The sequence below is a fragment of the Myripristis murdjan genome, chromosome 19, assembly GCF_902150065.1.
Source record: "Myripristis murdjan chromosome 19, fMyrMur1.1, whole genome shotgun sequence".
NCBI lineage: Eukaryota > Metazoa > Chordata > Actinopteri > Holocentriformes > Holocentridae > Myripristis > Myripristis murdjan.
The window spans coordinates 1650703-1939060 of NC_043998.1; the positions used below are offsets into that span (position 1 = coordinate 1650703).

A 288358-nucleotide genomic window follows, 5' to 3' on the forward strand; every position below is an offset into this window, starting at 1 on the left:
TTTCCTGAAATTGATTGATACATATATATTTTGCTTTTTAATATAAATGGGAAAAAAGTATGTGGCGATATTGCAGCATACAGCTGGAAATAAGCTCATTTATTCTCATTTAAAACGTTGCAGTTTGCCCCCAGTTGCCCATCTCTTCTTCTTTTTCTTCTTCTTTTTCTTGTAGTGTTGACGTGAATGTGAGAAGCTAAGTGCCCATGAGACTATTAACAGCTCAGAGGAGCCCAAAGGTCGAGTGCAGATACAGAGTTCACATGGGTCATCTATTTACTGCAGTCATTTACATGAACCCACAAACACTCTGTGAATGCTGAGTCAGACATGGAGTTTGAATGGAGGTGAAAATTAGCTGCAAGGTTTTCATGGTCAAGAGCTGAGAGAAAAATATTCAATAAATTATTGAGTGTTTGGAAAAAAATAAAGCCCACAGACTTCCCCTGTTATCCTCTGGAAAAACAAAATCTTTTTAAATGCCCTTTTCCTTTATTATCAACTTGATGTGAAAATGTGTCTTCACTTGCTATGATGGCAAACTAATAGAGCCTTGTGTGGGAGCTTTTTCTATGCCAACAAGCTGACTTGTGTGGCTTAGATTGTATGACTCTCCATGATCAAGAATGCATTCTCCGTCTGTCCCCGTCATCTTTCACAGAGAGTCACCTCTGCTGTCACCGCTGCTGCCTGTCCAGGCGTCTGGAGCCGTGTTACACGCAGGACACCAGCTGATGCGCCGCACAACAATGTGCAAACATGAAAAGGCACATCAGGGTAATTGGTGTTCTCCCAGCAAGCGTTGCTCAGCATAATCAGTGTCCTAGTGCTGCATAGGAACAGCTATTTGGGTCGAAACAGGTATAAGGAGGGAGAGAGAGAGAGCGAGAGAAAGGAGAGAGAGAGAGAGAGAGAGAGCGCGCTGGCTTCACTGTCAACAGCACAGCGAACAAGCCAAGCACGCTCAGGGAATTTGTTCCAGCTGGTTGGATATTAGGCGCCGTCTGAAAAAAAAAAGCACGATCACACCATCACACACAGGGGTCACGCAGCTCAGACCACCATGCCACTCTGAGCCTGTCGCACCTCCAGTAACTAAAAGCCTCTCTGCCTCCCCTACCTGTGTTTACTAATTGTGTATGCCAAAGGCCATTTTCTGAATTTCCACCTCCTTACGCTGCACACAAGCAGGAAAAAAAAGGGATTCTCTGACTGAATTTAGATGTTGACTAGCTGTGGCTGAAGTGGCATTTTGCTGCTATTTCCCCACGGCTAAAGGGGAAGCAGCCCACTTAAGCAGGTGTTTTGCAGCCCTCGATCCCCCCTGTGGTTGTGGATGCCATGCTTAGACTAGGAGAGACCTTCTATTTAGGCGTGGATTAGTGGACTGGAGTGGGCTGTCGGGAAAATGGCTGTCACAGTGATGGGCAGATTACATTTTTCCAGTCCACTAGTGGAAAAACTGGCTGTGATAGGTATCCATAATATCAACAAAGAGATGGCATAATCCAAACAGGTCTATGGAATTCAGGTTAAATATAGTGTTTGCGTACGCCTCAGTTTACAATAGAGAGAATTTCTGTTATTGCCTCTCACCGCCAGTTTATCTGTTGATGCCACATCATTATCTCAGCTTCCAGCTATCTCCTGATTCCACTCACACTCAAACAGCAATTGTCTCAGCGGATTTGATCCGGGTTTATTGCTCGTGGACCGACAAGTTCCAGCATCTTCTGCGCGGCGCTCTGTTTGCATAACAGAGTGCACAATCGCTTATTAGATGGATCGTTTCACATCAGGCCTCAACATGTAATTAAAATCACCCAAGAAAGTGAAGGAGACAATAGAGTGCTATGTGTTCAGCATTTCCTGGGGGCTACTTCCCGGAGCTTGCACTCAGCAAGCATATGAGTGTTAAAAAAAAATTAGAAACTTTATCGATGAAGGTGAAGCCCGTTCGTCACCGATATTTCTATAATTCCCTTTGAGCCTTTGATTCTGCAGGCCATTCAAAGTCTCATATAAAATGTAGAAAGTTCGCTGTCAGTCACCCATCCATCTGCGGTGTGTGTATGCGGTGTTGGTGTGCCTGTGTGTGTCTGTACTTCAGGCTGGAGACTGGAGCCCACGCATTTTGATGTTCCTCCGCTTGTGTTTTTGAAGCCGCTGCATCAAGCCCTCCAAGGGTTAAACCTTTGGTGTCGAGGACTGTCAGTCACAACTTCTCTCCTGCAGGTATGGAGCTGGCCTGGTATTACAGGTTTGTTTTCTTTTCTCTCTTTTTTTTTTAATATATAGCTGGTGGTTTCCCTCTGGAGATGGATGGAGAGCAGAACCTGTTTGAAAAGAGGACAGGGAAAAGTCTGCGTAAAAAGTCCAGCCTTTCGGCTAGAGTTGAGCCAATAGCTCAAGGTTTAAAAGCTGCACTATTATCCACAAGCAAAGTAGGGCAAATCCTCTCAAACAACCTCGAAGGACTAACTGATTCAATGAGGTCTAGAGGGTTTACAAATGTCTTTTTGGACTTTTCACCTATCTAAATGCCACACACAGGTAAGCAGACGTCTGTGTTCAGCTTCCAAGATATAGCTGCAGCACAATAAGGGCTGTGTCAATATAAGTTATGGCATTCCCAAGTCCCATCGACCCCTGTGGAGCAGCATTTTAGAAGTGTCTCCCTTCATACTATTTTAGGTGCTTTCCAACAGGCCTAAAACATAGCTAAATATAGGCTTGTCTGTTACTATGGACTTGGCAGGAGCTCTGAACAGTCACAGCACTGTGCAACAACGCCGCAGGAATTTGTGATGTTGTAATACGAAAACCAGGGCCCCTCATAGATGTTAACTCTGGCTGGGCCTGTCACCAAGGTGCAGGCAAGCTGAGTGGAAAAGCAAACTTTTCACAGATTTCATAGAGCTGGAGGGAGACTGCAGATAGAATCATGGCACCTTTACAGGGCTGGAGAGTCAGCAGAGGACCCGTGTGCAACGGTTACATACTTCAGCTCATATTTCCCCGTCTCATTACAGCTGTTATCATCGAATCTTGTTTACCGTCCGCTGACATTAAAGTGACATTTCCGGATACACAAAAGATCAAGTTTTGTTCGCTTTGCTATCGGATCATTAAATCCAGATATGACTGGAATTCAACTCAGTCTGGACACAATCCAGCCACAAGCAATGCAAAGAGATGCAGGCAGCGAGCGTGGGGGGGTGGGGGTCGGGTAATGCAGGCACTGATTTAAATAATAATTAAATAATGACAAAGCTGCAGGAGAGACAATTGCAGGCTGAGCGTGGCCATGCAGCAACACGATCTCACAAAATCGAATGTGTAGAATCAGATGTCCAAAATCCTGTTGAAGGCAAGTCTGACTGCAGCCATGCAGGTGCAACAGAACGTGATATTTCCTGCAAGAAGCAAAAAGTGAACAGTTGATAACATTTCCCATTGTGCATTCCCAGCCCTTCCCTGGTCGAGTTTCTCTGTGTACAATAAAATCTCAGTTGGGAGACTGGGGATTCAGAATATATTCACAATGCAAAACCTGTTATGTTCATGTTTTATTCATGCTCTGGTTTAGCAGGGTTTGATTGTGTGTGCTGGACTCTTTTTTTCTATGTTTGCTGTTGCCTTTTAGAGCAAAATAATGCATTACAGTATCTGTCATCAAACATGGATTATGACAGTGACAGCGGTGCAGATGCTCATTAGGAAAGGCGTTCAGCCCCGGGATGCTATTTACAGTGAAGGCCAGTTAAGTTACATTAGCAGCCTTCACGTCAATAAGGAGGTTTGAGCCACATGCTTTTGTGGCTTTTCTGTTTTTGCTGCTTTCAAGTTGCTGGGAACTAATTAAAATTCTTTTTTAGTTTCCAGTGTCATTCACAGCATCTAAAGGTGAGAGGATACTGGATTTTTCCATGTCTTCTGAGCCGTTGTGACTTGATAATCTAAGGTTTGCCTCATGATCGCTCCCCTCTCAGACAGAATCCCTCCTTCATTATTGACACAGGGAGGCTGTTTGCAAACCACCTCACCACCCATGATGACTCACACTGGGTTCAACTCTCTTCTATTCATTAGTTCATACCAATCATACTCTCCACCTCCACCTCTTTCCTTTTTTTAGCTTATTCAAAATACAGGCAGCTTATAATTTGGCTCTCACTGAATCCTTGTCAGTGTTCTCAAGGGGATTTCTGAGGACCACGGTTTCCAAAAAAAAAAAAAAAAAAAAAAAAGTGAGCACCTGAAGCTTCCGGCATGCAGGCAGATGCACACACAGATTCACACACACATGAATCATACATACACACACACACAGACAATTTGCCAGCAGCTGCAGGTGAGCCAGCTGAGGCAACTCATTGTCCTTGTCTCATCTCATCACTCTGACAGACATTGTGTCTTTGACAGCGTCATCGGCCACACAATGAAGATGTAGAGACAGAGACTCTGGGCAAAGGAACAGGTGAGGTCTCCATCAAACCGCTGAGGGCAGCAGCGCTCAGACAGGACCTAATAATACAGCTCGTCATGATGGGAAATTTTTCATCTCGCACATCATTAAACACTGCAGGAGGTGAACGAGCCACAATTAAATCAGCCGAGACATTCTTATAATTGTAATAATATGGACTAATGTGTTGATTGAATGTTTCAATCTCAGCCCTGGTCAACCAAATTGAGCTTCGGTTTTGAACATAAAGAAGACTTTTGAAGGTCAGCTGCTCGGCACAGGCAGACGGGGGTTGACTTCGCGGCTGATGATGATTGCCTTCATAAATAATGTCAGTGTTTGAGGTCAAACTCAATGCAATATTCATATCCTAAGGCGTCGGGAAGGCAACACGGATGCCTTCAGCATGGCGGAGCAAAAGAAATGTTGCACACATTTCTCTGTGTGTATAAGTCTCTTGTGTAACACAGCTGTATTGATCAATAGTCAACAGTCTTAACAGAAATTAAAGCAGAAGGCTCGAGAGGAACAGGGCAGAATGTAGCTGCAGCTGAGCCTTACAATAAACCCTCTGTCTTTCTCCACTAAAACCCTGCCACTGTCTCACGCAGTTTTGTGTCTCTTTCTCTCCTTTCTCTCCCCCCTTTCTCATCAAAACAAACACTTTATCTATTTGCCTGCAGCTCTATTCAAATGATGCTTAGCAATGACAAAGCAGCTTCACAGCCCCTTCCTAGGAGAGATCAAAGACAACAACTGCAGCGTTTGTTTAAATCTGTGCCGTCTTAGAGGATCCGGCAATTTTGTTACTATTATTTTCCCAATATTGTTTTTATTAGAAACAAATAGCCACTCAGACTGACTACAGGGCCCCAAAAAATCAATACCGTGCATACTGCAATAGCATTTCACTTTACTTACTCAATTAAATGTACCTTATTTTTGAGATTGCAAGTGGGGAATATACAAGCCATTGATCTCACTCCTCACCATTAAATTTTCACTGCCTCACTGCCCCCTCCTCTCCTCCTCCTCTTTCTCAAATCCATTCTCATCTTCCTTCCCATGGTGCCTCTTTGGGAGAGCTATTCATATTTCATATAATACGAAATATAAGACTCGGGGGTTGTTCCTAAAAGTTTCTAGAAGTAAAAATGAGCCGCAGTATGAAGTCCTCCTGAGTCGTCCTGGCTTTGTTCAATAAAAAATGCCCTCTACACTTTAATGGTTGCCATATTCCACAGCTGGCTGCTTCTACATTTATGTGAAGCATTTTATGCATCCTTTTTTTTTTTTTTTTTTCATTTGCACATCAAGTGCATCTGAGAGCTCAGCCAACACTACCTCATTTATGCAGTGTAGATGTTACTTCATTTTTCTCTTGTCTGTTAGAGAGTTGTGGTTGTCTGTGGAGTGTGTATAAACCCACAGGGCGACCCCTATCAAGAAACACAGACCCCGAGTTCCCTGTGGCCACAAATGGCATATCGCAATCAGAGAAATGGCTTGGTTGGTTTTACATGTGGAATCACACCACGCACTCTTAAATCCCTGTCCATGTGTCTCAGTCACAATATTGGCAATTACTATGGGGATGATTGGATTCTTCGCAGGATGTCCACAACCACTGGAGCGTCGTGGGATGGATGAAGGGCTGCCATGGAGGCAGCCGGGGTGCTGGTGGAATGGTCTGTGATGGAGGGGAGGTGTTGAGGAAAAACCATCAGTGTGAAAGGTGTGATTTCAGGAGGGGGAGGTGAAGAAAGAGAGCAAAGGAGGAGGGGAAAGGAGGTAGAAAAAGAGAGAGGGAGGCAGAGGAAGATAATAAAAAAAGAGAGAGAGAGGATGACAAAAGAAATGAGCATAAATGTGACAAGCTGTGGCAATCTTGGAACCAAGAGCTGTGCAGCTCCTGCTTTCGGTACACAGTAGTGGCATTGTCCATCTCTCACATCCAAACAAAGAGGCAGGGCGCTCTGCGGTCCACCCCCACTCACCAGGGATGGATGTTGCACTAATGCTGCCTACACAAGCCTGACAGCTTTCTTTTCTCTCTCCCCCTGAGGACTTTGACATGTTCTTTGTACTTTGGAAATTGTATTTCTCTCCCCCTCCCTAAGTTCTTTTGGGTTTAAAAAAGATATGTGAAGTCCAATGGGACCTCGGCACTGCTTTTAAAAAACAAAAACAAAACAACAACAACAACAACACACACACGCACACACACACACACACACACACACACACACACACACATACACACACACACAAATAAAAGCACCAGCACAGCTTTGACTGAAACAGCTAATACCAGCAAAGGTAGACTCGCACAGACTTACAGGGTAGATGTGAATCTTGTTCCTCGGCCTTGTTTATAGGACTGGAGATGTACAATACAATACACGAATACGAAGACTGAGCGATAACAGCACTAAGTCATTATTTTCCATCCCTCCCTTTTCACAGCTGATCATTACGCACCGTGATGTTCACTCAGTCACTGACCCAGTCCATACCAGAAATCAAAGCCTTAGTTTTGTTTTCCCCTCTGTGTTTCTCTCTCTGTCACACACGTACACATAAATGTCATGTTGGGATGAGATGGAAACTTACTGCAAATGCAGTCCATTTAGGGGCCAACATCACAAAAACACCCAACCATGGTTGAAAGACTTAAAAAAAAAAAAAAAAGCTGCCCTACCTCCTCCATCTGTGCTTTTTCTATCCTTGTCTCTATACTAAATGGATGGAAAAGAGGAGAAAAAAAAAACAGGACAGAAGACAGACTTTAGGGGAAAGCCTATGTGTCTGAAGAAATGTAGCTTAAATTCCAGAGATTACTTTTTTACCGGGGAAATGTCAAGGTGGATAGCATTACCTGTTATCTATCTGGGGGTTCAGGCCCAGACTTGGCAACCGATGAATTCACTATTAATGGATGAACAAGAAGAGGGGTTGAAAAAAAAAAAAAGGTTTTCTACTGTAGGACCCATTTGGAGTGTTTTTCTCCTCAGCACTTGGAACATGTTCAGACTCAGCGAATCAACTTGAAAGTGGGCTTTGTGGGCCACAATGGTAAGTTTGTTCTTAACCTTACACCATTGGAATTCCCAGCAAACGTCCTATAATATCAAACAGTAAAACACTATTAGACTGAGACACGGGGCAATGCGGTGCAGTTTTAGATTTGGTTTTCTTATGTAAAGCATGCTCTACTGTCAGAGACTACATGTAATCATATCCGAGGGGGGTGTGGGGGGGTTTGTGGGTATTGGTGAAGGAATCATCAAGTTTATGAGCAGACTGATTCCCAGCTGCAAGAGGGAAAAAAAAGTCATTAAGAAACTGATTTTGTGGAAATTAGTCACCAAATGCTCATTACGTTTTTTTTTTTCCCCAGCATGGCTTTTTAAATAATGCAGAGTGACTTGATTTGTACTGTTTAAAATGCAATATGTAATGTGTTAGATATACCACCATGCAATATATATGTTAATAAATAGATATCCATGCATTTGTGTGTATAGCACATACACAAGTATGTGTGTGTTTGTTTTGTCAAGACATTACACAGATTATGGGATTATGGAGGGTGAACAGGGGAATCAGACCACAGTTTTGCGACAAGAAATTTTGTTCTGATTATCATCGTCTGAGGCAAAATTGAGGGATTCTTTACGCACAGAAAGGGGAGGGGTAGTCTGAGATTTGGAGAACTAGACAGCTCCCTAAGGGAAAGTCTGGGAGGGAAAAGTGAATGATCCCTTGCCAACAATTTCTGCTGAGGTTCCCTTGAGCATCAGAGGCTCTTAACCCCCAGTGGCAGCAGAGGAATGGCACGATGAGCCGCACTGGGGCAGATCCTATAGGTGTGAATGTGTTTAACCTGAAGGTAGCTGTAAAAAAAAAAAGAAAGAAAGAAAGAAAGAAAGAAAGAGATATATAAAATAAACAGCGACAAAATAAATAGCGATTACACAGCCATTTACTAGCATAAATGGATAAGATGATTTGTTAAAAAATCCTTTTCAAAACATTTTAAAGATTCAAGTTCATGCTGCATATGCATGACTCTGCAAAGTGTGTTCTTCATTTCCGAGCAGCAGATTTATATGCAAATAACCAAAATCCATTTGGGAAGAAAACACATTTTTTTATGGAAGATGTTATGGACGCTGGTTTGTTGTGTGTCTCAGCCACTGACTCTGCAACTGATTGGCATCAAGGCAAGCCAAAGCGTGTTAATTGGCCATTTTGTGTTTTAGTTTTATATATAAAAATTTACTGTCAACATTTCAGCAGCTTTTACAAGAGTCGTAAAGGTAGAAGTTGCAGTGTATAGTCTATAATTTACAGGTGGGGGGGTAAAAACATAAAAAAAACATTTGATAGCATAAAGTATTATAGTTTCTCATCTTGTGACAGCTTTATTGCTGGGAATGTACAGTGTAATTTACAGTCAAGTTTGTGCAGAATCCTTGACACAGTGTGTATTAGACAACGTACCATATATCTCTAAGATTTCAGAGGACGTCTTGTTCTGTGCACAGGTTGAGGGACACTTATTTATTGCAATGGATGTGTTTTTCTGTGTTTAGAACAAGTGCACACAATCCCCCACACAACCCGTCCCTTTCACCAGTTGCCCTTTGATAAACTTCCTGAGTTCAGGCTCTGAAAATGTGTGGTGTCAAGTCTTTCCCTGCTGGGTGAGAGTGCCCGTCTGCATCCAAGCTGCCCCTGTGATTGGCTCTTCTCTGCTGGAAATGGGGTATCCAGATAAGGTAATGGTTCAAAACAACAAAAAGGTACAAACAGAGAGGAAATGGCGATGTACAAAGCAATGTCAGCAGTTGGCAATCTTCACTATCACTAATTGCAGCATCTGTCATGGTGGAACGGAGAGAGAGCTATTCCAGGTAAAGCAATCCAAATGCCAAACCTGATTTTATCACAGCCTGTCAGATTACAGCACGGCTCCACACCAGCAGCCCACCTGCTTACCGAACCAACAGTCAGGGACTGGCTTTTACACAGTTTTTTTTTTTTTTTTTTTAAATTTTCATTTGAAATTGGGGCCCTCTTTTATAGTCAACCTGTGGCGGCTTGCAATATTGTGTTCTGCCTGGCCTCAGGCAAAGCAGATCAAATTTGCATCTGCAAACAAGCTGTCTGAAACAGTATTCCCCAGCATAGACTGATGTGCGTATTGACCATCAGTTACCTCAAACAGTCTATGGTACAAGAAAAAGCACAAAAAAAAAAAAAAAAAAAAGCCAATCTAAGAGAGAGAGTGCAAGCACGTTTCATCTCAGCCTCTGTCACATAAAATTCTCCATCTGACACCAAGCAATGAGGGAGAGAGCTCCAGCTTCTGTCACCACACTACACCAGGGGCATACTAATATCAGCTCAGTCCAGCTGCTCTCCACGCCTGGATGGCTAAGGTTGATTATGAAACATTACTGAGCCTCCCTATCCACCGAAACAAACTGCTCAACTGTGTGTCACAGAGGTGACTGCCATGTGTCACAGAGGTGACCGGCCAATATGCAGCAGTGTATGATTCTGTCTCACAGGAGTCTGATTGCTTATTACGCTACACAGGCCTGCAGACTCTGTGAAATGTGCTTCACACTGTCTCCCACTCCTCCACTATAAGTGATGTTCAGGAACACAAGTGAAAACAGACAGGCACAGTTTAGCTGTTGTACGGTGGGGTTTTATGTTTGGGGAGTGACATTTTCATTGAGATTTATATGAGGCCAAAGCGCATGGAAAGAGCCAATCCGAGTGAAGACTATTGTGTGACATCACCCCTTGAATAACTAGAAGCTGTGTTTTCCCCTTGCTCGGCGGGTCAAAGTGTTGCCAAACAAACCTTTCACAACTCTCATTATGAGCCACCAAGCAGCCCAAACATAAATATACCAAATTTATGGATTTCATAAAGCGGTGCACGAAAAAATATCAAGGGTGTGCTTGTTTGGGAGAGTTCACTGGCTGAAGTTAGCAGACATTGTGAATAACCGACTGAGAGGCAAGGCTATTGCAGTGTCAACACTTTATGGAAGATGGATGTATACTTTGAGAATAGAGCAAAGTAGCCCTAATCACCCCATTAAATTGCTGTTAACAATAAGGTCAGTGATTTCAAGCTAGACATGTTCTCCCCAGTTCCAAGGGATAAGCATTAAGCAACTCTGGGAGACAGAGAGAGAGAGAGAGAGAGAGAGAGAGAGAGAGAGAGAGAGTGGTGGTGATGAAGGTTTAGTACGCTGTAAATTTGACCCCACAAAGTAATTTCCAGTGAAAACAGAAGCATTATTATGAACCCAGAAGAGCCTACATACTGCATAGTGGGTAATCCGTCCCCAGGCTGCTGGAAAGACAGGCGGATATTGTGTTGGCACTGTTAACACGTCCTGTAGCATCACCAGGTGTAGTGCTGGGCTGTCAGAGCCGGTCTGCTGATAGCCACAGGCATGGAGCTGTGGCAAGGAGAGGCGAAGCAAAGCAGGGGTGGAGGGGCCTGCTTTAAATTTTCCCAGTGGACAGCCACTGTGTTGCTAATACACCGTGAGGCCTGAATGTGCAGCATCAGCAGGGACATGGAGGACACTTAAAGGATCAAAGCTGTGCGGAGGTTCTTTGAATTCTGGAGGTGCATGAGGCAGAACTGAAAGTTAGGGAGTCCGTGGAAGATGTGAGAACGGGATCTTCTGAGCGTCTATATAATAGTATTCATCAGCCTCTCCCTGCGCGGAATACAATTTTAATTCTGAGAGAGAACAGCCAATAAAAATGTTATCTCCTGGTTTGAATGTGCACCACTCTGAGAATAGTGGCGAGGTCCTTTTGTAAGACTTTTCAAATGGAGTCAAAGTCCCACGCTCACACTCGACATACATAAGGAATGTTCAACACTGTCATGTTTTGACAGATTGAGGTTGAGACTCAATTGTCATTTGCATGTCAAGCGCTGTAGTAATCATAGCTCGGTGTGTGTCTTCCTTCCTACCACATCATGGGTAATTTGTTGGGAGCAACAGCAACTTGAGGAAATGGCAGATCGCTTTGATTAAGCCATTCCTCTATGGTTGTGCTACTATCTGCTGCAGATGTCACAGCCACTTCCCCTCCATGTGGATCTGGAAAACTGAAATTCTGACAAATGTGAAACTACTTCTTAGATCAAAAAAGAATTTTCTAGACTCTGCTAGAACCAACTTTTTAATAGTGTTGTACTCACATTACACAGATGTAATTATAACTGGTGCAGCAAAGCATACAGAAAAGCAAAGCACTTCTAAATGTGAAACCCAAGTTGCATGAAAGACAATATCATTCTGAAATGATTACAGCTCATAATCTAGATCCCACATGGCAAAAATTCATCGAAAGGCCCCTGGCTGTGGAAAAGAATGAGCATCTGGCCTCAGTGTAATTACAGTCTCTGACCAAGATAGTCCTGAGTCATTGATTCCACTGCACTTAGATCACTGGGTCTGAAAGATGAAATTTGACATCCCTCATTAGTAATTAATTTACACAGCCGAAGAGCAAGAATAATATTGCTGATTCACGTCACCCCAGCCCCATAATGAGAGGAGAGGCCTTGCGCCCCAGGGCCAAGGACAAGCCATTTTACATCGTGTTGCACCATGCCGACGCTGACAATACCTGTAATGTTCAAAGACGTGATGAAGCACCGTGCATTATTTCACACCTTTTTAATGCACCTTTGATGGTTCCATCGTGAAAGACGCTGACAAAAAACTGCTTAAGTAAAAAGTGACATTTCGTATTTGCCAAGCTCCGAGTGTTCACGGAGTGGTAGTGCTGGATCAGAGGGAGGGAGCACCACAGTGACGGTTAGAGTCATGATTTATCCTTCAAGACACTGAGAGCTTGCATGGCAGCTAGCCCAAACCAAAGCTTGTAGTCTCCTTGTCATTTAAAGTCCCTGCGTGATAGCTGGTCTCCCAGAGAGTCCTCCTCTCTTTGAGCTAATTTTTCTTGTGCGTCACCACCTTGGATCTGAGCTCTGTGCAGTGCGGAACATCCCAGCCCAGTGTTGATGGAAAAAGCATCATATTTACAGGAAAGGGGGAACCTTACCTGCCCTTCACCCCCCACCCACCTGCCTCTCTCTCCCTCCCCTCTCAGGTGCCAGACGGTGTCTCCTTCCTTGTGTAAAGTGTGTCTCCATTCTCTACTAGGACAGGCAGAAAGGCCACTCCATGTTTTCAGGCTTGAGGCTTGAATTCCTGTGGGCACCATTATGGTCCCATTTCCCTCGGTCATTTTTCTGCCCTCGCAGTGGAAGCTGAGACCCACATCACCACCCCCTCCTTTCCCTCCTCCTTCCCTTTTCTGTCCTCCTCCTCCTCCTCTTACCCAGCATCAGTGTTGAACTCTGTAAACACTGAGGCTTTGTCTGCAGCTGTTGTGGTCGGTGTGTAGCGTACAGCCAAGCCCTTATGGAGCATCAGTTTGCGTATGGCCTCAGCAGACTTGGTGCACAGCCACTCGGGTTGACCTGAGCAGACAGAGGGCTGCAGAAATGCAAAGCCACGGTGATTGGTGCTGTCTGCGGCTTTGGGTATCTTCCATGTGACCATATTTCCCTGCCACAAGGGGGTGTTATGCTCTTATTTTACCGTACTCATTGTGTAGTAGATGCTATATGTGCGCTATCACCCTCCCTGGCTGCACCTTTGACCAACTATAACCAATTTAAACTCAATCCCCAGTTACATTAGGGGTGTGTTGATCTGCAGCGTATGAACACAGTGGAGCTGCCAGTTCTGGTCTTGAGACACTGACACTGATTCCTCTCAAGTATCTCCTTCCCACAGCTTTGGAGAATTTGTGGAAGTCAGGTTTCACTGCTACATGTGTCTGTTCTATCTCTGTCTTTAGACATAGTGGAAATTTTGATACTGCTGGTTTGCATTCATTTAAAAGTCAGTGGAATGAATCACACCTTGGCAACAGACTCGCTGCCCAGGGCCTTGGTTCTAGCTGTCTTGTACCTCAACTGTGGATCTCTTCTCATTCATTATATTGAGGCAAAAGCTCTACCAGTGGTAGTCCATTGACTCTAATTATGTCTCTCCAGTCAAAAACCCAGACAACAGTGTTTCTTCCTGTGCACAATGAAATTCATTGAATATGTAATCAAATTTATTTTCTAATGGAAAATGAGGAGAAGAAGCCCAAAGACGTGAACAACAGACAGATGAGTCATCCGCAACTTGCATATTGTATAGTTCTGCCAAGTATTTTGCATTCAGTGCAACAGAGGCTGGGAATGCACACAGAAAGATGATGCATCAGAGACTGTCTGCTGTGATCTATCTACAATCTCATCGTGAGCCTGTATGGAAAGGTATACACAACTGTATTTGGAGCTGGTATGAATTTATATGAAAAAATGCTAATCTGAGGGGGTTAACCCCTTGAACTCAGATTTTCCCTCAAATTTCCCCTAACGTAGCTTTGAAGTTAAAAATAATACTTTTCCCATATTGTGCAATGATGTCACATACATATCCTATACCTGCTGGTTGCAATCCTTCATTGCAGCTATATCATGCTGAAATGAAGTATTCAAACCCAGGATACCATTATTTTATGGCTGCACCATTACATCAAATAAAAAAATACCTTGATGCCTTTTGTATTACTTTCCCAGTAATTCCTCCTGTAAGCATGCATTTGTAATGAGGTTTTAATCGTGCAATGGGTCGTAACATCTGATTTTTCTCAAAACAAGTAAAAAATGGGTGATCTAATTTCGAAGGCTGTGTCATTTTTTCCAAGAAAGGTCTTGAGTGAGAAACACTTTGAAATAAGCCAAAGAAAACTGAGTTGAGTTTCAAGTTGAGTGGAGTCTCATACAGAAACTGAAATTTTACCCAAATTGCAGGCTTTTTTCACTTAAGACATAGAAGACTAAACACTAGAGTTTATGAGTTGTTAAGATGATAATTTTATTGCAGTCAATCTGCCCAGTTTGGCTCCCACCAGAGGTGGGAAGGGCTGGCCCAAGCCAGGCCTCTACAGTAGCCTGCAAACCTGTTTTCAGCTCAGATAAATCAGGTGAGAGTGTGACAACCAAGGCGATTGCTGTGAGCGGCACACTTGCCAAGCATACCTCGGAGCTGCAGGGAGCGACGTGTCCTTCTGAGGACCTTGCTGTGCTTGATCAATACATATCCCCTCCGGTGTGAACTGAAGGAGGCACCACAGAAAGAGAAAAATGCTCAGAGCACATTACTCTTAAGGGATTATGTGTCATTTGCCCTTTACGATGCGCATGCATTTTATCAATGCACTCTGATGTCATAAATTGAAGCGACTTAATGCAAAAGGCCCATTAATATGAGTGCTGGCAAGAGAGCCCAACATTTTCTCTGATTTATCTGTGGTGATGGAGGAAAAAAATGAATAGCTTATCCTATTCCATCACTGCATCGGTCATAATTCTCAGGCTGGCACCTTGTTCTCCACACACTTAACAGATACAGAGCTTTATAATTTATTCTCCTCTTAACTGCAACTATACCTGAATTAAATTTTAGGCACGGTACTTTGATTACATCCTCGCTAAGTACCACAACCTGATTTTTTTTTTTTTTTTTGTCATTTCATAAGCAACCAATACAAATAGCCTGATTCAGAGGGAGGCATAAGTAGAGAGAGAGGACGTACAGATATGAGACAAGCATTTGAAAGACAGATGGAGAGACAGCAAAAGAGAGAAAAGATGAGAGAGGAGGAGAAAACAAAGTGACTGCAGGAAGACGATGCATCCAGTTTGGATAAGCCACTCTTGACCATGACACCTTCCTAGTATAGGGAATTATGGAGGAGCAGATTATATTTACCCATGTCTCTGATGCCAGCCTTGCACCACATGCTCGCATGGGCCAGGCTGCCTTGGCATGCCGCATGTGAGGAGAAGCAAGCAGCTTTACAGGTGCATATAAGTCTATAGGTTTGGCTGAGGCTGTCAGAGCCGCGCTGCAGCCAGGCAGCCAGGCAGCCAGGCAGCCACTGGACCTCCATGTTCCCAGATCCTCACAGAGCTGCGGCCTGTCACCAGCTTGCCAAAAATGGAGCTCATTTGTGGAATACAGTATTCCTTCCTATCTCAGTCGAGTAGGATGCTGGTCCCCAGTGAGCATAGCATCAAAGCCTGCACAGGACAAAAGCGCATTGCTCTGTGTCACCCAGTGATAACCCTTACTTCTCCTGCCAGGCTGAATTCCACTCATATTTCACAAGCAAACACAGGGCCTCGCTCACCTCTCTGCACCGCCTCACATGAAATAATGACCTGTCCCAGATTGTGGGCTGTGTACTCTGTCGCCTTAAACTACAAGCTGCCTGTTTTGACTGCTCGATTCATACAGCAAAATCCATCCAGTCTGGTCATAATGCACCAAGTATAAGGCCCTCAGAAGAGGCAGCCAGAGCAATGCCATTAATCACACAGTGCCTAGCAGTAAAAATAATTTGTTGATTGAATTAATTCAACCTTAATACAACACAATGTGCTGTTTTCCTTCTACATCTGTTTCATAATGAAAGACTTGTCTGCCACATCACTTTTTCAAAATGAGTTTCCTGTTTTTAGCAAACAGGGAGCGACAAAATGTGAGGCCATGTGGCTGAATTAATTACTACAAACTAATGAGAATCGCTACTGCTTCACCAACAGGTCCGTTGATCTCACGCTGCTACGTCTGTCACATGGCATTGACTCAAAGTGCGTTTGCCTGCAACTTCTTAATTAACTACAAATTAATAAGCTCCAGTTCTACTACGTTCACCGTGCTTATGCAACCAGTGCTGTACGGAATTGAAATATACAAAACAAATTTCCCCTCTGTGCACGATAAAAACACACAGGTCTTTTCTTTAGCTCTCTTAACCTATTCAACTTGAAGCGATTTGTTTCTGGCATGTGCTGCAAAATTAATACCACATTGTTGCTGTTTTTGTTGTCATTGCATGGACAAATTACATCTGGGGACGATCAGAGCTTCAGTCTGCGCCAGTGCACGAGGGTCACTGAGGGAATGTGTTGCCAAGAGGTCAGGATAAAGCCTTCAATTGACAAGCCGGACCCAGACTGCAGCCACAGGATCCAGCTCAGCCAACCACTGCATAGCTGCTACATTCCAGTGGGTACGACACATGTCAAAATGGTCAAATCTGTACCCCTGAACATCCCAGCAGCTCACATCTCTTTCTTTCTTCCCCTCACGCTGTCTGTCTGGTCTCCCCCTCATTAGTTTGCTGATGCGGGGGTGGAGGAGGGCGATGACACGAACTGATAGATGGATCATCTTTTGAGGAGGGAGAGCAGGGAGAGAGCTGGTCCCCCAGGTGACGGTACCCATGGCTGTTTTCAGTGGATCTGGGTCTGATTTACACACACTCTGCACTAACAGCTTAAACAGCTGGTCAAAGTTTAAACAGTGCAAATCTAGGCCCGTGTATCTAGTATATTTAGTGGGTCTGTAAAGTAAAAATACCTGCAGTGCACCTCCAGAGTTTTTACACCGCTTTTCCTCTGTTATTTTGCATTTGCCTCCATCATCTGGCTAGAACTTGGATGTGCTTATAAGCTGCTACTTTAGAGCTATGAATTTCCAATGTTATATTTCACAAATTCATATCTGAGATTTGATTCTTAAAAAAGGTCATAACAGTGGAAAATGTGTCTTTATCTCCAAATTCAGAAATAGAATTACTGTTATGTTTGGGGTTTTACTCTGTAAAACAGACCTTCATGGTAACAGTATGAAACTTTATCTTGAGATGAGTAAGTGCACAGCACCATCTAGTGTTGCGTCTGCAATCACCATGTAAAATAAGACGTGTAAAAATGGCTGCACTGATCCTTGGAACTGAAAATTCTGTTTAGTGATCATTAGGCTAATATAACATCAGCAACAACAATAATAATGATAATGATAGCAGTATCATTATTATTATCATCATCATCATCATCCTTATTCATTTCCAAAGATGAGGTATACAACAATAAGTAATGTGATAGTTTGGTTGAATTTCTACTGTAATTATAGGCTTTGGATATTGGTTTGTTTATATGTATATTATATCATTTGCCCCTACTACAAGCTGACGATGCATCAGAAATAGCAGATAATTGCAATGTATTGTGGTTAATGTTCACCTCTGGAGAGACCACTGGCGTTGACTTGCTGCCTCAGCCCTCCGAGGGTCGACCTCACCAATTCACTTCAGTTTTTCAGAAAAATGGAACGACACTTGTGATGGCGGAGGGGATTCCCCCAAGGGCGAGATAAACCACCACTGGAACGTATTTCTGAACTGGTGGCACGCTAAACTGCTTTGCATTATGGGAAAGTAATGACATCAAAATGCAAAGTTGCCATCTTTATGCAAGTGGTCTGGCTCTCTTACATACACCTGAAATGCAAAATATCAAGTATTAAATTTAATTAGTGCAAGCCAGATAAACAAAGTAAGACTGCAATCTTTTATTAAAAGAACAATGAACAAATTAAATACAGCTGTAATTGTTAGGATTTTAAACAGATAAACATTCCTCAGAAATGTCCATGAAACACTGTTCAGATAATCAAAGCCAAACAAGACTTAAACATGTTCTCCTAACATCAATGCTTGTCTTTTCTGATAACCCCCTTGCAGAAATAATATATCCCAAATTGTTCAGTACAAAAAGCAGAGATTTATCTCTACTATTCATTTCACTGGAAGTACTTAAACTCTGGATTCAACAAAAAGCCAAAGTCTGCAATCAGGGTTACCACTGCAGCAATGCATCTTTCACAGCAACAAATATCACAAAATGTGAGATGGGTGAATAATGATATAAAATGTCTGGTCCCATGTGTTTCTGGGACAGTAAATATAGGTGTCTTAACAGCTTTTTGTGTGATTCCCTAAACTTTTCAAGACTTTGACTTTCAAAGGAACACAACTCATTGGACCACATGCAGGAAGTGATGTACAAACATATTTTGTTTTATCTTTCCTCATATCCACAAATTGCTCTTACTGTTCTCCATTGTTTTCTCACTTTGGCTTTGCTCTTAGGCAAGAGTAATTTTTACTAGTGGTCAAGAGTGCTCTTACCAAGATAAAAAAGAATTTTCAAGGCCCACAAATTAGTTGTCCAACACATGGAAGCATACATTATACAACTGAAGAACATAAAAAATGCATTAATTTAATATCAATGCATACTCAAACTGAGATTACTCTATGTTTTAGAGTAAGAATAGGGATTTGATTATTAAAATAAGAATTATTAAAATAAGAATATCTGACTGCAGACATCTGACTGTTCACGTAAGTTACAGCAGAATGCCTGTGAACAAGTCATGTATTTAAAATAGTTCTATGTGTAAATGAATTTTAACAGTAGAACTTCATCCCTGTCGGTGTCAGGGCGTCAGAAACTGTCCTGTCCTGCAGTTGTCACTATGGAGCGCTCGACTTGATAGTGTGTGTTTTGGTCTCCATACTGAACCACAGATTTTTTTTTTTTTTTTTTTTTGCCATTGTTGACTTTTTGACCTTCCTGTAACAACAGTACTGACACTCTGGAAAATCACTTTTTTAAGTTCATTTACACCTCAGTTCAGCTCAGCTGAGAACCTTATTGTCCCAAGGAGGGAAACTTGACTTGGCTCTGCACTCACAAACCACATAATCACAATCAACTTTGCTTTCAGCTGCTGAAGTTCTCCTTCTCCCTACGGCCTTGTTTTCCTGGAGTCTCCATCATACGGGGTATTTTGCACATGGCACAATGGTTGCCCTTATATAGTGTTTAGGGGGCGTTACCTTAAGTCAGGATTTAACATATCAGCAAATTCTATTTCTATCAGTACCATTTTCAAGTTGTTAATGCAAAATGTACGCCCGCATAAAGGTCAGGAAAATTTAACTGTATGCTTGTTGAGAATGTATGCTTGTAAAGAAAAAAAAATAATCAAGTAAAAAGTTGTAAATTTGGATTGCATTATTTGCTGTTGTGCTGATCGCCTTTGATCCCCTTTTAGCATAAAATTACCTAAAATAACATCAATTAAAATAAAAAATCAGTGAGGGTTACAACAACCATGTGTTGTACTCTTTTTCCGAGCCAGTCTATGAGAACCATCTCCCTTAAGAGAAAACATGTTCAAGATGAACAATTTGCACCATTTCTAAAGTAATGATGCAGCAGTGTACAAAACAGTGTCATCATGGAAACCTAATGTACAGTATCTCTACAGTAAAGCTCCTCAGAGTATCACAGGAAATTTTCAAAGAGGATAACTGGTATTGGTAAATGTTTAGAGTAACCTTTCGACAGCTTAACGCATTTTGAAAATGTACTAATCAGATCAAAATGTTGTCCATGCATGCCTGAAGAGCAGGTGGTCTTATTTAGAAGGACAAGATGGTCTTCTGGATGATATCAACACACTCTTGCACCTCATGCTCTTTGATGATGAGGGGAGGGGCCAGGCGGATGATGTCACCATGGGTGGGTTTGGCCAGCAATCCGTTGTCACGGAGACGTAAGCACACTTTCCAGGCATCATAATCTAGGGGAATTACATTATCATAAGTAAGATCACTTGACTGCAGGGTGAAATCCAACTAACTACTTAAGTTTCACTCTTCATTAAGCTGAACCAGAACCTTGGACCTTTGGATTATTGTTAGAGACTTGGAGCCCAACCCCACCCACCTGCTCCTGTTGGGTGGGGTTGGGCTCAGACAGGACAGAAACTTCAAGTCAGTTCCAAAGTTTTGGGTAAAATACCCCTTTTCCGACTTTCCCAGACTGAGACAAGATGTTCGACACCATTTTCACCTTTGTATGTCCAGTGGTTCAGCTCCAATGGGTAGCATATCAAGTTAGCTTAGTATAAAGACTTGAAGTCTATGGGAGTGATTAGCCTAGCTCCATCAAAGTGAAAAAATAAACTTTACAGCTTCTCTGAAGTTGAAGCTGAAGAGTTTAAAAAATCCTTTCAAGAGAAGTTAGATGGTGGAACTGTAACTGCTGGTTGAGACAAAATTGGCTCTGTCACGGTTCGGTAGTGTAAATTATCAGGCCCAATTCAAAGTCTACCCACTGTGGCCAAGTAAGTGAGCTCAGCTTGTGTTTGATCTACAAAACCGACACACCTCAGAAACAAAGATGCTTATTACTGCTCTGCGAAATGTTCAAGGATAAGATAAGTCACACCCACTGACTGGACAACAGTGTCAGAAATAGTGCTGTGCTGTACCTTTAGTCTCCTTGATGACGATGGCATTGAGCAGGCCTTTCCCTCTGACTGTGGTGACGATGTCTTTGGGAAGCTTTCTCAGCTCGTCCCGTAGCAGCTTCCCCATCCTGTCAGCGTTCTCTGCCAGCTTCTCCTCCTCCAAGACCTGCAGACAAGGAAAAAAAATCAGTTGCTGTAAGACATTGTTGACTAAAATGAAATGTTTATCTTTCCATTAGTGATTTAACAAAGGGTTTTATTTGCATGGCAGATGCCTTAAAATGATTTAACTGGAGTTCCTGCAAAATAAATAAAACTAAATTAAAGTAGTGAAATCCTCGCAGCCTGACCTCAAGTGCAGCGACAGCGACGCGACAGGCCAGGGGGTTGCCTCCATATGTGGAGCCGTGCTCTCCAGGCTTGATGGTCAGCATCACCTCATCATCACACAGCACAGCAGATACCTAAGGCAAACAAACATCAAGGTAAGAGTTGTGTAAGAGCTAGAATCTATATCCAACAAAATTGGACTCCAACAGGGATCTGTACTGTTTGCTGTACTTTGACTCCCATAAAAGGAAATCCATAACGTGCCATGATAAAGATTAATTGGCAAAGCAGGTTAAAAAGACACTTACAGGGTAAACTCCACCAGAGAGAGCCTTGCCCAGGATCACCACATCTGGACGAACCTCCTCGTGGTCCACAGCCAGCCGCCGGCCGGTACGCGCCAAACCTGTCTGCACCTCGTCTGCAATCCACAGCACCTACACAAAACACACAGACAAAAACAAGCAGGATTTTCAGCAGTAATCTCAAAAACCTGTACTGAACTATACTGGTTTTGCCTAATTGTTCCCCATGGTGCCATTTCCTAAAGGTCAAGATATTCTTATGCTTGTAACATTGCAGAAGTAAACTGTGCCTTAGCATCTCTACTGATTCTTCTGAGCTCTTGCTGATAGAAGAATTCTCCACAAGTTATTCAATGAACATCAGCGTTTTGGCAGAGTTACCCATTAAATAGGCATAGACACCAGCATGATTTGTGTGTCTCTGGCAGATCATTTGCTTAAGGGTTTGAGCTGTTTGGTAACAAAACCTTAACAGTGGTTCTTACTCCATGGCTTGGGGAAACAAATGCTGTCTCAGTCTCTCTGTAATTCAAAACTCTACATTGATTTTATATCATTTTACACGGACATGTTACCAGTCTAGTACTGAAATCTGCCATATCATGTACAAAGACTATTTAGCTTTACAGCTGCTAAAAGCTCTCACACTCTCATGTTTGGGATAATGTTAGTATTATTCCGGACAGGCCCTCTTGTACATCAAAGTTCTTGGGGAATCATTTATTTAGAGGTTAAACAGTGAATGACTGAATGGAGTCAAAATAACACAAAACATAATGACCTGCTAAAGTTAAGGGATTTGACAACACTTGAGAATGCCTGATGATGCTTAACTCTCAAAACACAACTAACTGCTTCCCATCAGATGCCAGTATCTGTCTTACACACTAAACAGAAGCCTGTATGTTCCTCTAACCAGTAGGATTACATTTTAACTCCTCAGAGACTATACCACAGTTTGCTTCCAAGAGGATAGAGATTTGTTACTTTCAGGCACTGTCAGTGCAATCATTTGGCCTGTAAGAAAGTTAAAAACAACAACAACAACAACATACTGCTCACTTCCTCCATTTAAGGAGCAATTACTCCAGTGTTCATTTAAACTGCTCCTAACAAGCCTGGTGTGGATGCACCCGTAGCCAAGAGGTCATTCTTAAGTGAGATTTAAAGAATCTACAAAGTTTGTGTTTGTGTGTTTGTCTGTTTGTGTGCGTGTCGAGATTCACATTGTGTTTGGTGCAAAGTTCTCTGATCTTGGTCAGGTAGCCGTGGTCAGGCACCACCACGCCAGCCTCCCCCTGGATGGGCTCCACCATGAAGGCTGCAACATTTGGATCCTGAAGGGCTTTCTGGAGAGGAGAGGAAAGCAAAAACCACAACAGCAGCCAGTCAGACTTTGTTATCTATGACCAAGATAATCGTATCAATACATATCTACTACTTACGTTAATCATTAGGTCCTCATGTTTACACAGACAAGCAGGGAGTCAGGTCAGCAGGTTTTGAACAGTAATAAGATATCAACATTGTTTGAGACAGTGAGATACCAGAATGCAGTAGTCACATTAAAATAGGGCCCATCTCCAACACTAAAAGACACTCAGAGTATAATCATATGCAAGTGTTGAAAAAATATTCGACTTCCAAAGCTGTAGCCTCCTTAACAATAACAATTCATCATTGTTTTCTGTTTATCTTTCAGGTTTGCTTTAGCAACACAACAACATGTGAGAGCATTGCTGTTCAGCAGCTGACTGGAAGTCCAGGATGTCAGACCCTCCCACAAGTACATGAATGCAACATAACAGTGTACAGTGTCAAATCTGTAGTAGTTTAATGGCAGAAATCAGACAAATGTTCTGAAATGCTGACACTTTTGGCGGCTACTTGGCTCGACTCTACTCGGTTTGTTAGGTTTTCCATCAGGTGATAGTACCTGGTACCAGATACTATTTTAGTACCTGCTAGGCCGGGGTTCCAAGTGAGCTGAGTCGAGCTGAAAATGTGACATAAACAGAGTGCAGGCCACTGACTGGACGGGGAGCGACGGCACATGAGAGCGAATCCTTCACGAAAACCAAACCCGGCATTTTAAAAAGAAGACAGCAAAAACGACCGTGCGCATTGATCATCACTGAAGTTGGCAAAGTTGGAAAATGGCAAGCAAACCGGTACTGTTGTCAAATGAAGAGGTGGAGACTTTTCTGTGCTTGGTGGTGGGGCCGCCTTGCTATGACGACTCCACCGGCGATGAGGTGGTACTCAACTGTAATGGAAAACCACCGAAACCGAGGCGAGCCGAGTAGGTGCTGGTGGAAAAGCGCCAGTTAACTGCCTGTGACAGTGACAGGGCTCAGAACAATAAAATAACTGTACCTCGAGTGCAGGAACGTCATTGTATGGGACGAGCTCAAAGCCTGGCATGTAGGGACCGAAACCTTCGTAACTGCTGGGGTCAGTGGAGCTGGAGATGGCTGCCATGGTTCGGCCCCAGAAGTTCCCCTCTAATCAATAACAATCAATGACACAGAAAGGTTACTGGATTGCCTTCAGTAAAATGCAGATTTTAGTTAAGGAATAGGACTGCTCCTTACCTGCAAAAATGATTTTGGCCTGGTTTTTGGGAACACCCTTTACATTATAAGCCCACTTGCGGGCTAGCTTGCAGGCAGTTTCACCACCTTCAACACCTACAAAAGAAAAAATTAAAAAAAAAAAAAAAAAAAAAAAAAAGATGAATACAGTCATGACAAAATTTGAAAAGGTACCACAGTACACACTAAAAAACAAACTTTGCTGTTTTATAAAGTATGCATCCCTGATGCTTTTCTTACCGGTGTTCATGGGCAAGACTTTGTCATAGCCAAACAGTTTTGTGACGTACTCCTCGTAGACTCCCAGCACGTCGTTAAAAAATGCTCTGGAGGTCAGGGTGAGCTTGGATGCCTGGGCGTTGAGCGCAGCAATGATCTTTGGGTGGCAGTGGCCCTGATTCACTGCACTGTAGGCACTCAGGAAATCATAGTATCTGTTGCCATCCACATCCCACACATACAGGCCTGGCAGAAAGAGAAAAAAAAACAGTCCACAATTATAACTGTTGATTCCAATTCCTCTTTGATGGTGTTTTTAACCTGAAAGTGGGCTTATAAGGTATTGGGGGAAAATAACTAGAGCTGAGAGAAAACTGGACTTCTTCACCTCGTCTTGGTTCTGTATTCAGGCTTTACAAAATCTGACGGGAGACTTAAGCTAATCACGGGTTATTTCAGAGAGAGAAAGCTCCTATTAGCTGTTCTACAAATGCAGGTGTGTGTGTACCTGATCAAAACAAGGACACGTGTTTCATAAAGTTAACAAGACCAACTTGAAAAGGCTGCTTCACATGAACAATATTAGTGTAACTATCAGATTCAGTGAAACAAATCAATCAAAAACAACAATAACAAAAAAAAAAAAATACCCTCTCCTCTCTCCAAGGCCACAGGAAGCGGATGGTAGTTGTGAGCTCCATACTTGTCTTCACGGGCGTAGACCTCCTCGGAGGTGAGTCGGCGGTCAGTCTTCAATTTGAAGGCAGCGGTGGAAGCGGGACGCGTACCGGAGTGGACACTGCGACAGAGGAGAGGGGTGGCACGCCTCAGGCCACGGCTGAGTTTGGAAATCATGCCTTCTGTGTTGATATGTTTCTATCCCTATGGAGATATAAAAAACAATTACAGTCTCAGAAAAACCAAATAAGGCCTCTTGGAACCATGTAGCAAAATTATGTAACTATGAATCATGCTAGCTCAAATATCAACACATAACACAGAGGACAACTTAACCTCTCTCACAGTGGCTTTGTAGCTTTGGGAGGGTGTATCAACAGTGTCTGAAATTAACTTTTCACATTGGAAGATTGCAAGCGAAGTGAAACAACAGGAGTATTTTGAAGACTGGTGCGTTGTGAGGAGCAAGGACAAAGTTTAAAAACAGGTTAAAACAAAAAAACATGTACATACGAAGCTTTCAAATGTTTTTGTTTGGAAAAAAAAAAAAAAAAAAGTGTAAGTAACTGAATGTGACCTTTACTTCTAGACTACTTCATAGGCAATTGGTGCTTAGAAGGTATTTACAATCCAGTTATCCCCAATATATTTCTATGACAGATCAGACCTGTCCATCTGGTTTTAACTGAGTAAACATCACTTAATAACTCAAGCGCTTAATTATAACTCATTTGAAGACAACAGCATCTTTAAATCAGAACGGCTCAGTTCTGCTCACAGATGTCACGTCAGTTTTAGCAAAAAAAAAAAAAAAAACTCTTAAAACACACACACACACACACACACACACACACACACACACACACACACACACACACACACACACACACACACACACACACACACACAAGCATACACACAAGCATACACACACTCACAAAAGCAGCCTATGATATACCAAGCCACCGCTGAGTGAGATTACATCTTCACAGTGTATAGGCCTCATGACCCTGCTGAGCAATGCTTCTCTTTCACATTCAGCACAATAGAGCGACAGGGGCCAACCTATGCCGGGCCCTGAGTCCACATAAACTAATCCCATCATCATGGCCGCTCCGATGTTCCAGACTTTTCCAACTAGTTCAAATCATTACGACAAAATGTCACTTTAAATTTCCACTCACTGTCTGTAGCACATACTGTTTTTCTTGCTATTGGTAGTGTTAAAATAACTATGGCACAATGGCAATTATTATGCTCCAGCAGAGATCTCACTGTGAGGGTGAACGATTAACAGCTGACTTTCACCATCATTATCTGTTTTGCATTCATTCTGGCTGAAATAAATCATGCTGGGACAATCCCAAATACCTGAGGATGTACCTGGTTATCTAAATCTTTCATCTGATCACTGTGGTAAAACTGGTTCATAACATTATGTATATCCCGAGGTGGGAACACGGAGCACCTTCTCTCAAATCTGAACATTTCCATAAAACAAATATTAACTCCAACACGTTGGCAAAACAACCACAGCCCTGTGAGCTCCATTTTGTTCTCATTATTTTTCTTTCACAATATATCTTTTCTTTAGGCTTTCACAATTTTGAAACGGCTTGGCTTAGAGTCAAAATTCTTTACTTAAATCTCTCAAATAATCTGCATCTTTTAAAATTTCAGTTTTTTCATCATTTCAAAGTCATATTTTCAACATCAATATTATTAGTTATGCTTGAACAAGAAAGCACTTTTTTTAAATATGCAAAAAAGTACGCTGAAGAGCAAGACCAGTGTGAGGGTGAAATATCCAGCAGCGCTGGCTGCAGATAATAAATAATCTACTATGAATAAATACACACAGCAAACAAAGAGCACCTGGCCTGGCTTACACCAAGGACAGTGACCCTGGTGAGATGTTTGATTTGCCAGCTCAGACACCATTAAACTTGGCCATGGAAGAAGACAGGTTGCGTGGAGCCGCCTCCCTACACACCCCCCATGCATCACAGGCTAAATAAAACCCAAAGGTATGAGAGTACTTCAGCTGCCAACTAAAGCCCCTCATACACAGCGTGCTGCATGTGGGAATGTTGTGGAGGCTCAATAATTTCAGGCTGGCTTCTCTCAGTTATAATTGCAGAGTGTGCATCTGTTTGAATAGCCAATAGCCTAGAGCTAGCTACACCACACAAGCTAGTAAGCTAACTTTTGACTACAGTTTCCTAGTCACAGTGGGATAATAAAACTTAAGAGTTCACTACAACACACAGAAGGATGCAAGCAGTAGGTTGACTGAAATTTGGACAGCAACTTAAACAGACAAAAAGCTGCACCTTGCCACATGTAGATCCCTATAACCTGGTAAGACTCTGCTCAGCTGTCTGCTGAGCAGAGTCTTACCAGGCTGTCTGCAACAGCACCTGAAGTGGTCGGGCTCCCACATCACCTGTCCTACCATATAATCTTCAGAAGAGCTGCCTCCAAATTTGCTCCAGCCAATTTGCAATATTTAGCCCATCACAGTTCATGATCTTACAGAACAGCAGGAGGTGTTACAGGCTGGGTGTAGGTACAGTCTGTAACTTTTATCTCTGCTGTGAGAATCAGGCTGTTGGCCCCCAGCAGAACACCTGGCTGATTTTCCCAGGAGGCCACGGTGCTCTGAGCAATTGAGGACTGACCATCATCACAAGTGTCCATCTGAAGAGGGCTGTGTCTGACTGCTACTTGGACCAGGTCTGCAGTGTGGGCAGGTAGTGGTGCAGAAACACAATCCAAAAGCGATCAGACAGCACCTGACAAGCCCTCCAGTGGCAGAGCAGCGCTGCATCAAGGTACACCACCTGAGGTAGTGAGGTAGTGAGGGGTCTGGTCGCCTTGATAGACCTGACCCGCAGGAGCCTCCAAAGTGGGAGGAATGGGTGGATTGGAGCAGAACTTTATCTGCCAGCTGGGCTTGCAAGGAAGGTCACGGGGCTTTGCAGGCTGTTAGAAGTTCCCTGTCTCCAACTCTGAAATTGGTGTCCTGGTCAGAGAGCAGAGGAAATGATCTCCTAAATGCCTTCAGGGATGAGTCTGTATTGAGGCTAGACAGCACTTCAGTATGGAGTGCTCTTGCCGTTAAACATTTAAAGAGCAGGCCTAGCGTTTCTCATTCTGATGACTTAGACCTGCGGGCTGACCCCAATCGACCGGCAGGTCTGCCATCTTGGGGTTGACCTGTTGGGCTCTCCATCAAGGCAGCCATTAATAACAGCTCACTAAGAATAAATACAATAGTATTTACTGTATTGTATAAAACAGCCTACAGCTTAGCTACAACACACAAGCTACCAAACTAATCTTGCAGCACAGCTGAGTGGGTTTGTGTGTGATGACAGTGTAAAAGACAGCATAGGGGCACTACATTGTGAAGGAGAAGGTCCACAAGGTTGAAACGTGTGCCTCAACAGAGCACCTGTAAGCATGCAGTCCATAATGTATGAATGCCACTATACCGCTCCTGGCTGCACGAGCACCAACTGAGATCAACTGCACATGTGTGGAACATGTCCAAACCACAGTTAACATAGTTTTGTATTTTTCATTATTATTATTATTATTATTATTATTATTATTATTATTATTCGTTTTTAATTTTTGTTTTGAATTCGGTTCAGTTTCAGTTACTTTCCAGAATGGGGTTTGCTCGTTTCAGTTTAGCTTTTATTCTTTTCTAATGTTTACTTTGTGAAGTCTGTAATAGTTTTAGTTTCAAACAAATATATATATATATATATATATATATATATATATATATATATATATATATATACATATATATGTATGTATAATATGAGGGGGTGCAAGATGTAAGAAGTTTAGAATAGGTGTTACAATACAAACAACACTTTCTGCAGACGTCCCAGTCTCTATAAACATCAGCATTAATTTACTACGTAACCCTAACCCTAACCTACCTAGTTTTCATTTTTAGCTTAGTTTTAGTTAACAATAATAACCTAGGACCAGACGGAAGTGTGAGAACAACTACACGTCTGCAGCCGTACGCGTACACGTCACTCGGCAGCATTGGTGAATCTCTACAATAAGGGTTTAGGCAAGCTCTCACAGTGTGTGGTTAAACATTTTTTTTCTCCACCCATTAGCTCCCATTTGCAGCCCTTCAGCATCCTCAGCAGTCAGTGAAAATAAAAGAGTTGAGATAACTTCTTGTTACCAACCACCCCTGGTTTTACTTTACATTCTCCTGAATGAGAAACAAAATATACCAACCAAATGCTAGCAGAGCTAAATGGAGTTGGCATGTTCACCTGCTGTAGCACACACACATGATTTGAACATCTAGCCCATCTCCCGTCGCAGGTCTAGTCAAAGTAACCGGTTAAACAGGTTAGTTGTGAGATGTACCAGCCACTGAAAAGAGAAAACTAAATATTTTATCGTGCTGACTAGCTACCTGAGGTGAGAAGGTGGCCAACTGGTGTGATGTTAGCTGCCTCACTTGTTAGTTAATGCCACTTAACGTAGCTACCGTTAGCGGACCAGCGCTGTCTGAATTATAGCTAGCGTCAAATACTCGCGCTAATGCTTTCTGTTAGGTAGAGATTATGGGAAACAATACCGCAAAATCCAAAAGAAAAATGCCGTTAAAGTCCTCTTGATAACTCTGATGAGATATGTCCTCTCCAATGTATGAAGCTGAAGACTTGCGGGCTGCTGATGTCAAAAGGGAAAAGCAGACTGGGCGGGGAGATGTGACTCAACCAACGTCACAGCGGTATGTTATTTTTTTCTCCCAACTCCCACCCGGATTTGGGGAGACCCGCCCCTACTCTGCCTATGATTGGTTAGTATTAGGTATCACTCACTGCCTCCGTTTCATGGATTGGTCAATTTTAGGGTTCGGCAAGGGGCGGGCCTCCATGCACGTCCATTATGTCAGTTCTGTGTCGGGGGGAGTGTCCAGTCTCAGATTCCGAAGGCAACGGCTACTAGCCAATCAGAGGCGGGGAGGGCGACTCTGATTGGCACTACCGGTATGTCAATTCAGACTCTCGCACATTCGCCGATGTTGCAACTTCTGTTGTGATTGCAAACACCAGTCGGCCAGTCTCTCAGCTATTTCGTAAACTACAAATATAACCCTCGATTATGAATGCAAATCTATAATGCACACACACACACACGCGCACACACACACACACACACACACACACACACACACACACACACACACACACACACGCGCACACACACACACACACACACACACATATATATGTATATATATATATGTGTGTGTGTGTGTGTGTGTGTGTGTGCGCGTGTGTGTGTGTGTGCATTATAGATTAGTCAAGAAAAATAAAGAAAGGGATATATATATATATATATATATATATATATATATATATATATATATATATATATATATATATATATCTTCTCCATAGCTACATTAAAAATGTATTTAGCATAGGTAAAATAGGCTCTATTTACATGCTATGGCATTCATAACTAATTATTGGCTGTCAATGGCTGTCTATATGGTAATATTCTCTCCTTCCCTTGCAGTCCTATTTTGTGTGGCATAACTTAGCTCTAATGTACAAATTAAAATATTTTGCCTAAGTTTGTGACAACTGCAACACTTACAGAGTCTGTTGTAAATTTGAAAGAGAAGCTCGCCGTGTTAACTTTTGCAAAAATCTTAATGCAACTATCATCAACTACTTAATTCTACGCACAAAATGCAGTAAAACTCTCAAAACAATAAAGGCATGTGAGAGCTCATTAACAGATACTGTCTGGAGTCAGGCTTTGTGTTGTGTGGATCTTAAGTATACAGAATGAATTATGCATACTGTAAATAATTTAAAGTAATGTTTGACTTTTGCACGTGAAACAGCATGAGACCTCTTGTTTACAGTATACACTAAAATGCACGGCAGGCTATCTCTGATTCACGGGGCTCCAAACATAACCCAATAAGATCATGTTTTTGCGCATGCGCCCAGAGCCCAACACTTCGCCATGGCCGACTCCAGCTGGACAGATTCTGCAAAGAGTTTGAAAGGTGTGATCCTGGACATGTGCGGCGTGTTGTATGACAGCGGGGAGGGCGGTGGGACTCCCATTGCTGGTTCGGTTGAAGCAGTGAAAAAGTGAGTCGCTGAAAACATTGTTAGTGATTTTATGTCCCGTTGGCCTTAATGTTAAAACTCGTGGAGCAGAGCCGCGTGCATAAGATCAATGTGTTGCGCGTTGATACATGGATATATATACATATATACTTCTGTGAAGGGCAAAACCTGCAAGCCTATTTGCAAAGTGTCTCTATGGACATGAAGAGAGAGATAGTGTGTGTGTGTGTGTGTGTGTGTGTGTGTGTGTGTGTGTGTGTGTGTGTGTGTGTGTGTGTGTGTCTCAGTGCTGCATGACAGTTCTGTCTCTACCTCACTCTCTTTCCATGTAGACAGAAGCTCAGTGATATCCCAGCTATTGTATATCACTGATATAAAAGCTGTAAAGGCTCCTATGTGCATACAGTAAACACACTAGTTAATGGGTTGTAACATTAAACCTATTGACATTGTTGATGTAGCTGTCTGCCATAGATATAATACATATATCTCAAGACTGTTATTGAAGTGCCATGTTTACTGTCTCATCTTCAGGGCAGCATACGAATGTCTTTTTAATGCTGTAGTGGACCTCTGTTAGAAATATAATTGGTATAAGTTCACCATTTATTTATTTATTTATTTATTTTTGTCTCTTTTTTTGTCTGAATATGAAACCTGACTTCCAGCACCTACCAACACTACTCTAGTTATAGATGTGATTTATAAATTTGACACTTCTGATGTGCACTCTACAAATGTCCTGTGTATGTTTCTTTACATGTTCAAAATTGAATGAAAATATTCTTGAGGGAAAAAAAAGAAGCCTACTGACTTGCCCCTTATAATCTGAACCTTTGCAGGCTCAAGGCATCTGATCTACAGCTGCGCTTCTGCACCAACGAGACCCAGGCCACCAGGGAGAAGTTTGTGGCCAAGCTCCAGCGAATGGGCTTTGACATCTGCGTGTCTGAGGTGTTCTCTCCAGCCCCGGCAGCAGTAGCCATCCTCAAGGAGAGAGGCTTGCGGCCTCACCTGCTGGTCTATGATGGTAATGCTTCTAGTTTCTGGTCGTCTCACAGTGACAGGAGATTTTGGGTGGAATTAGCACTAAAACAGTCCCAAATTACGACACTATAGGGCATAATCTGCTCCCACCTACCATGACCATCACCACAGATCGATATTTGACCCTATATTGTGCAGCTTTAAATACAGTTGAATGACACATTTATATGCATGTAAACCCAGGCCTTTCAGGGCATTTGGTGGTCATTTGTCCCGTCCAGACATGCACCCAAACAGCTACCAAGGCGAAATTTTCATGATCAGGGTGCTGTTGAGAATATTTGCCAAAACCTCTGTGCAAATATATCCAAATCTCTGCACAATTGTCATATGACTATACAAAATTTGCACGAGACAGCCAAATTAGAGATAAATCTAGCCTTTGCTATGACACTTTACAGTGCTGGATTGTGAACAGTGCGCTTAATCTGCTGCAGGCGTTGTCCCCGAGTTTGACAGCGTTGACAAAACCAACCCAAACTGTGTTGTCATCGGAGACGCAGCCGATAAGTTCTCCTACCAGAACCTGAATGAGGCCTTCAGGGTCCTCATAGGCCTGGAAAAGCCAGTGTTGTTCTCTCTGGGCAAAGGGTAAGAGTGTATTCCTTTTGTTTTTCAAGTCAATAATGACAATAACACATTTTACAACTTTTGTAATGAGCACAGCGTGAAATCTGAAATCTCATCAGAACACCGGATAATTAAAACGTTTGTGATGACAGACTGCTCTCTTTGCAGGAGGTACTATAAGGAGACAGATGGTTTGAAACTGGATGTAGGGGTTTACATGAAGGCTTTGGAGGTGGGTTAATTCACATTGTGGAGAACAGCAATATATATCAAGAATCTTTGCTTAAGTGGCTACAATCTCTTTGAGTGCAGATCCCCATCCCTTTACTTTCACCTTCCTTTACATGGACATATTAATTTAGTATTGATAGCAGAAACGGTGTCCAAGCGAATAACCAGTAATTTTTGTTAACCTTTTGTCACTTGCAGTACGCCTGTGATGTAGAGGCTGAGGTGATAGGAAAGCCCTCTTCAGTGTTTTTCCAGAGTGTCCTCAATGACATGGGGATTCAGCCACAAGAGGTACTAAACAGTAATACTGTGTCTATACAGAGTACAGGCATTAATGCAGTAAAGGGCAATGTAATGATGCTGCTTTGACCCCCTCATTTGCAGGCGCTGATGATCGGAGATGATCTGGTGAATGATGTGGGAGGGGCTCAACACTGTAAAATGAAAGGTGTACAAGTGAGGACGGGCAAATACAGGTGAGTGGTGATATTCTGTCCCGAATCCACAAGCACTCAGAGGATAGTAGTGACCTGTTGGCTCCTTGGGAAGATCTGACTAACCCTGAACATGAGCCCTATTTGGTTACCAGCGGGTGACAGGGTAGCCTAGTGGTTCGAGAAACTGTCCTTCAACCAGATTCAAGGTGAAGTGCTAAAGTGTCCTTGAGCAAGACACTTATTCCCTACCGGCTCCAGTGACACTCCTGTAGCTCACAGTGCATTTATGCTGCACCCATGGAGGAATAAGGAAATTGGTATTAGTATTTACATACAGAAACTGAAAGAATGTGCCCTCAATAAAATAAAATGGGGTTCCCACTGTCATGAAAAGCCTGAAAAAAGTCTAGTCATTCAGTAAATGTATTCTAGCCTGGTAGAGTTATGGAAAATGTAGCATACCCAATATTTTTGTAAATGGGTAGCTTTTTGAAGGAACAACAGTCCACAAAAAGGGGGCGGGGGTCTCGGGGGTTTTTCAGGATGATGAAATTGAATACCGAATATAAAATTCCGTTAATGAACTTCCATTTATATTTTAATGAATATTTATTAGGCTAAATAATGAACCTTGCATGGATGCTGTAGCGGCTACATTCTTGACCACCAGAAGCCGCGAGGGGCTAAGCACGGAGATTGTTTGTGACGCGCAAAACGCTGGAAAAACTCAGATCCACTGAAGTACGTGCGATTGCTTGTTTATTCTTGTCGTACACATTACAAACAAGAAAAAAAACGCAAGGACCAGGCGATCACAAGAAGAGCAGAGTGAAGCGGTCAACAAAGGATATGCTCTCCCTACTCACCCCCTCTCCATACTGACACACCGGTGCACAGGTGTAGATAATGCTAAACACCGAGACTGCTATGCCCACGTGATGTGCCAATTACCGTAAATGACATGATAAATGTGCAACACAAACAATACTCACATACCATGGCTCCAACATTCCAGCCCCTAATTATTATCAGATTATAATTACAACAAAAATGAAATAAGGAGCCATTTTACACAGCATCACTCGAAATACACCACACATTTACAACGATATACAAACACTATTCATATTATTTCTTCTAGGGTCAGAGGTTACTAGCACTTAACCCACCGCAGGAGCACAGCCTTTACCGCTGGCCCAAATCACACAGAAGCCTCTTGTAGAAGACAGACCTTAGTTATGGGCCTATCTAAACAACCAGTCTTTGTCTTGATCAGCAACCTTCGCACAAAACCTTTCCTATCAGGAAAGGTCTGTACAACAAGTCCCATAATCCAAGAATTGCGTGGCGCTGTATTGTCCGCAATAAGCACAATGTCCCCAACCACATAATTGCGTTTAACGCCACACCACTTCTGACGTTCCTGCAACTGTGGCAAGTATTCACTGACCCACCGCTTCCAGAAGAGATTTGCCATGTACTGAACTTGCCTCCAGCGGCGACGAGCATAGACATCATCTTTGTGAAATTCCCCTGGTGGTAGAGATGGGGAAGTCTTCAATAACAAGAGATGATTCGGTGTAAGTGCCTCCAGGTCATTAGGGTCAGTAGATGCCTTGGTGATCGGACGGCCATTAATGATGGCTTCCACTTCGCAGAGAATGGTGTGAAACCCCTCTTCATCAAGACTCTGTGCCTTCAAGACGGAATTAAGAACCTTTCGTATAGACCGGATCAGTCTTTCCCAAGCGCCCCCATGGTGAGAACCAGTAGGAGGGTTAAAAACCCATTTGATCTCCTTCTGCAAAAGGAAGTTGTTTATCTGAGCATGATTCCACTTCTCAATGGCCTCCCGCAGCTCACGTTCAGCTCCAACAAAGTTCCTCCCATTATCGGAACGTATTTCCTTGACTTGACCACGCCGTGCAATGAAACGCCGCAATGCGTGGACAAATGAATCCGTATCCAGAGAAGCGGCAACTTCAATATGGATAGCCCGTACAGCCATACATGTAAATATGACTCCATATCTTTTCACAATGCTTCTTCGGCTCCTGACCTCAAAAGGTCCGAAGTAATCCACCCCAACCCTGGTGAATGGAGCCTCATCCGGACAAATCCGGTCAATAGGCAGATCTGCCATCTGTTGGCAGGATGGAACAGCTTGCAGTCTACGGCACACAACACAGTTGGATAAAATATTTCTTATCGCTGTACTGGCGCCTGGGATCCAGTACCTTTGACGCAACCGAGCCAGCATGTAGTTGCGTCCACCATGGCCCACCTCCTGATGTATATGCCTCAGAAGAATGTCAGATATGTGGAAGTCTTTGGCCAGTATCACAGGATGTTTGGTCTCTTCAGGCATAGCAGATTTACCTAGGCGTCCTCCAATTCTTATGACACCACCTTCCAACACAGGAGAAAGTTTGAAAATGCTGCTGCTCTTCTTCACAGTTCTGCCATTCTGCAAACTGCAAAGCTCATCAGAATATCTCTTCCTCTGGCAAAACTTGATGATTTCCCTCTCGGCATTCATCAACTCACCTACTGTGAGCAAACCTGTTCCTGGCTCTGAAGAGGGCCTTGGCTGTTTACTTACATACGACTGAGCAGAAGCTGAGCTTACCTGCTTCCTCCTCTGACTGCGACACAGGAGCCAGCCTTTAAACCTGAGAATCCAGGCCACAGTCCGCTTCAAACTAATCCAGGAGGAGCAACGCTGGATTAAACAAGTGGTTGCATCCACTTCCTCCGCACCATGCACAGCATTCACAACAACACTGATCTTAACTTCTGGATCATCCGACAGAAGTTTGCTCGAATCATCTGGATTCACAGGCCACTCTTGCTCAGGACACAAAAGATATGCAGGTCCTGACAGCCAGGTCTCATTCTTCAGGAACACATCTACTTTCAGTCCTCTTGAGGCCATATCTGCAGGATTGCATGAAGTATTAACATATCTCCATTGAGAAGGATGTGACACTTTCAGAATCTCTGAGACCCTGTTTGCAACAAAAACACGGAACCTTGAGGTCTCATTTTTTATATATTTTAGTACAGAGGTACTATCTGTCCAAAACACAGATTCTTGCAGCGGCATATGTAGCTCCTTCCTCCAGAAGGTGTCCAGGCGGCTTGCAACGGTAGCAGCTGTCAACTCCAAGCGAGGTATGGAAACTGCCTTCAGTGGAGCTACTCTGGCCTTTCCCATGATGAAGGAACTATGCATCTGTTGTCGTGCATTCCGCAAAAGCAGGTAAGTCACTGCGCCATAGCCGTCTTCACTTGCATCGGTGAAGTGGTGCAATTGTGCTGTGACAACTTCTCCAAAATCTGGAGGCTTCAGGCACCTGGCCACCTGAAAGTGCTCCAACTGGCTGAGGTCCCTTAACCATTTCATCCATTCCTGTGTGGCTGCAGGTGGTACAAGGTCATCCCAACCAAGGTTCTTTCTGCACAACCTTTGCAAGATGATCTTGGCAGAAAGGACGACTGGACTCAGGATTCCTAAAGGATCATAGATTGAGCTAATGATGGAGAGGATGCCCCTTCTTGTCAGAGGTCTATTTGGCACCACGATCTTAAACTTGAAGGCATCAGATTGAATGCACCATTGCACCCCCAACACTCTCTCCACAGGAAGTAAGTCATGATCTAGCTCCAGACTCTTCACACCCTGTGCCCTCTGCTCTTCTGGTATTGCAGCCATCACAGCATGTCTGTTGCTCATCCATTTTGTCAGTTTGAAGCCACCTTTGGAACATATGGAGACCAGATTATGATAGAGCGCCACTGCCTCGGGCTCACTGGCTGTTGACACCAGGCAGTCATCCACATAGAAACAATGTAGAAGCTTCTCTGTAGTCTCCCTACCAAACTGACCTTCATTATCCTCAGCACATTTTCTCAGCACAAAGTTAGCACAACTTGGTGACGAAGTTGCACCAAAGATATGCACTGTCATTCTGAAATCTACCAGCTGTTGAGTAAGGTCACCGTTGGGCCACCAGACAAACCTTAGCAGATCGGCATCTTCCGCTGGTACCTTTACCTGATAAAACATGGATTCTATGTCAGCCATAATCACTACTGGCTCCTTCCTAAAGCGAGTCATTACCCCAATAAGGGAGCTAGTGAGATCTGGTCCCTGTAGGAGTTCAGCGTTGAGAGAGGTCTCCTGGAAAGTTGCTCCACAGTCAAATACCACCCGAAGCTTCCCTTTACGAGGGTGGTAAACACCATGGTGTGGGATATACCACAATCTCCCATCACTGCGTTCCAGCTCTTCTGCAGGTACTTGCTCTGCATATCCCTTAGAGATAATGTCATTCATGAAGTCTGTGTACTGCCGATGGAATGACAAGTCCCTTTTGAATCTCTTCTGCAAGTTTAGAGCCCGCTGTTCTGCAACTTTCCTGTTGTTAGGCATGGCTACCTCACCATTTCTCAAGGGCAATGCAACTTGGTAGTGACCGTTTACAACCTTTGCCGAATGTGTGACAAGTTCCATAAATCTTTGATCTTCCCTGGATAAACCAGGCCGCTCCTCATGACTGCACTCAGGGAAGTCCATCTTAAATTGTTGTTGCCAAAGCTCCTCCAAATTCACAACCGAGGTCCTGTTAACTGTGACAACATCCAATTCATCTTCATCACCTCCTCCTAGTGGCCCATTTACCGTCCAGCCCAAAACAGTCTTAACGGCATAAGGTCCATCATCTACACTGCGGATTACTTGTAGTGGTTCCAGTGCCCTTGGCACATTTGTCCCAATCAGCAGCTCAACTTCTGAGTCAATCTCTGGTAGCTCAATATGTTTCAGGTGAGGCCACCTCTGGAGATCCCTCTGATGGGGAATATTTCCCCTATGGACAGGCATACTTTCCTGAGTAAAAGTTTTGGGCAGGTCCAGAAATATATCACTGTCAAGGCCAGCCACTTCCAGTCCAGTGACAACATTACTGCCAACAACCTTCTCCTGACCCATTGTCCGTAGAAGGATACGTGTCCTTCTTCCTGAGAGGTTAAGCTTGTTCATGAGATTACATGTACAGAAAACAGCTGTGCTACCTTGGTCAAGGAAAGCATAAGTGACTACTGTCTTGTTACTCTTCTTGCATTTCAGCTGCACAGGAACTATGGGTAACTTGCAATTGTTATCACCAGCCCCAGTAAGACCACTGGATACTAAAGCACCAACCTCCGGAGGATCTTGTCCTTTCCCTGCCTCTGTCTCCCTTTTCTTAGACTGGATGTGAAGCATTGTGGGGTGTTTCAAGCCACAGACTTTACATTCAAGACGCTTTCTACAATCCTTGCTGATGTGACCTATACACAAGCACGCAAAACACACTCCATTCTCCTTTAAGAAAGCAATTTTCTCAGTGTGAGCCCTCTTTTCCAATTGAGAGCAGCACTCCAGGGCATGTCCACCTTCACAAAATAGACAGGGTTTATTGACTGGTGAAACAGGATTTGATTTCCTTTCCTTTATTCTAGGGCCTGTACCAGTCTCCACTGTGGTCACTGTTGTGGCAAAACTGCTTCCCTTTGTCCTGGTTCTGGGATTTGAGCAGGTTCGGTTTGTGCCTTTACTTGGTGCTGGAGATGTGTCTTGGATATTTCCAAACACGGGATCCGTTGCAATTCTCACTTGCATCTCAACAAAATTCACAATGTCACTGAACGTTGCTCTTTGTTTCCGTCTCTCTTGTATTTCACAAGCCTTCGTTCTCCATCGATCTCTGAGCTTATAGGGCAGCTTCTTCACTATTGCCAGCATGTTAGCAGGCATATCAAGGTCACACATGTACTGCACACCATTCATCACATTACAACAGCCTCTGAGAAACAGACTGTAGTCCTGAAGCGCCTTAACATCTTCTGATTTGATTGTAGGCCATGACAAAGCTTTCTCCATATAAGCAGCAGCTATCCTTTGCTCATTCCCAAAATGCTCCTGTAGCAAGGCCTTGGCCTGGATGTAGCCCCTCTCTGGGTCAACATGCTGGCAGCTTCGAATAAGTTCCCTTGGGCGACCCCTAGTGAATTGTTCAAGATAGTACAAACAATCACTGTAGCTGTCAGACTTTCCTTCGACACTGCTCTCAAAGGCTTTCCTGAATGAATGGTACTGCAACGGGTCACCATCAAAGATTTGAATGTCTCTTTTAGGCAGAGATGACTGATGCTGTTGTTGTATCAGTAAAGTTGTTATTTCATTTTGCCTTTTCATAATTTCAAGAGCTGTGTTCTGATCCCGGTTGCTTGAAGATCCTTCAGTGTTCAGAGGGGTTTCACATCGCAGTTGAACGTCGAGAGCCCTGTTCTGAGGATTGAGATCATAGGCATGACTAGTTGTAGTAGCAGGCTGAACATGGGCATCACAGGTTGGCATTCTGTTTTGAGGTCTTGTAACTTGATCACTGCCACTGATCATTATCTTTGTGTCCTGTTTAGGTGCTACTGATGTCTGAGGAATGAATGGAGCAGCGTCAACATTGAAATTTGTTTGCTTTCCTTGAGTTTTATCAAGACAAGAATACATGGCATTGGACTGTTGGGTAGCATTGCTTTTAGTACCAGATGTGCTAGCAGCCCTTAGCACACTCAGTTTAGCCATATGAGCAGCAATTTCCTCATCCATTTTAAGTTTTTCTTTACGTCTCCGTATCTGTTCCTCTTGCTCATCCAATGCATGTTTTTCCTGTAAAAGTTGCTGCCGTGCCATCAATGCAGCCAAACCAGCCTCTGTTTTAATGCGAGCAGAAGAGGTGGTCGATACAACAGATTTTCTCCCATTTGCAGAGCCTTTAGCCGATTGGTTGCTTGCCACATTTGATATACTGTCACTTGGCTTCACGTCATCCTGTAGGTCCCCATCAGATGTAATGGAGCCTGTGACTTCAACTACTGCCCGACAGGTTTCACTCATTTGCAGGTGAGGCTCAGGATTGTTTGTTGCAACCAAGTCAGATTCCACAGGGTTGGATGAATTTCCATTTTTATCCAGCCATTTTCTCACATCATCCTTGAATGAGCTGCTGTATGTTTTGATACTAGAAAACCATTCATTTTGTTTAGTTTGTTCATCCTCAGGTACCAAAAGAATCACTGATTCATGCAATTGAACAACAGAGTCACAGAGCTGAGTGAGAGTTTGCAAGTCGTATTTCAACTGTTGTGCATTTTCAGATTGTTTCATTAGGTTCTTCATAGCAGGTATTAAACCTTTGATTTTGTCGACATATTTCTTACGCTCCTTTTGAAGACTTTCGATTTTATTTGCCAAAGCCTTGGCGGTGAGTTTAGTTTGCCTTTTGTGTTCCTCCATTTCCAAAACCTCTTCATCAACATCAAACGTACTCATATTGCCATTTCCAATATAGCATGCACATTAAATCATCCCAGCCAGGGTCCACAGACATGCACAGGTAAGCCTCGGCATCCACAACAACAGATTGATTCAACCAGCATATTCCATTCCAATATCTGCGGCAGCAGCACGCTCCCAACAAGCACCTTCCACCATACAAACACACACAACCAACGTCCCCAGTGGACAAACGGCAGTAACCATACAAACTGCGTCCAAAGCTAAGAAAACACAGTAAGTATCAATGAAGGTTACATACCACTTCTGTTGTGTTGTTTGCAGGCGTAGGGCTTTCCTTTTCCACCGGTGGGGAGTTTGGGGCTTTATCCGTTGTCCTCTGTTTCTCCGGAGCACCGGCGACAGAATCCCTCCGGCGTGTTTTCCACTCGGTACAAAGCGTCGGCTTCTTCAAAGGCGCTTCCGATGGCAAACACTTGTTTTAAAACAGGCCTTTGTTGACAATGTAGCGGCTACATTCTTGACCACCAGAAGCCGCGAGGGGCTAAGCACGGAGATTGTTTGTGACGCGCAAAACGCTGGAAAAACTCAGATCCACTGAAGTACGTGCGATTGCTTGTTTATTCTTGTCGTACACATTACAAACAAGAAAAAAAACGCAAGGACCAGGCGATCACAAGAAGAGCAGAGTGAAGCGGTCAACAAAGGATATGCTCTCCCTACTCACCCCCTCTCCATACTGACACACCGGTGCACAGGTGTAGATAATGCTAAAACACCGAGACTGCTATGCCCACGTGATGTGCCAATTACCGTAAATGACATGATAAATGTGCAACACAAACAATACTCACATACCATGGCTCCAACAGATGCTATTTTTTTTTTTTTTTACATATATTTAAGCATTATTACATGAGAGGGTATGAAGTGACAATAATGACGGTCAAGCACACCCTCGAGTGTAATAATGCAATTAAAACTATTACAAGCAAAATAAAATGTATAATCAAAATGTATTCATACTGTGGGCATTTCGCTCTCAAAATATAAAAGTTTTTTGCTAGCATTCTCTCCATTTCAGCGGAAATACATGAGATCTGCCGTTAACTAGTCCTTGTCAGCCAGCCAACTTGGGCTTATCATGTTTTCTAGACATCGTGATTTCCCCAAATTGAATAAATACCACACATAGCAACACAAAACTGCTCTGCTAGCTCAATCATGTTGTAAGTAGAATATACACTGGAAAAACTAATTTTTTCATGGACTGATAGTTATACTTCTGCCGACTTCTCAGTCATTTTTAATCTAACAGGTGCCGTGACAACGACTCACGAACACAGCTGATCTTTATCTACAACCAACTTATATTACAGTTATATTTAAATATAGGCTACTGCTTTCCAGTGTCGGTGCCACAACAAACATATATCTTTTCATAAACTCACCAGCACATGTTTTATTTCAGCTGGGGGTGTGTCACTCCAATTTAACCTTAGCTCCGATTAATATGGCTAAGCAGCAAAAGTAACAACAGTAAGCAGTCAAATTAAGGCTGAACAGAGTTATATAATCACCTTTTCAGGCTGTTATCAATTTACCTCTGAAATAGAGACCACAGCTTTCACAGATGTGTTGATTTATTAAATGTTCATTTCAATGTACAGATGCAAACAAATTGACAAATTAATTAAATCAGTGGTCTAGGCAACTCATAAAGAATAAACAAATGAATGACGATTAATAGGCTAATTTATAACTGATAACATTAACACATTAATAACAAGAACAAAGTTATAGCCGCACATCTCTGTGGAAAATCTTACAGGTACTGTCTGTGGTGATGAGTCTTCTGAGGCATTTCATTCTCTTTATTATAGAAATTAAAGCTCCATAAAATTCATCGAGGATGTTGTTCAGCTCTTCTTTCATTACAGTTGAGAAATCAGCTGTTTGCCCAATGTTTTTCAGGTAGTCTTGTAGACATGTGACGGCCCAAGACATTGACTGGGCCATACTGGCTTCATTTCTTGACCTCTCCAGCTGATCCAGCTCTTCACTCGTCACTCTCATGTATCTTGGCTAGGGATGGGAACGTGTACAAAAAATACTAAACGTGTACACGCGCCATTTAATTGCGTGTACACGTGTACACGTGTCTTCAGAGTTGGTTGATTTTTACTGCTATACAACCGCTAGAGGGCGCTGTCACCATTCAAATAACACAGTCGCAACAGCAACCGCAATTAAATTAATTGCTTCGCTTCATGGCTTGTCACATTTTCTGGATATGAAATCCTATATGCTAACTTGCTGTTGTCGTCCTCCACTCGCACCTGCACTGACGCCGGGCTCTGTCCCCAGGCTGTTCGGGTGTTTCCATCGCAGGTGGTTTAACAGTGAGCCTGTGCTGCTACCCTTAAAGGCTAAAGTGGCTTTCACATAGCACGCGGTTTGGGCCGCGCTCTGCGCTGGGTTAGTATTGGGGTTATTTAAAAATTATCAACTTGGGCACAGTGCGCACAGGCGGTGGCGCCAGCCTCGCGCTGCGTTCAGCTTGGCACAGACCGGTGTGCCCTTGCGCCCCGCGATCACATACACAATGAATGGCTGCGGCGGCCGAGGTCTGCGCCGTGCGTGCTATTTGAAAACCGCATAATTCAGCGTCACACAGTGTACACTTGACAGTGTTTCCACTTACATTTCTTTGAAACAACTGCCAAACAGTGCTTCTATTTTTTGGTGGATGCCATTGCATCTCGTGAGTGAACTTAAAGTCAGGTAATAAAAAAAAATAATAAAAAAAAAACATGTACACGGTTAGTGGTTTTTTCTAAACGTTTATGATTGGCTAACCGTGTACACGTGTACACGTTTACAAGTCCCACCCCTAATCTTGGCTTTTTCTGTTCTGTCTTGTCTTCCTCGTTCAGCCATTCATCCAAACTTAGGTCGCCAAATAAACCAAGCAGCTTTTGATGTGGGTTTCAGTGAAATGTTTTGTGTTGCAATGGAAACCACACAGACTCGGGCAATAAGATGTAGGCGGGTTAATTTTTTCAGTGATGAGGTATTTTTCATTTGGCCACAGCTAGCCGTGCTGTCATGCTCATTTGAGCACATTCTAAACGTCTGATTGACCAGTCAGATTGCTTGGTCGGATCTATGTGTTGTATAATTTTTAAAAACTCATGAGATTTAAAGTGTATACTTGCAGTAACAACATGCTTTCAGCACAACAAAAGAAAATATATCTTTTTTGCTGTTTTTTATAGTGTGAAACATCTGACCATCTGACGTATTTGTGAAGTGTATGTTTCTGACAATAACGCACCGTGGTCATGAATGGGCCAGCTAGTAAATAAATTAAGTCGGTAAAAGTAAGTGTAAATAGCCATTGTTCAGCAACATTTACACTTAGACATTTTCATGCACTGTGGACTCCCCAGTAGATTTATTTGTGCAGATTTAAGGTTTATATGTGGCAGTATTTGTGTGATTTGAGCAAAGTATGTACAACTGATTAAACTTACTGAGTTTAACAGTTTTATAAAATAAAAACTTAATGATAGACTTTCGCATTGGTACCATTAAGTCTTGATATGAATGTGCAAAAGTTTCATCTTGTTTGGGCTGATAACCTCAAAAAAGTCAGAGCTGTAGCATGTATCACTGATATTCTTCTGATTTATTTATTTTTTTTAGTATGTTGTACTATGTAGAACTATTGCCCCAAACTTAAGTGAGTGTTGTCTAGCATGGGAAGGAAGCTATGTGCCAAATATCAGGCATTTTCATGTACAGGAAAGATTTTTTTAGCAAGAAAGAAACACTAATACACAAATACAAGTGAGCCTGAGGAGCTGGCTTTCCCTAAGCTATTCTATCGGCCACCACAAGAGGACGCCCTTACAGCATGATTGTGAATCAAAGTTCCTCTCTATAACACACATGCTTCCTGCACAGAACACCAACCACCTCATTCCTTAGTCTTACCAGATTTGTTTATTTGATTGAAAAATAAACTGAAAATAGCTTGATTCCATCCACATGTTGAGTGGTAGTCGCCCACAAGGTCGCAGTAGCCGAAGGATTTATGGTCCTGACTGTGGAGATCACTACAGGGCCCTTCTTATGGTGTAATTACAGAAACATATGGCCAATTATTTAAGAAGAAATGTATGCCGCTTATGGCTGGAAGTAAAGAGAAGTGGGAGTGAGAGTAGGAGGGGACACTGTTAAGGGAATTATATGTTCTACTGCAGTATGACATGTGATCATTGATGTATGTGCTGTTTTGTAATGGTTTTTCTCTTACATGATACCGTGTTAGAACTATGTTTTATATGCATACCTTATAGAAATTTCTGGATATCATGAAAAGCTGTACACATATCTGGTTATTTGATGTCATTTTACACTGTGCTGGTCCAGATAATTCCTTGGACCCGCCCACTGGGCATACAGTAGGTCACGTACCATGCAAGACGACCTGCTCTATTGCTGTGGCTGGTATGCAGGTCGTGGTCATGTGACCGGAGAATGCTGCGTAATCCGCCTGAGCATCACTCCGTGCTAATCCTGTCACTGAGATCACACTAGGCCACGGTGCACACTGCAAAAACCTATATCTGCTGTGTGTGATGTGAATGTCAGAGAAAGCCAGAAAGGGCAGGTGACCTGTATCTATCCTTGTATAGAGGAGCCAACGGTAGTCTGTGTCTTGGTCAGCAGAAACACAGGAGACTGAACTTTGTCCAATGCCAAATCTCAGCGGACCGAGCAGTGACCATCTGGTTTAGATGACTTCACACTGGGCCCCCGCCGGCTCAGTCCCGCCCCAATCTGTCCCAGTGTGCATGGGAAACACCCTGAGCAGTGTCTGAGATGCTCAACTTAAAACACATGATAAACCAGATTAAATCATATCACTGCTCCCCTGCGGCGTTCAGGGGGAACAGAGTGAGTGGTGGGAGTAGTGGGCTGTATCCTGCATAAGAACATATGTGGAATCAATATTGTGTTACACGTAGTGTTGTGTTACAGCTCTGGTGGTCTAGATGTATGGTCTGATTGGTGTATGGAGTTTGCAGCGTGTAGCACAAATACATATACAGACACATAGCATAGGCTTCTATACATAAAAAGTTATGTGTTTACTATGTGGTTCCATGTTTCAGATAATGTGCAGTGATGCTGTAGCGTTTTCCCTCAGGGCCACATTCAAGATGTTGAACTTGAATGATGAGCTGTAACTTTTTCCATTTGTTGGTGGTTTGGTTGCGTAGGCTGCTGGTCTCTCATGTCACGAAAACTGGCAACAGGAGTTTACCAAATTGCACCAAAAACAAAGAGCCTTTGACATGAGATACGTTTTTATCCAAAGTGTTTTGAATTTACTGCTGTGCTTCCTGCCTAAATGCTTTGAATAGCGTGTTCATGAGTCAATCATTACCGTTGTAACTGAGTTTTGGATCTGTAGATTTGTGGATTGGTGTCCCTGTCATGGATTCTTGCACTAAGCAACACGAAATACATACATTTTTACTTAATTTTTCTCTACAATCATCTGTTGCTCACTATTTATACTTCTACACATCCTTATACTCACATCCTTGTACATTTCCACTATCATGCTTCATAGAGTATATACTGTACATTTCCTGAGAACACAAATGGACACAATGACATTAACAGTGTTTTTGGGAGACTGCGAGTGAGAGGGAGACGTGAGATATAACATTGTTTAGCCAAACAGGCCCAGTGAACCCAGGCTAGCTGGGAGCAGCTATAAACCTCAGTCAGATCTGTGAAAACACAGCTGTTTCCAAGTCAACCAGATGCTGCGCAGGCCTCCAGTTCCCCACAGGCTCGGGGAAAAGGCTGCTTCAAATACCCAGGCCCAGTGACAACACAGGAAGGGAGAGAGATACAAATCGCAGACAAATCTATTCATATCAGCCGATATTAAAAGGCTTTTGACTCGCCTCTCTCTAAGCAGTAAAACACCACATACAACATAAATTTCTTTAAGCTGTATTTAGATCTGTCAGATGGGGGAATTGTTCTCACATTGTGTACATACCGGCTCCTCTCTCACCGTCTGCACAGTGAGCTCTCATTGGAACGAATAAATCCACAGTAGGTAAATCTCCACAAACTTCAGTTTGAGTACTTGGAAAATTTACACATGTTCATTCATTGGACGAGCACTCAAACTGTTAAACGGCCATAAACAAGATAAGGAAAATGTACAGTAGCTGTCAGAATAGGCTAAATGGATGCTTTTTGTCACAATCACATAAGAATTCTTAGAGAATTATACACACTTATTCCCCCTGTACTCACTTTTTTAATGTACATGTGCATGTTATGTTATTGTGATGGATCCAGGAGATTAGAGTCACATCAGGGCGGGGCCAGGAAAACCGGTCTCAGAAATCTTGTAAATAATGGCTATTTAGACACTATGGATTTCTTGTAATAGGCGGGTGGAGCTGTATAGCTGGTGGAGATTGTCCTGCTAGCAGTCAGCTTTCCCCGTTCTAAAATAATGAGCAAACCAAAGCACAGTTCCCTCAGGGGAGCTGGAGAACCCTTTGCTCTTTAATGTAGAACAGGTTTGCACAGGGAGGCCTCCACCAGAAAGAGCTTGGAAATGAGACTGGCAGTTTGGAGATCTGACTGCTGATGTTAATCAGCTGCAAGGGAACAATCTGCCTTGTCTGAGCTCTGCTCCAATCCTCGCTCAGCTTTTCAACTGCGTTGCTGGTGTGTTGAGCAGTTGGTACAGCACCGTGCTTCTTTATCATCATGGTTAAATTGTTACCAGTGCATGATACTGAGAGAGCAGTCAAAGTACCAGAATGCTGCCCTAGTTCTTTGTATCCCGGTGGTCATTCATGTATGCTCTCCTTTTAAATAGTCATCTCCTCCCATGAAAGGTCTTTGAGCCGAGGAGCGACTGGCCCCCTGTTTTTGTCTCTGTCTTCTTATCTTCAAGAAACTGCATTGGCACAGAGCAGGCTGACTTTGAAGCTTCATGAAAGCAGATTCACAGCACACTCTCCCTCCATGCACTTTTTGTAAATCAGTTTAATTGCTGTTAGTAGCCGAGGGGATTGGTTCTTGAACCTTTTGGTCTTAAATGGCGTCTTCTTCCATGAAAATATATCTCCCCCTGTGATGATCAAAGAAGGAGTTGAATTCCAGGCTTTTGATTTTAGGATGTAGCCCCACTATTGACATTTCTAATTCTGTCAAGGAGAACACACTGTGGTGATGTCTCAGATACCAACACAATATTGATAGTTTTTTTTGTTTTTTTTTTCCTGTAATTTTGTTAGGCTTAGCCAGTAAACCTTTCATTGCTGTTATCTGTGGGAGTGAGGGCCAGAGAGTTGGAGAAAATTCTTGCTGGATTCCTGTTAGACTCTGGCAGAGAGTGCACAGCAAACATTTCCACACAGCAGCAGCCATCTTAAAAATGGTTTACAGTGTAAACCTTTCCCTGTAAGCCAAAGCTCGACTGCTAACGTGAGTGCTGGAACGTTGTTTTCCAGACAGGCAGGCCAGAGTAAACCTCTCCAGAGAAAACTAGTCCCCGATGGGACAAACTATGAACCAGCTTGCTGAAACCCCACCCTGGTTCAGGCCCTTTCCGTCTGCGGCCAGCAGTTAGGGACGCAACAGGAAGCGACCCTTACTTGGGGGTCAGCGGCCATGTGATCACCAAGCCGATTAGCCTTCCTACACTGTCTCTCAATGGCTTCACACTGCCTCGAAAAGCTCACACAGTTGAGAAAAACAAACATTTACTCGATTACTGTTGCAAAACCAGGCCTGCAGGGACTCTGTCACACCAGCTGCAATGACTGGTGATGCATTGATTCTCTGGAGCCCTGTGGGTTTTTTTTTCTCATGACTGTGCTGTGAACTGGCCTGTGTAAGCATGCAGTGTAAAGTGCAGCGGTTAGCACACGTCTTATCAATTTACCTGATGCACACATTTACAAACACACACTCTCACAGACTGACATCAGTTTAACAGACAGCTTTCACCAGATGGTTGGTATGCAAATACTCATCCGTCACTCTGACTGTGAGTTGTGTAATGAGAGAATTATCAGAATCAGCAGGTCTGTGTAGCACATAAAATGAAAGATACTATTTGTTAAAGACAAGCGGATGTGGTTTGATGGCATATTAAAGGCCTATTTTGTGACCTGTTAAAATGTCTTTATAGCTGCACTATGCAAAATTGAGGTTTGACTGAAACAAAGATTGTTAAGACTGACAAAAAAACATGCAAAAAGTGCATGCAAAAATGTATCAGTGAGTCAGGCGGACGATAGGAACCGCATACACTCAGCCTCTAATGTTTGTGCTTAGTACATGTTTTTTTTTTTTTTTTTTTTTTTTTTTCTGGCAGTTGAGTCTAAGGATCCTCAGGTCTAAAAAGGGAACTTGGTAGACTCAACCATCAATTTTTTTTTGTTTTTTTCCATGTTTGTTGTCAGCTGAGTCTCTTTTTTTCCCCTCGCTTTACATGATGCACCTTTTAAGGTGACTAAATAATGGAGTGCATTCCTCAAAAATGCTTCATCAGCGTTGTATTTTAGTAGGGCAACTTTATATTTTGTAATAGCTAAGGACAGAGGTCCCCTTTCTCTTTCCTAGCACCCATGCCTTCTAAAATCTCCCCATCAGCTCAGTAAGGATCTGTAGGCGGAGTACGCATCCAGCAGCCCAGACTGGGTTCAGTGAGTGGGTGAAATGCTATGTAGCCTGTGATAAGTGGGGATATCCTGCGCAGATTTCCACCTAATGAAAGCATGTAAATAAAGGCATTATCAGCATAGCGCATAGGAGGAAGGATGGCTCATTAGGAAAGCAAATGTCCCATCCAACTGAGCAAACAGATTCTAAGGGAGGTGACAGACAACTCCCTCAGTGAAAGGAGCCATCTGTATAATTTTACGTGGTTGATTTGTGAGATGAATCTTTAACACAATTCTTCTCACGGGTTTAATTATTTTTCTCAACGCTCAAGTCACCACAGGCCCACTTTCATGCTTTTGAAAGCTATTCCCAAGCCTTTTGCCTGGACTAGCATGCCCTTATATCAAGATGTATAAAGACTGTTGCCCCAAGTGTAATTGCTTTATGGAAAAGTGGAAGAGCGTTTCTTGGCAACATGTGTCTCTGTGTGTGAGGAAAGGTGATGCTTTCCCTTTCTGACACAAACAACCTATCAGAGTACATCCATTCTTTTGAACCTAAAAGACACCGGTTTGTTGTAAGTGCACCAAAGGAGTGTTAGGTTTATGGATCAGCTTTGTCCTTCGTAGATCTGTGACACTGAACCTTGACATGGCAGCCATGTATTCTGTGCATGCATTGCTGGCTGGGGTTGCAGCTTAATCCCCTTTACAAGCTGACTGCTGCCCCTGGGATGGCTCTCAGTACATACTGTATTTCAGCCTAGCTTATCTTTCAGCCCGTCCACTGGTGTCCTGTAGCCCCAATGGCTATGATAATGTACATGGTTTCAGGTGTGTGCCTGTTAGACAGGGAGTGATAGTCTGGAATGTATGTGACGTACTGTATTTCAAGGTCTTGTTTTGTAACTATTTATGACCCAGACAATTGTGAAATCTCTGTCTGTTGTGATTACGCCTTTCACTGTCTTGTTGGAGCACACTCCTGTAGAACTGGATTTAATTTGCTGTTGCGGTTGTGCTCATGCTTGACTGAGATATATATATATATATATATATATATATATATATATATATATATATTTTTTTTTTTTTTTTTTTTTTTTTGGTGGTGGTGGTGGGGGGGCTCTTTTCTCCTCCAAGCCCTTGCTTATGGTGTGTACTTTGCTTTTGTCTTGACCTTTGTAAAATGCTTCTCTTACTTGCTAGATGACATGCCGAGGCATTTTATAGTGTTTAGTGCAAGCACACAGTCCCACGCCCTGTCCTGTTAACCACTGTTGACACATTAGTTTTGTCTGTGTGGGAAGGAAGCTCACTTATCTTGCTTCACTCTGTTTTCTCCCTCGGCTGCTGTTGTCGCTGCAGGCTTGGAAGCCCATCAGCTATTTCTGAAAGTGTCAGTGAGGTCTGTCTGCCACTGCCTTGCCCCAGAGAGGCTTCACACCAGTCGAGGGAACCGTGCTATGTCCGAAACACAGACTTTGAACTGAGACAGGAACCACAGGCACCCTCTTTTGTTTCCAATTCCTCCCAAAGCACCAGAGGAACCCGAAATGAGAGCATTGTGACCAGGCTGCTTTTTTGTTAGAAGAGACATATTGAGTAAACAGTCTGTTCATCTGGTCTGCTGTGATCCCCAAGGTGGAGGACTGCAGCCTCGGGCCAACAGTAGGATGCTGCAAGCCTCACTGAATGTTTTTTTTTTTTATCCGTCCATTCATCTATCTTTCCATCCAGTGGTTCTTCCATGCTCTGCCCATCTATCTTTTCAACACCTCATGTCTCTTTGTCTCTCTCTGCCTCCAGCTTTCTCTTGCATCATCCCTGTATTCGGTTTTGTCCACCAGTATGGGACCGGCCTCTCGCCATTCTCTGCATCTCTTTCGTCAGTCAGCAGCTTGGCTTAGGCAGGATATTTGAATGGTCGAGGGAAATGCATGTTGCATAAGGCTTTTTATTTCCATGGCTGGATTTCCCTCCTTTTTAACAGATGAAAGCTCAGTTTTGTTGGTTGGAGCTCTCTTTGAGTTCTGAGCCTGCATCCTCCCACCTTATCACTTTGGTTCCAGAGGAGAGTGTGTTGTTGGTTTTTAACATCTCATCACGTTGTAGCGCCTCAAGGCTGCAGCAACTGAAGTCCTGGCAAAATGAATAGACTTTCAAATGCATTTGCAAGTAAAAAGGTTCATCCTCTCTTGTCTAATCTTGTATGTGCTGCAGCTAGACCACATGTCTGCTCATAAGATAAAGCAATTAGCCTCATTCTTTACTATGAACATATAGTCCCGATAACATTGAGAGTGGTGGTCAAGGGCGTCATTGATCACGTCTCTATACAGTCCTGTTAATTAACTTAGATACGATCTCATTTGTGTTTTCATCCCGTTGCCATGGATCAGAATTGGCAGCTTTGTGCTGAACTTGAACACAATCAATTTTGGTGAATGAGTGCCAGTGCTTGATAATCAGCTTCATACTGGGCTGGACAGTATGGCCAAAATCAAATATCAAAATATCATTGACACAATACCTCAATATCAGTGTTGTGACAATATTGCAGGGATGACTGTTGGTGCTTTCCTAAGATATTTACACACAAGAGGTTTCTGATAAACAACATTTGACAAAGTAAATACGAGGAAAATAACAGAACAGCTTGATCCGTCCAAGTAGTAAAAAATAAGCATTCTTTTCCTGTAATGCTGCCTTAAAACCAGGAAAACCATGATATTATGATCTCCAAGATTCATGGTAAGATCTGGTCCCACGTGTCATGCTGAATTGCTAATAAACAGATTTAAAAAAAAAAAAAAATTATTCATCAAAAGGAAGCATGCTGGAGAAAAACAAATATCCACCATTTAATCAAAGAGATAATTCAGAGATAGTTCTGGGGAAAACAAACATATTGTCAGCCCTTTTCATGTATTTATCTGCATTTTAAAGTTACAGTATGTCATATAGCATATTATTATATATTAGGCTATTTTAGCTCAATTGTTGGATATCTCTGGGATTAAATATCAGCTGTATGATCCCATAGACATCCAGGAATTGAGCTAAGCTAAATGGGGCACCTTTTTTTTCTAAGCTTTGTCAGAGGGTAGGCCCACAGTGTCAAGCTTCTGGTCTGGTTTAATGTACAAGATCACAAGTGTCCTAATAGTAAAGCAGCTCAGGGGGCATCAAAGCTAAGAACATCTGCAGTAACTGGCTGTTTTCATTGTAACTGTGTTATGAACCTTCTATTTATATCAGATATGCTCAGACTTCACTTCTGGTACCGATGTGACACTGCCAGAGCTCAAATCCAAGAAGAATGTGGCTTTGACTGAGAGGTTAAAAAGCTTGATGAGGCTCCTCTGGCTGCCCTGACCCCGGCCTGCTATCCCTCACCATCCTGGAGTGACAGCTTCCCTCTTGCCTGTAGGCTTCTCTAAAGCCTGCCATGCGTTATAAGTCAATGAGATATTAATAATTAACGGGAGCCTTTTTTCACAGTGAGACCAGACTCCCACGGCGAGACAAAGGAGCCGCCCAGGCCTCGGCCACTGAGCTCCTCAGACGGTACTTTTCCACCCCTGAGAGAGAAAGAGAAAGAAAGAAAAGGGAGGCTAGTTGAGAGGGAGAGAAACAGAGAGCTAAAGCCCACAGATGGCAGACTGAAACGTAGCACTGCCTCTTAAATACATGAACACAGGCCCTTAGCTGTTTCAATAGGCATCCAATCCCTCCTGCAATTACCAATAGACTGGCTGCCTGGCTGGGGGGCTGGAGGGACTTGGGCCCTTGCCTGGTTTCTGCTGGAGACTTTTCTCTCCTAATGGTGTGTGTGTGTGTGTGTGTGCATGTGCATGTGTGTGTGCTCGTGCTTGTTCATGGTTGCAAATGTGCATTTGCATACATGTGGGCATGCTCAGCTGTGCACTGTGCACAGGCGGCGGGTGACTCAGCATTCCCTTAGCTTTATCTTAAACGAAACTCATAGGCCTCCTCGCATGCACACACACACACAAAGGCTCAGCAAGCCATCAGCAGGCCTGCTAATAACATGCTGATGAAAAGAGAGTGGTTAGATCTGGGTCACACGGGGCTCTGCATATAGAAGAGCGCGACACAGAGAGGCCAGCTGTAAAATACTGATATGAGTTTTAGAGCATGGCAATATGCTGATATCCTGATTTGAAACTAGGTAACATCTGGGGGGTTTGGATATCGTAATATCATTTTATGACATAAATAATGTCTTTTCTGGGTTTTAGAGGCTGCATTACAGTAAAGTGATGCAATTCTTGACCTTAATAGACAGTTCTCACTTTTCTGTTTGCCTCCATCTGTTTGGTCATCCTATATGTATTGGTAATTATTGTTTTTTTTTTTTTCTCTTGTGTTTAAATATGTTACAAAAGCATCAGCAGCCATCTCTACAGTATCATCACAATACTGATATCGAGGTATCTGGTGTCCTCGCAGAAGAATTTGTGATTTCTGATTTTGTCCGTGTCTTCCAGCCCTAATGGGTTTAGTTCTGTAAGTTTTGTGTCGTGTGAGAATAAACCAGGGGTGTGCAGCATGAGGTACAGCTGCCTTAACTCTTCAAGGAACAGAAAGTGAACCATCAGATTTTACTCAGAGCTTGTGCAACCTCGTATGTATTTGTGGTTGGGAAGGACAGAAAGTTTCCAGTGGGTGGTTTTGACAGATCAGTGCACACACTCTCTCCTTCTCTTTCTCTTTCTCTCTCTGTCTCTGTCTTGCTGTCTCTCTCTGTCTCTCTCTTTGACTTTCTCTCTCTCAAATTCAAAAGTACCTTATTGGCATGACAAATATGTACTTGTATTGCCAACACAGACATCACCAACAGGACAAGAAATCAGTACATATTCATACCCAAAATCATATCATGTACAGCTGTAAAAAAAAAAAAAAAAAAAAAAAAAAAAATAGACAGATTAAAAAATATTAATGATTACAGTGTATGTAGTTCCATCTCTCTCTCTCTCTCTCTCTCTCTCTCTCTCTCTCTCTCTCTCTCTCATTCTCTCTCTCTCTCTCTATCTCTCTATCTCTCTTGCCTGCTCTCTTTCTCTTTCACACACACACACCCGCAGGCACACACACACACACACACACACACACACACACACGCACACACCGCTCAGGCTCACAGATTCTCAGAGAGCTATGAGATGGAAAAAGCAAGTGTTTCTATTTAACGTTGCTACAGGGGGGGGGAATCCCCTTTGTGTCTTTCTCAATCGGAAAGAACCGTTACCTAACGCGCTGTCTAATGTGTGAAAACCGTTGCACAGCTGTTTACCGGGCATGACTCAACATTATGTGGCCTTTGTAGCACAAAGTCAGAATGGCTGCCGCATGATTGCAAATTCACCGGAGGCCACGGAGGCCCCGGCTTTGCATCTGTTGTTTTTGTTATTGCCATTACATGCCTCTAATCCACTCTAATATGGTGGTTACTGGCATTGAACTTGGTTATTTCTTCTAAGAGGCTGCAGCTGCTGTATTATTTTATGGGCATTATCACTGTTTTGTGCAGATTCTATTAATATCATGCAGAGAGACAGAGAAAAAGAGAGAGAAAAGAAGGTTGAAGGGGGTAATGATAAAACCAGATTGGAATCGCCGAACTGGCCGGGTTCATCCTTGCTCTCTCACTCTCTCACTCTCTCACTCACTCTCTCTCTCTCTCTCCAAGGATCCTGATACACCATCAATCTCTCGCAGGGTTTTTCTTTTTTCTTTACAACAGATAAGTCAAACTGTGATCACGTTCTCACCCTCGAGGCCAACACTCCTGCACCGTCACAGAGGAGGAGCAAAGCACACATGCAGCCACACACCAGCCCACCCCCACCCCCCCAAGGCAGGGAGAGAAAGCTTTGTCTCCTGCTCGTATCTTATGTCACCCACAAGGCACGGCACAGCATAAAGGCCGCAGCTCGAGTCGTGCTGCGTCACCTCTGTGTTGTGCCTCTGCAGTCTGCTCCGTGCCCTTTGCACCGCGTCTCACGCTTCATGCCAGAGTTCACCCATGCGTGTGAGAAAAGGCAGTGTTTTGGCTGAACGTGCCTTCACTGGCCTGGTATGAAAAACACACTTCTACGACACATTACTGGGCTGAGTGTTTTTCCGTCTCTCGCTGGCAGGCGGGCGCTTTTCCTTTTCGGCATCGCGTTCCTCATAAATGTGATTCCCTCCGCTCGCAAAGCCGGGGGAGGGCACAGACTAGGAAAGGACATGACACACTTTTTGAAGGGAAATCATTGGAGGCTTTAAAAATCAGCATGTGCATGAGATGTTAGTGTTGTGATACACAAGGCCGGTGTGGGTGCTCCACACTCTCAGCTACAGGCGTCCCCAGTGAAACAGCTAGTCAGAGCGTTCCTTGAGAACAGCATGGTGTTTAAAGCAGAGCTGGATTTTGGATGGCAGACTGTGCTGCCAGTCAAAGTTGCTCTGTGTTCCCGAGCCTCCGGAATGAGACATCGCTCCGAGCGTATTGTATCGTTGGCTCAGGTTGAACTGTTTTCTTATCGTTTCCCCCGTCATGACGCGCTTTATCTGCAGGCCCATCACTGCTGTGTGTGAAGTCAACAGCATATGAAGCAAAGGTGAGAAGGTTCAGAGAGCTGGAAATCGGAATGGAGAGCGTGTGAGAGTTTTGCTTCCATCCGAGTGCGAGTGTGTTCATCTGTGTGTGTGTGTTGTGCACATGCATGTGTGTATGTGTTAAGCATTAACAGATAACGTGAATGCTGTCACTCCTTTCACCCCGCGGTTAGCTACCTTGACAATGGACCGAATATATCACTTCTTTCTGAGCAAAACAAAAGAGGAGCTGCCCTGAAGTAACACAGCTGAACACCCCCCATCCGTTTTCTCTATCCCACACCATCTCTCTCTCTCTCTCTCTCTTTCTCTCTCTCTCTCTTCCATATTCAGATGCTTTAACCGAGACACAACTGACTTGCACACACAAGTACACCGACTGTACGGGGAGTTCATACCCACTTTGATTTAAAAGAGGCACGCGTTCCCTTATTAAAATGCATGCCAACGTTTTATAGAGCCGTGTATCACATTGTCTGTCTATCCATATGACACGGCCTAAGCCTCTGTAATCTAACCCTTGCCTGAGCAGTATATACATCACACCCACTTACCCATGACCAGTGGCACTGCTGTTAAATCCACTGTCATATCATAGGCATGGTGAGGGATTAGGGGTGTGTGTAGCTGGTTTCTCTGAGTGTAATGCATAGTGGTTTGAATTGATTTGCTGGGTGATAGCTTTGTTCCACAAATAACCAGATAAACCAGGAATGCATGACTTATGATTTTGATGTGGAGGCTGTAGGGGTATTATCTCATCCTACAAAAGCCATAGACCAGCTCCTATATTTTAAATAAAAGAGCATAACCCAACGCAAGGGTTGTCAAAGTTTTTCAGCCGCCAAGTTCACACTTCCATTGCATCATGAGCCCCCATTTGAGATGGTTTTGCCATAAGGAGCCTGATAGGGAAAGATATATATTTTGGCTTATCATACTTGAACACCAAACCACTTTGAAAGCCACCTACTGATCGAGTCCAATCAATTTCCCATTCTGCTTCCCCAGTTCTTTGCCTGCACTCTTCAAAAAACCCATAATGATTGATTCATAACTTCCTGGTAAAGTTGCAAGGTCTTTCAACATGGTGGCAGCTGTGCTGAGCTGAATTCTTGGCTGCTCCTCACCTTACCTCATAGTTGACTTCATTCCTTTGTGTAGACAGCGAGTCTGCGTTGTGTCAGTCAGGCTCAGGGACCGAGCCTATCTGTTCACGTGTATTGATATTGCATTGACCTGAAGGACCTGCAGTGAGCCACAGAACATTACCTCATCAGTAACACTAGCTGCATTGTGCTGAATTTTGCATGGTCACATTGACCTGGTTGCTCCTATATTATTCATGGCAAGAGGAGGGAAGCAGCAAAATGAATACACATCCACACACACAGGCATGCATGCATATCTAAAGGAAGAGGCCAAGGCAGATTAAGAGGAGCATCAGGTCAGAGTGAGAGAGGGAGACGGTGTGGCTGACGCTTTTGGCTTTACTGCTTGAAACACAATAGCCATCTGACCATCTTCAGTGTGTACGTGTGTGTGTGTGAACTCAATCAGTCCTTGGGTACAAAAAGGGTGCGGGAGTAATCCAGCACAGGAGACATAACACCCTGACCATTAGCGAAGCAGCTCACATAACGCCAGCGCTGGCGGCTGACAGACATGCGTAAACACACGGCACAGCTTCTTCATATTCACCACCGCCTCAGTATTCAGCACCTCACTGCCTCCCTGCACCCCCCTGCCTTTTCTCTCCCTCTCTACACTCGGGCTGCTCGCAAATATTTGCCATGGCCCATGCAGGCTCTCAGAGGGCAGGATTAATGGTGCTATGTGCCGCACGCCCAGGGCCAGACAAAGCCTCCCCATCTGGAGCTCCTGTGTCTCAGAGAGGCCCCGCTCATGGCCCGTGACTGAGGAACAGAGGCAGCACACAGGGCCTGGCTGGGGGGGATCTATAGGCGCCACTTCATAAATGGGCAGGAGTCCTGGGCAGTCCTGTAGATGAATGGGGTAGGCGTCTACATCTTTTGATGCGATTGGGAGGAAGAGGGTCCTGCATGCTGGCCTGGGCCTGGTGTCGTGCCAAATGGATCACATTTCCCCTACCAGCTGATTAAACAGCCATATCTACATCCATCACTGGGGCCTGGGCCAAACAATGGCAGCAGCCAGGGGGAGGTAGGCACGGCCGCGTGAGCCCCATTATAGCTTTTCCACTATTTGGGCAACCAGGCTCAAACCAAATTGTTTTTTAGCCTGGTTCACAAAAGTATTTTCGTTGAGCTCTATTTTTAGCATCCCTATTTTCGGAATTAGCAGTTCCCGTTTGAGTTCCCAGTTGGTCTGTTTCAATCGCCCACAGACATATTGGAAAACAGTGGAGCACTGTGTGACAGATTTGGCGATAGATAGAAAACATGCACTTGGCTATTTGGCAGGCAGCTGCACAGACACCTCTGAAGTGTGGAGATGTCAACAGAGCAAAACTTGACACTGCAAAATCATAACAATGTTAATGGACTGCTCACCCTCTTATGCCTCCACACTAGTGAGAGCCGTGGCCAGAGGCATTATGTTTTCTGGTTGTCCGTCCATACGTCCCATTCTGGTGAATGTGATATCTCAGGAACACCAAATTTGGCACAAACATCCTCTTGGACTCAAAGGTGAACTAATTAGAATTTGGTGGTCAAAGGTCAAGATCGCCGTGACCTCACAAAACACTTTTTTAGCCAAAATTTCTGGCACCTTCTGGGTCAGACAATAAATTCTATCTATCTATCTATCTATCTAATTCAAGAAGTCATATGCTAATTATGACAAAGTTTCACACAAATGTCAAATAAGATAAAAAAATAAAGTCATGATATTTTATATGAAAAAGGTCAAAGGTGTACTTCACTGTGATGACAGGATGTTCTGCAAATACACTTTTCTGGCCATTGTTCAATGCCATAACTCATGCCGTAACATTTTCACTGATTTCATATTCATATTGAGTTTCAGGTGATAGTTGTTGCACCATGTGACGAAGCTCTCTATCAGTCCTCTATACTCCTGTAAAAATAGTCTCCAAATGAAAACAGAATGTTTTGCATCAGAAATGATTCACTGGAATTATACATGTAAATATAAGTGACAATTTGCATTTCTCCAAAAAAAATACACTTTGAAACCTTGCATTAAATTTGTTTATTTAGAACCCTTTCATTGGTAGGACTTTTCCCATAAGCAAACAAGTCATGTTGTTGAGCAGTTGTTCTGATGGATTGTTAATGTGTCTGATCGCAGCAGGCTGCTTTGCCCTCATGTTTGCTGTGTGCTCCAGTGTTGCCGTGTGACCTGTCCTCACGCATGTTTTCACTCTTCCTCCTGCAGGCCCAGCGATGAGAGGCACCCAACGGTGACTGCTGACGGCACCGTAGACAACCTGGCCCAGGCTGTGGACATGATCCTCAGTCGGAGGGGATGCTAAGAAAAGGCAGTGGACTTAGGAGCAACACTGAAGCGCCCCGTCATGAATACTCACTTTGACATCAGGAGGCCTGCTAGGACCCAGTGGTGTGTAGGCTTGGGTCCAATAGTTTCTGCAAATAGATCTTAGTGTTAAGTACCAAATGGCTGCAGTGCATTGCATGGCAAACTCCACCCATCTGGTATGCCAAACAGATTAAAGCTGCACTATAAAATTGCCAGTAGATAATTGGCATAGATGAAATACCTCATGTTTACATGGACGTGCCTGTAAGGAGTTGACTGTCTTTCAAAAGGGCAAAGTAATAACAAGGTGCGTTTGAAGTCCCTCCTTAATTATCAGTCAGCTTTGGGTTGAACTGTTAATATGAAGACATTCATGTGTCTTTGAAGTCAAACTACAAATGCACATAGAACTAGAATGCAGCTGCAGTGATTTTTTTTTTTTTTTTTTTTAACATACTGTATGTTGTAAGGAACCAGTTTCATACACCATGTATTGTCCCTCACTTCTGCACACAAGTCATGCATGACGTTAAGAAATGTGGAGTCATTACTGTCAGTGTTTGATTTTGTGCATCATGAAGAGTATTGACAGCAAAGACAACAATGAACAATTTTAATATGCCACGAATTGTTAAAAACATGTGTCTCCTCGATTTGTTTTGCAGCCATTGTCACACCATGTTTTTAAAAGGGTTCAAGGTCGTCTCAGACTGCTGAGGAGAATATAGCCTTGGCCCTGGTTTTTACTTGAATTCATATCAGAGCGGCTTTTGTTTTACAAAAACAAATCACTGGGAATGGGAAGTGAGTGGAGCTGAGAGATGATAAACGCAGAGCCCAGCAGAGTGTGGTGATTTATGCCGGTCCTTGAGCTCACGTTTCCCTCTCTGAAAACAAGACGAAACGAGCTCTCATCAGTCTGTTGCATCACAAATCCACAGCTGCTTCCCTTTATCTATTCCACTGTAATCTTCATCTTGAGATGATCATATAACTGTTATGTTTTTAGTTGTTACTTTAATTGTTCCTAATTACAGGGAAGTGTTATGCATTCACAGTATCTCCGGTGAAGTTAAATAAAATAATGAGGGAAAGAGAATTGGTTGAACGGGCTGCAGTCCATGCCGGTTGGATTGTTTAGGTCTGGAACTGGGGCAGAAAACAAATGACTCTCCATCATTGCCCCCAAGGTTTCAGTGTACCAAATAAATTCATCAAGAACAAAAGAACGTTGCCAAGTGATTTATTGAGGTATTTCTGGTTCACTTCACCATTAGCTGACACAAGCATGAATGTTATTGGGCAATTAAACGTAATGAAATGCTACAAAGTATTATGAAACTCTGTCTGAGCCGGGCCCGGCTGTAACCCTAGAACACCACTCCTATTTCTGATTGGGAAATAAATATTAATGTTCATCGCAAAGTACTAGCAGCTGTTCATCACAGTGCTACCCAGTATTCTAACAGATTGCACATGGTTTTACCCAACATTATTGCCCATCAGTGCTGTATGGAGATATTAAACACGTTTGACTACTCTCGAATGAATTCACTTGGCTAAATTACAACTTTTTTCTTTTCTTTTTTTTTTTAGTTCTTAGGGATAGGGCCACAGTTTTCAACACATCTGCCAGGCACTCCTTTTCTCAGCACATCCAGCAGGTTCATCATCTCTAGGTGTCAGACACACACACACACACACACACACACACACCCTGGGGTTGCTGGTTAACAACCGCACCTCTTGGATCGGCCCTGAGGCCATCAACCCATTGCACAATTCAGCAAAGTTACAAATTAGGGGCAGTATAGTTGTGGAGGAACCCGGTGACAGGTAAACAGTGATATATTCCTCCCTGAGTGCAGCAAATTGATTACTTCACCGTGACCATAGACTGAAGGCAAGATTAGCTTTCAAATAACAGAGGTGACCTCATTTTAGCAGACATGTCTGGGCATGTATGACCTCACTGCTGCTGGCCAGGATTGACAGCCTTCATACATGTCAAATCCTTGGCCCACTGGAGCCCCTTGCTCTGGGTCTGGTCATTCTTCTGATGGGAGTGAACGGCACATTAGTTTTCAACCTTTGCACTTCATATTTTTGCACCTAAGTTGTGCTCAGTGTTGACTCAATGGCTGATATGACTGCAGTTAACCTCCTTGACAACATGGACCGAGTATATCTCATTTTAAGTGCACATAATTCTGTTACTGTTGTTCAAAACTGCTTTTCTTATGATGGGCAAATTTTAAATAAACTTCAGATTCAGTTTATACAGGACAGTAGTTGGGAATTTATTTCTCGAATCATATATAATGCTCAGCTTTATGACCCAGTGTTGATATTTTTCTCAGAAATGTCATTCCCAATAAGTAGAATTGAACTAGGGCAACCTGTAGCACAATGTTTATCTTAAAATATCTGCTGCTACAATCATAGAATAACATGATTAAGACTGTCTGAGAGAGTATCCCCACCCTTGCTTTGCTTTTCTTCCTCTCCAACCTCATGTCATTAAGCTGATGATCTCATTTCCATATTATGTTGACTGACACCTCAGGGACACACAGTCCTGTAGCCTGAGTCTTGGGAGGAAGAGGGGAATGTGGCTGTGTAATGTGTCCTGTTTAACCTGGACGATCCAGCCTTAACATGCACCCTGGGTCTTATTTATAAAAGTTGTGCATAAACTTTGCATTTACTACTGAATCCAAGACAGTTGTGATTTATATAAAAACATGTCAGTGCCTAAGTTGCTGTCCAATTTTCTGATATATAAAACCAAAACTGAGAGCATTTTTCATGGTATGACCGCCATAGATATAACCTAAATTTGTTTTTATTCTATTTTATGGAATGTTTGTTCAATGAAATCTTGGATAAGGTCAAACATTTTTAGAAATGAGGCCCCTGGAGATCACTCTACAAGTCTGCGGAGCACAGAAACACACTGCTGCAGTGTGTGTGTGTCTGAGCGAACATTCATATATGTTTTTATGTCATCTGTTTGCGTTGGGCTCGTCTTACATGGCACGCACACTGCTGCTCTTGTAGCGCACCTGCATTTACCCACCTTAACAACTGCCAGCTGTGCGTTACCTTGAGCTTTCATCTCCGCTCGTTTTGGCTCTTCCTGTTCGACAGGAAACGGCGGGTCAGCTGACAAGCAAACGCCGCACACCTGCAGCTCCGATTCCACCATTATCCGTGGAAACACACGCTTGTTTTGATAGCAGCCCGTCATTTGTCCCCTCCCTTTTGTGCATGGAGCAATGGTCCGTGAGGAGGCCTCTTGCTCTCACTCGCCAAGCCACATGGTTTCCCTGCATTTCATCACTCTCCTTCCCTTGTGGGCAGCTGTGCCAACAACACTCTGACAGGGAGACTCTATGGGAGTGGGAGGACTCCAAAACTTCAAAACTCTTTGGGTTTGGATTGGAGGCCAAAATCCCCTCCCTCTCCTCTCCTCTCCATTCCCTCCCTCTCCCTTTGTGTCTTTGCAAGCAATCTGAGAGGTGTCTCAGTTCATCCAGAGAGAACTCTGCACTCTAACATGATCATGGGCGTCACGGACCATCCAAGGGACATGACCCCTCCACAACTGTCCACTGAAGCCTGGGAGCCTTGTTGCACTGAACACTAAGGAATAGGGGTCATGGTAAGATCCCATAGTACATTTGTGTCACGATTTACATCCAAGAACATCGTCTTCCTAAAACTTCAAACAGTGCTAGTGTCAGGCAGATGATGGCAGCTGCAGCCAGCAGGTAAGAGAAGGATATCTACTCCCCTCTCAGGAATAAATAAATTCATATGTCACCATGCAGTGTACACTGACTGTCCTTAGGAACAAAGACACCCATCTGCAGAAGATCTGAAGGCTTATCTTTGAAACGGAGCTGACCTCAGAGTTGAGGCTGCACGTCTTAACGGGGCAGGCCTTTCTCTCGTTGAGGTGTCCGATTGCCTCGAGTAAAGCTAAGCCATTCAGAGTGAGCGCTCCCATCATAGATCCTATAATCTCCTTGCTGAAGAGATGCCTCTCCTCATTTGACATGAGTCGGCTTGGATGACCTTGACATATCTCTCGCCAGTGGGAGCTGGCTATTGCTGTTCACTAACTGAACTGAAAAAAAAAAAAATGAGCTGTGAAATTTCACACTTAATGTGAGCCCTTGCATGCACCAATCACAACATAAAAGTGTGAAATTCTTCATGGCAACCGTCCCATGCAGTGAGTTGTAATGTGATGTGAATCTGCATGGCCGATGACTCACGCTAACTACACTGTATATGGAGGCAGATACCCAGCTCTTTGATGCAGACCTACAGAGGAGCTCAAGGTTGTGTGTGTGCATCTACAAGTCAGCTAACACACACACACACACACAGCTCTACAGTTTCACTAGAGAAAGCTTCAGATGACACTCAACTGGAAATGTTTTGTGGCTGGGTGGTACTGGTGAAACGCTCTTCACCCCAACCACATGAGAGCTGCCAGGCGCTTGTCGGCACTAAGAAAGGAGCAAAAGGCGCACATTCAGTTTCATGTTTTGCACTGTTTGTATGCATTTGGAAAGTTTAGTTTCAATATGAGTTATCTGCCACTTGCTCTTAGATAGACCTGTTTGTTATTGATACGGCTGAATGAAAACAAATGATAGTACTTTGCAAAATAGAATTGGCAACTTGTGTCTTTGAAACAATGTTACTTGACCGCAGCCTCTGCACTGTGATACTGGATTTGAAGACCTTCAAGTGCCGATTACTGCTGAGTGATATGGTGTTTAAAAACAAACAACAAAAAACATATTGCAATTATTTGGACAGATACTGTGACTGCAATGAGTCATAATTTTAGTGTGAATACATTTTTCCATTGAGTTTCATTTTCATTGAAAAAAAAAAATACTAAAATGATGATGACTTAGCTTTTGATGGGGTCTACATCAAATGCCATTTATTTATAATGGAACTTTAGTGCATTTTATCTTCATTAAAAAGCTCCTGTGATTTGGATATTGCACTTATTGCAGTATGTTGCAGTGACTGTTCAGCCCTGATGTTTTAAAAAAAATGGACACATTGTTTATATGAATACAGCTCTATAAAACTATTAAACTACCATGCAGAGAAAAACTGTTGGAAAGCATTTGTCATCACAATAAAGCTAATAGAAATGTGCTGGGCACTGCCACAGCTCCTCTAACATCTGACAAAAAAACCTTAGCAGCACTGTATGATCAATACAATCAGTAAAGCCAAATCAAATGGCAGATAACACTGTGCATATTCTCCAGCAGCATGTGAGTGACCGCCGTGCTGTTTGGTCGGAGCTGGCAGGGGTTGTGCACAGGCCTGCTGCAGAGCTGTGCCATGGCATGCCCCTCCTGCTGTGGTCCTATCTTCTCTCAGAACACAGCCTCCTTTCACTTCTGTCACTCCGCTGATTAAAGGCTGGGGGCCCTCGGTCTCTATGTCTGCAGCACAGCACGTTTACAAGGGTTCTGTTTACCCATTTCCTTCTCAACTCATTACCCCAACAAGGCTTAACCAGTGAAAAGAGGCAGCTTGTACGCACCGCAGGCAGCTTGGTGACAGTGCAAAGACGACCCCACTGAACAAGCATACAGATACTGAGACGGCAGCATAATCCAGTCCATTACAAGAAAACGCTGGCCTTTTAGGCAAGTTTAAGCCCACAATTATGCTTTGTGTGGCATTTGAGCCTTGGGTATAGTGTGTCAACCAATCCTCAAATTACTCAGCCAGTCTGTAATGAGGGGACTTTTTTCTTGCCTCAATGGCACCTTATGCACGTAAAGAATGACTGACATGGTTGCAACTTGCAAGTCTGAACTAACATGCGTCAAGTGATATACAGCTGTACTGGAGCAGTGGCGCACAAAAGAAAAAAAAAAGAAAAGAAAAGAAACAAGAGCGAGACAGTAAAAGGCTGGAGGTTTGCACAGGCACCCAAGTTGGGGAGGGGAAGCAGAGAAACGGAGCAGCAGCACCAGTCCTGACACATGGCCCACATTCACAGCCACCTCCCACGTCACTGTGCTCCTCAGAGAAAAAGACCCTTTTGTTTCCCAGCCCAGGGAGGGAGGGAGGTCTCTGGGGTGAACCACCGCTTAGCTCCACCACTCCACCCGCCATTAAAAAAAAAAAAAAAAAAAAAAAAAAAGAAAGAAAGAAAAAGAGACATGGGGACCGGACTTCCCACCCCTGCCTGGCGTCCTCCCTGCTGACTCCCCGCTTCAGCACACAAACACAGGCTCATCAGAGGCTGTCCGTCAAGGCCCCTCACACTACTATTACTACAACTACTACTACGACTACTACTACTACTACTACTACTACAACTGCTATTGTCTTTTCCTGGGTTGGCTGCAGCTAAACATATCTCTAACAATAACCTTGCTGTTAATGCATGTGCTTTGCTAATACGTGTTCCATAAAACCACTACAGTTGTCATTCAAACTTTTCTGAGTAATGACACTCAACATATAAAAAAAAAATGTATACATTTGTCAAAGTCCTTTAAAAACTTTTACAAGAGCCATAGCGATCAAAATGTCTTAATGAAGATCTATTTGCAAGCTCTTTTCAGTGTGCAGGAGCTTTACGCAAATGAAGCGATTACAAATGACACATTTAAAACTGTGTTTATTTGTATAGAAATATGTTCATGTTTAACATAGCTTTGTAGTTACAAACTGTAAAAAGAAGAATATTAACGCTATTAGCATCACTAAGTTTCTCTCAAACAGAGGAGCACAGATCTCGGAGAAAAAAAAAAAATCACCCGATGTTACTGTGTGAAATGTTAAGCTCATCAATATACTTAATGGATTGTGTGTGCGTGCAGCTCATTGCTCAGTTAAGAGTGAAAGGGGCTTTACTAACAGTAGCTCTCAAAGTAGTCTCCATTTTCTGTCCATCATGTACCCATGTACTACTGAAGAACGTCAGAGAAACATTCACTATTTCTAGTGCAGAGAATTTGTACAAACCTGCTGTGTATTCTCTCCATACCTAGTACAGACAGGTAATCAGGGTTACAGAGAAATGCTTTAAGACCCCAGTACAACAGCCCCCCTCCCCCGCCCCCTGCCCCATCAGCTTCCTTGTTCTCCTGAGACACATTTGAGATACCGCACAGGGGGAAGTAGCTTCTGACTGCAGTCCTCATTGGGCCCCCGGCCCACAAAGCTCCTGCTCAATCTCTCCTTGAGAAAAAAGTCAAGGCAAGTGCTGCGGCACTCCCTGCTATCCACTTGTTTTGTCCGTAAGACTATCAGCATGGTTTACTTGCTGTACCCTCGGAGGGGAGGCAGTTCAGCTCAGTTCCTCTCAATCTGCTCAATGTCGAGCTCACCTCCCAGCTGAAACATGTCCTTCCTTGTGCTACATAGCCCTGCCCACAGAGGCTCACGGTCCTTCCCATTGGTTGTCCCTGCCGTCATGTCGCCACAGTCTGGGGAGTTCCAGTCCAGCTCCTCGATGGTGGGATCCGTTGCCATGCTCCGGGTGGTCTCGCCCTCTTTGGTCCGGGGTTGAACGTCCTCCAAGCCTTGTTCACTCACAGACGAGAAGTCGGTCTCACATTGGGCTGTGCTCCTGAGAATGGGGAGGGCTTGGCCTGACTGGCAGCTGTCTTCCCCTGTGATCCCAGGGCAGCTCAGGCTGTGGAAATTCCTAAGTTTCTGTGGAAAGGCAAGGGGGTGATTAGTTAACAAAAAAAAAAAAAAAAAAACATGATGTACTTCCCATATAAACAAACAAACATCCACAAACATGTAAAATCTTTGGATGCAGACCAAATATGTTTGATAGTGAGCAGCCTTTCTTAGTCCCCACACTGTCTACTGGCAAGTTTCCACACTGGCTGCTGCCATGGTAATGTCATATTTGGTTAGCTAATCAAAAAACAATTTTCCTCATCTTAGATTATCACCTAAGCCCTCAACAGGACACAAGCAAGTCTTACTGCATATAACCATCCTCTGAGTACAATCCCTCTACTGTACTCATACAGCATGTGAGAGGGCCACTGAGTGTCAGAGCTGAACATTGGACAACAACCATTTTAATAAAAGAAAAAAAATGTAACAAGGCTAGAAGGCTCAAAGGATATAAATTTAGCCTGCATTACATATTGGAGCAACTGGTAGTTGGATGGAGTGAAGCAATGTGAACCGAGCGTGCAAATTGAGGTCCAGCGGGAACCGAGGCAGCAAGTGGCCAGATACCCGGAGGGCAGACATCACTCATGTCAGCCTTTCGACTTTGCTGGCCTTTCACTGGTGCTGCACAATGAGGACATACATCTGGGAAACCCAGCAAATTCCTTAGGCAAATCCACATGTGCCAGCCCTGCTGAAGGCGTATCACGGCCCACGACAGCTGGGCTCACTGGAGTGGGAGGCTGCATTACAGAGGCCTGTGCACTCTGGACAGCTAATGTGGAGTAGGCAGGACAGCTGTCTCTCATGCCTAACCTCTACGGTGTTAGGTCAAAAGGACACAAAAGAATAGAGCCTCTATAAAACCTCCATCACCCGTGTTCTTATGTAATACTGAGCAGGCGTGGAGGTGTAAGGGCTGCATCTCACACGCTCGTGGACAAGTATATGATCATAGTAAAATGCATTCACACACACACCCACATGTATGTCTGCATGATCGTGGAATATGAAGATGAGAGCTGAGTAAGCTAGAACTATGAATAAGGCTAGTGGAGAAGAAAGGTGACAGTGGAAAGTTGTGATCTATGTCCCAGAGCCACCAGCACTGAGAGAGGACTCAGCACCGGGGCAGCAGCACATCAAAGGAGTCCTGCTGTTTTACTTGGCTCCGGTCAAGAGGGTGCATTCGTCAGCACCAAGTCAGCGTAGCATCGCTGCCCTCCGCATTAGTTCTTCAGTCTGGACAGAGTCAGATGTCTGGCCCAGACCTTGGCTGGGACCGAACTGATAAAGGCCACGAATAGTCTGGGGCTTAGCAAAATAGGGCCACCGACATTCTGTGTTCAGCCAAACCAAGAATAACTTTTATCTTAAACAAAGGAAGTGTTCTACAGAGGAAGAGCTTCAGGATATTATGGGCAAAGGAAAGAGTTATATTTCCTCTGATAGAGTATCATCTCACAGTTACTGTACCACATTAAAATGAGCATCATTAATAAACACTGCTGGTGTCCAGTTTGCCTGCTACTATCACATCGCCACTGAATGGTGAAATGGAGAGGAGGGCAGAAAGGCTCCTCATCCATAATGACCTTGACTCTCCGTCAATAAAACGTGATCAATAGCTCATGAGGCCCGGTTGTGGCAGCAATCCACCCACTGAGCTGAATTTACAGAAATCAATATCTCTTTACCCAACACACATCCCCTGTGCGACAATCTATAATCTCTGCCACAGCTGCTCTACTTCCTGACATTCACAGAGCCACAGGGCTGGGTAGCAGTTTCTCTCTGGGTAAACTATACCACCACGAGCTGTGGATGAGAGGACACTTTAGAGACACACTCGGCACTGGGATGAATCTTTGAATAGCTAGGTGACTTTGTAGAAGTGTGAAGAACAATAAAGCCCTTGTTTTGAGTGACAAACAAGTTTAGCCTCTGAATATCATATATATGTTTGAGCCTCATCTTGATATACAGCCGTTCTTGCTTCCACAGAAATCTCCTGGCTATTCATGGTTGCATACTTTTCACATTTCTACTTTTAAACACTGTCCCAACTAAAAGGCTGCATGCCACAGTAACTTGACAGAGCAGATGAGAGCCATATTCCTCTGGGTTTAGCTGCATGCAACTGGGCCAAGATGTCTGGAAATCATTTTCCCCAAGGTTTGCCACTAAACCAGTCACTTGAGAGGAATTAAAGAAGATCTGAGAAAAAGAGAAATCATATCAATGAAAGCAAATCTGATTAGTCTGCATGAGGCCATAAAATGGCGTCTCATGGTTTCAAAGGCAAGGCCTCTCACCTGAGCTAAAAGCCAACACTGCAGCAGCACTTTCTAAACAGAGGAACAGGGAACACGAGGCAGATAACCTTGCACTGAGATGATGAACAGCAGGAAAGACCCTATGCTAACAATCTCAGCGCCCTGAAGTTTCACTGTGAAAATATTGTCTGTTGCCTTGCCTAAGTCTCTTCTCTCCACGCTGACCTCCTCCCTGTTTGGAGTGCTTGTGGCGTCCACTTGTCGCGTCACAGCAGCCGTGTTGTTAAGACACTGCTGAACTCTGGGTGACTTTCTCAGAAGGGCCAAGTTCAGCCCTGTGTTTATGATCCAGTCAGTGTATGTGTGAAACATGCGTGCGTTTGTGAGGTGAAAAGACAAAAGCCTGCCAGGAAGTACAAGCATAACAGGTTGTCTTTGTTTACTTCAGATGTAGTCAAACTCATCTTAAGTCGTTGGTTTCATAAAACCATAGAGGAGAAACTATGAAGAACAGGTGCAGAGATGAAAAAGTACCACAGCTAACCTTTTTTATGAGCTCCTCTCCTCCTCTTCATTTGCCAGTTTGCTCACACATCGTGTTTGATGTGTTACTTCTTTAACGCACATAAAAATGCTTTACTTCATGCTCTCTCCCATTTGGCATGTGCAAATACACACCCACATAGTGGAATGTGACCCACAACAGGCCTGCATGAAAGATCACTTTCTTTTAATGATAGTGCCTGTTGAAGCACTTTGAGGTGTGTTGGGGGAGAGCAGGACACAATGGTATGACCTTTAAAGTGTTTGTTTATCCAACATGGAAGGAACAAATTACTCAAAGTACAGAGGATAACTAACTCTTGTTAGTGAGACTGATTGGTCTAACAGAGCTTCCAGCTGGCTCGGCCATTTCCCCGAGGGTCTTGTCTATGACCCAGAGAGCCATCCAAAGCTAAACTGGCCCAGACTGTGAGGAGGACGATGACAGGTTCAGCAGATAAACAGATGTCACAGAAAGTGACATTAACAATATGGAATGGAAAGGGCTAGGAAAATAACTTGCAGTAAGACATACTCAGGAATGACATTAAATATACCGTTAAAATAAACAGATGATAAAGACTGTATAACAACCATCAACTGATGTTAAAAAGGACACATACTCCTTACCTTTTAAAACAAACAGGGGGTGTACTCTGAGTGTCTGCTTTGTGTTGAATATACATCGCCTTAATTACCTCCACCAGTGAATGGCGGGTGTACTGCTTTCAACACGTTCTGTTTGTTCATGTGTTCGCATAATATCTCAAAATGTTCAGACCGGATTCACACAAAATGTTGTAGAAAGGTTGGTCATGGGACAAACACAGACTGGTTAACTTTTCACACTGACTAGCTGGGGGGGCTAGCAGTGGGAGTGACTTCTCACTTAAACATATGTAACTTCCATACAGGTTCACATTACACTGTTAAACTTTGTGTTCCTATCAGCAGACATAAGAACAAGCCAACCCTCCATTATTGGGCCTATAAACAACAGTGGAGAGGTCGTTTCCTGTTGAGACATAACTGCCCTGCAAGTTTTTCCAAATCTCAGTGCAGGGCTACAGGGGCAGCACTAACCACCAGAAACACACTGGGAGTGCTTTGTTTGTGCAGTCTGGCACAACTTTTTACCTGCCACACTGTTCACCAAGGTGTTTTGGCACATGACAGTCAACGAGCTGATGTTTCTCACAGCATATAGACTTTTTTAGTTGAATTTTATAGTGTTAAGTTAATATTAACAACACTGTATTGTCACATTCATAAGTCTCCATCTAATGAACGTCAATTACTTTCAAATCCTAGTAAACAGTATCTTTCATGGTGAGCCCAAGCCATTCAAATGTGATACCAAGCTGTTTCCTACAGCATGCATTATTTCTGTTACGGTCAAAGGATGCAGTTTTAATACCAACCTGTGTCATCTTGGCCAGGTCCAGGGAAGGCCTCTGCTTGTGTGTGTCAGCTGGTCTCCTGCGCTTCATGCCAATCTTCTTGTCGTTGAGGACGCACGGCTGTGAGTGGCTGCGGGCCAGCCCCCCCTGCCCGCCACGGCGCTCCAGCTCTGGAGTGGAGTCAGGGGAGCTGGGTGGAGAGGGCCCACGGGGCTCTGGGAGGCAGATCTGTTCATGAGAGAGGTAGAGGGGCTGCGCTGGGGGCTCAGAGGACAGGGGCGCAGAGGAGGAAGGAGCCAGGCCAGTGAAGGCAGAGGGGCAGGGCAGACGCTGGGTGAAGCACGGCAGCTCGAGGGTGTTGGAGCGGGTGGGCAGGCTAAAGCTGGAACTGCGCTGCATGGCTGGGAAGCTGACCTGCGCACCCCCGGCACCGCCACGCTGGACACTGCCACCACTGTGGCACCTCCTCTTCTCCACTGTTGTCCACACCCGTGAGCCCTGAGGGCGCCAGGCAGAGCGACAACCACCCAGCTCATCTGAGCAAGATAGGGATCGGCACTGCCGCTTGCTGGGGGGTGCAGTGGAGGGTGAAGACGCAGCCTCGGTCAGGCTGAGGTTCTGCAGCAAGCTGGTGATGGTGCTCGAGGCGGTGCCAACCTCCCAACCCCAATGACCAGGACTCTGATGCACCTCAGGCAGGACGTCCCACAGGCTCTCCAGACTGGCCCCCACTGGCCTCTGCTGCAAGGCACAGCCCTGACTGACCTCACGCCACCGGCTCGTCTCTGCAACAAAAATCCAGATTCAGTTTAATTAAATAACCATTAAATATCTAGTAGTAATTAAATAAAGCAATTGAGTAGTAATAAAACTGGTTTAAGTAATACTTAAGTAATACTTAAACCAGTTAAATACATAAACAGAGGAAATAAAAATCATATCAGAAAATGACGGACCAAACGAGTCAAAATTCAGACCTGAACATCAACCCTGTATAATTTATAGGCCGAGAGTTGACTACATGTTTGTGCAGCTTAGGAACTGTTAAACTAGTATGAGAAGCATTTTAGGCATGGAGGTCTGACCAACATCTGCCCTCAAAACTGAAGAGACAACAGCTCCTAGTTCCAGGGCTTGTCACAGCCTCAACAAGAAAAACAACAATCACACAACAGACCGCTGCAGTATGGGTCAGAGCTCTGCTCCTCGCATGCGTCCTTTGTACTGGCACTACACACTGCTTTATATAATCTGCACCTGTCACCTGGAGAAGACAGGGCATTCAACACAAAAAGAAGTAAAGTTTGCTCTTGTGGCTCCAGTCCCTGCTTTCGTGTGTACCTAGGCTACCAGCACAGCTGACTGGGAAGAGAACAGGTCTCAATATCTAACCGACTCAATATCAAGCGTTGCTCCACAGTTGTTTAAATGTCAATAGCCCATCATAAACATTCTAACTGAGGCTTACTATCTTGGCTGTTGGTCCATCTTGTGTGAATTGCAGGACGCTAGCAGCTGTTTTGAAAGAGGCCCTATATATCAGAGGTCCATCCAGGTAGCTATGTGCCAACACTGATCAACACTCCAGCGGCACCATAGATACCGTGCCTTGACAGCACACCAGCTGCTACCCCCGTTGCACAAACAAGTCTTGAATCACTGACTGGGTCAGACATTTTACAAACCATGAGTCACATCTTGAACGACAAAGCCTGTTGCCCTCTCCTGGTATGCAAAAGGTCTATTCTTCTGCACTGGAACTTGACAAAAATCACGAAAATAGCATTAACATAGACTGGGGGCGAAGAACAAAGGGCAATGCGAACAACACCTACTGCTAGTGTGGTGTTCTGTGCCAGGATCTTGCCAGTCTTAAGGACCCACTGCCAAGTTGCAGCTAACACAAAACACCATTAATCTCCAGAGTGCCATTTGTGCATAATTACAATGAAAAATCTGCTGAGGCCATTACTCCTACTACAACTACTCCTACTACTACTAGGGGAATGGAGAATGGGGGCCTTTTTCCCAAATCATTATAGATAACACATATCTAACTTAATGACAAAATGTCCACAGCTTTGTAGCTCGCAAAAGCTCCATGAGAGCCCTGCTAATGATAAGGCGCTAATATGTGGTCATTAATGCACGATGATGTTAGCAGGAACAGCTGCCTGACGTGTTTGACATAACAGAGTGTGACTGTGGGCCAGATGCAGCAGCGACTGCCGTCAATCATCTCTCTGAACGGCGACAGTGCAGCACCGCCCCTGCAAACCATGGCTGTCGCAAAACACATTTCCTGGCCTCCACAAGCTGTTGAAGGATGTCATCAGTACATAATTACAGGTCCTATCTGGTTTGTGATGAGTTTGCAACCACAACGAAGGAACAAATGTAATGTGAGAGAGTAGATGGGGTGAGGTGTGTGAATGCATGGATGTTTGGAAAGGGGTCACAGAGAGAGGGCTGACATTTACCCATGAGTCCGCAAGAGAAGAGCGCAGTCCCCTGGCTCATGGTCTGCGCCTGGAACTGTGGAAATGCAGAAAGGACTCACCGTCAGCTCACCACTGAAACTTGCCAAGATAGAATGTACCAGAGGTTGTAGCATCAACCACCAGCACTGACTTACTTAACAAATAAAAGTGACAAACCACAAACTACTTACGGACCCTTAGCATAGTTTACTGCACTGCATGCATGCATTGGTACAGCCTGTTTCTAAAGCACACCATAGTTTTGCAGGTTTTTAAATATCTCATTGATTTCACTTGTTTTTAATTCAAACTGTCCGGTGACAAACCTATCTTAAAGTTCTCCCCTGCCCAAGCTCATTTTCACCCACAGGTTTAGAAGTCATAGGTATTTGAAATTTGTTCATAAGACAATCTTTTCTCTGGCTGAGATGTACATTGTGTTGTGTGGCTGTCTGTGTATGGAAAGCGTGACACGAATGGTGCATTCATCAGATAAATAGCAAGAACTAATTTCCTACTCAGCAGTTAGCCAAACTAACTATCATACATTTCAAAATCATACATTTTTAAAGCAAGAAGCCACTTCCTCTAAATCATGTCCATGTTTGCTCATCACTTGTCTTCTGGGTTTGACTCTCTGACCATACTGCATGTGAATGCAACACAGTCTGGGAACTGATTTTGAAATCCCAGATGACGGACCTTCCCACCCATGTATTAACAAAACGGAAGGCATGCAGGCTTGCATTTAACTGAATTACCACACAATAATAAAGCAACTGACAAAAATAAACCAAGGTAGGATGTTCACTGGCTCGCCGTGATGGATTAACTGACAGAAGCATTTTTTAAGTTTCTGCAAGGTTGATTTTTGTACTGCACTGCAATTAATGGAGGTGAATGGCTTTGGAAAAAACACATTCAGACATCTGAAAATGAATGGTATGCACTGGAAAAGGGTTAGGAATAATGTTAAAGCATATGTGAAATGCAGTACAAAAGGGCTAAACTATGCCAAAACCTTGGTGTGGTCCTCTAACAAAGTTTGTGTCTGTATAATTGGGCCTTGAGAGTGCTGGAGGAGGTTACTAGCTGCTGGGAGTGGAGGACCAAGCACAACCAGTCAATAGAGGGGCAGAAAGAAAGAGAGGCTACCATAAATGCCTCTGACTGACAGTCAGCCCTGGAGCATGATGACTTCATTTCACGTGGCTGAGAGGGCAAACTCTGTCTACATTACTGGGGGAATTTTCTCACTCCATGCTGCCAGGGAGAAGCTTTCTACTGCATGGATGCTGATTAGAAGGTGAGTCAGAGTTGCCCAGCCTGGTGGAACTAAAATCCTCCATTGTTATTCTGAGTGTAGTTAATGGAACACTGAGGATTCAAACCAGATGACAAACACCCTGGTGATAACGACTGGGAGCTATTACGATGCAATCACCATTAATTGCAATGAAAACATCCCTTTTGTCGGGTGCGTTATGTCCAAATAACGCTTTTGACATTATTTTCTCGGATTTGTTTTCCGACAAATTTGACTCAGGGGAAGTTCTCTGTAATCAAAGTCATATTCAGCCTCTGATTAACTTTGACAAAATAGGAAAATATAATATAGGGCCATAAAACTGCTGTGACATGATGAATATGGCCAGTAACATTTTCCCTGATTTATGACAGCACCCTGTTGTTTTCTGCCTTGACGAGTGCAGTTGAAAGTCTGCTGGCAAAGATACTCATAAACATGCAATCACACATTGAACACAAACCTCTGAAAAATTCATACACAAGTAGAGAATAACCTCTCACCGGGCCCAAATCCGGCCTTTTGGATGTTACATCTTCAACACCCTTCTTTTCCAGTGTTTTCTTGTAAATGATCACCATGGCAACACACATCTTTGTCCCAAGCCATTCCAGTGCAGGCAAATAAGGCTGGAGGCCATTTCGATGGGCATGGTGTGAGCAGGCTGATTTCTCATACGGACAGACAGCACCACTCAACCCCTCCAGGAATGCACTTCACTCCTCGGTCCAATCCTGGGCAGACACAAAAAGATGAGCAAAGGATTAGAATTCAGTACATTTCTAACATTCTGTCTACCGTATAAGCTGAGCACAATCCAGCTGGATTGTGGAGAGCAGGGATCCCCGGGGTGGAAGCTCCAAAACACACCATCACTGCCGACCAAACCCAGCACTCTCTTAAGCCCTCAAGCTCAGCTCACACACAGATCCCTCTCAGTCTCTCTGTAGCTCAAGTTTACTCTCCCCACCAACACTCTTGCAAAACACAAACAGCTAGCTAAGAGGATGGCTGGGAAAGTGGAAATTCGAGGGAGGTCGGTGGTTTGACAAGATCCTTTAATTCACACGTGAGCGGGCAAATACTCCCCGCAAACACACACGCCGCACAGATCTGCAGTGTGTGGGAGCTCGTCGTACATCATCATATAGCAGTCAAACTAAGCTGCATTTTCACTTCCCCTTGGTTTCTCCATCGTGACACCAAAAGTGAAACTCTACACCTTGTTTTTGTTCTTGTCTGTCCATTTGGAAGATTATCGGTCATCTGAGAGAGAGACAGAGAGAGAGAGAGAGAGAGAGTAAGCTTCCTCAAAGTGTTCCACACTGGAACACAGAGAGCAGAGCGGAGCAAAGTCAAAGTTGTGTAATTGAATCCTCAGGGCCTGACTGGGAATAGCTGACCTTGCGGTTATCAAAACAACCCTCTTCGCATTAGTGCCGCACCGATTACAGTAAAACAGCTGATTAGCCACAGATGTAAATCTATAGAGTGTAATCGCCACAGATGATTTTACTACCACCTTGATAGGAACAGTTTAGACTGGGTCAGGTAAGGGGAATGAGGTAATCCAAGCGTAGTGGACCCAAGATGGTGGCAGGCCTGCAAGGTCAGAGAAGCTGAAGGGTCTGTTAGCCAGCTCAATGACTGAACAACTGCAGAGATAGAGGGGAGAAAAAAAAAAGAGAAATTGAAAGAGATGGTGTGTGTGAAACAAAAGGGTGCTGTGTGCAGATGATGAGACACCGTACGAAACAAACGAGGCAACATCAGAGGATGGGGTGTGGGTTTTGTGATTGTGTGTGTGTGTGTGTGTGTGTGTGCGTGTGTGTTTTGGGGAGGGGTGGTGGTGTAGCTGCAGCATCACAAGACCCTGAGGGGCCTGACAGACTGGCGGCACTAGGTGGTGTTTGCGTGCAGCATATGATTTCCATTACTAACACTTATCACATCAGGAAAACAACTTAAATACTGGGATGTTTTTAGCCATAAACTGAGCAATACAGTTCAAGGATGCCTGGCAGCCTTAACTTGTGGTCTGGTCTGTGAATAGAAGAGGACAGATCAAAGCACGGAGACTCACTAGGTTGGGCCAGCCTATACTGTGCGTGACCAATAACCACACAAATCTGTGTTCCAAGGCAGAGATAACTAGCGATCATGTGTTGAAGTGGAGGAAACGGTCCTTTAAATATTCCCCTTAATGGCTTGTTGATGGATGTGGACAGCACTGACACGGAAAGAAGGAAACCTCGCCTAAGGAACTGCCTTGTCTGAGGGGCAGAAAAAAGTTTTAACATCATTTTCACGCTGTGCAAAAAGACTAATGCATTGATGAGCAATCCTGTTTTCCTTCTCTATAGTAATGAAAACTATGCTGATGTAATGGGCTGTGGCCTGACACTCTGGATTCTGAACTGTAAACAGGATCCATTACTTTTAGTTGAGGAGAATCCCAACAATTTTCTCCTCGTTCTCACACTCAGGCGACGGCGTTAAGATTTCCCCCACCCACAAATCTAAACCAAGCGCTTGGAGTGGGAGAGGTTTATAATGTAATTATAAACATTCCCCGGCTCCGTGACAGAAGTTGAACAACATAGAATTAGAAAAGCCTAACCTAGTCCCGCAGCCTTTGAAATCCATTCAAACTTGTATGACAGTTTGTGAATGGAAAAACTTGCATATGCTGAGGAGTGCTCTCCTTGGGGCTTGGCAAACGGCCACTGCTTTCTCCTGCAGAGACGAAACTGTAAAGCAGACACATGAGGTCCACCAAGACACGCTGCTCAATCATCTCCAGCTCCTGGCGGGTAAACCCTGTGCACTCAGTTCGTATCACACACATACACATTTATATTTTAAAAGACCCCGATCAAGCCACAGTCTATCAACCAAAGTGTGCGGTTCAAGGAATTAGAATTTCTGCCACAGGGATGTTTCTGCAACTCTGACATTGGGGCAGACTCACCTCCATAACGACACTGCCCTTATCTGAATCAGTGAGAACCTTCATGCTTCTGCGGGCCGATAGCTCTTTATCTTGGCTGGGGCAGCAGGCACTGTGACAACTGAGAGGTCTAATCTCAGAGCAGGAGGAAGAGTGTTGTGGGACGTCCCTGCAGATCTGCTCTCCACCACATGCAAACAGCCTGCTGACTGACAGACCCTAGCAACACCATAGTGCCGTCTTGGACTAGTTGATGGAGCTCCGTGCTTCCTTTGTGGTCACAATGAGCCTTTCAACCATCGTTATTTTGGTGTGTCAAAAGCTGCAGCAGCTAGTTATCACTCAGCATAAATAAAAGCTAGATAGGAAGAGAGAGGAAACCACAGTGTAGATTGGGTCAAACATAAAATGCAAGCCTACTTTACAGTCAGATACATTTTCTCTCTAAAGGCCTGAATATACCCTATTTTATTTTTCTGTATTTGTAACACAGGCATAGGAGCACCATACTGTAAATGGGCCTCTTCTGTAACCCAGAATAAACGGAGGCTAAGTCCACAAAGAGTACAGACTTTCAGCCTAGACATTACAATAGGCTTCTAAAGTGTAATCACCCCTGAAAGCTTTAAAATGCAATTTTCCAATTAGAGCAGCTTTTCTATACATTGCTTAGACTGTAATCCCACGGGTTAGGCCAACATTACATAAGGATCTGGCAGCTTTGAGCCTGACTCTGACAGTTAGAGCTAATACTAATCCATCTTATGGGACTTGGACAGCTCGTGGTAAACAACACTGTTAGACATCACTGTTGTGCCCCATTGTATGGGCCTAAAGTAGGCTACTGAGCAACACAGTTTGTTAACTTGCTGTAAGGCTGTATCAATTATGCATCAACTGATTCTTATCCTCAGCACCTAAGATTAGAGTTTCATTAGGTCTTTTATCTGTTTAAAGCATGACGTTTACTACCCTCCCCATAAAAAGGCTATCTTTGACACCGAATTTCCATATATCCTCCTATGACATTCCTGCATGCACGGTGTTTGGATCCGTGTCCTGCTCAGAACAATCCCAGGATTGTGGCCCTCTCAGTAATCCAAGCATCTGCTGAGCACCTGAGACAGACCAACCTGAAACCTAGCTGAGGGATTTGTGTTGCTCTTCATCGCTGGGCTGCCTGAGGAAAGAATGCTGGCTAGGAGTCATGCTTAGCTCCACAGAAAAATTCCCTGGGAGAAAATATGCATGTTCCTAAAAAGCTTGCATCCCCAGGCTCTTGGCTCCTGTGGCCTATTTCTTTGAGTGGTCACGGCTTGTGAATGATCCATATTTGGACTAGTGCACATTCAGGCAGTTTCCCATGTCATGATGGTTGGTGGTGTTGACAGACCATAGCATAAAAGGGCAGGACTCTGAGTGTGCATGAAGTCTGACTGATTGATAAAACAGCAAACCGGTTCAGTGTTTTCTGCAGCATCTTTTTCACTGTGAGAATGGAGGTGTTTTTTTTTTTTTTAAACCTGAAAACTTCTTTGTTTGTGTTGTGATCAATTAGCGGCTACAAAAGGACAGGCGCCATCAAGTTTTGCTACGGCTGACTGAGTGAAAAGAAATTTATGAAACACATTATAGGGTGTAGGCTAACCCACAGCTGCCCGCATTTTCACAGAAATTAGGCTATGTCAAACGGGAGGCATACTCTACATTTAAAGCAGTGAGTGAATAGTCAGAAATGAGCATGGCTGGGAGGCTTCAATAGTGGTGACCAAGCTTGGTTGAGGGCCTGGGGTAGAGCCATGGTCTCACAAGCATGCAGCTGCCCACTTACCATAAACACAAAGACTCAGCAAGGCTATGCATGGCAGCCAAGGAGGCCTACATTTTAAAGAAGGCCTGCTGTTTAATTATCTCATACATAATCACTTGCACTGTATACATTTGTTCAGAACAAGAGGTTCGTTGAGGTCGGTAAACATGGCTTTCAGCAAACCTGTCCAAGTTGGGAGAGAAATGTTGTTCACATGAATGCTAAATCTAACAAAGTCTCTTAATAACAAAGGGCCCAAGGCGCAGCATGCCTCTACTTCCACAGCAAACTAACATTGCACATTAATAGGCCTAAATAAGAATAAGTCACATCCATGGGGCACAGGCCTATTTGGATTCAATCAAAATAAAGAATTTGGGGAGAAAGAGCACGCTTGAGTTTTACATGCAGGATTCCAGCCCTCCCCCACACTGCCATGCCACTGACCAGACACAGGAACTTGAAAAGACAGAGGGAACTGAATATTCTCAAGATAGAGCCTCAACAATGTCATAACGTAGACACTGTGATAAACTGGATCTCTGAGAATAATTCAAATAACGGCAGGGGGAATCACCTGCACCATTTGACAGGACACTTGATTTGTACTTGGCTAAAATCAAATATCCAAATATTTTTGACTGAATAGCTCAATATCAACACTGTGATGATATTATAGGGATGACTATTGCTGCTTTCACCAACTGTTTACACAATGAGATTTTTGATAAACAATTCCAAGAAATGTGATTATAATTGCCAAGCAAGTAGAGGCAAATAACATACCAGCTACAAATAGTCCATTCATTTCTAAAAGTTACATGCATTTGAAATTCAGGAAAACCAGAAAAAGACTTACAATAATACAATATCTGAAATCTGTGTTGTGTCTAATATCTAATATCTAGTCTTATATTACAATATCAATATAATATCTATAGGTTTCTCAGCCCTATTTGTACTTCAACTAAAATTGCCTCAACAATTTTGCATATTTAGCTTGCCAACTCTCCAGGTGGAGGCCTCTTGGTTTCTGGGGGAAAAGGCCTTGAAAACTGAGCTAGTCCAAGAAACCAGCACAAACAGTCCCTTAAACTCCTTTTCCAAAATCCCTCATGAAAGGGAAATGAGTTTGGCAAGCAAATTGGTGTGACGGGAGCTCACAGAATGTTACACACAGGCTACAGAGCAAACAGGATTTTGAACTCAAGAGAAAGGCCGCAAACTATTGATGACAAAGTATTAAAATATAACTGCACAAAAGGCAAATTAGCACACCTGTTCGCCGATAACAAAGCCTGCTGTGTGACCATTTTCTCAACACCACTTCAGAATATTTAGTGTATGTTCAAGGTAAAGCCTGTCACTATAAGCTACTTACACACTTTGGCAGTCATGATCATGGCAATGAGACACTGGGGAGAGCTGAGGTTAATCTAACTTGTGTGTTTGCGCTTTGACCGAGCACCTGGATTGTAGATTCTGTCTGATTGCACGTCAGTCAGGCCTGTCTAAGTTTAAAGAGATGGAGATAAGACAGCAGCATTCCACTGCAACGGTACAAACTGTAACATACCAGCAGGAGAAACTAAATATCCCCAAAAGGCATGGCCAAATGCAGCATCAGGTACAGAGAGGCACGAACCTGGAGGCTGCTAAACAGGTATTGAATAGCTTTTACAGGTAGCTACAACACACTACTGACCTACCTTGCCATGTGTGTGCATGGCATGAGTGAAAAAAAAAAAAAATCCAAGTTCAGGCCAGATTTGCTTGCACTTCATGTTTTGGCCAGTTCACAGGAAAATGCTTTTGTGCAAAGGAAGACAGCCTAAACCATGAAGCAACATGTTGCAGACTTCATGGGTGACTTGGTCGCCTGTCATCCATTGATTTAGTCAGAAATTGGCACTTAAAAGTTACTGCCAGCTGCATGCACAAGCCAAGCATGGATACTACAAAAGGATGCTATAACACTGATAACTACGAGGAATAGGTTTAATTTTCAGATTGAAGCACACCTTCTTTAGACAGTGGCTTTATTATCAAACTAACCTTCTCTGGCAACTTTTTAAAACTCAAAGTATGACTGGGTAATTCCAACATATCAACAAAGAGCAGAGAAAATTTGTAATGCAAGCAGCAAATGGAGACAGGAACCCATCATACAAGACAAAAGGGGGACAAAGCAAAGGCAGTGTGGACACATGAGGGAAAACTTGCTAAGCTAAAGTGGGCGCAGGCTAAGTTCAGTCTCCCCCAAAGCTCACCACCACCTTTTGAGTCACTTTCATGCCTTGTCACCAACTTTCCCCGCACATATCAACATTAGAACACTTTCAAAACAGCAAGGAGCAGCTTCACACTTTGTCTGAAAACTATCACTCACAAGCAGCACGGTGGACATCTCGCTGGATCCCACGACTGACAAAACCAGCAGCTGGTTTTATAGCTAGTTTCGCTTGACCATCTTGACTTGCTGTTGTTGTTGATGTTGTTGTTGTTGTTTTGCGCACCAAGGCAAAACAACGGCGTCAAACAGGAAGCTAGACGAGCAGCAACTTCAAGTCCTGCTCCGGGCAGCTCCTGCAGCTACAACATTGCCCCAGTGCACTACTGTCCAAGTTTGTAAGCTAATGACGCTGTGACAACATACACTAGACCGTACCATTCACCCCACGGGGGGAGGGGGTGTCTATTTACTTTATAACAACAAACCTCTCATCCTAACCTATTTTTTTCCACTTAATGTGCTTTTAAAAAATAAATTGTCGCTGGTACAGTTTTAAATGTACACCATTTGGTTAAAAGAAAAATTGTGACTTTTTTGTATCACTCACCTCCCCCTTCTTCCCATTGACTAGTGGTGTGTTCTTGCTTCAAGTAATGAAAAGTAATCATAGTTTTTCTGCTGTGAATATAGACAAGGAACTTTCACAATATGGACTAGTGTTACATTATGAGTGTGTGTATATGAGAGAGAGAGAGAGAGAGAGAGAGAGAGAGAGAGAGAGAGAGAGAGAGAGAGAGAGAGAGAGAGAGATAACTCACCCAACCAAAATGAGCTCCAGCATCCAACTTATAAGGGGTTTATCCTAAATAAATACAAACAGATGTTCCTCATGCCAGGGAGTAAAAAAGCTTGCTTCCTCCATCACTGGTATAGGCTACATGGGTGTGTCTGCTAAAGAGGCATTTATTCACTGTTTGGTTAAAATATGCTGTGACTTGAGTCAAATTTACATGAGCAGGCAACATCACTTATCGGCTTGCAGATCAAAGCATCAGTTTTCATATTGCCTTCTTATGTACATGCATTCAATCTCCAGTTTTATCACAAATCCAGCCGCCGCTACTCTTTTTCATAATGTGCCTTTTAAGCAGCATTACCAGTAAGATCATGTGCAGCTCAGTGATGATAATGATTGCACTTATTTTTTATGCTGTAAAGGCAAAACCACTGGATCTTTATTGGACTGTCCCTTAAGATGTACTGTGGGAGACTACAAAGACCAGCAACCACACTTTTTTTTTTTTTTTTTCCCCACAGCATCATCGCTGTCACATCAAGTGTGTTCATCTATTTTATGGGGATTGAAGTTAAGACACAAGGCCTCAGAGGGGTGGGGAGCTGAGGCTCACCCCTGGCAGACACTATTGTTAATCAACGAGTAACATCTGTTGTGTGCCACTAATCTCCCTCCGCCTAAAGGTTTCAGACTGTCTGCCCCTTGTGTTAAAGGGCACCCAGGATTTGTCAATTCTGCTATGTAGGTTACAGTGTGGGGGGTCACCGACATGTTATTACCAACACCCCAGCAGTAGTCTGGAAAGTGACTGATATATTTACTGACAAAATACAGAATATACAGAGTGGAAACACTGTTTGTAGTGTCACATATTCCTAAAACATATGCATGACCCTTTGGGAATTAGATCTAAACACCTTGAACACTTAAATGGTAGTGCATGAGTAATAGTCCCACCATTCAACAAGTGTGACTGTGATGTGTTAAATAAAACTACAGAGGGCAGTATTCACCAATCATACCTGCTGGTGCAATGGAAACACAACAACACAAAACAGACCTGTAATATATTCTTTATAACAAAGGTATGTTCAAGGCATAGTAAACCTTTATTTGTTTTTGGAATTCCCTTTTTGTTTAAACATAGCTCGCAGCTACCACATGGTTTACAGTAAATAGGAAGTGAGCTTCCAAGTCCCATTCTGGGGACTCTGGAGACCCCATGCAGAATGCTGTGTGCCATCTGTGGTTCCCACTGGCCTCAGACAGATGGCTAAAGGACTCTTGTTACAGGAGCCAACCCTTCTCATCTTTAAAGAACGGCTAATACTCTATCCCTGACGTAACTCATCATTACATAAGATTTATAAGTTTGTTTTCCATTCATAAATTAGAGATAATTTAGATCGAGCATTTGAACCGTGCCAGTACATTTCTGTAAAGTAATTCCAAAGCTAAGAGACCAATTTAGTTATGCTATTTGTCATTCATAGAACTCATGAGCTTTCCATTAATGTACACAAATTACAAATATGCTTGTCAAGTCTCTCGAAAGAGGGACAGTTCTGGGCACAGAAGAAAAACAGTGACACCCTTTGACAAAAGGCAGAAGTACATGCATCTACAAATTGACTTGTTGCAGCATTCATATACAGTGTATTGTGCAAATAATTGTCTGCTTATTACTCAGCAGGACAGAGGTCTATTGAAACTTATGTTGTGTCTCAACATGAAAAGAGCATGTGGCTTTCATGGACCACCATCTAAATTACACTGCTACTACCCATATTTATCCAACTAATCCTCAGCCCATAATGTTCATATCCAAGTTAATTGAACTGGCACGTCTCAGTGGATTTTGGGATCCCTTCTAAGAGGCTCTGAGGCGTTCTTTCTGATGAAGCTTGCACATCACTAAACCCTCAGAGCTTACAAGCATTTTGAAAGAAGTGCAGCTGCTCCACCAGTGACTACTCATGGGTGTCTCTGGTATCTGTGTGAGCATTTTAGTATTTTATAATCGGGGCTGAGAGCAGTTTCTATCCTGAGTCATAATGAAGCTTATTAATGTCACCACATTAATTATTCTTGATCACTCCTCCTATTCCTACAAATTTAACAAATATAGGGCAAGGCTCCGACATTTCTCAGGGTACAGTAGGGTTGCAATCTACAGACATGAAATAACATAAAGTGTCTTGGTAAGGTGTTGGGTCACCACGATCTATGCACCTTGGCATTGATTCTACTCGTCTGTCTAACACATCAGTCCAAAATCTCCCATGGCTGTTGCACTAGGGTGTGTTTTAAGTGCAAAGGCCATTTGATATGGTGTGATTTACATCTTTTTCATTCTCAACAAGCCATTCAGTGAGCTCTTGCACTGTGTGGATGAGGGGAATTGTCCCCCTGGATGAAAGCACTCTCGCCTGGATAGAAATATGTCATCATAGGATAAAGGTGACCACTCATAATAACTTTGTATTGCTTTGAAATGAGCTTTCCCTGTAAGAAGACAAGTGGAGCTAAACAATGCCAGGAAAATGACCCTCACAGCACAACAGAGCAAGCCGTCACTAAAGAGGTCCACCACTCAGACGTGTAGAGTTGTCTTGGTGGACGACACACATACTTGCACACATGTGAAGGATGACTCATTTGACCACATCACTTTTTTCCATATATGTAGACCAGTGGCTATGGCTTTTCCACCACTGAACTCGCAAATGGGCATTTGTCTTGGTAATGACATGTTTATCCACTGCAACCCTACTATAATATCCCCCTGTATGTACATTATCTTGTAGAAGAGTGGCGCTTGATCCCTCCAGTACAGTCCCAGAGGCTTATTGAATTTATGCCAAGGAGCACTGAGGCTGTTCTGGCTGCTTGTGGTCACCCACACCACAACACTTTGATACACTTTATGTTGTGTTTTCCTCTAATTTGTCACTCATCTGTAGGTTCATTGGTCAGGTCAAGCAGTCACATGATTCTACACTCAATGACAAACTTGTGAGCATCGGTGCTGCATATGGACACTGATGGCTTCCAATTAAGATGACAGAGTTGAGGGTCTAATTCTGTGAAGGATGGCCCACCCATGTTCAATGAAAGAGAGAGCACACTCTGGCACTGTAATTGTTCTTCACAGTCTACTGTGAATGATGGATTTATTCAAGAGCAGCTGGTCTGGAGTCATTCAGTCGGTTACGCCACTTTGTGTTGATACAGTGAAGACAAAGACGTTCTTATGACGTACATTCCAGTGTACTTGCCCCTAGTGCAATCTATCTATGCAGATAGCTTCTGTGTAATTAGGCTAAGGTTGAGCAAACTTCCCTGTCTCCTGAGAACAATTTCAGCTCCCAGCAAGTAGAAATTAGAGATGGATAGATACAGTTTACAGATTTCCACAAATGCAATACCCATCCCATCTCATTCTATTGGGGTGCTGGGAGACAGGGAACCTGAGGATAATTGGGAAAATACCTATATTTTCAGTGAACTAGTCCTTTACAAAGGTACAAATTATATACAACATATTTTTTGTACTTCTTGTTGAGTGGATGTTAACTCTGAGGTTCAACAGCAAATCCATGCCATCAATACAGCAAACTACACAGTCAAATAAACTTTTTACACAGAGTGTATGACATCCTTTCTCCCAATAAGTGCTGCCACATTCATAAATATAAGAATAAAGCTATAAATAAAATAACTTGATACAGTAACCACTAAAATACTCTGAGTGGCTAATGGTGAGCGCTCTGCAAATTTTCCGGTGTGCTCTCTCCTTGAGGCTCTCCCCTTTCGTTCTCCATGTACGCCTGCACCGACCTCCACAGCGCTCTAATGTTCCCCTCGCCAAAACCCGACGCCCCTCTCCGCTCGATCAGCTCGAGGAAGAAGGTGTCCTCTGCAAAGATGGGCTTGGTGAACACCTGGAGGAGGTATCTGGAATGAGACGACATTACAACCAGGTAAAAATAAAAGGTCAATTTTCTTCGATAACCACATCCTTGAGGCATACCTACACCAGAAATATGGATTCTATGCAGTACACTGAAATGTACCGCAGTATACGCCCTCTCACCCTCTGTTCTCTCTGGATTCGATCTGCGGTGAGGGACCTTGGCGCACGTCTGTGTCCAGGAGAATGCCATGCTGGGCCAGCATCTGGGGGCTGTGTCCTGCCTCCTCTATCTCCTGCTGTTTGCCCACCTGTCACAGCACAGAGGACAGGTAGGGATGCTATCCACAGCGGCAGAAATGACAACACATGTTTTCTAATAGCGCTCATATCTGTTCGTTTAAAGACCCCATGAAAAGGCCTCTTACTTTCTTGATTTTATGCAGTCCCCGTTGAAACAGGGTGTTTGGGCAGGATGTAGTGCAAGTAAGGATCATTCACAAGTGCAATAGGATATTAGTTTGGAAGAGAAACACAATTTTATTCGAAAGGATCTTTTATAGGTTGAAATTTTAATTTACATCAACTAGTGCAGGATAATGACACTTTTTAAGCTACTCTGTTTCACAGCAAGCAGGAATGATGTGAGATCATTTCATGGGGACTTTAAATTTTTATAAAACTAGATTTGCCACAGTGCAAAAACTCAGTAGTTGCAAGGCTGTCTCTGCAGGACGTTGTGAGGAGGTAGCACTAAAGAAAAAAATGAATTACAGTTTTACAGAAGTGATTCTTTGTAAATTGGCAGACTGCAAATTTTACACGGCGGAGTTGCAGATTCAAAAGCTGTGCAGAATGCCGCTACAGAGGACTCTGCATCTGCATTTCATTACGTCTTACGATCTAATGTTCAACTGAGTAATAATAGTAGTGTGAGTAATGCATGAAGCATTTCATGTAGTAACTGAGTCGTTGGCCTGTTTTGTATGGGAGCTGAGACGGTGTGTTATGCTTGTTAGTGGCAGGCAAACCTCGGTGTAGTAGGCAGGGGGAGGGGAGAAGAACTGGACGCCAGCTTCAGCCATTGTATGTGCTGTGGAGACGATGTCTTGTGTGTACAGTGCAATGTGCTGGATCCCTGGACCCCTGTGTTGGTCCAGGAAGGTGTCAACCTGGTTCCTGCCTGAAATAAGTTCATGCACAAACATATCAATAACATGCACACAACTGCATGGATACAGAATGAGTTAGAATACAGCGCATCATGACTCAAAACTTGCTCGGGAAACTAAAAAAATATGGTTTTGTAAGATGCTACTACCTTGTTCAGGTAGTGATTCTGCAATGACAAACTTGCAGGTTGGCTCTTTTTTATCAGTGAAGTTAAGTGCAATTCCTTTTTGACTACATTTCCAATACTCCATGGCAGTGAGACGCAGTCCAACGCCATCCTGGTTTAGGACATAACCCTCATCCACATCTTCATTACTACTCAGGGGGAACAAAAGGGCAAATGCATCATTCACAATTCATGTTGAAACATAACATAACAGATTGGTGAATGCCTTGCAGGAGCAGTTTTAGCAGTTCCTCACCTATCAATGAAAAATCTGCGAAAGCCAAAGAGCCTCTGGTACCACTGCATGACTTGAGGCGTCGCTTTCCTGGAGCAGGCGTAGGTTATGTGGTCAAAATGTGTGACTGGACAAGATGTGTCGTCCAGGCTGCTGTCGCTCACGGTTTCAAACCCAGGTAAGAAACTGCCCTTGTATTTAGTCCTGTCAATAAGTGTGTGGCACACATTCCCCACAATGGATTTGACCACCATGTAGGTGACCAGCCCCCTGTCGTCCTGAACCGCCGTGGGAGGCACCAGGAAGTCGCATCCGTGGTCGCGAAGCACCTTGAACGACCTTTCCACGTCTTCCACCTCGAAGCACACATTGCAAGCAGAATCCACTGAATAATGCGGTGTGACATCGTAAAGACAGTTCACATGCCTGTCACCGCCGCATTTCCCCACGTTGTCCCGGTTCAGGTCGAAGGAGTGCCCATTGGTGATGCCGGTCAGCGGTTCATTCAGTCTCAGAGGAGGCTGGTTTGGTCTCTCATTCACGACGAACACCGCCGCTCCTTTCCTGAAGGCCAGCTGCCGGGACTGCCCGCTGAGTCTGGCTGCGAACAAATCGAATTTGTACTGAGAGACGAGTTCGTAAGCGAGTTTATTCACGTTTGAAACGTGGAGGGAAATGTGATGCAACCGGTTCAAGTAAGCTGCCATGTTTTTCCTGTGACGTCGTGCAGGACAGGGGGCGTGGGCGACCACAGTGATGATGTTATTAATAAAAGACAAGGCGAAATCACAAAATATTATCATCAAAATAATATCCCCAGTTTTACTAATGATTGTTCGTGTGTCACTAAAATATTTCTACATTATTATCGCAACACGTATTGCATCTATAATTATAATTAGATATATAATTATACATATTGATATATAATAACATTAATCTATATTATAATATTACAACAGCCCTCAATATACATCGATCTATCTATCTATCTATCTATCTATCTATCTATCTATCTATCTATCTAACTAACTAATGGTAAATACAATGTAGGCCGCCTTTAAGTGCTTTTGGAAATAATAACACCATTGACTAAACTTTAAATGGATGTAGTATAGTACTATAGTAGAAATGGTAATTGTGTGTATTAAATAGCACAGACTTCATGAAAAACATCTCCAAACAGCCCTTTCTTTATTTATCATTCTATTCTATTTATCGTATTTATTGGTCGTTCTTTTGCCTCCGCGGTGATATTGGTTTTTTGCGATTGCCCTTGAAGGCACCGTAGTACTTTCTGGTCCAATTGCATTTGCCCTGAGCCAGATGATTGGTGACGAGTCGTGCCTGTGCTCTGCTTGCGTTTATTTTGGCTCCGCTACTCATTTGTGTCCCTGTCGCCGCCATTAAACAACACAGAGACGATGTAAACCATGGAGTGTGACGGATTTACAACATGAATGTCCGAGGTGTGCTTTTTTCTGCCTGAGGTTAACGCGTCTAGAAAGGTAAACATGTGAGAGAGGAAAGAGGTCGAAATAACTTGGATTGGGAAAGGTTTGATAGAGCAGGAGGAGGAGGACTGGACAGGGAGGGTTTGTTGTGTTCAGCAGCAGCCGAGAAAACAGCACAGCCGTGAGACGGTAAGAGTTTGCCATTTTTGTCTGATTTACAAGCCCGAAGATTTCCTCTTGTTCATTAATTGTACGTTTAAGAGAAGACTTCGTTAATTGCTTAAGTTGACGATATTTACGCTAGCTGCTCAGCTAATGTTAGCTATCATGCTAGCTAAAGCTAACAAGTACAAGTTAACATTACTAAGTTAACACACAAATAAAGAGCAGTAAGCAGTCTTGTAATGCTGTAATGCGTGGCCGCTAACCACGTTCAGTAATGTTGCCGATATGGGTAATGAACATCTGGCAGGCAATATTTTGTTATTAAGTCACACAGAAATCTCAGTGTGCCAATGTCATCGAAAATGACAACCTACCAGTGTATGAGATGCTGGGCAAAGAACATGAATTTCTTAGCCAGAAAAGCATTACAAAATCTTTACCTTTGATTTGGCCACGCCATTCGTTATCTTGTACTTATTGACCTTGGAGAGGATCCACACATTTCTTTTTGTCTCCTCTCTGATTGTGATTTATTGCTACAGCTAGACCTACTGGAAGAATCCATGATGACAGACCAGAGAATGAAGTGGGCCTGTGACTATTGCACCTATGAAAACTGGCCCTCTGCAATTAAATGCACCATGTGCCGTGCACAGAGGTCCAGGGGTCCCATCATCACCGAGGAACCCTTCAAAAGCAGTTCTGATCTGGACCATGGCCTGGAGTGGGACCCTCCCAGGACAGAGAGTGGCAACAGCCTCCTCATCTGCCCAGACTCCAGTGCCAGGCCCAGGGTCAAGCCTGCTAGTACTGCTGAGACCACTAATAAGTGGTCATGTCAGATGTGCACCTACTTGAACTGGCCCCGGGCCATCCGTTGTACGCAGTGCCTGTGCCAGCGCCAGAGGACCTGCAGCTCCACCGAGTCCCCCCAGACCTCAGGTTCCAACGCAGGCTGCCGCCCCACACCCCATTCCCCTGTCGACCCCTGTGAAGAGTACAACGACAGGAACAGACTCAACACCCACCAGCAGCACTGGACATGCACAGCTTGCACTTATCAGAACTGGCCCAAGACTAAGAAGTGTGTTGTGTGTGACCACCCCAAGCCCAACAACCAGGAAGCCATAGAGATAGCAGATTCTGTTGAGCCCTCGTCCATTATCAACGAACAGGACAGGGCTCGGTGGAGGGGAACTTGCAGTGGAGGTCAGATCCAGAGGAGGTCCTCTCCCACCTCCAAGAGAGAGGTGGAGGTGAAAATGGATTTCCAGAGGATAGAGTTAGCAGCCGCAGCCATGAGCACCAAAGATGAGCAAGAGGTCGACTTCAAAAAGCTAAAGCAGATTAAAAACCGAATGAGGAAAACAGACTGGCTGTTCCTCAGTGCTTGCGCAGGTAAGTTATTTATTTATATGTCATTACACATCATTTCCTCTTGGTTTGAGGGTGGGGTTTTCTAAATAAAATGACACATAGGGTTTTGACTAAGCTCTGTATATGTGTGAGAATACTTTTGACCTTATTCTTCTCTCTATGGCTCACCTAAATAGTCCAATTGGTACGAAAGCTCTCTATTCTTGTCTCAGCATTGCCATGGTAACAACGCTTCTATTGTAATGCCAACTTTTTATTTCCCTCCATGATGTCATGTGACAGAGTGAGATGCTCCAGTCCAGAGGCAATAGTTGTATTGTTTTGGTCCCAGTGGCTGTAGATTGAATTTCCCTGTAGTTCCTTTTGTTTCCGTGCAGATGGTGACCTCACCGAACATGGGCCAAGATTGGGTAGTGGTGTGAATCATTTGGTGTTTTGTTTATGAATGACAACACACATACACCATTGTTTTGACTCCAAACTTAAGAGTATGCTATAACAGAACTGGAATTATGACCTGTAGTTGTAGGTGAGACAAGGACTTGGCAAGCCCTGTCCTGGTTGTAGTAAATATGAGATGTTTTTTCCCCTCTTTTTTATACAAGGAGTTTGTTGGAGAAAGCTATCCGCTTCAGTGACACGATACTTGTCCTTAGCAGAGTAAAAAACGGTGCTGAATGGCAGTGTAATGAAGATGCCTCAGCACAGATCTAAATGGCTAGAAGGATTTGATCCAGCTCCCCACTGAACCCCTGGGTGCCCGCCTGTCCTTGCTGTGCTACTGAGTGTCTTTGAAAGAGTGAGTGTTTCCTGGCCGGTGGGGATGAATGAGCCGTCTGGGCAGCAGAGTGAGAGAGGAGCCCCTGGACCAGAGACTTCCCCTGGCTCTCAGTCAACAGACCCTGTAAACAGTGGTGCTTATGTGCTGAGCCAGGACCCCAGGAGGTAAAAATAGCCCTGACAAGACATGATCACCAGTCAAAAAAACAAAACCGTGCACACAGCGCATGATCAGCGTCCTCCTGACCTTCGCACTGAGTGTCCTCTCTGCTGTTTCTGCCTGGATGTTGTGCTCATTGTGGAGGAATAGAAAACATTGTTGTAAGGGTCATAGTGCGACACAGCGAGTTTATTTACCTATGTCCTACATATGCCTGACATCTGCTTTTCCAGGTCATTAACTGCCTTTACACTTTATGCTGAATAGGTTTGCTATGTGCTATATTTATGCCATAAGACCCCAGTTGTTTCAGTCATGTTAATTGTGCTACATTTGAGCTCTTCAAAGTAAGACCGCAGTGTTTGTCAGTGGAGGAAGCGTCTGAGCCAAACAGCCCATTATGGCCAAGCTAAGCACTTCCTCAGGTCTCACAACTTGATCTCACATTGCTCTACCGTTCCCCACATTTCAGGTCTGGTGTTGTTTCAGCGCTGCTTATTTGGGTCCAAATCGGACGATCCCATTGATTGTAGTTTTCCGTAAAAGGAAGCAGACACTGTTTGTGTAATATTGTTCTTTTGTTTCACTGTGCCAACAAAGACTGTAAGCGGCAAGCCTTCCTGTTGCAGAGTGAGTCTGTATAAAAACATCATGCTTACATTTGCCTATGGGCAGTGTTACACAAGTAAATGTGTACAGTTATCCAAGCTTGATTATGAATAGGATTATTGAACTCTGCTTGTTTGCCTCAGAGCGCTGAAAATGATCTTGTTGATTAGCTATAGCTGATTTTTCAGGCTGAACTCTGGTTATCTAACAGGCTAAAGCATGGCGTTCACCCACAGCCACACAATTCCAGCTGAAATAACAAGCCTACTTATTTTGCCAGATACTGTCACATAGCGAATATTATTTGTGACTCTTGATTTTGGCAACAAAACTATTATAAAACTTTACTATTTTACAACTAACATACAACAGTGGCAGCAACATGAAATGGTTAATTAAATGTGTCTATTTGCCCATTGTGCACAGATGTTTATGTAAACTAAAATGGTGATAAAAGATTATTCAAGATTAATTGTACAGCCTTAATCCATCCAGCTGTCCAATGAAGCTCACAATGTCCTTCACCTTTTTATGATGAGATGTCAAACATGGCATTCAGTATAACACAGCCATAATCATTTGGCATCTATTTCTGGAGCTGTGTTAGTAAAATGCCACCCAGCATGAGTAAAAGGAGACAGGATGTTCTTGGCACATTCCAGTCTAGATCCTCTCAAGGTAACTTGTCATAACTCTCTTCTGCCCTGCCAGCGAATGTCCTCACACAGGCAGTCTGTTAAAATTAGCCTGCACTTAAGCATTCGCTGTGCTACCTCTGCCTCTCATTTCAGTCGTAACAGATGTTGAGACTAGGGCCTCAGGAGGGAGGGGGGCAGGCACAGAGTTAATGTGCACAAATTGTCCTCCGTCTGCTGCAGCTCTTTCAGAGCTGCTGTTGTAAGCCGCACTGCTCTGGCTCTTCTGCTTTATAGTAGCCCAATAGATAGATAACTCTTGTCACACTCTGTCAGCTAGTGGCTACATCTAGAGCTGTTTGGCCCAGAGGTCATAGCCGAATTACAGTGTGACGTCAAAGGCTAGAGAGCCCAGCTCACTCTGCATGCTTCTCGCGTTTTTGCTCCCTTTCTCTTCTTGACGCATTAGGAATTTTCAACGCAAATTCCCCCAGATTTTAATATTAATTGGTAGTGACTAGAAACAGCATGATGTGCATTCACAGCTTGATAGATGATTCTGCAGTGCTTTTAATGAACATGACAAGCTGTCTGTTACATCTTGCTTTTCATTACAAGCAGGCACATCGGGCTGGAGCCATTCCAAAAGCCAGCCTAATCCATTTCCAAAGCATCGGCCTGTTTGAAAAGGATGCTCATTTCTACCGACAAAATTATGAATTTTTGCCATGCAGATGTATTCGAAATGGAGACAGAGGCGTTTGGTGTAGCAGATTTGAGTGCATTGTTGTGCCTCATGATGGAGTGGCAGCCTGACGGCGGAGGCTGTCTGTGTATAGGCCAGCACCGGAGTGTTGACAGGTGCTTAGAGTAAATCGTTGTTTTCAGGGAGCAGCATTGCCACCCTTGTTGCCTGAGCATGAAATTTAAACACTGTGATTGTGTGTCAGCCCCATCTATATCAGACCTGTGAGTCTTGGGGAAGCAAGTCTCAGAGTGTTCAGTCAGCTGCCAGTGTGATTCCCCCACAGGATGAACCAGGATAGAGAGGCACTGATCCATCTGTACTGTTTTAATGCCACCATTTGTTTCCTCCTCGGTGACCTTTTGCTCTCTGTATCTCCCCCCGGGCTGCAGGTGTGGTAGAGGGAGACCTGGCAGCAGTAGAGGCCTACAAGTCATCCGGCTGCGACATTGCCCGGCAGCTCACTGCCGATGAGGTGCGCCTACTCAACCGGTCCTCAGCTTTTGATGTAGGCTTCACCCTGGTCCATTTGGCCATCCGCTTCCAGAGGCAGGACATGCTGGCAATCCTCCTCACAGAGGTAAGTTCACCTATATAGACGCAATGGATGGGGACAGGAGGGGACAGCTTTGCTTTCACCACCACACAGGAAAGGGATTAAGAGGCACTAACTCTCAAATCTGCAGCACCTGTGTAGTTTGCAGTAATGCCATCTCCTTTGAGGAACAGGAGCTGTAAATATACTTTGAGCCAACTTAACAGGCTGTCCATTCATTCAACCCCTTTTACACGCACCTCTGTAAACACACACAGAAAATATAGAAGCACGCACAGAAGAGCAAGTAACTGTATGCACATTTCAGTGCATTTTCTAAGAAGATGATGCATTTTATAGGTATGTAGTACTTTTGTGATGCACATGTGTAGGGTGACTGCACATGTGCCATATTGTGAATCATTCAGAATCAAACAGTCAAGCTGGTTATAATACCAAAGAGGATGTCAGAGGTGTTTCTCTAACTCTTCAAGGGTATTTGGATATTTGGTGTACTTATGTATTATAACCACATAGGCCGATCATTGTTATAGCCCAGATTGGGCACTATATAGCCGATATAATGTCTACAATTACTAGGGAAGTGCACTTTAAGGATTAGGTAGAGGATTAGCCAGGCTGCAAATCTGCCATTGGTCCTTAATGGAGGTGATGCCACAGAGCTGTGGTATGCAGGGACGGCAGGCGGTGCACAGAAGGCCGCACAGTCACACCAGTGGTTGTGTTTGGACAGAGACAAGAGATGGCCTGTGTGCTGACTCTGTGCAGGCAGTAATGCCTGTGACGTTATGTAAACAACATATGACAGTGTTTAATCTTAACTATCATAAATATAAACAATGCTATTGCACTTCTTTATACAACAATAGATATCTAAATCTGAAATTCTGTATCTCTCCAGACTAAAAAATTGAAACATTGCTTATATGGTGGCGGCTTGGCTAGGAGGTAGAGAGGTTGTACGGTAATCAGAGGGTTCCCGGTTCAATCCCTGGCTCCTCCAGAGAGTCTGTCGAAGTGTTCTTGAGCAAGACACTGAACCCCTAAATGCTCCTGATGGGCAGCTTGGCATCTTACATGGCAGCCTCTGCCATCAGTGTGTGAATGTGTGTGTGAATGGGTGAATGTGAGGCAAACACTAAGAGTCTTGAGTGGTCAGTAGACTAGAAAAGTGCTGTAGAAATGCAGTTTATATCTTATATGTGCCTCAAACATGCATTCACCGCCGTATTAGTGTGTTTACCTCTTCCATTGTGTGTGTATCCTAGGTGAACCAGCAGGCAGCAAAGTGCATCCCTTCCATGGTGTGCCCTGAGCTGACAGAGCAGATCCGCAGGGAGATCGCCGCCTCGCTGCACCAGCGCAAAGGAGACTTTACCTGTTACTTCCTCACTGACCTGGTCACGTTCACCCTGCCTGCAGGTGACCACTTGCCGCTGGCATCATTTCACTTATTGCCCTTGTCTTGTGTATGTCAATTAAAATCCCAGTCTAGTCATACATGAATTTAGTTTCAGCTTCCTGCCAGAAAAAAGTTTTTCTCACCTCATCAAACATCCAGGGTAAACAACACACACATCTGTCTCCTTATGTGTCCCTCCAGGAGGATTGACATTGAACCTTACAAGCAGCGTTCACTTTGTCAAGGCAAAATGGGAAAATAATCCCTCTTGTCATGTTTGGATTATATTCCTGTTTCAATTTCACACTCATCTGTAGAATTTTCCTTCAAACGATATAAATGTGCACCATTTCAGTGTGTGATATCAAATGTGTTTTTTTCCCCTCACGCTCGAGAATTGGAAGAATGGCGGCCAGCTTTGTAGTGCAGCTTTTCTCAGAAACAGCAGCTTGCTGTCCCTGTGGCGTAATGTCTTCACTGGAATGACATGCACTTTGCTTTTCAGAGCTACTAGTTGTATTCCGTTTCAGAGGCGCCCAAGCCGCCGGGATGAAAGATTATGTAGGGTTCACTGGTAGATTTGAATTTTTCTGTATGCGTCTGCTATGCCAAGTATTTCTGCACAGACCGAACTTGGCCCCAGGCCAGCTGCAGGGCTCTTTTTCTGTCTCTCTCTTTTCAGACTAAGCCAGTGCCATTCACCATTGAGCCAGAGAATAGCCACCAGTGTTCTGGCTGTGTGTGTGTACAGTTCAATACACACAGAAACACAACATGCTGTACAGAGCTCATGTTTACAGTGTGCCATTGACAAAATGTCAACCAATGAATGGGAGTCACAAAAGCCATCCCATCTGTGTCGTTACTGTAGACGTTTGTGTTGCCTCTGGTGCAGTGAGGCCATTAGCTGGTTCTAATGAGCATGAAAATACAATAATTTCCCCATGTATCTTTGCAGATATAGAGGACCTGCCGCCTGCTGTTCAAGAGAAGCTGTTCAATGAAGTGTTGGATCGTGATGTACAGAAAGGTAACAACCATCGTATACAATCATATCTATCAACCATTACTCTGCATCCACTCAAGTTCAGTCTTAAACTTTGTATGAATCTCAATTTTTAGTTTAATTGGTGAGTATTCATTAACTGATTTGTGGCTTATATGGGTGAGCACAGTGTGGCAGCTTTCAGATGTGTGCTGGTAAAGAAAGGCAGAGACTCGTGTCTCAGAGCCCCAGTCTGTTGCTCTGTTCTGTTCCAACCCGCCCCCACCTTCTGCCTCTCTCCTCTGTCCCCACTCTAATTAGGCTAATTGAGCTTTCTCGTTTCCCTCCCACGCACTTACCCAATGACACTCCTAGGACTTCACTCTGCGTGCAGGGGCGTGGGTGTGTGCATGCCTGCGTGCACGTGCGAGGTGTGCATCCTCCCACCTCCTGTCTTGAGTGTTGCTCTTTGGGTCTCAGGAGTCTCATGACCTATTTAAGCTCCCATAAACTGGGTTACAGGGGTTTGGTCGTTGCATAGATAATGGTTGAGGCATGAGTAAGGGCGTGTTCAGCTATATCTTGGCAGACAAACCGGAGAAAAGCAGGTTGTGTGATGCTCAGTTTTTTTCTATAACAACTAACTGCCATAGCTTTCATGTTCAGCCCGCAACTCACAATACAGCAAATACACACCCATACTGACTCTTTGTGTTATGAGTAGCAGCTACTACCAACTTTTATAGCAATTTTATTCTGGTTGGTGTGAGCTGTCACATTCTTATCACATACAACACAGTCCATGTCATGTTCTCATCAAAAACCTTTTTTACTTCTGTTCACCTTGATGTCATTTCTCTTGTCTTCACTGTAAATAAAAAAAATCACTTGTAGTTTCACAAAAGTGGAGAAACAGAAACATGGCCAAAGATAAGTACTGAGAGGCTAATAATGTCAACTGTCTCCCTATGATGTTTTCGTATATCTGTCTGTGCAGAGCTGGAAGAGGAGTCTCCCGTCATCAACTGGTCTCTGGAGCTTGGCACACGCCTCGACAGTCGGCTCTATGCGTTGTGGAACCGCACTGCTGGGGACTGTCTGCTGGACTCTGTGCTGCAGGCCACCTGGGGCATCTACGACAAGGACTCTGTCCTCCGCAAAACGCTCCATGACAGCCTGCATGACTGCTCGCACTGGTGAGGCTCCTCATGTTTTTGTTTTGTTACATTATTGGCAACCATCACTACAAGGAATTTAGTTTGACTTATTGGTATTCAAGGTGTTTCAGTCTGTTTTTGTCATCACTTACTTGAAAAAGGAAGTGTTTGAATATTTTAGTCAACCATCAACCACCAGGAAGATAAATATTGGTCATGGAAAGGTCACAAGAAAGTCACGAAAACTTAAAAAGAAAAAGTCTGGGAACCCTGCCTGTAACTAACTCCACTCACTGCAGTTATGGCTTTGGAAGTCTTCAGTCTGTATTCCACTTCATGGATGTGTCTTGACCAGCAGTGCTTAAAAGCAAAAGGTTCTGCTGGTTGTCCCAAGCCACTGGAATGCCATTGCATGTCATGCCCAGCTGGAAGTCGTACTGTGGTTTCATTTGACTACAGACTCAAGCTACAAGGCCCCATTACCTCAGGATATTTACATACTTCCCTCACACAGTCAAATAGAGTAGATATGGTTGCTTAGTAAATAAGAGATAATTTATGTGCATACTGTGTATGGCTATATGTGCAGTACCTATATGCTTTTTAGTTTTAGATATGAATGCTTTTTTATATATAGGTCTTGAAAATGTTTTTCTCAGTGCACTACTTTTGTTGTTTGACTTGCACTCTGATTCTGCTGCCTCTTTCTACTTTTAAGGCTTGTTTTAGGGCTGAAATTGGTCCAATATTTGAATGTGTATTGCTTGGATGTGTAACTATAAGAAACCGATGGTAATGGGTGTATTCCTTTGCAATGGTTTTGTAGGTTTTACACACGCTGGAAGGAGTGGGAGTCGTGGTATTCGCAGAGCTTCGGCCTACATTTCTCTCTGCGAGAAGAGCAATGGCAGGAGGACTGGGCGTTTATTCTCTCTCTGGCCAGCCAGGTAATTGCAGCATCTCTAATTCTCTGACTTACTCACTTCCTTCCTTCAAAATAAAGTGAAAGGTAGGGAATGCCCAGATGCGTTGTCGGAGACGTGTTTTTAATCTTATAAATGTTTTCAAGACTTTTATGTGCTGATAGAAATTCAGAGCTGAATGAGGATCAGGAGAAAAATATCTGTTGAAGAAATGGAGTTCATGAACTCACATTAGTTGAGAGAGAATGAACACTGGCAGTTAAGGATACCTGGCTGAGATATGCATTGTAAAAGTAAGTCAAAGAAAGTCATGATATCAAAGATAATCCAGGAGTGTTGCCTCAGAACAAAATGAGAGAAAGAGAGAAGTACAGAGCAGACTCAGTGAATCAGACAGATCTGGGGAACATGGATTGTGTGAGAGCAAATAGATGAGAAGCAGGAGGGAGAGGAGGGGCACAAGCAATTAAGGTAGATCCACTAAGATGTTGTTGTAGGCTGACAGCTCATCTGCCTGGCTGGCACGCCTGCTGACGCAGCACTCTTCCCCAGCATGTGACCTGCGGATTACAGGCATTTATCTAGGGAAGCCACTCCACTGGCAGTATAAACAAACACTACAAAAGCTGCCATGCGATAACCATGTCTGAGGCTTCAGCAGTGGGGAGCGAAGCAATCCAAGGGATAAGATCAGCCTTTATATCCCTTAAGTATGGATGACTTTGAAGTCCCCTTTTAGCATGAAATGTTATTGTTTCTGTGTCTAAGATGAGTTACATAATCTTCTTTCAAGATTAAAGTCAGGGCGTTTTTGCTTTAGATGGCACAATGTTTTTAGTTGTCTTAATATTGAGTGTACAATTGGAAAAGTGCATACAGTTATATCTGCTTCATCATCAATCATTTATGCATTGTATCCTTTTTGCTGTGTTTTCATATCTGCACAGCCCGGGGCCAGCCTGGAGCAGACCCACATTTTTGTTCTCGCACACATTCTTCGCAGACCGATCATAGTCTACGGAGTGAAATACTACAAGAGTTTCCGTGGAGAAACGTTAGGCTACACCCGTTTTCAAGGTGAGCGGGAGCTGGGGTGAACCTGGAGGTTTTGAAAAGATACTGGTACACTGACATGGTCGTCATTTACACAGCATCTCTGTGCTTATAGATAGGTACCTGAATGATATTTGACATCTCTCTAAGATACTGCCATTAATTCAGCCATTAATTCTATCATGGATTTGGTTAAAATATTAGAACTCAGTACACCTGGGTCAAGTGAGCTCTGTGGTTACAGTGAGCCCTGCCTACAGCATTGATGTATATTACCTGGGAGAAAAGCAGCTAGAGATTTTCACAAATGCTGGGAATGAAGAGCTGCTATGTAACACTTTGACACAAAATATCTTCATCTGAAGCAGACTGAACTGCCTGAAATGTAATTTGAATCAAACATAACTGAACCATGGAAAATAATGACCACAGAATATGCTACGATAAGCCAAGGAGGGTTCAGTAATGCTGCCATGGCTCCAGTCAGCATTGCACGCTAATTGGCTGGTGATTGGTATTGTGTGCCTGGAGCAGGAAGAGGGCCCAGTGGAAGCCAAGTCATGGAGGAGGAGGGAGGGTGGATTCATGAAAAAGCAGGGCACCAGGCTGCACCAGGGAGCAGCGCTGCTCTCCCTCCTCGCTGCTCACAATGGGCCAGTTGTTTTCAATCGGCTGGAACGCAGCCACCGCTAGTGTCAAGTCAGATACTAGATGGTGTTCAGCCCCAAGCGGCATTCACACACACTGTAATTTGAGTGTAAAACTATGGTGCCTTTTCCCCTCTGGGCGGCTCAAGTGTCTTTGTCACGGCGTGCAGTAGCTCCCAGCCGGTCTGACCTGTCTGAAACTGTGCCGTCTCCTCAGGTGTGTACCTGCCTCTGTTATGGGAGCAGAGCTTCTGCTGGAAGAGCCCCATTGCGCTGGGGTACACAAGGGGCCACTTCTCGGCCCTGGTGGCCATGGAGAACGATGGCTATGACAATCGCGGCGCTGGCGCCAACCTCAATACGGACGATGATGTCACGGTCACCTTCTTGCCACTGGTGGATAGTGAGAAGAAGCTCCTGCACATTCACTTTCTGTCAGCACAAGAGGTAGGCACCGTTAATGAGTGCTCGTGTTTCTGTGTGTTTTATGCAGCGCATTTTTTCTCGGGTAGTGGATTTTGTGACGTATGACTGTGGCCACCACTAGGTTTGTGTTAAATATGTTCCAGTTTGGCGCCGGATGACTAATGCAGTGTTTGTCTGTGACTCAGATGGGCAACGAGGAGCAGCAGGAGAAGCTGCTGAGGGAATGGCTGGACTGCTGCGTGACAGAAGGAGGCATGCTGGCAGCCATGCAGAAGAGCTCCCGCCGCCGTAACCACCCCCTGGTCACCCAGATGGTGGAGAAGTGGTTGGACAGATACCGCCAGATCCGCCCCTGCGCCTCTCTCTCAGACGGAGAGGAGGAGGAGGATGAAGATGAGTGAGGGAGAGAGCTGGTAACTACAAGACTGGACACCCACTGCAGTCCGTGGGCTCTGGACGAGTACCTTACTATCAAGATTTTTTTTTCCTATCCCCTAAGTGTAAATTGTAACTTGTAACAATGCATGTATACTGTAAGCTCTGTGATAGGAAAAAAATACCAGCACCAAGGAACAGTTTCCTGATTATTGCTCCTGTGAAAGCACATTCTGTATGCTTTCCTCCTAGTTTGCCCCCCCGTCCTCAGATTTTTTCCCTTATTTGTTATGAAAGTAATTATCTCGCAGTACTCAGAGAGAAATACTAGCACATATAGGAACATATATTTAAAGGAAATCCCGAAGCTGCACTTCATGAGAAATTTTATTTACAGAAATGCCTGACAGAAATTTTGCTTAAAAACCGAGAGCATTATAATCCTTGTGTGTCTATCAAGGTTTAAAAAGCACCTGTTTTCCTGATCGTTAATCCCTTTGCAAGCCTTTGGCGAACCCCCCCTCTCCCTCCTCTGAGGTTGGATTCTATTTATTTGTTTAGGAGAGTTTAGCGTGCAGGGGCAATACCCTAATTTTGCCCTGTTTTCATTTTGTGTTTTGTTTGATTCATCTAATCTTGAAGAATTTTCTGTTGCACAGATATGCATACATTCTGAGGAGAGAAAAAAATGTACAAGTTTACTGACATTTTTATGTGTGATTTAGTACCTCATTTTGATGTTAGAGTGGGTGGTGGTGATGCTGGTGGGAAGAATGAGAAAACCAAACACTCTGCCTCTTTCTATGGAGTGCATTAACATTAAATGACTCACTCACATCCTTGTTGTCGTTTGCATTTTTTGCATTTGCATTTTTGTGTTTGACTTTAAAGTTTGTCTTGCTTCAGTCTTTTTTTTTTTTTTTACCATCACAAAAAAGTACTCCATAAAAAGCTCAGTGGATCATTAGAGAGCAATCTTTCAAAGTTTGATTTACCAGTGACAGTTGCTGATGACATGCATGTAAACATATAAAACTTTAAGATAAAGAACAATTTAAGACTCGACAAACTTTAATCTGTAAAACTTTTCTCAAAGTGAGAGAAGAGAAAAGTCTTCCAGAGGAAGTGTGTTGTACCATTTAATTTTCTATTAGTGCAGTGATCTGCCTTCTTCACTATAAAAAATAGACCTTTTTCAGAGCAGCCATTTTGGCATGAAATTGCACGGGTAAACACAGGTGTTACTAATGACATTAATTAAGGTTTTTAAAGCATAGCAGAGGCTTCTCATGGAACCAGCATCAACAATAGCAGGACTCTGGCTGTTAGACCTAAATGAAACAGAATCTTAATTAATGTCATTAGTAACACCTGTATTTACTTTGATATTCATGTCAAAACAGCTGCTGTGAAAAAAGGTGTATTGGGATAATTTTATCATTATGGCATTTTTTCCCCTCAGGAAAATAAGACAAAATATAACCTAAATCACATTAAAATAGACACTTTTTGGAGTATACAGCAGCAGCCTATTATTACATAGTCTTTCTTTGGGGAAAAATTAAAATTATATACATTTTTTCATTGCAAATTATGAGGAAAAAAACCTAATTGAAAACTGTTGCAGCTGTAAGTGGCAGTGAGCGGTGTCCAAGCGCAGAAGGCTGTCTTCGCCTCACAGTGACCCTCAGAAGAATTTGAAAACGTGCCACATGCAGTAACAACCACGGCGTTGGCAAGGAGAAAGAGCTGGCCGTCTGGGGACGTGAACCCGGGGTCTTTGTACCTCCACTGAGGTGACATGGCTCTGCACACTCAAAAATCACACATCATTCTGCTTGTTTTGGCTGTTTGGTGAAGACTGATCAAATATTAAGCAATACAGAAAATGATTTTACCAGTACAAATTACATGAAGATGTTCAATATCACTTTGGCCTCACTGTGACATTTCTGAGCCAAGTTTGAAACATCATATCTAATATTTAAGGAATCTGTAAGTTTTAGTAGTGTTAAAGAGAAGAGACTGAATTGGTTTTGCATATTTTGAAAAATATAGTATAGTGACAGACTTATGAATGTCAGCTCTAGAACATACAGAGTAATTTTAATGATTTTTTGAAGTTTGGAGTCTAAAATCTTTGAAAAACAACAATCGTTGTAATTAGCATTAAGTTATTTACACAATATAAGCTGCTCGCATTGGTAGCGCCCCCTAGTGATGAAACACAACACACTTGGATACATAAGCTTGTCTCTCAAATTCCAGATATCCTCGTGTGCTCATGATTTATGGCAAGTTTTGCAAAATTTGACTCACCTTCAGATTTTTAAAGGCAAATTTTGGGGAAACGGTATTGCATATCAAAAATCCCCTAAAATAACTTTAGTAAAAAATGAACCAAATTTGTAGGAGTAGTAGTCAAAAAATGGCTTTGGAAAAAATAAAGTATTGCAGGAAATCCTCCTAGGGGCACAATGGGATTTTTATTTATTTATTTATTTATTTATTTATGTATTTATTTATTTTTACATATGGCTAAATGTGTTTCCAACCAAGGAATTCAGGAAAAGTTTTGTTGCTTGTTCAGGATTCATGGACCGAAAGGTAAATATGTTATTGTAGCTCCGCCATCTGGCCCATTTGGTATACTTTTCGTTGTCTGAGCAAGGCTTGGTGACTTATACTTTTAGCAGAGGAGTACAAAAAGACAGAATCAACCGTCCCGAACAAAAAAAAACAGAGATCCATCTCTCCAGTGTGTGCTCCTAGTCCGGGTCGAGGGCCAGAGAACACACACCAATCTCGATGTTTTTGTGTTTGTTTTAACCCCTGCTCAAATTCAATGGAAGGGTCTTTTACACCTCCTCCCACGGATTTCCAGAATAAAGTATAAGCTTCTATTAATGTCATCCAATTTGTTTTAGCTGTTGTAAGCCAAGATTTCCCCCCCCCCCCCCCCCCCCCCCCCGGAGCCCGGCTTGTGTTGGAGATGAATTTTCAAAGGATTTTTGTCCTGTGCAGAGTGTGTTAACAGGTCATATGTGTCCAACTGTGAACATTTTGCTTATTTTCAAAACCCACTGCTGGCAGATGCACAGGCCTGTGCTACAATTCATTCTCTGTCAGTCCTGTGGCTGCCCCTCAGCAGGGCTTTCTAGATATATGGCGCCTCCTTGTGGCAGAGAGTGAAACTAGGTGCCACTAGGAAATAGGATCTAAAACACACTGTGCTGAAAATACTACATAGGCCGGATATGAAGTGTCACTTGTCAAGCACGCACAATCAGTACAGACAGTTGGTTCTCAGAATTGTATCTTTTATTTGAACTGCACTGAATGCTAAATGTTCACCTTGTACAAGAAACAAATACAAATACTCACACTAAAAACAAAACGTACTGCTGGCTGCCTCTTCTGCTATTGTTGGGACACTAAGTAGGAGTTTTGCTATTGCTCTTACAGAGTACAGGATGCCCCAAAGAACCTGGCCTTCAATAGAACAAAGAAAGTATAAGAAGAAGAGAGAGAGAGAGAGAGAGAGAGAGAGAGAGAGAGAGAGAGAGAGAGAGAGAGAGAGAGAGAGAGAGAGAGAGGGTGGATCACATAGGACTATGGTTATAGGAACATTTAACTAGGCAATACAAATCTAACAGGACTCTTCAAAACTCTTTTTAACACCAAAAACATGGGATGTGTCTTGTATATAAAAATACCACAATGGAGAGGATGAGGGAAGAGAGAAAATATCCAGACTACCCAGATTAGTAATTTCTTTTTTTTTCTTTTTCTTTTTCCTCAAGACAAAATTTTGGGAATAAACAATATCTGCAAAAAAGTGTTTTCCTGAGTCATTAAGGAATGAAGTTTGCTTTAACCCTTTCCTGTGCGTGGCGGTGTGACGTGTGCTGCTGTCCGAGGGGAGGGCGTCACAAACGGTCTATCTGCTGCTGCCGTCACTAAGGGAAAACGAGAGCGGTTTGTCCACTCGTTATCGCCAGAAACGTCCGTTCAGAGACGTGGGAGAGATGCAGAGACGTCCTCTTGAAATCCGGAGAGCCGGACGCACAGACGGCCTCTTAAATGATAACAGTGTTCTCCTCTTGAACGCTCACAAAGTCTTTCGTTTACCAATGATTGACACATTACTACAAAAAAACAAACCAAAACAAACCAAAACAAGTCAAACAGTCCTTCACTTCAACTCTGAGCTGCCGCCTCTCTCGTATAATTCACATCAACTCAAAGCCAGGTAGCAGTTACAGTCAAATACAGAGCGAGCGTTTTGTTGAGTGCTTTCGGCTGACAGTGCTGCTCGATTATTGACTTCATTCACATGTCGTCACAACATGACTCCTAGGCTAAGCAATGCGGCAGCGTGCTGGGATCTCACTGGCCGGAGAAACGAAATTTTTTTTTAAAAAAAATCCTGCAAACCGTGTGAAAGTGCCCTCCAGGGGTGCATACCTGCAACTGACAAGTGTGACACACCGTAGTTGACATAATACCATCAGGAAAGGGTTAAAACCCACTCTCTAGATTACTATTACTGATGAGCAATCTTGTCTTTTCCTTTTGTCTGATGAATGATAAATATATATAAGTCGATAATCCATTTTTAGTCTCATTTCTGCCTTTCACACTGAAGATTGAAAGAAAAAAAATATTCTCTTGTGAGGAATATTACAGAATGGACTGAGAGGGGGGGCCTAAACAACACACATTAGTTACATAAGGGTGGCGGGGTCGGGACGGGAGGATGGAGGAGGGCTTGGAGGAGTTGGGGATGAAGGTGGGGCGGGGTGGGTATTCAGGGAGGATAAGGTCCAGTAGCACATGATGTCAAAAGTTTCTCTTGTTCTCCCGTCAAGATGTGGGCCTACTTTTCCCATGAGCTCTGAGGTGTAGGAGGGGCGGGACAGAGTCTCATCGTGCGGCTGGCAAGTCTGTCCCGGAGCGCTAAAAACACTTGACTCTGTTTCCAGAATGACAGGCATGTCCCATAGAAGAAAAAAAAAAAAAAAAAAAAACCCAAAAAACAAAAGCAAAACATCATCATCAAAGAGTAAAGTTGGTACTGAACCCAAAGAGACAGAGAGAGTAAAAACTAAAACATTAAAAGTACAAATTCGCCGGAACACTTCACTTGTTCCCAGGTGCTGACTGAGTGACAGGCAGCCGCTTATGTTTCACTGTCTCTTGGTCCCAGTTGGTTGGTTGCTTTGTAATTGGTTGGTTGCTTGGTTTTGCGTTGAGTGTCGACTGGTCGGATGAGTTGTTGCCGTTGGAGCTCGTCTGCTGCTATTGCTCGGTGAGGTGCTCTCTGGTCTCGCCGTGTTTGGAGGGCTGGTTGGGCGATGGGGCCTGGGAGGGGTGTGTACCGGAGGGCAAGGTGTGGGCGATGGGCACTCCGCCTGGCACCATGCCCTCTAACGCCCCCGGGATCCCACCCGGAGCCACTCCAACCACACCTGGCGGGTACCTGGAGGTGAGGAAAATCAAATGTTAGCCTCACAGAGCGAGCAGAGGGCTCTGACAGGGTGACTCCCCAGGAGGAGGGAAAGCCCAGGGACAAGCCCACACCCCAACACCAAAGAGGAGAGGATTCTCTAAACCAGGTTTCTCAACCACTCGGCCAACACCTGAAGATCTGGGGACCCAAAATCATGAAAACACTAGAGAGTAATTTAAATTTTAGTATTTTCATAAATATGTAACACTGTTTTAAAAAGAGAGAACTATTTCAATATTTATGAGCAAATTTAAGTGTAATAATAATGTTTGCATCACTGCGTCTGACATGGCATCATGGCTGTGTCAATCAAACATGTCAATCATGACGTACCTCACCGCTGCAAGAGGCACGTTTCACATTTAGTCAGATGCAAGGTGATTTCTGAAACAGTTAAATGATGATCGGGCTGGCATTCTGATTCAAACTTCTGAAACTATGCAGCAGAGATAATCCAGATTACATGAAGTACAGATTTGTGTGGAGAGGCGATGATGTTGCTCATTAGTATCAAAGCAGCTTGGAGAAAAAGTTATGCTATGAAAAATCTTTTCTCTTTTACACAGAAATATCCTTTGTATGGTTAAATTGTGTGTTTTATGTTTCATTTTGTTTTATTAACCTTTAAGAACAAATTTACAGCAACAGCCTGGGAAGTGTTGGCACTATTTTTTTTATTATAGAGAAAATTCATTTTGTGGGCCTTCATTAAGAGGAGAAAGTAGGCCTTGAGGCGGCTGAGGTTGAGAAACCCTGCTCTAAACAAGTTGCACATCTAGCCCTACCACTTTACAATCACTAGCTATGCAATATCCTGGCACAACAAAACTTCACCGAGGCAAATCCACAATAGCGCCATTCAAAAAAAAAAAAAAAAAACAGGGAAAAGAGGATGATACAGCCCAGAGCTGCGTAATCCAACAGAATTCAACAGCCCATAACCCTCAAGAAGGAAACCCACCAAGCATGACACCATCCATAAAAGTGAATGGCAGCACATCATGCTTACTGGACAGTCAAACCCCACATTTGCTAGCATCTCTACTTGGTGTTAGATGAGTACTGGGGACTGAATAGGGGATTATAGAAGGGAGGGGGCACAGTATTGGCACACAGTAGATCAGGTGAGAGGGTCTATCCAGGACCGCCAGACAGAGGCTGGTCGGCCCGGATGGTCGTATTTACCTGCTCCTGATCTAGGCATTAATTTTGTCTTGGGGGACACCAGTTGTTAGGGCCGGAAGAGTTTGGTTCACTTGGCTGTGTGAGAGAAGCACATGGAGGCGGACATGCTGAGATCAGGATGGTCCCACAACGGGATAGGGTGGAGGCAGAGCTACCCTACCTGCTAATATCACTACACAGGAGAGGTGGGGGAGGGCGCACTAGTGTCTACGGCAGAACACCTATACTAGGTTATAGGCCTAGGGAAAGGTTCAGAGATTCATTCTGATATGGTTAAGCAAACATTGAGAAATTATTTGTAAATCATAACAAAATGGAACTGAACAGAATAAATACAGGCAAGCAGATAAAGCAAAAGTAAACAAATATTGTCTCTTTCTGTGACAAATTTAATCATGAACTATACCAACATAAAGCAGCAAGCACCTGTAGAATATGATGCTAATCACTGACATATTGAGATAAAACAGGGCTGGGCGATATAGTGATATATTGATATTGTGATATGAGACTAGATAACATCTGCGATTTTGGATACTGTAATATCAAGATATGGCATCCTGGTTTTAAAGGCTGCATAACAGTATAACAAGGCGATTTGCTGAACTTTTTACATCTGTTTTAGTCATTCTGTTATTTTCCTGTTTGACCAACATACATATTACTAATGAATGATTGTCAAAAATCTTTTGTGTATAAATATCCCATAAAAGCATCAGCTAGCCCTACAATACTGCCATAACATCAATATCAAGGTATTCAAAGATATCGTGATTTTTTCCATATCGCCCAGACTTTAGATTAAATGCTAAAAAAAGTTTCTTTAAGGGGAACAAGCGGCCTAGCTTTGCATGTTTGCATGTCCAGATCCTACCTGTAGGCGGCGCCGTTGAGCTCAGGGTGGACGCCTGGCTGGTCCATAACTGCCCATGGTGCCGTGGTGACAAAGAACTCCTTATTGACGCAGTTTCTTAGGCTGTCAGGGATACGGCCTGTAATGTGAGCAGAAGCCCCCACCCCAACACACACACACACACACACACACACACACACACACACACACAGTTAATGGCAACGGAGCTCACCGACATAAATCACACACACTAAAAGGCCATAACTTGTTGCAGGGGATGAAAGACCAGAGGACGCCTATGCGTTAATGAGTTCAGGCTGACAAACATATCTGGCTTGGATACACAAACGCAAATTAAGATCATTTAACAATCTGGATGTTATCTGGGAGGCCAAACCCTGGGCTCTGCTCGGCTCGGCTCTGCTCTGTTGTGCATTGGGAGGCTAATGATGACATCTATTAAGAGGCCCAGATTTAATAACGGCTGCCCAGGGCCTATTGAAGTGGAAATGTGACATCTGGGAAAGAAAGACGTGCATCAGATCAGATAGTAGACTGAGTCTGAGGGGTGCAGTGGGGGTGGGGGATGGGGAGGTCCTGGATGTGAGTATAAAGCTGTGCAGGGGCGCAGAGAAAGAGGATTTGATGTATGTTAGAACAAGCTGTTACTGCTGAAGGTAGGCCTGCTGTTTGACGACTAACAAAATTCGTGACTACATTATGCATGGATTAGACTAGAATGCTTCAGTCATTCCTTGAGAGCACCATACCAGGACTGTTGCATGTGCGTGTGTGTGTGCGTGTGTGTGTGCATGTGTGTGTGTGTGAGAGAGAGAGAGAGAGAGAGAGAGAGAGAGAGAGAGAGAGAGAGTGCGGTGATGGCATACCAGTGATGGCTCTTCGGATCTCGGTGGCAGCTGCCTCCCTCATCTCCAGAGAGGCCTGCTCACTGTACCAGGCTGTGTGTGGTGTGCAGATCAGGTTGGGAGCGTCTTTCAGAGGACCCTGCGCAAAACTACAACACAGACAGAGGAGGAGGGGAGAGACACAATGACACTGAGAAATATTTAAAAAAAAAAAAAAAACCTGGGGCAAGTGAAACCGGGAGTCCATGCATTTTTTGGGAATCGACATTTCCGTCACATCACATCAACACTTTTACCCAAAGCATCTTCCAGCCGTCAAACCAACCATATATCACAGTCTTCAATGGCAAAGCCTTCAATAGGAATAAGTAGGAAATTTTTAAAAATTAAGTGCTGAGCAATGAGCATTTGTTGTAAAAAAAAAATATATATATATATAGTTAGATCAGCTTGGCGTGACTAGCCCCACAAATGGTTAAATTTTGTTCCAGATTATGTTAAATGTCACACCTGTCACTCCTGTGTATAAAGTGCCAGTATTGGTTGTATGGCCATTAGTTGTTTGTATTAGAATATTGCAGAGTCCATTTCTTTTGTTTTCGTCTTCCAGTGAATACATGAAATATGGCCGACATTAGATGACGCTGCAGAACAATAACAACCTGCTGAATAATAATCAATTGTTGAAAGATTCTTTCCATTTTTCTCAAGAATGTGTTTTTTGACAATTAGAAAGCCTATTTATTCAACTCAGATGATGGTAACTCATTTACATTCTTTTTTTGTGCAAAATTTCAAAGGTCTTTGTAAAATTCGCATATTAGTGGGAAGGAAAGAGCGAGAGAAAATGTTAATGTCTTTTCGTCTGCTATAAACTTCACCTCTCTTGCTATTTTTCCTCTCATCCGGAATTGAAAACAGATACTCTGCATCCCCCCACCTCTTCTTCCTCCATCTTTGCAGCCCCGTGCCTGGCTCGTGCATCTGTGTGTGTGTGTGTGTGTGTGTGTTTGTGTGTGTGCACATCGCCTCGGCGATGACCTGAATCAGCGTCGCGTCGCGTGGGATTGGAGGAGCCTGAGTTATGAAACACTCCCCTGTTGACATATTGGGTCAGTGGAGCATGAGCACAGTGCAGCCGGCTCATCAGGCCGGATTTCACAGTCTTCTCGACCAGCCAGTCAGCCGAGCAGCCGGCCAGAAAAGCAGCAGCCTCCGCACTCCCTAACAGCCCTGATGCGTGAACAACACATCAACACCAGTTACCCTTGAAGATGGGGAAACACGGCCCTTTAAAAAAGCGGTAAACTGGGAGGCATGTCGAGCTGTTTACCCTCCGGTGAGCGCCGGAGTGCAAACAGAAATGGGGAAGATGGAGAGTGCACGCACAAACACACACAGCGCCCCCCACCCCCCCCTGCACCTTTAACTGTATTTAGTTTCCTCTGACAGGAAAGGCAGCTCTCCATCTCCTGTGTGTGGGGTTGAATTCCATCTCTCATTACCATCAGAGCCCTGCAGGGGCCATTCAGCTGAGCATGAGATGCCCATAGCCACCATTCCTCCCTGTCTGTTGGTCTGCTTCTGTCTTGTCACCTTGCCCACCTAATCCTTCGCTCCTTCCTGCTCACACATCTATTTTCCTCTGTATCTGTCTCTCCGAGTGAGGCGATTACCTATCAGTGAAGCTGGGATTGTGTATGTGTGTGTATGTGTGTGTTCATCAGCCCACCTGAAGGGCTCCGCCTCGTGCACGTCCAAGGCGGCTCCGCGTATCCTGCCCTCCTTCAAGGCCTGGGCCAGGGCCTTCTCATCCACCAGGCCGCCTCGCGCCGTGTTGACCAGGAACGCCCCCTGACGCATCTATGGCACAGGACACACACACACACACACACAGATACAGTAGATTATTCACAGATGAAAGATCACAAAGAATGAGGGGGGCCATGAAGGCAGGCTGTGTGTGTCTGTATCGTCTGGGAGCCAATTTAATCTATTTGATCTGAGGCAAGGACATCAATCTGGATTGATTGTTGGGTGGGTGCTTGCTCGCTGCATTTGAGGGTCTTAAGGCATATTACATGGGACAGAGATGGAGAGGGAAAAAAATCGAAGACACCTTTTGTTGTGCTGCTGAGAGGTCTATACAAGACAGGCAGGGAGAAAGACAGCACCTAGGCAAAATGCTGTCAGATCTGGGATAGAGAAAAGTCTTTATCCACAACCAAGAGATGAAATGAAGGATGAGGGATGAGCTGAAAGATGAGCCACCCCAGCAACCCCCTCCCAACCCAAGAAAAAAAAAATCCAGCTGCCTGAAAAAAGAGAGAAAACAACAAAAAGTGTAAGAGAGAGAAAAAAATCAAATGAATATGCTCAGAAGAAAGTAATCCCTTAATCTTGACAAAAGCTGAAATCCAGGGCATGAAAAGCCCTTGCGCTGCCAGGCAGTCTTTTATTAGGCCTTGGTGGTTTTGACACACACACAGAGAGACATACAAACACGCACACACACACTCACTCACATGCATTCATACACGCATTTCCACTGTAGAAGCTAAGATTGGCTGCCAAAATTTTGGGTGACGAAAGAGAGGAAAGTATTCTTCTTTCATCGCGGCGCTTAAAAGGCAGCTGAGGATCTTTAGCTTTGGAAAAGAGACAGAGTTAACTAGGTTAGGCTATTACCCTGCACCCACTTCTCTATTGCTCTCTTCATGTAACACTTCACATCTGAGAGCACTCAAATTAACCTAAGAGAGGAGAGGAGCGAGAGAGACAGAGAGACAAAGATAGAGAGACTGGGAGACCAAAGGGAGAGCAGCAACATGGGGAGATATCGATGGATAAGAGCGGCTTCTTCAGCCACTGTAATGCCGCTGATTCCCTGCAGGTGTCACCCCAGGCAGTTCCTGAGTGTGTGTGAGTGTGTTATTGACTCAGAGAACAGCACTTTCCCCTCACTGCGCTCTCAACCTCCTGCTGTGGAGCCTAGTCAATATATTTGCTGTAGCCGTGGGCTGGCGCTAATTGCATTTGACAGAGCAAAGGAATGAATTTGTGTCCAGCTTTGGTGGAGCTTAAGATAAAGAGCCGGGAATGTGCAGGCAGGAAGGCTGGCTGCTATATGACGGCCTGTTTCCCCTCTCTCTCTCCAGCTGTAATGCTCTTTAGGACAGCCTCCAGGCTGACAGGAGTGAGAATACACCAGCAGCTCTGCTTGTCTACCTGCTAGATAGCACTGCTATAAGCCCAGGTCGGGCCACAGCTGTGCAACGGGATGTTCGGCTCTGCCTGGATGACATGGTTGGCATTGGCATTATGTGTGTATGTGTGTTTATGTGTGTGCATGCATGTGAAATGCCTCCATGTGTTCTTTAACACTTGATGAAATATATTTGGTGAAATGTTACCACTGACGGTGATGCTGATAACGAAGAAGTGAAATGCAGTTTTGATTTGATTTGTTTTCATTTACGTCTGGAACAATCACCCAATCCTACAGCCTGGCTTACATATACATACAGTACATACACACTCAGTGGCCACTTTATTAGGTCCACCTGCACAATCTAATACAATCTGATACAACTGTTGTGCCAGAAAGTTTCCCTTTCTGGTGCCTATAATGCCAGTAAAACATATGATGTATGCAAATAACATTTAGCAAAAATCTTTACACATCCACTGAAAAACGCCTAGATTAAAAGATCGATCTAATGATGTTAAGAATCAATATCAGATTGCTGAAATGAAGGCGATGATCGATCGGAAAAGAGATATTTTCACCCGTCTCTAGAGTTTTTATGTGTGTTCTGTCACAGCACTCTGCGTTTCAACATCCCGGCCGTACCTGTTTGATAGTGAAGTCATTGATGAGGTGGTGGTTGTGTTCGTTCAGGTTGCAGTGCAGAGAGACGCAGTCGCTCTGGTAGAGCAGGTCCTGCAGGGTGTAGACGCGCTGCACGCCCAGCGAGCGCTCCAGGCCGTCCTGCAGGTAGGGGTCGTAGAAGATGACGTTGAAGCCGAAAACCTTGGCCCGCACCGCCACCGCCTGGCCTGAACGACCTGGGGACGCACACAGAAAAAAAGAGGAGAAAGAAGTTTATTCATGTGCATAGCCAATGGGAGAGTGAATGTTAATATTAACAGTAAACAATAAACAGTGCGGTCAAACAGCATTTATATTTATGTATTTAGTCTTATTCCTACACTGCAAAAACGCAAAATCTTACCAAGATTATTTGTCTTATTTCAAGTCAAAAATGTCTTATTTCTAGTCAAAATATCTCATTACACTTAAAATAAGACATGATCACCTCAGAAGGAAATTGTTTTTAGACAATTTTGCTTGTTTCATTGGCAAAATTTGCCAGTGGAAAAAGTGAAAATTCACTTGAAATAAGTGAAAATTAGCTAGAAACAAGAAACACATTTTGCCAATGAAACAAGCAAATTTTCACTTGTTTCAAGCAAATTTTCACTTGAAACAAGAGACAACTGTCTAAAAACAAGTTACTTCTGAGGTGATCATGTCTTATTTTAAGTGTAATGAGATATTTTGACTAGGAATAAGACATTTTTGACTTGAAATAAGACAAATAATCTTGGTAAGATTTTGAGTTTTTGCAGTGTAAAGCTCTAGATAAGATGCTTTTCCTTGTTTGTACAGCGCACTGATTAGTGAGGGTGATGGAGCAGCAAGGTGATCATTCAGCAGGAAGATAAAGATGTGAGGTACGAGTTTCTTAGTTGCAACTGTGAGACACTGAATCAGAAATTGAACGCCAAGTGTAAAAGCCTCTCTCTCCCTCGCTGGCCGTCTCTCACATGCACACACAGCCATTTGTTGTGTGGGCTGTGTGAGTCTCTGGTCTGCTGGTGGAGGAGCCCGATGCCGCTCTCCGGCAGCTGAGGCAGAGTGATGGAGAATGGGATGTTGTTGCCGGTGAATAGGATCGATAAGGCCCTTTACTCTCTCAAGGTCCTCTCTTTGTGCTGGCGCATTATGTCCTGCTTTTAGGCTCCACGGCTGAGGAGAACCCCTGTTTTTCTTTCTCTTCCATCACAGTCAACAAGAAAGTCAGCGATGGTGGCCCTGTAATACTAAAATGTATTTTTTCTTACGCCGCGATTTTGATTCAAACATGTCTGAGGATGCAAGCTCAATACCACTTCAATGAGTCCAATTATTTTCATGGTGGCTGTGGACTGTGCAGTCTCAGATACCATTTCAAAACTTCCTGTAAAGTCTCCCTTGTGGTTGTACACAGTTAGGAAGAGACGCCGTGCCATGATGTTCAGGCCATTCGTTCATCATTAGCGTGCTGCGGATGGGAGACAACAGGCCCATCGGTAGAGGAAATGATCGTGAAATAAAGTTGATAACCCAGGATTACTATGTTAACAGTGATTAGGATTTCCAGGAGTCCATGCCAGGAAATGCCCTCCACATAAGAACAGATTTGCTTTGACTCATCACTGTGGTGGGACTTAAAAGTTAAAATCCAACCAAGGATTTGCTTACTCTGTTACATATCATCAATCTGTGATACTAAGTACATTCCAGTTATTTTCAAATAAAGTGATGTAATTCAGTTTTTTTGGTAAGGCTGAGGCTGTGATATTTGATTTTTTGCCAATATCCAATATGCTGATATTTTCTGTCTCTTTTGGCCGATTGCTGATGCCGATACTGATATATGCACATATTTTTTTCCCCACCTAACTGCAGAGAACATCAAGTCTCTCCTGTTGTGGAATTAACATATTATTATGGATACTCTTATTGTGGTGGCCCACTGGCAGATGCAGATATAAAATGCACACGTACGCTGGGCAAAATAAGAAAACTACTGCTACTGCTAAACTAACAAAACTGGCTTCTTTCAAACAAAGCGGCTGGAGATGATGCTCTCCCTGAGACAATCCTGACTACAGCCACCACCAGGGCAGATTTGACCCATTTTACATATCGACATGTCATCATCAGCAGAAATTTTCATTTCAGGCCAACACTGATATTTCATTTTAAAGCCAATACTGGTTGACACTGAAGACTTGCCGATATTATCATGCATCCCTGTTTATTGATGTATCCACTTGCCCTTAACTGGCTTTATCTAGATCTACCTGCAGTGAGCGATTTCTAACATTGCCGAAAATGCATTATGACATCAACCAGAGAAGGTATGAATTTGATGCATTTGTCTGTTGGTTATATGTGCAGCTAGAGAGAGAGAGTGAGAGAGCAAGAGCTTTCCCAGTTGCTGTGCATCTAATCCAAAATGCACAGTGTCTTCAGGCCGTATTGCATTCTGATGGCAGATGTATCAAGGCGACTGCTGATGGAACAATTGGTAGATCTGCCTCCTCTACAATGGATTTCTCACTGCATGATAATTAAATGTTGGTCCAAAATGGTGCATCTAAAAAGAATGTTACCATTCATGTTTTAGACAGTTGAAATGTTTTCTAATAACTCATTGAATTGCTGCTGCACTGAAAGGCCTGTTATCTGCAGGAACAATAAAAATGCATCAACAAACAAATGGGTCGAAAAATGGCTTCACTAATCGTTCCCTTGAACAGTGTTTAAGTACTTTAGGGTGGATTTGCCTGAGTGTCAAACACTGTCCGTCACTCTCAGTTTCTCCTCCTGCAGCTCAGTGTCTTCCTTGCTCTACTGCCTCCTCCACCGCCCTCCTCCCAGGATCCTTCCCACACCAATCAATGCCAATAAAGACTGCACACACTATTTCCACAGGGTTTGCCACACACCGACTTGCACTGGATGTTTTGATCTCTTGCGCTACACCACAAAGGCAGACTTTCGCTTTGTTTGGCTCATTTATCATCCCGCAGTCAAAGGGCAAGGACGACACATTGCACTAAAATGTGAGGCCAGACTACAGTGATCTGTGAAATCAACACTGCAGTCCGACCCAGAGGCGCTGCAGCAGACGTCGCGGGGATTTGTCAAGGACACCACCATGAAAAAAAAAAAAAAAAAAAAAGCTTTTTTTTTTATTATCCTGATATTTTTTTTCTAAACCTGTCCATTCAGGGTAATGTGTACAGTAGGCTGCTGCAAATGGTCTAAAGCCTTGGAGGAGGTCTCACACTGTGGGTTTCTCTCCAAAGTCATGATTGTGTCTGTGTGTGTGTGTGTGTGTGTGTGTGTGTGTGTGTGTGTGTACTTGCAGTGCCCGACAAACACATGCAAACACATGCACTCAGTCGCTCTCTCTCTCTCACAGAGCTAAGTGCCTTCTCTCCAGAAGCGATGAGAGTGTCTGGTGAGTCACCACGAGTCCTCATCAGCTCTCACCAGGTCAGGGCAGCGGCAGCCATTTTCACTGGAGAGGGATGTGATTTTTCACTTGTTTTCAGGGGCTCTCTCTTTTTTGGGAGGGAAATAAAACTTCATCGCATACATCGCATTAAATTACTGTTTACCTTCCTTTTTTTCACTGCGTCTTTGTGCGACTGATTGCATCCTTTCTCTCTGCTCGACCCTCCTCACCTCTGCCTTCCCCTCTGCCAGGTTGGCTGTTGGCTGAGCAGAGCCAGCTGATACTGAGAGGCATGTGAATCATCTGTGACAGAGGCGGAGTGTGTCAGCCTGCGCAGCTGCAGGGCACGGCCGAGACTGTCCTTTTTTTTTTTTTTTTTTTCTTTATTCTTAAAAGATGCACCATGCAAAATTGCTGAGGGTCAACCGAAGTGAAAACCCTTTAGACTTAGAAAATCACGGGAAAAGCACAACGTTTCATCGGCAAACTGATTCACTGATGGATTATATGCTTATTCCACATTTCTGTCAATTGAGTCTAAAGCATAGTGCACCTTTAAGGCAAATTTTATAGAAATGCTTTTTACTTAGAAAACCACTTTTGGTGGCAATGTGTAATATTAGTGCTTTTGCAGTAATGAGTAGTGTTACAATTAAATCCTATTTCTTCAGTCATTTGTGTTTTTGTTGTTTTGTTTAGTTAGTCCTTGTCCTTCCAGGTGACACAGATGAACCGAATGATGAAACTTTCCTGTTCTGTAGGTTTGGTCTCTTCTGGCAGTAAATGAAGCTTCAAAAACACACTTCCCATTGCTTTCAGTCTTCACGTGCAAAGAAATAACAGGAAAAAAAAAACCCCTCCGAAACAGTCATGGAGTCGTCAGATGAGGTAATTAGCCATGCCATAATTTCAATTACACCATTCCAGAAGAAATAGTGAAGTGCGACTGATGTAAAACGCGTCACTAAAGGTCAGCTGGGCACCACTGTGGGAATGACAGCAGCCTCGCGACGTCCGCAGTAATGCAACATGCAGGCAACTGAATCGGTCGGTGATATGCTCAATTATCTCTCTGTGAACTCCTTTAGCATTAGACCGGACACGACAAAGGTTTATTTATATTCAGGCGTTCTGCTTTACATTATAAATGGCACAAGTTTACTCTCTCTGGGTGGGAGCAGCTGCACAGAAGGGTGACAAGACGCTGCTTCATCTACGCAAACGTGGACACGAGAGGTAATTGAGTTTTCCTGATTTCAGAAGGTAAGAGACGAAGCGATCACCCGTTTTAGACGAGGAGAAACACAACAGTAATCCAGGGAGCCGTAAAGCGAAGCAGTGACAAAGCAGAGAGGGGCTGCTCGGCCTGCTGAGCCACCAGGCGGGGGGGGTTCACTCGGCCTATTTGTAGCCTGCACGGCTGTGGAGCTGGCTGTATGTGCAGGTCCTACCGACAGGCCTATTATCTTCAGTGTCACCAGGAGGCCCTCGGTCTCTCCAACCCCCCCCCCCCCCCCACACACACACACACACTCCTCCCCCCTCCAACAATGGACATTGTGCTGGAGATGGCTTGGGCCAGCAAGACTGGGAGACAAGATTGGGGTGGGGAGCTCTCCATGCCAAGGCCTCTGTCTGGGCACAGTAGGCCTGGGCAGCTGTCTGGCGCCTGGGGGGGAGAGGAGGGTGAGTGTGTGTGTGTGTGTGTGTGTGTGTGTGTGTGTGTGTAGGGGGTAGAGGGAGGGGATGGAGGTGGGGGGACCTTGTATGTGGACACAGAGATAAGGTGGTACTCTGGAAAGGCTTTTGAGAGGAGAGAGAGAGAGAGAGAGAGAGAGAGAGAGAGGAGAGCATCTGTCAGCCCAATGATGTTGAGACGGGGCAGAATGAGCACAGAGGACACACACACAGACACATGCACACTCACACTCTGTGCTATAACAGGTGCGGAGGGGGAAACGCGCTGTACCACACACATGCACGCACACACACACACACACACACACACACACACACACAGGCAGAACCAAATCTACCACAAGGGGCCTGATTATGGCGGGGTAAGGGAGGAGAGGGACCAGAAAGACAGAGCGAGGGCTGCGAAACAGAGAGCGAGTGTCGAAAAGAGAGGGAGGGAGAATAATGGAGATATAATGGCGAGCATTAGAGCGGCAGAGATGAGAGAGCAGGATGGCAGAGAATAGGAAGCCTGCCCGGAGGGAGGCGGCGAGACAACCTTGAGATAATCTGTGGGACAGGCTGAGGGAGAAAAATAACCTTATCATGGGAGAAAAACAGAAGGGCGCCGGGAACGGAGAGAGGAGATGAAACACAGAAGGAGGGCAGGGAGTGACTGCAGGGAGTGTGAGAGCGCCACACAAATTAGAGAGAAAGGTAAGAGTGAGTTTAAAAGAAGGAGACCCGGGGAGAGAGGGGCTGTAAAGACAAAAAGTGACGGCGTGGCTCCATCCTCACCGAAGCCGATGAGTCCGAGGGTTTCGCCGCGGATACGGGCGGCGCCGGACGCCACCTCGCGGATCTGCTCCACGCTCTGCACCCGCGTGCCCTCCCGGAGAGCCTGGTACAGCCAGGTGTTCCGCCGGTACAGGTTGAGGATGTGGCAAATGGTGGAGTCCGCTGTCTCCTCCACGGCTGCCGAGGGAATGTTACACACAGCGATGCCTGGGGGGGGGGGGGGGGGCGACAAATACACAGCGCACATGAGTGGAGAGCTCATCACGCTACATATGAAGCAGCATGGCAGGGGTTACACACTTTAATCCGAGCTCTCCAGCAGCAGCCTGCTCATAAGTTTGCTGCCCCGGGGGAATTCAAACCCCTGACCCTGTGGTATTACCTCGTCTATCCTCCAACAGCATAAAGAACTTTTTTTGCTTAATACTTCAGCATTAATAGAAGACTGCCCTCACTCTCCTCTAATGTCCTCTTCTCACTCTATATCTCCAAATAACAGCAGAGCCGTCTCTGGACAGCAAAAAAAAAAAAAAAAAGGCAGCGCCTGCTCGATCAATGGCCCTTTTTCTTCTCCCTGAGAATAGCCCTCATATCAGTGCTGCCTTCTCCAGGCACGATAGCTTTTGACTCCTGCGTTGCGAGGCAGGGCGCCTTTGGTGAGTGGGTGGCAGTCAGACATTGTATCTCATATTGGCAGGGAAATGGCAGCTTTGTCAACTGTACAGGCAGTTTGAGCCACCAGCCTGCTGATAGAGCCTGGGAGTTCAGAGGCACGACTCAAATGTACTGTTCGCTTCTCTCTCTCTCTCTCTGCCTCCCTCTATCTGAGCAACCTGGCTCCCACCAGGACGCCAACCCTTCATCTGAGTCCTTTAATTCAGCCTTTGATATGGTTTCTTTGGGGTATATGAAAAGCTATACGGTAAAACAAGGTAACAGTAAACATGTTAAAGGATGCAGGCTCCCTCTGGGCTGTAATTGTGGCAGCCTGGCCACCCTGGACCGACCACTGTATTTATTTATTTATTTATTTATTTATTCATGGTTTATTTGATAAGACTAATACAATTTCAAGACAAACTGAAAATAGCTGCCCAGTGCAAGTATCATAGTGATTCTAGCAGATGCACACATGTAACTTGGAGGGGCTTCTGTAAAAATAAGAAATTTAAAAAAGAAAAAGAATAGAAGGTAAACTGATTCCAGCATATTATAACAAAATACACATTTAGCGGTAACATAACTGCAGAAAATTAGAAAAGGACATGCTTGTAAACAGAATGGAAAAAAAAAATAGAAATCAGGATTGTTGCTGAATTAACCAGGATCTGGCAGTGCTGCTGAAAGCGGTGACGTCTGCAGCAAATTTCAAGCGATCAGGCAGTCGCCTTTCGTTTCACAGAAAAAGCTGTCTGATCAAAAGATGCTTTGCACAATTAACTTCATCGTTGCCACTTGAAGCTGTAAAAATGTGCAATTTTGTAAATGCTAAAAAGCAGCGGAAGCATGCATTATCACTGAAAGATTAGCCAAAATCAAATCAGCGGCGCCTGAAATATAGCATTTTCTAGATAATGAAACAAAAATTCAAATATAAGAATGAAAAGGAGATCAATTGATTATTCTCCCCATTCTGAAATAAATAAAACATGGGTAGGGTTAAAACCAAATCTATAAGGAGCTTGGTCAGCTCTACGGGAAAAAAAAAAAAAAAAAAAACTCTCAAAAATGTATAGAATATTAAAGAGACCGACACAAACAGACACGTGTGCACAGTACAGACACATACATACACATACATACACTCCTTTCTGAAAGCGCACAACAAAGTAGTTTGATCCTTCAGCACTACTTCTGTGTTCTATGGCACATATAGCGCTGAGGTACTATATGTTGGTGTATGTGATGGAATATTGATGATGTTTGAGCAGTAGCTGTTGGGGTGAGTGCGTACCCAGCTCGCCGGCAGCCTTGATGTCGATGTTGTCGTAGCCGCTGCCGATGCGGATGATGATGCGTAGAGCTTTGAACTTCTCCAGGTCCTCTCTGGTCAGGGTGATGGTGTGGTACATCATAGCTCCCACTGCCTCATTGAGCACCTGCACACACACACACACACACACACACACACACACGTGCATGCAAAGTGAGGTGATAAATAGCTGACTTCATCTCCAAGAAATGAAAAGCAATCTGCCACTTGCTTTCAATTTGTATTGTCACTAATTATTAATTATTAAGTCCTTCATTAGTTTCTCTTGTTCATAGTGATGTCCATTCATTGTTGCGAGCTCTGCAACGTGGCCATTAGTCAGTTTGAGCTCATCAGATCCCATGACAATCACAAGATCACATTCCTTCGAGAGGAGCCATGAAAATCACATGGCTGACATGACTTGGGAGACTTAAACATCAAAAAAAAAAAAAAAAAAAAAAAAGTTCCAATTTTACAACAGGGGAAGCACAGACATCACATGGTCACCATCAGCAGTGACACACTGTCCTCTTACAGCCCGATGGTGAAACTGGAACAAATCATTATATTGTCTCGGAGGGACTGCGGTTCTGCATGGTCATCACAATTGCGCTCATACCCAGAGGGTCTTTACGGTCAATGGATCAGGCTAATTGACTGGGAAGAGGGGTCAGAGCGGCTGCCGAGCCAGACTCAACCTGAAGCTATCACAGGATACGGCGGGTCAAAATAATATAGAGTTGGAGCCAAATTAACTTCCAAATGGCTCAATAAATACAAGCCTTGTACCTGGGAGTATTTAAAATAGCTCTGGACAATACAGAAAAAATAAATTATTATGATATTTTCTGACCAAATACCTATTCTTGACCATTGATGCTTTCATAAGGTATTTACATACAAGAGGATGCCTTATATACAATATAACAATATTATAATATCGAAAACCCCACATGACAAGAATACTGATAATATCAATATATCATCCAGGCCTAATTTAAAATATATTTTTCCTTTAAAGGGAAATGTACTGTGACCCAAGTCTCTTTAACACTGAAGAGTAGTAAAGTTTAGAGCAGAAAATATGAATTAAGTGACATACACCTACTTGGTGCTTGACGAACCTCAACTTGTAAGCGATGAGTTCACTTACATCAAGTGCAACTCAACCTAATGCAACACTTAAAACATTGTTTTTTTTTTTTAAATTCCTCTACCCCAGTCGAGCTAAAAGGTTGTATACTGTACTCCGATGTTACACCGGTGTCATATCCTCCCACATGTCATTCCAATAAATGCACTTGAGACAAGCATTCACCTAAGGGTCACGAATTTGAATTCAGTCCGTCACTAAAGTGGAAAAAAAACAAAACACCGCCTTATGTTGGCCCACCACTGTGAAACGCTACTCCTCTGCCACTTTACATAGACAAGGTGACCTGGCCTGTGATTCAGTCTGATGTGGATCTAACCATTGTTCCTCAGTATCAGCCTCGGCCCCTGTCAGCACCCCATGGTAAATAACAGCTCTGCATTCACCTCCAGCCAAACTGCATTAGCTTTTCTGTGATTAGTAGATTAGCCCCCGAATTTCCATACTGCTTTTATTAGCACCGTGTCCCAGCCAGGCCTTCCAGATACTAATTCAAGGTTAAAATGCTCCTTGCACACCTCGCTTGCACACACACACATACACACACACACAGAGGCACACATTGCAGGGCGTGCACGGCCAGACACACACTTTCTTCCCCTCTCTATGTGGACTAAGCCTGGAGGTCTAGTGTTGTTTTGGAGCTGCAGACAAAGCGCTGTAGCATAAAAAATGAGGCTTTGTGAGGGAAATCAGTTGTGAATGTGGTTTATTTTAATGGAAACTCTGACTTAATCTGTCCACTGCCCCCACCTCTTCACCACCTCTCCACTGGAAATCGGGGCCTTATTGCTTTTCACATATCATTTGGGACAAGGCCCGGGCTTTTTTGGACGTGACGCAGAGGCCTCCCCTGCTGCCCTGTGAGTTTGTGTGTTTACGGCAGCGAGGGACTTTAGATTTGGGGTCACTTGCATTGTCTGTGTGTGTCAGAGAGAGCGTGTGACTCAATAGCTTACTAGGGAGGGATTTTATAGCTATGAGGTCATCCCACTAGTGAGCAGGGTGGATGTAGTGAGGACCGGGGCTGGGTGTAATGCTGAGAGCAGACATTCTCCACCTGGCAGAGAAACTGGATTGCGCAAAATGTGTTGAAATCCCTCCTTGATTTACATTTTTTTTTTTTTTTTTTTTTTTTTTTTTTTTTTTTTTATTGCAATGGCTTGATAAAGGTTAAATAACATAAACACTGTGCCCTCCAGTGAGCAGGGGTACAAATCTGCAGTCTTAAGTCAAACAGCTAAATATGTGATAAACCCATGTTGACTCTGTGCCATATGGGCTATCATCCAACTTTTATGGGCCATATGTGACTTTAAATGAGTGTGGGACATGGCTGCGAGAAAGTCGAGGTGATCGCTGACCTTGGGTGATGGTTTCGGAGCACAGGTGCCGCGTGCTGGATTTGGTCACACTGAAGTGGCACTGAAACACGATCTTGAATAATGTGCGCCTCATCATGCCCCTGTTGCTCCGCTAATAGGGGCAACTGACCTGACGTAACCCCAGGCTACTTTCATCACCGACTGACCGTCCTTCCTCATGAATTTCTACATGGGAGGGTGTGTGTGTGTGTGTGTGTGTGTGTGCAGCAGGTGATGTCTGCTGTAACGTCTTGCTCAGACTCCCAGAGTTATCTGCACTGCATCTCCGCATCGACAGCCATCATCTCCGCGCCGCACAAATAAGAGATTGGACATTTTCGATCTGCACCACCCCTCCGGGAATCTAGACCACAAGTTATTACTGTGAACTGCTGAATATGCCGGCGAGGTGAGCATTACAATCATGTTTTTCCTGATAAGGCAGTGTTAAAACAAACAAAAAGCCATCCACTCCTCCCTCTTTCCCCGTGCTCGCTCCTCACCGCCCAAGGTCTTTGATTGAATTGATCTCTATGCAAATGCTGCTTTTTTAATATGTCCCATTTTCATAAAGGCAGTGGAGGGAGAAGTGTGGCGGCTCTCACTCCCTCTGCAGATGGAGAGATAGCACCTCGGTGATACCCATCTCCGTGGCCATATATTCTTTTGCAGCCACGGCACTGCATAAAAAGCAATAAAGAGCCACTACAAGCCGGCACAATGTAATTACACTGCATTCCCCCCCATACGAGGCTCTCTATTAGAACAATGGCAGTGAGAGAGGCATCTCGCACTTTTGCCACCAAGTGACATTAAATCATAATGAAGCCACTATATTTTAACTGGCAAAAGCGTATGGGGCCAATATAATATGATTCACATATTAGCACTATGATAAGGAAGGGGAGAGGCAGAGGGAACATGAGTGAGTGGCATGCTCCGCTATCTTTCAACTATCTGCCTGCTGCTCTATTGTGGAGTGCTACAAAAGGAAAGACATGCACGTCTATGTGTGTGTGTGTGTGTGGCTGTGTTTGTGCATGCGTGTGTGTTTTTTTACCTTCTCGTGGATCTCCTGTGTGGACTGGGCGTCACAGAAGGCAACGGTTGCCAGGTCTTTGAGGATGGGCATCTCCACGGTGCAGTCACGCCCATCCAGCAGCGCCACCAGGGGGCGCGGATGCATCGGCCCGTTCATGATTTGGGGCCGAATACCTGGACAGACAAAGGAGATGAGAAGCAGGGTCAGGGTTTAAGTTTGTACCAATCATTTTATCGAGCATTTTTCCCTATCAAGTACCAAGGCTTTGATCCCTGCACTGTTATTAGTTTCTTGCAATCTTGGTCATCTTGTTGCTTTTAGCTTATTTTCCTGTTGCAGTCATTGTAAATTGTGGCACATAAAAAATAGACGATTCTAAAAAAGGCTGCATAATTTCACATCAGTGAAAATACACAAATGCACAATGAAAAATATTGTTTATTATTTAGGGTCATTTATCACTACATGGTATGTGGGTTGTCCGTCATTGATTGACCCTGAAGAGTATCCATTTATTCAAGGTCAATAGCAACATATGGACAGGAATACGAAGCGGTACTCCACTATTTCACCAGTAAATTGCTGTTAGTGCTCTGATTTATGCTACCCATGCTGCACTGCAAAAATCACAATCAGCCCAAGTAAAATAAATGATGACATTATGACGCCACAACGGATGGTAGTTCATTTCACCTCATAAAATTTTCTTGAAATTTGAAAAGCACAGATTATATGATGATACGCTGCTGCGTGTATGTACATGTTGACATATGCATTTGTGTGACTGTGTTGATTAGGTTATAGTAGGAAGCAGCTTCTCCGAGCTAACAAACGCTGCTCAATAAATCGATGCTCTGACTCCAGACTGGATTAGAGCGCAGCCTTGCTTACAGGAATCCTTCTCATCTCACCTTGCACTCCCTCATGCCTCCCAAACGCTTCCACCCAGCCACAAGACATGCACAGAGGCACCCAGCACATACACTGATATGTGAACGTGCGTATTGTATGCGTGGATAAGAATATATATATGCACAGGTGCACACATACGAGCACTCTATCATGCCACGAGGAGCAAATTCCCTTGTGTGTGTGCATGACAAATGTGCACAAACACGCACACACGGACACACACACACTTTGTTAGCTCTCAGTTCAGAGGATGACTTCTATGTTTGCCTCGATGTGAGGGGAAACAGCAGCTGTGTAAAGAGAGAGAAAGCAAAGGAGAGGGAGGGGAAAAAAAAGAGGAAAAACTGAGAGCGACACCCCTAGAAATCCACTCCGCCGCTGCCCTGCCTCAGAAGAGCCGTGTATCACCGAAACTGAAAAACTACAAGACTGAAACAAACCCGCAGCCGACTCACATCTGCACTCCGGCGCACTTGACAAAGCTCCATTACAGAGCCGCTGCGTGTCACAATTCCGATGGGGGTGAACCACGGTTTTGTCTCGGCGCCCGCTCTCGCTCGCACTCTCCCCAGCTCCCCCCCTCCCCCCTCCACCTCACTTAAAGTGAAGAGGGCTGAGCCGAGCCGAGCTCCCCTGTGTGCCGACCTTCTCACACATCCCACTGAAGACGTGCCATACTGAGAAGACAGACAATTACTAGCTCTGCTTCATACAATGTTAACAAGCCGGGACCATCAATATTCATGCTGCCGGCTGAGCTTTCTGAGCGGTGTGCGGCTCAAAGAGCCAGCCGACGGATGGATGGATGGACCCTGGAAGGAGAGGGAATGCTCCCTGTAGAGTGGCAGTACGAGCAGAGGTCAGGGTATTCACAGGCTGTTGGCAGCTATGGATCTAATGGGGCAGACAAACAGGTCAAAAAGTCTCTCTCCATTGTGGACGAGGCGGCGCAGTGTTCTTATCCACTGGGCTGTTGCTCTGGTGGCTTGTTGCTAAGATCGGTATCTGCATGCATATGCTTGGCCTCACCGTGCGCACGTGCACCTGTGCATGCAGGTGTGTGCATCTGTGTGTTAAGTTATCCTGCAGATTACTATGACGTCAGGCTCTGGGGGGGAAGATAAGAAGCTGGGTGGAGGAGAGGAGAGGAAAACAGAGGAGGAGTGCTCATTAGGGACGTGCTCTGCGGGATTACAGGAGCAGAGGAGGCCGATTAGCCGAGATAAAGGTGAGATTAGAAGATTTAAGACCGAGCAGGGAAAGTTTGTGTGTGGCCTTTTACACAAACAGGCTGAAATGGACCGTGAGAGGACAAACAGGTGGGAGGCGAAAGAGAAAACCAGAGAGACAGAGAGGAGAGGAGAGGAAATGTGAAATGAGTGTGCATTAAGGCAGACTAAACACTGGCTGTTACCCTAAAGAGCTCCCTCAAGACATATCAGAGTCAGAGAAGGCAGAGGAGAGGGGGAGGATGAAAGGAGAGAGAGCAGAAACAACAGGAGAGACAGAGAAGCCCAGAAAAGCCTGGCTGACAGGAAAGTGAGCAGTCCGGCAGGAGGAGGAGCAGAGCGGAGGTGTCGTCTACCCATGCCTCCCGCCTGTTGTCATGGTGATCACTTAACAGGCTTCTGCTGCGGTTTTAATGCACTTTTATTTTTGGCGGCACCGTGCTGGGAAGTCGGGGTCGGAGGCGCCCGCATTCCCGCCTCGCCGCCATCGCTGCTCCGAGTGCAGAGGAGATGTTTTCCTCCTCTTACGCTCTCCTGACAGAGACAGACAACTGCCTTCACACCACCCCCGACCCCCCACCCGTGTCCCTCACACGCCCACCTTTGACGATCCCTTTGCTCCAGACGGGTGACACGCCGGCGGAGGCTTGCGACTTGGCTGTCTCTGCCGCTCGGCGGTGCCACATCTGCACCTGACAGCTCTTTGAATATTAACGGCAGCAGCTGGCGATGACTGGCCGGCTGATGACCGAGGCCACTACATGACGCGGGCGAGGGTGTGGAAGTGCACTCAAGCATCTAGCATCCTATCTGTGAGCGTCTGCACGTGTGCGCATGATAGACACACCGCAGTATATATTTAAATATATAGCATCCGCTCAACATGAGGAATGCATAGGAATGAGTAGGTGCACGAGTCAGCGTTGATGCGGCGTACAATCATAGCTGTGTCTGTGTGTGTGTGTGTGTGTGTGTCCATATTCAGATCCATGGCCTGACAAGCAGCCATCACTGCAGTCACATACAGACATGTGATTTTAGAACATTGTGATACATTGTGCTGGCTAAACCTTCTCAGGGTGGGGTGGGGTGGGGTGGGGTGGGGGGGCTGGACGTGCAGAATCAGACCTGAGCCGCTGAGGACTTAGCCTTAAGAAGTGGCTCATGAAATTTTATTTATAGTGCACTTCTGAAGCAAAATGTCTGATCAGGTGAGAAATTGTAAAACAACAGCAACAGAACTACAGCAACATTAAAGAACGGCTGGAGGAGCTAAACGTATGCACATACACACACACGGTAAAAACAGAAGCAACTTCATGGACAGTTGCAAGAGCTTCAAAAGGTAAAAATGAACTCAGGAAGCAAATACTATCACAACATTTTGCCGGAGTGAGATCCAGCCGAGCCACCACGGTGAACGTAACAAGTTTTATTGATTTTTCTTTTTTTTTTTTGCATATTATGCATGAAACATTTCAAGGATATTATTTGACATTATTTGAAAATTTTTAAGTTTTGTGTTGCATCATTGTCTTTAGTGTATATATTTCGCATATTTAGTCTCTATTGTATATACTTTTAATTTTAATTTTCATTTTATTTAATGTTTTTATTGATGATGCTGCTGTAACGTGTGAATTTCCCAGTTTGGGATCAATAAAGTATACCTATCTATCTATCTATCTATCTATACTTCACAATACCATTTGCTTCAGTGGGATTGATTTGATCATGTAAAAGTCAATTGAGAATTGATAAATGCTTCTCACTTCAATAGACTCCCTTTAAGCAATTCTGCATAGTGCACCAAGTCATATTGTGAAATCTATCAAGTAGTGGATATTGATTTCACTGAGCTTTAGTGTGCACGGCTGAGAGAGAGAGGGGTGACGCTCAGTTTCCCCTCTCTTTCACACAGATAAGGCTCTTCTCGAACAATAATGAGGAAAACAAACCACCTGCATCACCTGTGAGCTGCTCCTGGCTGCCGTCTACGCAGCAGTGACTTCATGGAGCAGACCGCGGCAGTGAATTAGTGCAGGTGAGATGAGCTGAGGGATGAGGGAGGGGGGCAGAGGAGCGGCTGGCAGACTGCTTCGAACCCCCAGGCAGAACACAGACAGGCTGAACTCTATGAATCATCCACTGGATCTCTCTCTCTCTGACCTTTCAGTCTCTCTCTCTGTTCCTCCCTCCTTTACATTTTGCCATCCTCCTGCTTCCCCGTGTTGTCCTGCATCTCTCCCTGTGCGATAGCATCTTCTGACGGCTGCCCCCCCCCCCCCCCCTTCATGTCTAGTTCTGTATCTCTATTTGTCGTCCATTTGTCTGCCTCTCCTCCCTTTATCTCCCTCTTTTCTCCACTGCTCTGTCTTTCCCACCTCAGCTATCGTTCCTCGGCCGTCTCCCCCCTCTCGCCTCCTCGGCGGTAATCACTCGCCCTCTTTCCTCTGTCTCTCTTTCTCCTCAATTATCATTCCTTTGCTCCCTCCTCTCTCTTTTCCACTCGCTATTTATCAAAACCTCTCTCTCTCTCTCTCTCTCTCTCTCTTTCTCTCTCTCTTCCTCTCTCCATCCCTATCGTTCGGTCTGTGCTCGTCTTTCCAGGAGCCAGGAGTGTGGAGTGTGGCGTGTGAGTGTGTGGCTTTGTGTGTGTGTGTGTGTGTGTGTGTGTGTCTCCTCCTGTGTGACAGATTGATTCTCACTCTGCTGATTTTGATGGAGAGGAGATGATGTATTGGGCCGAGGGAAGCGGAGGGGAGACGGGCTTCACTTCCCCTGTGGTAAACTAGCGGCATGTAGATCAAACCAGTCTCAACCAGAACCACGGGGTCTGTCAGCCGCACAGTATCACACCCGCTACAGATAAAGTGGGTCACAATGCATTTGTGGCACCCTTTTCTGAACCTCTCTCTCTTCCACGGTGACACATTACATACTGTGGGCTGTGCACTTGTAGAATAGCGAATGAACTCTTAGAGAAGGGGCTGATTTTTTTCTGGCGTTTGACGGATTGAAAGGTGCGAGGTGTCGCATTTTTAAAACCAGCACACCCATGTTGTCAAACAGAACGATGACAATTATTGGTTTTACGACACGCGGTGAAATATTTGATAGTCAGTTACATCCTTTCACATTTTAATCAGCCATTTTCAATTTTTTTTTTACGTCATGTCAAATCATGGCTTTTGTGGTACATTCTCCTATACTGCAGGAACTTAAGCTGAACCAGTTATGTTTGCTACGATTTCCTTCATTTCCTTCATTTAAATCCAGCAGGCATCAAATTATTAATGTAAATTAGGGCTGGGTGATATATCGATACCTATCAATATTCTGATATGAAACAAATATCATGATATGGCGTAAATGGGGCCTTTTCCTGGTTTTAAAGGCTGCATGACAGTGAAGGAAAGCAATCCTCTGAACTCAATAGACATGTTTCTTGTTGTTTTATTGTTTGTCTGTTGCTGCTTGGTCATCATATCAACATTACTGAATATTATTTAACAAAAAGCTCTTGTGTGTACATAGCTTATGAAGGCACCAACAGTCATTCATATAATATCGTCACAATACCCATGTTGAGGTATTTTGTCCAGGATATCGTGGTGTTTGATTTTGTCCATAACGCCCAGCCATAAGATAAACTGCACACTTGCACAACATATAACGTTGGTTATTTTATTATTTTAATGCAAACACTTCATATTGTTAAGGTTAAAGCTGAGGTTTGCAATACAAATAAAACTGTTTAATACTTTCAGCACATTTTCACAATATGGGGGTTTGTCTTAATGATAATGATTTTGAATTTTTCATATCGTCCCCCTATTGTCAAATTAATTTGATTATGCTGATATTAATAATATAAGATATGAGACAATGGTGGAGATGATGGTAATCTCTGTCTGACACCAACAGTAAAATGGTAGTGTTAAAATCTGAAAATCTCTAGGTTTAGAGTATAAAGTTATCTGCTCTCACAAAAACGATCTTTGATTCTATAATCAGAGGTTTGTCTTTTACACATGTTAGGAGTGATTTATCCACAGGCTTTAGTTTATTTCAGCTCCGTTTGCACTAAGACGACAACTTCTTCCTGTTGTGTGCCACAAAGCAAAATGCTCATTTGTGCCATAAAGAAATCCAGCAGCTTCCTCACAAACCAAAACCCACTGGCACACAATGTAACATGTAGCATCGAGGCTGGAAGAGGCTGCCAATCCCAGCACTAGTCTTGTTTATTATGGTGGCACCGATTTACTAATGTTAAAAACCCACATGAGGCACCTTTAAATTCGTTTATCTTTCCATTAGAAAGCCAGCGCTCACAGTACAAACTGTGTGCGGCTGCAGTCTCCTTGACGTCTCACAACAAAGAGCAGAAGTGATGGACACCAGCGAGCACTAAAAACAGACACAGTATCGCACAGAAACAAGCCTTCACCTCCGCAGTGACAAGCACTTTCTCAGCTCTCTTGTTTTAACAGCGCTGTCACAGCTCGTTCAGAGGGATCACACAGAAATAAAACAGCGTCTTCTGCGCCACTTAACGGTTGCCATGCTCTCCGTCGGCTCCCACGCCGCCTGGCCGACAGCAGCCGCTGGCCTTTTGACTACAAACAGCTGGCGATTCAAAACACACTCGCTTACAGTACCCCCCCCTGTTTCATAATGTGCACCGTTGGGAGCGGGGTGGCGCGGGGTGCGGGGGTCATGTTGGAGCTGCGGGAGACAGAGTGCTCTTCATTTCACTCCTCCATTAATTAATCCCCCTCATTTCCTATCCTGTTTTCTAGCTTCCTCTGATTGTCGCTACACATTTTCCAGAAAGAGTGTGTGTGTGTGTGTGTAAGAGAGAGAGAGAGAGAGAGAGAGAGAGAGGATTTAGGAACAGTACATTTTCATTGGCAGAGGCAGCTGTCGTGGCCACAGGAATTAATGCATGTATGTGCATGTGAGCGCACACACACACACACACACATTGCAGGACTGGGTCTTGCTCTGCATAATGACATGTGCGCTGTCATTTCCTTCAGATCTCCAGCTCTCTCACCTCTCCATCCCACTGATCTCTCTCGTGCTGCTGATCATTAAACTCCTAATGATGTGACCAAATGCCTCCACTTCCTAAGGGTAAACTGTTTGTTCTGCAGAATTACACATGCATAACCAGCAACCTACACATAAATCATACATATATGTGATAGCTGCACACTTGTGGAGGGATTCCTGAACATGCACTTGCTGAAAGCGCATATTCAAAATCTGATACTTGTGAGAATTGGTATAGGCCGCCTGGAGTTATGTCATAAATTTGGTATCCACAGTTGCTGGATATCCTGTATTTTGTTACCAAAAGTATTTCATGTTCATGCAGCTGTATAAAACATTGCCCTTTTGGCCGTTGGTTTAAAAACAGCAGATTTTACTCAATTAGGATGCGCAACAGTCATCAGAAATGAGAACTGGGTCGCGATGAAAATTATTTGAAAATGTAGGTCTCCAGTTAAAAGGCTTAAAACCACTTGATGTAGATTACTAGCTTTTGTGAGATCACATATTTGCTCAATCTGTATCTCAGTCATCAGTAATCTAATTCTAATCATTCCTCTAGACAAATACTTGTGGAACCAAATCTGGGCCTGGGCTGGAGGCTGTGGTTCCTGAGCCAGCACCACTTAGTCAGAGTCTGGCAACAGGACGCAGCGGAGCAACGCATGGGGAGATGAGGCCAGAGTTTCCATGATGTGGCAGAAGGAACAGGGAGTCTCTTCCTACCGCTGGCCTCTGCTGCTGGTGTTATATGCTGGCAAACCAAACCCTGCTTTTTTCTTGAAGGAAGCTCAGAAGTTTTAATGTTCACAAGCCTCTGCTGAAAGTGTGCTATACTTCATGTACTGAGTCTGGTTTAACATTGGCTATGATCTGCTGGTCTGGTGTAATCGCAGTGTGAACAACGAAAACATCCTGGCAAAAACTGTGAATGTGTGCCGCTGAGTTCCTGGTGCAAATTAAAATGATCTTTGTCATCTGCACCGAGTCAGAGCCACACTGGACTCTTCACACAGTGACATTTTACCTTCCTACAGGGGACACGAACACATATAGGAGCTCTTTTATTCCATCAGCTACTGGCTTTTCAAACAAGTTGGGACCTTGTTGCCCCTTCTGATGGTTCTGGTGACAACAGCAACAGATGTTGGCACTAACTGTTTATGTGTGTATGCATGTATATACTTATGTCTACACTGTATGGAACAGGGAGAAGAGAAGAGAAGAGAAGAGAAGAGAAGAGAAGAGAAGAGAAGAGAAGAAAGGAGAAGAGAAGTGAAGAGAAGAAAAGAGAAGAGAAGAAAAGAGAAGAGCAGAGAAGAGAAGAGAAGAAAAGAGAAGAGCAGAGAAGAGAAGAAAAGAGAAGAGAAGGAAAGAGAAGAGAAGAGAAGAGCAGAGAAGAAAAGAAGAAAAGAGAAGAGCAGAGAAGAAAAGAGAAGAGAAGAAAAGAGAAGAGCAGAGAAGAGAAGAAAAAAGAAGAGAAGAAAAGAGAAGAGCAGAGAAGAGAAGAAAAAAGAAGAGAAGAGAAGAGCAGAGAAGAGAAGAAAAAAGAAGAGAAGAGAAGAGACGAAAAAAGAAGAGAAGAGAAGAGAAGAGAAGAGGAGAGCAGAGCAGAGCAGAGAGGAGAAGAAAAGAGAAGAGAAGAGAAGAGAAGAAAAAAGAAGAGAAGAAAAGAGAAGAGCAGAGAAGAGAAGAAAAAAGAAGAGAAGAGAAGAGAAGAGCAGAGAAGAGAAGAGGAGAGCAGAGCAGAGAGGAGAAGTCAGAGCAGACCAGCCCTCTCCTGTACTGTCAGCCGCTGCCACCGGTTACCTAGCAACCCCAAGCTGCTGTGTGCAGGTGGCTCCTTCCTTGACAACAGGACTGGGTGGTGGCTGCTGATGACCAGCTACACTTCTGCCTATTTACTCTGCCAACCTGAGTAGCACTGTCGCAACCCCCCCACCTCCCCCCGCCCACACCCCCCCCTTCACCACCGTCAGCCAATCAGACGGAGGGACGCTGCATGCGAGTGCAGGCACATGGCGAGGAGAGCTGAGTAGGCTTATGATAGAGATCTGTGTGTGTGTGTGTGTGTGTGTGTTGTGTACATTTGTCTGGGCACAAGTGTCAGCAACATTGCACAGACAAAGTTGCACAAGTACACACACACACACACACGCACACACTCAGGAACACACTTCCACAGCCATGCCAACAAACGAACAGGAACGCAAACACACACACACACACACACACACACACACACTCACTCACACACACCCTTGGCCGGCTGCCAGGAGCATGACTGTGGAGTAATGGAGAAGCTTGGCATAATGCACAGATGTGCAGATGGGTCAAACAACACTTTGTTTTTCTTGCTGGAGTTTCCTCCCATTCGTGATGGCGCCCTGCCAGAGGCCTGTGCTTCAGGTTTACACAGGCTCACACACACACACACACACACACACACACCCTGCCACAAACACTTCAGCTGCTTGTGACAGCGCGAGGTCACTGCGTGAGTTCTAGTGGTTGAGAAGAGGGGGTGGGCGGGTGAGGGGGGGGCAGGGGGGGGCGGGTTGGGTATAAGCACCCTTTGTTGGCAGCCTTCTCCCGGCTCTGCCTCCCCTCCCTCCTTCACCTCCCCAAAAAAAGTAGCACACAAAGGCCACTTGTCCCGTGTTGCCAGCGCCCCACCCCTGTCACCACCCAGCTGCCCGCCACACCAATCCATCCCCTGCCAGCAAAATGGGAGCCCGCCCGCTTAAATGGCACCCTTTGTGCGCGGCGGGCCGGGCCCACACTCCAGAGGACAAAAGCGGGCGGCAGCGGCGGCGGCGGCCGTGGCACGACCATGCTGGACCTCCCTCCCTCTCTGCCCCGCTCTTTCCCTCCCTCCCTCCCTCTCTCGCTCCCTCTCTCGCTCCCACTCTTGTATTCCTGTGCGTTGCCCCGAGCTACAGCGCGCCCGCCCCGCCGAGCGCGGCACAGGGGAGCGAACACACGGAGCCCGCCGCTCCGGAGAGGCGGATGTCAAAATTAGAACATTGTTGGGCTCCTCGCTTCACTCGGGCGAGCCGTGCCTACCTCAACAACAAGTACAGCACAACACGAAAAAAAAAAAAAAACACACACACACTTCCCTCCTCTTACCCTCCGCACCACACCCCCCCCCCCCCCCCCTCCTCCCCCGCACACACACACACACCTACCTCCCCCCTCCCGCCCGTCCACCTCCCACATGCCAGACTTTATTAGACATCCAGAAAAGAAAACAGGAAACATGCTCCTTGCCTGGAAAATGTTGTCTCCACATTCTTCGGCTTAAAAACTATGCATCGCAGCCAGAACTGAAGACGGTTGAGAGACACAGACAGAGAGAGGGAGAGAGACGGAGAGAGAGAGAGGGGAGAAAAAAAGGCAAAAATACAAGGGGAGGAAAGAGGAAGACCCTCCACGATCGTCCAAGGAGGGTATCCCCTCTCGCTTCTCTTCCTCTTCCTCTTCCTCTTCCTCCTCTCCTCTAGTCCCCCCCTCCCCTCCCCTCTCTCCCCTCCTCTGGAGTTGCTCCTCTCGGTCTAGCCCTCCGCTGGCGAGGGGAAGGGGTCTGCGGAGCGAGCGCTCACTGAGCCCCCGGCTGCACCATCCTCACTCCGTCTCTTTGAGGGCTGGGAGCAAAGGCACCATACACCCGCGGCGTCCGGACGCGCACACACACACACACACACGCACGCACACACACACAAGCTGGCGATCGGATGGTTGGAGGAAGAAAGGGGGGGCTGTGTGGAGAGGCTTTTGTCCTTTTTTATCTCCCAGGAAGAAAAGGCTGTGGTCAGGGAGCACGGCGGCTGGAAACTCTCTCTGCTGCTTCCTCCACTGTCAGCTGCGCAACATCGGCCATTCAGCGCGTCCCTCTCTCTCTCTCTCTCCCTCTCCCTCTCTCTCTCTGTCTATTTCTTCTCAGCTTTTCTCCCTCTGCCTTTGTCTCAGCTGATAATAAAGCAGGAGGAGCGCAGAGGAGATCCCGCTAAAAGCAAGAGAGCAGAAAAAATCCTGTCTAAATAAAAAAGTGCCAGCCCTAATGTGTGGAGCTGAGCTGTGGGCTCGCACAATTTACTCCCCGCGTTCGCTTCACAGGCTCCGCACACACACACACACACACACACACACACATGCACACACTCACATACACACACACACTCTTTCCCTCCTCCCTTTTTCCCTCCTCCTTCTCCCCTTTTTTATGTTTTATTTCTGATCTGGCCTCCACAGTGTTTTAAGAACGCCTGCCCCCTTTTTTTTTTTTTTTTTTTCCTCTTTCTCCCCCTCTCCCCTCTCTCTCTCTCGCTCTCCCTCGCTCGCTCACAGTCTCACCTCCCTCTCCTTCCCAATTATTCGGTTTCCTCCTCTGCTTTTCCACTTTCATGTAGACCCCCGCTCCCCCCCCCTCACCCCGCCCCCCCCCCACCTCACCCCACCCTGCTGTTTTGCGGGTTACCGGGAAGAGATTGGAATAGTGACATGCACACTCACTCGCGCTCCCTCCCACCCTCTCCGACACACTGGGATATACAGCACACTGAAACGATACACAAGCATGCAAGCAAACACAGACACACACGCACACACAGACACACACACACGCACACACACACACAGTCATACACAAACAAACACTTTGAACCAGAAGAACAATGCAACATTCAAGCCACTCCAGCAACAACATTACAGCTGTGGAGTTGGCTGTTTTTCACACCATTGGGGAAGTCATCAGAGCCCAGTGTGTTAAGTTCACAGTTTGGCCCCGGGGGGGGGAGGCGGGAGAGGAGGGGAGAACTGACAGACAGCTCTGTTGAATAAGCGCGAGGACGGGTGGCTGAAAAACACCCTGTTTAGAATAACAATGTAACCGAAGCCTCCCTGCCACTCCGCAGTGTGGCCGAGTGGCTCGCCTCAGAGGACTGCGACACACACACACACACACACACACACACACACCTCGCCGCCTGCATGACAGGCGCAACCAATAGACAAAGAGCCCGGCGGCGTCACACGCCCAAACCGATTATCACTGACAGCAAAGTGGAAAGGTGGAACGGCCCAAGCAGTTAATATGGCACAGAGGGTGGGGGGGTGGGGGGGGGTGGGGGTGTGTGTGAGGGGAAGTGTTTGTTCTGTGTGTGTGTGTGTTTCAGTCCGAGCGTCCATCCTGGTGTGAAGCTGCTTTTCACTCTGTGCATAAAGGTGGGTGTCTATAGAAGTGTGTGTGTGTGTGTGTGTGTGTGTGTGTGTGTGTGTGTGTGTGTTGCGGTGACTAGCAGGGTGTGCTGTTGTTTCCCAGCGGTTAGGCAGCCCAGCGGGTGAAGACACGGCGTGTCAGCCTCGCAGACAGCCCAGCCGCCGTCTGTGGCAATGACACATCTAAGAGAGTGTGACCATCAAAGGCAGCAGCCCCCACATCCTGCCAGTCGACCAGCCGGCTCGCCACACACACACACACACACACACACACACACACACACACACACACACACACATACACACACACTCTTGATGGAGTGTGGGGATATGGCTGCCCCTCTGATCTGTGTCTCTTCAATAACATTAGGGGGATCCACAGGAGGGGGGGGTGGGGGGGGGGGGCGCTGACTGACAGCAATATGTTAATATGGAACGTGGCACATCACAGCATCCAGAAGACAGGCCCGCTCTGCAAGGCTGGGAACATATTAGAGAAGAGGGGAAGGTGTATCAAAGAGCACCAACGTGACCGCAGATGGAGATTCTGGGCATTTTCACACCTGCCTTGTTGAGTGGAGCTGAGCTGGTGAGCCCCCGCCTCCCCTTGGTGCAGTGTGTTTGTCCAGGTGTGAAACAGCCATTTCACTCAGGTGCCGACCAAAACCGCTGGACTGGACCGGGACCCTGCTGAGGAGGTGGTGTCGGCACGGTTTTAAACGGACTCCGCAGCGCTTTGTTTCAAGTGTGAACGTGAGCCGAACCCAGATCACGAGCACGGGAGTCACTGTGTGCTCTGGGTGCACATCATGGGCTCATAATTAATAACAGCAAGAGGCACCTTAATAGCATTAATAAGGAGCAGCTAGCAACATAGGGGCAAAATGAATCGAGGGCTGAGCAGCAAGGAAATACACTGGCTTCACTGCAAAAAGTCCAAATCTTACCAAGATTATTTGTCTTATTTCAAGTCAAAATGTCTTATTTCTAGTCAAAATATCTCATTACACGTAAAATAAGACATGATCAGCTCAGAAATAACTTGTCTTTTGGAACAAGTGAAAATTGTCTAAAAACAAGTTACTTCTGAGGTGATCATGTCTTATTTTAAGTGTAATGAGATATTTTGACTAGAAATAAGACATTTTTATTTGAAATAAGACAAATAATCTTGGTAAGATTTGACTTTTTGCAGTGTTCCTGTTACTGAGCCCAAATGAGCACCACAATAATGAGGAAAGGTCAAAGCTGCTGCTGGGGCTCTATGGACAGTTGGACAGTGAGAGAGAGTAAAAAAATCACTGACCAATCAGCTGACAGCTTCCACATGGTTTTTATTAACACACTTTGGATTGTTTGAATTTTTTTGCAGTGATTTGAACCACAGCAAATGTCGTGTGGGTGTGAAAACCTCCTTAGTGAACACTCAGTGAGGTCAAAGGTCAAAGGGCTGAACAGTATTGAGCTCTTAAGCTTAAGCAGTGACATCATTGCCGCTGTTTCACGAGCTGAGACAGCTGTTACTCTATACGAACTAAATGACAGTCCACAACAAAATCTGTTGACGTTCAAGAAATGGATGTCACTTGTGGACGGATGTCAGTGACAACGGTGCAAACTGCATTCTGGGACATCCAAGGACACACCTGTTGCGTCCTCCAAATTCTGCTTGGTTGCATGTTTGGCGGGCGTTCAGCGGACTCTCCGGATCGGGACAGCGTTGTCCAGCGTCTCTAACCTATTCCAGTCCAGAAATGCGACCTTCGAAGGCGGTGGACCCCGAATCGAGACACGGCTGAGGTATTCACCCGACCGCGGCGAACACCCATCACATCTGAACGCAGCTGCTCGCCTCACAGGTGCTGTTCTTTGAAGAGGCCCGTCCCGTCCCGCCCACCCCATCCCCACGATCCGCCTCTGATCTCTCCAGCTGGTGCCACCGTGCCACGGCTGCCAATCACAGACTGGCAGGAAGTGAAGGGTGTGATGTGTAAAGAGTGGAGACTAGAGAGTGATGTGCGTCTCGGTGGGGGGGGGGGGACGGGGGGGGCGGGAGCGACTCTTGCAGCCACAGGCCTAGTGCAAACAGACTGCTGTACAATTATGACTCATAGCGAGCGGTTGATGTGCGTGTCCTCACATGTTGGTGCACTTTGAAGGGGGTAAGTAAACACTAATGAGAACAGATTGGCACAGCAGGTCCTCGCCCCCCCCTTCTTTTTTCTCTTCCAGATGGGGGAGCAGCCAGACTCGGGCCTATACACCAGGATTCACCGCTACATCTGTTCGCCCCTCAGCCGCCTTGGAGCTAATGTGCAAACACACCCTTGAGCTCAGGCATTCATGCGTGCACCACCTCTTAGTACCACACAAATACAATGCACTAACTACAGTAAAATCACAGATGTGTGTCCAAGTAAATAAAGTCAGACTATTTTCTTCTCTTTTTTTCAAAAAAAAAAAAAAAAATTCGGATGATTTTTTTCTCTTCAAATTCAAAGTTCACCCACTCTACCATCCCTCCCTCCTGCTGCATGAGCCGGGCTGCTCCATCAAGCCCTGACCTTTGGCACAGTGAGACACCAGCAGCAGTCACACTGTGGAGGGGCCGACAAAGGGCCACAGCCTCCTGACTGTCCGTGTGGATTTACCGTCGTGCAGTGCTCCTTTTCTTTAACCAGACTAATTATACTGTAAGCGCCCTTTTCCTGTAAGCGCTGGAGCCGGGGCTGCTGGGAGGACGCCGGGTGTAAGGGCCCTCTTAAATCCCTCTAAAGCACTTAAAGGGATTTTAAGAAAAGCGAGTGGTAAGCGCTTAGAAAGCAGGCCTTATGTGAGCACATGACGAGCAGAGGCCTCGCTTGTCACGGAGCTCCAAAGGTGCGTGCGTCCGTTTTGAACGGCGGACAGGTGACCCCTGTCGGTGTCAGAGGTCGCCTCGAGGGAAGCAGCACCCTGCACTGCAGCCATGCCAGCTACCCAGCGAGAGCACGCAGCATCAACAATCTGGCAAATAAAATGTCCCATCCAGGTGTCCCATCCTCACTCTGAGTGTCAGACACTCTGAGCCAGTGGGCTGGCCCCCTAAACTAACTCTTGTGCAGATTCCCTCTGTGCAATAATCCATATTCAATACCATACTTATGTGCAATAACCTGTGCAATAATCCATATTCAATACCATACTTATGTGCAATAACCTATAGTGCAATAACTCCTGTCCATGTTTGCACTTGTACATATATTTTTTCTTTTCTTTTTATTATTCTATATATATATTTATATTTATATTTATATTCCTTTCTTTATTTTTCTTGACTAATTGCTCTTTTTACTTTACACTTGAGTAGGAGTTGTTATTGTAACAAAAAGTAATTTCCCCCTGGGGATCAATAAAGTATTCTGATTCTGATTCTGATTCTGATTACAGACTTGTTTTTGCTTTCTTGTGATGTAATATTACAGTATTATTATTATTTGGTTTTGTTTTTTTCCACTATTTTTTTGTTTTTATCATTCATTGCCATTACTTATTTTATTATTGTATTTATTTACCTATTAAGTAATTTTAACTTATTTTCTTAATATGGCATTTGCCTTCATGCGGTTTTAAACTAAATAAAGCCAAAAGGCAGGATAAAAAAAAAAAAAAAAATTATAATTATATTATTATTGCTACTACACAATCAGATGTACAAGCTCTTACTAGAGGAACACAGTAGCTATTCTTCATAGACAATCATCTCCGTACCCAGACGTCATACGCAGGGGATGAATAATGCAAAGTAATCTTAGCCAAAGGTCATGTTGTTTCGCCAAACAACAACTTCGCTCCAGCGCTGAAACATCTGAGGAAGCTGCCAACGCATCGCACCAAAATGTCAGGAGAGGCGCTTGTTTCCCCCCCTGACACCTCGCTCCTTATGAATACAGGTACAGCTACCATGCAGATACACACACCTCTGTCTGATAACAGGCTCTGGGCTTGACTGAGGCGTTTATCATTTTACTCTTTCACCCCCCCCACCACCTCAAAAAAATAAAACAAAACAAAAACAAGGCACAAGTCTCTCATCTCTCTTGTGTCCTTTATGCTCAGTGACAATCCTAGTGGGATTTGGGAGTAAGATAGCCAGTGCTCAGTGGACAGGACATTCTTGGCACAACAAGGGAGGGAAGGGGGGGGGGCGGCGGTAGTTTTGTTAGGCCGAGTGACGCAAGTCTAATTTCCCTGTGGTGAATATTTATGTGGGAGGCCCAGGTTGATCCACTGAGAGGCACCTGCCGTGGCAGCAGCAGCCAGCGTAAATAACCCCTCCAGGCACGCACACACACACATATACACACACAGACAAAAACACACATATACACTCTCACACACACACACACAGCCCCCATCCCATCAGCAGCGGTCCAGATAACAACCCTGAGTCAACATTGCCTCTCTGCTTTTGTTTTCTCTGCCTCCCCTCCTCTGTTCCCCTCCCACGTTCCGTTCCCCACAGAACAGCAAGGACCAGGCCTGAAAAGATGTTGGGATGAGGGACCGGGAGAGAGACACCGAGAGGGAGAGAGAAGGGCTAGATTACAGCGAGGGAATGCAAATGAGTGTGTTTTATTTAGGGGGAGTGAGGTGGGGGGGCAGGCAGGCTTTATTTTCCAGGCAGGAACAGCCCCCCTGTGGCCTCTGGATCAGTTGCAGCAACAGGGAAGGAGAGAGAAGCAAACATTCTCGCTCTCGCTTTTTGACTTGGGGGAGGAATAAAAAAAAGAGAGGAAACATAATCTAAAAAGAATAAACCCACAACTCAGTGAGGCCGGCACGGCCATAAAATAAAGCGATGTTTCGCTACGCTTTTGCACCGCTGACTCTACCGCCTCCTCCTCTTCCCCCCTCTCCATCCCACCCTCCATGGGTCCTGTGCCTCTCTGCATGCCGCAGAGCTGCACCCAACTTGCTGAAATGTGGGTATTACCGCCGCAAATCACAGCCTGGCCAAACAGTCTCCAACAGCACTGCGAACCCCGCCGTGCCACACTCTCTGCTCTCTGGAAAAATAAAGAGGGCGCAAGAGGGAAAGTGAGTGTGTGTGAGAGAGAGGCATGGAGGGGCGGGCGAGGATGGGGATGGGGTGGGGTTGGAGAGGAGGGGGGAGGGCGAGCCAGCCCAGCTGCAGGTGGGCTCCAGATGTGAGGGCTCTGGGGACGGGCCACTCTGGCGCTGTTAAGGGAGACCCAGAGATCCCCTCCTTCCCCCTTCCTTCCATCGCTCCTCCTCTGCTCTATCCACTCGGTGACAGCAGCCATCTGGCCTGGCAGAGAGAGCGGAGACGCAGCGCGGTCCCACCCTCCCAAGTGTGGCCCCTGCGTGCCACTCAGCAGAGTGCATGAGTAAATAAAACACATGCACACACACACACACACACACTCGCACAAAAAAGCCACCCCTCCTGCTTCTCAAAAGCTGTCACATGGCTATTAACCCATCGGAGCTGCAGCCCAGCTGTGCTCCATTACAATAAATACACTGGGGTCTCGGGGTCCTGTCAGGCAGGAGTCAGCCGTCAGACACTACGAGGTGTCCACTTACAGCCTTTTAGAGGCGGCCCGCGCACTCCTGCTAAAGACTTACAGCCATTTTCATCATCATAAATCCCCTCCCCTACAGCCTCTCTGAACTGCCATCCGCCCACCCTCCTTCCACCGTGGCAGATGATATTTCACACTTCCTGTGCAGGCTCAGGCTCCGCCCCCCCATCCCCTGCCCCTCACCCCCCTACTCCGTCCGGCCCCGTTGTAATTGGAGGTGGCAGCCTTGTCACACGATCCCCACCTGGAACACCTGACGCCTCCGCTTGCCTCGGCGGCTGCCCACTTCCTGTGCGCCATTTCATGATTATTTTGCGACAACCGGGACGTTCTCAAATCAACAAAAGTTGGACGGCAAAGCCCCCGAAAATGATTTCCCGGAATACAAATATTTTGGGATTTTGTGTTCTTTTGGAGGAAGTAATTGCTCTCCCCTCTCCCGATTGTCAATCACTCAGTCAGTTAAGAATAGTTCTGGAGAGAGTTTCCTGGTAAAACACATTGCCAGGTCTCTCAGGCGCATTTAGTCTTTGTACGGCTTGGGATTACTCTTAAAAGGATTCCTGGGTAATTGTCTATGCTGCAGCAGAAATTTGGAATGGGGGAAAATGGACTGTAATGACTGAAATGGTACAGGGTAGCAGCGTAATGGGCAATGAGAGCCACGGTGCGACAAAGGGTCAACGCCACGTTGTTCTCTCGGATATTATTGAACGAATAAAACACTCCATGTGTTATTAGCATGTGCAACACTCAAAAAAAGAGAGGGGGGTGGGGGTGGGGGGGGGTGAGAGCTCGCCCCCTTGAGTAGCTGCATTTATTCATTATCTTAGCATCCGCTCTCTGGCACGGAGGAGGCTCTTTTAAGTCTCTGTCCTTCAGGGACACAGCGTTCAGCTCACTCATTAGACAAATACAGAGGCTAATGCCAGAAAATGGCGGACACAGAAATATTCTAATATGACTAAAATGTCCTAAAGATAGTAAAAAGTACAACAGAGCTAAGTAGCCTCGAGGATTTTTGTTGTTTTTTTTTTTTGTTTTTTTTTGCTTTCCCCCCTACTGTCACTGTTCATTTTAAATGTCCTCACATGGGAGATGTTCTGAGGGCCCCTGCTGGGTTTGTTGGCCGCTGAGCTGAGTGAATGGCGAGCAGCAACATTGATTTGCAGCATGGGCCTCAGATCAAACCGCGGGACAAAAGAAGAGGCAGAGGGACAATGGAGGAACACACTGGGCCACATGGGAAGGGAACGACAACCGGTCGATAGGGACGACCACAACCGACCACAAACACACTCTTTCCGAGAAAGAACAGGTCTCGCAGCAGGCTCCAAACAAGGTTACCGAATCAGCTGTGGCTTCAGAACAGGGCAGCCCACAGTGGTCAGCGCGACGGAGGGGGAAAAAAAAACATATCAACAGAAACACAGATTATTGTTCGCTGGGATTATAAAACAGCAAAGCCTTTTTTTTTGTGCTCTCCACTCGCGTCCTCACCAGTGCTGAGGAAAGTGAATTCATCTGCGAGGGAGAGCAATCGGTTAACCTTTGAAACACCCTGGCAATGAGATCTGCCGCTCTCTGCTCTTTTCAGTGGCAAAAGAAGAAGAGGGGGAAAAAAACAAGGTTGGCCACCACTTCAGAGGAGATATTCAATATCCATGAGCTTTTTCATTTCACAGTGATGAATAATTCAGACTGACCTGCCCACCACTGAGTGAGAGAGAGGGAAAGAGAGAGAGAGAGGGAGGCAACAAAAAAAAAGAGGAGCAGGGAGGTGTGCAGAGGTAGTTGTCTGTTTTAGTGGATGCAGCTGTTTCCCTTCCACATGCAAAGAGCCCGTCCCCTCCCCGGCTGCCACGGATAGAAGAATAATCGTACGGCAGAATTGACGACAGATAATTGGGGAGATTATATCAAAGCGCTTGCCGTTATTTCAGTGCGAGCGGTGAGCATGCATCGCGGCGGCCCTGTAAACAAAACAGCCACGGGATGGAGGCCTACTAGAATAAACATGACAACGCACTCTCCCAAAATAGCCGCAAGATCCTTCTCACCAATCAAAACATGTCACAAAAGGAGCACACACACACACACTCGGGCACAGAAGCACACACACATTTACTCCTCTTCTCCCTATTAGTGGTCTGCAGTGACCTTTAGGCCTGTGAGGGAACATGCAGGGGCCAGTGGGATGGCAGCTAATTCCAGTCACTTCAACTCCTGTCATCCTTATGCATTAAAACCTGATACTGGTAAACTTCTTTTTTTTTTTTTTTTTTTTCTGGAAAAACCACTCAAGGAGCAGCTCTCTGTCTCCAAGTTAAATTTAAGGCTTTCTTTTTTTCTTTTCAGAGCTTTTTACTGCAAATTCAAATCACATTTAAGACTAATCTCATTCCCCAAATAAGCTTGAAGAGCAAAAAAAAAAAAAAAAAAAAAAAAAAAAACAGCGGCAGCAGCAGTATCAAAGAAGATTTTTCACTTGAAAAGTAGTGCGCGGAGCAAAATCAACATTTTTAAGACCTCTGCAACTGTATTGGAGACTCGAGGATAACGCTTAGCCACATAAAACTGCGATAAGTCAACTTAAAACATTTAAAGGCTTTTTAAGGAGCTGCAGACACTGTGCCCTGGCAGTGGAAAGAAAAATGGCCTTTGTTGCGAATACACTTTGGGACACATATTTATTTGTTACTTCACGGCTCCAGTGGCTGGGCGAATATTTCTCAGTCCTCTGTGACTAAGGGACCAGTGGAGGGGACCTTAGGGCCACTTTTGGACCAGGAGGGACACTGCTGACTTTGTGAAGGGGTCAGCTGCCAGTCCACACACACACACACACACACACACATGCACATACACAGGCTGTCACAAGCAAGGGGAGACCAGCTGTTCCTCATTCGCTCAAAGGCCCTGTTCCCTCCACGGGTTGGCTCGCTTCACAGAAACCATTAATCCCTCTGTGAACGCAACTGATGGTTTGGAAAGATCAACCATGAGAAAACAGAGGAGGAGGGGGTGCGGGTGTGGTGTGTGGTGTGGTGATGGTGGGGGTCGACAACACTTTTTTCTTTCACTTGTTTTTTTTTTTTTTTTTTTTTTTTTTTAAGAGGAAAAACTACTGCAGTGGAAAAATAGATTTTTCCTTGCCATATTTCCCCGGGGACCCAAACAATACAGAGCCTGAGCAGAGATGGAGTAGCAGATAGTTCATGTAACATTTACCAGGTTCTCGAGAAACTGGAGACACATGACAGAAGGGCTGCGTGCAGAGTAGACAAGGGCTTGGAGAATCTATACAGTGACCACCCACCGTATAGAGCTCTATAGATAGTATAGATGATTACATGTGCAGCGTGCGGGTACCTCTGCCTACCTCTACACTTGCATCTTTGCAGGGAATAATTTCTTTGAGCGGTGGAGTGTGTGTGTTGGCACTTGGTGCAGAATGATGAAGTGGTGGTGCACGGCTTTTTTTTTTCTTCTTCTTTTTTTTTTTTTTTTTGTACATCGAGCAGGGTTAAAATGAGTATTATGCAGCTACATTCCCCATTTCATCCCCTGACCAATGCCGTGTGAGATGAAACCTCTTGTCTGTCTCCACTCATTCATATCAGCGGGATTAGGGAGGATGACACAGAGCCCCACCAACAGCGTGATGCCTGTGTAGTAGAGTTTTCTCACACACACACACACACACACACACATGGATACACTCTGACACACATCTATGCAAACACTCATACACACACACAAACACACAGATGGCCAGTGGGATTTCCCCGTTCTAATTCCCAGCCTATTCCTAGACAGGTAACGTAAGCCATTAGTCCTCCACAATAAAAGCCCCTTACCCATCAGCGCGTCAACAACATGTCAGGACGGGGGCCTGACAGCGCTGTGGCAGCCCATTGGACTTGACATGGGCTAATATATATGTATCTAGTGCTCTTCAGAGGGGGAAAGAGACAGATTGAGGAAACATAGGGTCTTGTCCTCACATCCTGCTGTCAGCATGTTAGCTCCAGGGGCCTCGGCTCTGTCACATGCCTCAGATGAAGACAAACACTTCCTGCTGCTGAGTGAGGGGCAGCTTCGGGGCGGGGTGGGGGGGCACAAAAATACTTTGGAGCTATACATGCATGCCAAAATAAGCACTAAAATACACCCATGTATGCAAAAGACTGCACTTTGCACAAACAAGAAAGTCAGTTTTATAGAAGGATGGACAGTGCCTTGCCTTTAGCACACACACAAACACATTTACTTAAGGCATGTGCAAAAACAAGTCTCTCCGAACACTGACACAAGGGGGAATGGTTCTTTCATACTAGCCAGTGGAAAACAGACAGGAATGCACATTGAAATCAATGTCGGGAGCGGACACCTGAACAAAGCACTACAGCCAAGGACAGCTGAGAGGATATTAGGCATGCATCCTCGTGGATGTCCTTCCAAACACAGGCTGGGAAATTAAAATCCCATTGTGGGTCCTGCGGGAGCCATGCACTTGAAGGTTACATAACTGTCAGCCGCGATGCTGATGGCTTCCTGTCAAAAAAAGAAAAAGAAAAAAAGAGGGATCTGCCATGTTTTGACTAACCTCCCAGGAACCAACTCAAACAAAGTGGGCAGTGTCACCAAGAGAGAGTACACACATGCAGGCCAACAGGTCAACAGCACCTAACATATCCCATGAGGCTTTGAGGGGCTGTTGCCAAGTTCCGATCTATTCACCAGCCACTGTTCCTCCTCTAAGCTACAAGCCCCAACCCCCAGAACCAAGCCCAGCCCCCACCCAACCTCCTAATTCTGCAGCCGAGAAAAGTACAGCCGAAGATGTTCTGTGGATCACACAGAGGATTATCTCCGCGAGCGGGCCACGTGCTCACCTACGCCGACGACACACACGTCTCCACCGAAGTTAATCTACCGAGCGCGCATGACAAACAGGAGCGACAGCCAATCACATTACTGGAAGCGAGCCTGCCTCACGTGACAGTGTAGTTAGGTTTACCCACCTGTGCTGCTCTGCGGTACGCCACTGACAGACAACTCCATCGCCAATGTGAGTGCAGCTCAGCGCTCTCCCTGCATTGGGCAGAGGGGGAACTGTCGCAACCAAGCTCGACTGAACCATTTAATGCCATTATTAATGCTACTTATGGCCTTAGCCAACCAAGACAGGGCCCAGCGGAGAGGAGTGCGCAGGCAGGGCCCTCCCACCTCCGCCGGCAACATAGGTATATTCAGCAGCAACCAAATCCACTGCCAGTTAAATCTTTGTTTTAAAGACTCTGCTTTGAGAATAAATAAGGAATCTAAAATAATGGCGATGCTGATACTGTGACAGCAATGTGGAAATGCACGCTTTGATGCCTGCTGATAAAAAGAAGACTGGCTTGTATTGGAAGGAGTACCAATTTATTCAGTAGTCGCAAAAAGCATAATGTGTCAACTTCTCATCAATATGCATGTTTGAGCATAAAACACCACGCATGTAATAAGAGCGCTCTTTACAGGGGTACTATAGCCTTTGCACAAAAATGAGAAGCAATCTCTTGAGATGTACATTGCTCAGAGAGAGAGAGACAGAGCGAAAGAGGGGGAAATAGAGTAAGAGAGATGTTTTCATTAAGTGCCACAGCAACATCTTATTATTTTCACTCAATTTTCTCTGGCTCCAAACTACAAATGGCTGCTCCTAAAAATAAATAAATAAATAAATAAATAAAAGTAACAAGTGCACAAAATAAATGTGCAGTGCTGCATGCAGGGCTCCACTCTTTCTCCTTCCTTAAATGTGAAGATTATCTTTCTCTGATTACCACCGAAACCCAGGTTGCCTAGCAACACACAATTAAGGAGTATGCTTTCCGATCGTCAGCAAGGGCTGCCCATTATCAGATGAAATTACTGAAGCAACAAATGTCAGCCACATGCAAATGAGTTTGTTGTGCTAAAAGAATGTTTAACTTGAGGACAAAAAATGGCTGCCAGTGCGACCTTGGAGAACAGCGTGGATTTTCAGCAAATAGAGCATGAGACGAGGAATGTGGTGGGGGCTGGGCGAGGGGGGGGAGTGACACAACTTCACATCTCGCTCTCCCCTCAGCTCCCACCTCTTCCTCCTCCTCCAGGGCTGGCACCTCGCTCGCAATTTCCCAGACAACACTCTAAGAGAAGCCACAAGAACGCTAGAGATCACTTCATAAAACTCATTACTGTATGAGAAGTGATGAGCAGCCCACAGACCCATTAGACAGGCAGGCAGGGCGCAGGGCTGCAGGGCCAAATGCAAGGTTAAAAGATTTAATTCTCCCCTTCGCTCATCAGCTAACATCAGCGGGGAAATAAATCAACGTGTTGGGAGGAGGAATCCAAGCCTTTATGTACAATAAGCTGAGATAATGCCTTGCTCCAGAATTCACTCTCATGGTAAATTGAACACAAAAAGCTGCCAGCCTGACTGTCTTGACCTGGTATAAAACAAGAAAATTCCACACACACAGAAAAAAATCCAAATAATTACCTGCTCTGTGTGCCCACTTAGGATGAATGCTAAATATATTCAAAAGAATATGTGGATATCCTTGAGCAAAACACCACTGTAATAATATTTTTTTTTAAATTCAGCTAGACAGGGAGCCCAGTCCTGTCATAGAGATTTGCAGTAGCATGCTAACATGATTTCAAAAGTGAAATACTTCAATTCTTTCACAACTGTCACTCCATACCCATGCAAATTGATTCATCAGAATTTCTACACAAATATCACAACTGCCGTGGATGTAACAGCAATCTGCTTGGTCTCAATCTCCCATATAGCTGCTGCACCTGTGGAAAATTCTGGAAAATGTAAGGGAGCAGGTGAGCCACAACACAGAGCAAGGAAAATTTACTTTCAATTAAACTCTCCGTTTGAGCACGTAGACAGGAAATGTCATCTACATGTATTTAGTGTCTGACAGACTGAAATTAAGTTTTTGTTCACAATTAGAGCACAATAATAATAATAATAATAATAATAATAATAATAATAATAATAACAATAACAACAACAATAATAATAATAATAATAATAATAATAATAATAATAATAATAAAAACAACCTCTGCTCAATGCAGTGTGGCAGGAATTCCAAACAGTCAACAGGGTGTCTATAAAAAACTGTTACTTATAATAGCAACAACCATACATCCAATTACACTAATTGGATTCAAGGCCATTAAGCCCCCGATTAGGAGAGACTACAGTGTAAAATAGAGAGTGACAGCAACTATCCGTCAGGTAAATAAACCTGTAAATACTAGAGACAAGCTGGCCATTTATGCATTTTGGACATTTATTAACTTGGTCATGTTAGGAAGGGGTTTAACGTCAGTAACTCTCATGTTACACAAGTTGTCATGAGGACAGATGGAAAGCCCTAATGCTGCATTTAAAATCGGATCGCTGTGTGCACCTTTACAAAACTTTTACTTTCATTTTTCACTACGACTAGTAAACAAACAAAACACAAGACACCTTGGGACAGTGATGGTATGATGGAGCACCACAGCCACTGGACAAACACACTTGACCTCAGTCAAAATTATGCTGATCAATATGTTAAGTGATAAAGAAAGAGGGAAAAAACTGACCTCAATAACTAGAGTGCATTTCATAAAAAATGTTTCAACTTGGATCACACAGACAGGATCCCCTCAGGCACATGACACAACGCTGTTGCAATAGATGTATAAATAGTTGTGCAATTTAAAAACAGACCACTTAGAGAAAAGCTGCTTAACTTGTCAGATGCATCATACATGCTATTCCTCTATTCAAAAAGGCTGTCAGTGCAAAATTGTAATGATTAAAAAAAATATATATATGCCAAAAATCAATCATGAACTATTTTGAATAACATCCAACCATCAAGTTAAATCTGTTACTACATGTCTAATCTAAGATACGAGCATATGAAGAAATAACATGGAAAATTCTTAGCAATACCTGTGATTGGTACTCTAGAGAATATTTAAGGAGTGCAGCCTCAACAGTTGACAGCATCCATACATAAGACGGGACCAAATTACACAAGGACGAAGCAGAGACAACGGGGGAGAAGGGGTTGAGAAGAGATTGGTGAGGAAGGTGAGGATTGACGTTACTTGTGTCAGGCGTGGTGACCATGGTTGAGACTATGACAGGTGGACCAGTGCGGCGTCCGACCATCTTGCTGCTGTTAACATTCTGTGTTTGGAGAGTGGAGGAAGCGGTGGCAGGGACGACGGTGCTCTCCGTAGCAGCAGTGATGCCCTTCCGGAGCAGCTGGGGGCTGTGCAGGGGGCTGGCCATGGTTCCTGGTGACATGGGAGGCAGGGCGGGGGGTCTCTTCATCAGCTCTATGGGAGAGTAGGAGCCCGAAAAGGTTTTGGGTGGTGCTCCAGGGGTGCTAGGTGCAGCTGGAGGCTGCTGTCCCAGAGCAGACATGGCAAGGCCGGTGTGGGCACTGTACATGGAGTGGGGTCTTCCCTGAGTCAACGCATTGCTGTATCCACCAGGGCTGACGGGAAAAGCGCCTGTTGCCAGGGGCCGAGTTCCTGGGTAGGTGGTGGTCTCTAGGAGGTGCTGGGAAGGAGCACTGCTGGGTCTTCTACCAAGGAACTCTCCCATCCTGGGGGAGACTGTCTGGATGGTGTTGGAAGGCTGCTGCAACAACCCAGTATCCATGGTCAAACCCTGGGGCTGCATGTATAGGTCATTACGATGGGTGAAGCTGTTTGATCGTGCACGTGTGCCCAGGGCTGTCCCACCTGTCTTACAACTGAGTACAACACGGGACAGGACACGGGCCTGACCCAGGTTAGGCGTCACAGAGCGGATGTCATGGTCCTCCATCATCGCCAGCATGGTGGTGGAGTCGAAGCCCTGCTGCAGCAGGAGGGTGATCGTGCTTTCAGCCAGACCCTCAGCTCGCAGGAAAGCCAAGAAAGCTGGATCCACCATCTTCTTGGGGTCTGCAGCACTAGGGTGATGAGGAGGTATGCCAGAAGTCAGGCCAGCTGTGGCAGCCACCATGGCTGAGCTGGGGTCATAGTTTGGGTCATAAGGCAGCCTGTGGGAGGCTACAGCTCCGTAGGCTCGAGGGACAGCTCCGTCCATTCCCTGAGAAGCCGAGTCTACCACTAAAGAGGTGGCAGCTGGCTGCCGGGGGTCCAGAGGGATGCTGTTGATGTCGTTATAAGCCTGGCGAGCAGCTAGCGATGTTGCCTCAGCAGAGTAAAGGGAAAGCGGGGCTGACACCCTGTAGACCGCAGGAGAGGGAGAGCTGCCACCAATGCGCTGGACGTCTGGGATCATCTTGGATCCCAGAGGATCCCTATACAAACGGCTCAGCTCATGAGCAGGAGGGGGCGGGGGTGGCGGAGGAGGTGGGGGTGGAGGTGGAGGCGGAGGAGGTGCGGGGGTGGGTGTAGGAGCGGAGGCTGGGGCAGAGGGGGTGGCCCTGGATTGTCCTTGATCCCAGGCAGGGCTCACCCCCCCGACGCTGGACCCATAATGCGAAGCTGATCTGCTAAGCAGGTGCTGGTTGGCTCTATAAAAACCAGGCTCTTCAGGTAGCTGACCAGATAAGGCCATGTCAGCCTGGTAGTAATCCTGTGGAGGCGCAGAGGCCCGACCTGCCATCGCTTGCCTGAGGTAGAAGCTGCTGCTCAGTGAAGGCACGGAGTTCTTCCTTAGTAGCTCGTGCCCTGCAGACCCATGGCTGTAGACGGAGGGCTGGAGCAGTGTGTAAAGTTCTTGGTTTTCGCAATGGTCTGGGTGATGCTTAAACCACACCCCGCCGTCTCCTCCACCCAGCGCCACAGAATTCCTGCGCCCCGCAACAGTGCCACAGTAGTGACAGCGAGCTGTGGCCCTGGCGTGCTGGCTGTCAGTCCATGACAAACCACACGGGCCCTTAGAGCCACCAAAACACGACTGCTCACTTGAGTTAGGCATCAGTAAAGACAATAAAGAGGACGGCTAAAAGGGGAAAGCAGAGCTGGGTGTTGTGTTTCAACTCTCCAGTTACACCCACCCATCCAAAGGGAGGAGTGGAGAGGAGAAGAGAAAAGGTGAAGCATGAGGTACCCTTTTACCTGATCTGCAGCTGTAGGGTTTTTTCCCCCCATCTCCCTTAGGGCAGTGCTATCATGTAGCTCCCTGCTGGCAGCCTATCTAAATTATTCAGCCCTAGAAACATTAGAACTCCATGAGGAGAAGCAGAACATGACAAACACACAGTATACACACATACCTACCCATACAGACATACACACACACACACACACAGTAAAAACACACCTTTCGGGCGAGGATCTACTCCATTCTACAGGGAACAGCAGGGATCATGCTTGTGCTGGGCATCACGCTCCCAAACCAAGACTGAGAGTGAAGAAATTGGGGTAAAAATACACTAACAATGGTCGACAGAATGGAGGAGGGGACAGAATGCACTAATCCAATGGGGTTGATCCACGCCATTGGCAGGGACGGTTCTCTCATCCACAGCGTTTGCCACAAGGGGATTAGAGTCAAACTAAAACCTGCTTAAATCCACTGCCCCCTGTGACATCATTTGAACCAGATAGTGTACACAGATAGCATACTGCTAAGGGCCCTGGATGTGTTCACCGAGTTGTAAAGCCACAGTATTTACTGTACTTTGAGGTTACTGCTAGCTCCATTGGCCTGCAGCCTGCATCCCGTTGGATGTGAATGGATTCTCCCACGGGGTTTGGGGAGGCTGGGGACTGACATTTAGGTTATGTTGTGTCTCTGAGTGTTGGGAAGGGCTGACACACAGGATTCGCTGAGGCTCAGACTTAATCCACCGGCTACTAGAAGGAGTCCAGGACCGCAGATGCTACAGCAGGGCCATGCAGAACAGATAGCTTCCCCTACTGGACAACTACAGACTCACACATACGCATACACATACACACAGGACGGAGTGATATGGACAAAATGATGTACCATGATACCTTTGACAACTCAATATTGACACTGTGACAATATTGTACTGATGGCTGTTGGTGGTTTCATAAGATATTTACACAATAGAGATTTTTGATGGAGTAATGTGGATATAATAACCAAGCAGGAAGAGACAAATAATACAACAGCTAAAACAGTGTAATAAGTACAGAAAATTGCATCACTGTACTATAATGCAGCTTTTAAGACCAGTAAAGGATAGCATTTCCATCATAGCATAATATTACAACATCCAAAATCCTAGATGATATCTAGTCTCATATCACAGTATCAATTTTCGATACACTGCCATGCACTGCATACACACAATGCAAACACCTATGCATGCAAATATGCATATGCATCAGCAGACAAAGGCACATGCACAACTATGCAATATCTTTGTAATCACGTAATGCTTTGCATAAAAGATTGAAAGGTAAGAAAAGACAACAAAAGCACTGTATTAATAAAGTGTTAGTACATCGCGCAAAAATGCCATGGCAACTGGCCATTACATAACATGTCAGCATGAACTACAGTTTTACCAATTAAATCCTTTGTCCTCGTAACGATCACACTCAGCTATTATACGCCAGATGTACAACAGAGCAGATCTTGCTAATCTGAGATGTTGCCATCGCAGAGATAACTGCCAGTGTTTACTTGCCATGACGAGCGCACAGTAAACAAAAAGACAGCAGGAAGAGGGAGAGAAAAGCCAGCTCTGATAAGCGTGTGATGGGAAAAGGGCTGATAAGTTAGTAGGCCGCAGTCCCACTCCGCCAGCTGTGTCTCTACCTCAAGGACAGACGGCGTGGGATAGGACAGGGCAGGGGCACAGGAGGGAAAGGAGATATGATTGGACTGCACTGGACTGTGACGACTGGATGGCTGTAAGCCTGTTTCTGTTCTCTCCCAGCTCCTCCACTCCTCTCTGAAACACACCACCGGGATTTAAGGAGAGAGCTTTTTCTAGCGAGTCTCCAGTGACATCATCTGGATGCTGAGACACAGAGACGGAGTGGCTGAGATGGGACACATTTGTTACTGTCTGGGGTGACAAGACACTGCTATACAAAACTGGAAAAGGGCGACAGAACAACTACCTATCAAGTCCAAGAGGGAAATGCTAGACAAGCCTGTTTTCATGTTTCAGGCTTTAGTGATGCAACTGTGATATTACATCACCCTGCACAGGACCAAAAAACACACATTATTCCATTATGGAACATCCAAGATGGAGACCATTAAGTAGGTCAAAACAAACTGTAAACGTATTTCATGGAAAAAAAAAACAAAAAAAAAAAAAAACAGAACATTTTTATAGTTCTTATCCGCCTGTAGCAGTCTAGGATGATGCATGTCTGAATGATGGTTGCTTTCATACGAGGTAAAACATACCTAGAATTTTCCTCGCCGTGATTTCTCAGTCTGCCCGCGTTTTTTTTGTCAGCTGTAAAACACACCATTAATCATTGTGTTGCATCTCTCCGCAGCGATCGCCGACAATAACTTCTTTTAATAAGCCCCTTCCTGGGCTGTGTGTCACTCAGATCCCCGCTTCCTGACAAAACATTAATAACAATAATAAACATCTCAGGTCTGAGTGGGCTCGTGTCGCTAAAACTGACGCACGAATATGGCATATCATATCTCCTACCATGCAAATCGGAGCATTCCCCACGATTCATAAGCAAGCAAAACAAGGGAGCCCAATTCATCCTGTCAGCATCCTCTGATATGACCCTCATGAGAGCGGCTCCATAATTAAGTAAGCATGCTATATTCCACACATCATGTGACAGGGGACACGGCAGTTTCAAGAAGGCTCTGGCATGAATAATACAAAACAAGACATGAAACCCCAACCTTACAAAGGGCATATACGGCTGAACAGCGTCAGGCGTGTGTGCCAACGCTCCCTCGGCGTGCTAGCTCACAGCCTGTTGTGCAGCCCTGTGAAGGACCTCTAGGTACAATGTGTGGAACAGACGTCCAGCAACAGTCATGCCTTCGGAGCAATCTGGCCATCTTTCTAGGGCACGGGACGCTAACGGCGGGACTTGGCAAGCAGCGCGGGCCGAGATAGCTGCGGAATGATTTAGATAGCTGCGACGCTGCAACTGCTCATCCATTAAACTTTCATAGGGACTTCATAAATTAAGACCGTGACTGGAAGAACTTGAAAATTCTAGTCAATTACTGTGATTGTACAGTATATTAAACTTTTAACGAGCCTCCAGGCCTTTCCTCACACTAACACGAGTACAAGGAGGGAGGGGAGGAGAGAGAGGGGTGGGGGAGCGCCGAGGAAAAAAAAAAAAAAAAACACAAAAAACACATGGTACCAATTCTGGGCCGATGGTTTGCTGAGAGTTCACATCTGCTGTGTTATCAAGATGCCGTCCTCCGCCTCTTTCCCACCACCCATCTCTGTGGTGTATGACACAGCAAATCACACGTTAGTGAGGAGAGAGCGGCTGTGGGGCTCAGGCACGGCTTCGACTGGAAACCTGCTCTTATCAGCGGGGCGAGACCTCGGCTAGACTTTGCTGAGGCCGTTGATTAGAGTTTTGTCTTCCATTTTAGTGGCTTGGTTTGTTCCCTCTTCTTCCTCGTGTGCAGCTCTGCTCTCCGCCTGCCTATCATTATCAAGCCAGTGGCCCATACTGCATCACAGATGGGGCAGACAGAAGGGAGAGGCGACAGCCTGCTTCTTTTTTGGAGAGACAAGGAGTGTGCAGCTCAGTGAGAGAAGAGCGCAAGGCAGAGAGAGAGAGGGAGGGAGAGAGAGAGAGAGAGAGAGAGAGAGAAGTGTGGAAGACATAACTCGCCTCCACATCACTAATGAAAAAAAGGCAGTGACTGTAGTTAAACAAGAAAGAACAGCCTGTTAAATGCCATATTTTACAATATGTTCAACGGTGCCATGGTTAGATAAGCAATCATAATGCAAAATTGAGAGGCTTTTAGCATCATGAGTAGAAAGGCCACTGTGTCGTTTTGTAGGAACTAATATGGCTGAATTATACCACTTAACTATGCATCCACAAAGCATCATCATGTGCCACGACATGAATAAAATGCAGATGTTGATTAAAACATCATCTGACTAGAAGCGCAACGCTAATCTCACCCGGAGGGGAAATAGTATTGGAGTTTACAAGCAAAACAACAATCTTAGCCGAGGCAAAAACAGATCATGAGAAGAAGTGTCCTCCCTCCCAGCCATCCAGCCCAGTTGCTGCAGAGTGATAAACATTGGTTCAGCTCAAATTAAGCTGCGAACATGAAAAGACCTGAGGCAGGGAGGAACAGGGGGCCGTGGCAGATCACTCCTCATCTCTTCAGATGACAGAAATGAATCTCTTCGCCCCTGAGAGATAGAGATAGAGAGAGAAGGAGACAGAGAGACAGGGAAACAGCGCCTTCCCCTATCCCTCACAGAGCTGAATTAAAGCTGATGCTTCCCAGCGGTTGCTTTGATTGGGCTAACTAACAGCTTTTGATAAAAACAGTCGCACCCAGCTCTCCAGCTCCATATTTGCAGGCAGGCCAGATTATGCTAAATACATATCAAGGAGTTTAATGGTTTAATCAGCCCTGTCATCTAGCCACAGGGTTTCCTTAGACACCGCCATATTCCTGATCCTGCTGCTGTACGCGCCAACGTCTACATTCTGGGTTGCCTGCCTAACATGACAGTCTGGGCATCTGTATCATAAAACAATAAAATAAATACAAATACCAAAAAAAAGATGTTGAATCTGTCCTACAATTCATGCCTCAAATGGGGATGGAAATTGTTAGGGATGACAAGAGTTGTTTTTTTGGAGCCAGGAAAACAATGGAAACAATGACCAAGGCTCAGTTGGACAGCGGAGAGAGAGCGTGGTCTCGGCAGACGTTTTGAAAGAGCGCGCTCCAGATTTCGGCTTGAAAGAGACGGAGGAGAGACACCACAAATCACGGCTTCATCTGGTCTTCATCTGTTTGCCAACAGTGCGCCTGGTTGAAGTGTGAACCTGGATTAAGATGAGTTATTCCCTGCAGTAGCCAAATGGGCCCTGTGGGGATTTTACCTGAGCGGGAGACAAAAAGCGGAGCCTTGTTTCATGTGCGTTTTCTCCTTTCACAGAGACAATCGCCATGGCAGTCTTATCACGCCGCTACACGCAATCAGTGGGACAACTTTGCCTGGTCATTGGCTCGTGAACAAATCACAAATCACAAGCTGTTTTTTTCTTTCCGCCCTCACAATGGCCGCCAGAGAACTGATTCACTGATCCTGTATGATGGCCATCTGGAGAGCCGGTGCACGCGCGGGAGTTTGTGTGTGCACGCATACGTGTGTGTGCGCGCGCGCCCGCGTGTGTGTGTGTGTGTGAGAGAGAGAGAGCGTCGTCAGGTATGCTCACCACGAAGGAGCTCTGCATGCATCACAGCAACACCTGTTACCGTCTCTCTCTGAGGCTCCTGTGGGCTTTGAGCTCTCGCCCAGTAGAGCAGACTAACTGTTGTTCCCACAGGAGTGACTAACTACTTCAGCTGTCTGACTCACATGAATGCAACAGCTGGATGTGGACGGCCACTCTAATCAGGAAAGATTTCCACCAGCAAACAATCAACCTGTAGGAAAATGAAAAAAATAAAAAAACTGACCCACCTTAAATAATAACAAGAGCACTGTAAAAAGTCAAAATCTTACCAAGATTATTTGTCTTATTTCAAGTCAAAATGTCTTATTTCTAGTCAAAATATCTTATTACACTTAAAATAAGACATGATCACCTCAGAAATAACTTGTCTTCTGCCATATTCTGCCAATGGAACAAGCAAATTTTTACTTGTGACACAAGTGAACAAGTAAAAATTTGCTTGTTCCATTGGCAGAATATGTTTCTTGTTTCAAGCTAATTTTAACTTGTTTCAAGTAAATTTTCACTTGAAACAAGAGACAATTGTCTAAAAACAAGTTACTTCTGAGCTGATCATGTCTTATTTTAAGTGTAATGAGATATTTTGACTAGAAATAAGACATTTTTACTTGAAATAAGACAAATAATCTTGGTAAGATTTGACTTTTTGCAGTGAGTGCAATCTGCTGTACATTTAGTATGCGAGACTAAAGGGCAGTGATAGACTTTAGTACTTCTTCTGCAAAATTTTGAAACACCAACTAAATTGGATCCAAACCTCGACATGCACAGCCAATCCACTGCAACTAATCTCCATCTTAACAAGTGCTTTACTCTCACATTCAGTGTTAAAAGTCTTGTTTTTCTTCAAACAAGTGAAAAAATCTGCCGGTGGGATGAGAGAATCCCACTTGTTTCCGATGCTAATCAACTGCGCTGGAAACAAGTGGGATCTTAATAAATGACTTGTTAAGATGGAGATTTTTTCCCACTTTTCCGCAGCCCTGCCAGGGATCTGACGTCGGGGGCTGAGTTTCTTGGACCTAACAGCGGGCCCGTCGCAGGGTGAGCGGCATATGTTCCTCGTTTCACGCGCGCAGCACCGAGGTGCTTACATCATGGTGCAAAACAAATACTCTGGCACTGGGGGTAATGGTGCGTCTAGCTTCATTTTCCAGCGCTGCAGTCATGTCTGCCTTTCCCTGCGCTGGCTCCAGGAGGACCCGGCAGCTTAACAAGCCTCTCGGGGACCCAGACATCGGAGAGGAGATGATTTTACCTCAGGACATATCAGTCTGACACACACACATTGATGCAAGCCAGTGCACACAAGCACATGCACGCTCACTAGGACATAGTCAAACAAGTGGGTTTAAACATGCGCCTACGTAAGCCTGCACACATTTACACACCCATGCAAAGACTCCCTCACACTCCTCGGCTCCTGATCCTACTCTGTCGCTATTTACACAGCAGATAACTCCCATGCATTATTGAGGTTCCTTCAGGATCTGTGAACGCCCCTAAACACGACACGATTCCTCTCTACTCCACAACCCGGAGCCCGGTAATCGCTCCATTTCATGAGGTAAAATTGGTTGGTTTCCAAAAAGGCGTCCCTGGACAGAAACCTGATAGAAACCATTCAGCTCGGCACAGTAATCCAAGCTCGAGCTGTGATGTTTGCGTACACCTAAGTCACACGCACACAAACACACAGCGGCTAACAGAGAAACCCAAATAAGACACTAACTTCCTTCATGAGGTTAGTGAGAAATGTTTGCTGATGAGCTCCACATTTATAGATTTAGCCAGCACAGATTATAGCAATCAATTAGTATTGATCAGCAATCGGTTTCTGGAAGCGGCCCACAATGAGGGCGGTGGGTTGGGGCCAGTGACAGCGGCACTGTCAAACACAACAACATGTGCAGTGAGCATCATGGGATCCTCTGTCGCATGGTGCTGATTAGGACAGATGAACACAATTGGGATGATTACAGTTACTCATACTGATGACAATTTTGACTGTAATCAAAATCAGTAATTTTTACTGATTGCATTTTTTATTAAGTGAAGCTGCTGATAGCTGATATTGTGTGCCAATATTCAATAGCTACAAAATAATTATAAGAAAAAATAAAACAAATAATAGAATAAATAAACAAATAATACAATAAAATAATTAAATTAAAAAATAATACAAATGGCAAAATAATAAAAGTAAATGCTAAAAACAAAACAAAATTACTATGTGAAAAATAAACAAAATTATTACTAGAGGAAATCTCTTATTGAAAATGTTCAGATACACAGACTTTTAAAAAGAATATTGTAAATGCAAAATAAAAAAGGACAGCTAGAGGATAACCTAACTGAGGGGATGACATGAACACGCCGATATCTGACATTCACAAACAGGCAGATATCAGCCTGTCAATCAGTCTCACTCTAGTCTTGCTGGGAGAGTATGACTGACTGAGACAAATGGGTTGATGTGTGGCAGATAGATAAAGCTGAGACACACACACACACACACACACACACACACGCGCGTGTATTCCTTTACCTTCGCAGATCCGGTCCAGCCGCTGCCTCTTCACTTTGTGTTTGTCGGTCAGAGACATGGTGTCGACACGGCACGGCGGGGGGGCGTCTCCTCCTCAGCCACGAATACCGACAAGGTTCAGACTCCTAGCGCACTGTCAGCAGAACTCCCCGGGGCATACCGCCTCGGCACGCACACCTGGAGGAAACACACACACACACACACACAGAAATACCTGGTTAAACACAGGATCGGCACGCACACACACACACACACAACACTGATGTACAAGCACAAAACACAGTGACATAGGGAAGCATTAAAGAGCACCTCACTACAAAGTCACTCAGGCTCTCTCTCACAAAGAGCCCAGGAAGCTGCAGGCGATAGATATACAGGGAATCACACACACACACACACACACACACACACACACACACACACACACACACACACACACACACATATATACCTTTGGTGACAAAGTGCCCCATTTGCTCTAAAAGTGACAAAGCTCTCATCCTCTAAAAGATCCACTTTTCTCCTTTTTTGAAGTGCTTTTGCTTTCTGTGCCAAACACTCATCTAAGCAACTTATCTCTAACTTGTCACTCATCAGATTCCTCACTGATCGCACAGACATATGACGGATCTCACTTCAGACAAATAGCAATCTACTTCATTTTTCTCCCCCCTTCCTCCCCATCAGAAAAACCATTTAAAACAAAGCGCGGCACTAAAACACTCGCACATCTAAGAAATCTAACTTCAACAAAGCAAATGCAAAAGAAGTTTTTGGTTTTTTTTATAACTTTTATAAGAGTGATTTCTCTCTCTGTGTTGACAAAAGGAGGCCTTTGAGTTGATGTGCTTGATGGATGAAAGAAAGCCCTGTAATGACACATTCTGGCCATTAGAGGGTAGTTAAAATCTACTCAGAGAGGAGCACACCACCTCGCTTGGCTCCCCCCAAAACCCTCTACACAACAATCTAGAGCCATGCAGCCTTATTATTTATGGTGCAAATCCACAGCAGCAACTTCTTCCTGTGGATCCTCCACTCACCTGCTGCACACTGAAACCTCCTGGAACCGTACTTAAGATTGAAGAATCATGTTTTCCTATTTCAGATGGATTAGGCTGATATTGTCCCATGAGAGGGCCTTTAATTGTGTTTGACAGAGGTGCAGTGAATTATATGTACACAGGCCTTTGTGTCGACAGAGGGAAACAAAAGCCCGTGCATTTCTTCACAGGCACAGTGTGAAAAAAGGTCAAGAGCGCGGGGAGGACATCAGCACCTCACTGAATTAGAATAAAATTATTACCACACGGCCGGGATTAAATGTTGCATTAAGAACTCAAATGTCACATTATTCTTGTCTCGGATCTGAGCCAGAGGCGTCCGTCCTCTCAAAAAGTGCTGAGACGGTTGAAACGTTTCTCCGCTTTCTGGCAGAACGCACCGGGGCAAAGTCGTTACTTGAAGTCCTCATCGGCCCTTTGTAGTCTAAACTTTTGAGGAGAAAGAAAAAGGAAGAAAAAAAAAAAACAAAGGGAGGAAGAACCGAGGGGAAGAAAGAAAGAGTTCAATGAGTTTGGAAAACAACGCCGTCCATCATTATCTGTGATGAATCGGTGTGGTCTGAAAGTGGGCCGACCTTCACTTTGCTCGTCAGGGTGATTTATCAGGATCGGCTGGTCGGGTCTGGACCTCGGGGTCTGTGTGTGTGTGTGTGTGTGTGTGTGTGTGTGTGTGTGTGTGTGTGTGGTTGTGAATCGGGATGGCATCAGAGCACCACCCTGCCTCTGGCACCATGCACCCCCACCATACTGGGACGGACACAGACCAGTTCCCAGCACCTTAAAGGGGAAGTCCACTAACCCATATCTATCTACCATCATCACCAACTGAGCATTTTTCAACCCGCTGTGTCAGCCTCTACTGAGCTCATACATTTCCCATAATGCCTTTCAGCACCATCCAGAGAAGGGGCATAAACTTGTTGCTCTCAGTCAAAGCTGAATGTATGGGCACATGAATACAGGCCTATGATTTGCAATGTATCATAACATAACTCATTTTTTTAGGCATGGGCCGATACCAGTTTTTAAATGCTACCGTATATCAGTATTGGTCCAATACTATTTTTACTAATTCATTAATTGACTCAGAATCAGAATCAGAATCAGAATACTTCATTGATCCCCAGGGGGAAATTACTTTTTGTTACAATAACAACTCCCACTCAAGTGTAAAGTAAAGAGCAAATAGTCAAGAAAAATAAAGAAAGGAATATAAATAGAAATAGAAATAGAAATATATATAGAATGAAAAGAAAAAATATATGTACAAGTGTAAACATGGACAGGAGTTATTGCACTATAGGTTATTGCACATAAGTATGGTAATGAATATGGATTATTGCACAGAGGGAATCTGCACAAGACTCAATGATAGCTTTTCAAAGTCTATGGAAAACAAACAAAGAAACACATATCTGAGACAGAATTTAAAAAAAGGGATGAAATCATTAGAAAAGAGAATTGACATAAATCTGTTACTGTTTGACTAATTGTAAAAGTAAGCAGCTTTTTCTTGGATTGTGTTATTTAATAAAACTTTAAAATGAGTAGAGGAGTAAAACTAACATGGGCCTCTGTTTGGAAACAATCATCTCAAGACATGCCTGTCTGAAAAGCTTAGCCTGTTTAGCATCCATATTGTCCCACTGTGTATTAGAATTCAATGTATATCAGTATCAGTATTGGCATCAGCCACTATCGGTATTAGGCTTTATCCCTACTATATCCTGCTATTAAACTTCATTGTGCTGCATATAAAATAATATCTCAGTGCAATGTCTCACCATCTATGCTTGGCCGGTTATCTTTAGGAATTTAAAAAAAAAATGCCACCAAACAACAAAAGGTGCAAAGTGTGTTTTTCCTTAAACATGTTGTGCCATCCTCCTATGTGGTGGGCAACTCATGTGTGCGCATGTGAGCTTGAAGGTTGAGTCAGGACACCTCTTTTTTTTCCTTGAGCCACACTCAGCCCATCTCCACCCCCAGACGTCCACCGCTTCTCTCAGAGCGCGGGCCAACACAAGCAGCACGGCGATGTAACTTTAGCCACACAGATCAGATCGGATGTAAGACAATTATTTTCTGTGTCAACGCAAATTATTTTATCAGACTACAATAACTTTATTTTCATAGCCTGTCTCTGCCTCGACACTGTTTTCTCTCGTCTGAGGAGGGGCGGGGTGATGCTGAGGCGAGAAGCCCACACAACCCGGGTCACCTCCAGGTGTCGTTTCAACATTGGGCTCTGGCATGGTAAGGGGCTGCTTAAGGCGTCACCGTGCTCTTTGATTGATCGACCTCCTTCCCTCCATCCTTCCTTCTTCCTTTGCACTCGTCCATCTCTCTCTAGCACTACTGTCTCTGAGGTCCCTCAAACAGTGTCATCAATCACCGGGCTCTCTTCCCGAGCCGTCAAGCTCTGTGTTTATGTGTGTGTGTGTGTGTGACAGAATGAGAAAGAGAGAAAGTGGGAAAAAGAGAGAAGAAAAAGAGGAGGGCTCACAGAGGCTAAACAGATCCATACTTAAAACAGAGAGAGAAAACTGAGCCCTCACCTTTCCCATTTCTTATTCCCACCGCTTTCACTGCTTCTCTTTTTCTGTCTCCCTCATCTTCTCAAGTGCCAGCAGAGACTAGCCCCAAATTATTTAAAAAAAAAAAAAAAAAAAAACCTCTCTCTACAAAGTGCAACTTTCTAAAACACAGCATAACCATGACCCCCATGTTTTCATAAGCAAAGAGCTCTATTTATCCATTGTCAAAAGCAAGAAACTGAAACAAAGCACGCAGCAGAGCCAGCAGCGCCTGCAAGGGTATTTAGGCTGGGATTTCCCATGCTCAATCCACACACAAAGGTCATATACATGAATCTTAATATTTAGGAGGCATTAAAAGTCAGATGATCGATAAAACTCTCTGCCTGCGGGCCACGGCTCAGTGAAAGAGAAACATTTGTGTGTGAGAGGGCGAGACACTAAATGTAGGAATCCATATCTGTGACGGCCGGCTCTCTCTCTCTCTCTCTCCCAAGGACGGCTCCTCTGTAAGCACAATCATGCTCCACAAGCCCTCCTCAATGTCAGCAAGACACAGAGATCACTGTCCGGGCCACTGTCCGCTCAGAGGTGGGGGGAAGGGCGGTCAGCGGGGTTATTAATACAGCACAATACGTTTACACACATGCACACATGCACACGCACAAAGAAGCAGTTTCAGTCTCCGCCCGGCACTAAGACTTCAGCATGAGACAATGTGAAAAAAAAAAATAAAAAAACAAAGTCAGATTGAATTAATTCACTACAGCATCTTGTAATACGATGAAATGAAATGATAACATTGCCGACTTTGCAATCCATCTTCCTACTGGAAGAGAAAGACTAACAGAATTGTCTCCGTTGTGATTAATTGACTTTGCTGAAATAAGAAAATAATTTGGTTTGGTAAGCAGATACCGGAGCCGCCCCTGACAGACTCATTAGAAAGCAGTGATTACTTACTTTATTAGGCATCGCCTTGACACCACGGGAGGCTTATTGATAGATTCTCTGCTGGCAAATGGGAGGCAACCTCACACAGGCAAAAGACTCATTACAGTTACAGTATCACTTCATGTGTTGACACAAATCAGTGTGATCTGGTGGGGCGTCTTCAAGAGCAGCCGCTGCCTTTTGTTTGAGGCGGAGGGGAATGCGTTTGGACAGGAGGGAGATTGTTAAAAGCCAAAGTCAAGGGAGAGAGCGTCTGTGGATGAGTTTGAGAGAGTGAATAATTCAAAAGGTCAGGCCACCTGCCTGCTGTGCCTCACTTCACACAAACACACACACACACACACACACACACACACACACACACACACACACACACACACAGAAACTTCTGAGAGAGCCAGAATGCGCACTGGGGCCAAGACTGAAAAGACAAGTCATTTAGGAGAATGATCATTTCCCCTCGAACACAGAGTGTAGTTTGTGAACTAATTGGGTGAATCCATAATTAATTTGCTGACATTAAGCCTAGGGGTCTGCTCCAATATGGCTCTGCTTTCTAAGGATGAGAGGAAGTGGTTTTGAAGCCCCAGGCTTACAGCTAAAGGGGTGACCTGCCCTGTTTTGACGCTTCCTGCTGCAGGTTTTGTGTTTTAAATATATATATATATATATATATATATATGTGTGTGTGTGTGTGTGTGTGTGTGTGTGTATGTATATATATATATAATGGCCAGTGTTGGGGAGTAATTAGTTGCATGTAATTAAATTACGATAGAAATGTATCTGTAATAAGTTACAGAAAAAAATGCAATCAAATTACAGTTACTAATCAAAATGTTGCAGATTACAAAAGGGGTTACATCTGACAATATTCTTTTTGGTAAAAAGCTTCTATGTAGTATATAAATATTCATTGCTGCTCTGCATCTTTTTGTCTTTGTGTCTTCTTTTGGCAGATCTCCAGAGCGCACGGGTCAGCAAAGCTGCTGGGACAAATGTGCAGCACCATCAAGGGTAGGAGCCGTCTCTACGTCTAGAAATTTTGAGCGCCGTTTTTGATTGGCTCTCGCGTTTGAATTCGCACCGCCTCTCATCTGCCAATCAAATCAACGTGCAACCAGTCTGCCGTGCAACCAGTCTGCCGCGCAGCATGCCTGCGACCAGCCGACCACGTCAAGACAAGAACGCATTTCAGTGCTAGAAATATAAACAATATTTTCCTTCTGTAATCATAACAGGGCTCCAACGTAACGGTATAGTGGAAAGCTTATAAGTAATTAAAATTAGTTACATTACTTATTACTTATTTTTAGCAGGGCAACTAGTAATGTGTAAACTATTACATATTACACAAGTTACCCTCCCAACCCTGGTAATGGCCACATATCTGAACACATGCCAGTTTAATCCCAGTGCTGTGTGGGCTGCTTTCATACAGAGCGGTGGTGAAAGCCTGTATTTTCCCAAAGAAAATAGTGATGAGTAAATACAAAAAGTCACACTCTAAAAATGTTTGCAAACAACACAAAAATGACACGGCTAGTTCTCACCTGGAGGGAAGACATGAATGCTAACAGACAGAGAGAAAGCGTCCCCATAACTGCTTCATGTTTTTGGTGTATGCTTTGAGTGGCCTGTCCCTAATGGCCCTGATGCAAATTCAGGGTGTAGAGGCAGACGAAATAATGCAACACAAATGATCAAAATCCCTTGCCCCTTTCGAAACACGGAATATATTTCCTTTGATTCACAATCATTTTTATTTGAGCTGATTTCATTATTTGTCTGGCCGTTATGCAGGATAAATGCAGCTGTTCTCTCTTTTGATGTATTTTTTTTTATGATACTGAAATAACATTCATCGCGATTTACAATAACTCCACGATTACATTGATTAGTAGGGAATGGTCTTTTCATTTCGATTCATTTTACATCTGTTATGTGGCGATGCAATGTCTTCGGCGCATTCGCCCTTTTGTACAACAGTCCTACACACACACAGCCGATCTAACCACATTCCAGCCGCACATTCAGTGTCTGGTGAGCGACCCCGCTTTAATGACCATACAATGACTTGACTCTCTGCTCATCGCTTTGGGTGTCACATGACGACAATGACTCAAGCACAGGCAGCCACTGTCCATGTCAGGATATCTGGGTGTGTGCTGCGTGGACAATCGGCACAGGGTGCTAGAGTCACATGCAGACAGAGCACCTCAATTGGTGTGTTTCACAAAAATATTTCAATGTGTGAAACTTTACTGAAATATGAGTAAGTTCTAGTGGGCTACACATTGCAGCCTTTGGGGACAGGCAATATGGACAAAATCAAAGACCACAAGACTAAATGTCTCAATATTGATATTGCAACAATATTGTAGGAAGGACTTTGACACACAAGCGATCAGTAATGTGGACATGATGGCCATGCAGGTAGAGGTAAATAATAAAACACCTACAATTATTGTGTATAATTGTGTATAATTTTTTTTGCTATTGTCTGGTTTAATGTAAAATAATAAATATATTGATTAAAAAAAAGAAAGAGATGATATTGACCTGTAGTGGTTGTGACAGCATTAATATCAATATAATAAACGATTGAAAAAAAAAAAAAATAAATAAATAATAAAAAAAATACTAAATAAAACACCTACAACAGTCGGGGTGACAAGTTCAGAAAATTGCATCGTTTTACTGTAATGAAGCCTTTAAAACCAGGGAAAGACAAAACGTATGCCATATAATGACATCACAACACCCACAACTCCAGACAATGTCAAGTCTTATATCATGATATCGATGTAATATCGGTACACTGCCCAGCCCAGCAGTAACCCTGCAACATCACTCTGTATCTTCAGTTTCCTCCCCAGCTGATGCTCCAGTCTCTTTGAATCTCAATGTGATGTCTATATACGGAGGCTGCTGTCGACTTTGCCAAGTCTCCAAACATCAAGCGCCTGCTTTAGGATGGAGTTGGGAAACTTCGGCAGTTGCTTCCTCCCGACTTAATTTCCCAATGGAGTTTGACAGGAAAATTGTGCGCGGAGACAACTGTTAAAGTTATCTGACAGTGTGCGGCGGGAAAAGGCATGGTAATATCCATGCTCCGTACAGCTGATTCATATCAAAAAGCAGACTACAGCCGCCGCTTAAGAGACTCGAAGCGCTGCTGAAATCAGATCCCCCTCAAAGTCAGTCGACCAGCCTCTCACTGAGACCGTGCACGTCTCCCCGAAGAGGCACACATCACCGACCGAAAAAACACTTCGACCCTCTCCATTTCCTCAGAAATAACAAACATAAGTCTCAATAACAAGGTTGTTTATACTATTGATATTGCAATCCATTATTACCCCCTTGTTATTTTCTTCAAAATGCCTATGTTTTCTTTGCACGAGAGCCCTGTTTGAACAATGGAGGCCATTTTTCCCCTCAGATGGTGGAGTTCCTCCAGAGGTAAATCTGTCAACGCCAGGCCAAAACAAAGAGTGGCCAGGAGAGAGAAAACAGGAAGGTGTGGACACCCTGCAGCACAAGCCCAACTCCACTATTAATATCAGCTTCCATGCCACACAGATCCCTGGCTCCTATAGAAAACCTGGAAGGAGGGAGTGAATCATCTGTGTGATGTGTGTGTGTGTGTGTGTGCGATTTACATGAACTAACAAGAGGCCTGTGACAACGCAGCTAGGTGCCAATCTGACACATTTCTATTTAGCTGGGTAAGCACGCCGTGCAATCAAATCTCACAATTGTTGAGCTACAAAGTGAGATTAGTAGCATCAGCGGGTATGCACGAGCAAGTCTCTCCAAAGCCGAGCGATTTACAAATGAGGCAGCATTTGAAATCACACATCTAAGCGTAACCCACCTTGTTCTATTTACATCCAATCAATAAAAAAGCCTGTTTTTTCAAAGTTCCAGAGGGTGAGGTTATCAGTGCGAGCCACAGCGCCAGGGCTGAAAAAAAAAAACACTTCCCAGCACAGGAAAATGCCTACAGCGTGCCAACCTGGAGAGCAGAGTGAAGGCGTGGCGTGCCTGCGGGGGCCGAGGTAGGAAATGTGCTCACCACCAGCTCGGTGTCAGCGAGAGGCCACGCAGGCTCCAGCTTCAGACAGCCTGCCCGGGCCCGGCCGGCCCCGCTCAGCTCCACTGCGCTCCCTCTGGGTCCTTCCAGGAAGAGCCAGCGTGATTCAGAGCTTCCTGGTCCAGGAGAAAGATGTGCTTCCACCCCCCCCTCCAGAATGTGCCCACAAACACGCACACACACACACACACACACACACACACACACACACACAGCACTCAGCCTGCTCCCTGTGGACGGTGATACAGCCAACTCCACACTGTACTTGGGCTTACATTGGGAGGAGGCCAAGTCAAACAATGTGTTGATAAAGTCCAGAGCAGAGTGGTGAGAGGAACACAGAGAAATGAGCACAAGGGCTGGACTCCACCACACGGGGAGAGGGATTCGCACAGAAATGTATTGGTGCACACTACCTCGCACACACACACACACACACACACTCCTGGCATCGGCTATGTGTTTTTTCCACTCCCCGCTCGCTGTTTAACTGGCTGTATTTTGGAGTGCCGGAGCCAATAACTGACTTTACAGGAGAGCTTTTTTATCTGAGCCCCTTCTGACTGGCTCCCAACGCTCGCCTGGCCCCTCTCTCGCTCTCTCTTTACCACATCCTATCATCTCAGGCTGTACTAATGCGCCATGCTCTGAGGGACGGGGACTGCCACACACACACATGCACACACACACACACACACACACACACGCACACAGCACAGTCAATTAGTCCTGGCCCAACCTTGCAGCTGGGAGATAAATGGTGTGGAGTCTCAGCAGGCTTTCGCACGATGCTGTGCTCCTTGTCCTCCGTATGTAGAACAGCTCTCTGGAGGCCGGCTAGCCCCTCCAACACGGTGGAGACGTGGCCAGTGCGCGGCGAAGGAGGGGCGCGAGGTGCTGGGCTCGTATTAAAATATGACCACAAAGCCCCCCTCCCTCTTTGCTCCTCAACTCCCAAATCAGAAGGAGAGGAGTAGAGGAGGAGGAGGAGGTTGGAGAGGTTTTGTAGGGGTATGAAGCTCGGCGCCGCATTTCAGGTCATTTCGCTCACGCCTCGTTAACCATTTGCGCGCACGGTGGAGCTGTAACCCCCCCCCCCGCTGCGAGAGATGTAACAGAAGCCAGCAGATGTTCCATAGGTAAAATAAAATGATGTGGCCTCTCGGGGGAGGAGGGAGGGGAGCCTCACCTCCAAAAGGATAGTAAATAAAGCGGCCGCGCTGCATTATCTCCAACAACATGACAGTCCTTTTAACACCTGACACACCCTGGGAACAAGCCCCCCCCCGCCCCCGCCGATGGGGCCTGTTGACACGTTATATATGGTCCCCACTCCTCCCTAACTTTTCACAAGGTGTCAATCCTATCACACACACACCTTTAAATCAGCCTCCAGAGCCGGCAGGGCGGGGCGGGCGCTTGTGTTTATGTGAGTGTGAGAACACTTCCACTGACAGCAAGAGAAAGAAACACACACACACACACACACACACACACACGCACTTACACACCGAGGCACGTACCTCCGCGTACACTCACACAAAATCGCACAACAAGGTGAAAAATTGCAGTGGGGTAAGTGCGCGTGGCCTGGCGGATTAACTGCGGAATAAAAGTGCTGATGGGCAACAAAAGAGAAAAAACAGCTATTCATCACCCTGGCACAGGATCAAACTCACACACTCCTCAAATGCCCTCCTTGAGTTATTGTGCGGTGTGGCTCTGGTGGCAGCTCCACTGATAATGCTGCCCTAACCTGAATTGATTAGAAGCAGGATGCGTTCGCAGCAACGCGCTCCTCCTAAAGACGGAACGCATCCCTACATCTCCGCACCTCAAAAGTGGGGAAAAAAAAAGTGTTAATATGTATTTAACAAGTAGGCAGACCTTTTTTTTTTTCTGTGCGGAGTCTTTTTTTGAGTTGATGGAGCACGCAGAGAAAAGAATGTAGCTGCAGCGTGGAAATTTTGTGCCGCTCCTGCATTTCTCTGAAGCCATTACCAACAACGCAGGAGCATCTGTGGGAAACTTGCATCACCTTTCAGCACTACTGGCACACTGTACTCACACATACACACACAACACACTGCCATCTTTAGGATATTTATGTGACACACATTGTCCTGAGGTCATGCACATCTCAGAGGATGATGGAGGAAAAAAAAATCTCCTTCACAGAAAAGTACTGAACATAAACTCCGCAATCTACGCTTGACTAGCAGCCATCAATTACAATTTAGTGTCTTCTCCCGCACCAATCAAAGCACTGCTTTATCCAGCCATCTCCACATCAAAGGAGGCTAATAAAAACCATTAATATGAATACAATGTCATCATCTTTATCTATGGACTGCTGTAACCGCTGTGTAATATTAGCACTCAGCGAGATAGACCATTTAAATGCATGCTGTCCGTGGTTGTGCATGTGGAAAAGGGTACATAAAGAGGTGTGTGTGTGTGTGTGTGTGTGTGTGTGACAGCGCAAGCCCTAACACAACGGGGAGGAAACGCCATGAAAAGGGATGAATCATGGGACTGTATCCTCACTGAAGACACACTGACCGCCTCAGGGTTTAGGTCAGTTCTGTCATCTGAGTAGCAGAGAATGACACTCCCACCAGAGAAACCACACACACACGCACACACACACACCCTAAAATCTTTACAGCTTCCTAAAATTCCCTGAATACAGAGGTAAATACAGACATCCTCCTCCGTTTTTGTTGTCAATCATGGAGCAGTTTGTGTCAGAGACATGTCTCTTCCTTAATCAGGCCGTGACAATAGGCGGTGGCCTCCATTTCAACTCGCGGGGTCAGAGAGGTCACCGTGCCTTTTATAGAAGTGAAAAGCCCTTGTCATCGCACTAGGTTTCTTCTCCTGTCTGCCACAAAATGTCTCCTGACACAAAGCCCTCACGCTCGTATCATCGCACTCCCACAGCACCGCAAACAAATGTGCCCTTCTTTTTTTTTTTTTCCTCCCACTGCTAAAAAAAAAAAAAAAAAAAAAAAAAAAAAAAAAAAAAAAAAAAAAAAACTAAACTCACCTCTACCTTGCCAGCTGGAATTAAATAAATAAACCAAATAATGCACACTGCAACACTGCCAGGCCATGAATACGCCGCTCACTTCTGCTTGAGCTAGTTTCCATGTAAAGTTAAGGTGGCGGTGAACTATACAGAGTTGTGTTCAAGGCCTGGGGGGAAATGCTTTTCAGTGCTTTTCTTTAGCTGGCTGGTCTGAGCCGAGGCCTCTGAAACGCGGCGGAATGATAACACTGCCTCCTCAAACCTGCAGGAGAAAAAAAGCCGAGCTCCAAAAGCAAGATGATTTCTTTGAACATGACAGCTGAAGATGTAGTACAAAAGCGTCACCGCAAGAGATCAAGGTTAATTCTCGTATTCCTGCTGCACTCTTAATTCCAGATAGGCTGAATGAATCTGCCGAGCCAAACTGTTGGAGGCTCAATGTACAAATAACTCTGCTGTCTTTAGTCAGAGTGAATATATTTCTTAAATTAAAGGTGCACTAACGTACACCTGCATCAAAGTAAGAATGCTTAGGCTCACTTAAACAAATAAACGTGAAATAAGCACAAATTGTGAGGGTTGGTTTACTTGCGTCTCATTGTTGGCCTGACTCACTAACACACTGCAAAAACTCAAAATCTTACCAAGATTTTTTGTCTTATTTCAAGTAAAAATGTCTTATTTCTAGTCAAAATATCTCATTACACTTAAAATAAGACATGATCACCTCAGAAGTAACTTGTTTTTAGACAATTTTCACTGGTTTCAAGTGAAATTTCACTTGAAACCAGTGAAAATTTGCTTGAAACCAGTGAAAATTTGCTTGTTTCATTGGCAAAATTTGCCAGTGGAAAAAGTGAAAATTCACTTGAAATAAGTGAAAATTAGCTAGAAACAAGAAACAAATTTTGCCAATGAAACAAGCAAATTTTCACTTGTTTCAAGCAAATTTTCTCTTGAAACAAGAGACAATTGTCTAAAAACAAGTTACTTCTGAGGTGATCATGTCTTATTTTAAGTGTAATGAGATATTTTGACTAGAAATAAGACATTTTTACTTGAAATAAGACAAAAAATCTTGGTAAGATTTTGAGTTTTTGCAGTGTGTTAGTGAGTCAGGCCAACAATGAAAGATTTTTTGTCTTATTTCAAGTAAAAATGTCTTATTTCTAGTCAAAATATCTCATTACACTTAAAATAAGACATGATCACCTCAGAAGTAACTTGTTTTTAGACAATTGTCTCTTGTTTCAAGAGAAAATTTGCTTGAAACAAGTGAAAATTTGCTTGTTTCATTGGCAAAATTTGTTTCTTGTTTCTAGCTAATTTTCACTTATTTCAAGTGAATTTTCACTTTTTCCACTGGCAAATTTTGCCAATGAAACAAGCAAATTTTCACTGGTTTCAAGCAAATTTTCACTGGTTTCAAGTGAAATTTCACTTGAAACCAGTGGAAATTGTCTAAAAACAAGTTACTTCTGAGGTGATCATGTCTTATTTTAAGTGTAATTAGATATTTTGACTAGAAATAAGACATTTTTGACTTGAAATAAGACAAATAATCTTGGTAAGATTTTGCGTTTTTCCAGTGCAGGAGGGTAACGGTTCTGAAACCGAGACCGAAACCACGATACAAACGTCCACAGTCTCAAGTTGCGCTTCCATCTTCCATTTCACAGTCCCTCGTGCACATTTTAACGAGCAACACACTGATTTAAGGGCTTTATCCTCATGGAAATGTCTTTATACCACTAACGTCAGAGCGCTGCCGCCGTCCCGACGCAGCAGCGGCGGTCGGAGGAGGCAGCTTTTCTCCTGCAGGCAGAACGGGGAAGAGAGCTGCCCGCTGCTCGCCAGGAGAAAAGGCTGGAAAAAGTGTCCGAGGCTGATATCATCTGTCAACAAGCGGTGGTTAAAATAGGTTCGTTAAACAGCCTGAGGCACAACTGTTTTGATGTGGCTGACTTGCCTTTTAATTGAAGTTTTACAGTATTCAGGATCTTGACTCAGCTGTCAGAAACACTGATCTATAACAAAAAAAATATATAGATCTGTAATTAGAAATGAAAAAAAAAAGAAAAAAATCACTCCATTTGCAAGAGCAGAGCATCCAGTGCACAGCCAAACAGCGGAGAAAATGAAACTACAAAAAGATTAAGCCTGGAGCACCTGGGATTTAAGGAAGCCCATCCTGATTTTACATTGTTTATGTGATTTAAGATATCACTTGCTTTTTTGTCTTGTTTTGTTTTATTTTAGATGTGGCAAAGCTGCGACAACACATTTTGTTTACAATTTTACACCTCTGTTTCGGGTGTTCAGCTCTCTACAGCAGGGGGCTTAAGATACATTTGTTTGAAATGTTACAAAGACAAGAACAAAACGCATTGTCTTGCATCGATTATGCCTGAGAAATAAATAAAAGAAATAGCTTTTTTCCAATCATATGTTATTCTTAATACAAATTTTGAAAGATGAAACTTTGACTTTGGCATTGTCACAAAAAAAAAAAGAAAAATTGAATATCTTATTTTCCTGGAGTGCCACAAGTGATGATGGCAGCTTCAAACCTGTAACTGGCTGATCTGTGTGTGTTGTGTGTGCTTACCTTAATCTAAGTGGTTGAAAATGAAAAGTGATGCCATAAAACAATACTATTGCCTGGTGTTATTATATGAAGAGGTTATAAAGAAAAGAGAGAAATCAGGAAGCCTGGACAAACAGTCAACAAGTCACCTAAGGCGCCCTCATCCTTACATTTTTTGGGTGAAATTTGATACAATGTGATCAGTCATAACAGCGTCATGTGATCATAACACAACACGCTCATTAGGTTTTGGCCAACTTGGTTATGGGGCGTCCGTGACCCTGTCCACCTGCTCCCACAGGCGTACAACAACCCCACCCGTGACCCGACAACGTCCCAAACCTCCACCCCCCCAACCACCCACCCACCGCACACACAGAGGCATGACCCGGATTAAGTCAAGTGCATGGAGAGCAGGCCCCATTCCCCCGCAGGAGCCACTTCAGCGGCTTACTTTACTGGCCGGCGTTTTCACAATTAAAAAAAAAAAAAAAAAAAAAAAAAAGCACGCGGCATAAGTCGGCAGTGGGAACAAGCCCTCCAGGGGGTGACCTCTGTGAACTTGGGGGAGGGTGGGGCTTTCCGGGGTGCAGGGGGGGGGGGGGGGTGTGACCACAGTGCCAGGAGGTGAGAGTTCAGATTGGGGGTGAGGGGCTAGGGGAGGAAGCTTTTGTTGATCTCCGCAGGGGCAAACGGAGAAAGATGGCGAGTTCATAATACGCAAAATGCTTGTTGTGGTAGAGCCGACCAAGCGGGGCGTTTTTTTTTTTTTGTAGTAGTAGTAGTAGGGAACAAGAAACCTGATGCAGCATGAAATACAGCCTTGAGTAGACCCTCTTTTAGCCAAATTAACCCACAAAGTAATGGAAAAAAATACAAGGAGGCGGGGAAAGAAGAGGGAGGGGAGGGAGGAGGAGTGGGGGGTTGGGATAGTGAGTGGAGAGAGAGAGAGAGAGAGAGAGGGAGATCGAGGGGTGCAATCTCTGAGCAGAAAATTAACAATTCCACACTGCGCTGTGTCCGCACTACATTAAATGTATGAAACACATGAATTACTGCAGGGAGCCGCCCGAATTAACTCTATATATCAAGCCAAGTCCAAATACTGAAGTTGAGGGGTGAGGGGCTGTGTGCCTCAGCTGATGGGGGGGTTGGGGGGGATGGGATGAGTGCGTGTGCGTGGCATGGAAGGAGGAGGAAAAATAAAGTAACTCAACATTTCTATCTCCTCCCATTAAAGTTAACCACTTCTCTCTCTCCACAGCCATAAAGCTGTCACCCGGGCCTCTGATTTATTCTGCCCTTGCCCAGGCTGCTGTCCTAACTATCGCATGCCTCCAATTAATTTTTTTTGTTGCTCTCCATCCCTTCCCTGTAAATGTAATGAGATTGCAGCACCGAAAACTGCTGACTCCCGTTAATGCACAATTCCTTAATAATACCGAAAGCTGGCTGCGAAAAGCCAGAGAGGGAAGATGCATGCTCGCCCAATAATGGCATTTTAAAGGTGCACGGTTTTGTCAGAGATGTAATTAACATTATTCATCCCGGCATTTTTCACATTTGCACATTACGGACTGACCAAACCTCAAAGCGCACACTTGGCCAAGTAAACATCAGCGATGATATATGAAAGACTCTTTGTAACAATACAATCCTCAGATGCAATCAGCGCCGCATCCATTTGTCCGTTCGCCCACTCAGCCGTTCTTTTCAGCGGAGACAGAAGTTGTTTGGACAAAGATGTGAGCTGCAGCGAGGAGAGGAGGAAGTCCAGGAAAGCACTTTCTCAGTATTTACAACAGCAAGCGCTGCCAGCGGCTGAGGCGAGCAGATGAGGAGATCAGATAGGGGAAAATGGCCGCAGTAATTGCATTTGCGCTAAGATAGAGCATCCAAACCTGCAAACAAGGTCAACAATGCAGGGGCTAATTGAGTTGAGATTTTAATTACTCCAGGCATAACTTTCGCAAGCATCCAGGAAACGGCGGAAGAGCAACAATACAGCGGCTGTATTGTTGGTGTGATTGAGCTGTGCACTGACCGTTCCGGGGCGGGCTGCAGGTGCACAGTGGGAGGTATTAAATAGACCGTTTTGGTCAAAGCTGAGCGCAGCTGGCAGGTGTTGGTGTGGAGGGACTTTATTACCCTATAAACTATCTGAGACAATTCACTCTCACTGTCTTCTGTGGGCAGAAAACCCCCCGATTCAATTACTGCTGAAAGTCGACATGGAGGGCCCTGGGAGACCGGCGAGCTTCAACTCATTGTTCTTCATGTCACCTTCCTAAGCAGAAACTACTAAAGCAAATGTCCTCGCACTTCACAAGCACAGTGGAAACCCAGAAAACCAACGCATGAGCCAGATCCTCAGCTCTCACAGTCTCTGCTACTGTTCTCATGAGCTGCTAATAACTCCTCTGTCAGCGGCAACAGAGGACTCAAGCACGCCGCCGTGATTGATTGACATGTTTGGGACAATTAGAAACTCAAAAGAAGTGAGTGCTTCCTGTTTGTTTTGTTTGTGCTTTGTGTGTGTGTGTGTGTGTGTACATGCTGGAGATTCATTAGGCCTGTGTGTGGAGGATTTGAGGTCTGTGGAGTGAGAGGGACCCAGCCCAAGTGAAGCATGTCAAATTAGGAGGGAAAAAAAAAAAAAAAAAATCAAACCACTGCTACTGGGACTCATTAGAATCTCAGCAAAACACAGTATTTCTCTGTGCACGTACGCGCTTATGTGTGTATGTGTGTGTTGTACTAATAAAACAGAGGAGGAGAAGTGTTGGGTTGAGGCTGTGTGGTTTTTAAGTTATTTTCATCATAACAGTTTGTTTTATGAGGCACCGAAGCCGAGAAACCCTCCAAACAATTTTAATGAAAGTGGGGGATCCAGCGGCCTCATGGGAATAAAAGCACTAAGCCGATGCTCCGACAGTATAACTGACATCGCGCAAAATGAAAAGTATCAGGTGACTTTAGGAAAATACCCAAGTTACCCAGCTCAAAGGCCCTGAATCTGAAGTGAATTAAAGTGAGGTTTCTCCTGACTCGCAGGCAGACAGAGGAAACCTAGCGAATACATTACACACAGCTCCAAATTCATTGCCACGGCTACTAGTCATCGAGCACAGCTGAGAGGGCAAAGAGAACGGCAGTGAGGAGAAATGTTTAAATATCTAGAGGGGGGAAAAAAAAAAAAAGTCACTTGAGCGCAGGCTTAGAAGGCGCTCTGTTGCCTCAGCCAGCAACATGCTCTTCACAGGGGCCACCAGGCATGGCAGAGCCCGTAAGTTGTGGGATTTCTGCGCCCCGCCACGACGAGAGACACACGTCCAATCCGCCAGTGGACGGGGGAAGAGACATCTGTCGCCGCATTGATCTGTGGGGTTAAAGGGAAGCTAATCTGTCCCAAGGCAGATCCACGCCGCGCCACTCCAACAGCTCACTTTACCACGCACAGCGAACGCCCACAAGCTCACGGCGATCATCAGCCCAAACGCTTTATCCTGCACCCTGCCCCCCTTCACCACCTCGCTCCCTGCTCCTCTTGCGTTCTCTCTCTCTCTCTCTCTCTTCCCTCCGTATACCTGTGATGTTTCCCCTCAACAGGCAGGAAGGCGTGGCGTTTCCTGTCCTGTCTCTCTTACTTCCCCCTGCCCCTCCCTCACATCCACTCGCTCATTCCTCAGATCATTTCAAAGGGCCCAGGAGATCAAAGCCGGCCCCCTCTTTGAAAATGGACAGGAGTGGGGGCTGTATTTAGTTAATCATTTATTTTGAAAAAAAAAAAAAAAAAAAAAAAAAAAGACGCCCCCTGCTCCCCCTCCCCCCGACTTTCTCTGTCTTCCCCCCTCGTTCTTTCTTTCTTTTTTTTTTTTTTTTCCCTGAGCCATCCCTGTCCTCCAGAGGCCCTGCCTGCCTGCCTCCCACCTCTAGTGGCAATTTTTAATATGCAGGGAAAATAAGCTCCTCGTCCTCTTCAGACGATGGATGAGCGGGGAGAGGCCTGGAGAATATGGCTGAGCCACACAGGAACGCTCGCTCCCCTCTGATGGATTAACCCCTTCCACGCCGAGATATGAAGTGGCGCCTGAGCGTATCACATCTCGGCGACGGCGTGCGTATGTTAAGATGACAGATGGATACGTCGCTGAACTTGATATAGATTTTCATTACAGTATGCTGCGTGTGTGTGTGAGTGTGTGTGTGTGTGTGGTGAGACATGCCCAGAGATTAAAAAAGACATTTCAGTGCCTTGCAGTGGAGCAAATAATTAATCTATCTGTGCATCCTCTTTAACAATAGGCAATGCGGGGCAGAGCAAATTATATATCACATAACAGGTAAGCGCTGAACAATTAATCAGAATAGTGAAATTGCAATACGGCCAAAGGCAATATCCAAATCACAGGAGCTGCGATTTTTGGATAAAGGTAAAATGTGTGACAACAAACCATTATAAATGAAGTGCTGTGGTGCTACAGCACTTATCCTGGCCTACAAATCAGATTCTGTAGACATAACAAAACGTGTTCATTTGGTACATTCCTCAGAAAAAAAAAAAAAAATCATATCACCGTTTTAATCATTTTCCCACCAGTGGTAATGGCCATTACAATGCAAAAATGCTCATTCTCACTAAATCATGAGTCATATCGCAATATCTGTCAAAATAATCACATTATTTTTTTATTATTATTTTTTTTTTTATCATTTTGTTCAGCCCTACAGGTAACACCGCTCGGATCCTATGCTAAATCCTGATTTGTGCCGAATATGGTCTCTGAGAGCAAGACCTCCGCTCTGTGTGCCTCTCCAAACACACACACACACATACGCACACATACACATGTACATACATCTCTCAGCTGACTGGCCTCCAGCAGGAGGGGTGACCCTGTGAAAGGGCCCCGTCACACTTCCTGCCCAGCAAATGGACTGAGGCCTCAGGCAGCTAATGGCATAATGAGCACACTGCAGCCTGGAGTGACATGTTTGGCCATGGGCACGAGGCATGGCCTGGCTAGAGGCAATGCACACGCACGCACACACACACACACACATGCACGCACATATACACACACAAGAGAGGTGGGGGAAGAGGAGGATTCATACACAATGTGGCTACAGTGCCCGTCATTCTGCCACTGTCTCCTAGCTACCCAGTGCTGCCTGAGCGCTGAGCGTGAGCAGCCGCTGCCAAAATCTGGGCAGCAGGAGCCTGACATGTGAAAACAGAAGTAATCACTCGGCAAGGTTGCGCTGATCTCCATCCCTAGCAATTAGAGAGAATGCAGCCGAAGACGGCGGGCCGAGAGGGTTGACAAACCTCCTACGTGTCAGGCATAATGCATCATCATCTGCTAGTGTGTTTTAGTTATGGATGAGAGGGGAGGCCATATTGTCTCACACAGAGCCCCCGCAGACTGTGAAAACAGAGCTGCTGTGATGTAGGCTGAAGGTTCCCCACCGAGCCTCTCCCTTCTCTCTCTGTGACCTAGATGTGTATGTGTGCATGCATGTGTGTGGATATTCATGTATGTGAGAGCGTGTGAACGTGTCAGTGTGTGTGAGTGTGCACGTGCGTCGGGGTGGTCCTGTCATATTCGTCGCGGGTCCTGGCCGAGAGCCAATACCATCTGCCTGACTCACCTGGGACGTTCCATGTCCTCTTAAGTTGACTGACTGTCTAGGAGAGATATGAGGACTGGACGCAGGGAGAGACCCCACATAGGGAGCAGAGTGTGTGTGTGTAAGAGAGAGGAGAGCGCACACACACACCAATCCGCACACACAAAAACAGAGAAGAGGGAAGAGCCCAGATGAGCCTGAGCAGCAGAGCTGTGTGTGCAGGCGGTCAGGCAGAAGTGGGCCATGCTGGTGTTGCACTCAGGAGACGACACACATACTGGCTACTACATCTGACTGGAGAGAGGCAGCGATCCGGAGCTCTGCAGCCTCTTGCACGCATACGCATACGCACACACACACACACACACACACACACACACACCCCAGCGGAGCCCGTGTCCCCTGGGTTCTGCCTCTCCAAGACTGCATGCTGATGGTGTGAAAAATACAGCTCAAACGTCCAGCTGACTAAACAAGAAGAAAGCTTAATTTCGGAGGGGTGGGGCGGGGCTTTAGGGCTGGCGAGCGGGGGGAGGGGAGGGGGTGATGCTGTCATGAAATTGCAAGTCCTTACCTGACAAAACTAACCGGGCTGTTTTCCCGGCTCAAGTGGAACACAGAGGAGAAGCGCGCCGCCCGCGTGCAAACGCTTTCCCGCGCTCCCTCATCAGCTGGGAGCGTGCACACGGGAACGCAGCGGCAAATAAAGAAAGATAAAAGTGGGCATTATTATTAATTCATGTTTCACTTTCTTGTAAAATCCCTGACGCCACTTACTGTCATGTATGATTTGGTGGCATTAACATTTAAATCAGCTTAAAAAAAGGTGTGCAAACTATTTTCAGGAATACAAAAGGCAGGTAAACTGAGTTTATGTGGGTTTACTCCCTGTGTCAGTTTATGAAAAAAAAAAAAAAAAAAAGGAGGGTATTTTGGTTTTTTAGTGCAGGTCACGGGAGGTGGAGGACAATGGCTGCCTCTCTCAGGCACAGGTTAATGAAGCCTTTCAGAGGGCATTGGTTTTGGGCCGGCGCAGGTTAATTACAGAGCAACACGCTGACAGGCAGCCAAGTTGATTTTATGCAAAGCAGACAGGTTAGAAAGCGTGCGCCGCGGTGCAGGGACGGCTGCTCGCCTCCACACTCGCATGGCAGCAACTGTTTCCAGCACAGCGGTCAGAGTACGAGCGCGTCTCGCCGGGGCTCGCAACCTTTGACAGCAGATTTCATCTATACCATTTCCCTGTGGTCGATTACGTCGCGGCAGCTGTTGCTATCTGGATGCGTCGCCCTGCCTCAGCCTGATAAACAGAATGCAGATTTGGCCGGGGCATTTCCAGCTGCACCCTTTGTATTTGTCCTTATCGTTCCAGGAGGCCACCACGCTGACATTTATCCATTTTTCATGAACAGAGCCTTGCATGTGCGCCCGACAAACAAATCAATTTCCCAGCGGTAAATTGCTAAGGAGAAACAATAACAACCTGCAAGATGGGGGCCTGGAGCAGCATGGGAGGATTAATTGCAGCTGCGGAGGGAAGAAGTTGGACTGGGGAGAGTCTCTCTGGTCCCGAGCACTTCGCTGTCAGCCTCTCGCTGCAGTTAACAGTGTGCTTAGCCCACCGAGGGCAGGCCAGGTATGACCAACCAGAGACAGAGAAGCCAAATTAATAACTGTACAGATAATAAATTAACCTAACAACCCCTTCACCAGCATGTAACATTTGTCAAATCCCTCTAAAAGACATGGGAATTGATCATTTTAATCTGAGACCACACAAGAATTCACGCAAGGAAAGATTAACACAATCTCCTTCATCTGAAGTCCACTTCACGGGCCAGCAGCCTTCAAGCCCTCTGCATTGAGACCACAGTGGGAAACAGGAAGCACGAGGCAACGCTTTTACTGACAACTATTTTACAGCAACACAGCAGCACAGGGCCCTATGGACTCAAACATGTTACTGAGCCTGTGTCTGAAAAGCAGTTTAAGACTAGTTTAAGACCAAAATTCTGGAAAAAAAATCGTGTTTTTAGTATCAGCTGTATCGATGTAACCTGATGCGTCACAACGTTCCTCAGTGTTGGTATTCCTATGCAGCCTCAGCCCACAGGTTTAAATGCTGAAACACTTAAAGCGTCAGTCATGCTTACAGTCAGGACTGTCAATTAAAATGAGAGCACATAATCACACCATTGTGTTTATTGTTACAGCAGGACAGTTCATACAAGTCCTCCAGTCTGAAATAAATATTTTGTTAGGCTGCTCTTTTCTATTTCAAGAGCCAATATTGCTCTTGTAACCCAGCATTCTTATTCTAGTGGAGCCTGCGCGTTAGAGCGGCACCAAGAGATTTCTTACCACTAGAGGGAGTTGAGAGCTCAAATTCTCTTTGTAAACAGAGTCAGTCCTGCTTCTGAGCTCACAGCAGATCGCTTGTACAAAACTGAAGGTTAAGGCAAAAAAAGTGTGGTTTTTGGGATGGAAATGATACATACATGATACATTGGGATGCATTTTACTCTAACAACGCTGTTGTTGGATTAGTTTGATTATTTTGTCTCCGATCTCCAATTGGAAATAGTGGTGAAGCTGCAGACTTTCAGCTGCAAGATAAGCTGCTTTGAATGAACTGAAGTGCTGACTGCTGCAACAGAGGCACTCACACGACTGATCTGAAATTTGGATGTTTCAGAGAAACTCTGAATGAGGTTCAAACAGTCAGAGAGTGAAGAGGAAGGCAGAGATTTGGGCCAATACAGAAATTTAGAAAGTTAAAACCAGGAAATAACAACAGGCTGGCTGTAAATTGTATGGTGGAATGAAGCCCTACAGTGACGACTGTCACTTTGCAAAGTTCATTTTACAGCAAAACTGGCATGTGATATTGCTTAATGTAGCTTTAAATACACAAAGTTTATACAATGTTTATCAATAAGTGTGTGTGCAGAATGGGATTTCTGTTTTTGCTGTGGTATTGAATCAGCCAACAAAATTCTGGTGCCCTGACATTCCTACTTAAGACTAGGGTCATCATATTTCTATTGGCTTTCAATGGAAGACATATTACATTCATTTCTCAAGATGATTTTGCTGGTGTGCAAAAACTAGGAAGCAGCCAGGAGTGGCTGGAGAGTTTGTGTCCAGGAAAGGAACAAAAATGCAAAAAACAAGGTGAAATGTGCAGTGGGATAACATCGTGTCACATTACCAATCCTATCCTCCACTGTTAGCTAACATGTCAAACTAGCTGAACGTCAAAGGTGAGCTTGAGAGCAAGCCTGCTAAACAAGGCTGTGGTACCACAACAACAAGGGAGCATGGCCCAGTTCCCAGCAGTAGTACCACTGGGCATCAGGCTCTCCCTGGTCTGGCCAATCCTCAGAGATCAGCTCCTGGGTGGTACGGCCAGGGATTGGGCCTTTTGGTCTCCAACAGCACCCAGTCAGGGCCCTAATGGAGCTGACTGATCACATTTCACAACAGGGCCAACCAGCCAGCAGAGCAGAACACAGCGGAGCCAGTGGCCCAGGGCCCAGAGGCCCACTATAAAGCCCTAAGCCCAGTGCTCTCCAGGCAGCCTGGAGAGCACTGAGAGCAGGGGGGGAACTGCACTATATGTGCAGACACACTCACCAACACATGTAAATACTTTTATTCACCACTATGCAATACTTAGCAATGTAATAAAGAGTGCTGCCAACGTCTACCTGAAGAGACACAGAGTCACACTTTCCCACCAGTAACGTTCTTTTACCATTTTATTAAGAAGAAGAAGGTTTTTGCTTTCCACTCGTAACAATTGTTCCCTCGTAAACCACACTTACAAAATTCCTTTACAAGCTATAAGTGCCGAAGTGCCTTTCCTTTCACCAGGTACACACAGTACACCTCTCTTTAAAATAAATAAATAAAAGTGCAACATTCCAGCATGTTACCCTGAGACAGAGCGAAGTCAAGAGGAGAGAGAGATTTTTACACAACAAGAAAAAGACCATTTTCCATCGGAGATAAGCAGATAAGTGTCCTCAGTTGGAAGTTGGGAGTCTGGCTGGTTTGTTTACCTAAGAAAATGGACTCGCATGCTGAACTTCAAATGAACCAGCTCTAATGGAGACGCATCCACAGTAAGCTTAAAACAGACACTGTGGGCTGAAAAATAATGGATGCCAATCATCCCAGCTAAAGAAGTTCAGCACATAATATGAACTAACAGAACTCTTGCATTCTTGCAGACAGTGCTGCATTAAAGGGAAACAAGTTATTATTTGGCAAGTATTATGAATAAAACCATTATATGTAATGCACATAGTGGAGGAAGAATAATTTTGGAAATCCATTTGCATTGTGCATCTAGAGCTTTAGTCTGAGCAGGGAAGTGAACACCCTACATTTTCCACAGATGGCATGTTATACACATGCTCACACAAATATTCACGCTTTAGCTGCTTTTTGATGTAAATTGATAATTAAAGGTTCAGTATTTTTCAGCTCCAGCCATTTATGTTGATACCCAAAATTTGTAACAGTATACCTCACCACTGGCTTTGATGAGGAGAAACCCAGGCTCAAAAACCATCAGAAATGTCTTTTTGAAAATGTCCATCCCCCCAAAAAAGGCTGCAAGTGGCGCTTTCCAAACAGTTATATTTAACAATTATTTTAATAAATTGTCTGGTACACATCCACACCGCTCTGAATATTTGAACTCAGACCGGTATTTCCATACTGTAAATTTCTGACCTGCGACAACATTGTGTTCACAGTGTCAACACGGGAAAAGACAAATGCTCACAAGAAGAGTAAAACAGACTTTTCTTCCACGGGGTAAATCAAAGTAAAAAGCATTCATTTAGCCCAAGATAGCCATAGCAGCAGGACAATGTTCACATGGAACGCACTAAAATAATGACGAAATAAAACCTGTTCAAAAGCACCATTTGCAATCAATTTCAAGAGGTATTTTACTGTGTACTGTCCCGTTTTCTAAATGGATATTTATAATGGTTTCTGAGACCAAAAAAAAAAAAAAAAAAAGTGCCCTGTTGGATTGTGTTGAAGCTAGAAGAAGCTGCGGCAGAGTGGTGAGTTTCTCTTCTCTAAAATAGCAAAGAGGTTGTCAAATGTCCAAATATAAATATGAATGACGGGTATCGACATTTAAATATGACCAGGGTTAAAAAATATACAACCTATGCTTTAATTATTAGTTCTGGTAAGGTAATGATGAGTGCAATCAGTCTTCTGTGAGTTGGTAAGGTCTGATGTGTGTATAAAGAGCAGATCGGGGGGGAATAGGCAGATGTGGGTTCACACATTTGGCAGTGTGTCAGCAATTTCCCATAAAGAGAGAGAAGTTTACGACTGTGTCACTGAACTGCAAAACGGGCTGGGGAGGATTCACCACAAGTGCCCCCACTTTAATCTTCCTCATCAGTGTTTATTCATACTCAAAAAGTGCACAGTAAGTGAACCCATGGCTACAGCACCCGAGGGAATTGTGAAATATTTCTGCACAACTCCACCGTAACAGCGAGGGCTGGGCTTTATCCACAGATCTGGCACAGAATCAAAAACCTCTATGATCATCACCACCACTACCAGTGTAGTGATGAGCAATCAATGAAAACAGTGTCTCAACATGCAGGGGAACATCCACTTCAGGCAAACTAGCTGACCTGCAGAGAATTTCAGCATAAAAGGCTGAATTACACATTTTGATATACTTTGGTGTAAATCGAAAGGGACTCGCGGTGGTGAGATGTGGTTGTGAGGAAGTTACAAACCTGGCAGAGCAGATAAAAGCCATGTCATGAAAGATGTTCTGTTTTCTAAATGCGCCAGGGCCGGTCTAAACTGAATTGATCGACTTGAGGACTGGGAGGCATGCTCACAAAACTGGGAGGTTTTTCTGTGCAACTTCCCCTATTGAGGTCTGATGCTGGACCAAAATAAACCTATACGTAAAGAGCTATTCTAGCCTGAGGGAACCATCAGCAAATGAACTCGCTGAGAACTCAAAAGTTGAGCTCTCACTCGGTAAAATATTCTGTTTTCAGCATTTCTCAGTTAAACAGTGCAGTCATGATGCAGAATCTGAAGTGAGTGGCATGCAGGCTCTCTTTCCTGTACAACAATTTAAAAAAGAACATTTTGTCTTATTTTGCGAATAAATTAACATCATAAATAACAGCAGAGAGGAAGCCGTGTCAGACGCTCAAAGGGAGATGTACTTTCAGCGACAAGAGTTTTTGGGGCTGCAACAACAGCTCGCAAATATTGAGATTAACAATATCCAAAAACGAACTGCAACTGATAAAACATACAGTGTTAGACCAGGCATATAATTCAATTACCTATTTAAGGGATAAATGCACAGTTTCACATTCAGGAATCTTGTAATTCTCAACAAAGCCTTAAAGCGCCATGCAGTTATTTTCTTATATCAACAAACCTCAACTTTCAGTGTCTTGCTTGCCAAACTCCTACAACTGAGTATGTAACCTGCGAGTAAAAAAAAAAAAAAAAAAAAAAAAAAAAAAAGGAAAAAAAAACTGTGTCAACACAAGCAAGACTTGGGTGCATATTTTGACATCAAATGCTCGATGTAACTGCATTGCACAGACGCGGCTGCAAGACTGTCTAAATCACTTATGGGAAAATACACTGAATGTACAAAATAGGATAAGCTGCAGCCCCTGAAGCATAATCCACATCTCAACTGTCTAAATGCTTCAACATTCTCCTCAAACCCATCTGCTTCTCTTTATCTACATCTCCTCCTTTGTGACTGGTATAGATTTAATGAAAGAAATCAATGTGAGATAATGGCTTTTACCTGGATTCACCTCATCAGTGCACTTCATGAAAAGAAGAAGTGGTGCTAATGTTTTGTACATTCAGTGTGTATATATATAACTTGGAAAAATGCATTCTATTCTTTGCAGTAATCGCTGATGTTGGGCACAGAGGCAGGTGGACTGGGAGTAAACACTCAATTTCTAGATCGACCTTCTGTGTAACACAATGCGCTGAGCTGCCATAAGGAACATAGCGGCTGTGGCAGTTGTCTAAAATGGGATCCTCTCATCAAATAAGATATACTGATCATCTGACATAGAAGAACCGTGTTACTGTCATCAACCGCATCTACACCCACCCAGAAACACAGCAGATGTTCACTCTAAATATAAGATCAGGGACTGACATTCTCAGATACCTGAGCCTGCGTGGAAGATAAGAGCTATTTGCATTGTACTTGAGCCAAACAAAGCAGTGTACCACACGGCAACAAGCCCAGGAATGTCTTCATAAGGTACGCAAGAATGTTAATGAGGGAGGAGGAGGGAAAAAATGCAGGAATACACCACTGAATGTGGAAATAAATGGGTATCAGATCAAAGTTGGTGAGATCATTATCAAACCAGGCCCAGATTATCATCCTTATATCGCCTTTTTTTCCCCTTCTTACTCACTTGATTCACTTTCCTGTCACAAAAAAATTCATTCAGCTTTGGATGGCCTTTATTATTTCCTAGCAGGAGATCCTCAAGCCGACAAAATACAGTCTAAGCAGAAACAGTAGGAGGCGTTCTTTCGGGAACAGAAAGCAATGACCCGTGGCGGGGGAACTGGCACTCTCTAGGATGTCACACATTTGTTTTTCCCTCTCAACTTTACCTCCCGGTGATTAGAGGAACATCTGCAAACAGAGACGATCCTCTCCTCTTCTGTCTCCTTTCATATTTCACACAAGCAAACTCCAAGAATCATTACCCAACATGAGCTCATCATTAGCACATTCATAATTCAGTGTAATGGATTATGTAATTGCTCCATTAATCAGGGGAGCCAACCCGGCATACTCTCCTATGCATTAGTTTAATTATGGGAAATGCCTCTGTTAAAATAGATGCTCTGTTTGCAGTGGCAGAGTTTAAAGTCTCTGTTTGGCCGTGTGGGAACTTCTGCCTATCTAAGTTTGGAAGCAGCCTTCACATGGCTTGGCTTGGCGATGGCCCGGAGTCCATGTGGTACACTTGTAGACAGCTCCTCAATAAAGTATGTCACGGCAGAAGGCAAAATGAAAAAGTGGGCAAAAGGGCAAACGCCTTTCAGGAAACCAGTTGTCAAGCTCGGGCGTCACTTAAGTCACATAATTTATTGATATTTGAAGGCGCTGTCTCGGTGATGAATATTCTAGCTATATATGAGCTGCAGCTGGAAGCACCCGCCACAGATTAAGACACATGGAGAAGTACTTGTCATCTGATTCCAGCAGCTGGCATGACTTGTGAGGACATAATCCAACGGTGTCATCAGCCATTTGTCAAGGCAAAGAGATACAAGGCTCTCCACCTCCTCATCCTTACTATTGTTGGAGGCTCAGTGTGAAACCTTGGCCGCCGTGCCTCATTCGTCGCATTTGAGTGACATTTGATTATCATTACTGTGGGACTCTCGGTGACTTTTGGCCTCCCCGTCTTATCCTCTGTGAAAAGGTCAGTGGCAGGCACAGGCCCTTATGCACTCCTAAGTGCATCGAGTGCTGACAAGAAATAACAGGCTTTTGCAGAAAAAGTCCATTATTACATAAGAGAAATCACTCAAGATATACAGAAATTGCAGTACACTTATCATCGTTATTTTCCTTGTGTATGCAAATATTAAGCCGCTTTCCTCCCCCAGATTGTACTTAGGGCTATTTCTTTATTTCTTGTGCCTTGTTCCTGCACTTGGAGAGAGAGTGGGAGAGCACTAAAAATTAATATGTGTTTTGCACTGCCGCATACAGTCCAGCAAAAAACCTCAAATCCAAAAGGGGCCCAAGCTATCAGTCCTTTTTCAGTGACTACCTACATAAAGCAAACAACTAACTGGTTTGCGGTTATTGTCAAGATGTTGGCAAATCTTCACAAAGCTGAAAGCGCACTGCCAATAGCACAGTCTGAGCCAGACAAACAGAAAGACCGAGAGACAGAGAGAGAGGGAGAGATGGCAAGAAATGTTTTTCCATTGTGAGAAATGCCCGTGTAATGCTTTAAGAAAAAAAAAAAGAAAAAAAGAGAGCCTACATATTCACCTCGCTGAAGTGACATTTAAATAGGCAGGAGCCATTTTCTTCCTCAATCCCTCCTGCCCTCCCCTTTTCCCTTTCCCTCTCTGCCACACTGTAATTTGAAGCTGTCACAAACAAATCCTCCTCACAGACCTTTCCAAATGTCAGGTTCCGTCAAGCGGGATGACGGCTTCCTCAAAGCAGGCCCTTGGAAACTTTGTCAGGAAAACAGAGGAGGCTGAGTGTGCATGCATATTTATGGGCATTCACCGTTCACCCCTCACACAGCTCCTGGAGTGGGGAGAGGATTGACTGAGCTACTGATCTGACAAAGTCACTTGACTCCAACTTTTTACGAGTACGGCTCAGCATTTGCATGTGTTTGTTTAGGTTTTTTTTTTTTTTTCTCTCCCCTTCAAATCATTTACTTCTCAGTGGGAAAATAGTGAGAGAACTGGTCCAATTTCCTACGGGCATGTGGTTAATATCAGCGCCCAATCCACAACAGCTTCCTTTAATGGCACCACATCACCCTGCATCTTCTCTACCAGATATTGCCTTGACATGCTATTGCGGTGACCTCCATCAAACCAGTTTTACTACCAGTTTGGCTGCGGAAGCTGTTGGGATGGGGCTGGAGCCACGTTGTTCAACAGAGCGCCAACACGCTTGCCAGTTGGCCTGACAATACCATGTTTGCTGAATGCTGCACTAAAATCTTACTTTACACTATTGATTTCTCTGCATCAGAGTGACAACTGTTAGCCCCAACAGTATTAATTGACTCAAAAGGATAGACCTCGCTTGCGACAACTAAGAATATATGGCAATTCTTACTCCGTTGAGTATAATTGGATTTAGAAAAAAAACAAAAAAACAAATCCAGTTATCTAGACGCTGAAAAGAACCACAAAAAACACGTAGGTAATAATAAGAAAATAAGCTTCTGTTGAATAATACACATGGCAATGCTGTGGGAACCATCACACCCCCTCACACATGCTCAGTCAAGCCTTTTAGACTGAGGAGATGTGCAAGAGAGCCGGAGCTCGGCTGGACAGGATGGGAACATTGGCCTATGGTTACAGAGTCTGGAGCGCGTACAGGGACGAGAGCACTCTGAGGCAAGAAACCAGAGTGTGTCCTGATTCCTATTTGCTCCTTCGGTGCAGGCAGAAGCTGCACCGAGGACTCGGCACAAGAAGTCGGAGACGGCGGACGGATGCGGCGACTGTACGTTGTTGAAATTGTGCATAATTTCCTCTAACCTCTGGCACAAAGAAAGTTAACAAGAAACTGTTAGCAGAACACGCAATCTCAAGAGACATTTTACTGCCCTGAGTGTGAGGGAATGAGATGAGGGAGGGCAAGAGCAGCTAATCAACTCTCACTCTTCAGTGGCATTTCACGCACTGTCTGCCAGTAGTTCAGTGTGCACAAAGGGCACCGAGGCTCAGCCGGTCAGCGCGGTGGACTCACGGACTCCTGCAGCCATGAATAGGAGACAAGTAATAATAATGAAAAGAAATTAATTTTGCAGATGCTGCTCGAGGGATAAAGAACCAACAATGTGAGCGCGAGGAAAAGTTTACTGCGCAAAAAGAAAGAAAAATCAGATCCGCACAACAAGGCCCGGTATCCACTGAGCTGCTAAATCTGCATTTCTTAAGACACAGCTCCTGAGCACAAAAAAAGCTGTCCTCTCATTGCACCTTGCATAAGATGCTGAGCCAATAGAGGTGGTGGGCGGGGAGAGGGAAGCTTGAGGGGGTGAGAGAGAGAGAGAGAAACAGAGGGAGTAAGAGAGAGAGAGAGAGAGAGAGAAAGAGAGAAAAAGCCTCTTTTCTGCCTTTTCATTTTCAAGAAGTTTGTACTGCCATCTAATCTGTGCCATCGCAGCTGCACATCGTGTCACCACGTCCAAAAGGCCAGGCTTGTTTTGGGCTTTTTTTCGGTGTTTTTTCTCTCCCCCCCTTCTCCTCTTCTCTCCTCCTCATCCCCTCGCATCAGGAACAAGATCTGAGGCTTTAATATGGTTGCCAGTGAGGCAGCAGCCATTTAATAACAATGCAATAGTTCCTCACAGCAGTAGTCCAGTGTCGCTCATACACCCCGCAGTGTGCAGATGGTACATTGTCTGTGGTTTCCGAAAACATTCTCCTTTCTGAGATGTTTTTCTTTTCCCCCCATCCCACACTAACCTCTTTTTGTCAGCAATTTTAAACTCCCTTCTTGATAGAAACAACACACAATTGCTCTGCGGCCCATAAGATCTTATTTCGTAACTGGTCAGTTGAAGTGGCCGCCCAGAGATGATCTTAGCATTTGTGTGTGTGCGTGTGCGCTCGTGTGTGTGTGTGTGTGGTTGGTGTTAAGCCTCTCGCTTGTGTCTCACAGCCTCCCGCAGTGGGGGACATCTGGAGGAGGCGTTACCATGTACACAGAGAAGAGAAGAGTTAGGGCCTGAAATATCATTCTCCAAGGACATAACTGGCTTTCATTAACATAGAAAGAGGGAAATAAGGAGTCTGGGATTGATTCAAATCAACACAGATAATGTTGCATAAGACAGTCACCTTGCCGAGTTCCCCAAAAACTCATTCTGTCCGTCAGTGGCTCTTTCCTTGCTCACCGTTGAGAGCAATTAGGGCACATTTTGATGAAAATGACCGGTAATTCAGAGTAAGGAAAAGCTTCGGAACAACCATTTCACAAGGTAGGTGTTCATTAGGCGCCAGCAGGGAAGAGCCTCTTCTTAATAGAGTGCCAGCCATAAACATCCCTCATCATCACTGGGGCTGCCATTTGATCTCACCTCTGGGGGTTCTGCACTGGGCATCTTCATTCATTTCCTCTGTGCTCCACTGTCTGTTTACCCAGTAATGGACTCTGCCCTGAGAGTTGTTAAGGGGAACAAAGTGAAAGTGCCCGACAGTCTGCTGTGGTGGTGATTAACGACTGAATTAGAAAACAACTCCAGGTCACCTTCTTTAACATCATGATGGATGATCTAATGCGGGAATCTGATGGCCTTTGTTATAGGCCGGCAACAACCTGGATCACAGGTGGGGCAGTGCGACGGTGCATTTACAACGTAGAGGGGGTATCAAATCTGCCATCAGCGTGCAATCGATAAACAACACTGTGCTGTAATTAACAGCCGCAAAACAATGAAATGAGAACCAAATTGAGACGCTTTATGCCCTTGATAATAGGCATCACACTGATGAGTGTGCATGCGACTGTGTCCACCACTGCCTGTAAAGCCTTAGTTAGCGTTGCCCTAGTTCAGCTGTGTATCTGCCATCTCTCCTGTCACAGGCAGTTTACAAGACTGGGAACGAGGGTCGCCATCTGTCCCACCTCTATGGGGTGCACAGAGGGACGTTTTGCACAGTTTTGGCACGCCCGACTTCCCCTAATGCTGCACAAATGTTTAGAGACATTACATAAGCAATGAGACATTCACTAGGGTGTTGGGAGAATGGAGAGCAAGATAGGGGGAGAAAGAGAGGGAGTGAAAGAATGAAAGAGAGAGATTTGAATGAGTGAGTGAGTGAGTGAGTGAGCAGCCCCGGTGCTTTCACTCTCCTGGCCAAAGCAGGAAATCAGTGGTGGAGGTGGAGCAGATTTAACTTGAGCTCTGCATCAGATTGGAGCTCCGCTGGGAAAAGAGGCAATCTGGGAACAAGGAGCAGAGTTGAACCCCTGAAAGGAAAGGTGAGGCCGAAGTCAATGAGACACAGCTTTTGCTGGAAAGTGGGAGGAAGAGGAACGGCATTTTGATGCACAGCGAGTGCATCACAGCCAACATAGATTGTTGCTGTGCCATGTGTGTACACATATGAAAGGTGGGAGGGTCATCCGGCAAACACAATACCCAGGGAGAGGTTTAGAATAAAGAGGCATGTCGCAACTGACACCTGGAAGAGCATTTGCATGTTATTAATTCTCTCCCTGCTCCTTTCACTGGGGAACAAGATGAGGTTTCTCTAGCAAGCTAGGCAGGCAGTGTGACACAGAGAGGGCATGCAAACAGGAAAACCTAGAGGAGGTGAATCTGATCCTACCCTTATTTATCACTCGGTAACAACTGCAACATATGCAGCAAGAGGGAAAAAAAAAAAAAAAAAAAAAAAAAACAATCTCCACGCATGCATGCTCTTGCTTACATTCACTCGCCCACCACCCCAGCCGTAACAGTCCACTACCTGCGTGACCTCAATCACTTGATTTTTATCACTTCCACGCATTGTAATGATGACAAATTGCGAGGTTTTCTTCCTGGTTATTCACATTTATGAATTTTTAATGCCGCTATATGGAACGGCTGCAGTTCTAGCAAAATATTAGTATTGCTTAGAATTTCCCAGAAAACGAGAAAACCCAACAGCTTCATTAACTGAGCCGATATGCAGATATGCGTGGATAAGCTGCAGATAGTGAGTGATAAAGTGGCGTGTACAGCAGTGGCTTTTTAAGCAGACTGTGCGATGAGGAATCTTGTTGCTGGCACCGTGGTGGTCCTTCCCCCTATCTCCTTCATAGCCTGCCCTCGAATTAATGATGCACAGTGATGTTCCTGGAACCACCCCCACCCTGTGTTTCCGCGTGTGTGTTTGCATGTATGAGAGAAAGCTAATTTTCTCCACTACACACCAGCAGGATAACCACTGAATTTGTATTCAGTAATGAGACAGGGTCTGGGAATGATGGGGAATTTGTAAGCATGCACCATCTCCCATAATTCCATTTAGTAGTTCTGTAAACACTTATAAACGCGGGCGGTAGTTACGGCAGCCCCCCTGCCCTCAGCACTCATCAGGCACACACATCTCTAAAGAAACCAAGGGCAGAGGAGGAGGAGATACTGCAAATCACATTACGGGACATGAAATTAATCCATCCTTCCCAAACATTTGGCCTTCACACGTTTAACCTTGAAACTGCTTTTTTTATTTCCCCCGCATGAGGACTTCATAAACCCCCCCAACCATCACATCCAAAAGAGCCGGTCTGACATTACAACAATGGCTCTGCCGAGGTAATTATTCAATAGGATCCTTCACCGTGCCGATGATACGTTGTAATTTCATTTCACTTACGTCTGTTTCATAATGTAATACACAATTGAGCAGGGGCTCTTTACGTCCCAAAAGACCACTTCCTCCTTAAGATAATAAAAGGCTTTTGTGCTTGCCTTTGAGAAATCCTTGGTGGATTATGTGAGTGTGGATTCGGGAGCACATCAATTAATATGCATTAAATGAAAGAGTATTAAGTTGTAAGAAAATAATTAATAACTCTAATTGCTGCACCGCTGCTTTGCTTGACACCCGGCCAACATCATACCTTAACGCTAACAGGACTCTCTCTGACATCCCCTTCAGGGGCCACGCTACAAACACGGTTTGACCTCTTACACGGCTGAAAGACAATGCAGTTCCACTTTATTACATGGTCACCTCACTCTCCCTTGATACAAACGCAGTGCTGTACAAGCTAAAAGAGAGGAGTGACTGTTACATCCAATAATAGCAGGCCAATTCCTGTCTGCCAGCCAACGCTGAAACTACATGGAGGTACAACTGTGCTTGTTTCAGTGGGAATAAAATACATCTGTTTGTGTTAGAGAATACTGTAGATCTCTTATACAAGCTCTATCGCTGGATCTTGTCCCTTTGTGCGGTGGAGAGAATAGTGCTGGCGCAGGGTCCCGCTTTTCCAACCGACTGCAAACTCCTCAGCCTGTTCCCATGAAAAAGACATCCACGGCTCCAATTATCCTTCACCCCTGTGTAGCTCCAAAGAACAGAATCGCTGCCACTGTCAATGAAATTATATCAATGGGGGAGTGAGCGATGTCAGGGAAAAAGAGAGAGGTACCCACAACCCACCCACAAACACACACACACACACACACACCTCCTCTCTTGCTGAAAAATGAAGATGTGGAGTGCCTCGGGAGAACAGAGAGGCAAAGAAATGGGAATGACACGCAAAATGTTTCTTTGAGATATCTTTCCAATATACCCTTTCTAAAGGTTAGAGGAGCTCAGAAACCATGAGAGAGCAGCTCCGGCTGAGTGATGGCGCCTTTGGTTAGACTCCACCGCTGTATTTTGTTTGAAACTTATTCATTCGCTTTGACCATGAGCGATCCACGGCAAGGAGACTTAACTGTCTTGATCAGTTTACGCTTCTACCTCCCTGTTTTTCAAAATTATCCCGGCTTTCAGCTAAATCAATCTTGCCTTTGGTCGGAGATAATGAGCACGTTCGCCCGGGCTCCAAATGAGCACCGTTGCTCCCAGGCTCCGCAGCTCAACACAGTCACATGCAGACACTTTTGAGGAAGGCAGAAAAGAGAAGATAAGTCTTAGCCTACAGAGACCAATTAAAAGCACATATTCAAATTGACCTAAAAGAAACACAGTCAGGCATTCATTTATGGCGCTGCCCTGTCCCAATAGCTCCGCTCACTATCAAATTCATCCCAACTGTTTCCAACTCTGGCAAACAAACAATCTCTACGGAGGGAGGAAGACTTTGAAAAAAAAAAAAAAAAACATATCTCATCTTTGTGGGATCAAAGACTATATTGAGAGGTAGTGAGCACACGAGACATACTAATTTCCACACTACATGCTCTCATTCTCATTCAAAGGAAGTGGAGCCGGGATTTATCAGCTCAGTAGTACAGTATGCATACATCAGATGATCCATATTAAACACTGTGCTGTATATTAGATCCTTAACATTAAATTCTCTGGCCCACAGAGGATGAAGTAAAACTCTGAATTAGCTTCCACTGTTGCCTTCATAATGTTGTAAATATTCTAATCACAGTGCATTAATATGTGACATGATTTGTTTATGTATAGCAATGTGGTAATAATATGACTACGGGTGGCTGTGCTGTACTTTGTACTTGCTTGGAAAAAAAACGATCAGGCAGGGAAACTTAATATGAACAGCGATAAAAATTAAAAGAACGTCAGGCTCTTCTTCAACCAGAGCACCAAGCCGGGATTTTAGCCCTAACTCAGGTCATATTTGGGACCGTAGGCCAACCGATACACGTGGTGACTCTGAAACATGCTCTGTCTCGCTTCCACAGCGCTTCCAGGGAGGCTGCTCCCATAAATCCCTTCTAATGGTCGCTGGTGAGAGAACTTTTTAACACGAGGCTTAGCAGCCACTGTTATTCACCCATAGAGTGAGAGTCTCCGGATGATGGATGGTAATAAATATTGCACGGGGCTAACAGAGGTCCCCTCTGAGACGTTCAATTGCCTTGAGTGATAGGGTGCTGCTCGGCAACACAGGAGAGGGTGGCAGAGGGCAGGCTCTTCCAGGGGCCGACTAACTCTGTCTGCTCAGTTTCCTCCTGCAAACAGGACGGTCGCCCTTCTGTACTGTTACACCGGCTGATAATGTGAAACACCGCAGGTAAGAGAAACAAAAGGTTGATGCATGTGTTGCTACCTCAATATAAGTGCAGCCAGTCGGTTGTTTTTGAGTGAGGGATTGATCACCTGAAGAAAAAGCCTCGGTGCACCAGTCATGATTATGGCTGTACCTGGCAAGAGGAAGGAGGAATAGCGCTCGGTGTTACGACCACGTTCCTGCAGCGCTTGCGACTGGACCAGTTTAATGGAGCTTTCTGACAAGGGAGCTTTGTTGTGCAGAGCTGCCCACCATCTTAACTGCTTCCTTGACAATGGCCAACAACAGAGCAGATGTCCAAGCTGCGCACATCTGTAGTGGCCTTATATTCCTTCAGGCATGCAGCCTCTCTGTCTCTCTCTCTCTCTCTCTCTTTCTCTCTCCCTCTCACTCCACAACGCCCCCCCCACACACACCCCACCCGTACCTCCACCCCTCCCCAACACACAGACACACAAAGAGCTGCTTTTCCAAGGTCATTCTCTATTCAGCTTTCTGACATCAACAAAACCCAGCAAATTATCATGTTGATCACTTTGCCATACTGTAACAAACTAATATAGTGTGCTCATCTCCACATCAAGGATTCATATTGTCAAGATGACACAGGCCACTTAACACTTTTAGGTGCTGAGTGTCACCTTCCCTGACCAGACTAACAATTAATATCGAATCAGTTTGTTAATTAGACCCTCCCAAATTCAAATGACAATGAAGTGACTGAAGTGAGGATAACTGGAGTTCTTCATTAAGCTAACACTTCACATGTTGTACTGTCAGTGTTTTACCATTGGTGGGATCACCGGATTAATTAGCCTACTAGATGTGTAAGAATAATTTAGCGTGTGTAATTAACAAGTTATCAGAAGGCTATTTGCAGTTTACTCATGGACTGCAACCATCTAACACTGAACGCAAACCGTAAGATACACTGTCTTGACCGAAGTTTTAGTCAACACACACAGATTGCACCAGATCCTCATTAAGAATATGAACTCAGGAGCCATGAATGTGACAGTGCACCGCTGCAAAGTGCCACTGCTCAATATCCATTTCTTGACTACTGGTAAGCAATAGGAACTACAAGAAGATGCGAGGGCAGTATATCGTTTTACATTTTCCAATCAGATTTCCAGACAGTATAGTTGATTACTCCAGTCAACTCTACTCAAAGTGGGGTCTTGGGACCTGTGGGGGTCCATGATGAGGGCCTCCAGAAACATCAGGACTACTGTTTCACCCTCTAGACCTAAACACACAAAAAAGAGAAAGTAGAAGGACGACCGTATGGCTCATAGGTTCCACTCTCCCCACCTGCAACACACACACACACACACACACACACACACACACACACAGATATGGCAAGTGTGCACTAAATCAAAGCTCAAGCACAAAAATCCTCTCAGATGGGCGTCCTTGGAGTAGGACTGCATCAGATACTGGCCTGTGATCTACTGTTTTTCTAATTTGTTGGGTCCTTGTCAAGAAAAAAAAAAAAAAAAAAAAAGTTGAGCCAGGCAGCTCCTGTTCCACTCCAAGGATGCATGACAGCAGCTTCTCTTAAAAGTTCAACAAAACACAGCATTCCCCGGCAGGCACTGCACAATCTTAAAAAAAGAAAAAAAAAAAAAATAGTGGTGATGATGATCATAATAAAATAAATAAATAAATAAATAAATGTGAAAGGTTAGTGAGTTGGTGGTGGTGCTGCTGCTTGCTTGGGCAGCAGATGTGCACCATTGTAATCACTTATGTAAAAAAAAAAAAAAAAAAAAAAAAAAGACGCTCAGCCAAAGCAGCGGTGAAGATTACACAGGATGGCGTCTTTCTCTCGCAACACTGTTTCGCCTACATCAACTCAGTAACTCGGGTAACCTGTGGGGTATTTAAAGAGGGGGGGGGGATTATTTACTTGCAAATATCCTCCTCAGTGGAAGCCACAACACACACACACACACACACATACACACACACACACACACACACACACACAACTCCACAGTCACAATACATCACATAATAATGCACTTCCTATTTCTTTGGACCGACATACTCTCGTACGTGTCTCCTTGTGCGCGAAAACAGTGTTGTCTCCGCGTCTTTTTTTTGCCGAATACCCTTGCCGAGAATTTAACGCAAAAAAAAGGTGAGGGCGACTAATCCCGAAGAATACCGGGGAATTACGCCGGCGGTTCGGCTTCTCAAATTGACAGTTACACAAGATTGAACGCGGTCAGATCCAGCGTCTATCAGTGTGCAGCCCGCCCGAGCATTCCCTGTCTTCATGGCGCAGTAAGGTGGACACACATGGCCAGAGCTTTATGCGGACATGAAACCCAGCGGCGGACACACTGCAGCCAGTCAGAACTCTCATATACTGGAAGACAAAACTGAATAACACGGGAAGGGAAGGGGAAAGGAAGGGGTGTCGGTGGTAGTGATAGTGGTAGTGGTGGTGGTGGTTTCGGGGGCATTTCCGTAATGCAATCTTACCTGGATGAATGATGTCTTATCGCAAGTTGGAGAAGCCGACTTTTTAGGCACACGTCGGCAGCATCATCCGCGTCGGAGAGAAATGTTTCATGTGTGGATTTGGAGTAATTCTGATTCCACTAGTATTTTTTCACCTCTCTTTTTTTTAAATCCTCCGAGCGCTGCAAAGAACGGGGTGTGTTTTTTTTTCTTTTTTTTGCAGATGGGAAGAGGCGAGCGGATAGAAATAGAGTGATACGGACAATACAATGTGTTGATACGCGTTCCTCCTGTTTATTATAATACGGCCGAGCGTAGACGCCGAGTAGGTGTCTAACTGTTTTCACCTCTCTCTCTCTCTCTCTCTCTCTCTCTCTCTCTCTCTCTCTCTCTCTCTCTCTCTCTCTCTCTCTCTCTCTCTGTGGCTGTAGTCACACTGTGTCTAACTCTCCTTTTTTTTTTTTTTTTTATCAAGGCGGGGTCTTGGGTCGTTTAAACCAATGACATAAACCTAGAAGAAGCCACCCCCCCTCTCTCGCGCTCCTCCACCCTCCTACCCCGACCACCACACACACACACACACACACACACATACATATACACACCCCTTGTACTTAGATGTTGAACAATAATAATGTGGTCAGCAATAATCTTGGTTCTGTGATTGTTTTTATATCGATAAAATTCCGTTCAGTTCCCTAATGAAGAATCAACATAATATTCCCATAATATTCCTATAGGGGCATCCTATATGGACTTTCTTCCTTAAGAATGATTTCAATGGTGAGGGTGTAGTAACGTCTGTTTTTTTTTTTTTTTGGTTTTTTTTTTTAAATCTATAATATTTGAAAGTTATTCCTATAGGGGCTTGTACTTTGCAGTGACATTTGAATTGTATCCCTCTAAAATTTACTATAGGAGTAATGGCTCTCCTCTGAATTGGCCACAGCGGGGTACTGTTAAATGAAGGTCATAAAATAAGGCAACCTGTTCAATAAGGTCAGTGTGAGCCTATTAGTTGTATTGTAAAGCTGTGGAGATATGTATATTTGTATGTCAAATAAGGTGATTTTATGCTAAGCTGTGTAATGTGGCCAGTGAGAATGCTGACTACCTCGTATTGCGTATGTTAGGGCAGCTGATTATTTTTTTGCCATGCTTATTTCTGTGAATAGACTGTGGAAAAGTTCTGTGGCTGCTGTGGCTAATGTAATTTAGAAACACTAAATATCATTGAGTTACATATCAGACTCACCCATATTGATTTGCCCAAACTAGCACATACACATGACCCCGGTGCTTGTGAATGACTGAGGTCATGGATGACATCACATGATTGATTTTACTGTCTTGTCTTTTTTAGACTTGTTGCACAGAGAACTGGCATTAATCCACATCATTTCATTAGTCCATGAAGGATTTTCTCTGACATACATTTGAAAGGGCAGGCCTTGCATGGAGTCAAGCAACGACATTGGACGACATTGGCCTCCTCCATGTCGTTTTCAAACCCCGGCACTCCACTTTGTGTTGTCACACAGCAGGGTCAAGTAAATGGCAGCAGATAGAGTAAAGTGCCAGTCGGGGTGCTCAGTGTGTTCAATTATCTATATCCCATTTTCCACTTTTCATTTCTATACTCTGCCTGGGCCCCATATGCTCTGATATTGATCTGCCCATCGACCATTGTCCACCTCTCATCAGCACGCTGGTTACGTGTGGGGGTGTGCAGCTTAGAGCACAAAAAGAAAACCTCCATGGGCGTCTCAGCCAGGATATACAGAAAAATGGACATGCATTTTCATAGAATGAGATGTGAATGGACTTTTAGATCTCATTGTTTTCTGCTTTGGTGGAAAATGAGCACCAAAGCATGCTCACGAGTGCAACAGCCACCATAAATGATTTTAATGTGTTTATTCCCAGCTCTCTAAAAATTCATTGCCGTGTGAGATTATTTGATTGTATCATTTGCAAACATGAAGACTGGTGATGTCAGAGCCCTGATCAAAGAAAAAGATAGGGCGACAGCACAAGATGACCTTTTAGGTGCTGTCTCTGTATGCATCTCAGATACTGCGAGCACACTGAGAGCAGCTAAAGGAGCTAATGTAATCTATCTGAGGAATCAAAGCCGACAACCCTGCCACTCCCACTGATCATATGCTCTATGAGAGCATTCTCTGCTTTCTTAAGTCCCAATCTTTGTTGAAATCAGTGGCAGCAATAACACCGTATTGAGTTCTATAATTATTCTCAGCCAAGGAATGCATCTTGCTCCACCTGTTTTACTTAATGCCTAAATTCACCAGTAGTACTGCGGAGCTGATTAGTAGCATATGGACTGCGAAATTCGTCTCTGTCTAAGCAACACATTGTCAACAGCCTAGAAAGTGCAGCACCATGTTTTCAAGTGTGCAAAACTTTAGTTACTTGTGCAGTGCAGTCACCAGCCAAGCCTCTGCTGCATCAACAGAGCGTCTCAGTGGAGAGCAGCCTCAAGTATAGGAGGGGATTTCTGTCGTCCTATTAGAGCAAGAAGTATGGGTGCACCGCATCAGACCTTTTCATGTTGAACTCTGACCCTGATCTCCATACTCACAAATTCACAGGCAGACTTCACAGCAGGTCTCTGCGGAAAGCCGAGCAACGTACTATCCACACTGACGTCCCCGGAGACACACATCTATCAATCTCCAGATGAATTATTGAAGGCACAGCACCCCCACCATGTTTCTTACATGGGCTGGAATTAGTGGCTGCTCCAGAGTACAAGGGCCACTTTGAACTGGAATTCCAACGATGAATTTGTTTGAATTCTGATGTTTTGCTCATGCTGTGTGAGCGGCGTAGTTGTTTTTCTATTTGCCAGTAACAGGTAATACCCCAGTTGTTTTCCCTTGACACTAAACTACCACCCTGCAGACTCTGGTGCAAATCATTTCCCTCTCCCTGCTCCGCTCAGGCACCCACTTTAGATTCCTGTGCAGCTACATTTCCTAATTCTCCGTAAGTTACAATAAAATTCCTAAGGCACACCCATATTTGAGCTTTACACAGCAAAAAAACCTCCATCTTAACAAGTTATTTTGCCTCATATCCAGTGTTAAAATCTTTTTTTAATTGAAATTCTGCCAGTGGGATGAGATACCTCTACTGATTTCCAATGTAGTTTCACTTGTTTCAGGATTTTTTTGTACAAGTATCAATTTATTGAAGCAAGGCAAAATAAGAAAGATCATCCCACGAGCTCCAAGAATATGACTTGATTCAAGAAAATTCTGGAAACATGTTGTTCAGCATTGGAAACAAGTGGGAGTATCTCATCCCACTGGCAGACTTTTCACTTGTTTAAAGAAAAACAAGATTGTAAGACTGAATATGAGACTAAATGACTAAATGACTAAATGATATTTTTGCGGGTTACTCATGCATAAGTCAGGGAGACATTTAATTTCTCAGGTAGAAACAGAATTATAGAAGTAGTGGAAAAAGGCTAAATTTTCTGCTTAGTGGCCACTTTGCTGTTCACTTTTAAAGGCGAGCCCCTAAAGCCTGTAACATGTAATATTACACCTCAAATGGAACTTTTTTTTGGGCGCTCAAACATCAAACAGTTATCTTTTTTGACTGAAAGTCTCCCTCAGTCCCCTTCACCACTGTGCTCTGTCACAGCTTGCCCCAGCGATGCCCTGTATAATGTCACAGTGTCTGGGGTTATTGCAGAGGTCAGTGTGCCACAATGACTTCAATTCTCCTGCTCAGAGGCTGAAACATGCACCGACGCTGGCGTACACACCAGCTTGCCCTTCTTTTTCTAATGAGGAGGCGAGGCTTCACTATGGAGGGATAAAGAGGGGGTGAGCGGCTGAGACCCCCATTGGGTCCGCTTGAACTTATGAAATAGGATTGACACCGCACTCAAAATGAGCTCCCGCCATGTCGGAGCAGCAGACTGAAGCCCCCCAGGAGGCTAACTTGAATCAATTCTGGTAATGATGTTTGTAATTTAGGAGGCTAATGACATGCACTATGAGCTGGAAGATTATGTCTAGAAGATGCTTCCCAGAGTCAAGTGTTAGAATAATGCCTTGGAGAATCACAGACCTACACAGAAAATATCATGTGGAAAACAAATATTTTTTTTCCGTGGGAGGGAATGCATTTTGGGATGACTTTGATGAAAATAAACCCTCCACAAATGCAGCCGGCGTAGATGCTAGATATTAGACACCGTGAGTGCATAGCTTCCGGTACATGGAACTAATTAGGCTAGCAGGTTATAGTAACAGTTATATGGTGTAAAGGTTATGAGGAGTAAATGCTGTGGGATCTAACAGATGTTGTATATCCCCCTAGATTAGCCCCAGAGTCCTCTAGAGCTGCTAATTGTGTATTTACCCTTTGGGTGTACTGATGCCTGCTTCCTGTGGGATGAGGACATCTCCTCGTTGCAACTCCTCCACGTTAACTGTTTGTATGTGCGTGCGCTCGCATGTGTCCGTGTGTGTGTGCTCCCTCCGTGCACACGCGTGTCCCTGCATGCACGCCTACATATTTGTCTTGTGTGGCAAACATTTATGGAGGAGCAACCACATAGGAGGCGCAGGGATCCGAGGCAGCATGATACGCATACACAACACGCTGATATGATTACTCCACAGGCTGCTCCCTGTGTTTTGGGCTGGTCATTAACAACCTATTTGAAGACTTTGTCAATAGGTGCCAAGACAACAAGAAGCAACACTGCCCCCACAACGCCGCCCCCCCCTTCTTTTCTCTCATTAATATGGAAATGAGTTGCCCATTGTTGTTAGTTGGGAAGAAAGCTGTCATGTCTTTGGTGACAGGCTCAATGGATGTGTTTGGATTGTGGGGCTTGCTGTTTTCGGAGAGCATGTCTTATCTTTGTTTAGGCAGCGAATCAAAAATGTAAACATCACTTCATTAGCATCTGTCAGGCAGCTTAAAGCTATGATTTTTAATACATGACTAAACCTTCTGAATAGGCAAACAGGCCTCGTTATTCTGTCTCCGCTTTTATCTCCACTTGGAGTTGCAGTTAATTTCTCAAAGGGGAACTTACTTAATCCTCCGTGTTGCTGGTGGAAGCCATGTTGTGTTGGCTCTGCTTAGTCCCCGTGCCAGAACATCACTACCTAGCAGAGTTGCATTGTTGTTGTTTTCCTGCTGGTCGGCGGTCACTCTCTCTCTCTCTCTCTCCTCTCTGCAGACTGTGTAAAATTCACAGATTATTTTTTCAATTAAATGAGAAGCAGCAATAAAAGAGGTTTTTCTGCTGACGAAAAGTCAGAAAATGAATAAAACATAGATTACATGCACTATTCTTAACCTTTAAGAGAGATCAGAGAGACTTGTCTTCTAGGCAATCGCCGATGCTATCAGCGTCACACTTCCAGCCACTTCATCAAGGCTTTCTCCACACCCAGCATCTTCGTCAAGTATACCTCCACATTGTGCAGCGATATTATAATTACTGGGAAATGGCAAAAAGCAAGCCCAGATTAGGTAAACGTAGATACTTGTCTCAATTAAGTGTTTTGTTTACACCCAGGGCTGCCTGGTGCATTGGTGCAAGCCACAGAGGAGTTTTCTGATCATCAAACGGCATTGAGCGCTTCATCGTGTGGGATTTCCTTGCAGCGTTGGTCTCATAGGCTTCATCACAGAGTGAAGTGGGTCTCAATTGGGCATCTATATATTTTTTACATAGGCCAAAGCTCTCCCAAAATCCAAAGAGGGAGAGAGAGAGAGAGAGAGAGAGAGAGAGAAATGTTAGGGTGTGATAGATGTAAGTGAGTAAATGTCAGCTGCTCCTCAGGGAGGTGTGTGGAATAATAGGCTGCAATTTGAACTACACACACTTGTGTCAAAGCATCAGGTCAATCTGGCTTGTTTGTCTCAGCCAAAAGAGACGAAGATCAATCAATACGTGTTTGCTGGTGAATGATGTAGGTGTCACTGTTGAGTGGCATTTATGCCTACATATAAATGTGCTTTAGCTGTTGAAACGCATGCTATACACGATGCAGATTTCACTATCACATGGATCTTTTGGCACGGGAAATCTAAAAACAGATTTAGCCATTTCAATAATTGGACATCTATGACTTTGTCACTCTAGAACTCAGAATCGAAAAGTTGGTCTGCAGCGACGCGTCGAAGCCGTCCATTGCCATCCTGTAGAAAGAATGTGACTCAGATATAATTATGTGCAAAATTCTCCTCAGATAGTTTCATCCCCCCCTTCTTTCCAAATCACCTCAGACTTCTGTTGCGCTCCTAATTATCTATTCAGAATTTGTTCCAGTAGCTGAAGTACCTTTATGGGAGAGGAAAGAGAAGAGGGGAGGGGGGGTGAATGTGTGTGTAATGTTTTTGCATTTGTATTCCTCCATCCATCTCCGTCTTTGTCAGAACAGTTTCATTTCCATGTCAGTGATTTATGTAGGGAGATAGGAGGGAGCCTGTTAATAGGATATTTCTTTGGCTCTCCTCATGAACAACAAAATGTCAAAATAAAGATAAAAAAAAACAAACCCAAATGTTTTCTGGAGAACAAATTAGGTCTTGTGGCAATATTGCAAAAAGAGCATTTTCATCACGCCACTCTAAACTCATAAACAGCCAAGCATCTCTGATTCCTGTCTGCATTAGATACACATCTTCTTCTCATTTAAACACACTGAGCTGTAATTGAAACTTATGCCTTTCCAGTCCACTTTTTTTTTTCTACATTGGAATCACACAATTAATTGGACTTCTTTTGCTTTGTTTCAGATAAAATGATAATAACATAATAACATACAGAGGTGTTTTGGGATTTTTAAAGTTCATAATTCCAGGAAATTACATCGTCATCTCATCATTTTTCTGTTGTTGTTATTTTGTAACACAAACAATTCAGATTAAGAGGTATTAAATCTGTTTTTTTCAGACTGTGAAGCAGTGGAGTAGATGCTGGACTTGCATGCAGTACAAGATATTTTTGTGGTTTTTGTGAGGAGGTTGAGAGAGATCCACCCATCCTTCTCCAGCTTGACTGAGTGTAAGGCTGCCATCTTTTCTTTGCAGTTTTCCTAGAGGTGGAGTGGAGGGCCTTGGATGCTGGCGGGGGGCGCTGACAGAATCTGAAGTGGGTCGTCCACTAACCTCAGCCCCCTGGAGCACGGTGAGTCTGGGCCAGAGCGGAGGGGAGCGGCGTCCTGCTGAGACACAGAGTCTGGTCTGGAGGTAATGGGCACAGGGAAAAGAGTCTTGCCTGTGGCGTGGCACAAAAAAGAATTACTGCCATCTTTCTGCTCCTCTGCCTCACAGTGAGAGCATAGTCTGGAGGGCCAGATAACAAGGGCACAGGACTCCACACTAAAGCAAAACGGAGAATTGCACAAGAAAAGAGGGGGGAAAAAAGCTGTCTGGCAGAGTGAATATCATGTCGTTTATGATGACTGGGTTGAATGTTTGATGAGGTCACCCTCATTTCTACGCAGATAGTTGAGAGCGGGAGATGCCAATATCCTAACTGCAACATTTGCTTTTATTTCTTTACTTAGCTCCCACTCTTCTCATTCGGTGTAACAGAACATGGTCCGAATCATTTTCCAGCAGTGTGTTACAACACTCTTGGACTGGAGTGATAAGGCTGTCATACATTAATGTCATACACATAAAAATATATCCACAAAGCACAGCAAACTGGATGCAGCCTGATACTGTGTGCATGTCATCCAACTTTCATGTCTAGACTTCACGAGTGCAGGGCAACACACTGTGGGCGTCTGAAAGCACTGTGTTTTTTCTGTCCTTCATACTGAGAGGTGTAAATAAATAACTTATGACACAGCCACTAAGTTTAACAATTACTCTGCTGCAGCTTCAATGTACGCGTTAAAGGTCCAAGGAAAGGGATGCTGCTTTGTCACCCCGCACTGCAAAAGCACCGAGTATCAACCCCTACAATGCTGTTTTATACACCAGAATCAATATTTCACATGCATCAATGTTTTTCTCCATGCACAATGCATTTGTCCATGTTTATCTGGGCAGTACAGTATCTGTGGGGTGAGCTAAGTAATTTCCTATAAACATGATTTAGATTTCCCCTGGGATCAATATTCAGCCATGATGGATCCTGCACTCTGTGATGCTCGTTTGGCCGACATGAGCATCGTCTCCTGCCCACCAGCGGAGCCGGGCTTGTGTGTTGTGGTTATAGCGGTCAGGATGAGGATGTAAGATGATACGCTCCACCTTAAGAGCATCCTGAGGAGGAAGTACTCACCGAGATGCCCACAGAGCTTAATCGATGGAAAGAGATCTGCCTCGTCTCTGCTCAACTCCACGGTTTAACATTTTTAGTTGCAGGCGTTTAAATACGTATATTCCACCAAATTCAATTAAAGTCAGCATTACTGCCGAGAACCAGTGAATCAGCAGAGACTTTTTCCATCAAAACCAATCCCGAATATGTTTGGATGGGATCTGACTTGCCCGTGTAAAGAAATAAAAGATGAATGCAGGAGAAGGGGTGCATAATTAGGTCAAAGCATTAGGAAACTGTTGAGAGGCATTCTGATTCATCTTGCTTTGCCCCGTTTGAACATGTCACCTGCATGCAAATGAATCTCTTTCTTGTCTCGCAGAAAAAACCTACTTGAATTCATTGATGCCATTGTCTCGTATTAGATACAATCAGTCTGGTGAGTGGGTGGGTGGGGAGGAAGGATGAGGGGCCCGCGGAGATTAAACAGAAGCCTCGGCATGACCGTTCCAAAAACAAAATAAATCCATTCATCCAATTAGGAACTGTGGAATATTCCAAAAAAGAGTTGGACAAGGGCTTCCCTACTAATTTGCACTCTGTTGCAATTTGAATATCCTAATAGACTGGACAAGATTACAGGCCACATCAAAGTCTTCAGGATTTAAAAACAAATAAGCCAGAGTGATAGGGTGGTATAACATATTTAGAGCAAGGAGAAAATATGCGAAATTAGGGTGCACAGAACGAACTGCACATGCACGAGTCAAGTTTATGTAAGATCATTTATATTAGCTCATTTTCCACATGTTACGTTACATAATCACATTTCTTCTGATGATTATAGAGATTTACTCTGCACCCTTTATGTGCAAAACGCAGAAAAATCATGTAAGTAAGGATGCAAACCACGCCTTGCATTCCTAACCACGAGATGATTAGATATTCCACAGCGCATTTTTTTCCCCTTCCACCCCTCCACCCCTTTCTTTCTATCCCTGGCATAAAATGAGTTTAGCTGTTCAACTTTGATTAACACCCAGTGTTCCCCATCCTGCCGAGCACCTCTCTCCATGTCTGTTTGATGAATCTGGCCCCGTTTGTTTCCCTGCTCCTCCCGGTGTGTGATGCATGACAGCGCTCCCCCTCAAAATGCAGCTTTATTCTGCACGAGGGGAAAGGAGGCAGAGGAGGCTGCAGCTTCAACCCTTTTCTGCCGAGGACCTCAAAACCTTGCAGAAAACAAGAGTAAGTGAATGCCAGGTGCTACATGCAGGCGCAAAAATGGTAAATGGACTGCATTTCTATAGCGCTACACCGACCACTCAAAGAGCTTTAGAGTGTTTGCCTTCACACACACACACACATTCACACACTGATAGCAGAGGCTACCATGCAAGTTACCAAGCTGCTCATCAGGGGTGATTCAGTGTCTTGCTCAAGGACACTTCGGCACGCTCTCTGAAGGAGCCGGGGATCAAACCAGCAACCTTTCAATTACCGGATGAGCGCTCTGAGCCATGCTGAGCGGCTTATCGTGTCCATCAGGACCAATGTAACACATGTTGGAAAATAAACAAGAAAAGGATGTGTACCTCGGAGCTGTGGATAAACTCTTAACCCTACAGGTGAATTCTATTTGGCATCCCGCAGACACTTCATGTCACACAATATTACTCTGTACACTCTGTCTTCTGTGAGCCATTCCGCTTTTATTTCACCCAGTGCTACTCGTTTCCACAGGTTGGTCGTTTGTGCTGCTTACCTTCCTGTCAAGTCTGTAATGGAAAGTGCTGTGGGATATACAACAATGAGAGCGTGCTCTTCCTCTGCCAGGGAGCTGGAGGGGAGGTGGAGGGGTGCAGGACGGAGGGGGAGGGTTTGGGTGCACAATGAGGCCTCTGATGTCATGCTGGTGGTAATTTGTTCTGAAACAGGGGGGGAAATATTGCTGTGCTGTCACTGCAGTGTCAAGCCTCACACTGCAGGACAGATTTCGCTGACACGTCCGTATCCTCTGGAAAAGTCTCAACTCAGTGCTATTCCCAACAGAGCTCAGACATGGACGGGGCGAAACAGAGAGAATACACTTAAGTTAGAGCACATATATACTGTATATATGTACATAATGAAGTGGAACAACATTTACGGGCTTTCCTTTCTGACACCGTGCTGTATAAGCTGCCATCAGAATACAATGAGGTGATAAGGCAATTAAGAATAAACTACGCTGTGTGCCTCTCCTCTCCAGTGAGCCTCCTCTCCCCTTGTACTGGAGCCAAACACAGCCACCATCCAGAAATCAATGAAGCGCTCCTCATAAAGGGATTGTCAAATTCAAGTCGGTGCAATTTGTTTTGTGATAACTCTGCAGGCTCATGCATGGAATCAATATGAAGGGCTGTGGCAAAAAAAAAAAAAATGGGGGTTGCGATGGGGTGGGGTGGGTATTTATTGATTCATACACAGTGGCATTACAGTGGATGCTCGGTGGTGAAGTGTTCGCTGCTGATCACACGTAGGCTTAGATGCGTTTCAAAGGTGAGTGTATTCAAGAGCAGGCAGCGAGGTGGAGGCTGATTCATTCACCGCAAGAAACTGGAGAAAATGGCAGTTAGTGCAATGTTATAATGCTGCCATCCACTCATTCGCCCTGCAGCTTGACCTTCTCAGACAAACACTCCACAGCTTTAAAACACATAAATCACAGCATGGACATGGAAGGTTGGCCAGTAATTGTGATTAAAAGCATAACCTGCAGAGTTAGCCTTATAAAAGCTTAATAAAACACAGGCGCCTGCACCAACGACAAGTTTCCAGGCAGCAGGCCATCGCTTAAATACACCCAGGAATTCACTTGTTTTTCTGTTCTGACTGACCTCCTACATGACATGTCCATGGGCCAAAATACAGAATATACAGAATATAGAAAATATAGAATTTGCAATGCGGCCTCTTAAGGTTATTTTTACATTATTTATGCACTATCAATATCCCCACCTTACATGCATGCATTATAGGAAAGCAAGCTTCCATTTTGCTTGTTTTTTCCCCTATAGCATCCATCGTCTTTTTTTTTTTACCTTTTTTTTTTTTTTAGCTACCGTTCATGTTAACACCGAGTTGAACATCAGGTGGTTATAACTGACATCTGATTGTTAAGGTAACCTACTATAGGCAAGTGCTGCAGCTACCGCTTCTGACAGTTTTTTTTTTTTTTTTTTAACACTGACATGAAATGTCAAGCGTGACGGATATAAGTCAATTAACCCAAAGGGCAGTGTTTTTTCCTTCTCCATTCCGTTTTAAAAAACTGCAAAGAAAAATAGCAGCCAGCTCTCCCCTCTGTGGAAAATCATTACACAATCTGAGAGAGAATAGAATATTCTGTGCCCAGGCTTGCCTCCTGTTATTGCACCATTAATAACTTTGCTGCTGCCAACGAGACAACACCAAGCTTGGTTGGAGAGGAGCCGGCTAATGCAGTCAGTAAATTAAAACCATCGGTGTTCATTTTCATAAGAAAGACCGATCCCTGTTGTCAGAGGTTGGGCTTTTGTTTTTTATCTCTCTTATCCTCCTACCCAGTACATCTATTTGTGATGTACTTTTGAAAGAATTACTGCAGTTCCCGCAGAGCAAACAAACCCCCAAACTGCACCATGCACCAAACTGTGTTCATGCCGCAGACGTGAACTTGAGCGTTAAGCCAAACGATGCATCTTTCAAGTTGAAATTATGAAGTGTGAAACACTTACATTAGAATATTTATATAAAATGTGTCTTTGTGGAAATTAACATCACACAAAGAATCCTGTGCTTGTTTTTATCAGGATGTATTATGCAAAAGAGAAAAAAAATGTCTGGTGACACTTTGTCTTGCCAATCATCCCCACATACTCATTAATTGCTGTTTTTCCTCCTCTCTAACTCAGTTTGATCAAAGAACCTTTAAAAAAAACTTTTAACCTTGTAATTAAAAGAAAATGCCACATAAATCCTTCATCACGTTAGCTGCTCTGTATGTTCATAAGTTGGATTTAATTATGAAGAATTTCCATATTCATAATGATGTATGTATGGTTGTTATGGAAACTACACTTGATGGAACAAGGTCTTTAAAATAATATAAAGCTATGGCTTATACCGAGCAAAGCCAGCATGATGATGGCCTAACATGGCCTTCCAGAACACTATGACATGATTTCTGAAGGGCAAACATTAGATAAAAATGTAAATATCTGCTCTAGTACATCACATTTTTTGCCAGTTTATCTCCCTTTCCTTTTTTTTGTCAGTGCATCAGACTGAAAGCAGAAGAAACATCAGGAGCATAACCAAGCTAATTTTTGCAGGGAGACCACAACTCCTAATCTGTGAAATTGGATGAATTTAAGTTGCCCACCAAATGGGATTAAATTGTATTGGCTGCAGTTAGCTGAGAGGGGAGCATGTGTGAAAGGAGTGGATACGGATGTTACAGTATTAGAGAGGCCCCCATATATTTTACCCAGGAAACACAGTGGAGAGCATCCAGTGGGAGTCAATGGGCTCAGGGAGTCTGAAGTGCCAGCTCAAGAGAGAAGGCTTAACAAAGGCTGTGTGGGAGGGCTTCTGTACAGTGTGTGCTCATGAAGTGGAGCATTGTCTCGAGTTTTCCCCCAACTGCCAACCCACACGTGTAGTCACAAACCTACCACCATAGATACACCTAATCACCATGAAATGGTCTGCCTCCCCTGCAAGTCACCCAACTATGTAATTTTACACAGAAGACAGGAGGACAATGTGATCTTAACCTCTGCGAGTGCAAGAGGACCCAAAGTAAAGCACTTAAAACACAATTTAAGAGCACATCGCGAAAGCACTTTTTACATTACCCCTTGCCATTTTGACTCGCACCGCCTTTCACACAAAGGTGCTAAAACAGCTGAGGCTTTTTTAAGTGTCCAGACCTTAAGAGATGACAGATTTGCCACTGATTTCTGGCTGATGTTTACCCAAGCTAGTAAACAAGAGCTCAGTGCGTCTGGCATTGAAAAAAAAAAAAAAAAAAAAAAACAGGTACCTTGACATAAGTGAGGATCACACTTGATATGCCATTGACTCGTGTGTTTTTAAAGCAGCACACCCATTCATTTTCAAATATTCAAAATGATTCAGGTTTTCATGCTGGGAGTGAGCAGCAGCTAATCCAAGCATCGTAATTTGTAACACTCCATGCTTATTAGGTGGTATCTCAGGCATTATGGGCTGAAGTAATTAACTCGAGCAACCCAAGGGTAAAGGTGTTCATGGTACATATGAGGGCTAAGCCAGTCAAACTGGGGCTAATAATGAAATCAGATACAGTCCCTGTGGTGGGTCACGTGCTCCTCAGCTTGGTCATGACTTGCATGAAGTGCTCTGTGCACCGCTGTCAATTAAAAGGCTGCATCAAATGGTGAAATTACCAATGACTAATTATTCTCTACACTTTAATGAGACATATTGCACGGGATCATAAAAAGGATAATTCTGTGTAGTTAATTCTAGCAGCTGAGAAGTGAAAATATATTTCCCTCCGCGTATTTGTAAGATGATTATTCTCACAATTAGCTAATGGTATTAACAGATTTAAATCTTGACAAACTCACTTTGTCTTTTTCCCCTCTCACATTGTGTCAGAAGAACACAGACTTAAACGTGGGCATTGACTTCCTAAAATAATGAGTTTCTCTCCTGACTTGATAATTGAAGATATAATGAGAGAGGGAGAGAGAGAGAGAGAGAGAGAGAGAGAGTGCCCCATTTTTTTTGTCATAGCCCTGGGGGCTGGGCACATACACCCTCAGCGTTGCAACCTACTTTTTACACCCCTCCCTGGAAAAAAAAAAAGGCCCAAAGTGTCCTGAGCCCAAATCCAATCTGTTCCTTGTGACACCATTGTCGTTCCCGCTCCGTGGCTGCATCAAGAACCGCCCTGCTACTTCCTAAACGTCCTGCGCCGCGATTTGTTTCTGTGTACTAATGTTGACTCTGAGTACATAAATTACTGCTAAGTAAACATGTAGACATGGAGCGAGAAGCAGATAAACAAATCGTGAAACAATAGGCAGCTCAGACAGTAGGACCCGCGACGCATGCAGTCCTATCCTATGTGGATGCAGAGGAAAATTCCTTATCTGTTAGCAGTGTAAGAAATTATTCTTTTATGTCTCCACATTGCTTCTTTAATAATATACTTGCTCAAGCTGAATGGCATTTTGTTTAATATGAATGTTTAATCAGCTCAATTCATATGAGGGAGATATAAAAGTGAAATTATTTAGTTTTTTTTTTCTGCCTTGCCTTTCTTGGGGATGAACCTCCGTCACACTTATCGCTTGTGCATCTGCATTGTAAATTAAATTGAACAAGGGCACAGCATTAGGATGCAAATTAAAGACCTTCAAAAAGCATTCAAATAATGATAGGGAGTGGAAAACCAAGGGGGCGTTCAGAAAAGTATTGAAGTTTTGCTTGGCTGCCTTTATGAGGCCCTCATAACCATATTCTGGGACTTTTGTCAACATGTTGATAAAATATATTAGTCTCATTTACAAATGTTGTCTTCTGAGAGAAGGGGTTCTTTCAAAGCAAATATTGACTCACTGGAAATAATTGTTTGTGCCACGAATTGCCAAATTTAATCCACCAGTAAACATCAGTCCCTTCTGCTGCAAATGGTTTTCTCCCATTTTGTGGCAAGATGACACTTTCAGCGCCAGTCGCATTTCCTTCAGCGTTTCATTCAGACACAATATAAAAGCATATATATCATCTTTCATTACAGCTGATATTTCTCATTTCTCTAAATGATGATGCATCTGCTTACGTCTCCATTTGATTTCCCTCTGGCATTAACAAAGTGTTTCGCGCATGTAGATGTACAGATGGATATCTAAATTGAACTGTGGTGAAAATATATTAATTTTATGGATTATTCACAGATATAATTTTGGCATGTATTTATTATGTTTACATTCTGAGAGGCTATTACATATGACTATGAGATCCATGCAAACACTGAGGCACTGCAACTTTAAGTGCTAGTTTTACAGGACTGTGATAATGGGCCTGATGATGTAATATTGATATGTAATTAAAAATGCCTGTACAAATATGAACATGCAGCTCATTAGCAACAATAAAGCACTCACAATGAACAGCTTCAAGCAGTTACTTAAGGCAGAGAACATTCCTTTAGTAACCTTTTAGTCGAAATTGCCTCCTCGCTCAAAGGGGGTTGTTTTTAATAGGAAACGACACATATCGCATCATGAAGGATTGAATGATAATCCAATTCAAATGAAGTTCAGGGTAGCATGCTTTCTCCGCAAGCTGTGATTTATTGTTTTCAAAAACCCATTCCATGCTCATCTCTCTGTGTACATGCAACACCTTTTGTTTACCACAGCTATCATTTCTCTGTCAATCACACCAGAACCATGTTACTCTCAGAAAACACAATAAGCTTGAAAGAGAGAGAGAGCAGGAGAGAGAGAGAGAGAGCAAGAGACAGAGAGAGAGACTGAACATTTCTCTTCTTTCATCTGTTTCTGTCTCTATCCATAACTCTCAGCATGACAGTAATTGTTGCCAGCAGGTAACAGATTCAATTAAACACCTTATTCTTGGATACACGCAAAAAAAAGCGTATTTCTTGATTGCACAGATAGACTTATATGCATAAAAAATCATTTGAAAACAAGCAAAAAAAAAAAAAATAGAGCAGCATCCTGCGTGCCACAATCCAGCTTAACGCTGTTCAACTGCACGCGCTTGGCTTTTTCCAGAGGAGCCTTGTACTGTTTTAACAGTCAAGAGAAGCAATTAAAAGCTGGCAGAGGGTTAACTAACACCCAGTGGAGCAAAATCGATGAGCGGCACACTGCTTGAACTAATCACAGTACTGAGGGTGAAGCCAGGCAGCAGACATGAAAAGTACAGGAAGCAATGACAGAGCTAATGGTTTGGAAAATGCTGCTGATGAATGAGTAGAAGAGGTTGTGACTCTGTCCTACCCCGTTTCATTTACTTTGCCTCCCACCAAAGGGCACAATGATAAGCTCGGCACAGCGTTTTCTTTTGGATAAGTGGGATGAATGGATGAATGGATGGATGGATCGATGGATGGGTAGTTTGCACCGCCACTGTTTTATGAACACCAGGCGCAGACTTTTGCTCAAAACACATTTTCATCATGGCAAATGAAACAACGCACATACACTTTGCCACTGCCAGGTAATGCTGACGTTAACTAGTATATGGCTGTGTAGTCATTAAGCCTGGCTGTCACCGAGACAAAATGCCTCCATACCATTCCCCACAATCTCTTCCGAGTAAATTACTGCTTAGAGCCTCTGAATACACTTTTTTTTTTTTCACTCGCCCCACTGAGTAGTGTCAGCTATCATTTTGGGAGCAAGCTAATGAAACCTCTCAGCATTAACAAATAGGACCACTGAAGAATGTTCTATTTGCATCAGGTCATTGTTTGATTCATAAAAGAAAGGGGGGGAAAAATGAAGCAAGGAAAAAAAAAAGTCCCCCTCTCCCTATTGTAGACAGCGGTCTTGGCACAAGAGTAAACAATGTAGCTCTACAGCTCGGAGACTTCACGGAGCCATCGCCATGGCAACCCCATTTTCTAGTCATATCTTTAATGAAAAGGTAATGAGAGAAACATAACAGTCCCAACTTCATTACCGGAGCAAGATTCAGCAATAAAAACTAAATCAGGGCGTCTGTCATTTGCAGAAGCAGCAGTAGCAGCGGCAGCAAGCAAGCTTTATGTAACAGTCATAAAAACAGAGTTCGGTCATTGAGCAAGAGGAGGCACATGCCTGGTCAGCTGCTGATCAGATTGTGGTTTTCTCATTTCAGTACAGAATCCATCATGTCTCATTTTCTTACTGCGTCTGCTCTCAAAATATGCCAAGGGTGCAAGTTTCAAATGCAACTTTTTATATGAAGACAGATCCTGTAAGGTCTTGCAGTTTATTTATTAATCACACACATATAAAGTATATAGCGCTCATTATATCACAGCTGTTTTTCTCTTAATTCAAAGATGGTCATACAAACTCTTCTGTCACACAATCATACAAGTGTTATCCTTTGAGTGGCTAAAACATTCATTTAATATATCAACTGATTAAAGGCACATATACTCAAAACACATTTGAAATTTATCAGTGCAGATCACATTATCCCTGGGAACGTAGTGTTGAGCAATCATCAAATGCGTGGCTGCGATGTAACAGAGCTAAAGACATGCTTTCTCTGGGGGCACTATGTGTTAGCTCTCTTCACACTCCCATTACATACATATTTGACAAAGAGGATATTACATACATGAGCAGAGGGGAAAAAAAATGTGAATTCCAAATGATCAAATCCCCATGGACAGTCTTTGCATTTTTACACAGGGCTGGGGATTGGCTCTTTGCATTTTACACAAGGAGGAGAATCCTACATTCATCTTGTTTGTTTAATTGGATATGGCCTCTGGAAGAGGTTGCCCTCCAGAAAATGAGATGTGGCCCCTTTTCATTCCTGTAAGGTAAATATGTGTCACATTTGAATCCACACCTCACAGCAGCGCAGTTTACCTTGTCATCCTCTCCTCATTATCACAATAACCTTGTGATCTGGCCAATTTTTGAGCAGTAATGATGCATGATTTTCTGAGAGTAATTTTTATCTTGGCTGGGGAGATCCAGCTGCCAGGTATCAAAGAAGTCTTTGGCTGCCTTTAGCAGTGCACTCAAGCCACCCTCAGTCCACCACCAGCTTTCCTCACCTCCTCCCCCCACAGCCCTAAGACATCTTCCATGCATAATTAGGTAGAGTCCACAGAGAATCATACAGCAGGCTCTTTACTGAGCTAAGGAGTTTAAAGTTGCATTGCGTAGTGTTGTATTATTGCGTTTCTATGAGAGGCAGGCTCCTGCTGAAAGCCCTTGAATTTTTGGAGCCGGGCTGTGAGAGAGGCCCCACTGATCTCTGTCACAAGATCGGCCAGATTTGGCATTTGTCAAGCAGTGTTGGGACGTACGCTGCCCTGCTGTAATTTAAAACAATCTCTCTTTGAGTACATGGCAATGGGCTGAAGGGCTCAGCGTTGTCATATCAGAGTCAGTTGAATAATAAGTTACAGGCCAAAAAGAAGAAAAAAAAAAAGAAAAAGAAGAAGAAGAATGGTAAGAATGATGCCCTGGGCTGTGTCCCAGATTTGCTATGAATACATTCAAGGATAATTGTGCAGAGTGACTGGACCTCAGTGTTTATGAAGGCATATTAACGCCAAAGCCAAGACAGCCCAGACAGGAAGAATGTACAACAGAGCAACAGAGCGTCCGTCTGTATGAATGCGCTCTTCCCTCATTGTCCTCTCAGATAGGAGGATCATTACTGGCTGGACACATGCTCTGGCAGCCCAGCCTCATTATTATGCAGCAGTGGCCACAGGTTTAACAAAGAGAAATTTGTTTAGCATTTGTTTATCTGGAAGAGCAGAGACTGGCACGGCGGCACTGGCAGCGGTGGTGCTGATGCGGGACAAGGTGGGGGGAAACACTCAAGTAGTTGGCGGTCGCGAGCAATCCCCCCCCCCCCCTTTTCCCTCCCCACTCCCCACTTCCCATCCCCTCCCCCACTCATCACTACCACCATCACCACCATGCTGCTTTGCTCCCCACAGGTGCACTATATCTTCTACCTTGCACATCAAAGAGACAGCGGCAAAGTGAGACACTGAAACGCGGAGTGGCACATGGTTTCATCTTCAATTGTATCCTTTAAAGAGAAGATGTTGTATTATTCATCCCCGGAATATTTGGTTTTTATTCATGCGAGAAGCATTTGCATTTGGAAGGCCCCCTTTATCCATGACAAAATTCAGCCAGCAGTAGTTTTGGCTGATTGCATTTCCACAAAAAAAAAAAAAAAAAAAAAAAACCCAAACAAAAAAACAAACAAACCGAAAAAAAAAAAAAAAAAAAAGAACAACTACTGCTGCTAAAAAAATCCTAATTAGTTTGTATTCAGAGATACTTGAATCAGTTTTGGTGATTGTAATCAGGCTTGTGCAAACACATTAAATATGTCATGGCAAAAAAAAAAAAAAAAAAAAAAAAAAAAGTCAGTCTATGTAGGTTCTAAGAAGACTCCAGAGATTGTCTCAAACATGGGATTACAGCAAAATCCTTGAGGCATTTTATTGACTCTTTGCTTGAAAAACTCAAACTGAGTCATTCATGAGGTCTCAGCAGTGATGTGGCCTTGAGTAAAACAAATGTATGATAATTATCAACAAAATTATACCAGTCTGAGCTCGACCACGGTAAAACAAAATGCCAAGCGGATTTGACTTTCCCCAGAATAGTAGGTGTGGCAGCTCCGATTTATTGACTGGATTTTTTTTCCCTCCCCACAATGCAGGAGGTAGCAGGAGGTTGCAGGAAGAGGGTGGGGCGTCTGGCTCGTCCTTGACCTTCCTGTGAACCAAATATATCAGGGGTCTGTTGCTGAGGAGATTAAAATCATGCAACAATGGGACACCACGGGAGTGAAAAGGGCCCCGGTTCCCTAAATACACACAACACCAATCAGAAGCTGCCTGACAGTTTTGTCTGCGCACGGTGGTTTTCGTTAATCTTGCCATGCATGTAAGAGGCAGATTCTACGCCTGAGCTGCGACACACCTCCTTGCTTAGTTTCCTCTCAGGGCAACAAAGAGGGACAGCCTTGGCGTTTTTTTTTTTTTTTTTCTCTTGTAGGATTTATGGAGACTCTGGAGGAGATAAGAGATGTGAGTGTGTGTGCTCTGTATGTCGCTGAGGCACCAGAGCGTTGCACCATCAGAATGGACTGTGCTATCCTATCATACATCCAAGGAGTGGTGCACCCCTGTCTTATTACAGACAGCAGGTGCAGATGGTTAAAGGCAGGTGCTCTGTGAAAAAAAAAAAGAAAAAGAAGAAAAAGGAAAAAAAAAAAAAAAGAACAAGCACCTGGTCCCTCTGTTGTAGCAGGCTGGGGCTCCACTCACTATGATTAGCTTTGTTTCTCCAACAGAGCGCAGCGAGGAACAAGACCTACAACTTCATTAGGGCGGAGCACAGCAGCCCGTCTTTTGCTTTTGTCCTACACTTGACTGCACTAACTTAGAGGAGGACGGGTGGCTGTGGGCGAGCTGCCTCTCCTTTTTATTAGGAACCAGTGCACTCTCTCTCTCGCTCGCTGGAGTGCTGCCTCTTCGTGAGCGGGGAGCTATAATCTGATCTGCGCACTATTTCTACCAAGTCACGATGAGCGAGCCTTGAAAAAAAAAAAGCCTTTGCCAGGTTCCACAAAGACCTGCAGACCGAAGTGAGAGACCCCCAGAGCTGACCTGACAAGCAGCAATAAGCTCACTCCTACAAGCATTTGGCTGTGATTCAGACTCAGCATTGTGCCCCCCCCCCTCCCCTCCCCTCCTCCCCATGTGCTGTTAGATTGAATGTGCAGGCAGTTTGTCCGTGTGCTCTCTCTGCCCAGGCAAACCTGTGTAATTATCAACCCCTGCTTGCAGCACCTCCACTTCATTTTAGGGAGAACACTGCGGTGTTTCTTCAAGGACGAGCAAAGGAAATTAGTGCTAATAGTGTGTTTGTATTGTCAGGGCTCATATGCCCACAGATTTGCTTTATTCATGGCCTCACTTCATCTGCCAGCCAACCATTGAATAATTGAAGGAATTATCAGGCCAGGGGATCCAAAGCCCCTCAGAAATGTGTCATGCCCCTGAGCAAAGCCCACAGAAAAAAGGAATAGAGGGGCCTCTTGATTCAGTGCTGTGTGCCTACACCCATAAAACACAACCCACATGCAGTGTTCCACCTACATAAAAAGACACTCACAGACACACACATAAAGCACAAAGGTTGATGATGCCACCAATGGCAAGCTTTGACTGGCAGAATATCAATACCCCAAACAGTGGGAGCGCATACATGTCAGATAAATTTATGATTCTCTCCAAATGCTGCTCTCCTATTTTCCTCTGCATCAGAATGGATGTTTTTGATGTAGCCAGATTTCACCATGCAGTTTGGCTAGTGTCCCTCATACCTCCACAAAGAATGTGACTGACGCAACATTAATCTCTAAACAAAAAGACTGGCACAACTACTCCTCACAATTTCAGGGCTATGAGGTGGCAACGTCAGTCTTGATTTCTCACTGTTCCCTCACAAGCTGTTCCACTTTCTCTGAATTCTCATTTAGATCAAACAAAACACTTCAGAAAAGGAGGTGAAACGATACCGTTTAAATCCGTGGCACACATGCACACAGGGGACCTCCTTCTCATTTTCTAAACAGAAACTCGTGGCAAGAACTTTAAATTTGCCGTATTAAGGCGTGACCTACATGGGAGGAAGCCAAAGCCCAAACTCCAGCTCCCAGCAAGATTCCTGCCTATTCCTTATTCCAAAATGTAATGCATGAACATTAAGGAGGAGAGAGTTTCTCGTCTGGAAACATAATTCTCCTGTGGGCGGCGCATGCATCCCTTCCTGAAGCACAGGTTAGAGTACATACCACATCCTTCAAGGTGAAAAGCATGTAATAATGATTAGGATGATAATTCATGGCCCAAGGTTTTCACTGATGCACTATTTCATTTGGTATAAAAAAAAACCTTTACCGATGCCAGCCGGAGGTTGTAACATAATATAATCTCTCTGACACTGACATATGAAATACATTCCTTGGCTGGCATTCATGAATAATAGGAACTATTTGCAGAAGAACAACTCTGAGGTCTATTTTCAAATAGGCTTCAACTGCAGTGCTGTAAAACAACTATCCTGCAGCTGGCATTGAGAGGAAAGACGTGGCAAAAAAACATCTCCCGTAAAAATATATTCCTCACAATTCTTGATGGATACTCCGACCCAGACAGCTTTTTTAAAACATCACACATACCACAGCGAGGAAAGGAACCAGAAGCGCTAGACTTTTTCAAGCTGATTATGGTATTATGTGGCGCAAATAGAGACACGGGGAACACTGCGCATTGTTGTATTGATCTTGGCATTTATCACAAGACGAAAAATGTGTTGCACGACAGATTTTTCGAGCATAACAACCGTGTCAGAACATTGTCTAGCTCCCTCTGACCACGAGCTGGGGGTGAAAGTGGTGGTCATTCAGCTGTGTCCACTGTGAGTGTGAAAGGGTAGCCTATTCTCTGTGTGAGCTGGGGGGCCTTGTTAAGGGTGGCAAGCCAGGGGGAGAGCTCATGCAGACAGTTCAGAGAGAGTTGAAGCCCTCACAAGACCAGGAGAGGACAACATACCAGCCTTTTCCGCATGATTGCAGGCCGCGGCGCTTGCAGTTCCACTGTGGAGCCATCGGGACGTCATTTTTCTCCCCAAAAGATTACACATCAATTCATTTTTTAGCTCGTGTTGTCTTTTTCAAAAGCACCCAGATGGCTCATTGCTAAGTTATTGCTGCTCAGTGATGTGCGGTGTTCATAACAATCTAATAAAAGATACGAATTAAGAATAGGGTTTTTTTACAGTGTTATCAGCCAATATGCTTTGAGAAATGAGGAAAATTGTTATGATACATTTGTCCTCTAAATATGTTGCACAACTACGGCTGACTGCAAATTATAGTGATGTAGCTGACCTTATGACACATTTGATGCTGCCTTATTGGCCAAGTATCTTCCATGTTTAAATAGCAGCTTCCCATCATGCAAAGAGTCCACGGTGTTGTCGTCTTTCTAACGTGTGTTTGAAAAACCTGGACACACGGACAGACTGGCATGCAACACAAAGTGTGACACCCATCCCCCCAGCAAGGGACTGTTCATACCCGACCAACTTTCCCCTGAGTTCAACCCCATCTGTTCCTTTGGTGGAAAGGGAAGAGAGAGAGGAGGAGGAGGAGGAGGAGAATGGGGGAGGGTTGAGGTGAGGAGAAAATCAGGGTGGGATCTGGAGACAGCCGTAGGAGAGATGGAGGAGGAGGGCTAGGAAGGGGTGTGTGTGTGTGTGCGTCTGTGTGTGTGTGTGTGGTGTGTGTGTTTGTGTGGGGGGTGGGGGGGTTGTTCGGTGAGAGAAAAGCAGGAGGGACAGAGGGAGGGAGAGGGAAAGACAGACACCAAAGCCCAGCCACTTGATGAATTCCTAGTCTGGTGCTCCTGAATGTACAAGTAGTCTCTGAAGCAGGTGTGTTTCTTTTGCTCAGAGGAGGAGAATAAAAGGACCGCTGAGACGCAGATCATTTTATTGAGAGGCTATAATGATTTTTTTTTAAACAGCAATATGCCATACTTTGCACAAGGGCATTAAGATGCAGCCTTGTGATCACTCTCCAAGCAGAAACAGTCACTTGAAAATAAATAAAAGGACTCTATTGCTCTCGTGGAAGCACGAATTAATCAAAAGGCGGTCAGTGGTAGTAGTATTTTATGATTTCTTCCAGGCTTGTTTACCCGCAACACGGTCCAAGGTGTGTGACAGATATGAAAAGTTGTACGCGGCCCGAGCGCAAGATGTTTTTATCTTTTCGCCGCTCTACCCCGGCCCTGCGTCCGGCCTCCTTTACATTTCTCTTCTCCTTGACAAACGCTGCCATGGCACGTACGTTTCCTGTCACTTTCCCAGGCTCAAAATGGTGGAGGTGGCCAGGCAGCCCCTCTGTCACTTCTGTGTGGCCATGCGTGGGACAGCCTCCTCCCTCCCCCTGACCTGCAGCTGCCACTCAGTCTGACATCACCAGAAAACCCCTTGTTTTGTCTCCCAAGCCCCCGCCTTAGCCAAAGGTCAAGGTTCATTTTGCGGCGGGTGAGAGGGAGAGAGACCTTGTCATTCCTCTCCGACTGCCACATATGGAGATCTAACATGAAACAAATTAGTGGGCTGACTGTGTGTTGGTTGGGAGAATTGCTTGTGGTGTGACAAACATTTACACCCACACGATTTGTTTATCAGGTATTTAGTCGATAACTCAGTGCTGCATTATGCATGAGGCTACACAATACTTAATTACACTTGCATGATTTGGATGCCTTATTCAAATTAGGTCTGTTTGATACGTGGACGATTCTCAACAGAAGACGAGTAATTACTGTACGATTTCCATTCAGCATAGAGACTCCTGCTTACAAGTATAACCATGGGGGGATAACGGATATAAAGTCAAGGATACTTGTTCTATCATCGTTTCAGAGACTGTTTTTACTGCAGACTTACACCGTTCTCCGTCACACAAAGAGAGTTTCTTTTTCTCCATGGTATAATGACTGCATGAAAGCACGGGTTTGTGAATTCCAAATCCTATTTACCTCTCCCCAACATTAAAGATCCTCAGTGAGAGGCACTTTGCTCGAAACTATTTGATGATAAACCTTTTGAAATATTGATTTGAATGTGAAATTGAGAGGCAGTCAGTGGAGAAGGCATCAGTCAGTGTTTTTCTCTTTTAATCCTAACTTCTTTATCTGGGGGCATGAAGAGAAGCAGAGAGGGGAAGAAAGGGAGGGAGGGAGGGGGAGAGGGAGATGTGTGTGTGTGCACATCTGTGTGCGTGAGAGTGTGTAGATGTGTCTGAGTGTGAGCGTGTGCGCTGGTGTGTATATGTTTTTGCGAATGTGTGCATGCATGCATTTGTGTGTGTGTGTGTGCTCCCATGAGCGTGTGTGGTGTGTGTGTGTGTGTGTGTCTGTGTGTGTGTATGTCTTGCAGAGAGAGGTGAGAGACTGCTTGATTTTTGAACCACTGTAAACAAGCCAGAGCCTTGTTAACGATGCCACTCAAAGTTAATGCGCAAAACAACTTTCAACTCAAAATCCGCTTTTCAGGAAAGTCTGAATTCCATGCTGATTACTGTGGAATAAATGCTGATCCACACTCGCAGTATGGCAGTCGAATCTTTGGCAGCCCCTACAAATTTCCTTTCAGGCCCAGAGAAACATAGTATACAGCTAGTGTGGTAAATATATTTCCACAACCTGTCATTTCAGAAAAAAATAACCACATGTCAGCCTTTCCACCATGTTGAATAGGCCTCTGACAACAGGGGACACCTACAGTATGTGCACGGAATCCTTCCCTTTCTTATTCTGCTCTCACAGTACACCTGAGACATTCAACAGCCCAGAGAGATGCAGCACAAAAACACCCATGACAAAGATATCTAACAGCAGCCATGCACAGATACCAAGTCAAAATTACGCATAGCCCATTAAATAATGCCTGTTACATCATAATTGCATCAACAGGCGTTGATCCACAATATACTGCAGCTACCTTCAGATTTTCCTTCATTTTTTAAATAGTTAAAGCAGAAAAATATCACTCTCCCATGCGATATCCACATACCTCCGATTTGAGTAACACAAATAGACCAAACTGAGGCTGATGCCCATCAAGACACTGATCGTCACCAAATCTTCTTACATGCATTCTTTATAAGCAGTTTCTAGCAATCAGCCAGGCTTCAATGAGACATACACTGAGGGTCATAAACCTGGGAGAAAACAAGCAACTCAGCTGATAGCACTGGGCAACACAGTATAGAGATAGGTAAGTGTTGGTCCATGCATCTCTCCAAGGCTATTTGGACTAGTTCCATGTGTTGAGAATGCCCTCTGCTGGCTGCTTTTTCTGCAACATACAGAAATATGACACCATGATACATACAGGAGTATAACAACACTGTGTTCCTATGTAGCTGTAAAGGAAGCCTTATAATATATTTGAAATGACATTTTAATATAGCAGTTACACTTAACTGAGCTGTACGTGTGGCTACTATTACTAGGATTGTAACAGGGAGGGTGATAATGATAAGCCGCTGTCACACCTGTTAATCATTAGTGTGTATTGACATGCCGACGTGAAAGAGTTTGAGTCCACTTATTAGCCCTCTGTGGAGGACAAAGGCAGTTTTAGTAGCGTGCTCCTCTGACAGAGACTTTACGCTTTTGTGTCAGATGTGATCTTTTAACACTTCAGGGCGAGGCAACATGACTTCAGGGTCAAAACACGAGCCAAGATTCACTCACCTTCCACCCAACCTCTGTTACTGCTGCCAGCTCATGTACAGTGTGACAAAATAACTGCATTAGACCCCTTTGGATGACGAGACAAGGGCAGAATAAATGGAATAGAGTTTCAGCTGGTGGGGACGAAGGGCGTCGTCTCCTTCAGAGGGCTTGACTTGGTGAGTGGGGGCTGGAACGGGAGGCAATATCAAGGTACTAGGAAGTGGCATGAGGGAACGGGATGCAGGAAGCCATTCCATCCTCATGAGCCCTCTCCATGGCAACTGATCAATACTGTTGAAGTAATGTAATTGTTTATTTCTTTTCCTGAGTCTGTCTTTGCTGCGCCGAGGTAACCACTTCACTCACTCTGTTTTTACAAGAGGCTGGTACTGGATGTTATTCTCACAATGAACTGCTTTTTTTTTTTTTTACAATGAGGATTACAATATGTGCTGTGAAAGAAATATAATGTACAGTTTTTACTAGACTGACTTTCAATCACTCACGAGTGTATGGTAAATGAAAATGCTTCAACATCCTTCCCTCACACAAGATCTGACTCAGAGAGCACTGTTATCATTTTCTCTCACAAGGGAAAGCTTGGAATAATATTCTTCATTGTGTGAATGTTCTCTTTCTATTAACACACTGAAAGCAATATTATACTAGGCCTTGCTGTGTTTTTCTTCTTAATTCAACCCCAGAGACTGGTGATGGGCCAACAGGGTTACCCTTGAAAGGCTTGAGCTGGCTGACAAGAATCTCGAGAGTACATTTAAATGCAACCCGCCTTCTACGTGCAGCAGTTTGTTGAACTAACCCCTTGGCACTGAGCACAGACACACACACACACACACACACACACATGCACACACACACGTCTACACACACACAGATTATGACACACAGTTTAAATGATAGTAAGAGTGATTTATTCCTGAATTTTATGCTCTTCCACACAGCTCTGAGATAGAAATGAGGCAACAGCACCTCAAAGTTATTTCCACATCTCGGCAGGGTTTGGGGATTTTGTTATATTAATGTGCTGCAGGAGTTTTCGTCCCATTCTCCTGTTTCTCAAGTGCCTCCCATGTGGATTCCTGAGCCGCGACACGGAAGGTTTTTCTAACTCTCTGGGGCTGCTGTGGCTCGGGCTCCATCAGCGTGACTGATCTCATTTATCCCAGTCTCATCCAAGAGGCCCGTGGTGTAGGAACCGGAGCTCCAGCAGCAGCATTGTTTGTGCAACAGCACAGATCATTGGGCTGTGCAGTAATATGGTGGTAGCTGGAGACACGCATTTCTGAATAACAGTATGCATTTATGATTCCTGTGTATGGGGAGCTGCAGGGTGCCTGAGATGCATGGCGCTTCATAATGGGAAACACAAATACTGTAGATCACAGGCCTTCACTGCATCTTAATTTATCAATAATTCCTGCTGAGATGTCGACCACCCAGCAATGTACCATAGTGACAAACATATGCTTTATAACACAAGCAGCTTCATAACCAGTGGCATAATTTCATGACTTCTCTTGAACTGATTATAAATAAGACACCATCTAATATTCTGCTAATCCCAAATTTCAGCGTGACAAATTTGCAAGTGGACTTTTATTGACCCACGAAGCTAGAAATTATAACCACTTCTTGTTGTTCACTCAAATCCCAGATATACCTTGAAAATTACAAAGCCTCGTAGAATATAGACTCAGGAAAACAAGTGCACGTCTTCAAAAGATTAATAAGGGTATTTATTTGTATGCTGGTAATGCCTTGACAGAAAGAGAGACTCATTCAGTAAATGTGTGAGCAGACTCATCACAATTTTCCCCTGACATCCTTTTCTGTAGCTCCACTTACCATGACATTTTGTTACTTTGCTTGTAATTGATTTCTACTTCAATTTATTAATATAGCCTATGGAGTGCCTGGAGCACAACGCCTGTTATCTGGGGCCCACCAGGAGCTTAATCTCCTAAGATGAGCTGAATTAATAGGAGAGTGCTCAAGTAACATATTGATTACTGAATCAATGTCTGTTTCTTTACACCATGCTCAAATGATTAGGGTAAAATGGAACAGCGTTAAGAAATAAGACCCGTCCCTTGTTCAATCTCTTCGCTTCGATCTAAATTTCAATAGGTTTCTTTTCTGATTAATATAATGTGTAAGTTTTTTCCACCCAGCCTTTTATAGGGAGAAGGAATTCAAAGAAACACATCACTGGATTTTCCACCGCCTCCCGGCTTTATTTACAAAGCCTTTTCTTTTTCTTTCGCTTTCTTTTTTCATTCAAATCAGTGAATGTAGCCCAAAAGCTTGGATTGTAAGGGACAAATTTCAACAAGTAAGAGATTGATGGGTATTTTTTGGGGAGCAGTGTCATCATTTCCAAAGCATATTGCATTTTTTTTCTTGCCTGAGAGGCAGCTGTGGGTTTGAGTTTCTGCAGGTGATTCAGAGGGAAATGATAGTTTCATACATTGGGTGCAGATGTGCTCTCTGGATTCTGGCTACAGTCAAGCCAATAAGAGGATAAGGCCATGGGGCCCACATTCACACTTCAATCCTCATCATGGGGCCACAAGTGGGTCTGGCAATCATTTTGTTTCCTTTCCAGTAACATATTGCACACCAAACCTTTACGAAAAGAGAGATAACTGAAAATCAGTCATCAGCTGGCTGTGCTCATGTCGCTTACTGCGGAGCGGGAATGCATTCCAGAGCGTTATTTTAATGTGTACAATAGCTTGAATGATATATTGTGCCTAAACCATCAAAAATACTAGTGCTGATTTTCAAAACATTCCCAAATGTCATCGGATGATTAAGTATCATTTCTGTTGGATCATTTCTGTTGTTTCTCCGGTAGGGAGAGGAAAAACATTTCAACACCCGGAGTGTTACTATAACATAAATGATCCGATATGCTGTGTGTCTTGGAGAGCTCAGACCTTCCTGTTCTTCACTAGTGGTGATAGGAGATCCCTGTTGGCAGGGCTCAGGCACTGACAATGATTATGCTGATTTTTATTCTGAATTTGTTGTAACTCAATGTGAGATGGGATCGCCTGATACAAGCCTGTAGGCTACTGTGGACTGGAAACTTAAGTAATATGATTATCTGGACAGTAATAAGCAGTATTTTTACTGCCTGTATTCTCAGCACTATAATGCAAGAATTTTTAAAAGTGAATCATATCCCAAAAAGGCCATTCTAACAGATTTTCTTGTGCTACTGATGTCAAACTATTGCACCAAAAAACTGCATATGAGTCAGCAATAGGCAAGTTTCTCTTTATAATTACCCAGTTTTGTTGCATACACAATTATATCTAATCCTGCAAACAGGTTTGCAGATTTCTCAACAATTACCAGTTTCCTCAAAAATTAGAGGTTTGCTTTATCTAGACTAGTGATGCTAAAAGAGTATGGGCTTATGTCTAGTTTCATGTGTTGCCTTGGAGACTGAAATCATTCCATATTCCACAATGTAAAGCTACAACTTTTGCAATACCATTATGTCAGTTTTTTTTTCCATATGCAAAATGTAATATTGTTATATTGTATTGTAATATTTTTTTTCTATTTGCATGCATAACCATTCTGATATAGTACCCAGTCTCACATAACCACATCAGCATTTAGAGAAAGCAACTCAACAAAACTCATTTCTAGAAATTGTTGGTATGAACTGACTCTTCTCTGTGAATAAAACTAGGCTTCTGGCCTGCTGTTGGACTACAGTACATCTCTACTGTATAAATGGTAAGAAATATATGTGCTCATAAAGTGATTTTCTGCTGCAAAATACTTCCACCATTTTGGACAGGAGGGGCCTGAAAGGAGCTCAAAAAGTGAAAACAAAACAAATGTGTGCTGTTGTTGTGCATCCCTCAGAAAAAAAAATTCAACTTTGTGTTGCTGCTCAAAATCATGTGGTTTTCTAGTTTCTATCGACTCCATTCAGTTTGAAGCAGTGCACTGCCAGTGAAGTTCTTCTTCTCGAGACAGGGAAGGGGTTTGTGGTTGGTTGATGTATCACACTCACAGACCAGCAAATATCACTACATGTGTACAATTCTGAACTAATCATTTCAGTCAGTCAGTGATTTGCACTAATGAGGATTGCTTCAATACCCTTTGCAACTATGAGAGAGAGAGAAAGACTTGTCAGACACATTAATTGATAAGACATTTACCTGAACATAAGTTAACAACAGTATTTTAATTTGTTTTTGCCCTTTAGATCCTCAAATTAACTTGATACAGTAAGGTAAAGAGCATAACAAAAGATTATATTCACAGTAACACCATGTCAGCACAGATCAGCTGGACAAATTCACATATGTTTATGACAGATGAATCAGTGTCCCACATCAGCACAAATCAGTGGGGCATGATAAATCCCTGCCTCAGCGGGTTACTCTCAGGGCAGTGGGATGAACATTGCAGATGTCAAACCAGTGCTGGTCCACCTCCTTGTGTGGCAGCAGGCCATTGCGTGGCAGGAAGGGCCGGCGCCAGCGATCACGGCTGCCCACCACCTGCCAGAAGCGTGTGCCCTTGAGTAGAAAGATGGCATTGTGGGTATAGGAGAAGTAGGCAGCGTCGATGTTGCCATCTGGATGGTCTCCACTCACCACTGGAGGGAAAACATCTCTAATGTTTTTGGGGAAGCCTCTTGCCAAGCTGTTGGCTTCCACATCAAACGCATACACCTGTTTGAACAGATAGCTGTTTAGAAAAGTCATGTTTACAGAAAAACAACCGATTCAGTCTCGCAATCTAACAAATCACTAACAATGTCAAGTGTGTACTCAGATTGTGTTTGCATGAAAATACATTCCCTCTAAAGGCTAAGCAAAGATTAATTAAGTTGGACTGACACTGATTCTCTCAGAAACATAAAACATTAAAAAGGGTATTGCCAATAACCTCACAATACAATACACATCGCAATGCATGGGTCATGATACAGTATGTATCATATTGTGATATTCTGCTGAACTGATAGAAAATTCATAGATCTTCAAATGCAACCTGCTGAAAAACACCTGTGTAGACGAACAAAATATACAACATATCACACGATACACAAAGTGGCAACCTTACTCAAAGCAGTTTTATTCAAAATTCCCCTTCCAATTTATTCAACCAGAATCAACACAACACCCTTGCTTGGCACAGTTCACTCAAATGTAAATGTCATGACATCATTAAAAATGAACTGCATAAACAGGCTACAGAATCAATAAAGTATTGCAAAAAATTACATCCCGATATTCAGATCGGGATCAATTTTTTTGCACTGTTATATTAAAAAGTCCAAGTCAACATCAATTGACTACTACATTCAAAATGTCCCTCCATGACATTTTAGATAACTGTACCTGTCTGCAGAGTGATTAGATTTTCAAAACCATCCCAGGAAATAGCAGATATAATTATGTTTAACTTCTTTACTTGGGGTTGTTGGCCTCTTAGACACCCCCAAAATCCAGTTGCCCCAATCTAACGCCCTCTTAAAAACACAAGGTGCCTCCTACGTAGCGAATAAAGATGCTGTTCTTACGCGAGTGCCTTTGAAGAAGTAGATGTGTGCGTCCCTCCTGTCATAAAGAGCTGTGTCAATGGGACTGGGCACCCCTGGGAAACCCTCAGAGATGAGCTTGGGGTAGCGGTGTCCCTCCGGGTCCTGTCGAAACACCAGGTCATTGTCACTGTCGTACCTCCAGAACTGAGTACCTGTTCACAAACCAAACAATCACAGCTATTTTATGAAAACCACTGCCTTGTTGAACTGTTACAAATATGTATATTCCCATGTATGTGCACGTAATTATGATCACCCTTGAAAAAGTAGACAGCATCCCTTTTCCTGGACCACACGTGCACATGAGCATCCACCCCATCTCCGGGAATCCCACGCCAGCCGATCTGCAGGGCAACCGGATCTCCATAACGCGTTCGGTTGTTCCTGTTCTCATATAGCCAGTACCAGCCGTCTCGCAGGAAATAGGTGTTGAAGCGGATGACCACCTCTCCGTAGGGCGTTCTCTCCTTTCTGAGCCAGTCAAACACAGTGCTGAACCGGCCCTTACACCCCCCTGGGGATGAAAAACACACCCACAGTCAGGATAAAACTGCAAAAAAACTGGACATTGCTCTGTGTGTGTTTCTGCCAGACAGTGTGTGCATGTGTCCAGTAGATGGTGCTTTATTCATTTACCATAAAGCTGCTGTACTGCCTTCCTGTCCATCCAGTCCATCTCAAAGCCAGACTCTTGGGGCAGATAGCTGGGATGCATGATGGAGCCAGCTCTGTATATGTGAGGCAGGCCCAACACATGGCCGATCTCATGCACTGCCACCTGGTAGATGCCAGATGTTACACTCACAGAGCTATGACTGCACACGTCATAATAACCATCATTAATAAAGGGTATATTGATAGTTAATTAGAGAAAAGATAATTAATAATGCTAACTTTTTACACAGTGAACTATTTGTTAACAGTTTATTGTTGCAGACATTGTGTCATTTTATACACTATATTAGGTATTTGTGAATGATTACCAATTATTTACAAACTTTTAAGAAATCACTGGTAATACATCTACAAACATTACATAGATAGATGGACCAGATATATTATAGCACTTTATTAATGGGTAAAAATTGATTATTGACTGTCTATAAACAGTATTTGTATGGCTATTATACAGTTGGATTTTTTTTTCTAACTTACAACTTCTGACGGTCTGTTTTGTCTTGAACCCTGCAATCACCACTTGTGGCTTTATTCATTAACTAATTATTATAAGCAGTATTATGTAGTTACAACTTTATAACAGCCATCAAAATAATGTTCATTGATGTTGCAAAGTATTTATCAACCATTTAACAAGGTCTTACAATCATCAGCTGCAACTTTATAATAGCAATCCAAATACTATAGACAGTCTATAAACCAATTATTACACATTAACATAAACAAAGTGTTGTAAAATGTCTGGTCCATCTAATGTGTGCAAGAATAATCTGTTAATAAATAGTCTACTGTGTTATTAGTAAAGACTATTAATTATCATTTCATTGTTTGCTAACTGCAAAACAACTATTTCAGTTACTTAAAGTCAATTAACTATCAATTTGCCATTTATAAATGATGGTTATTATACAGTTTTAATGTACTGCTGATGGATTTTGCACGTCATTATCTGAGGATTCCTTCGTCATGCTTACTTTGAGGAGGCTGATCCCACTTCCAGCATTGGGTGCTGTAAAATGTTCATCGTCGTCAAAGTGTATGTCTCCCAGGAACCATGCATGGGCAAACTCCTGACCAGTGCCATCAAACCTCTGGTTACATCCCAGGTGTCTCCCTGTGTGATAGAAACAGCAAAGACATAGTGTTGTCGCCATTCATTTTCATAAAACAACACAAACTGCATGCTGCATTGCACATCACTTGTCATGAGGTCAGAGTATAAGTGGTGAAACAGTGAAATTAGTCACTTATTCTTCAACTAAGACAGGCAAAGCATCAGTGTTCCCATACCAGTTGTAATAGGGAACCGTAATGGAGGCTATTACAGCTGCACTATGCAAGATTTTAGCATTAAATCTTTGTCAATTGTTCTCAAAGAGAAGCTGTATGATTTAATTCTTTCATTTCACTTTGATTGATGCACCTTGGCGGAGCAAAAATGCTGCGACAGATTTTTTTTAATTCCCTCAAGTACCCGTTGTAAAATGTGGAGTGAGTATTTATTGTGAGAGAGTAAGCCAGTGAGTTAATGACCACATAAAACACTGTACTTCACAAGGATCTATCTCCCATATTAAATGTTAAAACCTTACTTTTCTTAAAATAAATGAGAAAATGTGTCACTGGAGTGAGATAATTTTACTAATTCACTTGTTTCATTGCAAATCAAGCTGAGAAAAGGAGTCATTATTTTGGGGAAAAGGGTGCAGTAATAAGCTGTATAATTGAAAGTCTCCTTTTTTTTATATATACATAAAAACACTGAAACACTGAGACAAGGGAAATAATGTCACTGGATTAGCATTTTTTTTTCAGTTGGTCATGAAGGAGATTTTAGATATAATGGCTAGATAGATGAAATAAATCCCTTATGAACTTTTTTAACACAATAAGACCAACCTGTGCCAAAACCAAGCCTGATGTCAATGTCCTCCAGTGGGGAACGCGTGTCTTCCACAAACTCCAGTGGAGACACCTCACTCCACATCCTGAAGGCCAGCCTGAAGATGTACCTCTGGTCCTCAATAGTCAGCTGACTGCTGTAGCCCTCACCTATCAGCCTCCATCTCAGCACTTTCTTAGAAAAAGCCATGTAGCCCCCCTCACTCAGATCTCTCCTCTGCCGGCTTTTGGACAGACGTGAGGCGAGATGGCGTTTCCTTAGCTGCACCACATCACTCTGATGCGTCTCCACATCCACCGTCTGACTGTCCGTGCTGTTATCCTGAGAGCTGTTTGCAGAAGTGAAGTTCAAACTGGGATCAAATATGTGAAAGTCGTCCGTGAAATTCAAGCTGGTCTCATTGGAGATGTCTGTGAGGACGCTGTTGGTGTCGTTAAAAGTGAATATGTTCTCATCTCCAGAGACGTTTTCAGCAGCAAAAGAAGTGTCACTGATTATGTTGCTCTCCGTGTTGTTCCTGACAGTCCCATTAAAAGTGGCGCTGGGTGTGTTTTCATCATCTGAGTTAGTACTGTTTGATAAGCTGTTCTCAAGTGCTGCAGGGGCGTTGAGCTCTGCTTCCTTGTCAGGGACTCCACATCTCGGTTTGTTCATAGCCATCTTGGTGGCATCATCAAACACACCGGTGACAGGCAGGCCTGATACCCTCTGAAACTCTTTGAGCGCTGAAATGAACGCCTGGCTCTCATATGAACTGTTGTGCTCATCCTGCCTGTCATCTTTAGTATTCCTTGAGTGAGCCGCTGAGGCCCCCTCCTGGATGCTGCCCTGGAAGTCATCTCCCATGAAGTCGTCGTAAAACCAAGTGTCTGAATCTTCAAACTGGGTCTCCTCCCAGTTCACTGGACTGATGAAACCATATCTGGAGAGAAATATCTAACAATGACATGGTTTAAATTACATGTAGTGACCATAATTTACAATAAAATGTTTGAAAGCAATCAATAGATGTAAGTGTAGTGTAAAACAATAAAAGTCACATTTTATTCAGTGTCCGATGTTAATATTCAACTTTGTATCAGATCATAAACACACTTGAGTCAATAGATTATCAGTTGACTTTTAACTTTGTTTTGTATAAGTTCATCTTAACTTCATATCATATCACTTCATATCACTAACTTAGATCAGTTGTGTTTGGATCAAGTTTAAAATTATTTGTGTGGATATGTACATCTGTTCAAGAAAGAAATATTACTATATTAGCACTGAATTCTGTGCTTGACAATATTTCCAAATAGAAAAAGTTTTTTTTTTTTTTTTTTTTTTTAAATCACTGATGGCTGACTTTAGTCAAGCTTTTATCTCTCCGTTTTAACTTTCACTTGACTCCTTTTTGAAAATGAAATTCATACTTTAACTCCACTACATTTCCCCTGACTGCCTTCATTACTTGTTACAAAATATTAGGGCTGAGCCGCTGGATCTATCATGAATGATGTATTTTTTCGAACAACTGGACTATTGGCCAACTAGTATGGACCCAGTATCCATGATCAGAAAGGAGCAGCTAGTAAGAATTCATGCTCTATGTGGGTGAGGAAACACTTTCACTGTGCTGTTTTTATTGTGATATGGATCCCCTGGGTCTGAAATAAAGGGATAACTAACTAACTAACTAACTAACTAACTAATTATTTTGGTCTGCTTTTTTTAAATACAGTAGTTGGCTTTCAATAAATATCTGAGCAACAAAAAGGGTCAGATACTGAGCTGGTCCTCAGCTGAATTTTAACACTAGACCTTCCAAATGAAGTGTGTTGCATTACATAACCATGGTCACTCCATTTAAAGATACACCAATAAGAAAGGTATAAAATGCTTTACCTCTGCTGTGTGCCTGTCAGTTATAAGCCCAGCTCGGTGGGAGGCGGGGATTTGCACATCAGAATGATCCCGTTGGTGGAAAAGTTTCTCTGCATCAGCTGAACTAATGCTCGTCCAAACCAGGAAAACTATCAGCTGGATTAAAGTCAGCATCGTGGCGTTGGTTCACCTCTGAGGCTAAAAACAGGTAAGATTACAGCAAAGAGGAAGCCACGCTGCTTTATAGGCAAATCCTGAGGATCTCCACTCCCCTCTCAAGGTGCGACTCTCTGGCAGTAGCCCACTTTCCACATTCTGGTGTGAAAGGTAAACCTATTTCAATGTCTGTGATTGCTGAATTTGACTGAATTGGGTGGGAGTGTCATAAATGCTCTGCTGGCCATGAAAGGATGCTTGTTGACTTAGAGAGAGAGGTGAGCTCCTTCACTTTCATCTGTGCAATAAGAGTGGTTCAGACCTGCCAACACCTGGTTTAAAGAGGCCACATGCATCACTTATTGTTTTATGGTGAATAAACACTGACCAAACCTCCCGCGTCAACTCACTGCATGAGATTTATTTCCAAAAATAAACTGTACATTAGCTTTCTCAAACAAGCTCAACATAAATATGCCACCAAATGGATTTACATTCATTTAAAACATTCACATCTTGGAAAATGCCTTGCCAAATACAAGCAAAACCAAAGCAATTGTGTAATTTCACAGTGCAAAACAAACACAAAGGTAGTAACAAAAGCCAGGAAATTAAAACGCAGATAAAATATGAATAGACGGTGCAGAATATACTGAGACAAAGCAGACAGTGGATGGATTTGATAATGTTCTGCTACTGTAGAGCCTTAGCTATCGCTGCTGCCAGGTGTTCAGCTGTTGGCTTCTGTGCGGCGCAGCTGACACACAGACCTTCTGCTGTCATAGCTTCTTCTGTAGTAGGTCCTATTGCTGCAAACTGGAAATAAAATCAAGTAAAAGTTCGTTTTTGAGGCATTGAAAATTAGGGAAGTCATAAGTATTGGCTGATATTGGCTTTAAAATGAAATATCGCTAATGGATGAAAATGAAAATTTCTGCAGATATGACATGCCGATACATGAAATAGGTCAAACGTTCCCTGGTTGTGGTTGCTGTCAGGATTTTCTCATGCAGAGCATCACCTAAGCCAGTTTGAACAGGATGAATCTTACAGTTTTGACTGAAAGAAAATGTTACATAAAATATATATGGCATGTTTTACATAACTTAAGAAGTTTTTGCCCAGTGAACGAGTAGATTTTGAAAAGCGCTATATTTTAATTCTGCATATGCCAGTGGGCTTTCACAATAAGAGCAGGCATAATAATAAAATGTTAATTCCACTGCAGGAGAGACTTGACGTTCTCTGCAATCAGCCAAAAGAGTAGTAAAATATCGGCATATCAGATATTGGATCAGCAAAAAATCCAATATTGTGCATCCCAACTGAAAACCTGGAATTGTTTTTCCCGTTTGCTCAGTTTTGAGGAGGCTATACCTTTATCTGAGTGAGCTGATCACCCGACAGCCTTCGCACCACTTCAAGGCAAAACTTCACTCCTGATGGACTGAAGAAAGCTACGCTGGCTGGGGTGCCCTGCGAATGCGCACAAGAAAATGAGTAGAGCATTGCAAAACAAACAGGATAAATGTACTTGTTCACAGAAGTGAGGTAATACCTGCTCTTTGAAGAAGTTCTTTAGATTCTTCTCCAGATCTGGATGTTCAGCCGTTTGATAGACAGTCAGCGTCTCGAGGGGCACTCCTGGAAACAAAGAAATGGATCCCCACAATGATAAAGGTAGCACAATTACTATTTTATAATTAGCGTTACCCCTGTGGGAGTTTTGTCACCTTGAGTTTTAATCTTCAGGTGCTTACCATTTTCCCTCAAAGCCGTGGGCAAAACCTCTCTTTTGATCGAGCCACAGGGGAAGAAAAGCGGTAAAATATTTGTGTCCTCTCCTAGGATAAAAAAAATTAAGTTATAAGGTCACATTAGTTATAAGCCCGATAATAGACTTCCTGTTAAACAAAACTGTATTTGAGGATAAAAGTTGTGGCATACGTTCAAGGATGAGACGTGACAGAACTTCTGCTGTGCCGGTGTCCTCGCCCAGAGGATTCAGACCTAGATTTCGTACTTTAGAGGAAAAAGCAGTACATGAGAAGAATTTATATAAACAAGACATCCTGTTATGAGAAAATCATCATTTTTTTGTAACAAGGGTGTAAAATAATTAAACAAATCACTAAGAAGGTAATAAAAAATGGTAACAGAGGGCTGTTTGTCAGCCCATGCCGGGACGACAGACAGTAAAACACACATGCCAAAAGGCTGCACCTGCTCTTTCTCTAAAGACCAGATACATTTGCTGTGTATCAAGTATTTGCTGTGTATCAAGTGGCAGCAAACTGTCACTTGTGTACAGGCCATTTCCAGGTGACTGAGGATGGTAACATCACTTCACACATATATATGGCCTCCAGGTGCCAGCCACACTTTCTGCTGCAATTAGCATTAACATGAGAGAAGGTCTGACAGGAGCACAGTGCACACATAACTCCAATTTAAGGAGATATTATGAAAGAGATATTATGTAAATGTTTTCAAAATAAGACAAGGACTCACCTAATGCTGCAGTGGCCTTCCCAACCACATAAATGGATTTGGCGTTCCATTTCTCTTTAATGGAATTGTTCCATTCTGAATAAATAATTGGGAAAAAACAACATTCAACTGAATTACAGTCAATCAGTGAAGGATATTTGACAAGACATGTGCTCAAGCCATATTTTTCATATATTAAAACCACCACACCATCTGGAACTTCTCACCTTCCCTTCTCTCTTCTGCCTCTAAGCACATCTTTGCAGCCTCCACTGCTCTTGGACTGGTAAAAATGAGACCTCCGTGTTTGTCGGGCTGGAAAAGCTGAGATGAGATTACATTTTAAACCACATACTTACGAATGATGATGAATTATCCATGCACACGATTTGCAGATGCATTTAATTCCGTGGAGGCAGAATTTACCTTATCTGACAAGGTGTTCAGCGACACGAACTTGAAAGACAACACAGGGATTAGGGTTGCTTTGTGTCCATGTGACGCCAACTCCTGTGGAGCCAATATATATTTAAAAAACTCGCAATAGATAGTGCTTACTTTTAGATACAGCCACAAAAGAAGACCGAGCCTCTACCTTGATGTAAGGATCAGGTCCAGAGTCTCCATCTCTTGGCTCTTTCAGAAGTAGCACATGCATCTTGATGAGGGTTTTAATCCACTAGGAGAGCAAAACAGAGCAAAGCAGATGAGGAAAGCATACAAAGTCAAAAATATAACTCGGGGCTTCAGATGAGTAAATGCCTTGAGAGGACAGAGGGTGTGAGAGCAGACTAAACTACACCCTATAACTGTCATATGCAACCTGCTGATAACAATGCTGCTGAGTCATGATTAACACTTATGTGTCTCAGAAATGCTGATTGAACCCAAATCCTAAGTACTATAGCCAGGTGACCAAACAGGGCGCAGGAATGGTTGATGACTTCTTGCGGAGTCCTATTGTTTACCTAATGAAAGGCACACAGGCAAATGACAGCTAGGTAGTCATTGAAGGGAGCTGCAGCATTTCGTCCTATTCGTTCCCTTTAAAATATACACTGTTCACCAAACTCAACGGTGTGAAGTGAACTAGCTATCATACCTCCGATATGCAACGCTATAATCTACAAAATGTGGCGAATAAAGAGAAAATATTATTCATAAATACTGCACCTTGAGCTTTTCTTACAGCTGACTGCATAGCGACTGTGGCTACGATCAAGCAGGGGAGAAAAAACACTGGCAATTTTGCTAATAAGCTACAAATCACATTATATAAAATTGGCTCAAAAATTATGGAGAATTTACACAAAAAATGATTATATGCGTTATTTAAAAACGTATTTTACAATGAAATGGTTATTTTTGTATATGTTAAATTAATGTCACCCCTTTTAGCGGAATGGTTTGTTCTATTTGGTGGCCGGGAAATAAGCCGACATTGCGGCTACGGACGTCACCGTCGAACGCGTAGTGATATACAGTTGGAGCCATCATGGCGGCCACACTGGTCCAGTTTCCCGGTACGCAACAGCTGAACTGTAACCCTTGCCCCGCCCCCTCGGTTCGCACACGTGGTTGATGTTTGCAGCATGGCTTCGTCAGCTAAGAGACGAGCGGTAGGTTTGGGCGAAAACCCCGAGGAGAGTGGAAACAGCTCGGACGAGAACACGGAGGACGATGCGGACTCTGGGGAGGAGGACAGCGACGATTCGGAGGAGGAAATCAACGAAGTAAAAACACACAAAAAACTCTGTTTGTATGCACGGCCTCGCTAGGTAGCTAAGTGTGCTAACCCAGCTGTCAGCTAATGTTATTAGCAGCTAACCAGGAGACTAGACTCCTAAATGTGACACTAGCTCTGTGTACTCTTATCATTAAGGTACAGCTCTCACATTAAATACACACTGCTTTGTTTTGTTTTATCTTTATCAGGAGGTCATCGTGGACTTTGAAGCCCATACCATCTCAGACAACGACTTCAATGGGATCAAGAAACTTTTGCAGCAGGTTCGGAATGTTGTTGTTGCCAGCCACAACAAAATATAACACATAAACAAATTAGCCTTCAAGTTAATAAATGAAAAGAAAACGCATTAAGTTATGTAGAGACGTGACTCATTTTGTCACTGATGTTTTGTTTGGATGCAGCTCTTCCTGAAGGCCCATGTAAACACATCAGAGATGACAGACATCATCATTCAGCAGAATCATGTTGGAAGTGTCATAAGGGTGAGTTACTTGTAGCTCTCTGCTGGTTACACTGTGATTTCTCTTATGTTATATATTGCAGATTATGTTTCGGCTGGGTCTGTTTTATCCTTTGTGCTTCATTAATTTGTCCCATCATTGTGCCCCAGCAAGCAGAAGTGCCAGAAGACAGTGATGATGACAGCGACCCAGATGAGGTGTTTGGTTTCATCAGTATGCTGAACCTCACAGAGAGGAAGGTAACACTGCTGGAACACAAAAATCAACTCTCTGACTAATCAGCGACTGATCAGTGGGGTCTTGAACCGTTTGTGTGACATCGATACACGTCAGATTCCTCTAAAGCTTCACTGTGTGTGTGAAACTGATGCTGTTGGCAGGGGGTCCAGTGTGTGGAGGAGGTGAAGGAGCTGATCATGGAGCAGTGTGAGAAGAACTGTCCACACAGCATGACCGAGCAGCTGGAGCAGATCCTCCAGGACACCAGCAAGCCCGTGGGGCTGCTGCTGAGCGAGCGTTTCATCAACGTGCCTCCGCAGATCGCCCTGCCGCTGCACAAACAGCTCCAGTGAGTCCTCTGTCCTGCTTGTCTAGCCTCTTTCAGTTTCTTTTAAAGCAGAACTCCTCTTTTATCCACAGATAATTACTACTGGGAGAATCTGTTGCTGCTGCATCATTTGGAGTTAATCTACTTGTCAAGAGAGTTTATTGTTATATGTACTGAACAACGCACTGGTTGTCCGAACAATGGAAATCTTATGACATGGCTAAATTAGGAAAGTAGCACAGGGCTATGTCCATATAGTAAAAATAGTAATCCTGGAACAGAAGCAATAAATAGATAATCAGACAGTTGATAATGGAAAAAATGGACCAATGTGATGGTCTGAGTTCTGAGGTAGTGGAGCTGATTATGCTTTCTGAAGGTGGGTTAGGAGCTACTGAGCAATGTGATGGCCTGAGGGAAGAAACTGTTTGTGATCCTGGTGGTCCGAGCCTTGACTCTCCGGTAATGCCTGTCAGACGACAGAAAAAAGGCCGGGTGACAGGTATCCATAACGATATTCTGTGCTTTCCTAAGGCATTGTGTGGGGTAGACGCCACGCACGGTTGCAGTCACTGATGCTCTCAGCTGTCTTCATCGCCCTCTGGAGAGAGTTGCTGTCCACAGTGGAGCAGCTCCCACACCAGGTGGTGATGCAGCCAGTTAAGAGGCTCCTGGAAGAAATGCCCAACTTCTTTAGCAGTTTTCATTATGGATCTAGTTTAATAAGCGTTGAGTTGTTGTGGTTTGTTTGTGAGGGCTGCAGCTGCCAGGGAGGCTATGTAGTTTATTTTTACATTTTGTTTGTGGCAGTGAGAGAAAGTTTTCAGCGAGGTGTTTATCTCTGGTGAATGAGTGCAGAGCAACACCGCCACCAGGGGGCTATACTGTCAACAAGGAAGTTTCTCAAATTACCCAAATCTGAAAGGGTGACCTGCTCCTTTGTGTTTACTGCACCGTTGCATCTTGGGAGTGGCTTTGTGGATGGGCCTTTCTAGTCAGGGCATTTAGTTTGAATTACATTTTCCTTGCTTCCCTGTCTGGTCTGGTTGTTTTCACTATTCAAATAGTGGCTGAAGTGTAACTAATGTTAAATTGATTTGATAATGTTAAAAAAAAAAAAATCTTTGAGGACCTATTAACTATGAAAATACATAATGAGTAAGGAATAGTTGCTTTTGATTTACAGAGTGTCAGTCTCTGAAATTGAACATCCAGTCATTAGAAGTCAAGCTTTTTTTTTTTTTTTTTTACTAGCATAGTGTGCAGAAAAATAAACCTTTTTTTTTTCTTTTCTGTTCTCCAGGGAGGAAATGGCAGAAGCTCAGAGGACAAATAAGCCCAGTGGCAGGTGTCATTACTGCCTGATGATCAGCAAGACCTGCAAAGAGGCGACCAAGAGCATCCCAGCCAGAGGAGGGGCTCCCAAAGAGGAGCTGATGTTTGTCAATGCAGAGGAGGAGTTCTTCTATGAGGTAGAATCAAGTGTTAGAAAGTGTAATTCACTCATTTTCTCACCAGGCTTTTGTGCTAATGATATTGTGTGTGCCCGCTACAGCAAGCCACCATGAAGTTCAACTACTCGGTCCAGGAAGAGGCAGACTCCTGCTTGAGCGGCAGGTGGTCGTTCGACGACGTGCCCATGAAGCCGTTCAGGACAGTGATGCTGATACCAGCAGACAGAATGCCTGCCATCATGGACAAACTCAAAGAATACCTCACCATGTGAACCTCCCAATAAACCAAGACCATGTGCACACACAACAACTGTGGACTTGTGGAAACGGTTCGATATACTCAGAAGAAATGTTTTCGTATTCCTTCATTAATGATGTAATACAGTTATAAGACACCGGTAAACCATGTATGAACCATTATAGTAGTAGTTTTCTATATCAGTGGTTCTAAAAATGCTTTTGCTTTAGTTTCTTTTTTTTTTTAAATCCCTTATTTACCTCAGATACTATCTGAAAGTAAAAAACTGTCGACCTTGTTCATACTGCAAAAATATATTTACAATTGTGGTACATCATCTGCACATGAAACAACATAATTGGCATTACATTAAATAGTGATGTTTTCTGCAATCGGAATTTTCTATAATAACAAGGTTATTAAACAAGACAATTTACATTAACATTTCATCTTGTCTCCAGTGATTAAATTCCAACAGATAATGCTAACGTGTGCGAGTTAGAAGAGGCCAGTCTCAGAACAGGTGGCAGGGGGATCTGAGGGTTATTTCTCTGTTAAGCCAATTACTGAACAGTAAGGCACTAAAGAGGCAACCGCAGATTGTTAGCATTCAAATATTATCCCCATGATAGTAGAGTCTGTTTATACCATAACCTTCCATGTCCAGCCGTACAACATGGACAGGAAGTGTGACTGACTGCTTGATGACAGACATGTGACAGCTTTTATAACCAAGTACAGATGATAAGGAGAGTAAAGACGTCGCTCAATGAAATTAATCACCAATTCTGTCAGTGGAGCCATTCCAGGCAGTAAATGATTTATCACAGATTTTCAGCATGACTTTTAAACTGCTTATTCTAGGAGAGTTTATATTCAATTATAGATTCTACCATCCTTGACCATAAGACGATATGTTTTTGAGTGGTATTCCCCTTTAAGAAGAGTAGCACAGCACAGAGAGCCAGCAGGGCAAGGCTAACAAGGCCCTGTGTATCTAAGCAAATCAATTCAACCACCTGACCCACTACAAGATAAACAGCACCAAGGGAAACGGGTAGAAAAACAACGTTAAGTGGTTCTATGCCAACGTTTACATCCCTAACACTACAACACACTAAAGCTGCCATTGCTAAAAAATATTTTGTGGGTCTACATTGTCTACAGAGCAGGGACAATGTTTTCCTGATGGCATCACCAGGACTCTACTAGCTTTGGTCAGCACTGCCCTATTAATACATTTATATTTTACACGGGTACATTTATGAGTGAATATTTTTTTTTTTTTTGCTGGAGTATTCTGCTGAAGAATTTGTGTAGCTCTTCACCACTGGTGATTGACAAATGCATGACACATCTGCATGCCGTGACACCAGTTAAGCTTTCCAGGTCTTGTATCATGTCAACTCGGACAACATCCCTAAGTCTCAAATCCAGCTCGTCACAATATGAAGTCAACAACCCGAGTGGCAAACGGCTTCCAGAACAACAGCTTTGAAGAGGAGACGACGAGAGGAAAGGAACGTCTGTGACAACCCGGCTGTCAAACGACTTCTGAGGCAGCCTGAACACACAGCAAAGTGCTCCACTCCATCATTTTCCAGTCTGCATCTCCCCTCTTCTGTCTGCATCCGAGTGTATGGTGGTGTTTTTCACCCCTTCAATTTATGGCATGTCGACACATCAGACGAGCGTCACGCCAGCCCAGCGCCTCTGCCGCACTTTACACGTCTAATGACCTACATAGCCAATGAGACACCAGCACCAACAATTTTCATGCAAACAGGCGTTGTGTGATGACAGTGTGGAAGGGGGAAAATGTAAACCGTGTTGATTTGTTACACTACGTGTGCCTACCTACACACAAAAAAAGCTTACAGCCATCTTATAAATTGACACTAGAGTCTCTGGTTTGCAACACATAATAAACAGGCTAAATATGAATTCTGTACAAGTAAATCCGTTTGGCAGTAGAGACAAGCCTGGATTTTCACATTCATGAAACCACCTCACTGAATCATACATCTGTCATTAGACTGCACAGCCACGGCACAGTCTTCGTTGGCATCGTTGCTGATTGTTGGCGCTTTTTGCTTCTTGTCTTTGCAGCTGGAGGATGCGTCTTGGTCCAGGATGTTTTGCAGTATGTCTTTGCTCTCACTAGGGGGCAGATTGTAGAAGAAGTACTGGGGTGCCACTTGAATGAACCTAGAAAGACAAAGCACATGTTAGTTTGAGTGATCAACCAATCTACTGCTACTCAAGTTGACATATCTGCAAACGATATTACAGAGGGCCTAAGAATGCAGACTTACACTTGTGGGGAAATTTCAGACACGGTCCTCATGCAGTTGTTCTCTGACAGGGTGTACTCGTGAAATACAACCCACTCCGGCAGTCCCAGCTTGTGAGACTTGACCCCGTAGCTGGAGGACGGGTGCACCTGCGCTATGTGCTTGTGTGTCAGTATGAAGTAATTTCCTGATCCATCCACATCTCGGGCTACCTGCAACCAGACAAACACAATGGTGCGTAGACACATGAGAATTTCAGCTCAGAGGTAGTGCACGGTAAGGGGCACCGGCTTTGAGCGTCACATGAATACAAAAACGCATTCGAATGAACTGGTTTTAAACTTCCACATACCTGCATGAAGAATCCAGCTAACAACGACCTTTTGATGTTGTGTGTGTTGGTCTTGGTGCCAAAGGAGGGCTCAGAGACGGGGAGCTCGATCCTGTTTAGGATGTCGGTCAGCTCTGATCTAATGGCATCAGCGGTCTTCAGGGCGGTGTGATCCAGGAAGTAGTCCTGGCACCATTTTTCTGCACTGAAGTCTGCAAAAACAACACACATCAGACAATGAAGCAGTGTACCGGCCAAGCTCAGGTGCGTCTTTGCATTTCGCACACACTGAAAAAATAAAAATGAGTATTACATAAGCTGAACCTAAGCTTGCAGACACTTAACAGCACATTTCATTAGCCTCTGTAGCTTTATTCTACACCAGGGTGGGAATTATACCACGGCCGCGATGGCCATGGCCTTCGTTGCCCCTCACTCTGGCCATAGTGCCCTGAAAATAATTGTATCCCTCACTGCCAATATGGCCAGTGTGCCCCAAGCAGTCAATCTCTCAAGGTTATTATGGATGCAAGAAAATCTCGAGGGGAAAAAAAAAGCGAATCCCGACCCAAGTTGAATTGAATTTCTGCTCATGTTGGCGCGTGCAACCATTACAAACCAACGTTTCAAGTCTGTGAAACGAGTTCACGGCAGTTCGCATCTGAAGGGACCGTGAGAGGCTGTGCACGCCCCTCTACCTGACCAAATCAAAGACTTCTGTTAATACCACAAAGACGTGTCATTTTGACAGTTCTGCTAGGTAATCTGCTTCATTACTAGTTCCTTGTTAAGTTACAAACGTAATATTTCTTTTTATCCTACAATAACTTAAATTTAAGACATTTACCGGTACCAAGACACAAGTCTAAATTTATTGTATTAAAAAGGTTGGCTAAACAAAACAAATGCTTTTGTTTAATTGTATGAAGTCAAGATGTTTATTCATAGCATAGGTCACAAGTCCAGGCATTTTACTCAATGGCCTTGGTGCCCTGGCATGTGGCCTTAATGCCCTAAAAAAAAGTGGCAACACCAAAGGCCAAATGGCCTGCCCCTAAAACTGTGTAATTCCCACCCTGTTCTACACAGAACAGGTTCATAAGTCAGCATTAAATAAAATTTAACCTCTTATCTATTTTTTATGAACAAGCTCTATTGATTTAAGCACAATGGTTTGCAAATGAACACTGAATGCTTCTTTTTTATTTGACTAGTAAAAAGAAATGTCAAGTTGACAAACACCACAAAGTTGATAGCTCGGGGGAGCTACATGATAAAAGTCCAATTTTGTTTTTTTTTTTAATATCTCAACTATAGTCCCCACTGGTATGATGATACTAAGTTTTTGTGTGACAGATAATGACAGATTGCATTTGCTGTGGCATGATAACCCACAGCAGAGCAATAAGGATGCCTCAGGTTGAGTGAGTGAGTTTAAAAATGTTCTCATTCAGTGGCAGCAGGATGCTTCTGATCTGGAACTTACATGGTTCTCTCTGGCTTTGTTTGAAGGCGTTGTAGATGTTTATGAGGGTGAAGTGATCGCCTTCAGGGTGCTGGAACTTCCTGTGACACTGGACTGCCTCGTGGGCCATGCCAGCAGGTGGCTCCAGGAGGCAGCTGGGCGCTAACACACACAAAATCAACAACAGGGTCATCAACATGACTGGAGAAAGCCACTCTCTCCAAGGCCATCTGGCTCAGTGTCTGGGAGAGACTGAAACTGAAACAGACAAACGGCTAAAACTCTGTCCATATGGTGAATCTCAGAACTGCTCGGCAGATTTTTCATTCGGATTATAAATTCAAAAGATTAGCAGAATCAATAATAAATCTCCTTAAAAACTGTACCTGTTAGCATGGCTGCGATGGTCAACATCTCGCTCACACAGTCAAACTCGCAGGATGCCAGCAGAGCTTTGGCCATTTGAGGGTCCAGAGGCAATTCGGAAATGATGATCCCGATCTCGGATAAGTTGCCATCATTATCTAAAGCTGCAAGGTAATCCAGCTCCTCCAAAGCCTGCATGAGACCCTCAGGGTCTGCATGAATGAAACACACAGTATGAGCACTGCAAAAACGCGAAATCTTACAAAATCTTACAAAATCTTACAAAAACTGGCAAAATTTGCCAGTGGAAAAAGTGAAAATTCACTTGAAATAAGTGAAAATTAGCTAGAAACAAGAAACAAATTTTGCCAATGAAACAAGCAAATTTTCACTTGTTTCAAGCAAATTTTCACTTGAAACAAGAGACAATTGTCTAAAAACAAGTTACTTCTGAGCTGATCATGTCTTATTTTAAGTGTAATGAGATATTTTGACTAGTAATAAGACATTTTTGACTTGAAATAAGACAAATAATCTTGGTAAGATTTTGAGTTTTTGCAGTGAGTGTGTTATGAGCCCCACTTTTTTTCAATGAACAGAAAAAGTTAATACATAAAGTTTAAAAAAATGTGAAGTATAAATAACATTACATTTGTTTCTGATGTATCTATGAATATGTGTATTTCTGATACAAATTCAGCATGTCAGCTTTACAACAAATCATTAACACATCACCATTACCAACACATTACACTATATTTTTTAAGCATCATTCACATTTAAGCTTTCATTTTGCATTCTTCGCTCTTACACGAAAACAGAAGACACACCATCAAAAGGAAAATAACATTTTGTGCAGGTCGTGCAACAACATAAAGATGTATTACAGTAGATTTGGCCTGTCCACTTCCTCTTCATTGTGCCTGGCCGGCGCTGCCCTAACGGGACATATTGTATGATCGTTAATGAGCTGGCCTCTTTTAGCCTGTTCTGTCCTGTCCGTGCTGGGGCGGGTGAGAGTACAGACAATGGTTAGTAGCAGGGCAACTGTCAGCTCAGCTAAAGCATGGCTGACTGGGCCCAAACAGCTCCGCCGCATGCTGCACACGCAGATCCATCTGTACTTCCCCTGGCAAAATCCCCCTCCCTCATACACCTCTCTGGTTGTGTTTCAGGGTCAGGGCGAGATGCCGTCTCAGGGAGCTAGTGTCCCAAGAATACTTACTAGGATACTATTTCTTGTCGAATTTCCACCACGTTTGACTACTAACCTGGTCTGTCAATGAAATCACAATGTCCCAGGCCAGCTATCTCCATCCTCTTGAGGAAGAGGACTGTGGGCGTAATGTTGGACTCTAAAATCTGTGGGGAGCTCTCTGCAGGCAGCTCTCTCTCCTCTGGATATAGGCAGAAACACTTGCCTTGGGGAAAAAAAAGTGACAAAAGGAAGTAAATTCACTTAAGCAAAAACCTGATTCATTCTGTGGTTTTGAATGGAGTTCATTGATTACCTGGTGTCTGGGAGGTGAACAGCACTTAAAGCCACTCAATCCTCTCATCTTGTCATTAAAACCAGCGGCTGCTCTCTCAAGTTAACTCACCAGCACACCGAATCGCAATAGAGGGAACCAAATAACTGGCATTTTCAAAAAGTGGTACCTGTTGCTGCCTACTATGTTTCATTATATTGATTATACTGTTGATATGATTCGGTAACAGGTTTTTGTCCTGGTAATAATACATTCCAGACTTCAGAATATTACACCATTTCTGAGTTTGGCTTAAATTCAGAAAGAAATGGTTCAGTTTTCATTGATCCAAGTGTTGCGCAGCTTCACGAGTGAATATTGGCATACCTGTTAGTCCAGGCAGCTGCTTGCGTTGGTCTGCTTGGCACCTGCTGATAGGTCGAAGCACCTCTGAGTTAGCCCTTATCCTTGGATTGTACACCTAAATGGTACAAACCAAATCCAAGTTAATATCTGCATCCTCCTCACTTAAAGGATGCATGATGCAAACTGCTTGTTGGGAAACTTACAAATCTTTTCTCTACTCCAGTGTCAATAACAAAGTTGACAGAGCCTATGGTACACAGCATGTCCTCCCCTTGTGAAGCAGAGAGGAAAACCCTCCTAAACCTCCTGGAGCCTGGCTCCTCACCCAGGAGAGGGAGGAGCCCTCCCTGGCCTGTGCACAGGACCACCGGCACCATCTGGCCCAACTCTGCCCCGAGCCTGGCGCCTTCTCTCTGGAGGATACTGTGGGCACAATCAACCTCCTGTGGAAGGGAGCACAGGCATGAAGTGAGAGCTGATTTTTTTTTCCTAAAAAAAAAAAAAAGATTAATGGTATGTTGGCCTGACATTTGACAGGCTTATGGATTTGATCTCTTTCAAACACCACACATAGTCGCCAACTTTGGTGAGATAGACAGACTGATTTTGTAAAATCAGTCATGTCATCATAAAGTCATACAGTGCTGTTAAATTTCAGAGATACAAGCCTGTGTACCTAAAGCTTTTTGCCACAACTGTATCCAGCCAATAATATGACTATTGTTTTCATTCCAAGTTGTAAATCCAAACCTGGATTATCAATGTGTGCCTATTAATGTGCAGTATATGTTTCGTCAAAGAAAACTCTATTTATTGCTTTACTTGAAAGCATCTGTCATAAAGCATCAATGAAATGGCTGAGTGAGCAGTCCTATTGGCAAGTGTCTGGAGTCCATTATCATGCACGGGGAGACAGACAACAACAACAACAAAAAAAATACACTGTCACCACAGAGTGTGCTTCCTGTCAGGCTAACATCATCAGCTAAAAGCAGCAAAAAAACAAAACATAACAAAAAAAGAGCAAACAAAAAAACAGTCAGCGACAGGGAAGGGTATCCATTTTCTATGTCAGCATTATGACAAGTAAGCACACAAGACAGACGGGGGGCTATTTTGAAACAGCAAAAGAGTAAATAATGCCAAGAATAAACTATAAACAACCAGCCGCTATGAAACCCCTCCTCAAAAATCTCATCTCTCACCTGTGCTGAGGCCAAGAACATGGCAATATCTCCTTCCTCCTTGGTGCGATGGATCTCCAGCACCAGCCTCAATGCGGAGTAGAAGTAGTCTTTGTGGCTGCTGTTGCTGTAGACCACCTCAGCCGGGCACAAGGCCTCCAGGTGGACGAGAGGGACGCTGCCGCAGTGGTTCAGCAGCTTGTCCGTCATAGGTGGCACGGTGAGGACGACCACCCTGAGCTCGGGCCTCTGCAGCAGGATGTCCTTGAGGAGACCCAGGAGGATGTCGGTGCTTACGGTCCTTTCGTGAGCCTGGTCGATGACGATGGCCCCGTACTGCTCCAGCAGCGGGTCTGACATCATCTCTCTCAGCAGCATGTTGTCAGTGCAGTACCTGGGCAATAAAACCATGACAGTTAATTGTGGAAATGCTTAACAGTTTTTCAGTCAAGGCCGTACAGTAGGCTTTGGCAATATCCAAAATTAAAATCATGATACTGTGTCACTTAAAAATGACAATACTCAGTATTATCATTATATTTTGATGCAGGCGATTCAGCTAAGATTTCAAAGAATTAATTTATTTTTGTGTAGAAAATATCACGTATGGTTACAAATATTGGGATATTCAACATTATCAGATATCATTCCCTGCATTATTTAGAATAATGACTATGGTCAATGCAATGCACCACCCAGCCCTAAAACTGTCAAGGAATACAGGATATAAAATATGTGATATAAGGAACTTGTACTGTGAATTGTTTAAAAATTTACATCTGATTTAAAGTGGTGATCATAACATTTTCTATTGCTGATGTGTTGAACCTAGGACTGGGCAATACATCAATATTTTATCAATATCATGATGGATATTGTAATATTATGGTAGGGCATAAGTGTTGTCCTTTTCTGGTTTTAAAATCTGCATTACAGTGAAGGGATGCAATTTTCTGATCTTATTAGACTGTTGCTCTTCTATTATTTGCATTTACCTGCTTGGTCATCATATCCACATCGCTATTGATTGCTTATCAAAAATCTCTTTTGTATGAATATCTTATGAAACCATCAGTAAATAGTCAACCCTACAATACTGCCACAATACTGATAAGAGGTATTCAATCATAAATATTGTGATATTTGTTTTTGTGCATATCACCCGGTCCTCGTGAAGCCTAATTGTCTTTGACATGAATATGGTCCACATAAAAGAAGTACAGGATCTAATGCCCTATATGATAACCCAGGTACTGTAGGCTGCAACATACACACACAGACAAGCACACACACACTTAATCTTTGTTGAGGCAGCAGCTTCAAAGGGGGGATGTGTGGGTAGCATCTGCAATATGCTTTATTGCATGAGTGAGGAGCAAAGGCACGGAGGAGATAAAAGTGTGACAGGGGTAGTGTGTGGATAAGATAAAAACATGATTCATGTGTGTCACTGCGATTGACTTCAGTGTGGTTTCACGCCACGGTTATGTAGTCTCTGAGCGGTTTTACTGGCACGCGTGAAAACAGGCAGGCTAGGAGCTCGTGAACAGACCTCAACACGGTGTCGGAGCAGCAGCAAGTCTCCAGAGGGATGGTGTAGCCCACTTCATGGCCAATGTTGACATCCATTTCATCAGCCACACGTAGTGCCATGTCGACAGCCTGCTGCCTGTGGGTCTGGGTGCACACCACCATGCCATGCTGGTACTGGGCAGACAGACAGAACTCAGCACACCACTGAGGGATCTGAAACACAGAAGAGACACTTTTTAACCACTAGTGTCAAAATGGTTCAGAATGCTATTTTTTTTTTTAATAACATTTAAGGCACATATTAGAGCTCTTCTAAGCACAATGTCCTAACAACGTAGGAATTGATGGAGGGGAGCCACTCAGAGTTGCCCCAATCATTTTTTAAGTATAAACACACAGCATAACACACAGTGACAGGGGATATCCTATGGTATTATCGTTCATAATGCAAAATTGCTTTGGCAGCATGTGGCGGCTCCAGCGGATCAGGGCTTAGCAACAGGAGGTCCCCTAACACCCATGCCGGAGCCTTTGTGCTGCTGGCCTGTCAGGCAAGCAGGCCTGCTGAAGCTTGGACAGCCTCACAGGGACACAACGGCATCTGCTGAGCTGGCGCACAGAGGCTCACACATCCTGCCCCGGGACAGTGAATATTTACTGCACAAAGCAACCAGTTGCATACATGCCAAAGCACTTTTAGAGTTCACTCAGATGTGTCCAAAGTGTCAGAGAAGTGGTGCTTTTCAGTAGAACATGTTATGACATTCTGTGAGGCATGTGCTTCAAATTTAAATCAAATCAGGAGGCTGGTTACTCAACTCCTCAGCCTGTTTATTGACTGAATAGACAGACTGCATGGCTGGGAATGTGGTCAACAAACAGCAGCAGGTTATCTACAAATTGCATTATGCAGTGGTATTTGAATCTGAGGGCAGTCAAAATGTCACTGAGCAGATAGAGAGAGGAAAGTGCAAAGAGCTGCACTCTTCATTCTTCATGTCTGCTGTCCCAAGCTCCAAAAAAGAAGCTCCAATATCAGGTTCCACATTACTATAATTAGATGGGGAGACTGGCCATCCCATTGAGTTTCACACCCCTCAAGAACTGAAAACTCTTGAGAATGTTCTATAAATGTTCTCTGGTGTCTAAAGTTATTCTGGGAAATGTTGGAAATCAAAAGTTAAAAGAATAAACAAACTTGTAGTGAATAAGTTCCCTTCCATCTTAGGTTTTTTGGGGTCAGTCAACCTATTCCGGAAAATGGGCACTGATTACAGGAATCAATTCTTTAACCTTAATGACAAGAACTGATCACTATACTAATCGCTCAGGCTCACCTGTGTACTTTTCCCAGTCTTTGCCGTCCCAGACACAATCACAAGTTGGTTGTTGACCAGCGCATCCACAAACTCACACCTGGCCTTCCACACGGGCAGAGCCTTCCTCTCTTTTAATAATTTATAGTAACGAGAGGAGAAGGGCAACCCATCGAACTGATTTAACTCCAGATCATCTCCAAAGCCAAACGCATCCTCCTCGGGACATCCCGCACTTTCAGGGCAAATGTCTTGCTGCGTTAAATTAGTTTCCTCCGACATGACACGCAGATGTGTGAATAAGAACGAGAGCGCAACAAAGTTTTTGGCAGCGTCTCAACTACAGCATACGTGCACATCCGCGTGAAACGGGATTTTTTTAAACGTCCCAACAGTAATATGATTATTTGGCCCTCCGTCCTGCCTTTAAAATTAGAGAGCACACAGTCTAATCCGCACAAGAGACATTTGGATGGATGAGACGCCGCATTCCGAACGCAAAAACTCGCAAAATATGTCTAATAGCAGCCTGTCTATTAACAGTGGTCCATTTCTCTTATCCGAGCTGTTTGTTAAGTTCACACTTTACTTTGTCCCGTTCAGGCTGGGCTGGAGCGCAGCGCACGGCGGTACGTAGTTATGTCCGGCGTGGCTCCACACGTGTGTTGATTTGCATACGGCTGAGCGCCGATCTAACCGTAATCTCTTGTAATCCCGTTAACATCATATGAGAGTTTAAGTGTGGAAAGCAGGAAATGTGGGCTAATGAGAATGCTTTAACCAGTTATTTATGGCTAATCTAAGAATATGTGAATCTATAAGGAAAACAGATTTGATGTTATACTCAAATAATATTTTCAGAGACAGAGAGTTTATAATCTAAATCCAGGAATATTATATGTAGAGACTCCTTGCTCATTGTGGAGTTGATAATGTGCTCATACTGCAGTAACAATAGCCTACTTCCTCCCGGTGACGAGTAACGGAGCTGTCCCCGTGTGTCCGAGGAGGCCGGCTGGGTTGCACGTGAGCCCACTGTCCATCTGTTTCCATAGAAACGGTCAACTAACACCCCGCTGGGCTGCAGGGCTGCACTGCAGAGCACCGACATCCTCCTGCACAGGCAGCCACTGGGAAACTGCAGATGCAGCCCGCAACGGAGTGCCATGGTAGGAATTTGTCTTATTTTCAAGATTAAGATGTTCAGAGACTAGAGGAGTGTTTCTTTTTTTAACTTCAGAGTGCTAGTGTGTCTTTGTTCCTTGTGTTTCAAAGAGAATAGTGTACAGCCTACACAACTAAGTGAAAAATAGGCTAAGTGAAAAACGTATCTAGTTAGTTTTTAATAAATGCTACAAAAGGGCAAGATTAAGAATGGCTCCATATATAACGTTAGATGTGAGTTAGGAGTGTAAGAAAAAAAGCAACAGTTTCTTTGCCGTCGTTTTATAGAAAAACCTGAATGCATACAACTGAAAGCACTGAAATCCTGTGAGAAGACAGCTGATTGATGGCGTTGGTCTCAAATATCAAGTGTCCAGAGTATCCTCTCACCACGCTCAACAATAGCTGTGTAATCATGAAACCATCCCGGATGTGGATGTGTATTTTACTTGTTGCAGTATTCTAGGAGGCCCTCAAATCTCCAGGGCTTAACTGTAACCTGATGGGAGGAATTGATGTAATATCCTGTGGGTTCCTTCAATCAGGAAGAGTAATTACATAATTAACTGTGGTTTCATATTTTATCAGATGTGACAGAAACTCAGGTTTTGTACTAAATGTTCATTTAGTACAGAAATGTTCATTTAAATGTTGCATGAAGCTTCTCACTGGTGCAATGGTGTAGACAGAAAGCTATGAGGATAGTGGGAGAAGTGCATGTTTGTGCACTGCTATGCATTCCAGTGGCACTTGGAGAGAAATGAGTTTTCTTAAATGAATGGATAATAGCAATTAAACTTATGAAATGTTAAATTCTACTAAATCCTATAAGTTAAAACCAAGAAAAACCTGTTTTAAGAATCCATTCCACTTAATTCTAGACATTTCAGAGTTTTATTTTCCCTCTTTTGTAGGGCAAAATGCACTTTTGCTTCTTCCAAGTCTATTTAAAAAAAGCCTATTTGACAGTTTGTAATGATGAGTGCCGCATTTGCACCTGGATCATATTTGTGATTATTTTTGATCAACTGTGATGAAAACTGTGAAAACAGGGAAGAAGAAATTACAACAACTCTCTGAGAGACTGGAATATTTCCACTTACAATACATTTTATTTGGCATAAAATGCATTGTACAATTTTGTTAGTGGTTTATTATTTAAAGCTAATACCCTCAGGTTTTAGTAGATCACTCATTTAACCCCACAGACCCCCTAGTGGTTGGGAGGGTTAACCACCACAGTGTAGAGCTGAGCTGGAGCAGTGAGGAGAATGCAGCTCATCTGGGACCTCTCGAAACCTGGACCCTGTTCACTCTCGAAGGGAATGACCCTAAAAAACAGACAACTGTAACTTTCTATGTGTGGGTAAAACATATCCTCACTAATGCACTTTGACAGCAATTATTTCGTGTTGTGGTCCAGATGTTTCAATGGCAGCATCATGATAGCTCTTGGTAATGATTCTGCTTTTGTTTCAAGTGGATATGGGACAAAGTTCACAGTGGACCGGCTAGAGCCAAACACCTTGTACAAATTCAGACTGAAGACCTGCCATCTTTCAGGAGAAATCCTCTATGGGCAAGAAATTTCAGTTCATACTGCACGTATGTCTTCCTGCTAAACTGCCGATAATTTCAGCAGAGTCTGTTTTTTAATAACTCTTGGGACTTTTCTATCTCTTTGGACAATACTGTGTGGTGTTATTTCTTCCAGGAGAACCACTGAATGGGAAAAACCTGCATCAAGCTGTCATCTTAAACAACGAAGAGGAACTGGCTAGAATTTTGCACATGAAGTAAGCCCGCCCACACACTCTCCTTCCCCACTTAATCTGCTGTATAATAACATGAGAGAATTTCTTTCATGTTGGCTTACAGATGGCATATTCTAAGTGCAGGGAAGTGATTTTGCATTTTTTGAGATGAAAATGGAGCGAATAAATCCTGCACGTTCTTCTTGCAGCACTGTGGATGTCAATATTCCAGATCAACTGGGTTTCACCCCTTTGATGGTGGCAACAATGAGAGGATTTTACAGGTAAATATGAGAATTTTGCCAGTACTCACTTTTCTAATGCCGCTTTGAACTGATAATAACCTCATTGTCATTTTAGATTGGTCGATATACTGGTGCAGAATGGAGCAGACGTAAACAAGAAGAGCAGCAGTGGGAAAGACAGGTTTGAACCCATCTCCCTTCAGCTGCTTCAGTATTTACTCAGTATTACAGCACCCCCAACATGCCATTTTGGTAATTTGGTGGTGTGGTGTTTTTATCTCTGTGGACCAGCCTGATGCTGGCCTGCTTCTGTGGCCACCTGGACATTGTGCAGTACCTCAGGAAGTCTGGGGCTCTGTGGATGTCCCGGGACAATGCAGGATGCACTGCCCTCCACTGGGCTGTAGATGGCAGTCATTTGCCTGTCATTCAACATATGATAGAGGATAACTGCCAGGTAAGCAGCCTTCCCAACAACTCAGAAAAGCTTTGTTGGAGGCCTTGTTTGACATTTATCCAGTTGCGTAGTTTGGTAACAAGGATGGTTTTTGATATTGCCTGACTGAAATGTGATATCCCTTGTCTCTCAGGTGGAGGTAAAAGACAGTGTGTCTGGCTGGACGCCCCTCATGAGAGTGTCAGCAGTCACTGGTAATGCCAACGTGGCCTCCATTCTTCTTGGAGCTGGGGCTGACATCAACGTTAGGGACAGGGACGGAAAGACCCCACTAATGGTAAGACATAACATTTAATACATTTTCCAATGTTAGACCTAATTAAATTAGCTGATGTGATGTATGCTTTTTAGATTGCAGTATTGAACAACCATGAAGACCTTGTCAAATTGCTTTTAGAGAATGGCGCAGACCGTCATGTTAAAAATGAGGTAATGGGCTACAGCTTTCAGTTTTTGAATGGGTAAATCAATAACATATTTCAACCCCCCTCTGAAAATAATGACTGCTCTAAAATGTGAAAATTACCTTTGTGTTTCTGTCATATCAGGGGCAATATGCAGTCTCTTTTCTCTGTTTACAGTTTGGCTTCACTGCGAAAGAAATGGCGAAGGCTTTTGAGAGAAAGGTGACTTTTTGTAGATGCATTCATCATTCATAGTTTTAAAATTTCATGGGTTGTGCATAAGCAAATCTGCTTGTTTTTCCACAGAGTATCATGCAACTGCTGGAGGGAGGAAGCCAGTGATCACAGAAAAATACAGACCTTGCTGTGTCTAGGCTATACTGTATGCAATTTTAACATTCAAAAATGCATTTGGCTTTGAAACATGAAGTGATGAATTGAAACACGATTACTTTTCTCCCTGTTTTCAACCAGTCTGGCAGAAAACGTGTACTGTTTGCAAAACATGATGAGTTTTGAGCACAAGGATTGATAACACAAATGTTTTTCAGTGTTTGGTAAACAATTTTACTAATACTGCTTGAGTGTTCAGAATGCCACGGACAGACTTTGACACTTGAAGTGTTTTCTTTACATATGATGTATCAAATAATCATACAAAAAAGCGTCCTCCATGAAAATGTGTTCACCGGTAACACACAGCTGACAAGGAACACATGGACATACAGTCAGGGGACTGTTCACTAATACTGACGCAACTACTAGTACATGAACACATGGCATCGACATAGCAAAGTAAACAAAGTAATGTAAAACTAGTGCATCATTAAAAATATAACAGTATCAAAAGTAACAATTATTTAACATTGGATTTCTGTGTTACAACTCACAGAAATGCTAGATGGGCATCACAAATCATGTCTTTTCTCAGCCTATCTATTTGTGAATAAGGTCTGTGCTTAAAGGAAGTGTTGCTCTATGTGAATGTACATACACTGCATGGCAATCAAGGATAAAACAATAATACTGCAAAAACAAAGGAATATAAGGAAAGACTGCCATGTTGACTGATGTAAGACGTGGTATCAGACATGTAGAATGGCTTGAAAGACTCTTCTAGACAGATAATAGCCAAAGTAAAAAGTAAAAAAAAAAAAAAAAAAAAAAAAAAAAAAAAAAAACGTAGACAATGAATAACTGCTGCACATATCTCTACTATCAGCAATGGGAGTCAAGTTTTGGATGATTGCTGGCTCAGAGCACACTGAATAAGCACTAAACATCATTTCATGGGCAGGAAGACACATAGAATTGCCTCCTTGTCGAGTGAATCAGGCTCTGGCCCATCGAGAAAAACTAACTCTGTTGGTTCAATATCCACACATTAACCCTCTAGCCAGGCACTGCCTGTCTGCACACAGGTGCCTCCATAAAGTTTATTTGGCCTTAATGGCTGCCAGGTTGTAAGAATTTCGTTAGCGATCCCGTGATTCAATCACAGAATTTCACAAAGAGCCCTCGGTGCATACAGGCAGACAGGGAAATATCCAAAGCACACACGACCTTTTAGCAGAGCAATATTTCAGAGCTGTGCAGTCTCTCTGAGGGATGAACACTTCCTTGATCTCAGCTCATTTAAGATCCATGTTCAATTCACATTTAAGTCCCCAGATCCCTTGACTGAGCTGCCTGGGTCTTGTTAAATGAAAGATGATGAATCACTGACATTTGTATTGTTTCATAATTGCACCGGTTACCTTTCCCAAAACTGAATGAAGGGAAACAGAAGTAAATCTCCGCTGGCTGGGCAGATCCACACCGCTCCACCAAAAAGCTGCAGATGTGTAATCACGTGTTGACAATCGCACTGCAGGACCTTCGCATTAATGGCAGGCCTTGCCTATGCTCTTTCTCCTTTGATTGTCTCAAACCTTGCCTGGCCCGTGATCCCTCAGAGTCACTGTGGAGAACATGGCCCTGTTACAAAAACTGTCTCCATCCATCAAATCTAGTGTGTTCCAAATTAGCTGGAAGAGTTCTCTCAAAGGCCTCCGAGTGGACTGGGGGAAAGTGTTGGAACATGAGGACTATACTCTGCAAGAGAGCACTCCTCTGTCATTGCACATTATGCGTCATTCTTCAACTCTTCTGCTATCCCCTAAAACAACATTATCACGTGAAGAGTTCCCTTCATTATAACTGCAGTTCCATTCACACAACATTTTCTGTACATCACAACTTCACAGATTTTAAAGGATTGGTTTCTGTTTCTTTTTCTCCTCCCGCTGTCCTTGACAAAGATCAGCCAATGTGGAAAATAACCGATTGTGAAATGAACACAAACGACAAAATTCAAAACTCTAAGTTGCTGACGTAACGCAAAAGTGTCTGGCACAGTGCACTGTATGGCAATAAATACAGAATATAAATACTTTACATGTACCTGAGCTCAGACTCATAGCACCATTCAGAGACAGAGCACCAAGGGGACACGGCAGGTCTCCTTATTCAAAACTCAGAGAAGCCACCATCTTTTAAGGTTTTCAGAGTTTTCATAGTGCAAATTATAATGTCTTATCGCAACAATGTCCCTTCTGGCCTAGTCTCAGCTGCTATACTTGACTTTGGCAATTATTCGAGGCTTTGGTAGAGTTGGAGGTTGCTTGGGAGCGGGTCTGAAAGAGAGAGAAAACAGATGTTGTATATTTTACAGTGATACCAGCTTTGTATCAACATAAGATGTACTGCATATCGTTTAAATTCATTAATCTAATGCCAGGTTGGTGAGCGCTGGATCTCACCTGTTGGGGGCGGGGCGGACAGGTCTGGGTACCCCGGGGATTGTAACAGGGCCACAAACAGCAGAGGGCCCTTCGACCACAGTGTGGGCCCTGCATGGCAGAGGGACTTCGAACCAGCCGAGAGCTCCTTCCCAGCGGATCAGCAGGAAGAGGCTTCTGGGGCGGACTGGGCTTCTCCAATTCCTGATAAGGGACAGACACATAGATATTTAAGCGACACTTTATCCAAAATACCCTCAAGAAAAATCTTTCCCCATTTACCCCTGGTGCAACCCATCCATCTTGATAGTGTCTGTGTGATTTGGCGAGGTTTCCAGTCTATGCATGCATTTGTGGAGCGCAAGCCATCAGAAAGACTGCATGTGAAAATCGCAGCAGCAACAGCTTTCTCCAAAAACAATGACACTGATATCTGCCTCAATGCACAGCCCTCAGAGGGGGGAGGTTTTCTGGGAACTATTTCTTGCCAAAGAACTGTTATCTATCCAAATGAGTTTGTACTCCTTCGGGGCAGATAGATACAGTTAGCCAGTGTCTTTTGGCAAGAAATAGTTCCCAATGAAACAAATCACCTAGAAACTATCACAATGGATAGGGTACACTGGGGATAAGTGGGAAAGTAGCTTTTGTTTTATTTGTTTTTTTATTTTATTTTATTTTTGTAATTTGGGTGAACTGTCCCTTTAATAAATAATATTGGGGAAGCACCACCAGGTGGCAGTCAAAGTCAGCCAATCACAGCTCAGGTCTGCTTTTTGTGTCCTCATCCCCTCAGTCATCATGGCAGCAGCCCTGCCCGTATAACTTGGGGTGAGAGGAGCCGTCATGTGGTTCGAATCTTTTCTGTGAGGATGAGGTCATGATAAACGCCTGCTACCTACTCTCCATCTGCTCTTTATTCACCTCCTGCTCTCCTCCAAGGCTGGAGAGAGGCCTCCTCAAACATCTCAGGAAGAAAGGAGCCAAGCAGAAGAGGCTCACGGCTCACCCATTGAACAGGGACTACCTACTTAAAATACCATTCCTTTCGCAATCTCATACTTGAAGCTCGACTGTTTCTTTTACAAACCTCAGTGCTCCGCTGAGAGGCCTTTTATGACATTCATAAAATCATTAACACAGGTTATGTCTCCCCTTTGTGTCCATAATGTCAAGAGCAGTGAGAAGCTGCACTTTTGAAATACTGCTACTAATTCACAGCATTCACTGCCAATACCGTCATGCAAGAGGGAGATTTGAGCTTCATCCAGAAATATCAGAACATGCTAGTAAAAATGAAATGCTGGGAAAAGGAGCATATCTGATATGGGCCGTGATTAACAGGAACAAAACTCGGTGATTCAACAGTAAAAGTTTTAGCATGGTTTTTTGTTCATATTAACTGAGTCCATATCTTACAGGTCCAAGCCTGAATCTGCCTGTTACTAAAGAGCGCCAGTCAGTCAGGTTAAAGACCAGCAGACAAAGCTTCCTTGCCCCCTGCTGAGAGCTTTCCACTGCTAAAAAAAAAAAAAAAAAAAGCTTGCCTTGGTCAGCCTCTCTGGAGCTGCCAAGCACCTGCGAGAGATACTAGCAGTGAGTCCTGCTGCCAACAGGCATCACTTTCAGTTTCACACTTTCACATTAAATAGCAACAGCTGAGAGGTAAAAACCCATTTCCTAAATGCGAAACACTGGCAAGAGCCGCTCTTCACCTGCTGTAAAGGTGCATGAAAAAAACCAGGAGCCTCGGCGCAACTTCCTGGAAGCAGAGCTCTGTTAACCATCTCTGGAAACAACGTTCCAGAGGAAAGCTCACCATGGGACAGAGCATTTTGAGAACAGCAAAATTCAAAGGTTTAATTGTGCGATGCTCCTTGTGTGATGATTATCTTATCCATCATACGCTGTAGCATTTTTATTAGCTCCTGAACAGAATTCTGCGTGAAGAATGATCTTCCATGCCTCTCCTTTGACCCAGCCCATTAATCTGGACCAGAGGAGAACGCCATTAGCTCTTTAGCGCGCTCTTAATTAGCCTGGTATCGTAGTGGGTGGTGCTGACCTCTGCTCCTCAGCCATGTCAGCTTCCCTGCTGTCCCTGGGGCTGACGATGATCCTTGACATAAATTACAGTTAACTCAGGGATAGTTTTGGGGGGGGGGGAGTGGGGATGCTCACTGCTGATCTTAGGCTTCTAATGCAAAGCCTCTTTGTAGGTGTCACTCACATTTGATTCTGTTTTCTCTCCCTCTGGTCATGCACTTTTTGCTTGTTTGCACTTTCTTTCACTCACCTCCTCATTATCTCACTCCCCTGTCTCTTTCTTTCTCTCTCTCCCTTTCTTCTTCCCCTCAATTTCTCATTCCCTCTCTCTCATTCTTTTTGCGCCCCTCCCTTGTCCATGGGGGACAAGTCAAACCGGATTAAAGGCAAATAAGAGCTTTGGAGAATCACTGAGTTAGTGGGATTAATCACCAAGAACCCCTGGCTTTCACCTCGCCTCAACTTTGACAACCTCCAACACCGTCACTGAACTCTCCGGAATACCACTAGGCACGAAGTTTTACCGCCCTGTGATATTGAATTGGCTTACAGATGCCAATAGGTGTTTCATCTTCTCCACGCTCCCCTTCACAAGGCTGGCTCCACTCTCATTATTTATGCGGTCGGTTCATATTATAGGATTGAAGTCTCAGTCGGATGACGCTAGCTCCTGGGTTAACCTCGCCATTTTATGAGACTGTGCGTAACTGTCAACACGCATATACTTTTATTGGACACAAAAGAACCATGAAAACGGTCCACATCACAAGACCAATCTGAAGGTGCAGTGAACAACATCAATTCCCTCTTTAGGTATTATAGGCTCTAGTAGTCAGTAAAAGGCTCCCTGGACCCACCAGAGAAATTACAGTGACTAACAGCACCGAGTGAAATGTTTCCACCTCTGTAAATGGAGGTGTAGCGAAAAGGGGACTCACTCACCATGACCATCCTGCAGGAGTTATGGCGCGGCGCACTGCGGAACGATGCCCCCCTAGGTGGAATGTGGATGTGAGGCGGAGGGGCTCGGTGGGGCGGAGGGGCTGGGGGTCTGGGCTGCACAGGGCCCAGTCCAGGCACAGGAGAGAGGGACAAGGTGAGAGACAGAGGGACTGGGTGGCTAAGGTGAACTGGAGGGCACTGGGGCAGTCTGCGCAGGCTGTGGGAGGGGTAGGGGGCCTGTGGAAGAGCAGCCTCTGGCCCTCGGTGAGGAGGCTGTGGAAAGATGAGAGATGGAGAAAGAAGAGTCGGAAAAAAGTTTAAAAAAAAGGTCTGTCTGCTTCCCATCAGAAGCAGTCATGTTAACCTCCTTCTCTTCTCCACCCCTTCGCCTTTCTTCCTGAGGCTGTCAAAGGTGCATAAATCAAATGCTCCCACTGGCCTGCTCACTATTCCCCAGGTCCTCCTCAGGTAACCTATCAAAGGGAAAGACAAAGACTGTGCCATGAGCACCCGTCTGGCCTCAGCCAAAGGCCAGGCGCACAAAGCTGCAGACCCCACACACACTCTCATTTAGACAGATCAGACACCATAGAAAAGGGCCAAAATATGAGTCTGCCCGTTATTTAGTCCTGGCCAGATGTGCACAGCTCAGACACACATGCAACAACGCATGCAAATACACGCAGACACGCATACACACACACACACACACACACACACTCGTGCGCCGGTTTAACACAGCTCCTGACAACTGGAAAATGACCTCACCTGCACTCTGCTTACATCAAACAGCCTTACATCCTTTCTCTTCTTACCGTTGAGCCTAAATGAAAACCACATGCTACAGACTCGGTAACTGAAAACACCAATCTCCAGTAATGTGCAACAGCTTGCCTGTGTGCGTGTGCCAGCCTGCGGCACAAATGTCAATTCTAACACGGCTTCTCCTATTACTGCAGCCCTAACTCAATCGATCACAGGTCAGTTCCTATTACAGAGAATGTCAGGACAATAACAGAGTAGTTAAGGCGTACAATGCAGACATACTATTCATTACAGTAAGAAGTTGCTCTGTTTTGCAATTATCAGCACCGGGATGAATTTATAGCGCCGACAGCCATCCCCATGTGAGACGTGTGCAGAGGAATCAATTCTTCTCCGTGTGTCAGGAACACCACATAGCCTCCATTATCAGCGCCTCCTCCGCATGTCCACATAGTGAGGGATAATTTAATTGGGTTTGAATGAGCTGCCGTTTATGTGAAAACAAGATGTCACTCCCGTAGAAAATGATTTGTGCTACTGAGACAGCTGCAGCATTCCAGGAAGGATGTTAGAGGAAGGATCATCTGCCGGCGATCCTTTATATGTGGGTGTGGGATATTGTATAAATGGTTTTGTGTTTGGACTGTGTGTACAGCACATTGATATTTCTGTGTTTTTTTTTTTCTTTTCTTTTTTCACAGTTGTACATGAGTGCCCGTACTCTCACGTGCACATTTGTTTGTCTACGTGCTTGTGTATGTGTCTGTGGAGTAGAGAGGTGTAGACAATTAACCTTGAAGATGCTGGCACTGTGGGGCTGAGAGGTTGTGTTCACAGACTGGGACTGGTTAGGGCTGGACGGTCTGCTCGTCCCAGAATTCACCGACCTAAAACACAACAGTTTATAGTTCTCAAATTACACATTGCACTACACTCATCCAAGTTCAAAAACACTTCTAAGATATATTTCAAATTATGCAACCAAAAATGAACTGCTGACTGTAACTGGGATTTAGATGTGGAAACATTTGTAGAAATCCAACATCCATTCCGCATTAATTACATTTTGAATGATACAGTTTATGATTTCTATGAAACCTAACAGATGTTCTGTGAAAGCACCTGAGTTTCTCGATGGGGTTCTTTTTATTGGTGAAGAGCAGGCCCAGCAGAGTCTTCCTCTTGATGCAGATGATCAGACCAGCTCCGAGCAGAGTGAGGAGAGCCACCAGGATCCCCACCGCCAGATTCCTACTGTCTGCTCAGAAATGACAATAACAAACGAAAAAGAAAACAAAAAAGAAAACTACTGAGCATTGGTTTTCTTATGGGGCTAAACATGACACAGGCCCAAACAAATGTGTGGACATTCCTATAGTTTTTTCTTACATTTTTTGGTGTGTGGGCATTTTTGTTTAATCTTTCTGCCATTTTCTACCGTAAAAATGTCTTTAGTGTATATGAGCACATATTTAAAGGACTATACTGACGATTTTGAATGTTTGGCCTGTTCACTATAATTTACACACATTTCAGATTGTAACAAACTATTTTGCAAATCATGTGGAGGTACTGAAGATCTCACAACATATAATCAAAATCACTCGCTTTTTAAATTTGAGTGAATTTTTGGTTGAAAAACCCATTTTATAATGGTCTGCTTCTGCAGTTAACAAAGTCATTGCTGTTCATAAACTACATTACTGATAACTGGCTGTGTGGAGCAAACATTTCCCCAAGGACTATTTTCCAGCGGACTGATACTGTCACTCAGCCCAATTTCAAGTCATCAAAATACACTAGTGCTGCTGTTTTTATGAAAACCAGTGTGGACGACTGAATTATGGTGATGGACTGCTAGTGTGAAGGAAAAACTGAAGTCTCTGAAAGTTAATTTTCACATCGCAGTGGAATAAATGGAAACCAACGGCTGGATAGAGGATGGAAAAAATTATATTGGAGTTCTAAAATACAGCTGCTTGCTTTAGGAAAAATGGAAACATGAAGTGTATGCATTTTGTAGATATTAGGCTAAACATGCAAAATCACAAGTAACGTCCTCTGAGATTCCATTTATGCCTGAGCATGAGTAAGTTATACATTATGATAAGAGTACTGCTGAAATGCTCACATATGCCATGACCAATCATAAAATCCATGTGTATAACGTAATACTAACAACCTGGAATATATTATGCACTGGATGTACTTGTGAGTGTCATGTTTACCTGCTAATCTCATGGGACCGCTGTCCACACTCCCTCCAAAACCCGCCTTATCACAGAATGGGGGCGCCCAGTGGGCCTCGCAGTGACAGTTTTTGTTGTTGTTGCACACCTGCGTTATGCAATAGGACAGAACAATGAGTTAGGAGAGCCATTAACTTGCAATTGTCAGGCCAGGAGGTTCGGTTCTGATGCCTAACACGCCGCACCCCATAAATACCAGGCTCATATAGTTAACGGGTGACAAAAGTGAGAAATGTTTATGAGATTGGCTGCAGACTTGAGTGACGCAACAGCTAACAGATACAGATGTCTGAACATTCACCATGTGCTGCGCAACGTAAAGTCAGCCTCCGCTATTTCAAACACCGCGTCCACATGGCATATAAACCCAAGCAGGCCTTTTTCTTCACCTCACTTTTTTATCCCCCTAACCCACCCCCCTCCGTCTCTCTCTCTCTCTCTCTCTTCCTGTCCTGCAGAGGGAAGGAATGGTAAAGTCTAAGAGGATTCCCTTGCAGGATAATAGGGAGCAGGTGTGGGACGATTTGAAAGGAAACATCTTGATCTGATCTGTGCAGGGATGACCTGTCTGCTATTGGGGCAACATCTTTTTACATCTGTGAGTAAAACAGTTCTTAAAGCTACATGGAGAGATAAGTCTTTAGTTAAGCTAGAAAAAAATATGACTGCACAATGACTGAATATGTGTCATTTTAAAAGATGGTAAAAAATGATACCCTACTAAGATGAGTTTGATGATGGAAAAATTTTATCAGCGAGAATCAAAGGGCAGTAATACAAAGCCACATATTTCATCTCAATCGGGACCACCCCAAGAAATTTGATGGGTGACATTTAAGAAGTGAAAAAATAAAAATCCAATATCCAAGCTTCCCAGCTCAAAGTCAGCCTGCGTGTCACCGCTCCAAGCGCGTGGCCAAATAAAACCTAGCCTTCACATTTCAGTACAGTTTTTGGGACAAGGACGACTGCCTGAGAGTCAAACTATGATGAATGGCACTTAAAGCTGAACATAAATGAAGCCATTATATCTAATTGATTGAACCTTTCAGCAGCCAGAATGATTGATGGCCACGCATGGTAATGGCTACCTACCCACTGTGTATTGGGCATTTTGAGCAAATAATGGCCTAACAAACCTCTGAGTAGGAGATATAGGGTATTAAACAAATAAGTAAACTGAGTAGGGACTGTTCTCAGCTAGGCAACTAGTGGATATCAAATCACTGATTCTTGGGAATTTGGATAAATCATGTCCCACTAAGAAAAATGCTATTTCTGTTGGAAATTTACAACATTTTAATGAATAAAAAGAATCAAGGGCATAATCAGGGGGTCCTTTGCACATTTGTAAGGTTCTTTTATAGGTTTATTTTTAATTTTTATGAATTTAATGATTATATGTTGGCCCATGGCCTACAAAACTCTTTAATACAAAAATATGTTTTTCAAATAAAAAAAAAACATTACGGTGACGGTGTTGACAAAAACAAAGTAGCCTAATAACTGGAAAAACCTATTTTATGAAAAAAATGCAAAATGAGAAGGTTGCACCGGTACATTGCTGAACAGCCAAGACCTTGGCCTATAATGATATACCTTCAGATTTTGTAATTTAACTCACTTTTTTTTTTTTTTTCAAAATTAAAACCTGTTTTATCCAAATTCCCAAGAATCAGTGAAATAAATTTCATATGCTAGATACTGCCGAACAACATCAAATTGTAAATGACCACCTTAAATTGGGTGGTGTTGTACTCACCCCTCGACCACTGCATTTGGCGGAACACTCATGTACACCAAACACACTGACATTCTGGCATTTGCGATTCAGACACATCTAAAGCAGACATGAGACATGAAAAAATGACAGTGTGAGTTTGCACAGCATTTCAGCAAACACCCAAGCCCTTTAATCTGGTGAAGAGACTAGCTGATCCCGTTCGGCTATTTCTGTTAATGAAACACTGACAGACTGCTCCGGCTATAAAACAGCTTAGCATGAAATATTATACGTTAACACTGGGGTTCTCAGAGCATATTTAAAGCCGCCATTTAAAAGTTGTTTGGTGTGGATTTTGGGTTCCTTCAAGGCACCCCACCCAAATATATCTGAGCTGGATGTGAAGATGGGCTTGGCAGGAGCGGGCAAGGAGAGCAATGCCAGAGTTTCTGACAGATGAGGGCAGCGGCTGGATTCTGCTTAAGGGTGGAGGCTTACAGAGGAGTGAATCAGACTAAATAGATTTAACTGGATCAAAGCAGTGAGTGGATGTTGTATTGATGACCACTGCAACATGTCAAATGGCCCGAGTAATGCCAAGTCCACTTAGCATGTGTGGGATATTTAACGTGTATTTCCTTCGACTGACACACCAAGGAGCCTGTCCGTGCCTGGACTGACGTGCAGACACACCCTATAGAACCTCTTAGAGCGTCTTAGTCACAGCTGATGTCATTCCACACCACTTTTTCCATGGATATCGCCCAGGGTTTTGGGCAAAGCAGATGCAATTCCTCAGTAATCTCAGACATAGCTATTTGACAGTTGCATGTGTATCAAATAAAACATGGTAGAACTTCGCTCTCACCATCCCGTCTCCACACTTGGTACCCGTCAGGACAAGGCCGGGGTCAGGCATATCATCCCCGAGGTAGACATGGGTCCCTCGGCAAAGGATCCGCCCTCCCTCCTGCAGGGGGATGTTTGTTTCTATAGAAACGGCGTTGGTGCCGATTACAGGGCGGTTGGCTCCTCCTTGACACTGAATTTTGCCACACTTAGCGTCTCTGTAAACACAGCGGCACACAGCAGAGCGAGAGCAGCAGCAACAGCCTGTTAACAGCTTAATACCTCGCTGTTTTCTCAAATTTATGTGTAAATGCAATTATTTTCCCTCTGACTCTGGCACTCCAATAAGTGAAATTGGAAAACACGCAGCTTGTTTGTGTTCTTTTCAGACCAAAAACTGAGAGAGATTTTGCAAGCTGCGGCATTATGCCAAGCGACTCTGTAACCTTCGCTGCAGTGTGAAAGACATTTAATTACATCCAATCCCGCTCTCTGCCATTAGAGAAATTATGTCAATTAAGGCGCTCAATAATGCCCCTGCCAAAGATAATGACAGCCTCGACGCAGCATGAAAATAACTCATTGAAATGACACTCTATAAATTCTATGGATTTCTTAAAAATAAAGAATCCTTTCTACATTGATTCATTCGTTTCTATGCGTCTCACCCACATGTTGGTAAGGGTTGTGTAGTAAAGGGGAACACCAGGTCTCACCCTGCTTCACATTTGGCAAAGGAGCCTTTAGAGTCCTTGCCACAGTTGCCATAGGGGTCTCCCGCTGAATTGACCCTTTCAAAGCAGATGCCCGGGGCTGGCTTGGCACCTAGAGCACACATTGCAATGCATGACCGGGAGGCTGCTGACTGTGGATACTGAAATTTCAGTGCATCATGTAAACCAGCAGGGGGCCCTCCACTTACCTTGGCCCCACAGTGTGATGCACTGCTGCTCATGGGTCTGGCATATGCCGTTGTAGCAGTAGCCATCCACATTGTGACAGGCGTGGCCGTCGTGCAGGTAGACGTTGGCAGGGCAGTGAGGGTTGGTGCCAGTGCAGAACTCTGGCAGGTCACAGGAGTTACTGGACTCACGGCATGGGGTGCCCGCTGGCTTCAGCTATGCTCAGATATAAACACCAAGCAGCAGACATTATGACACAGAAAGTGTGAAGTTTTGGCAAATATATTGCAAGCAAAACAGATCTAAATGAAGACATCCAGCAGATATACTATGCTATAATACAGGCTTCTATTGCATTTCGATTTTGTCATTATTCATTAATTTATATCTATATTGCTTATATTACATTACACTATTTAACAAATACATAATAATATACACATATATAATATGTATAATACATAATACACATTCATATAACATTACATGTTTATTTTACATTTATATTGCATGCTTTTATTACTTATTTGTATATTCTTGCAGTAAAGGGAGGGAGCACAGCAGGAAAACGTTTCACTGCCACTGACGGGACACTGTGTGTGTGACGAAAGCAACTTGAACTGATATCCTACCTGGCAGTCCTGGCAGCACTGTCCATGGGCACAGACAGCGTCTCCCTTCAGAGTGCATGTAGTTGCATTACAGCAGGGATTCAGACACTCCTTCAGAGGAGAAAGAAAGCAAAACAAACAAAGAGCAGGTCAGTACAGGCAAATGGAGGTAAAGAAAGAGAAAGGAAATGTAACTCAGGACAAAGAGATCATATTTCACCTAGGAACAAATGCACAGAGGCAGCGCTGGTACGGCCATGTCCCATACCAGCTAGAAGCCCTGGCATAGGTCAGGAAACAGCAGTTCCTATCTCTCGAAAAACAACAACCTCGCCATCTAATGAAACCTATAAACTCATTCAATTCAAACTCCTGGGAACACAAGCTGGAGGCAGCAAAGAGACAGAGAGAGAGAAGTCCCAAACATCAGGGTAACAAATACTCTCTCACCATGGAGGCCCATCTGTTTCATGTTAGTCTTTATCACAAGCCATGCATCGCCCCAATCAGCAAGTCTCTACCTCCTCACATGGAAGGAAATGGAGGGATACTGTGTAACATCGGAGTGTGGTTTTTAAAAGACAGTGTGTGTGTGTGTGTGTGTGTGTGTGTGTACAGTAAGTGTCCTAGTGTGGGTATACAAGTGTGTATCATGTGATTGCAAACCTATGATCTCATATAGAGGCAGGAGGACTGGAACCCCTGGGGTTGCCATTAAGCCTTGGTCTGAACACAGAGTACAGTGCAGTGCAGTAGGAGTTAGGAAGAAGCAGATGGATGGAGCTGGCGGGGGACACAGCTGACATGATGGACCTTCTAGAGCTTGTTGCAGCCTGAAAACCATTAAGGGCCGTTCCCATGGTCCCCGGGGCCAAGGGGGGACGGAGGAGTCATACTGAAAAGAGGGAGCCTGTGATTGTGAGGAAAAGGACACAGGGTTTTTAATGAGGCTCTTTAATGGTGGAGAGAGGTGCTGTCTGAGCACTCTGATCTAGCCTGGGTTGGCTTGACTAGGCGCAGCTCTGTGAAGAGCTTTATTAGTGCTGCTGGCTCAGGCCTGCAGGGCTTATGGCAGGTCTTTGTTTGGGAGGACGGGGCCACTTTCAACCTGACCCTGGGCAAAGCTCGTGCACGTCTACAGGCACACACAAGAGGCGCAGGAGAGGTGTAACCGGAGCAAAACAAATCGTGAAAGACAAAACAAGGCATTCTTCTCCTGAACGAGACACATTACGTAACTGAAACTTTCCCTCCAAATCATAATAGATGTCCCCTTCATATTTCATAATTCTGTTATTGTCGTCTTGCCTTTGCTGATTGTCAGTTGAATCATGATAAACTGGCTTATCATCTTGCAGTCTGAGATGTTTTGGAATGTGTGCCACCATTACATATGTGCATGCCAATGCACACTCATTTGAATAATTCACTAGTTGACAGCGTGAAGCTGTCAGCGATGTTTCCTCTCAGTGAATTGTATCATGATCAGACACCTCTCCTCCCAAACACCTCGGCACTGCACAGACTTTGAATAAATTCACACTCGTATCTCTAAGCCCCTTTTCTGAGGACTATGTTTGCATTATGAGAGCTCTGTGCTGTACCTTCTGCAACCCAGATGAACTATTTGTGTTTGCATTGGGAAATATTGGTTTATGCCGTGTTCCTGTCAGCAAAGTTACAGAAAACCTCACTAAGGTTTTGTGTTTATTTCATTTCTCAGATTCGGGCAACATGCTCAACGATGATTTATGAATGGAACAAAAAGCTCAGGAAACACATTGCAAGTTAGCAGAGGGGACAGGAAATCAAGATGAAGAGCTGTAGGAGGTCTGGAGGTAATAACAGCATGTTAACAATAACCTATAGCGCTCTTACCTCTAGTTCTCCACAGTCACACTCCTCTCCCTCCTCCACGTAGCCGTTGCCACATTTCTGCCCGCCATAGAGCACCTTGACCTCTGGCATGTTGAACAGACACATGCCGACACCCTTCTCAAAGCTGGCGGTCAGGTCCTTCTTGCTGCAGCTACTGAATACCGTGGGGAACGGATATCTGTGAAAGATAGAGATTTCATGAGTGACAGTGACAGATTAACTGAAAAGAGAGAGCCGAGAGAGAGAGAGAGAGAGAGAGAGGGAGAGGAGAGCAAGACGATTGAGATCACCCACAAGAGGCCTCTTCAGTCTGATGTAATCAGTGCTAATTGCTGCTAATCACAAAATCAATTTACCACTAGAGCTCAGTAACCTCTCCAAATGAGCTCTATCAGCATGTGAACAGCACAGGGCCCCGGTGACATTTCCCTCCTAGGAGAGAGGGAGATCTGATAAGGCATATTTTATGAGACAGGGGACCATAAAAACTCAAACCAAAAATCTCTTCCTTCTCAAGACTTGCAACACCCATAAATTTGGGAGAAAGGGGATGGTGTGTTTTTAATATTGTTTTTGGAGCGGACGGAGAGGGTGGTCTGCTCCACAGGGAGAGCACACAGCCCAGGGCTCTGTGTGCCAAAAGCTTTGTTACAGACCTCATGTCGTTTTATTGAACTTTTCTGTGATAATATAGTGTGTTGGATGACAGTGCATATGCCTGAGGTGTGTGTCGTGTATCTGTGTGTGTGTGTCTGTGTGTGTGTGTGTGTGTGTGTGTGTGTGTGTGTATGCATACATTTGCATGCACAGACAGGAATGTATCGCTCTGTTGAGCTCTGCACTGAAAGAAAATCTACATCTTAAGAAGTCACTTAATCTCATATTCAGTGCTAAAATCTTTGTCAAAACAAGTGAAAAAATCTGCCAGTGGGATGAGATAATCCCATTTGTTTCCAATGCAATTTCACTTGGTTCAGGAATTTTTCTGGGAACAAGTATAAATATGTCGAAACAAGGCAGAATAAGGCAGCCCACTAGGATCAAGAAAGTCAAGTTCAAGAAAATTCAGGAAACTGTGGGAAAGGTGGGATTGTCTCATACCACTGGCATTTTTGTTTTTACTTGTTTCAAGATAAACAAGATTTTAACACTGAATTTGAGACTGAATGATGACGATGATGATGTTAAGGAAGAGATGTATTGCAGTGCAGGCAGGGAAGGGCTGTATGCATTTTTCAGCGTCTCCTTCCACATCATAAAATTCATCACGAGAGGGCCAGTGCGGGTGAATGTGTACACACGCATGCTCGTATGTGCACTGATGTTTGCACAATGAGATGTGCATGAGGGAAGGAGTGGGAGGTCCAGGTCAGCTTGGATGTCCAAATGTTTCATTCAACAGGGTTCGCTGAGGGACGATGTGACGACTTTTCGAAAAGTGCGTGGGGAGTCATGCCGTCCCAATTATACCCTTCTGTCTGTGCCTCATCTATTATCTCCCTCCACCTCTGTCACCTCTGCCATCCACTCACCCATCTGGACATATGAGTTCAAATGGTTGGTTGGACTCCCTTTGTGTGGGTCAGTGTGACTTTTCCTGTCACAACAGCGAGCGTGCTGGCTCTGCTGAACTGGGGATAATAAACAGAGCGAGCATGCTCCCTGTAACAGCAGCAGCAACCCACCCGACAGCTGGATGTCAGGGGATGTAGACACAGTCAAACCGCATGCCTGACTGACTTGCTCATGATGACCCACACGCACGCACGGACACACACACACACACACATTTACAGATATGAATTTTTATGATATGCTGACACGATGTTTAAAAGTTATTTACAATTCAAGGGAACAAAATGTACACATATGCAAGCTGCACAGTAAATCAAAAGATTCTATATATATCTAGGACACCTTTATATATATATGGGTATGACTGAATGACTGTAACGGAAACTGCATAAAACATATGACAGCCAGTTAGTTTCTAAATGATATCTGGTCTTGAAAATGACAGCCAACATGTCATGGACACACCTCAGGTTTTTAATATCTTCCAATGTTTCATCTTTCAAACCTCACATTTCAGAACAGGAGCTGGTATAATACAAGGGCCTCGGCGATTCAAAAACATATTGTCCTGCAAAAATCACATAACAATCTTTGACAGTCCTGTTAATGCAGGCCATTGAGGTGTTCATTGGGGTTAAAAGGTGATGAAGGTTTCAGTCTCTCTCCAGCAGTAAGGACAAAATCCCAGGAACCTTGGTTCCATAGAAATGTAAGCTGTACAACAAGCGCTTTCCCTCCTCTTTTGTAAATTTCACTTTTTGAGAAGGACAGTGTAGCTCAATGCCGACAACTCCTTCAAAATGTGCCTATTCTCTGATCGGGTTTCACATCTAATATGCCAGTAAATATGTAATGACATTGTATGAGTGTTTTGACATGACCTCATTTTTCAGCCTGCCTTTGATTTCCATGATGCGTGGGGGCGGCTTACATCATCTCCCACTGCTGACCCCCCTCCAACCCCGCAGCCCTACCCTCTACTTACAAATGTCAATATTATTTTACCAGAGGTTGTGTTAGGTGAAAAGTGGTACCTCGAAGCAGATCTCTAGATACTCTGGATTAAAGTGAAAGATCAGAGTGGATTTGTAATGAAGTGAAATGGTGAAAGGAAGGGGCAATAAGGAAAGGCTGTAATAACAGCCATGATTGCATCCCTGTTCCCCCTCTGCGGTTCCTCTTAGCACCTCATGGGGTCCTGCTATGATGAACAGCTGTCAAGGCGGCTGTTCAACAGGCAGGCCACTTCCTTAGCAACTGCTGTTGTTGATTTCCTCTTTGCCCCCCAAGTCCGACCCCAAGTTGCTTGCTGAATTTGGACAGCCTGCTCTGTTTTGGCCATTTGATTTCCATAAACTCAATCTTCTGCTTTGGTTACCAGACGATGCAATGGATGAGAAATGCTCACAGCCCCCCATTTTTATTTACTCCAAGATGCATGTGTGTCTCAGGATCCAGCTGTTCTTTATGAGAGGCAATGCAGAAATAATTAGGCTATGCTGCAACAGTCTAAGAACGGGGAGGAGGGATGGGGGGGTAATGATTGTGAAAACACAGAGGCACCAATGAATTACAGTGGATGGCATTTAACAGCTGCAGTCCCCAGGGCTAGTACTGCAGTGCCAGGGCCAGTCGTGGCGGGCATGTCTGTGCCTCATGGCAGCCTGCAGACACTCCAGACAACTGCTCGTCCTGTGGGAGTCTGGTCCACCACCTCAAAAAAGAAATCTCAGTATGGCTCTCTGACCTATGGGCTGGTTCTCATCCTGTGCTGGCTCTCAGAGGCATGAGTGCTGTTCATCCCTGCATGGTTTCTTAAACAGCTCTTTGTTCTGCTCTGTTCCGCTGGGTTGTTTTCCGCCCGGTCTGTTCCATTGCATTCCGGAATCAATTCTTGCCTGTTCTTGTCTCTTTTGTTCGACTCTCACCTAAACTCTACGTCTGACAGTCGGGCCCGATGCTTCAGAAGTATTGCAGATGATGGCTGTGCGTAGCAATCACTGCACCCCAGCCCCAGCAGCAGCCAGGCAGGGCTTTGATGGGTCTGGAGGAGGTCTGGAGATAAGGGCAGAGTCCCACATCTATTATAGGTCCCTATGATCCGCCCCAACACTGTGATAAGACTACACAGATAACGGCTTTCCAACATCGCAGAGCCCTGCTGCTTTGCCCAGGACAAAGCCTTATGTGAACCACTTCTGTGGCAGCTAACTTACATCCCACTGAATCACTGACCAAGTGTACTGCACCATAGCCTTTTGGGGAGGGGTAAAAAGGAAGCCATCAATTAAGACGTGAAACAAACCATTAAAACCATTCCCTGACAGCCTGCATCCACAATGGAATACATTTTGATTGTCTCTGTTTCTTTTGTTCTGTCTCCACCTTTCATTGATTTATTGCACAGTTTTCCAGCCCCACCTTCTCAAACTACCGTCGAGGATTGCAGCTTTTACATTTTTTATTCATGAGATAGAGGACTCTTTGACCAGAGAGCCACCAGTGTGCTGTGGGAGGTCACAGATACAAGGCAGCATCACAGACGCAGCATAATTATCGTGTCCCAGGGGCACAACTGTGCTCTGAAAGGTTGGGGGGTTGGGGGTTTCCTGCATTCTGAGACAACCTCACATGACTCAGTGTAGACCAACTAGCTAGCTGAAATGTGATATGCCTACATGTATTGATGTGAACAGATGTCAATATTTGACTTGGTCACTTATGTGTACTTGCACTGCTTAACAGCTCAAGATGACTGATATTATTCTACCCATAATAATGGGGGTGAATCTAAAGCCTTTCTTCATGCTGCTTTCGTAATGTTACAAGACTTTATTGTATTACAAGGGTTTTCAATCTCGTCCTCAGCGGCCTCCAGACATTTCACATATCTGTTCAATTTTTGGGCAAGCAAATCTGATTTAATTAGTCAAGGCCTTGCTGAGTAGTTCACTAATTAAAGTGTGTTAGCCCAATAACTGAATGAACATGTGGGATCTGTGGGGGTCCCAGTAAAAAATATTCATTTATGGGTTGAATAGTGAGAGAACAACATGATAACACTTCATAAAAAGTATGAGAGGCAAAATAGCAATTCTCAAAATGGGACAGGGGGACATGTACCCCACGCCCCTACAGGAAATCAGGCTACACCCATGTCTTATCCCTACAAACCTGTACTGTTCTAAGTTTTACTTCATGTGTAATTCAGTGCTGCATGGCTCTGCCAAATGACATATATTTACAAACTACCTTTTTAATGACTAGACATTTAAAAATGGTTCCACAAAGTTGCTGTGCCTTATGGTAAAAATATGTATGACTGCCAAGCGATGACTGAATAAGTTTAAACTCGCTCCACTTCATCACTGTCAGAGAGAAATTCTGTGGCCAACGTGTGAAGCTTTTTTCAGCAATTTATGTTCATGCTTTAAGATTTTGTTCAAATTTGCAACAAGGATTAGCTTAATAATTTATCCCTCTGACTGCATTTTTAAGGAAAAGGAGAGAAAAAAAACTGTACACTTAAAATTATGCCTTGTGGCTCTGGACTCGTGCTCTGGTTGCTTATGATTTTGCTGCTGATCATATGACTATTAACAGAAATCCAAACCTTATATGCACCCATTTCATTAGGGATATAAATATTCTTAGGCAAAAGACCCATCTGAATTTTAGCTGAAAATGCTTGGTGCAGTTGTTTAACCCATATTTAGACAGGCCAGGGCTTTCCCCCTGACTTTCCATGTGGTTCAGATCACAGAGAACGCGGGAGGAACCCGTCCAGCACAACCAGTATGTCACATCTTCCCAGCCATAAAACACTGATCAGGCCTATTAAAACACATAACACACTATGGATCAGATCTGCCTTCCTTTCCAAGGACACATCTGCCAAAACACTTTCCAAGGTCCTTGAGAACTTTTTTTTTTTTTTTTTTTTTTTTTTTAGGAAAATAAGAATCGCAAAAATACTGATTGTGACAGTATCTTTATTCAATGCATCTGTCATCACAGTTTTATAGCATTTTTGAAAGAAGCTGATCTCCTTACATCAGTGTGAATAAAAGCAAATGCAACTCTGACTGTGGCAACTTCTCTGAATGTTTCATGCCAGCTTTAGTAATTCAAAACCACAATCAATTCACTACACATTTAATAACAGCTTTGCTTCATTTGTTGCTGTAGAGGCTGAGCTCTGGCTGATCACATTAGGTGATATGATCTGTTTTGGCCTTTGGTGCCTGGCAGTCTGGCCTACACGGGAGATACAGAAGAGTCTTTTCCCATTGATTTCCCTGCGGACCCAATTAAACAAGGCGTGCAAGGGAGTGCCTGCTCTGCAACAGGGCATGGGTCACATTTCCATAGCATGTCTAAGGCTCTGATTCACTTTCTGTGATACGTGGTGATTTTATGACAGGGGAAATGTATGAATGGATGTCTGATGGTAATCCAGCGCCGCGGTCAGCATCTGACTCGGGGCCTGATCTGCAAGGGCATGAACCCTAATGCTGATCTCTAATAAGTCAGTCTGTCTATCAGCAGTTAATTTTTTTGTGAGTGAGTTAGTAGGTGAATGAGCGTGTGTGTGTGTGTCTGTGTGTGTCTTTGGAGAAGTCATCAGCAGCTCAGTCGGTGCACAAGTGTGTCGATCTGTGTGTGTGTTCCTGCGTGTTTTGAGGAGACATAATCTCTAAGGATGAGAGACACCAGCCTGTTCTCATTTAGAGGTAATGGGGGGATAGAAGGATGGATGGATGGGGGGGGGGGCGCTACAATTGGCCGTGACCAATGTGAGCAGGAAACAAGCAGCGCTCTATGCAGATGTGCAGCTGGCTGGCTGGCACTGGGACAGCTTGCAGTTTTACTGCTCTCCTCCCTCCCGGCATAATAATGATGAACTGGATCTCATTATCTCCTCCTCTCCATTCTTGGAGCTACAGCAGGGCCAGGAGAGCTTGATGGGTATCTGTATAACTGTAAGTCTGTCTATGCATATCAATGACAATGAAGAAATTACTTTACGTGATTCAAGTGAAAGATCAATCAAAACAAAAGGTTCTTCTCACTGATTGTCTGTAGGAGAGCTCCACCTGTACTTTCAATCCCGCCGTGCTGTATTTGAATGCAGGGGCTGGTCGGGTAATCAGTGGAGCTTTTGTACCAAACTCATTCGCGTCCTGGCCTTGTGAAGAGGCATTCTGCCTAATCACACCGCGCTTTGAAAAGAGCTGGTCGCCTGCCTGGAAAAACATGGCAGTCGATGCTATAAACAAATAATTGTAGCTGCAGGCTGATGAATAGCATTCAGGTGATTTCAGTAGAGCTTGTGTGTGTGGTCACATGGCTTTTTAAAGCGTGGAACTGTGGGGGTTTGAGCTGGACCCATGGGAGCCTGTGCACTGCCTCAAGCTAAGTGTATGGTGCTGACCTGGAATTAACTGAGGAAACAGCGAGAGGGAATATAGAGTTCCTAAACATCCCTGTTTAAAGACATTGCTTCCCTAATCCTGGATTAATGGGCACAGCAGCAATATGGAGCAATAAGGTGGTGTGCAGGGGATTCGAATAAAAACTAAGACAAGATTATTTCTTTCTTTTGTCAGCTGGAATGGAAAAACAGAGCAGACAGCCTCTCTGGACTGTAGAACAAAATGAGGGAGAATTTATGTCTTTTCCCTTTTTCACACGTCTGCATTTGGTAGGAGCGTTTGGTAAAAGCACATTTTTCACATTTGCTGCTATGACTTGATTCAGATATTTCAAGGCTGGGGTGATAAGCTTTCACTACGTTGCACTGCATAATAGACAGTGTTCAGGGGTGGTTAACTATTTATCTGGAACTGCCAAGAGAATTCCCAACATTAAAGTTGCATGTATGTCAAAGAATAGCATCACTCTAGCTGGCTGTGAGTAAGAGAGAGAGGAAAAGAGTGAGAGAGAGAGAAAGACAGAGACAGAAAAAGACAGAGATGGCGATGGGGCAAAAAATACTTTATTTCTGCTTCAGCAGCTCATTTTTTTCTCTCTCCCTCTTCTGTTGCCCTTTTTTTTAGACCGGCTCTTGACCAGGGATGCCCTCAATCAGTGTTAAATATAATTCTACATCTTACTGCTGTGTTATTTAATAAGTCTATAATCGTGACTAGTGTTACCCTGTTTTTCATGGATCTGGTCCAAGCCAAACACACAGGGATGTTTCCAGGATAAACACCACAGTCTGAGGCTCCCCCAGACTGCTGGAGCTTGGCTGGACAGATCCCTAATATTTCTACCCAGGACATCCATGTCCCTCTGCTCAGCACACAACTTCATGTGAGAGATGGCAATCTACAACAAGGAATTATATAATAAAGACACCACTGTGCTGATGTATTATTAGTGGCAGTTAGATTTTGTAAGCTTATTTTTTGTAATCACAAAGGCATATTTCAATTTTTACGCAAGTGTGAAATCTAAATGAGCAATAACTTATTCAAGCAGATGCTTTTAAAGCTTAAAACTTAGATGGGTCAGGTCCACAGACTAAGGAGCACAGCAAAATTATGTGTCCCAAATGTACGATGCACGCTTTCTGCAAAGGTCCCAGTGGTTCATCCAGGCTATTAGAGATCAGCTGCACAGATTAGAGTCAAAAATGAGTGCAGCTATTCTATTTTTGCCATGTGCTGCAGCAGAACATGTAAACCACTGGCTTCCCATTCAAAATGAGTCATATGGCTTCAGGGCATCAGCGCAGCTGTCGGCTCTGCCATAAACCCAATGGTCCAACGGTTCAATGGCATATTTGCTTGCTGCTCAACTGCCACTAAATTAGCAATGCATAGCATGTGGCGTAATGTTTACATATGATTGCAATCGGGGCTTTTTGAGTGACACTCACTGAATTTGCCAAGAGAGGAAATTGACGCAATGTCAATGATGACCTGACAATGTGATAATGCACTTTGGGTGGTTTTGGAGATAAATGTCATTTGTAAGCCTAACCAACTGGGCCTCGCTGGAGTACAATGAAGCAGTGAGTGGTAATGGACTGTATGTCCTGAGGATGATTAAGTGCATCTAAGCTGAAATACAGTTCTCGCAGCATGGAGATGACTGTCAAGAATGAAGTGTCTGCAACAGGCATCAGCCATATTGTATATCTATTGACTATGGACTGTCAGCTTGGACAGATGCACCCTGAGTTGCATTTTTGAGAATGTTTTCTGTTGCGGCTCACCCGGTGGAGGGGGTCATGATGCAGCCTCCACGATCCACTGTCACCCTGCAGCCACAGCCCCTTTCCGGTGTATCATGGTTCATTCCAAAGTTGTGTCCCAGCTCGTGCGCCAAGGTGACTGCAGCTCCAAGGGGATTATCTGAATGGTCCTGCAAATGGCAAATCATACAAAGTGAGTAAAAAAATTCATCCAGTAGGCACCACTAATGAGAATTTCTTTAAAACACCAATTCACCTCGCCAGAGTCAAATCTAATTCCTCTTCAGGTTATTAATTATTCCAATATATTTCTGCTTATGATGCTGAGGAGTCTGCCATAATGAAATTTATTCCACTTAGAATTATGTTGCAGCAAACAATAACTAATTAAAAACAGCCATTTATGATTACATACTCTATGAGGAAAATAACAAATAATAAAAAATTTATAGCAAGCCAGATTACTGTTCCCCACAGGACTCACTGGAGAAACATTATTCAAAACAAGTGTGTGTAATTGCATATTGCCAAGATTAAACAAACAATGTTGTTGGATCTGTGCTTATCAGAGCGTTTCCCCTGTTCAACGTTGTGGCACTGAAATGAGAAATGAAACAACAGACTGTGGGCTGTCACCTTCAGCTTGCTCGGCAGACTTTGACAGAACCAGATGTGCTGCTCTGTCCTCACACACACAGAGACGAGCCTCCGCAGAGCGAAAGCGACTTCCTCACACAATAACAGGTTGAATGACAGACATAAACGGCTGAGAAGCCCGCAGAAGACAGGTTGACAGTCAATCGAGAAAGACACCGAGAAAGACCAACAGAAATGCTGCGTGACCAGACATCATAAGAGGACACAGGCGGTGCAAAGGAAGGTGCATTCGCACTTTGTGTGAGAGCTTTTGCGAGCCGAGATGCTGAGATTTCCTGCAAGGTGTGTAAAACATGAACACATGAAAGGCCGGATAAATAATGTAGTGACAGTAGCTATCAACTCCTCGTGGATGCATCATCGCGCGTAAGAGAGCACACACGGCCACCGGAGTCTTCAGTGCTTGTACATTATTTAGCAGCGCTGTCTACGTCAAGCTCCGACTGATGAACTGCTCAGCTGGGGGCTTTTGAATGCAGCGGTCACCAGCTGTCAACACTCGCCGGGATCCAGCTGTGCAGCCTGAAATTATGCAAAAAACTCTAATTTTATTTCCTGGAATGCTCAGACACCTTCGGCGAGGGCACTGCGAGCCGCATTGTCTTTTTGCTTTCGTTTAACCTGTAGCGTGAATGTAACATACTTAATATTGGTAAATGGAAACTCCAGATGGTTACTGACTGGATGCTGAAGATCTATCTACCTCAAAAAATAACACTGAGACCCACAGGGGAAGTCAGCTAATGAGTTCAAAGGGACTCTGTAAATGAAGGGATCAACTGGGACAACAGCGACATGATTACCCCAGCAGAAGAGCCTGTGGTTGGACGCAAATCCTTCATGTGCATGACCTGGTGTATATGTGTATGTAGGGCTATGTTATAATGGCCATATCCCCACTTTACCATATGGGGGGACAAGAGCTAAGAACCATCTGGGGACTGGCTGTAAACCTGACCACGAGCCAGTGAGGCCCCAAGAAAAATACAGCCACTCAAAGAGAGAGAGAGCGGGAGAGAGAGAAAATATAAAATAATAGCATGACTTACACTAATACAACATGACTTGTGCGCAGAGTATAGTGTTCCAGTGCTATAACGGGTGATCATTTACAACGCGGCCCTGCATTTTCATTCAAGCTGCGATATACGTCCTCATAGTCACTCGTTTGTTGCACCTCGTTAAAACGCACAGGTTTCCACTCGTGTAAGCGATACACGCTCTGATTTATCAGCGAAAGGAGGAGCGTGCGCGTACGGCGTTCACCTACTGAGCTCACACTCACACGGCCTTCCTGGAAACAGACTCACTAATGTGCGTGCCCTGAAGTAAATAAGAGTTAATATCAACTCAGAAATCCTCAGCTGAACCCCTACAGGAGACACTCGGGGGAGAAACATGAGCGCATTATGTCAGACAGGAGGGAGTGTGCCAAGAGCGAAGCAAAGAGGGGGGTGGAGAAGAGAGGAGGGGAAGAGAGGAGAGGACAGGAGGAGGAATGAGAGAAAAGGGAGAAGAGGAGGAGAAAGTAGGTCAATTAAAGCCACATTTCACAGAATCTTCAATAAAGCGGGCGATTGTCTTGTCTCATTTCTGTACGTCTCCAACACCCAGAAAACAATTTCATCTGTGCTCCTCGATTACAGCCTGGGCTAAAGGTGTGTTCGTGTGCCCGTGAGCATGCGTGGATTTTGCAGCACTTTGGCTTACTCACCATGACGATGCCGCCCGACTGCTCCGCTGTGCACATGCTCATGATGGGTGCCATGCCAATGGTGGTGCCCTGGAAATATACCCCGCTGGGGGAGGGGTGGAGGTCAGTGCCACGGAGAATTTTAGCGCAGCCATCAACACACATTTTCACACTTCATCTGTCACTGATTTTAACTGGAAAAAGAGATGGAATTGTATTTGCAAAAACAGCACATATGGCAGCTAGTAGTGGTATAGACTGACCAGGGGATTTGGTGATTTACTGAATAGGAAGGTTGCATATGAGCAGAAGACAGATTAACATGAAAAATCCTGCACTGAAAAAATCCTGTCTCTGCCTCCCTCTTCCTCCAGACCTTTCCTGGTAATTTTCTCTTACATGATAATTCTTTTGTCACAAGCACATTCTAAGGTCTCTGTGGCCCCTGAACCCATTCTGCACAATTAGTTGCTGGTAATTTAGGAGAGCTAAGAATTTAGGCTCTTCAATTGCAGCCATTACAAGTGACTCTAAACAAGACATTCAATTAAATGCTGAAAATTTGAAAGGTCTATGAGATAGAGGGCCTTATCTCTTACCATTCTGTCAAGCAAAAGACTAAAGTTACTGCCTTTAGAGTCATTTAAAATCCACTCCACAACATTTTCATCCAAATAAATGTCAGTTTTATGCTAACACAACAGCGACTCAGCCAGTACAAAGCTTTTACATTTGCCATTCACAAAACTCTTTGTGAGGTGTGTCTTTCACGGGAATAATCCTCTGGTGTAAAAGAAGTGATGAGTTTTACAGCTGCCAGAGTGATGTGTTTGGAATAAATACAATAAAGACCTGGGAAAGTTAGTGCGAACAGCGATAACCACCATGGCTGAAAATAACAGGAAATCCGTGGCTGAACATCAACAGAAAATCCAAGAAACAACACATAACAGTGCTGGCCACTTTGTTTGACTGACATTTCTGGAAAGAGTCATGCACACACACAGAGGCGATGAGCACTTAGCACCAAATAAGTTGCCAAAAGTGAAAACAAAGTAGTTCAAGGCAATGCAAAAAAAAAACTTCCTCACAGGTTCCTGCTTCAAAAAGTAGCAAAATCTTTTAAATTCAATTATTTTGTAAGTATAAATCAAATGATGGAGATGTCCTACTGGAATAAAACTCTTTCCCACGACCACTGCAGTGCATTCTGTATGGACCTACCTGACGAGCTGAGCGTTGTCATGAGGCCTCTGAGGCAGCAGCTTGACCTTCCTCCAGTCCAGGAACTCGTGCAGGGTGGTGAAGGGGTCCTGGGTGACGGGACACTTGTCAGCATCACTCCACACCTCCAGGCCCACCAGAGCCACCCGGATATTCAAGGCCCGGTAAAACTGGTGGTGGAGAAGAGGGGAAATTGGCAATAAAGAAAGACAGAAAGATAGACAGAGAATAAAATCTATCCCTCCCTGAGAGGGGATTTAGTGTTTGACGTGAGACTTGATTCCTGGGCTGCGGTGATGGCTCAGTGGTTGAGGCAGCATGTCATGAAGTCATGCTGTGTTTGTGTTGCGGGCTTCAGTTAGGCTTGTGACCCGTCACATGTATTTGCCACTGCCTCACCGACACCTTCTCTGTTACACTATCTAGTAAAGCTCAACCGTCATGAAATAATCCTTTAAAAATGAGAAGGGGCTCTGAACGGATTCTTAAACACTCTTCACCAAACTTACGACTTCTTGTATCGATAAATCATCTTTGTCTTCTGTTTTATGACAGCTCCGTCCATTGCATATTACATTATAGTGACATCTTCACAACATTTCGCCGCAGAGTTATGGAATTGATCATCCCTTCATAATCCAATCAGGCTCTCTTTGCAGGTCGGTTAATTCTAAACAGGCTTGATGTGACCTCTAATAAATCACATTCCAACACCACGCTCCCTCTGTTGATTTGATTGTTACCTTGTCCACGTAATTGGCGATCTCAGCCAGCCGCTGCTTGACCTTCTCCATGTCCTTGCCTTGTTTCTGGAACTGAACAACACAGAATACACAGAGCGAAAGTACTGAGAGTAAGAGGTAATCCATGCTCTTGAATGTTTATCATCATCAAAGGCTTCGGGACATATTAACATTGTATCGACTCTAGAAATTTCTTCAAAGAGTAGAGGGTGTCCTGGAGCTACGGTGCAATCACTGTCATGTTAATTCCGTTGCCGCCTCTGCTTCAGCTGCTATCATCAAAGAGCTCCTCAGTGGAGCTTAGGCTGAAGAGATAACCTCAACCACCTTGTCATCTATCCAGCATTTATTCCCCCAATGAGCCTAAGACCATGGCATGTGACATTGACCTATATATCTGGTGTCAGTGAGGAACACAGTATTCTCTCAGACCTCTTTAAAGGCCTTAAGTCTGCGATCTAAGATTATGCAGAATGCTCATAAAGGAGCTGACGTGGAAAAGGTCTCATCTGTGAGTCAAATGGTCAAACGCTCTATCCAGAGGGATGCAGCTGGGGCTGCTGTTGCTGGTGAGCTAAACGGATGAGTGAGTAGACACATCGGAGGTGATAACAAGGCAGGGGCAGCTCCATCTTAGCTGTGTCTTCAGGGGGTTGGAGGGGCAAGCTGCGCATGTGACCTCTGAACCTCGTTCCTGTGGCAGCTAGCAGCAAAGTGGAAAGAGGTCGAGACCTGCCGACCTCTGCCTACCTCTCTGTTGTCAGCCACGATGATCAGCTCCACGTACTTGGTTGTAGTCTGGGCATGCCGTTTATGCTGTGAAGAGGCAGACAGGAGCAAGAGGGGGAGGAAGTGGACAGGGAGTAGACAGGTGTGAAGGAGAACGCGAGAAGTTATTGAGGAGGGGAGGGATGAAGTGACAAAGAAACAAAAAGTGCAATAAATGGAGGGAGGCGGGAGACAAAGTGATAAACCAAGAGAGATAGAAGGGGCAAGAGGTTGATAGGGAGGCGAGAGGGAGGGAAGGACGTCAAGAGGACATAGTTTACCACGACTTTCTGGAAAGGGCAGCCTAAATTTAGCATGTGGGCACTCAATATGGCTTTACACCTGAACCACGCACTCCACACAAGAGGCAACAGCACTGAGCAGCAGCACCAAACAATCAGCGAGGCTTCCTGTCCACCTCAATAAGATTAGCCAAGGTTACATGGACCTCCAATTGCACTCCACAGGAGCCAGCTTATTAACTAATAAATCACTGCTTTTGGATGCTGCGGCTTGTAGTATTGGCAGCGATGCAACACAGTAAAAAAAACACCTGCATCCCCCATCGTACCCCCCCACCGCCTTTTTCTCCACACTAACAAAAGAGTACCCGACATCCCCTGAGCTTATGCCAAAAACTGATTTATGTGATGGCTTGACAGTGTGTTTAACAGCACATTTTGACAGCGGGCGCTGGGTTAGTGGGTATGGAGATGACATCGATGTTGGGCCTGTCTCTGGCTGTGGAGCAGATGCCGCTCTCGTGCTGCGTGTGGGCAGCAACTCGGGCTGGAAAACACTTTCACAGCGTGCCAAGCCAGCGGAGTGTCTGTTGAACACCTGAACACACAAGCATCACACATATGTACACACACATGCACCGTCTTAGGCCTTGCGTTATCCTGCTGGCTAAGGGTTCTGCCTTCACACCATGCCCCCCTTTCAACCTGAGCCTCTTTATCCTCTCTAACCTGGCAGCCTGGGTCCTCTCTGCTCTTATCTGCCTCCTCCACAGATAAGCCCGGACAGGCAACTCTGCTCTAAATGCACCCCACGGCGATTTCAGAGTCACCCGGCGGCCGCTAGAGAGGACACACACACTATGTTCAGTCAACTCAGTAAGAGAATAGCATCCCCATTTTTGAAAAGAATCACCGTCAAGTGAGCTGTGATCATTTCCATGCACAGTGACTCTAGAAGTGTGAGGTCTGACTTTGAAGACACAATGAAGTGCAAATGACTTCTCGCCTTTTCCAGCCAACTTTCCATGCACTTACTGGAAAACGGTGAATATTTATTGGTGGCTACATCACACACCAGTAAGTGTACATACAGATTTCAACCGTTAATATCC

The 288358-nt window shown here is 44.2% G+C and overlaps 12 protein-coding genes across 20 annotated transcripts in view; 4 read left to right on the forward strand and 8 right to left on the reverse strand.

Annotated features, from left to right (window-relative positions):
* Positions 1 to 17992: 17992 nt before the first annotated feature.
* oat (ornithine aminotransferase) lies at positions 17993 to 29658 on the reverse strand. Of its 2 annotated transcripts, none has more exons than XM_030077972.1 (10): positions 29517 to 29658; positions 24865 to 25096; positions 24236 to 24460; positions 23996 to 24091; positions 23778 to 23905; positions 22628 to 22750; positions 21405 to 21533; positions 21117 to 21230; positions 20788 to 20932; positions 17993 to 20094 (listed from the first exon to the last, which is right to left on the reverse strand). In XM_030077972.1, the coding sequence occupies exons 2-10, from the start codon at positions 25067 to 25069 to the stop codon at positions 19934 to 19936; spliced, it is 1326 nt and encodes a 441-aa protein (XP_029933832.1). In that variant the 5' UTR covers positions 25070 to 25096; positions 29517 to 29658; the 3' UTR covers positions 17993 to 19933. The 2 variants fall into 2 exon arrangements, with proteins under 2 accessions (XP_029933832.1, XP_029933833.1); XM_030077973.1 differs by lacking the exon at positions 29517 to 29658 and adding an exon at positions 29352 to 29488.
* A 1261-nt stretch (positions 29659 to 30919) lies between these two features.
* lhpp (phospholysine phosphohistidine inorganic pyrophosphate phosphatase) lies at positions 30920 to 60719 on the forward strand. The gene is made up of 7 exons (XM_030077495.1): positions 30920 to 31056; positions 31878 to 32065; positions 32520 to 32673; positions 32821 to 32884; positions 33082 to 33174; positions 33268 to 33359; positions 59400 to 60719. The coding sequence occupies exons 1-7, from the start codon at positions 30926 to 30928 to the stop codon at positions 59494 to 59496; spliced, it is 819 nt and encodes a 272-aa protein (XP_029933355.1). The 5' UTR covers positions 30920 to 30925; the 3' UTR covers positions 59497 to 60719.
* A 5443-nt stretch (positions 60720 to 66162) lies between these two features.
* fam53b (family with sequence similarity 53 member B) lies at positions 66163 to 82592 on the reverse strand. Its single transcript, XM_030077494.1, has 5 exons — positions 82354 to 82592; positions 75708 to 75938; positions 73899 to 73953; positions 71440 to 72203; positions 66163 to 67220 (listed from the first exon to the last, which is right to left on the reverse strand). Exons 2-5 carry the CDS (start codon positions 75795 to 75797, stop codon positions 66858 to 66860), a joined length of 1272 nt encoding a protein of 423 aa, XP_029933354.1. The 5' UTR covers positions 75798 to 75938; positions 82354 to 82592; the 3' UTR covers positions 66163 to 66857.
* A 3539-nt stretch (positions 82593 to 86131) lies between these two features.
* hpdl (4-hydroxyphenylpyruvate dioxygenase-like) lies at positions 86132 to 89201 on the reverse strand. The gene is made up of 5 exons (XM_030077493.1): positions 88502 to 89201; positions 88228 to 88394; positions 87938 to 88089; positions 87090 to 87217; positions 86132 to 86950 (listed from the first exon to the last, which is right to left on the reverse strand). Exons 1-5 carry the CDS (start codon positions 89185 to 89187, stop codon positions 86749 to 86751), a joined length of 1335 nt encoding a protein of 444 aa, XP_029933353.1. The 5' UTR covers positions 89188 to 89201; the 3' UTR covers positions 86132 to 86748.
* A 613-nt stretch (positions 89202 to 89814) lies between these two features.
* zranb1a (zinc finger, RAN-binding domain containing 1a) lies at positions 89815 to 102766 on the forward strand. Of its 2 annotated transcripts, none has more exons than XM_030077491.1 (10): positions 89815 to 90123; positions 90646 to 91497; positions 94798 to 94985; positions 96230 to 96383; positions 97322 to 97393; positions 98346 to 98544; positions 99332 to 99452; positions 100376 to 100505; positions 101346 to 101575; positions 101740 to 102766. In XM_030077491.1, the coding sequence occupies exons 2-10, from the start codon at positions 90663 to 90665 to the stop codon at positions 101953 to 101955; spliced, it is 2145 nt and encodes a 714-aa protein (XP_029933351.1). In that variant the 5' UTR covers positions 89815 to 90123; positions 90646 to 90662; the 3' UTR covers positions 101956 to 102766. The 2 variants fall into 2 exon arrangements, with proteins under 2 accessions (XP_029933351.1, XP_029933350.1); XM_030077490.1 differs by having other exon boundaries at positions 89816 to 90123; positions 90642 to 91497.
* Positions 102767 to 105228: 2462 nt separating this feature from the next.
* LOC115377618 (C-terminal-binding protein 2) lies at positions 105229 to 200949 on the reverse strand. Of its 5 annotated transcripts, none has more exons than XM_030077487.1 (10): positions 200570 to 200949; positions 161664 to 161840; positions 125668 to 125822; positions 122070 to 122214; positions 120116 to 120322; positions 114199 to 114413; positions 112078 to 112208; positions 110367 to 110494; positions 109501 to 109618; positions 107231 to 107411 (listed from the first exon to the last, which is right to left on the reverse strand). In XM_030077487.1, exons 2-10 carry the CDS (start codon positions 161719 to 161721, stop codon positions 107231 to 107233), a joined length of 1338 nt encoding a protein of 445 aa, XP_029933347.1. In that variant the 5' UTR covers positions 161722 to 161840; positions 200570 to 200949. The 5 variants fall into 5 exon arrangements, with proteins under 5 accessions (XP_029933344.1, XP_029933347.1, XP_029933348.1 ...); XM_030077485.1 differs by lacking the exons at positions 161664 to 161840; positions 200570 to 200949 and adding exons at positions 108627 to 108701; positions 151823 to 153656 and having other exon boundaries at positions 107278 to 107411; XM_030077484.1 differs by lacking the exons at positions 161664 to 161840; positions 200570 to 200949 and adding an exon at positions 151823 to 153656 and having other exon boundaries at positions 105229 to 107411.
* A 30374-nt stretch (positions 200950 to 231323) lies between these two features.
* Positions 231324 to 237125, reverse strand: mmp21 (matrix metallopeptidase 21). Its single transcript, XM_030078341.1, has 7 exons — positions 236986 to 237125; positions 235082 to 236007; positions 234157 to 234296; positions 233141 to 233282; positions 232761 to 233018; positions 232484 to 232656; positions 231324 to 231629 (listed from the first exon to the last, which is right to left on the reverse strand). Exons 1-7 carry the CDS (start codon positions 237123 to 237125, stop codon positions 231324 to 231326), a joined length of 2085 nt encoding a protein of 694 aa, XP_029934201.1.
* A 378-nt stretch (positions 237126 to 237503) lies between these two features.
* On the reverse strand, positions 237504 to 241037 carry uros (uroporphyrinogen III synthase). 3 transcript variants are annotated; one of them, XM_030077590.1, is made up of 11 exons: positions 240987 to 241037; positions 240771 to 240803; positions 240193 to 240276; positions 240024 to 240107; positions 239825 to 239921; positions 239619 to 239693; positions 239055 to 239129; positions 238868 to 238951; positions 238666 to 238751; positions 238485 to 238583; positions 237504 to 237923 (listed from the first exon to the last, which is right to left on the reverse strand). In XM_030077590.1, exons 3-11 carry the CDS (start codon positions 240253 to 240255, stop codon positions 237801 to 237803), a joined length of 786 nt encoding a protein of 261 aa, XP_029933450.1. In that variant the 5' UTR covers positions 240256 to 240276; positions 240771 to 240803; positions 240987 to 241037; the 3' UTR covers positions 237504 to 237800. The 3 variants fall into 3 exon arrangements, with proteins under 3 accessions (XP_029933450.1, XP_029933449.1, XP_029933452.1); XM_030077589.1 differs by lacking the exon at positions 240987 to 241037 and having other exon boundaries at positions 240771 to 240959; XM_030077592.1 differs by lacking the exons at positions 240771 to 240803; positions 240987 to 241037 and adding an exon at positions 240566 to 240683.
* A 92-nt stretch (positions 241038 to 241129) lies between these two features.
* bccip (BRCA2 and CDKN1A interacting protein) lies at positions 241130 to 244489 on the forward strand. Its single transcript, XM_030077588.1, has 7 exons — positions 241130 to 241330; positions 241533 to 241607; positions 241749 to 241829; positions 241958 to 242047; positions 242189 to 242376; positions 243659 to 243827; positions 243911 to 244489. The coding sequence occupies exons 1-7, from the start codon at positions 241190 to 241192 to the stop codon at positions 244079 to 244081; spliced, it is 915 nt and encodes a 304-aa protein (XP_029933448.1). The 5' UTR covers positions 241130 to 241189; the 3' UTR covers positions 244082 to 244489.
* Positions 244490 to 245265: 776 nt separating this feature from the next.
* dhx32a (DEAH (Asp-Glu-Ala-His) box polypeptide 32a) lies at positions 245266 to 255025 on the reverse strand. The gene is made up of 11 exons (XM_030077587.1): positions 254393 to 255025; positions 253075 to 253268; positions 251544 to 251916; positions 250542 to 250781; positions 250360 to 250453; positions 249775 to 249924; positions 248524 to 248715; positions 248159 to 248299; positions 246694 to 246884; positions 246363 to 246553; positions 245266 to 246255 (listed from the first exon to the last, which is right to left on the reverse strand). Exons 1-11 carry the CDS (start codon positions 254651 to 254653, stop codon positions 246057 to 246059), a joined length of 2226 nt encoding a protein of 741 aa, XP_029933447.1. The 5' UTR covers positions 254654 to 255025; the 3' UTR covers positions 245266 to 246056.
* A 490-nt stretch (positions 255026 to 255515) lies between these two features.
* fank1 (fibronectin type III and ankyrin repeat domains 1) lies at positions 255516 to 258803 on the forward strand. Its single transcript, XM_030078340.1, has 11 exons — positions 255516 to 255540; positions 256744 to 256897; positions 257016 to 257140; positions 257250 to 257331; positions 257499 to 257573; positions 257650 to 257715; positions 257826 to 257991; positions 258125 to 258268; positions 258343 to 258420; positions 258573 to 258617; positions 258702 to 258803. Exons 1-11 carry the CDS (start codon positions 255516 to 255518, stop codon positions 258735 to 258737), a joined length of 996 nt encoding a protein of 331 aa, XP_029934200.1. The 3' UTR covers positions 258738 to 258803.
* A 179-nt stretch (positions 258804 to 258982) lies between these two features.
* The window catches only part of adam12a (ADAM metallopeptidase domain 12a), a 71396-nt gene continuing 42020 nt past the window's right edge, over positions 258983 to 288358 (reverse strand). Inside the window, 18 exon segments of the mRNA XM_030078342.1 lie at positions 258983 to 261070; positions 261197 to 261276; positions 261278 to 261379; positions 264164 to 264436; positions 265722 to 265815; positions 266051 to 266186; positions 267157 to 267265; positions 268940 to 269017; positions 269769 to 269967; positions 270466 to 270574; positions 270672 to 270867; positions 271284 to 271373; positions 273141 to 273318; positions 281941 to 282089; positions 284291 to 284375; positions 285494 to 285663; positions 286237 to 286308; positions 286987 to 287052. Coding sequence (XP_029934202.1) covers positions 261001 to 261070; positions 261197 to 261276; positions 261278 to 261379; positions 264164 to 264436; positions 265722 to 265815; positions 266051 to 266186; positions 267157 to 267265; positions 268940 to 269017; positions 269769 to 269967; positions 270466 to 270574; positions 270672 to 270867; positions 271284 to 271373; positions 273141 to 273318; positions 281941 to 282089; positions 284291 to 284375; positions 285494 to 285663; positions 286237 to 286308; positions 286987 to 287052 — 2256 coding nt within the window. The 3' untranslated portion in view covers positions 258983 to 261000.

Coding starts and splice junctions, on each gene's coding strand:
- oat (XM_030077972.1), bottom strand. CDS start 25,069: ATGATTTCCAAACTCAGCCGTGGCCTGAGGCGTGCCACCCCTCTCCTC. Junction 22,751..23,777: donor ATGACGTTCCTGCACTCGAG/GTACAGTTATTT, acceptor TCTCCTCTCCAG/AAAGCCCTTCAGGATCCAAA. Junction 21,534..22,627: donor AACTTTGCACCAAACACAAT/GTGAATCTCGAC, acceptor TGTTTTGTGTAG/GTGCTGTGGATTGCAGACGA.
- lhpp (XM_030077495.1), top strand. CDS start 30,926: ATGGCCGACTCCAGCTGGACAGATTCTGCAAAGAGTTTGAAAGGTGTG. Junction 31,057..31,877: donor TCGGTTGAAGCAGTGAAAAA/GTGAGTCGCTGA, acceptor GAACCTTTGCAG/GCTCAAGGCATCTGATCTAC. Junction 33,175..33,267: donor TGGGGATTCAGCCACAAGAG/GTACTAAACAGT, acceptor CCTCATTTGCAG/GCGCTGATGATCGGAGATGA.
- fam53b (XM_030077494.1), bottom strand. CDS start 75,797: ATGTGTGTTGCCATGGTGATCATTTACAAGAAAACACTGGAAAAGAAG. Junction 73,954..75,707: donor AAAGGCCGGATTTGGGCCCG/GTGAGAGGTTAT, acceptor GCATTTCCACAG/TTCCAGGCGCAGACCATGAG. Junction 67,221..71,439: donor ACCTGGCCAAGATGACACAG/GTTGGTATTAAA, acceptor GCCTTTCCACAG/AAACTTAGGAATTTCCACAG.
- hpdl (XM_030077493.1), bottom strand. CDS start 89,187: ATGGCAGCTTACTTGAACCGGTTGCATCACATTTCCCTCCACGTTTCA. Junction 88,395..88,501: donor CGCAGATTTTTCATTGATAG/GTGAGGAACTGC, acceptor CCCCCTGAGTAG/TAATGAAGATGTGGATGAGG. Junction 88,090..88,227: donor AGAATCACTACCTGAACAAG/GTAGTAGCATCT, acceptor AACTTATTTCAG/GCAGGAACCAGGTTGACACC.
- zranb1a (XM_030077491.1), top strand. CDS start 90,663: ATGATGACAGACCAGAGAATGAAGTGGGCCTGTGACTATTGCACCTAT. Junction 97,394..98,345: donor GGATCGTGATGTACAGAAAG/GTAACAACCATC, acceptor CTGTCTGTGCAG/AGCTGGAAGAGGAGTCTCCC. Junction 101,576..101,739: donor ACTTTCTGTCAGCACAAGAG/GTAGGCACCGTT, acceptor TCTGTGACTCAG/ATGGGCAACGAGGAGCAGCA.
- LOC115377618 (XM_030077484.1), bottom strand. CDS start 153,656: ATGCCTAACTCAAGTGAGCAGTCGTGTTTTGGTGGCTCTAAGGGCCCG. Junction 112,209..114,198: donor ATGACTTCACTATCAAACAG/GTACGGCCGGGA, acceptor CCTGTGCCATAG/ATGCGTCAGGGGGCGTTCCT. Junction 109,619..110,366: donor GATCCGAAGAGCCATCACTG/GTATGCCATCAC, acceptor CTCACATTACAG/GCCGTATCCCTGACAGCCTA.
- mmp21 (XM_030078341.1), bottom strand. CDS start 237,125: ATGCTGACTTTAATCCAGCTGATAGTTTTCCTGGTTTGGACGAGCATT. Junction 233,019..233,140: donor GGCAGTACAGCAGCTTTATG/GTAAATGAATAA, acceptor TTTCATCCCCAG/GGGGGTGTAAGGGCCGGTTC. Junction 231,630..232,483: donor ACTTCTTCAAAGGCACTCGC/GTAAGAACAGCA, acceptor CTGTTCAAACAG/GTGTATGCGTTTGATGTGGA.
- uros (XM_030077590.1), bottom strand. CDS start 240,255: ATGCATGTGCTACTTCTGAAAGAGCCAAGAGATGGAGACTCTGGACCT. Junction 239,922..240,023: donor TGAACACCTTGTCAGATAAG/GTAAATTCTGCC, acceptor ATCTCATCTCAG/CTTTTCCAGCCCGACAAACA. Junction 239,694..239,824: donor GGCAGAAGAGAGAAGGGAAG/GTGAGAAGTTCC, acceptor TTATTTATTCAG/AATGGAACAATTCCATTAAA.
- bccip (XM_030077588.1), top strand. CDS start 241,190: ATGGCTTCGTCAGCTAAGAGACGAGCGGTAGGTTTGGGCGAAAACCCC. Junction 241,830..241,957: donor ATGTTGGAAGTGTCATAAGG/GTGAGTTACTTG, acceptor ATTGTGCCCCAG/CAAGCAGAAGTGCCAGAAGA. Junction 242,048..242,188: donor TGAACCTCACAGAGAGGAAG/GTAACACTGCTG, acceptor TGCTGTTGGCAG/GGGGTCCAGTGTGTGGAGGA.
- dhx32a (XM_030077587.1), bottom strand. CDS start 254,653: ATGTCGGAGGAAACTAATTTAACGCAGCAAGACATTTGCCCTGAAAGT. Junction 248,300..248,523: donor CATCGCAGCCATGCTAACAG/GTACAGTTTTTA, acceptor TGTGTGTGTTAG/CGCCCAGCTGCCTCCTGGAG. Junction 246,256..246,362: donor TCTGAAATTTCCCCACAAGT/GTAAGTCTGCAT, acceptor TTGTCTTTCTAG/GTTCATTCAAGTGGCACCCC.
- fank1 (XM_030078340.1), top strand. CDS start 255,516: ATGCAGCCCGCAACGGAGTGCCATG. Junction 257,141..257,249: donor AATTTCAGTTCATACTGCAC/GTATGTCTTCCT, acceptor TATTTCTTCCAG/GAGAACCACTGAATGGGAAA. Junction 257,332..257,498: donor GCTAGAATTTTGCACATGAA/GTAAGCCCGCCC, acceptor TTCTTCTTGCAG/CACTGTGGATGTCAATATTC.